This window comes from Manis pentadactyla, chromosome 2 (assembly GCF_030020395.1).
Source record: "Manis pentadactyla isolate mManPen7 chromosome 2, mManPen7.hap1, whole genome shotgun sequence".
Classification (NCBI taxonomy): domain Eukaryota; kingdom Metazoa; phylum Chordata; class Mammalia; order Pholidota; family Manidae; genus Manis; species Manis pentadactyla.
In genome coordinates, this window is record NC_080020.1 from 215,612,715 (window position 1) to 215,869,890 (window position 257,176).

Consider the following 257,176-nt stretch of genomic DNA (forward strand, 5'->3'; position numbering starts at 1 on the left):
AGGTGTACAGCAGTTTTTTCATGAAGTCAGTCAGCCATTGTTAAGTCTTCCCTGCCTTAAAGAAGCATGACTCTGAGTATTCTGGAAGTAATTTTTGCATTTTACATGTATAAGTAAAAGTGAGAAGCTTAGTTTTTCTATATTTTATTCTATAGAAATATATATACACACAAATAAAAATGTATATATATGTTTTGCATTGTGTTTTCACCAGTAGGAAAATATGCCTTAGTATAGTTATGGCCCCTTTTAATAATAGCAATTTGTAAATTTTGAAAGAAAGTCTGGAAAGTGAATGTAAAATACCTGTACACCTGAATTGCCATTTAGACTCAACTGAATAGTCCTTCACCCTGAAAATCTGTGCCAAGGCATTGCCAAGCATTTAATGAGATTATGACATTTACCAGTGGATGATTAAATTCTCTTGAAACTAGTTTGTGATTCTTGAAGTTGTAACCCATTCTGTCTCTGAGTGGGATATAGTTCTGAATATGACTGTCACATGAAAATCACCTACCTCAACGAAAATGTCTTGTTCTCCATTCCTACCCTACATCTAAATTCCTAATTATAAAAGTAGTAAAATAATTTCTCAGGAAATGAATTAGAGATTCATGCCTTAGTAGCTCAAGTAGATTAAAAAATTGTTTTAATTGAAACATAGTTAATACACAATCCTACATTGCTTTCAAATATAGAACACAGTGGTTCAGCAGTTACCCATGTTACTAAGCATCACCGCTCCTAATGCAATTACTGTCTGTCAACATACAGTGGTGTTACAGAACCATTGACTGTATTCCCCATGCTGGCTGTACATTTAAATTTGACTCTCAAATCCCTGAATCCTGTCCCTTCTCCCAGAATTGAATATTGGGAAAAGTTGTTGATTGTTACAACCAAAGTTGGAAGTTACATGTTCATATTTAAAATTTCTATCAGCATAACCCACCCCTCTCCACTGCTGTTGTCTTAGGTTATTAGGTGTCTTATTGAGTTACGTTATTCAAATGATTAAAAAGTAGGACAAAGGTTTCTCTACCTATTGCTGGCACAGTAGATGTAGCCTAAAGTTCACCCGGTGCTCTAACGTAAGCTCTTCTGATTAGGTAAAGCATCCTAAGGCTAGATTCCAACAGCAGAGCTTCCTTGTACTCCAACTTGGTTTTGTTGACTAGTTTAGGATTCTTTTCCAGATATGTTTGCACATTTACTAACTTTCTCGTCGTTTCTGTTTCTCTATTATTTAGAAGAAGTTTTGTGTAGATGTGGGTGTGGCAAAGGTCGTTTAGTGGGGTAGAGTTTAAAATTATTTTAACTAAGCTAATGAGAACCCACCTGTTGTCTCAAATATTTGGTCTTTAAAATTCCAACGCCTTCCTAAGCTCCCTCACCTGTTCCATTTTCTCTTTTGCTTAAGACCCTATCTTCTAACAGACCAATTTACATATTTTGTTTCTTGGTTTTTCTGTTCCTGCTCCATCCCTCCCACACTGTATTCCCAATCAGTCTATTCCTACTCTAATCCGCTTTACCCTGCTAGCAAGAATTGCCTATTCCCTGGCTCCCCTCCACTGGCGTTTCTACATTACAGGCAAACTGCTTTTTATGCCAGGCCTCTTTTTACTTCTTCATTATCTCTGCTAAAGAGGAACTAATTCTTCCCAGATGTTCTGTCCCCCTGTCAGCATAGAATATAAACTTTTTGTTTTCTTTGTTCATTCCAAGTTCAAACCTAGAACTGTACATGACATACTGTAGGTCACAACAAGTTTTTGTTCTTGGAGGAATGACTGTGAGTTGATGTTGGAAGAGATTACAGTTGCAGGAAACACCTGATACAGATCCAGCGATTAGAGAACAAAACAACAAATAACAAAAATCAAAATTTGGGCAGGGAAGGGAAAGGCCATTGTAGATCTCAAGATCAGGCTTTGAGGAAAGGTTGGAGTCATGACACAAATATAAAGAAAGAAGAATGATAAGTGTAGATGATACAAATTTCCAATGATGGAAAAGGGAAGAAGGGAAACATCTTTGGTGAAGTAGAGGCACTGGGGATTGAGGAGATAGCTGACTTCTATCTTAACTTACTTCTGTGTAGCACCTTGACTTAACAGCTACCTTTACCATCATGACATCACTTTTATTTCAGTCTTTATGACAATGCTAAAATGCACTAAGAGACTCATACATGGTCATACAAGTAGTAAATGATAATTTTGATTTTTCAGCCCAAATCTTTTGACTCTTAGGTCCTTTGTCTTTGCGCTAAGACAGGTTGACTTGGATTGCATAATGAAAAATGCAGTCAGGACTCGAGATCACCCACTTTGTTTCTGCTGCCATCTACATGGCTTTCTTTTTTTAATAATAGGTTGCTTTGCCTTTCAAACCAGTATAAATCTGCTGTTTCCTGTGCTTACTTTTCCCCTTTAAGAACTGCTTGACAGAGAGAAAGATGGAGGAAGAGTGAGCATTAGCTGCTACCGATGGGCCTCTCCTTCTCCACTCCACCATCAGTGGGTTCTCCAGATTAATGTTCTCACATGCCCGTTTGATTGCTGTCCACTTCAGTTACCTTTTTAAAAAGTACAGATTCTGAGGCCCAGCCACTTTGTTTCTGATTCTGCTGTTCCAGTTTTTCTGTCACTCAGGAATTTGTGGATGTATTTGAGCTTCCCCAACTGATTGCCATGCCCAGCACAGTCCTGCCACTTTTCAATACTGCCATGAGAGTCACAGTCTGGCTGGGTATGCTGGATATTCTCTTTGGTCCTACTTTGGTTGTACGGAATAATTCCCTGGTCCAGAAGGGTTCTTGCTTCTTGGTCAAGCACAGACCATCCTTAACTTGGAACTGGATGTGGTTCTAGGGTTTGTTTATAAATCACAGAGAAAGTCTTTTTAATTGAGTTGATGTTTTAAATTGTATTTGAAATACCACCATTATATAAAATAACCAAAGTGGTTTGATTTCTTGTCCATTGCCCTTGATTACGATTCCATGCTAAGGCAAAGTTGGAGGCTTGTTTGACATCCCTCAAAATATGGTCCAGATAAGGAAAGGTGGTAGATTTAGAGAATGAGACGGAAAGCACAGAGAGAGAAGGTGGTCACAGGTTGGTGAAAAGGTTTAGCCACTGATATTGCTAGGGAATTTAACTTTTTTTTTTTTTAATACTAGCACTCTTAAATTAGGCTGGCATTCCACATTCCTAAATTACGTTTTGGATTCCAAGACCGTTTCGCCCATATGGTAACCCCAATTCAGTATACATCAAGGAAAATTAGAAATAGAAAGTTTTAATGCTAGTAATTAAGAATTAAAATAATACTTGGGGAGAGCTAGTGTAATTAGAGAAGCTACATGAAGGAGCCACTGGATATTAGTTTTGGTTTTTTTTTATGAGATCTAATTGACATACTATATGTTATATTAGTTTCAGGTGTATAGCATAGTGATCTGACATTTGAATACACTGAAAAATGGTCACTGCAGTAAGTCTTGTCATAATCTCTCACCATACTAAGTTAATACAGTATTATTGACCATATTCCCAATGCTGTACATCACTTCCCTGTGACTGACTTATTTTATAACTAGAAGTTTGTACTTTAATCTGCATCACACATTTCACGCCTCCCTCTCCACTCCCCTCTGGCAAGCACTAGCATGTTCTCTATGAGTCTGGGTTTTGTTTGGTTTTGTTTATTTTTTGCATTCCACATATAATCAGGCAGTATTTGTCTTTCTCTGAGTATTTCACTACTAGTTCTTTATTGCCTGTGATACTAATTTAACCTACTTACGCCTTTTCAGAATTCAAAATAACGGTCATAACCATGCTGATGGACCTCCAGAGAAATATGCAAGAGCTAAGGAGGGATAATAGAGAAATTAAACAATCTCTGGAAGAACTTAAGAACAGAATGGACAAGAGGAAAGAGGCCTTTAATGGAATAGTGATCAGAGAACAGGAACGCAGAGAAGCTGACACAGAGAGAGATAAAAGGATCTCCAGGAATGAAAGAATATTAAGAGAACTGTGTGACCAATCGAAACGCAACAATATTCGCATTATAGGGGTACCAGAAGAAGAAGAGAGAGAAAAAGGGATAGAAAGTGTCTTTGAAGAAATAATTGCTGAAAACTTCCCCACACTGGGAAAGGAAATTGTCTCTCAGACCATGGAAGCCCACAGATCTCCCAACACAAGGGACCCCAGGAAGACAACACCGAGACATATAATAATTAAAATGGCAAAGATCAAAGACAAGGACAGAGTATTAAAGGCAGCCAGAGAGCGAAAAAAGGTCACGTACAAAGGAAAACCCATTAGGCTATCATCAGACTTCTCGGAGGAAACCTTACAGGCCAGAAGAGAATGGCATGATATATTTAATGCAATGAAACAGAAGGGCCTTGAACCAAGGATACTGTATCCAGCACGATTATCATTTAAGTATGAAGGAGGGATTAAACAATTCCCAGACAAGCAAAAGTTGAGGGAATTTGCCTCCCACAAGCCACCTCTACAGGGTATTTTAAAGGGACTGCTCTAGATGGAAGCACTCCTAAGGCCAAATAGATATCACCAGAGAAAATAAAATGACACCACAGAAAGCAGACCAACAAAATACGTAACTAAAGGCAAAAAATAAAATCAACTATTCACAAAAGCAGTCAAAGAAAACACAACAGAGTACAGAATAAAACACCTAACATATAAAGAATGGAGGAGGAGGATTAAGAAGGTGGAAAAATAATCATCAGGCTGTGTTTATAAAAGCTCAATAAGCGAGTTAAGATAGACAGATAGTAAAAAAGCTACCGTTGAACCTTTGGTAACCACAAATCTAAGTCGGCAATGGCAATAAGTACATATCTGAATAATCACCCTAAATGTGAATGGACTAAATGCACCAATCAAATGACACAGAGTAATAAAATGGATAAAAAAGCAAGGCCCATCTATATGCCGCTTACAAGAAACTCACTTCAAACCCAATGACAAGCACGGACTAAAAACCAAGGGATGGAAAATGATATTTCATTCAAACAATAGGGAGGAAAAAGCAGGTGTTGCAGTACTTACGTCAGAGAAAGTAGACTTCAAAACAAAGAAAGTAACAAGACATAAAGAAGGACATTACATAATGATAAAGGGGTCAGTACAACAAGACGATATAATCATTATAAATATATATGCACCCAATACAGGAGCAGCGACATGTGAACGAAATACTGACTGAATTAAAGGAAGAAATAGAATGCAATACATTCATTCTAGGAGACTTCAACACACCACTCACTCCAAGGGACAGATCCAGCAGACAGAAAATAAGTAAAGACACAGAGGCACTGAACAACACACTAGAACAGATGGACCTAACAGACATCTACAGAACTCTACACTCAATAGCAGTAGGATTAACATTCTTCTCATGTGCACATGGAACGTTTTCTGGAATAGACCACATACTAGGGCAGAAAAAGAGCCTAAGTTAATTCCAAAAGATTGAAATTCTACCAACCAAATTCTCACACCACAAAGGTAGAAAACTAGAAATAAATAGTACGAAGAAAACAAAAAGGCACAGAAACACATAGAGGCTCAACAACATGCTCCTAAATAATCAATGGATCAATGACCAAATTAAAATAGAGATCAAGCAATATATGGACACAAATGACAGCAACAGCACAAAGCCCCAACTTCCGTGGGACGCGGCGAAGGCAGTTCTAAGAGGAAAGTATATGGCAATCCAGGCCTATTTAAAGAAGGAAGAACAATCCCAAATGAATAGGCTAAAGTCACAATTATTGAAACTGGAAAAAGAAGAACAAATGAGGCCCAAAGTCAGCAGAAGGTAGACATAATAAAGATCAGAGAAGAAATAAAATTGAGAAAAATAAAACAATAGAAAAAAATCAATGAAACCAAGAGCTAGTTCTTTGAGAAAATAAACAAAATAGATAATTCCCTAGCCATACTTATTAAGAGAAAAAGAGAACCTACTCAAATCAACAGAATCAGAAATGAGAAAGGAAAAATCATGACGGACTCCACAAAAATTAAAAATTTATTAGAGAATACTAAAAAATGTATATGATAACAAGCTGGAAAACCTAGAAAAAGTGGACACCTTCCTTCAAAAATACAACCTTCTAGGACTGGCCAAGGAAGAAACAGAAAATCTAAACAGACCAACTACCAGCAACAAAATTGATCAGTAATCAAAAAACTACCCAAGAATAAAACCCCCGGGCCAGCTGGATCCACCTCTGAATTTTGTCAGACTTGTAGAGAAGACATAATACCCATTCTCCTTAAAGTTTTCCAAAAAAATAGAAGAGGAGGGAATACTCCCAAACTCGTTTTATGAAGCCAACATCACCCTAATGACAAAACCAGGCAAAGACCCCACCAAAAAAGAAAATTACAGACCAATATCCCTGTTGAACATAGATGCAAAAATACTCAACAGAATATTAGCAAACCGACTTCAAAAATACATCAAAGGGATCATACACCACGATCAAGTGGGATTCATCTCAGCGATTCAAGGATGGTACAACATTTGAAAATCCATCAACATCATCCACCACATCAATAAAAAGAAAACCACACGATCATCTCCATAGATGCTAAAAAAGCATTTGAACAAAATTAAACCTCCATTCATGATAAAAACTCTTAAAAAAATGGGTATAGAAGGCAAGTACAACATAATAAAGCCCATATATGAGAAACCCACAGCCAACATCATACTTTACGGTGAGCAGCTGAAAGCTTTTCCTCTAAGATTGGGAATAAGCAGGGATGCCCAATCTCCCCACTGTTATTCAACATAGTACTGGAGGTCCTAGCCACAGCAATCAGGCAAAATGAAATACAATGCATCCAGATTGGTAAAGAAGAAGTCAAACTGTCACTATTTGCAGATAACATGATATTGTACATAAAAAACCTTAAAGACTCCATGCCAAATCTACTAGAACAAATATCCAAATTCAGCAAAGTTGCAGGATACAAAATAAATATACAGACATCTGTTCCTTTCCTATACACTAATGATGTACTAACAGAAAGGGAAATCAGGAAAACAATTCCATTCACAATTACCTCAAAAAGAATAAAATACCTAGGAATAAACCTAACCAAGGAAGTGAAAGACCTATACTGTGAAAACTACAGGGCACTCTTAAGAGAAATTAAAGAGGACACTAACAAATGGATACTCATTCCATTCTCTTCACCAGATAGAATTAATATTGTCAAAATGACCATCCTGCCTAGACCAATATGCAAATTCAATGCAATGCCTATCAAAAAACCAACAACATTCTTCAACGAACAGGAACAAATAATTTTAAAATTCACATGGAACCACAAAAGACCCTGCTTCACCAAAGCAATCCTGAGAAGGAAGAATAAAATGGGGCATCTCACTTCCCAACTTCAAGCTATACTACAAAGCCAAATTTATCAAGACAATTTCGTGCTGGCACAAGAACGGACCCACGGACGAATGGAAAAGAATAGAGTCCAGATATTAACCCAGACATATACGGTCAATAAATATATGATAAAGCAGCCATGGACATACAGTGGGGAAATGACAGCCTCTTCAACAGCTGGTGTTGGCAAAACTGTACAGCTACATGTAAGAGAATGAAACTGGATCACTGTCTAACCTCTTACACAAAAGTGAATTCGAAATGGATCAAAGACCTGAATGTAAGTCATGAAACCATAAAAGTCTTACAAAAAAACATAGGCAAAAAGCTCTTGGACATGAACATGAGCAAGTTCTTCATGCACATATCTTCCTGCGCAAGGGGAAAAAAAGCAAAAATGAACAACTGGGAAAACATCAAACTGAAAAGCTTCTGTGAAGCAAAGAACACCAGCAATAGAAAAAAAAGGCATCCTATAGTATGGGAGAATATATTCATAAATCACAGATCCGATAAAGCGTTGACATCCAAAATATATAAACAACTCATGCACTTCAACAAACAAAAAGCAAATAATCCAGTCAAAAAAAGGTCAGACGAACTGAACAGACAGTTCTCCAAAGAAGAAATTCAGAAGGCGAACAGACACATGAAAAGATACCCCACATCACTAGTCATCAGTGAAATGCAAATTAAAACCACTATGAGATATGACCTCACACCAGTCAGGATGGCCAGCATCCAAAAGACAACAAAAAATGTTGTCAAGGATATAGAGAAAGGCAAACCCTCCTACACTGCTGGTGGGAATGTAAATTAGTTCAACCATTGTGGAAAGCAGTATCGAGGTTCCTCAAAAAACTCAAAACAGAAATACCATTTGACCCTGGAATTCCATTCCTAGGAATTTACCCTAAGAATGCAGTAGCCCCGATTGAAAAAGACATGTGCACCCCTATGTTTATCACAGCTCTATTTACAATAGCCAAGAATTGGAAGCAACCTAAGTGTCCATCAGTAGATGAATGGATAAAGATGTGCTACATATACACAGTGGAATGTTATTCAGCCATAAAAAGAAATCAAATCCTACCATTTGCAAAAACATGGATGGAGCTAGAGGGTATTATGCTCAGTGAAATAAACCAGGTGGAGAAAGACAAGTATCAAATGATTTCGCTCATCTGTGGAGTATAAGAACAAAGAACTGAAGGAGCAAAACAGCAGCAGACTCATAGAACCCAAGAATGGACTAACAGTTACCAAAGGGAAAGAGACCAGGGAGGATGGGTGGGAAGGGAGGGATAAGGGGGGTGGGGGAAGAAAGGGGGCATTACGATTAGCATGTATAATGTCTGGGGGGGTGTACGCGGAAGGCTGTACAGCACAGAGGACGGGTAGTGATTCTATGGCATCTTACTACACTGATGGACAGTGACTGCAATGGGGTATGTGGAGGGATCTTGGTGTTGGAGAGAGTCTATTAAACTTAATATTCCTCATGTAATTGTAGATTAATAATACCAAAATAAAAAAATTAAGCATATAAAAATTACTTGTTGCCTTATAGCAAATCACAAAAAACATAGCAGCTAAACTAATAGCCATTTATTTGCTCATAATTCTGTGGGTCAGCAATTTGGGCTGGGCTTAACTGGGCAGCTCTGCCAGTCTTGCTGGTCCTATTACTGTTCCAATAAGTCTTAAGTAGAAGCTGTAAGGCCTTTCAAGGCCTAGGCTCACAGTCACACAATGTCACTTCTGTCTTAATTCTACCAGACAAAGCAAATCACAAGGCCAGCCCAGATTCATGGAAAGGCAAACAGATTCCACCTCTTAGTGGATGGAGTGGCAAAGTTCCCTTGCATGGAGCCTGCACAGAAGGATGGGAGGAATTATTGCAACCGTATTTGCACAGAATCTACCACTTGAGATTAGATGCTAAAACTCAATGACAAGGGAATAAGCATACCTCTTTAGGAGGAGACTTGGAAACCAGTAAGTTACACTTGAATTGTTTTAAGGTATGGAGAAACAGAATGTCAAAACAAACTGAAGTGGTAAAAAACCCCATCACAAGGCCTTTTTCAGCCACCAAAGGCCATCTCTTAGGTCCAAACTTCCCTCTCACCCTTCAACCATCTTCAGTTTGGTTTCCAGCGGCATCGACTCCACTGGATTCTCTGCTTCCAGGCTGCTCCACTAAGTTGCGATACCAATTGACACTCTTAGGCTTCTTATTTGACTTCCTAGTTTACAGTACCTGGAATGTCTCCTTGGATCACCATACTCCCTCGATTGCTCTGAATTACTTTTGTTTTTCATCTCTAATTCCTCTTCTCAACACCGGTACACCCACACATACACGTGCTTGACCTCACAGGAATACAAGAGTATTCATAAATCCTCAATCACTTCAGGCTTTATTTATAGTTTCTATTCCTTGGTTCATGCCGGCTAACTCCCTCTGAGCCTTCAAGATTCTCATTAACTTTCATTTCTTCCAGGAAAACTTTTGCTCCCATTTCCACTTCCTCCAGTAACAGTCCACTCTGTTCCTCTGTACTCCCACAGCATCCTGTATATACATCTTTCCTCATACTCATACTTATCTGTTATGAAATTATCTTAACTCTTACTGGACTATAAGTGCCTTGAAGGTAAAGACCACATCTGGATACCCTACATCTGTACATAGCATAATGCCTCATACTCAATAAGCCCTCAGTAAGCTTTTGTTGAATTAAATTGAACTGTGAGGAAATTAAGAAATACATGTTGCTGGCACCAAGTGCTATAAAACTTCATATTCATTGATTAGTAATCCCACCTTGGGAGAGTATACTTCCAGGAAATAATCTAAAAGAAAAGAATGTTTGTTACAATGATTTGTAAGGAATCATATTTGTCACTGCAGAAGAAAGATGCAAGCAATCAAAATGCCCAATGAAATAAGGACCCAAATGGTAAACTGGTAAATCAACATGATAAAAGTTCAATACGTGCAGGTTTTCCAGGACAGCCTTGGGTGCAGATACCTCTCCTGGATGGCCCTGGCTCTTCCTGTTGTCTTCGAGACTGAAAAGCTGGTGATGCTGTACCTCCAGCAACAGCAGATGCTTGTAGGGCTCAACACAGCGCTTGGGACGAATGCCACGGGATCTACCTTCTCTGGACCAATCTAGAGTCTTACTGCTCTAGTTGAGCTGACTTGGTAAGACTTGAAATTCGCTAGTGTTTGAATTGCTGATTTTTTTATTATTTTTATTTTTATTTTACATTTGATGCATTGATCTATCTAAACCTGGTGAGAGCTCTCCCTCCTTTGTCTCAGAGTCCCAACCCTATCTGCCCTCCCCACTGCCCTCCCTTCAATCTTCCAGAGAGCTTCAAGGTAGACTTACTCCAGCTCTGGTCACCCCCAGCCCTTCACCAAGCTGCTCCCAATCAGATTTCCCCTCACTCTACTGTTGTAGGATTTAAACTTATGCCACTAGCAGGGAAGATCTCTGACCAGTAACAACTGTTTGGTTGTTATTTTAGAGTGAAGATCTTAAGGAGGGTCATGGGCACTTTATGAATCAGAGCGTATGCATTAGAGCTGCAATATAAAGCAGCCACTGTGGATTCCTGTGTGTTGGAGAGGAGGTGGGAGGGCCCACAGCAGGGTTAGCCACAGGATGGGACTGGGTGTCAGAGACGAGCTCATTTCCTCTATGCATTTTGACTGTTAAGACTGTGTGTTTTAAAAAATGAAAATCATAGAAAAAAAATTCAGTGCTCACTTTTTGTCTTTAAATATTAAGATGGTTCAAACTGGAAGAAAAAAAGGAGAAAACAACTGTTTCTAAATATGTACTATATACTGCATCCATAAACTTATCTTTTATCAGAAAAGGCATAAGGATGTGTCAATGCTCTCTTAATAGTCAAGACCAGGAAAGGTTCCTCATCCCTCTATTTAGCAGCAGCATCATCACTCATTTTAACTATAACATATAGAAAGTGATGTACCCAGTTTCCATGTACAACATCACGAATTAAAAGATGATTATCTTTTACTGGATGTGCTTCAGATCTTTTTTTTTTTGGTTTCAGCTAAAGCTCCAGCTCTACCCCATCTCTTTCCCTTTTTTCCCCAGAGTTAACCACTATTTGAAGTTATTATTATTCCTGTTCATATTTTTATACTTTTATTACAGATGTTCACATCCAGAATCAATACAGTATTATTTTGTGCACATGTGTGCAAGTGTGCATGTGTGTAATGGTATGCCACTATTCCAAACCTCTTAACATTTTTTTATACTTACATTGTTTTGAGTTTGATCCATATCAATATTCATAGCTAGTTCATTTTCATTTCTGCATGGTTTTCAAGCATGGAAGTCTACCGTAGAACTACCTACCGTTTGTTTAACCATTCTTCTGAAGGACAGTAAGTCATTTCCACTTCTTTGGCCATTCTTTGGTGGCGCGGTCCGGCCGCGCCGAGTTGAGCAGGTCCTGAAGTGCAGAAGAGTGGCGGAGAAAACAAAGAAAGAAAGAACTGGGAGGGCTGACGCTCCTGTGCGTCGCCAGCAAAGCTTTATTGGGTACCAGGGTATTTATACAGCAAAGGCATACATGATTTCAGAAAATAGCCTTATCCAATAAACAGTCAAGCACAGTATTGATGTCAGCGGCAGCCGGGCAAAGGTAGGCACAGCAGGGCTCCTTCAGTTGCTCCTGGAATGCGTGAACAGGATGTTCTTTGTTCTCCATTCCCGGCACATCAGCAAGTGGGGGAAGGGGCATAGCCCGCTCCCCACATCTCCCCCTTTTTTATTTTATAAGAGGGTGACAATGCCTGTTTTAGGTGTTCCTGGACGACTCATCTGGACTTACCCGTCATTGGTACCCACATTCCATCATGAGGGCGCTGTCTTAGGTTGCCAGAGGTCTCCAAGACACCCATCGTTGACTATCCTGTCCCCCTTCTCAATATTCGGCATCAGGGGGTGAGTTTTCAGCTGAGACATATGTAGCTCTGCACCAAGGTGCAGAAATGCTTTTAAACTCATTTGTAGGAAACAAGGCAAGAAGAACACAATGAGAAACATACACACAATGGCTGCACATAATAACAGAAAAAATGAGGCAAGACTTTAGAACTTATAATTTACAAGTGTGGGGTCCATCTGCAATTTCAAATGATGCAGGTCTCCTAAGGAATTCCGGATGAGTTTCCACATGCTGCAAAGGACACAAGGCCCTAGTAACAGCAACAAAAGCCATAAAATGCTTAGGGTTAAGAGAGGTGCGACAGGATGCCAGAGACTATTCAGGGGGGGTCCCTGAACACGTCTTTTATCTAATTTAATATATCAGATGCAGTTTTGGCTGCAAATAAGATATGATTTAAATAGTTCTGTGGTGGCCGGGGATATAACTCCCCCTTTTTTGTTTTTTCCAAATGAGCTTTAAGGGTGCCATGGGCACGTTTTACAGTGCTTTGCCTTGTGGATTATATGGTATCTTAGTTTTGTGGGAAATATGCATTACATGGCTGAGATCGAACATGTTAAAAGACAGACATAACTTTAATATATATATATAGGTTTTAACAAACTATTGTTAAATTGCTTACATACATTAACAGAATAGGAATACAGATACATAACAAAGGCAGACACAATTACTAGTTATCTCTAAGAAAATTAAAAAACTAGTTAGCTTAGGCATTTGTAAAAAGATATTGACAATATGAGGGATATCATCTAATTGATTTTGGGTAGTTTGAGAAAAATCAGACAAATTGAAACAGCACATTTTTGGAAATTGTTCACATCTTACATGCTCTCTTAACAGCAGACAGTCCACAGCAGCGCGATTCTGAAGCACCGCAGCTCACAATTCTCTAGTTCTTGGTTGAGTTCAGATAATACAGAAGCAGTCAAATTTGTTGTTTTGCTATATGCACAGGCCAGCTTAGATAGCTCTTTCTGCATTCCAATGACAAGTCTAGGAACTGGCAGGAGGAACGCAGCTGCAACTGCTACAACAGCAGGATCTCAAAGTTTCAAGTTTTCATGACAATCAGATGGCAGAGCTCGGAGAAGTCTCTTGCACTTATATTCAGATGGTCTATTAGAGCAGGAAGAATGCGTCCCATCTCACAAACAGCTTGATAGTGTGAAGAAAGGGCTTGACATGTTTTGTTATTACACAAAAATACCCAACCATTTGGAAGTCTATATCTAGAAGACTATTTTACAATGATTGAAGAATTACAGTAAGAGGGTACATGAGTACAATCAATACATACACAGTCAGTGATTATAGCCGTGCTAACAGGTAAATTTAATTGGGCATCAGGAGTAAGCGTCTTAGGGGGAAGAGTGACATTTCTGTAACATAAAACATTCAGTAATAAAGTTTAGCATTATACTTTGTGACAGTGCTTTCCAGGTAAATGTATATCAGGTAAATAAGCCAAATTAGTCAAGTACTTTCTTTGATGAGAAGAAATTCTACTGATATGTTCCAGGGGCCGTCTGGAAAATATCAGAGTTAATTGAGAGGTAAAAATACCTTTTTAAATTTTGGTTTTGGGAAGCTGTCAAAAGCTTTTAAGGCACTTGCCTAAATAGAATTGTAGTTATTAAATAACACTTATTATTTAGCCAGAATGATAATAAGAAAATTTAAAAGCAAATGCAGAAGGTTACATAGTTAACAACACTTAGCTTACAGTCCTTTTAATATTAAGATCTCATTTTCTTAAATACTCAGACAATTGATTGAGACTTTAAACAGAAGAAACTGTTTTAATAAACAAATAGAAAACTTTTTGCAATCTTTCAACATTAAAGGTAGATTAATAAACTCTTGTACTTTTAACAAACAAAAATTTTAGTCTAGCTATGTACTTGATATCAAGATTTCTATGCTTTAATTTCACATAGCATGATTATATCAATCTTTTATAAACCTTTTACAAATTTTATATTCAGTGTTTTCTTTCTTTGAACAAACAGCTGTACTTTAGAACAACAAAATAAATTTCTATTCTTTATACTTTCTCTTATTAAAACACATCTTTAACGTACTAAAATATTTTCCTTATTATATCAAGTAGTTTTCATTAGAACTTAAAACTATTTGATACTTTAACGTTCAGAGAACACTGAAAAATATACCATTGTAAACTGTTACACTAGCATTCTTCAGATTGATATATTTATGAACATATTTTATCATTTTTGGAAATGTGCCTTATAGCACAATTTCTCATTAAGTACAAAATATGTCTATATAGCTTAGCAATCTTTAAGAATATTGGTTACCACAAAAGTTCTCAAGCTGTTTGCAGATATGTACACTGTTATACATAAATACAGTATTAAAAAGTTTATTTGCTACACTTGTTTACTTATTTTTAGCAACCATGCTGAATTACTTACAAAACTTTTACCAAAGATTAGACAAAGTCAAGCTTTCCTTTAAGTGTTCTCTTGAAATATTTAACAGGTAACATCAACTTAAATGACTTTAAGTAAACTACGGCAGCTAATAACTATAAGGACATGTCCATATCAGTTAAGCTTAAATTAGCATTAATGCATAATATTTTTTTTTAATTTTTCTAGAAGTTTTAGAATGCCCAATTTTCACAAGCACTTGTTTTTTTGTGTTTTTTTTTTGAGAAAATTGATAGCTTTATTCTGTTGAATCTCCCTATCATAAACATGATGTATCTCTCTATTTGTTTAGGTCTTCCTTTATTTCTGTTATGAGCGTTTCACAATTTTCACATATGTATCCATGTATGCTTTATTATATGTATACCTAAATATTTTGTTCTTTTGGCTGGATTATAAATACTATTGTGCTTTTTACTTTTTATGTATTTATTTATTTTTGATAGGGCATCTCATATTTATTGATCATATGGTTGTTGACAACAATAAAATTCTGCATAGGGCACTCAGTGCACAATCATTAATCAACCCCATGCCTAATTCTCAACAGTCTCTAATCATCTGAAGCATAATGAACAAGTTTTTACATGGTGAACAAGTTCTTACATAGTGAATAAGTTCTTACATGGTGCACAGTGCAAGGGCAGTCATCACAGAAACTTTCGGTTTTGATCATGCATCATGAACTATAAACAATCAGGTCAATTATGATTATTCGCTTGATTTTTATCCTTGATTTATATGTGAGTCCCACATTTCTCCCTTATTATTATTATTTTTATTTTTAATAAAATGCTGAAGTGGTAGGTAGATGCAAGATAAAGGTAGAAAACATAGTTTAGTGTTGTAAGAAAGAAAATGTAGATAATCAGGTGTGTGCCTATAGGCTAAGTATTAATCCAAGCTAGACAAGGGCAACAAAACATCCACGGATGCAGAGGATTTCTCTCAAAACAGGGGGGGGTGAGGTTCTAAGCCTCACCTCTGTTGATCCCCAATTTCTCACCTGATGGCCCCCCTGCGACTGTGCCTGTCTTAGGTTGTTCCTCCCTTCAAGAATCTTACCCGTCTCTGGCTAACCAGTCATCTTCCGGGGCCATACAGGGAAATGTAAGGTTGGTAAGTGAGAGAGAAGCCTTATTGTTTGAAAAGGTTAGCTTTTTACTTCTTTGCATATTTATGCCCTGTGGCTTCTATGCCCAGCATTTGTCTTGAGGTATCTTTACCACTTGGAAGAATTATGATACTCGGTAAATTCGATATGAGGCACGAATTCTATTTAAGGGTTGTAATTAGGAAGGAAGAAGAAAAGCTATAGAAGTAGCAGACGGAAGAAAACATGGGAAGATTGATTATTTCTTTGACATATCTTCTTGTAGAGTAACTTCAGCATGTATAGGTTTTAAACTACTAATTAAATTGCGCACACACATTAACATAATAGGAATACAGTTACATAACCAAAGCAGACCTACAATTACCACCCATCTCCAGTGAAACCAAGAAAACCAGTTAGGCACCCTAAGCATTTGTGAAAACTTATCTATGATATGATGGATATTGTCTAACTGAATTTGAATAGTTTGAGAAAAATCAGACAATTTAAAACAACACATTCCTGGGAACTGTTCACATCCCATATGTTCTTTTAACAGTAGATAGTCTGTAGTCTCAAGATTTTGGAGCACTGCAACTTGCACTTCTCCTAATTCTTCATTGAATTCCAACAGTATAGATCCAGTCAAATTTGTTATTTTACTTTATGCACAGGCCAGCTTAGATATCTCCTTCTTCATTACAATGGAAATTCCAGGAGCCAGTGAGAAGAATGCAGCTACAACTGCAACAGCACCAGGATCTTTGTTGACGTTTTTTGATGATCATCTTCTGGAATGACTCTTCTAGAGTATGTTGATGTTAGAACTTCTTCGTATCGTGTCTTAGTTCGTTTTCTGGGTAGCCAAATTAGGCTTTGATCCTCTGTATAAACACAAACACACCCTTTGCCCACACTTTGATATGCCCGTTATACCCTTGTGAAGAACTTATTGGAGGTCACCACACAGGAACTGCCTTTTTTTTTTTTAAGAAAAAGGAATATATCAGAGAAATGTACTTCCATAGCTGATCATCTGACACCCTTTAAATAATCAAAATTAAGGATATTTAAAGCATGCATTAATCGTTGATTTACACTTAGTTTTATCCTATCAGGGAGTAATCCCCCTTTTTTTGTTATCATTAATCTACAATTACATGAAGAACATTATGTTTACTAGGCTCTCCCCTATACCAGGTCTGCCCTATAAACGCCTTTACAGTCACTGTCCATCAGCATAACAAAATGCTGTAGAATCACTACTTGTCTTCTCTGTGTTGTACAGCCCTCCCCTTTCTCCCACCCCCCCTTTATGCATGCTAATCTTAATACCCCCCGTCATCTCCCCCCCTTATCCCTCCCTACCCACCCTTCCTCCCCAGTCCCTTTCCCTTTGGTACCTGTTAGTCCATTCTTGGGTTCTGTGATTCTGCTGCTGTTTTGTTCCTTCAGTTTTTCCTTTGTTCTTATACTCCACAGATAAGTGAAATAATTTGACAACTTGTCTTTCTCCGCCTGTCTTCTTTCACTGAGCATAATACCCTCTAGCTCCATCCATGTTGTTGCAAATGGTAGGATTTGTTTTCTTCTTATGGCTGAGTAATATTCCATTCTGTATATGTACCACATCTTCTTTATCCAATCATCTACTGATGGACAGTTAGGTTGCTTCCAATTCTTGGCTATTGTAAATAGTGCTGCGATAAACATAGGGGTGCATCGGTCTTTTTCAAACTTGAGTGCTGCGTTCTTAGGGTAAATTCCTAGGAGTGGAATTCCTGGGTCAAATGGTAAGTTTATTTTGAGCATTTTGAGGAACCTCCATATTGCTTTCCACAATGGTTGAACTAACTTACATTCCCACCAGCAGTGTTTCCCCTTTCTCCACAGCCTCGCCAACATTTGTTGTTGTTTGTCTTTTGGATGGTCGCCATCCTTACTGGTGTGAGGTGATATCTCACTGTAGTTTTAATTTGCATTTCTCTGATAATTAGCGATGTGTAACATCTTTTCATGTGTTTGTTGGCCATCTGTATTTCTTTCTTGGAGAACTGTCTGTTCAGTTCCTCTGCCCATTTTTTAAGTGGATTGTTTGTTTTTTGTTTGTAAAGGTGGGTGAGTTCTTTATATATTTTGGACGTCAAGCCTTTATCGGATCTGTCATTTTCAAATATATTCTCCCATACTGTAGGGTTCCTTTTTGTTCTATTGATGGTGTCTTTTGCTGTACAGAAGCTTTTCAGCTTAATATAATCCCACTTGTTCATTTTTGCTGTTGTTTTCCTTGCCCGGGGAGATATGTTCAAGAAGAGGTCACTCATGTTTATGTCTGACAGGTTTTTGCCTATGTTTTTCTCTAAGAGTTTTATGGTTTCATGACTTACATTCAGGTCTTTGATCCATTTTGAATTCACTTTTGTGTATGGGGTTAGACAATGGTTCAGTTTCATTCTCCTACATGTAGCTGTCCAGTTTTGCCAGCACCATCTGTTGAAGAGACTGTCATTTCGCCATTGTATGTCCATGGCTCCTTTATCAAATATTAATTGACCATATATGTTTGGATTAATGTCTGGAGTCTCTAATCGGTTCCACTGGTCTGTGGCTCTGTTCTTGTGCCAGTACCAAATTGTCTTGATTAGTATGGCTTTGTAGTAGAGCTTGAAGATGGGGAGTGAGATCCCCCCTACTTTATTGTTCTTTCTCAGGATTGCTTTGGCTATTCGGGGTCTTTGGTGTTTCCATATGAATTTTTGAATTGTTTGTTCCAGTTTGTTGAAGAATGTTGCTGGTAATTTGATAGGGATTGGATCAAATCTGTATATTGCTTTGGGCAGAATGGCCATTTTGACGATATTAATTCTTCCTAGCCATGAGCATGGGATGAGTTTCCATTTGTTAGTGTCCCCTTTAATTTCTCTTAAGAGTGACTTGTAGTTTTCAGGGTATAGGTCTTTCACTTCGTTGGTTAGGTTTATTCCTAGGTATTTTATTCTTTTTGATGCAATTGTGAATGGAATTGTTTTCCTGATTTCTCTTTCTATTGGTTCATTGTTAGTGTATAGGAAAGCTACAGATTTCTGTGTGTTAATTTTGTATCCTGCAACTTTGTTGTATTCCGATATCAGTTCTAGTAGTTCTGGGGTGGAGTCTTTAGGGTTTTTTATGTACAGTATCATGTCATCTGCAAATACTAACGGTTTAACTTCTTCTTTACCAATCTGGATTCCTTGTATTTCTTTGTTTTGTCTGATTGCCGTGGCTAGGACCTCCAGTACTATGTTAAATAGCAGTGGGGAGAGTGGGCATCCCTGTCTAGTTCCCGATCTCAGAGGAAAAGCATTCAGCTTCTCACTGTTCAGTATAATGTTGGCTGTGGGTTTATGATATATGGCCTTTATTATGTTGAGGTACTTGCCCTCTATTCCCATTTTGCTGAGAGTTTTTATCATGAATGGATGTTGAACTTTGTCAAATGCTTTTTCAGCATCTATGGAGATGATCATGTGGTTTTTGTCTTTCTTTTTGTTGATGTGGTGGATGACGGTGATGGATTTTCGAGTGTTGTACCATCCTTGCATCCCTGGGATGAATCCCACTTGGTATGGTGTATGATCCTTTTGATATACTTTTGAATTCAGTTAGCTAATATTTTATTATTAAGTATTTTTGCATCTACATTCATCAGGGATATTGGTCTGTAGTTTTCTTTTTTGGTGGAGTCTTTGCCTGGTTTTGGTATTAGGGTGATGTTGGCTTCATAGAATGAGTTTGGGAGTATTCCCTCCTCTTCTATTTTTTGGAAAACTTTAAGGAGAATGGGTATTATGTCTTCTCTGTGTGTCTGATAAAATTCCGAGGTATATCCATCCGACCCGGAGGTTTTGTTCTTGGGTAATTTTTTGATTACCATTTCAACTTCTTTGCTCGTAATTGGTTTGTTTAACTTTTGTGTTTCTTCCTTGGTCAGTCTTGGAAGGTTGTATTTTTCTAGGAAGTTGTCCATTTCTTCTAGGTTTTCCAGCTTGTTGGCATATAGGTTTTCATAGTAGTCTTTAATAATTCTTTGTATTTCTGTGGAGTCTGTCATGATTTTTCCATTCTCTTTTCTGATTCTGTTGATTTGTGTTGATTCTCTTTTTCTCTTAATAAGTTTGGCTAAAGGCTTATCTATTTTGTTTATTTTCTCAAAGAACCAGATCTTGGTTTCATTGATTTTTGCTATTGTTTTATTCTTCTCAATTTTGTTTATTTCTTCTCTGATCTTTATTATATCTCTCCTGCTGACTTTAGGCCTCATTTGTTCTTCTTTTTCCAGTTTCGATAATTGTGATGTTAGACTATCCATTTGGGATTGTTCTTCTTTCTACAAGTGTGCCTGGATCGCTATATACTTTACTCTTAAGACTGCTTTTGCCGCGTCCCACAGAAGTTGGGGCTTTGTGTTGTTGTTGTCATTTGTTTCTATATATTCCTTGATCTCTATTTTGATTTGTTCATTGATCCATTGATTATTTAGGAGCATGTTGTTAAGCCTCCATGTGTTTTTGAGCCTTTTTGTTTTCTTCGTACAATTTATTTCTAGTTTTATACCTCTGTGGTCTGAAAAATTGGTTGGTAGAATTTCAATATTTTGGAATTTACTAAGGCTCTTTTTGTGGGATAGTATGTGGTCTATTCTGGATAATGTTCCATGTGCACTTGAGAAGAATGTATATCCTGTTGCTTTTGGATGTAGAGTTCTATAGATGTCTATTAGGTCCATCTGCTCTACTGTGTTGTTTAGTGCTTCCGTGTCCTTACTTATTTTCTGCCCGATGGATCTATCCTTTGGGGTGAGTGGTCTGTTGAAGTCTCCTTAAATGAATGCATTGCAGTCTATTTCCCCCTTTAGTTCTGTTAGTATTTGTTTCACATATGCTGGTGCTCCTGTGTTGGGTGTATATATGTATAGAATTGTTATATCGTCTTGTTGGACTGAGCCTTTTATCATTATGTAGTGTCCTTCTTTATCTCTAGTTACTTTCTTTGTTTTGAACTCTATTTTGTCTGAAATTAGCACTGCAACCCCTGCTTTCTTCTCTCTGTTGTTCGCCTCAAATATGTTTTTCCATCCCTTGACTTTTAGTCTGTGCATGTCTTTGGGTTTGAGGTCAGTTTCTTCTAAGCAGTATATAGATGGGTCTTGCTTTTTATCCATTCTGTTACTCTGTGTCTTTTGATTGGTGCATTAAGTCCATTTACATTTAGGGTGACTATTGAGACATATGTACTTATTGCCATTGCAGGCTTTAAATTCGTGGTTACTAAAGGCTCAAGGTTAGCCTCTTTAGTATCTTACTGCCTAACTTAGCTCGCTTATTGGGCTGTTATATACACTGTCTGGAGATTCTTTTCTTCTCTCTCTTCTTATTCCTCCTCCTCCTTTCTTCATATGTTGGGTGTTTTGTTCTGTGCTCTTTTTAGGAGTGCTCCCATCTAGAGCAGTCCCTGTAAGATGCCCTGTAGAGGTGGTTTGTGGGAAGCAAATTCCCTCAGCTTTTGCTTGTCTGGGAATTGTTTAATCCTGCCATCATATTTAAATGATAGTCATGCTGGATACAGTATCCTTGGTTCAAGCCCTTCTGTTTCATTGTATTAAATATATCATGCCATTCTCTTCTGGCCTGTAGGGTTTCTGTCAAGAAGTCTGATGTTAGCCTGATGGGTTTTCCTTTATAGGTGACCTTTTTCTCTCTAGCTGCCTTGAAAACTCTTTCCTTGTCCTTGATCTTTGCCTTTTTAATTATTATGTGTCTTGGTGTTTTCCTCCTTGGATCCTTTCTGTTGGGGGTTCTGTGTATTTCCATGGTCTGTTCGATTATTTCCTTCCCCAGTTTGGGGAAGTTTTCAGCAATTATTTCTTCAAAGACACTTTCTATCCCTTTTCCTCTCTCTTCTTCTTCTGGTACCCCTATAATACAGATATTTTTCCTATTGGATTGGTCACACAGTTCTCTTAATATTGTTTCATTACTGGAGATCCTTTTATCTCTCTCTGCGTCAACTTCTATGCGCTCCTGTTATCTGGTTTCTATTCCTTCAATGGCCTCTTGCATCTTATCCATTCTGCTTATAAGTCCTTCCAGAGTTTGCTTCCGTTCTGTAATCTCCTTCCTGGCATCTGTGATATCCCTCCGGACTTCATCCCATTGCTCTTGCATTTTTCTCTGCATCTCCGTCAGCATGTTTATGATTTTTATTTTGAATTCTTTTTCAGGAAGACTGGTTAGGTCTGTCTCCTTCTCTGCTGTTGCCTCTGTGATCTTGGTTTGCCTGTAATTTTGCCTTTTCATGGTGATAGAAATAGTTTGCAGAGCTGGAACAAGTGACGGCTGGAAGAACTTCCCTTCTTGTTGGTTTGTGGCCCTCCTCTCCTGGGAGAACAGTGACCTCTAGTGGCTTGTGCTGGGCAGCTGCTCGCAGGCAGGGCTTCTGCTTCCTGCCCGGGTGCTATTGAGTTTATCTCCGCTGTTGCTGTGGGTGTGGCCTGGCTCAGGCTCCTGCTCCAAAATGGTGGAGCCCCGTTGGAGGGGGAGCGGCCGGGAAGCTATTTATCTCCGTAAGTGGCCTCCGTGCTCCCTGCTGCCCAGGGGCTTAAAGTGCCCAGAGATTCCCAGCTTCCCTACCTCTGGGCTAAGTGTCCTGCCCTGCCCCTTTAAGACTTCCAAAAAGCACTCGCCAAAACAAAACAACAACAACAAAAAAATATGGCCGCTCGCATTTCTTTGTTCTCCTGCGCCTTCCTCAGGCACCCGCTCACGGGTCTTGCTGCCCTGTTTCCCTAGTATTGGGGTCCCTGTCCCTTTAAGACTTCCAAAAAGCACTCGCCAAGGAAAGAAAAAGAAAAAAAAAAATGACCGCTTGCGTTTTTTTGTTCTCCGGTGCCAGCCTCAGGCACCCGCCCACCGGTCTTGCTGCCCTGTTCTCCTAGTATCCAGGATCCCACACATGCACTGTGTCTGCGCTCTGTTTCAGATGGCTGGGGCTGGGTGCTCGGCAGTCCTGGGCTCCCTCTCCCTCCCGCTCTGACTCCTCTCCTCCCGCTGGGAGCTGGGGGGAGGGGCGCTCGTGTCAACAGGGCCGGGGCTTGTATCTTACCCCCTTGGAGGCGCTGGGTTCTCGCAGGTGTGGATGTGGTCTGGATGCTGTCCTGTGTCCTCTGTTCTCTATTCTAGGAAGGGTTGTATATTTTATATTTTCATGGATATATGTGGTTTTGGGAGGAGATTTCCGCTGCTCTACTCACACCGCCATCTTGGCTCCCACAAAAGCACTTGTTTTTAAATCAATTTTATTAATACCTTCCAGAGGTAGAAAATATTTTTTTGTTACACACTTAGACACACAAACATACAGACCAAGACATGATGAGTACAGTTAGAAACACTTTTCATATAAAAACATATACACAGACAAACTGACATAAAGATTTGAGTTTCTAATATTTAATGGTCTTCTTTATTCTTAGTTTATCTGATTAAAAGTACTTCAGTTTTCAAGAATACACTCAAGCAGTTTACATAACTGGGTTAAGGTTTAGACGGCCCCTGACTAACAGGGCCGATGAAGGCTCTGAACTGATAGGAACTGTGTGTGTCCAGGGGGCTGGAAATGAAATGCAAGTACAATTCTAGCTCCAGTCATTTAAAGCCAGGCTGTATTGCAGAAGATAAATTTCTTCTATCTCAGGGAGTTTAGTTTAAGACTTCTCAATTCTCAAAGATAATGATGAACTTAATAAGTAGAATAGATGTTCACTAAAAGAATTTAGAAAACTAGCTCCATATTGTAGTAGTTCATGGAACTTTTGACTATTTTCTTCCCTTGTGGCAAAATATATCTAGCTGCATAACATTATATTGCATACTTCTTTTAGGGGCCAAGCCTCTCTAATCAGAGAGTTTGTACTGGGGCCAGGTTTGTGTGCAGAAGATAAGATACTGTTAGGGTCCAGGACTCCGGGGTTTCCCCAGAGAACAAACCACATGGGCACGGAGATGTAAATCCAAGCAAAGTCTTTATTCAGCCAGCTAGCTGGGGCCGACAGCACCTCCCCTGACACGCAGGTCGAGTCCACGCTGTCGACCCCCCAAGCAACTTTAGGTATAGATTATATAGGATTTCCACAGCCATTGCACCAAAGCCCACACATTACCACAACCAATGAATTTGAAACACATCTCATACTTTAACCAATAAAGTTGAAACGGGGACCCGCCGCTTGCCTGACCTTTGCACGAGCATTCCTTAACGTCTTGTCACGAGTTTCGTCTCCCTTAGGGTATGGAAACTGGGTGGCTCTGGCTCTAGGGTGTTTCTTGCATTCCTTTACATTCCCCCCTTTTTCTTGTAACTATTTCAATCATGAAATTAGAGGTCATCTGTTTGGTAGTGCAATAGGGGAAAGGCACAATATGCTTCGAAAGATAATTTCTTTCTTTGATTTCTCTCTGGGACACTGGCACCTTGGTTCAGGTGCACATCAAAAGATTGCATGCCCAGCCTCTAAGGTGGGCTGAGACATTGTCTATTTGCTAAAGAATCTTGCTTTTTACTATGCCATCTACAGCTGGGTCTGAATTGCTCAGCTTGCAAAATTACTTAGATCTGAAGGAGGAAAGACAGCACACAGGCCTGAGCCTTTTAGCATGCTAAAGTGAATCTTATACAAATGATTAGCATAATAAAGATCCTGCCTTGTTTTCTTCAGAGGCTCTCACTTTATTCTGTCTAAGCTTATGGTCCCTGTCCTCATTCTCACCTCTACAGACAGATACTCTAGCTGCTGCTAGGGAAATGGGGCGACGACCGCTCTGGCTGCTTCATGCTGAGAGGGGGCGCAGTAAAGGGTGCAGCTAGGTCTCCATCACTGGTCAGTTGAGAGGGCCTCAGAAGGCTGGCGCTTTTATTCTGGGTTTCATTTCTATTACTATTTGCAGTTTTGTGGCTTCTAGGCAAGATAAAACAAATTGTGTTATTCAGTTATGTAGCAACATCTGGAGTTGGATTTTCCATTCTGGAAGGAGGCTGCGTTATTGAAACAATACTTTTCTCTAAAATCACCCTCATTTTTATTAGAAGTAACCAGGTTAAGAAAATAATTAACAGCTGGCTTGATTATTTGCACAAGTGCAGCAAGAAGAGCAATTGATTACACAGGCTCTTTTAAATATGCTTTGCTGGAACTTTTTGTAAGGAATTTCAGATTGAACTTTTAAAGGCCTCTTGAGGCCAGACAGCTGAGCCAGACTTGCCATCAGTCTTTGCCTGCAGTACCTGTAAATTTGGATGAATTCCTCTCTTTTCGAGGTCTCTGCACTTGCCAGGAAGTGACCTTCTTTACTAACCTGGTAAGGCTGCTGAGAACTCTGTAAGCAAGGTACCAGGCCAGTTCTTCCAAGGGGCTTTGCTGGCTTTAAAAGTCAATCTTAGTTCCTTAAAGTTGTTTACATCTGAGTCCATGCACATGTCTCTCAGGTATGGCATTCCAGTCACAGCCCTGGCAGTATAACTAGTGTTCTTAACTAGTCTTCTCACAAGGAAAGCAGATTCTTATTGAACTCGTGCAAATAAACATACTGCCATGGAATACAAAAACAGTCACCGAAAGTTTTTAAACTCTATAGGGATCAGGTAGAGAGAAGGATGTCTCAATTCTGCTTATAAAGACAGCCATCTACTAAACTGTTGTCAGCTTAAGAGAACACACTCAAAACACTCTATCAGCAATATTTGAAACCAAAAAGACACAAAATCATTTTCTTTAGTTTATGTAATCTTATGTAACTAATACCTGTTCTGCTGAAATCTAGTTCTTTACCAGTCCAGGAACAATGAAACAGTGACTATAAATGACAAAAGACTTACAAATGACAATGGTCAAAGATCCGACGAGAGCCTACTGTAAGACAGTTGACATAAGGAAATTCTGATATTTCTGTAATACCAAACATTCAGTAACAAAGTCTAGCATCATTCTCTTTGACATTGCCTTCCCGGTAAATATATATATATATATATATATATATATATATATATCAGATAAATAAGCCAAATTAGTCAAATACTTTCTCTAATGAGACAAACAAACATAAAAGCACCTTTTTGCATTTAATTTTTTAGAACTGTCTATTATTACACGTTTATTGTCTATATACCCAGCACAGTAAATGAGATATCTTAAAAAGGTGGGGCAGCAGGGGAGACTGCTGCTGTCAGTTTTTAAAGACAATATATATGACCTTTGGCTTTCTAACCAGCCATTTCATTCATGGTGTCAATAGTGGGTTGTGGTGACATGGAAATGTATGCTGGATATTTGGATAGTTTAAATATTATATACAATCAGTAGCTTAATTTGCATAGCAGTTTATAAGATCATTTGCATTAAAAAATATGGAGAGGCCTCCATTTTTTTTTTTTTTTAAACATACAAACATATCTACAGCATATAAATTAAACAAGAAGACCTGGTGGTTCTCAAAACAGTCTATTATAACTTTTCTCAAAAGTGGTCGCGCGTTTGTCCATCTAAACCTTTACAGTGAAACCTGTTTTTCTGGGAGAAACATAATCTTGTCCAGATTCTACACAGTTTACTTTTTAAGAATAAATTTTGGTTTGTTAACTAAGTGCATTTAATCAGCTAAAAAAAGCTTTGTTACTATTCTGCTTAGGAGGATAAATTAAGGAAACAAATAATCAGTTAACAACTTTAATCATTTGTTGGTTAGAGAGATTTTTCCACTTATAAAAATATATGGAATAATTTAATTTCTCATGCCATGCAATCGTTTTCAATAACAAAATATTTCCAGCAACTCTCTGAGATTTTTAAGCATGAGAAACTGCTTTGATAAAACAACTAGAGAACTTTTTGCAATCTTTCAACATTAAGAGTAGACTAACAGTTTAAAAAACCTTTTTTTTTTTAACTGGAAACAAGATTCTAATTTTGCTGTGTACTTGATATCAAGACTCACTTGCTTTAATTTCACATAGCACGACTATATCTGTAAGAATATAGTAATTTATTCTTCATTTGCCCCATGGTCTCAAGCACATAAGCCGGTGAGAATTATGCCTGGGCTTGCCTGGGGCTTGACTGAGTTTATCTCGCCTTATCTCTAAACATCCTGACCTTCCCCCAAAGCAACAGGCTGAGCGGATCCGACACAACAAAAGGCACCACGCTGCTGCACCACACTGCTCTCTTTGTCTCTGTCTCTCTGTCCCCCTCTAAACAAACAGCTGCACTTTAGAACAAAGCCACTTTCTTTTATCAAAAAAACACATTCTTTAGCATGCAGACGAGTTTTCATTCTTTATACTTTCTCTTATTAAAACATACATCTTTTAGCATAGAGAACTGTTTTCCTTATTTAAGTAGTTTTTATTAGAACTTAAAATTATTTGATACTTTAACTTTCAGTGAACACTGAAAAACAGGCTACCGTAAACTGTTACACTAGCATTCTTCATCTATGAACATATATATATTATCATTTTTGGAAATGTGCTTTACAACACAATTTCTCATTAGGCACAAAATATGTCTATATAACTTAGCAAACTTTAAAAATTTTGGTTACTACAAAAATTCTCAGGCTGTTTGCAGATATATATATATATACCATTATACATTAATACAGTATTATTATTATTAAGATGTTTATTTGCTACACTTGTTTACTTATTTTTAGCAACCATGCCAGATTACTTAGAAAACTTTTACTAAACATTAGACAAAGTCAAGCTTTTCTTCAAGCATCTTCTTGAAATGTTTAACAGGTAACATCAACTTAAATGACTTTAAGTAAACTTTGGCAGCTGATAACCACAAGGACATGCCCGCCTCAGGCAAACTTAAATTAGCATTAATGCTTAACATTTTTTTTTTATATCAGATTTTTTTAGAATGCCCAATTTTCACAAGCGCTTGTCTTTAAATCAATTTCATTAATACCATCCAGAGGTAGAAAGATATTTTCATTTACACACTTAGGGGGTCGTCTGAGTCTGTCCCATTTCTTATGTCAACAAGACTAAGACAAACACGACAAACAACAAACAGCCGCCTACAGAGAAGAATCTGCCTTGGCCACGGAGGCAAAACTGAAACTGAGTTGAGGGCCTGTCAGACTGCAGCGGCAGCCGACTTTCCTCACAGATGAGGACCTCGTCTTCCAGACAGGGGTAAGGGACGTCTCCCAAGACTCTTGGCCAGTGACCTGCCAGCGCGTCCGCCTAAGTCAACGCCGACCCAGACACAGATTGGAGCTCCCACAGGCTTCATGCAGGTTTCAGGCTTGTTCGCGAACAAAAACACTGGGTGCGCTCACCATCTGGCAAGGCACTTTCTGATTAAACATAGAACATTCTTACAGGTTTGACAAGAGACACACAGACACAAACACAGTAATACCTGGCCAGGGCAAGCCTCCGATCCTTGGCTTGTCGTTCCTCCGGCGGGGGGGGCAGCAAGCGATCCCGGGCAAGCCCGACCTTTAGGAGTAGCGAGTCTGGCCCATAGTGAAAAATACGAGGAAGACAAAGGCGAGGGATAGAGATGCCACTTAAAACAAGATGACTGGTGTATGTGCTTGTGAACAGGTGCCTGTCGTTGCACAGTTTTTCTTCTGCGGGGGACGCGAATTTATCTGGGATTCGCGGCTGTGACCCCCTTATCCTGTCACAGGAGTCTTCTAGCGGCGGGCGCCCTAATGGCTCTTAGTTGCCCGACCCGTGCCCGCGGGGAATTATTTAGTGGCAGAAAGGAGGAACGAAAAGAACAGGAGAACTTCAGAATAGGGGAAACTTAAAATGAAAATTGCAGAAAGAAATACAAACCGAAAACAAAACACAATATAACAATCAACGATAACACTAAACACACACACCACATCTGATCACACTCGCTCGGACTGGTCCTTCTCTCACTCTGGTGCGCACCACACTCACCACTTTCAGGATCCTCAGAAACTCTCGTGACTCTCCCGAAAGGCGTCCACTCGGACTGCCACAGGGTGACAAGCTCGATCTTTTCCACCTTTTGGGCGCCAGGTTCCTGCCGATCAGACTTCCCTTCCTAAGGCCGAGTCACTCGGACCCTAGGGCCAGGATTGGTTACCTGGGCTTCACCCAGGGTCACTAACCTGGGGGCCGGGACTACCAACCCGGACTTCCTCACTCGGGATCACTAACCCGAGACCAGACACGGGATGGCGACTCCCACTTTATACTGGATTTATGCAGACATAAGGGCGACCCTCGAATTACACTGCCTCGTCCGGACAATCAGACCTTGCCTCCAGCTGTCATTTGTTCTCCAGGAAGCCGCTCGGATCCCGGACGAGCCCCCAAAAATGTTAGGGTCCAGGACTCCGGGGTTTCCCCAGAGAACAAACCACACGGACACGGAGATGTAAATCCAAGCAAAGTCTTTATTCAGCCAGCTAGCTGGGGCCGACAGCACCTCCCCTGACACGCAGGTCGAGTCCACGCTGTCGACCCCCCAAGCAACTTTAGGTATAGATTATATAGGATTTCCACAGCCATTGCACCAAAGCCCACACATTACCACAACCAATGAATTTGAAACACATCTCATACTTTAACCAATAAAGTTGAAACGGGGACCCGCCGCTTGCCTGACCTTTGCACGAGCACTCCTTAACGTCTTGTCACGAGTTTCGTCTCCCTTAGGGTATGGAAACTGGGTGGCTCTGGCTCTAGGATGTTTCTTGAATTCCTTTACAATACTTCTTTTTAGAGTGTAGGGATCAAACTGCTCTCAGCTTTCCTAGTTTTTTCTGCCCGAGCTTTAGTCATTCCTCAAGATAAATGCAGGGACTGTGTGACTTTTCGCTACTGGAGCTCTGATCTGAGTCACAAGCTTGTTTGGCTTCCCTGGGGCTGCTGAGGAGGAAATGCTTAGCTCCAGGATGACTGCCTCTAAGGAAAGCAGTTAATAGAATAGAGATATTTATATGTTGATCTGAGGGTTCAGCTTAATTACAGGCTCTATTTACATTACACAGGAGAAAGTAAGGCAGGCCTAAGACGACTGCTTTGAATGGGGAGCAAGGTAAAAAAGCAATCTTTAAGGTCACTGATAGCCATATTCCAGTCTTTTGGAATCATAGCCGGAAAACGGAGGCCTTGTTGTAAAGGTCCCATAGGTTTAAGAACCGCATTAATTTGCCTGAAGTCATGTAAGAGTCTCTAAGGTCCACAGGCCAAATGTGTCCACCGGATCCTTTTTTGGACCATGGCTAGAATAATACGATTGAAGTCCCTTTCCTACCTCGTTCCACAATTCTATGTCTATTGTCCCTTCATCCGGGAACCAAGGGCACACTTTCTCAATAAAATCTAAAAATCTTTCTAATTGGGGTTTCCCTACTTGAATTCCTCTGCTGGCTAACAACCTCTTTAGCCCACAAACATATAACTGTTTGCTCCCCACATGTCCCATATTGGACTCCCAGAAAAATCACTTACCACGTCCACGTTGCTTGCACGCTTCTTCTCTTGCGCGTCTTCTCTGGTTACCCTGGCCAAGGCTTTCTCTTCTCGACGTGGTGGCCCTCACCTTCTCCCTCTCCTTCAGGTCTCTGTTCGGGCGCCACTTGATGCGGTCCAGCCGCGCCGAGTCGAGCAGGTCCTGAAGTGCGGAAGGGGGGCGAAGAAAACAAAGACAGACGGAAAGAACTGGGAGGGCTGACACTCCTGCGCGTCGCCAGCAAAGCTTTATTGGGTACCAGGATATTTATACAGCAAAGACATACACGATTTCAGAAAATAGCCTTATCCAATAAACAGTCAAGCATAGTATTGATCTCAGCGGCAGGCAGGGGAGCAAAGGTCGGCACAGCAGGGCTCCTTCAGTTGCTCCTGGAATGTGTGAACAGGATGTTCTTTGTTCTCCATTCCCTCCACATCAGCAAGTGGGGGAAGGGGCATAGCCTGCTCCCCACACTTTGGTAAATTTCCTTTCTAAAATTTATTCTAAACTCAGAGACACAGAAAGAAACTATCTGAGAACCACATTCAAGTAAATAACAACTTCTTTGTGTATTTATTTTGTATGTGTGAGAGCAATATGAAAAGTTGTCATATTGTTTTTAAAAATAAGAACAGGAAACAAAACAATTTTTAAGTAAACAACGCAAAATCAATCAAACAGTTCGGCTTATTTTATGACCAGAAAGGGAGCCATGTGTACTTCAGTTTCTAAACTACACATTTCTCAATTTAAAAAAAATTTTTGCAACATGACTGCATGGCTGTGATAATCTGATATCAAAATGCTTTTACTTTTTCAATCAATCATTTATTTGCTTGCTTTTATATTTTTAATATAAGTACCAGCTGTTGCCCAAACACAGTGAGGTCTTAGTTGAATGCAAGCTCCACTTTGGTGGGATATATTCTTTAGCTCTGAGATAAAGGTCCACACTTATTCTACCCCAAATTTGGAGAGGGTGGTACCAACCCTCATTTTTGTTTCACCTGGTATCATATGATCCATTCACTTCCGCTTGACCATTGTGACCCACAAGTGGCCTCTGCCTATCTCATTATACCAGTTTAACTTGAGGAGGCTGATTTTACCTTTTAAGGATATTTTTTAAAGGAGTCACTTGAGTGTTCTAAGAATATTTGAGAATATTCTTAGGTATTTCTGCAATTCATTTAGGGACATGTTTAAAAAAAACAATAATAATTACAAGAGTGCTACCCACTTGCTACTAAGAGAACAGAGTTTTATGGGAATGGATATGATTGCCATTCTGTGATTCACTTATGAATTGTTTAAAAACACATGTAATAAAGATGGTTTATCTAAGAGTGCCATGTGCATGCTATTTTGAGAACAGTGTTAAGAGAACGGGTGTGATAACCATTCTGTAATGCACTAAGAGGTGTGTTTTAAAACACATGTAATAAAGAAAATTATAAGTGCTATGTGCATGCTACTTGGACAAGAGTATTATTTCAGGGAAACTTGAGTAATTTAAGAGAGAAGGAGCATAGGAAGAAAATTCCATGGAGTTTAAAGAGCTCCTAGGATCATCTTCCAGTTGTAAATGCATGGATCTGACACTAAGCAGCGTACCATAGACTTAGAATGGCACTAAAAGATAGACCATCACCCAGGTCACCGGCGGGCCACTGTGTGGCACATGTATGCAGTAGGAATAAAACTGCAAAGACTTTGAAAAGGGAACGGATGTTGAAAACATAATCCACAGTAGGTTGGTCAGAACTTACTACCTGAACCAAACCAGATCAGTTGCTTGCTAACAAAAATATCAACATTTTCCATGGAATTTAAACAAGATCCATAGTCTCATAACATAATATTCAAATATCCAGAATACAACCCAAAATGTTTTGGCATATGAGGAACCAGGAAATCTCAACTCATATGGGAAAAATAATCAATAGACATCAATGCTGAAATAATACAGAAGTTGGAATGATCAGAAAACAAAGCAACAATTAGGAAAGTGTCATAAATATGAACACTCTTCAATGAATGAAAAGATGAAAAGTCTCAGTACAGAAATAGAAAATATAAAGAACCAGATGGAAATATTAGAACTGAATAATACATACATAACCAAAAATTTTAAAATAATGGCATGATCTCTGTATTTGTTTCCTATTGCTGATATAACAAGTTACTACAAACAGACTAGCTTAAAAGAAATATAGTGTCTTAGAATTCTGAGGGCAGAAGTCTGAAATTAATCATATAAGGTGAAAATCAAGATAAATATAAAGTTGCTTTTTGTGTCTAGTATGAGGCAGGGGTCCAAATTTGTTCTTTTTCACATGGATATCCAGTTATGCTATTCCCCCACTGAATTGTCTTGGCACCTTTGTCAAAATCAATTAACCATAAATGTTAAGCTTTATTTCTCTATTGTCAATTCTATTATATTGATCTATACATTTGTCCTTATTCAAGTACTGTCTTACTTACTCTAGCTTTGTAGTAGTTTTGAAATTGGGAAGTCTAATTCCTCCAACTTCATTCTTTCTTTTTCAGATATTTTGGCTATTCTGGGTCCTTTGCATTTCCAAATGAATTTTAGAATCAGTTGGTCAATCTCTGCAAAAAAAGACAGCTGAGATTTGGATAGAGATGGTATTGAATCTGCAGATCAATTTGGGAAGTAATGCCATCTGAACAGTTTAAATCTTCTGCTCCACCAACATGAATGTCTTTCCACATATTTACATCCTCTCTAATGCCTTTCAACAGAATTTTTTCTTTACTTTTCAGTGTGCAAATCTCACTCTTCTTTTGTGTAATTTCTTCCTAAACATTTTATTCTTTCTGATGCTATTGTGAATAGAACTATTTTCTTAATTTTCAGATTGCACATTACTAGTGTATAAAAATAACAATTTTTGAATTCTGATCTTATGTCCTGCAATGTTTCAAACTTGTTTAATTAGCTCTTGATAGAATCCAGACCTGAGTACTGCCTTGTGAATAAGCCCACCCACCATCTCTGAGAGACCTAGGTTTCATCTTACTTAGGCTACAAGCATCTTCCAGAGGACACGTCAGCAAGCCACAAGCCACCTTTCCCCTGACCCCTCCCCTCAAAGAGCTCGCCAAAACCCTGGCCATAAAAAGCCTCTTGACCTGTTAGAGAACCTCTTTTCTTTGCTCTGCTGCCCAGGACAGAGGGGTGCCTCTCACGTTCAGCAATAAACCCCCTTGGACTGTTGAGTTCGCATCCCCTCTCTTCTTTCAGCCCTAAGGTTTTAGTGGATTCATTAGGATTTTCTAAATATAAGACCATGTCACCTGTGAGTAATTTTACATTTCCTTTCCCATCTGGATGCCTTTTAGTTCTTCTCTTGCCTAATGGACCCAGCTAGACCTTCCAGAACAATCTCTACAACCTGTTTTGGCTGCTCATAGACCTTCTTTGATTCCTTGTAGATCTCAACCACGTTCCAAATGGTGATATTTGCTAAATTAAGGACCTCTAGATAGATAGGTAGGTAGTCATGAGCTGACTTTCATAGAACTGCTTGATTCTTATGCACATACTTTTCATAACCACCTCTTTCATATTATGTTCATTTCTTCTCCTTAGGAAAGTGTTCTTGAAGAAGTGCCTTCCTTGTGGAATCAGATTCTATCTTATTTGTAATTCATTGCTGTTGCCAGAAAGTCTTATTAGTCTATATTTAAATTGACCTATCTTAACTCCATCAAGATTTCCTAGATTCAAAGTCAGAAGACCTGGCTGTAAGAAGGGCTCTGCCATCCACTAGCTATGTGATCTCCAGCAAGACAGTTTCCTTCTTAGCTCCTTATCCTCTTCTGCAAAGTGAGGCAGTTGATGTAGATACCTTAGCTGAAGTCCCTCCCCATTCTAACAATCTATCATATAAGAGTCCTAAAAACTTAATGAATGCCATGCCAGAGAGAAAGAGAATGAGAAGTTAAGATTCATATGGGATAAAGGTCTAAGCTACCTTTATTCTTTAGTAACCTATTAGTAGTTTACATAGTAAGGGGCTTTTAAAATAACCTGTTTGGATACACATAAGAGAAGGCCAGATTGCAAACCTTTGTTATCAAAGACCCTGCTGACATGGCCTGGAGGGCTCAAAGCACAAAGGAATGCAAAGCCAACTTCCTTTGCCCAGGGTACAACCTAGAAGCTCAGAGAAGCTGTCGGCAACAGCGAAAACTTACTGGTTTCAAAAAATCTTTATATGAGAGTGGGGCAAAGCCCAACAGCCTTATGGTTGATCTTGGTCTTGGGAGTAGCTAGGTGGAAGCCATAAGGACTGTTTGTCTGAACTCCACCCTAAGTCTGAGACCTGATTCAGCCTGCAGGTGCTTCCTGACAAAAAGCAACACTTGAGCAAACGAAGGCCTCGTCCAAAAATAGGAGTTGAGACTACTGAGTGTTAATATTTCTGTTAGTGTAAGATAAATTCTAACCAAAATAAGCAGGCAACGAAGGCAACAAAGGGCCTGGCAGTTTATTTGAGCGCAATCCCAGGCGATGTTCTGCAGGCTGGCTAGTTACAGGCAGGGGAAGTCGTGTGCAACTAGACACGTGGGGAGTTTTTAAAGAAGATAAGGGGAGGCAGAGCTTATATTTACAGTGGTGTGACGATTGGCTAGCCTAAGGCACATTCTTCAGGTTGGGAGGGGGAAACAGCTGGGGACTTTGACACGTCATCATTGTCTGACGAGGGAAGGGGCAGCAGCCAGGGACGTTGGCACATCATCAGTGCCTGACATGCTCACCCCTCCCTCCGGGGCCTCCAGCTTTACAGTTAGGAATTCTTTCCATTATGGAATACAACACTTAAAAGTATAGAAAAGGAAAGCATACCAAATCCTACCACTTATACTTAGAGCCACTGCGGGTCTCAATTCTGCCTCTGTCTTCTGCACTGCCTGCTCCTCGAGACTTTCTAGAGCAATGTCCAGGACCACTTCGTGCTTTGACTGACTCCCTTGGGTGGCTGTGGCAGATGCTCTTGTTGTCCCCTATGCCCTGGCCTATCTGAGACCCCTGCAGTTGCAATAGACACCTTCCAGATGCTGACAGCACCCCACCTCCGATACTTGAGCCTTCTGACTGGTTCTCAAACCTGATTCTTCACCATTTTCATGTTTTCTGAAATCAGTTATTTACAAAGTCCTTGCTGCCATGCATATATTTGCTCTGTGTGTCTGCTTTTCCTTAGCAGCTATCCTAGGAAGAGGGGATTGGAGGTGGTGGTGGACAGTGAAATGTATGGGGCTGGTTTTCTGCTCTAGGTACTCTGTGTATGTGTCAAGCATGTGAGTGCATGTGCATGCACAGAGTTCAATCAAATTTGCTTTTTCAATTCAAAAAATACATGCCCAACATTAGAAAAATAACCTTTCAAACAGCACACAAACCTATGTAGACCCTTAATCTCCTTCCCCAGAAGAAACATTTGCCAAGTTTCTGACATATTCTTCCAGAAATGTTCTACGTATAAAAAGCACAGGCACCCAATATAGATTCCCTTTTTTACATAAAGGGGATCAAAATATACACTTTAAACTTCACCATATATATTGGGGTTCCTCTGTGTCTTGGCAGCCCTTCTCTGGAAATTTGCACCACTGAGCTACTTTGCTTTTTATTTTTCCACAACAATGTTCTGTGGTCAGGAACTCCCATAATTTACTGAACCCATCCCTTTTGAATGGACATTTTGGTTGTTTAACTCATTCGCTATCACAAAGAACTCTGCCTTGAACGTCCTTCTACATAATTTTGTACGCACATACAAGTACACTTTGTCAACACTGCATATAATCAGTATCTTGTCTTTTTTTTTTTTTTTTTTATTTAAATAATTATTTTTTATTGAAGGGTAGTTGACGCACAGTATTACATTACATTAGTTTCAAGTGTACAACACAGTGGTAGAACATTTATATACATAATTCTAGGTTCCAGCTATCGCCCTACCAAGCTGTTACAATATCTTGACTATATTCCTTATGCTATACATTACATCCCGGTTACTTATTTATTTTACCATTGGAAGTCTGTCCTTTTTTTTTTTTTTTTTTTGTGAGGGCATCTCTCATACTCACTGATCAAATGGTTGCCAACGACAACAAAATTCTGCATAGGGGAGTCAATGCTCAATGCACAATCATCAATCCACCCCAAGCCTAATTTTCGTCAGTCTCCAATTTTCTGAGGCACAACAAACAAGTTCCCACATGTAGAACAAATTCTCACATAATGAATAAGTTACATAGTGAACAGTACAAGGGCAGCCACCACAGAAACCTTCGGTTTTGCTCACGCACCACAAACCCCAAACAATCAGTTCAAATATGAATACTCATTTGGTTTTTATACTTGATTTATATGTGGATACCACACTTCTCTCTTTATTATTATTATTTTTAATAAAATGCTGAAGTGGTAGGCAGATGCAAGACAAAGGTAGAAAACATAGTTCAGTGCTGCAAGAGAGCAAATGCAGACGACCAGGTGTGTGCCTGTAGACTATGTGTTAATCCAAGCTAGACCAGGGCAACAAAACATCCACACATGCAGAAGACCTCTCTCAGAACAGGGGGGGTGAGGCTCTGAGCCTCACCTCTGTTGATCCCCAATCTCTCACCTGACGGCCCCCCTGCGACTGTGCCCGTCCTAGGCTGTCCCTCCCCCGAGGAACCCCACCCGTCTCCAGCCAACCAGTCATCCTCCGGGGCCACACAGGGAAATGCGAAGTTGGCAAGCGAGAGGGAAGCCTTATTGTTTGAAAAGGTTAGCTTTTCACTTCCCTGCACACCCATGCCCTGTGGCCTCCACGCCCAGCACCCGTCCCAAGGCATCCCCACCACCTGGAGGAGCCACGACACTCGGCAAATCTGACATGAGGCACGAACTCCACTTAAGGGCCGCAACTAGGAAGGAAGAAGAAAAGCCACAGAAGCAGCAGGCGGAAGAAAACATGGGAAGATCGACCATCTCCTCGACAAATCCTCCTGCAGAGCAACTCCAGCATATACAGGTTTTAAGCTACCACTTAAATTGCACACACACATTAACATAACAGGAGCACAGTTACATAACCAAAGCATATCTGTAATTACCAGCCATCTCCAGTGAAACCAAGAAAACCATCAAGGCACCCTAGGCATTTGTGAAAACTTATCTATGATATGGTGGATACTGTCCAACTGAACCCGAACAGTCCGAGAGAAATCAGACAAATCAAAACAACCCATTCCTGGGGACTGTTCACATGCCACACGTTCCTTCAACAGTAAACAGTCCGCAGTTGTAAGAGTTTGGAGCGCTACAACTTGCACTTCCCCAAATTCTTGGTTGAGTTCCAACAGTATAGACCCAGTCAAATCTGCCGTCCCACTGCACGCACAGGCCAGCCCAGACATCTCCCCCCCACTCCCACGGCAAGTCCAGGAACCGGCGGGACGAGTGCATCCACAGCTGCAGCAGTGCGTGGATCCCTGCCGGGGTCCCCCGATGACCATCCTCTGGCATGAGTCCTCCAGAGAGTGCAGACGTTGGAAGCTCTCCCTCACACCGCATCTCAGTTCATTTTCGGGGTAGCCCAACCAGGCCTTGATCCTCCGTACAAACACAAACAGACCCCCCGCCCACACCTTTACATGCCCTTTATACCCTTGTGTAGAACTCGCTGGAGGCTACCACACAGGAACTGCCCCTTTCCTTTTTTTTTGCTTTGTTTTTGGTATCACTAATCCACACCTACATGACGAACACTACGTTCACTAGGCTCTCCCCTACACCAGGTCCCCCCTACAAACCCCTTTACAGTCACTGTCCATCAGCACAGCAAAATGCTGCAGAATCACCACCTGCCCTCTCCGCGCCGTACAGCCCTCCCCTTTCTCCCACCCCCCCATGCATGTTAATCTTAATACCCCCCTACTTCTCCCCCCCATCCCTCCCCACCCACCCATCCCCCCCAGTCCCCCCCCCCTTGGTACCTGCCAGTCCATTGTTGAGTTCTGCGACTCTGGTGCTGCCCCATTCCCCCAGTCTTTCCCCCGTTCCTACACTCCACAGATAAGTGAAATCACCCGGCACCTCTCCCTCTCCGCTTGGCCCGCCCCACCGAGCACAACACCCTCCAGCTCCATCCATGTTGCTGCAAATGATTGGATTTGCCCTTTTTTTATGGCTGAGTAGTATTCCATTGTGTATATGTACCACATCTTCTCCATCCATTCATCTATTGATGGACATTTAGGTCGCTTCCAATTCTTGGCTATTGTAAATAGTGCTGCAATAAACATAGGGGTGCATCTGTCTTTCTCAAACTTGATTGCTGCTTTGTTTTGAAGTCTATTTTGTCTGATATTAGTACTGCAACCCCTGCTTTCTTCTCACTGTTGTTTGCTTGAAATATGTTTTTCCATCCCTTGACTTTTAGTCTGTACATGTCTTTGGGTTTGAGGTGAGTTTCTTGTAAGCAGCATATAGATGGGTCTTGCTTTTTTATCCATTCTGTTACTCTGTGTCTTTTGATTGGTGCATTCAATCCATTAACATTTAGGGTGACTATTGAAAGATATGTACTTATTGCCATTGCAGGCTTTAAATTCGTGGTTACCAAAGGTTCAAGGTTAGCCTCTTTAGTATCTTACTGCCTAACTTAGCTCGCTTATTGAGCTGTTATATACACTATCTGGAGATTCTTTTCTTCTCTCCCTTCTTGTTCCTCCTCCTCGATTCTTCATATGTTGGGTGTTTTGTGCTGTGCTCTTTCTAGGAGTGCTCCCATCTAGAGCAGTCCCTGTAAGATGTTCTGTAGAGGTGGTTTGTGGAAAGCAAATTCCCTCAGCTTTTGTTTGTCTGGGAATTGTTTAATCCCACCGTCATATTTGAATGATAGTCGTGCTGGATACAGTATCCTTGGTTCAAGGCCCTTCTGTTTCATTGTATTAAATATATCATGCCATTCTCTTCTGGCCTGTAGGGTTTCTGTTGAGAAATCTGACGTTAGCCTGATGGGTTTCCCTTTATAGGTGACCTTTTTCTCTCTAGCTGCCTTTAACACTCTTTCCTTGTCCTTGATCTTTGCCATTTTAATTATTATGTGTCTTGGTGTTGCCCTCCTTGGATCCTTTCTGTTGGGGGTTCTGTGTATTTCCGTGGTCTGTTCGATTACTTCCTCCCCCAGTGTGGGGAAGTTTTCAGCAATTATTTCTTCTAAGATACTTTCCATCCCTTTTCCTCTCTCTTCTTCTTCTGGGACCCCTATAATACGGATATTGTTCCTTTTGGATTGGTCACACAGTTCTCTTAATATTGTTTCATTCCTGGAAATCCTTTTGTCTCTCTCTATGTCAGCTTCTATGCGTTCCTGTTCTCTGATTTCAATTCCATCAATGGCCTCTTGCATCCTATCCATTCTGCTTATAAACCCTTCCAGAGTTTGTTTCATTTCTGCGATCTCCTTTCTGGCATCTGTGATCTCCTTCCGGACTTCATCCCATTTCTCTTGCGTATTTCTCTGCATCTCTGTCAGCATGTTTATGATTCTTATTTTGAATTCTTTTTCAGGGAGACTGGTTAGGTCTGTCTCCTTCTCTGGTGTTGTCTCTGTGATCTTTGTCGGCCTGTAGCTTTGCCTTTTCATGGTGATAGGAATAGTCTGCAGAACTGGGACGAGTGACGGCTGGAAGGACTTCCTTTCTTGTTGGTTTGTGGCCCTCCTCTCCTGGGAGAACAGCGGCCTCTAGTGGCTTGTGCTGCGCAGCTGCGCGCAGACAGGGTTTCTGCTACCTGCCCGGCTGCTATGGAGTTAATCTCCGCTGTTGCTGTGGGCGTGGCCTGGCTCGGGCAGCTGCTCCAAAATGGTGGAGTCCCGTTGGAGCAGGAGCTGCTGGGAGGCTATTTATCTCCGTAAGGGGCCTCCCTGCTCCCTGCAACCCAGGGGTTAGGGTGCCCAGAGATCCCGGATTCCCTACCTCTGGATTAAGTGACCCGCCCTGCCCCTTTAAGACTTCCAAAAAGCACCCGCCAAAACAACGCCCACCAAAAAAAGAAAAAAACATTTTTTTTAATTAAAAAAAAAAAAAAGTTTTTAATTAAAAAAAAAGGTGGTCGTTCGTTTTTCTTTATTCTCCGGTGCCAGCCTCAGGCCTCTGCTCACCGGTCGGTCTTTCTGCCCTGTTTCCCTAGTATTGGGGTCCCTATCCCTTTAAGACTTCCAAAAAGCGCTCGCCAAAACAAAACAGCAAAAAAGCAAAAAAAAATGGTCGTGCGCTTTTCTTATGTCCTCTGTGGCCCAGCCTCCAGTGCCTGCTCACTGTTCTTGCTGCCCTGTTTTCCTAGTATCGAGCGCCCTGCGCTCTGGCCCGGATGGCTGGGGCTGGGTGTTCGGCAGTCCTGGGCTCCGTCTCCCTCCCGCTCTGCCTGCTCTTCTCCCGCCGGGAGCTGGGGGGAGGGGCGCTCGGCTCCCGCGGTGCCGGGGCTTGTATCTTACCCCCTTCGCGAGGCGCTGAGTTCTCTCAGGTGCGGATGTGGTCTGGATATTGTCCTGTGTCCTCTGGTCTTTATTCTAGGAAGTGTTGTCTTTGTTATATTTTCATAGATATATGTTGTTTTGGGAGGAGATTTCCGCTGCTCTACTCACGCCGCCATCTTCCGCCCCCTGCAGTATCTTGTCTTTTGATAATTGGTAGGTGACAGAGTATTTTCTTATTTCACTTTGTATTTCTCCAATACTAAGTTGGATATCTTCATGTTTATTAAACTATTGGTATTTTCATTCCTATTTTTTGACCATTTACTGTTTACTGATATGTAAGTTTAAAATTTCTGTTATGATTAGCCCTTTATTCTGTCACAGTGCTACAAGTATGTTTTCTTTTGCCTTTTACCCTTCTTTTTATTTCAAATTTAAGACTTTTTAGATAGTCTAATTTATTTCCTTTTCAGCTTCCCTGTCTACCTTGCTTGGCAAAGCCTTCCTCCTTTCAAAATTATTTTGTGAAATTACTTGATAATTTCTCCTGGTCTTCCAGATTCTCTGTTACATTTAAGACTCTTGCATATCTGGAGATTGTTTTAGGATAGCAATCAGCTCTGATGTCTTTTCTATCCCTGGGTCTGTGATCATGATTCAGATTCCTGGGCATACCAGGGATCTAGATTTCCCTGTCACATTCAATAAGTGACTGTATGTGGCTTAATGACACATTGCTGGTTGTGGCCCAGGACCCCTAAGTCCTCTTCTGCTCACTGAATTTCTGGTCCAGACGCAAGGAGGAAAATGGGCAGTTCACGCTCACTGGGGCATGTGGGTTCCATGTGACCTGAATGCTCGTGTGACTCAGTCACAGGCTATAGATGCGACCTGACTCACCTCCACTCTTCCCACACATCCCATCTGTGCTCTGCCAGCTGTTCTCAAGAAATTTGCATCATGCCACTGCAGAAGGCACTTGAGGACTGCTTCACTGAGCCATGGCCTGTCGGCTGCCTCCATGCTCCTCCTGGCCATGACTCTCCCCCAGGTGGGGTCACCAATTGCCCTTGCATCCCAACCTGTGAGTAAGACTGGAGTGAAGACAGGGGTGTTCAAGCGACGATGGCAGTGGTTTCGCAGTATGAAGGGCAGCAAGGTGTGGAATGAAAGGACAGGTAAAGGGGTAATGGCTAGAGGGAGAGGAAGTAATGCATAAAAAACAAAGAGGCTGGTATGTCATAAGATCTTGAGTGTTCCGACTTATTTTCTATGGTTTGGTGAACAGCTTTTGTTTCTTTTTTTGAGTCCCTGTGAACTCCAGGGCTGCCGGCCACAGTTTGGATAAAGGCTTTTCCAGTCTTGTATGCAATTTAAAAATTAAAAGAAAAACTTTTCCAAATTTGGGACCCATTGGTGTAGAGGACAGGAAAGAATCTGAAGACAGACATGCAGTCTAGATTAGTACTGTGTGATTTACATTTTCTATCAGGTGGGTCTATCTGTCTCCTGTCTATACCATATCCTTATCTATATCCATATCTCCATATCTGTTTTTAGATAGATACCCACATAGGCATGCAATTTTCAGAGAGGAAGTAGTGGTAAGGAAATAACGGGAATGGGAGGCTAAAGGAATGTGCTGCCTTCTGCTCACCCTCGTGGCAATTCCTATACGGGGAACCGAAGTCCCCAAGTCCCTGGGCCCCAGCCAGCTCTGCCCAGCCCTCCCCATGGAGCTCCGGACCCAGCTGCTTCAATTAGCCTAGAGGCCGGGGGACAGGTAAAGTCAGGAAGGAATTAAGCAAAACATATTGACTCTGCCGGGTGTGCCTGGTTCCTGGGTTCAGGGGAGATTTGCAGGCCCTGATGGAGCCCCTGGGGCTGCATCCCTGGCACCTACTACCAGAAGCCTAATGTCTCCCCTTCTGCTGTGTCCAGTTGATACCAGGCAGAAGAAGAGCTTCAAAGAGATGTAGTCATGCCAAATTGGCCATGCTGGGCCCTGAGCCACCTGGGGGAGAAGGTGTCCCTGGGAGAAACTTGGGGTCAGCCTCTCCCCAGAGGACTGTCCTCTGTGCTCTGTTCCAGGGACAGAGTCAGGCTGGAGGGGAATCTGGGAAGCGACTAGACCAAGAGAGTGGAGCAGGTGGTGAGAGGACAGACAGGAGGCGCGGAGCGGGAACGCGGTACTGGCGGGAATAAAGGACAGGAGGGATACAGGGGCAGCGGGGGATAGAGAGAGCACCAGACCTGGCACAGGCACAGGCCCAGCAGGTCCAGACACCAGTTCTCTAGTGTGAAGCTGTGAGAAAGCCATCCATCTCTGAGAACCTTGTCTATAAAATGGGGCTTGCTGGGAGGCTGGCAGTAGTCTGAGTGCACTGCAGCAGGGGAGGCCATTTCCCCCCTGAACCTTGCCGGTTCCTCGGCAGGCTATTCGGGGGTGAGGGTGTGGGGGTCTGCTCCAGCTTCCTGGCCGTGACCAGCCAGGTGTGCAAGGCAAATGTGGCCTTGCTGCCTCTCCTCTCCAGCTGTGCCCTCTGCTCTTATAGACGCAGTCCTGGTCTTGGTCCATGTAGAGCTGGACTTTTCAAATGAGGCCTGGCTACTGGCACTCTCCAGAACCCCGACTCTCCCCACCGCCTTGGCCTCTTCTCCCCCAAGAACTCTGACTAGCCGCAGCCTCACTACAGGTAGGGGGAAATTCTTCTGCCCCTGCCCCTCCACGGCTCTTACCCCACCTCTGGGAGGAAGTGGGGGTCAGAGAGAAGGGAACAAGGCTTCCCAGGTCTCCCACCCACTGCCCTCCACTGCCCTTTCCAGGCCAGCTCTCCTGAAGGCCCGAGAGTCCCTCCTATTTCCTGGAGCATCTGCACGGCCCAGTTCTCTCCTCCCTTCCCCACGCTACAGACCTTTCCTCTCCTGCTCCATGTCCCTGTTAGGCTGCAGGTATCAGGGGAAGGGGTGAGCCTGAAGGACAAGCTCAAGCCTAACCAAAGAGGCAAAGAGACCAACAGGTTCTGGTGTGACAACATTCCAGAGCCTGATCGGATAACCCTCCCAACTACAGCCCTTCCCCCAAGCTAAAGGATTAGTGGTAACTTTCCAGTACCTGGCTAAAGGCCAATGAGAGACCCCCACGTACCCTAGACGAGCCAATCCTCGCGCCAATGTACACCTTTGCTCTCCCTCCCCCTGCCTTCTTTAAAAACTTGCTGCCTGCCCTGCTGGGTGTGACTTCTCCTGCCTGTAATACCCAGGCCATGGAACATCACTCGCGGGTGCATTCATATAAACTACCTGACCCTTTGTTGCCTCTCTTCGCCTGCTTATTCCCGCTAAAATTATTCTTACAGTCACCACCTTTTAAACTTTGCCATTTTAATTATTATGTGTCTTGGTGTTGCCCTCCTTGGATCCCTTGTCATGGGAGTTCTGTGTACCTCTGTGGTCTGAGAGGCCATTTCTTCCTCTAGTTTGGGGAAATTTTCAGCAATTATTTCTTCAAAGACATTTTCTATCCCCTTTTCTCTCTCTACTTCTTCTGGAATGCCTATGATTCTTATATTATTCCTTTTAGATTGATCACTCAGCTCTCTTAAAATTCTTTCATTCCTGGAGATCCTTTTATCTCTCTCTGCATCAGCTTCTCTGCATTCCTGTTCTCTGTTTTCTAGTCCATTAATGGTCTCTTGCATCTCGTCCATTCTGTTTAGAAGTCCTTCCAGAGCTTGTTTTATTTCTGAATTCTACTTCCTTAGTTCTTGCATATTTCTCTGCAAGTCCATCAGCATGGTTATGACTTTTGTTTTGAATTCTTTTTCAGGTAGACTGGCTAAATCTATCTCCCCAGATTCCTTCTCAGGGGAAGATGTAGCAGATGCTGAAGCTGTCTGGGTTAGTCTTGTCTGGATCATATTTTTTTGCCTTTTCATGTTGACAGGTGCTATTGACTGTCAGCTGGGAGGGCCAAAATTTTCACTTCCTACTGGCCTTTCTTTACTGGGACAAATGCGACCCCTAGTGGCTTGTGTTGGGTAATTGCGTGTAGACTGGGTCTTTGTGTCTTGCCTGGCCGGAAGGGAGAAATTTCCCTTTCTGTGGGCGGAATTTGTCTCAGGCTGCTTCTCTGCTTTCGCAGCGCCCGGTGGGTAATGGATGGGGGGCTGCTTGACTGTTTGCCTCCGTGAGGGGTATCAGAGCTGTTGCCCAGGGGGTTAGTGCACCCGGTTTTCCCTGTAATTTCCAGCTGCTGTACTGTGACCTGGGTTGTTTCCGTCAAGCTGTTAAGTCCCTGTCCCTTTAAGACTTTCAAAAAGCCCCCGCTTTTCTTTGTCACAGGGGCATCAGCTTCAGCACCCGCTCAGAGGTCTTACTCCCTGTTCCCCCAGTATCCAGGGCCCCCTGGGCATGTACTGTGTCTGCGCTCTGGCCCGGATGGCTGGGGCTGGGTGTTCAGCAGTCCTGGGCTCCGTCTCCCTCCCGCTCTGCCTATTGTTCTCCCGCCGGGAGCTGGGGGGAGGGGCGCTCGGGTCCCGCCGGGCCGGGGCTTGTATCTTACCCCTTTCACCAGTCGCTGGGTTCTCGCTGGTGTAGCTGCAGTCTGGCCACTGTCCTGCGTCTTCTGGTCTCTCTTTCAGGGCTAGTTGTGTTTGTTGTATTTTCAAAAGTATATATGTTTTTGGGAGGAGATTCCCACTGTCCTACTCACGCCACCATGTTGGCTCCGCCTCCCACCTTTTAAACTTTGGCAGAGTACCCAGGGGCAGACGGTGGTGGGCTGGACTTCCCTAATCCCTCCCCTGATGACTTGCCCAGTAGGACCTCCGAAGCTTTGAATCCTGCCTGAGGAGGCAGTTCCTGATGGGGTGGGGGTGGGGTGACTGAGCCACCTGTGACTTTGGGGTTGTCCCAGATGCCCAATCCTACACCCTCTCAGGTGTAGGGAGTTGTAGGTCCTGCCTGCCTCATACAGCCTGCCCCCTACTCATCCCCTTCCCCCTGTCACAGAGTGTAACGTCCACCACGGCAGGGGGACCTCTTGTGCCTGCCTCTCTGGGTACCGGTGGAACACCAGTGTCTGCTCCCGTCACCGTCCCTGCCCATCCTCCCACAACCACCAGCCCTGCAGCTGTCTTGTCTTCAGCCATCCTGAAGCCGGGTACTGCCAGCTGCTGCCACCTGGTGAGGAAGGTTGGGGACTTGGAAACCAATAGCCCAAGCGAGAGAACCCCTCTCTGTGTTGTTTTCCCCTCTGACCCCTGTGTTCTGCCAGCTGGTACAAGCCCAGCAGCTCCACTGGGTGGGAGAAAATCACAGGACCCGAGCTCGGGACCTGAGTAGTGAGACGAATGGACAAGAAGACTCTGGACACATGTCGACACGGAGAGAAAGTGCTGTAGTGACACGGCTCTTGACCCCAGCGGTCCCATGTTACCCGGGGGGACAGGGAGGGATAGGCCAAAAAGGTTGCATTTGGTTCCCAGTGACAGATAGGGTCTTCCGGGATGGGCTGCAGTAGCCACCCTCACCCAGGAACAAAACAAAACAAACCAGGCTAGGAGGGCAGACGGGTGAGGAGAAACAGGCTCAGATGATGAGGAAGGGGTGACACTCAGCTGCCCGGAGGGCCGCTGTGCCTGCCAAGGGCCCCCTGTCTCCTGCCACCCTGCAGTCCCGGAACCCTGCTCCTGAACTCCTGGCTACAGATGCCTGGCAACACGCTGAACCTGACCTTCCTCACCAGCCATGAGACCACCGACCTGAACTGGCTCCTGTGGCGCACAGGGAACCCCAGCCCCGTCCTCCTGCAGCCAGGGTCCCGGGTGTCCCTGACCTCTCGTCCAGGCCAGGTGGTCCTCAGCATCTTCAACATCTCCCATGAGTGGGCAGGTAGCTGGGCAGCCCTTCCCTCCTCCTCCCTCTCTTCTCCTTCCCTCTACTTTTGTCTCCTCTTCCTTCCCTTTTCATCCTTCCATTTATTCTTTATGGGGAAACGAAGGCTTAGGGGCCCATTGATGTGAAAAATTATAATGAGAAAATGCTGAAAATCTGGGCTCAATTTTGCCTGAGAGCAGATGTGTTTTTTCAAGAGGCTGAACTGGAGAGGCTGGTGCAGGAAGGACCTCTACTGGCAGGAGAGAGGTTCACCTCAGAATCCAAGGCGACAGGCAACTAGTAAAAAAGGGTCAGGAGCTCCTACTCCAGATCTCTTCTTCCTTGCAGGAATCCTTTGGGGGCAGGGATCTTTCTTGCTGGGGTTCAGCAGAGGCTGGACCAAGAAGGCAGACCTTGGGCGTGGCTCGGGAAGCAGCAGATTGAGTGGCAGGGGTGGCGCCAGAGCAGCGGGAGGTGCAGCAGCTGTGTGTCTGCAGGCGAGTACCAGTGCTGCTTTGAGGCCCAGGGATTCAGGTGGGAGCTGTACCACGTGGTGAGAGTGCCCCTGCAGGCGACAGACGTGGCTCGGCTTCCAGACCAGCTGTCCATCTCCTGTGCCACGTCCCCTGGCTTCCAGCTGAGCTGCTGTGTTCCCAGCACACACCCGACCTACATGCTGTCCTGGAGCCCCGGAGAAGGCAGCAAAGGTGTGGAGAGGGGCCAGTGCTTGGGGGTCAGGAGCTGGCCTTCCAATTCACAGGAAACAGGCTGCCATTCACCCTGGAGTCTGGGACCAAGTCCAACTCTTTTTAGCCCATAGGGCAATCCCATCTCTGCTGATACAGAAATAACCATCGAGTACAGATAACTGTTTGCAAAATGTTCCATCCACACCGTCTCGCTGAACTCTCACAAGACACTCCAAGAGGGTCCTTTGGTGACAGTGTCCATTTCACAAATGAGGAAACTGTGGCTTCAAGTTCTGGGACTAGTCAGAGACTCCAGGGGTGCCATTCACCAAAACCCGGGTTCTTCGTCCCGTAGTCTGATGCCCATGTACTCAGCTCTTCCCCGCTGCTGCATCTGCTTCTGAAATTGCTAGAAAGACTGGAACAGCATCCCTGGGCCTGCTGGGATGTAGGTGTGTTCCAGGCTCCGTGACTGTCTTTTGTCTAACCTCACCCTCAGCTTCCTTACTCAACACGTCAGGCCACCAGTGTCTTGCGCTAGTCATTCTGCACTGCCCGGAAGCTGACACCACGTACACTTGTGACCTGCAGAGCCCAGGACTAACCCCTCTCAGGGTCCCTGTCTCTGTCACCATCATCCAGGGTATGTGGGACTTGGGGTCCAGCTGGCGACCTCCCACCTGCTTGTCCTGGGAACTACTCCTGGACATTCCCTGCACTGGGTAACAGGGTGGGGCTCCAGAGCCTGCCTGGATTTCTGCCCAAGGAACAGCCCAGGGTAGACTGTGGTCTCTGTGCCCTCCCTGATACCATTCTACAGATGGAGACACCACCTGCCCCAAGGACTCCTCAGGTATTGCCTGGAAGTCACCAAGGCTGGCAATGTGGCACAGGCCCCGTGTCCCGTGAACAGGACGGGCATGGTAACGAGGACCTGTGTGCCCAGCGGGGCCTGGGGACGCACCCAGAGCAGCTGCACAGACACGGGGCTCCTGGCCTTGCTTCATAGAGTCCGGGTAAAGCTTCCGGCCCTGCTGCCCACATGCCTTGCCCTCGGTGACCTACCCCTTCCTCACTCAGGACCCAGCTTTAGAATCATTTGCCCCTGAGACCCAGCGTGAAGGTTAGTCAGCGCCTCTGAACTGCAGCCTTGGGGAGAACCAGGAAAGAGGTGTGGGAGCCTTAGCATGGCTAGCTGTCTCCCCAGGGGGAGGGCGCTATTCCCAAACCTTAAACATCAAGTGTATGTCCCACTAACTCTGTTGCTAGTTCCTTCCACATGGTCAACCTTGCTTTGTACTTCTTGCTCCTCTGCGGTGGGGTGCTACATGGGGAGGAAGAGACTGGATGGGGTAGGAGGGTGCCCTCCCTTGTGAGGACTCACCCATGATTCCCTTCCTGCCACCTGTCTGTCTCAGCTGCTGTGGGCAGGCCAGGGCTGGCCTGCTGATGAGGTGCCACAGATCCTGGCACAGATGCAGGAGCAGGTGGTGGCGGTGGACTCGCCCTCAGACTTATTGGCGCTGCTGGGCACCATGACACTTGTGGCCAAGGTGGTGGTGAACGCCAGAGTACAGCTTAACTACAGTGCCGTGGAGGTGAGATCTCTGAGCCATTGTAGGAGGCACCTGGGCAGTGAGGCCAGCAGCTCTTCACCTCTGGGCACATCTGTCCCTTAGACATCACTGTGGGCTGTCACATGGCAGACCGTTTTAGAATCTGCTCTCCAAATCCTGGTCCATCTCTGCTCTTGGACGCCAGTGTCCAAGGCTTTGAAATGTGGAGAAGCCCTCATATGTAAAGAGGGAAACACATGTAAGGTGGGGGGGAAGGCAAGAAGAGGTGTGATGATAGGAGTTCAGAGGCATTCACATGCAGACATGTGGCTGTGACATGAGGCCCCTCATCTCGACCGCTCCATATGCAGGGAAGGTAGCTATATGGAGATACTGAAATGACACTTGGCTTTGCAGGACTCACCTAAATCAGTTCTCAGTATTGGCATCAGCCGGTGATTCAAAGCCTGCAGCCAGAATAATAAGTGGGGCAATGACACTACACACACTTCCTGTCTGGGAACATGTAACACATATGGGTTTACAGACATGCATGTGGCCCTTACTTCAGAACACTGTGCCCTCTACCTCTGGGCACTGTGCCTAGCTTAACAGACTTGTGGAGGTCACAGAACTGGAGGGGATCTCCTTAGGAATTGAGGGGAAGAAGGTTGTCAGATGCAGGGGCTTGATGTGCATCAGGAGACCACCTGCTTGAAGATGCCCAGCGGTTAGCTGATCAGCTCCCTGTTCCTCCTACCTAGAAAGTTTTCCTTCACAGGCCTGCCCACCTTGCCCCTGTCTCCCCACTGGACTGGGAAGGGTGGGTTTTGGGGTCTGTAGTTCCCAATGTTCCTGGCTAGGAAAGTAGGGCTCATTTCTCTGTTGGGTACCACAGCCTCTCCTGAGAACCACAGACAAGGTCCTAGACATGGACAGCAGTTCTCTGTGGACCCCAGTCCAGGCCCAGAGGCCCTTGCTGTGCTCAGGTCTTCTGCTGGCTCTGGAGACCCTGGCATGCAGCCTGTGCCCACAGGATCACCCCTTCTCCTTCAGCCTGTCCAAAGTGCAGCTGCAGACCCAGCTCCTGGGACCCACATTTCCTGCTGACTACAGAGTCTCCTTCTCCACTCAGTCCCCTCTGGAGGTACAGATTCCTGGGAGCTCACTGGCCCCACTGGGCCGTGTTGGAACCAACATCAGTATTACTCGCCTGATGCTGCAAAAACTAGACCGCCTTCTACCCTCAAACTATGGACAAGGGCTAGGGGACTCCTTCTATGCCACTCCTGGGCTGCTCTTCGCCATCTCCATCATGGCAGGTGGCCAGGCCTGCAATCAGGGAGAAGTCATCATAGACTTTGGGGACACAGATGGCACCCCCCACTGTGTCTTCTGGGACCATGATCTCTTCTGGGGCAAGGGGGGCTGGTCAGATGAAGGGTGCCAGGTGCAGGCAGCCAGTACCAGCCCCACCACTCAGTGCATCTGTTGGCACCTCACTGCCTTCTCCATCCTCATGTCCCAGTACACTGTTCCAGAAAACCCCACGCTGGAGCTGCTGACCCAGGTGGGCTTGGGAGCCTCCATTTTGGCACTGCTTGTGTGCCTGGGTGTGTACAGGTTGGCATGGAGAGTTGTGGTCCAGAACAAACTTGCCTACCTACGTCATGTGGCCCTGCTCAACATGGTGCTCTGCCTGCTGGGTGCAGACACCTGCTTCTTGGGAACCCCACTGCTGCCTCCAGGACCCCAAAGCCCACTCTGCCTGGCTGCTGCCTTCCTCTGCCATTTCCTCTACCTGGCCACTTTTTTCTGGATGCTGGCTCAGGCCCTGATGTTGGCCCACCAGCTGCTCTTTGTCTTCCATCAGCTGTCCAAGCACAGGGTGCTCTCCCTGATGGTGGTCCTTGGCTACCTGTGCCCCATGGGGTTTGCAGGTGTTGCCTTGGGCCTTTACTTACTCCGAGGACAATACCTGGGAGAGGGGGCATGCTGGCTGGATGGGAGGGGAGGGACACTCTACACCTTCGTGGGGCCAGTGCTGGCTATTGTGTCAACGGGCTGGTACTAACTATGGCTGTGCTGAAGTTACTGAGACCATTGCTGTCAGAAGGGCCCCAGGTGGAAAAGCACCATACTCTTCTGGGGGTGATCAAAGCCCTGCTCGTTCTCACACCCATCTTCGGCCTCACCTGGGGGCTGGGCCTGGCTACTTTGTTAGAAGAAGTCTCCATGGTCCCTCACTACATCTTCACGATTCTCAACACCTCCCAGGTGGGTGAAAACGTGGTGGCTGTGCTTTTCGCCCTTTTAGATGGTCTAAGTCACTGCCAGTCCCTTCTCAGGGGGGCATGGTGGTGGAGCAGAAACACAGGCTCGGGAACTTTAGAAAGCTCAGGCTTGGATCCCAGTTCTTCCACCGTTCAGCTAGGTAACTGTGGACAAACCTCTCTGAGCTTTGGTTTTCTTATCTGTAAAATAATACCTGGTTTTGTCAGAGAAGTCAGGGAACTGTCAGTACTGAATCCTACGATATTGCTGAGGTAATCCTAACGGTTAAGAAAAGCACCTAAAATGGATCCTGTGCACCAAATGATGTGGCCACAACTCGAGATGGGAAGCTTCAGGATGTGAATTAGACAAGGGGACAGAAGTCGAAGGGAGAGGGAAAGGGCTGACTTCAGTTGATTCCTTCCTCCTCTGCCTAACTTATCCCCATGTCCTTTCAGGGCGTCTTCATCTTGTTCTTCGGCTGCCTCATGGACAAGAAGGTGCGTCTGGCCACCTAACCTCTGCCTGACTTGTGGTGCCAAGGCTGGAACTTGGGCCAGCATAACCCAGGCATTTATTCCTGCTGCAGGTACAGGAGGCTTTACTCAAACGCTTGTGCCACACCCAACCTCCCAACTCCACCATCTCCCTGGTGAGTTCCTGGCTTTGAATCCCCAGTTCTCCCAAGAGCATGTCAGAAGCAGGTGTTCCAGAGCCTTCCTCAGAGGAGATGGGCACAGCTTAGAAGCCAAGAGTAGATTGGGGTTGTTTTCAGAATGAGCACTTCTCAGTGCTTTTCTCCAGTAGTGGAGAAAGCAGCCTCGTCAGGGCAGTCAGAATCAGGTTCCTGGGTTCCTCATCACAACCGGGACTCCTGGTAAGTCTCTTGTCCCTGGTTTCACCATCTGAAAATCTGCCTCCAGTTACCATCTGAAGGGAAATGGTAGGACTGGTGTGCACGGGAATCACTGTAGCTAAGAGCAAAGTACCTAGGTCACAATAGGAGGGCAGGTGATAATGGAAAACTGGATACAGCCTCTGCAAGAGCTGACAATATAATAGATGCCCTGCAACTGGGCCGCTCCACCCCTTCCTAGGCCACAAATGACACTGCATCCCAGAACACAGCAAAGAAAGAAGTGAAAATGCCAGGTGAGAATTAAGCTTTCTTGGGAGCAGTGTGAGCAGCACAGGGTGAGGAATGCAGCGAAGGTTTTCCTGGCAAAGATCTTGGCTGAGGTTCATCTTCATATACCTATCCCAGCCCAGATTGGGAAACAGACTATCAGGACAGACATTTCCAGGTGGGCTGGTGAAGGTGGAGGCCTCAGAGAGCAAATGGTATAGCATCTTCTATTGCTTTCCCAGGAACCTGGAGGAATTTCTCCTCCACCAACCCTTGACTCAGTTCACTAAAAATTCCTTTTCATATCATCAAATTTAATTACCCTGTAAAGCCCTTGTTTTGAAGGAACTGCAGTTGCTGGGCTTGGTGTCTGGAGGGGAGGGCAGCTGAGGCGGCGGGGCAGGGTCTCCTTTCACCAGCCCAGACCTTCAGGGTGAGCACTTCCCCGGGAGGCAGAAGCTCCAGACAAACCACATGCTGAGCCTGTTCCTCCAAGGGAGAGGAGGGAGTGTTTGAATCCACCAGAGTGGCCCTGGCCCCATGCTCCGAGCCCTTCCCGGCTCCCAAAGCTCAGGCTGCAGGAAAGACAGGCTGTGTTTCCATTAGTCATAATCCCTTCTTTTGGAACTCCCGGGTCCCCACCCCTAAATTACCCAAACAAGAACAGCATAAAAACCTACCTAAAGCTGCCTAAGGAATAAGCCTGCCTCTGCTATAAGAATAATGAACAGATAAGAAAATTCGAAACAAGTGCTAGTAAAACTGTCTCAACCAGTTTTTAACTACTCAACAGCTCATATTACAGATGTATTTGATCAAAAGCTTTCAACTATTCAGTGATTTCTTTTCTGATTATTTCTTCTTTATAGGTACAAAGAAAGGATGACTTAACTGACAGGAATTCTGATGTTCCAAACGGAGGCGAAGGACAGAAATTGGTTTGCTTCCTTTTAAAGTTTAGGAAAAGAAGTAATTATTAGATCCCTATTTCTTTAACCTTTAAAAAAATATTAACATAACATGAAAGTTTCATGGACGTAGTTATGTAGACCAAAAGTCACTGGTAAGAGCACATTTGTTAAGAATGTATTAGACATTTTAAAGTAGACAGAGAGCACTGCAGACTGCCCAGAATTCAGGAGAAAAGATGACAAACGCTGACAGTTAAAAGTAAAGGGACCAAGCTATGACTACACAAAGAGAAGAAATACTTAAGAAAAGCCTTTCGAGGACGCCAAGATGTCCAGCTAAATTAACTTACAGAATCCACAAGAGGATGACAACAGGATTCTAAAAACCTTTTAAATTAGATAAATGAAAAAATTCTGAGTGGGTCTTTGTTAATTACAAAATTCATGGATATTTTTATAAAACAGAATGGGAACACGTTGTTGAAATAAAGATGTGTTACCATATGCCACTGAAAACACTTCTCTTACAAAAGCTATACCTTCACTTAAACCATTTGTGTCAATATTTTAATTACACATAAACTGGACCAAGTATTTCTTTAAATGGTTTCAATCAAGAAGTTACCAACTCACCGGGCAACAGTACTGTTTCTATGCCTCCCTCGTACTTGTTCCAGCCCCGGTGTGTGCCAAGCAGCTGCTCAAACAGTGGGGACTGTGCCTTGGTGGTTTTCCTGATGACATAGTCACATCGCAATTTCACTTCCTTACTAATATTTAGTCTCAGTATTTTAAATTATAAAATTATTTTTGAACAATTCAAATAACACACTTGTAGTTTAGAAGCAGCATAGACTACTTTTCTGAGTATGTTTTTATAAAAATGTGTTCTCATTTTCCTTCTCAACTGTGAGCACATAATCAATGCATGCTCTGCTGCAAAGATACTTTAGAATTGATAAATGAAATAATATTAAGCCTTTGTTCACTTGGCTCTCAGCATAAAAAAAAAGGACTATAAAAGGAGGCTATAGAGGCAAATACAAGAAAGTGAGACTGAGCAGTGATTCCATTTCTAAACAGATGGCTGAAATAAGTAGGCAAGTGAACAGATAAATGGATAAAGGATATGCATTCCATGTTTACACCCTTAAAATAGATGCACTTAATAACAAGTTATGGTAACCATACAAAGAAATGCTATGTTGTCGTTAAAAATTATGTATAGCTACACCTACTAATATGGAAAAATGTTTTGGCTCTATTGCCAGTAACATTCATAGTCCTAAGCAACATTCACAGAAATGGTCACAATTTAGACGTTTGCTTCATCGAAGCACTAAGCATGTATGTTTAGTGCATGCCGGTTGACAAAAAACTGAGGATTTTTATTATGTTGTTCAAAAAATTTTAATTTATTTTCATTTAAATCTGAGAAAACAGAAGCATCTTCAAACAGAGCAATAAGCTCACTTCAACGGAGCAATGGGGAAAAAAGGCGTTGTTTAAAGCAGGACCCTCTTTATGTTCCTAGCAGCCTCATGGTTGACGAATATGGTTAGATTACAAATGAGTGATCAAAGGCAAAATCTGCCAGTAAGCTGAGAACCACACTTACCTCTTATAAAAAATAAAGCGAACAGTTGTCCAATACTTTTCCATTTTATTAAGGTTAACAAACATGGTATTTATGTATCTAAACATTTACTGTTAAGTTTTCAGTGACGTTTAGATTCTAAATTATCTTTCCATACTTAAGTTCATGTAGGCACACTGGTGTGTATTTTCTAGAAAACACTTATCTTTAGGTGATAAATAGGAATGAGCATAATTTGCAAATGTTACAAAGATGATTCCGAATCTAATTAACTTCTTTCCCAAGCTGCAACCACTCACTAAGCCTTTAATGAAAAGAGAGACCAAAAGCGATTGCTTCAGCGTACCACTGGGTGAGATTCCGGTGACTAAGAAATCCCTGAAAGCAGTAAGCTGTGATTATTGGAAAGCTCAGAACACCAGCAAAGCTACTGCAGAGTGTTTACCAGAAGGCCATATATTTGTTTTCCTCAGAGGAGCTAGAAACTATACATCTCCTTTAGTAATGCATTGAAATGGCATTGCCTAGTGTGAATGTTACACAGAAATTCAGGTTGCCTCTTCTTGATCTATTATTTTGGATAAGCTTCTACTATCATAGCATGGCCCTGAAAAGGAAAAAAAAGTTCAGTGAGAGCAATGAAAGGAGATGAATCCAGCCAACAGAGGCACCAAAGAACATGGGGAAAATACAGCTCTGGAGTTTGATTCTGGCTCTGCTATTCAAATAGTGTGTGATCTTGGAAAAGTTATTAGCCATTCTGGGCCTGAGTTTCTTTTGTAAAATGGGGCTCATGGTGCCTATATCATCGTGGTTTATGAGCATTAAATTAGCATGCTGTGTGTACATAGACATGTATTCATGTACACATACGTACACATGCACACATCAGTCTGTCTAGTAGAGTCTGATTCCCAGTAGATTCTCTATAAATAGTTTCTATTAAAAGTGATTTTGTATTTTCCATAATTAGCATATATTACTTTTAAAAACACAAATCATAAACATTGTTTTAGGAAAAAATTAGCTTGGATTTATGGCCTAGTAAGTGGTCTATTCTGGAAAATGTTTCATGTGCACTCGAGAAGAATGTGTATCTTGCTGCTTTTGGGTGTAGAGTTCTGTAGATGTCTGTTAGGTCCAACTGTTCTAGTGTGTTGTTCAGTGCCTCTGTGTCCTTACTTATTTTCTGCATGGTGGAATCTGTCCTTTGGAGTGAGTGGTGTCTTGAAGTCTCCTGGGACGAATGCATTGCATTCTATTTCCTCCTTTAATTCTGTTAGTATTTCTTTCACATATGTCGCTGCTCCTGTATTGGGTGCATATATATTTTAATGGTTATATCCTCCCGTTGGACTGACCTCTTTATCATTATGTAATGTCCTTCTTTATCTCTTGTTACTTTCTTTGTTTTGAAGTCTATTTTCCCTGATATCAATACTGCAACACCTGCTTTTTTCTCCCTATTGTTTGCACGAAATATCTTTTTCCATCCCTTGACTTTTAGTCTGTGTGTGTCTTTGGGTTTGAGGTGAGTCTCTTGTAAGCAGCATGATAGATGGGTCTTGCTTTTTTTCCCATTCTATTACTCTGTGTCTTTTGATTGGTGCATTCAGTCCATTCACATTTAGGGTGATTATTGAAAGATATGTACTTATTGCCATTGCAAGCTTTAGATTCGTGGTTACCAAAGGTTCAAGGGTGGCTTCTTTACCACCTAACCGTCTAACTTAACTCGCTTATTAAGTTATTATAAATGTAGTCTGATGATTCTATATTTCTCTCCCTTCTTATTCTTCCTCCTCCATTCTTTATATGTTAGGTGTTTTATTCTGTGTTCTTTTGTGTTTCCTTTGACTGCTTTTGTGAATAGTTTATTTTTTTACCTTTAGTTAGTATTTGGTTGGTCTGCTTTCTTTGCTGTGATTTTTTCTCTCATGACATCTGTTTAGCCTTAGGAGTTCTTCCATCTAGAGCAGTCCCTTTAAAATATCCTCTACAGGTGGTTTGTAGGAGGCAAATTCCCTCAACTTTTGCTTGTCTGGGAATTGTTTAATCCCTCCTTCATATTTAAATGATAATCGTGCTGGATACAGTATTCTTGGTTCAAGGCCCTTCTGTTTCATTGCATTAAATATATCATACCATTCTCTTCTGGCCTGTAAGGTTTCCTCTGAGAAGTCTGATGATAGCCTGATGGGTTTTCCTTTGTACGTGATTGTTTTTCTCTCTCCGGCTGCCTTTAATACTCCGTCGTTGTCTTTGATCTTTGCCATTTTAATTATTATATGTCTTGGTGTTGTCGTCCTTGGGTCCCTTGTGTTGGGAGATCTGTGGGCTTCCATGGTCTGAGAGACTATTTCCTCCCCCAGTTTGAGGAAGTTTTCAGCAATTATTTCTTCAAAGACACTTTCTATACCTTTTTCTCTCTCTTCTTCATCTGGTACCCCTATAATGGGAATATTGTTGCATTTGGATTGGTCACACAGTTCTTTTAATATTTTTCTTTCATTCCTGGGGATCCTTTTCTCTCTCTCTGCCTCAGCTTCTCTGTATCCATTCTCTGATTTCTATTCCATTAATGGTCTCTTGCATCTCATCCAGTCTGCTTTTAAGTCCTTCCAGAGATTGTTTTATTTCTGTATTCTTGCTTCTAACTTGATCCTTTAGCTCTTGCATATTTTTCTGTAGGTCCATCAGCATGGTTGTAACCTTTATTTTGAATTCTTTTTCAGGAAGATTGGTTATATCTGTTTCCCCAAGCCCTCTCTCTGGCGTTGTCTGGGTGATTCTGGACTGGACCAAATTCTTCTGCCTTTTCATGGCGATAGAGGTAGTAGTAGGCAGGTGGTGCATGTGTCAGCTGGGAGAACAAAGTCCCTTTCTGCTTGCTGGTCGCACTGCCCCTCTCCGCTGCCTGTGTTGGTTACCTGCACACCAGGAGCAGCCCTCCAGGCAGCCCAGAGCGCTGTGGGGAGTGGCAGGCACACCGGGTGTGCTCTCCTGTGAGAACAGCGCCCCTTCACGCCCTGCCCTGGCTTCCTCTAACTGCACCGGGCAGCTGCGCACCAGCGGCAGCCCCTGGGTCTGGGTGGGGTGACTGCATGCCAGGAGGAAACTCTGGGCAGCTGCTTGGCCACTTTGGTGGAGTTGCGCTGAAGGGGGAATGGACAGCAGGCTGTTTATCGACATGAGGGGCTTCAGAGCTGCACTGCCTCCCAGGGGGCTGGGGCGCCCGAAGCTCCTCAGGATTCCCAGCCTGCTGGGCTGAGTGTGCTGGGATGATGCTGTCCAAATGTGAGGCCCCTGTCCCTTTAAGACTTTCAAAAACCACTCGCTTTTCTTTTGTTGCAGGAGAGCCGACTGCGGGGACCCACTCGCAGATTTTCCTTTTCCTTTTCCCTAATATCCAGCGCACCATGCAATGTCTGTCTGCACTCCCGGTGCAGATTACAAGGGCTGGTTACTTACCAGTCCTGCGCTTCCACTCCCTCCCCACTCCAACTCCTTTCCTCCTGCCAGTGAGCTGGGGTAGGGGGGGTAGCACTCGCGTCCTACTGGGCCACGGCTTGTATCTTACCTCCTTCGTGAGATGCTGAGTTCTTGCAGATGTAGATGTAGCCTGGCTGTTGTATCCTTTGATCTCTCTTTAAGGCGTAGTTGTATTTGTTGTATTTTCAGAAACATATACAGTCTTGGGAGATTTCTGCTGCCCTACTCACTCTGCCATCTTGGCTCCTCCCTTCATTAGCTTGGATTTAAATGGCATCTTCCTTCCAAAGTACTATCAGAATTAAAATTGTACCTTCTAACCCCCTGCCAAAATAATTTTCTGGTTGTCTGTCAGCAGAAATACTGCTCTAAGTTTTAAACAATGAAATCAAACCTTCTTGGATGAGCTTGTTTTGTTTCTAAGAAAATGACTTTCCAAGAGGCACCTATGAAGCTGCAGTGACATACCTGCCCTCCAGCTGCACAGGCAGCCACTAAGCCAAATTGGCCTCCTTCCTTCCGTAACCTGTTGGCAGCTGCCATGACCAGCCGACAGCCAGTGGCTCCAAATGGGTGGCCCAAGGACAGTGATCCACCCCAGTTGTTAAACTTCTCCAAAAGAGGCAATCCAACCTGGCTCCCACAAAAGCAGACACAAATATAAAGATGAGTTTACTTAAGCATCAGTCCAGGCTCTTAGTAACAGGAAGTAAGAGAGAGAGAAATAACTAACTTAAGACATACCACAAATTATTTTACTTCCAAAGAAAGAATTCTAGCCAACAGTCAATTTTTTTTTTTCATATAATACCAGAATAGGAAGAAGATAGATAACCTAGAACTTTACTTTCTTTTTTTTTCTAAAAGAATTTCCAGGAATTATTTTTTCAGCTAAGAAATAAATATATTTAATGAAACATAAAATTCTTCCTAAGAAGATTTTCCCTTCATGTTTTTATTAGCTGATACTAAGTTCCAAATAATAAAAGGCTTTGGGAGTTCAAGCATATTTTTAATCAGAAACTTACCTTGGTTTTTCTACCCATGTAGTTTTGTGCAAACCAATCAGAATCCATGGCTTTCAAATTAGCCAAAATCTGACCCTAGAAAGGAAAATAATTGAATAAGGACCTTGTTATTAATGTCTCTTGATGCTTTCTATTAGGCATGACCTTGTTTAAAGTTGAGAAAATCTCTGAATCTGTTTTTGGTGAAAATTTCCTAAAGAAACATTCTGTTACTTTTTAAAGTCTTCCAAGAGGCTCAAAAGGTATGTTTTTGACACCAACCCACTGAATTGCCTCTCCTTACACCCCTTCCAACAGTGTAGGTCAATACTTATACGAACCTCCACTCCTGATTACTCATATCATAAACCACACCTTACTGTATCCCACAAACAGATTATTTTTAATGACTATAGTTCTTTGACATGTGTCTTTGAAATGACTTACTGAGAAGGCTTCATGAAATTCAAAAGCATCAATGTCATTCATTGTTAATCCTGCCTTTTCCAGAACTTTTGGAGTAGCATATGTTGGTCTGAAAAGAAAAAAAAATTTTTTAACTAATACCGCCTTCATATTCCCCAAACTGAGTCTTACATAAGGTGCTATAATGTCCTCCACTCATTCCTTGATTCTACTGTACAAATATTAATTAAGTGTTGGAAATATAATAGTAAACTAAACAGACATGGTCTCCATTCCTTACAAAGTTTATATTCTTGAGTCAGGGAAATAGATAACAAGTAAACAATGAAAGAGAAGAACAAACTGACAATATGAAGAGCTAGAAGAACAAAGAGTTGAGAGAGCAAAGCATACAGGCAAGGGTAAGGCTAGTTGGAAGTTATAACAGGGGCCAGTGAGGGTAGAGCCTTGTGAAGTGGGAGGATATAGTCTAAACATTTGAAGGCTTTTATATAAGGCTTTTGTGAGGATTGTGTAGCAAAGGGTGTAGCAATATGAAAAAATGCTGTGACATCTTAATGAAAACAAGAATACAAAATTGTAGTTGTAAGTAGAAATGTATAGGAAAAAAATGGAAAACAATCCACAACTATAAAATACCAACATAAAGAATTATCATTATTATTATTTTTTAAAAATCCACAAAAAGTAATTATGAACTCAAGAATTTAAAGCACTTTAAAATCTGTGTAATAAATATGGTTAATCAAATGCTTTTGATTATAATCCAAGGAAATACACTGCTACCTACCCAAGTAAAAGCTGATCTTTTGGATCTTGAGACACATATACAAAATCCCTAGGTAAAAAATAGAGGGGTTAGCTCCAGTAATAAAATAAAGAAACCAGAGGCAATTTACTTGAACATTTACTTTTACCTCAAATATGCCTTTGGCTTATAACCTAGGGCCAGCGCCTTTTCCTCTGCCATTATCAGCACTGCAGACGCACCATCAGTCTGCAATGTTGGCAAGAACAAGAACAACAATTAAATTCTTCAGTCTGTTCATGTCCCACCAGGTTCAAAAAATAATAAATCTTCAGCTTGTCTGTTAGTCTTTGTACAACCATCTTCTCTTACTGTTCCTGAATCTACCAACCAATCAGTCACAGAGATTCTATAACAAAACCTTTTCTTTTTATCCATCAGTAAGTCAGAATTCAAACACACACACTGACTCATTCTGGAAGAACAAGGGTAGATCAACCTCTTCAAAAAGTACATAATTATCAAAATAGATAAAGAGAATAGGGGCTTTAGAAATATGTATTCATAAGTAAACTTAAACCAAAAGTTTTTTGCTTTTGGCACAGAATATGTGGAATTTTGATGAATTAAAACAATCCCTATTTACTTACTTTTATATTTTCTAGACTATTTCTCAGGTGCTTTTCCTCCCTGTGGCTTCTAGGTGATTTTTTTCCATTTATACAGTAGATTCTATAACAAGCAAACCAATGGGAGAAGAAACAGCTAAGAACATTAGAACCACAGTCTTCCATCTTTGGACACACCCCATATGCTTTTTCCCAACTGATAATCACGAAGTTGGGGTACAAGAAGTCATCATTGGAAAACGGCCCTTTACCACGACTCAAAAGGAAGCACTCAAAAATAGATAAATCCAAAATCCCAAAGAAAACTACTCTGTAGTTTGCAAAATCAAAACAGTTTATATCATATTCTATCTTATTTTTATAACTCAATAACCCAGAAGAGACCAACAGCCACCACCAATAGAGTGACCATAAAGTCTGGAAACAGGTGACTATACATAAAAATGGTTTGTGGACATTACATTAATAGGAAGTTCAGTATGCCATTGTGTAAAACTGCAATGACTGTGGTATATTAACACACTTCCAAAATTCCATTATCTGTGATGTGTTCCCACTGATGATTTGAATTTCTGATTTTCAATGAATAACCTGCATTTCTAGCACACCCCAGAAGAAATCAATGGGGTTCAGATCTGGCAAAAATGCAGCTCATGCCATATGGCCCTGTCATCCCATTTGGTTTCAGAAATGATCATCTACCCAGTCCTCTGCCACTCAGGCTTAATGGGGTGGTGTATCCTCAGGCAGGAACCACCCAGGCCCTCTTCCCCTAGCCCGAGAGCAGGCATTAAATCGTTTCCTAACAAGATCAAATATGCCAACATTTGCCTATGTTTCCAGTCTTTAGTGTGGGTAAGGAAGTTATGCTGTAAAAGAAACACAGACCAGCTGGACTACATGCAGAAGACTACACCCAAGGTGGTAGAAGAGAAACCCTATAAGCAGAAGCAGAATCAATAGGGATGTTTAACTGAAGAAGAGCCAAGAAAACAAGAAAGGATATGAAGCTGTAGACTAAGTAAAACAACAACAAAAATGTCGATAGATTTATTCTGTGATACTTATAAAAAAACATAATTTGGGGGTCAGTATAAAGCATCATTTTCTAACAACCAGAGCTGGAAGAAGTACTTTTTCACTCTCTCTCTGCCTACTTTCCTTCTCTTATACGACTCCCAAATTCATATCCTATGCTCCAAGCATGCCTTTCCACAGAGGCCTTGCTCTCCTACCTTTGACTCTACATTCGCTGTTCCATTTGCCTAGAAAGCTTTTTTTATACTTCTTAAATTATCTTACAGTCTTCCTTCAAGACTTGCTGCTCAAATGTTACCTCCTCTGAGGAGCCTGATTCCCACCATTTATATATCTTCTCCCACAGCCTGTGCTTACAACCATCACAGCACTTTCTCACTATATGACAGTCATCTATTCTTTTTATCTGCAGTGCCTAGCAGAGGCAGTCGAAGTTGTTTTGACTGGTTCGGTGCCTGAAGAGAACATCTTTTCATAACAGAATGGTGCCTAGACTAGGTGACTTGTAATTTCTTAAGACTATGATTCTATTTTTTTCAATGATTCTATTTTAACATTGCCTTTATAATGAGTAACTACTATTTTTGTCCTACTCATAATGAGTACAAGTAAATCAACTGCAGACTTTTCTATTGAAAGTACACAAACAGAAAAGTCACTAGTAAAACACACAGCATAGTTACCAGGAAAGAAGAGTTTGCAGCTGTCACTGTACCATACGGCTTGATGAACGCAGGCTTAAGTTTGGCCATCTGCTCTAGGGAGGAAGGACGAATGCCATTATCCTTGGTAACTGTGTCTTTTCCTGTGAAAACATGAACTTTTTAACTCTAGGGAACTGCAATACAAACTTTTTATATCTTCTCTAGAGAAGTATGTTTTAGAAATTACAAGACAAATTCAATGTAAACCATACTTACTCACTAAAAAGAAAGCTTTTATACTTACCAAGATATTATCAAATTTTGAACTAAACTCTTAAGACAGCTGGGAAATAATCTAAAGAATTTAATTTTAAAAGTACACCCTATTTCCTTAAGATGTTTATCCACATTTGGCTATTCCATACAGAAGTCATAGGAATTATGAATTTTAAAAATAGGCATATACATAGAACTAAAATACATCAGGAAGATAAAAGGAGTCCCTTACAAACTCTTTTTAAAATGTTTACCTATTTTTACAACATAAATTGAAACTTGAATCCACATTTAAGAATGAGTATTGGGAAGCAGAACTAACATACTTATTGAAAAGTCACTTAGGGTTTTTGGAGTTTTAGAAGCACTTCAGTCAGAACTCCCTAACAAGGATCAGGAAGCAGTCCCCATTATGAAGTGGAGCACACTGTTTTACCTGGTACTTTGAAGGGTACAACGTCGGAAAGGAGTCCTTCATCCTGTGCCTTCTTGGCCAGGCTGTGCGAGCGCAGTGCATACTCATCCTGTTCCTGCCGTGAAACAGCAAAGGCGGCAGCCAGACGGTCTGCAGAGTGGCCCATGGTCTCACTGGTGGAGAACTCGGCCACAGCAGGGAGCTAGCAAGGAGAGTCACAGGACCAAGAACAATGTTAACAGGCTAACAGGCACTGTACCATACCTAGGGTTATCTGGGGAAGCTAAAATCTACTATCAACCAAGGCCAAGACAAGGGAAGCTTTTTGTGAGCAGGTCATCTCTAAAGAGGGCTTACAAAGTCAAATTTGCTAACTACTATCTTTTCTTCTTCTTCTTGACCCAGTAAGTAACCTTCCCTGATAACTAACAGAATCTACAACTATTAGAGCATAACTGAACACATACTCTCTTGCCTAATTCTGGAACTGCAGAGGGATGCTTTGGAAACACAAGTCTTCATGTAAGTCTTACCTCCGGTGACAGGAAATTCAATCTGAATTTAGAAAGTAAAGACAGTCGCTGACCCAGAGTCTTGGCTTTATTGAGATCAAGCATCATTTTCCGCATTTTCCTTGAATGACGAATAGGGATGTCAGACATTAGCTCTACACCACCTGCCACAACCACATCAGACTGGCCAGAAGCAATCAAGCCGACACCTACAGGGCACAGGTCATATGGATGTGAACATATTTTGCAGATATTAACAGACCACTGATAATTTAAACTTCCTGACTAAAACACTGTATGACAGTCATCAGCACAGTACAACATCTGTAATTAAGCTTTTCCTCTTTTCAGGGAGATTAAGATTATTTTTAAAATTATTAATCAGTATACTAGAGAAAAACAAGTTTCATCCAGGCCATATGGAAAAGCAACTTCTGAAAATATCTATTGGACCAACTTTCAAACAAATCATATTTTAAATCAGAACCTACATATTTTAAATGCTCCCAGCTTTAGTTTCAGAAAGACTTTCTTCCTGTAATGGGAATTTCAATTTCTACTACAAGCTAGATAAAGTCTGGCTTTTGAGATGTAAGGCAGCCTCCCTCCCTCCCTATGGCACTGGCATGGATTTTGTTGCTCTAGCTGGGAGAAGCCACATTCTTCAGAGTGGTGAATGACCCGCCATTGCCTCTGGCATTATTCCCTGCCGCAATGCTGCCCAACCTGACCTTGATGCTACTAACAGAGCACATGGGCCTATCTCTCCGGTTTTCTGTCCTTTCACAATAGGGGCTGATGCTACAAAATGTCCCACAGTTTTGCTCAAGTTTGCTTGGAGAGTATGTAACTAAATATAAAAATGCCAAGGATGTGGGGAAGTAGAGGAAAAAGTTGTACCCTCTAAAGCAGGAAGGTACCACCACAGTGATGGTGTATACTCTTCATGGGGGAGCATCATATAAGAATCCCCTAACTTCAAACCCTAGCAGGTCATAAATTATTCATGCCCAAGTTCAGAAGCACGCTCCTAGAGATATATTCCTCCAGCTGTTAATTCCTACTGGAGCCAGCCACATTACTGATGGAGAAACTACATGAATGGTTGTGTCCCTGGGATATAGAGAGCAAGACTAAGGTTCAGAATTACTGCCAAAAAGCAAAAAATGTTACATGTTACCTTACTTAGAAACACACCCCCGGCACAACAAATTCAGAGATCTATGCTCATCATTTACTTCTGTTAAGAGTAGTTCTTTATGATTATATAAAAGAGAATTAACATGTATGCACCTTCCGCTTTCAAGTAAACATACCTGTGGTCATGGCTTGGTTAGAAGAGATGCAAGCCATGGTGACAGTGTGAGCAGGGGTCTTATCAGAGAAGCCAGCTCCAAGAGCAGCCTTCAGGAAATACAATGAATAAAATGATTACTTATATAGGAAATGCTACATGTAAATGATGTGTTGAGCACTACTTTTCTGTGTGGTAAATCAGGAAAGGGTTTGAGGGTAAATGTTCTACAGATTAATATTTAAAATAAAACTAAGCTCATGCTAATTTTTCATCTAGCTATTAGCTGACAAGCAGGCTGCAAAATTCTTGGTAGGTACATTCTAGTGTGGTATCAAGGCTACAACACTCTTCTATGTCATCTACTTTCTTAGTAATGTTTTGCTCTGAGCCTTTAAGGATATCCATATGTAATTTGATTTTAAGTTGTTGAATTTGCAAATAAAGTAAACCTGTAGATACACTTGATGGACTGATGAATGTCTGACAGAGGAGGGTCCTCATGAGCTGTGTTCCTGCCTGCAGTTAAAAGGCTTAATAGCAAAACAAAAGCAATCAAACATGAAAATAACTTCTAAAGGATTGACCACTTAAACAGAGTTCCCACTCAGATCCCCACACATGTTCTACTCATCTCTACCCATGCTGCCTGTCAGAGTCCCTCAGCACACCAACTGGCTGATACTTCAGTCAGCACACTGCACACCCAAAGCAATCAAAGTGGAAATCCTGCCAAATATGCAGGGGTTTCAGTTGACAAAAGAAAACTCTGGAAAACTGTCTGAGCCACAAGTGAGCCTCTGATAAATAAGGGTTAGGCCAGTGGGAAAAGAAAAAACTGTCTAGGATGATGGCACAATAGGTGCTTCAAACCTTGAAAAAAACTGAGGCCCTCCACTATTTTGCAAAAACGGCCTCTATTGTGATGGCACAGTGAAAGTCATACAGAAGTTGAGGACATCTCTTATTTTACCATATTACTTATTGGCAAAATTGCGCTGTCAAAAAAACCATTCAATGCCTGACTCCATTTTTATGTAAAGAATTACTGCAGAAGCACAGTAATAAAATATCTGTATTTGTAATACTAAAGTTCCACTCTAAAAAATAAAGCTCTTGCTCCACTGCCACCACTTACCACTGTTTACTATGAAATGCTGGTTCCCATTATGGAAATTCATTTTTAGTGGCCTTTTTCTGAAACTATTTAACTATCCTCACAATACAGGATCTCCTGTAACTTGGTATAATAAACATGTTTCCAAAGTGTAAAGGGGTTCAATGCTTCTTAATGATTTCTACTTTTATACTTACACTACCTGTACACTGTTTATTACAGTCTACAGAAATATAAATGCGTTACATGCATGCAACATGACCTTATTCTGGTTTTTCCAGGTAGGCCTGATAATAACTGCTTGACCTACTTTGCTAAAAACTATGCCCAGAAAACTGCATATCAGTCTCTCACTGTAAACCAATCCAAAAGTAAGAAGGATGCAAGTCTTTAGTGGGAAGGGAAGGAGAGCTGCCAGTGGGGCAAGTGTAAAGGGCACTCAGGTCATACGGCCTGATCCTCACAAGGTCCTTTCTAGTATGTGTTACACCTTTGGCCCCAGCTGACTCACAGGACAGAAGGAGCTTTAAATAGAAGTGGTTGCTGGTGAACCTTGTCCACATGATTCTATTTAAAGTTTGACTAGTTCTCACCGCAAACAGGCTCTAGATAGTACACTAAGGGAAAAGGAGGAAGATGTCTCTTAGTTAAGATGAACAGTAGGGAAATATACTTTCAGTAAAGTGAGGTTCTCAGCACCAGAAGCCATTCAGGATTTCATATTAACATTATTAACATAGACAACAGGTCCTTAAAAAAAAAATTCTCTAGCTGGAAGTTATGTTAGCTTTTAGGTTACAACTTGAGAGAGACATTCTTATAACATATCCCCTCAACTCAACCTTTTCCTGAGGCCACTGCAAAAACTACCTGGGGTACAATGCAACTGGTATTAGTATAGGGCAGGGAAAGGGAATCTACCTCATGTCAATTCATAACTGAGATGTGCATATGGATATAAAATTTCAGGAAAAAAATTCAAGAAAAAACATGATGGCTTCAGTATTAGGATATCAGAACAGAAATATAGAGAAAATTGAAACATTTAATATTTACTTTTTAAGTGCCCTTCTAAGAGCCAATTTTTTTTCTATAATATGGAATTTGAAAACGTATTGCATAGCTTGCTGAATTCATAAAATCGTCATATCTGACACATTTAGAAATGTGAGGTCCAGGGAAAAACAAAAAAAATCAGGAAGAGAAAAAGACCTCTTCTTGTCTTCTTTCCTGCCTGCCTAGCAATATACGGTTGATTTTTGTGGGCTTCAGTACTGCCAGGCTTTCAGCAATTTTAACACTTAATGACAGGTAAAAAGCTGGGGCAGAACAAATACTATCAGTCTTGCTCATTTCCTTTTCCTGGCTTGACAGTGATGGAAATTACTGCCCTTCCAACGATAACAAACACAGTAATATGGCAAGCATAAAGCTACAAATAAAGAAAATGCTTAGCACACTGAAATGTGCTTTTGAGCCAACTTTATTCAAATAATGACTTTCAAAGTGAAACAAGGCCCAGAAGATGTGCTTGGAGTATTCATTATGAAATACCTATAGCGAATGTCACAGAAGTTCCAAGATCTGTCATTGTCTCAGTTGCCCAATAAACATCACATGGAGCTATGCCAACTAGGGTAAAAGTAAATGCCTATGAAATAGTTTTAAAAAAACTGTCTTATATGTCACCTAGTCTATGGGAATGAAGGAATAAGCAAGACTACTTCTAATAAAAACCATGTTATGAAATAAGTTCTTTGCACAATGTTAAAATTTTTAGTTAATGAGAAGCTATGATATCTAACATTGCTAAAAGTCACATCAGCCATACTTCACCACAATCTCTGTTATCCTAAGAGACAATATATCCCAAACCAGTTCAAATAACTGGTTTGATTTATATTACAGTATCAACATATATTAGCATACATTATTTGACTTATATTATAGTTCTTTCAAATATTAAACAACATTCATTCTTCAAGTTGTAAAATCACACTTTCAGTCAAATCTAACTTTACTTAGTAAGTTTTAGTAGCTTATATAAATAGTAAACTCTATTCACTGAAATCCAAATTGACTCTTCTACCAATCTCTTCAAACAATACACAGTTCATTTACTCACCTCTCTGGCCACATTGCTTGTTTTCACTTCCTGTATAACTGTTCCAAAGATGATATAATCAACTACTTCCCTGGGGACACTTGTCCGATGCAACAAACCCCTGAGAGCAAAAGTCCAAAGCAAAGGCATATTTCACATATCAAGACCAGTGCCATAGATAGTATTAAAATATTGCATGTCTTTAAAAAGGTTAATCTTGAATTTAAAAGAGCAGAGAGTGTACTCGTTCCTTAGTTAGACAAGCATGTGGCACCTTATCAAAGAAGAAATAAATGAGTAACTTAAAAAGTCAATGTTTGATGCTCAACTGGCAATGAGAAATTAAATGGAAGAATAAAAAATAATATGAAATATCCATTTATATATATATTAATAATATGAACCTTGATTGAGTCCTGGTTTCGGGGGAAAAAAACTATTAAAAGAAGATTCTTGGAACAATTGCGGGAGACTTGACTATGAACTGGATATTAGAAGTCACAGAATCATTATTATTATCTTAGCTATGGTAATGGTATCATGGATATAGTCCAAACCACATAGATACAGCAAGTATGGCAAAATGGTTAACAATTACTAAATCTAGGTGAGGGTTATTTAGGTGCTCACAGTGTTATTATTCTTTTAATTTTATTGTACACCTGACACTTTTTTAGAACTGTGTCTAAATATCCAGCCCAGAGCCAAAATCAGAAATAGCACCATTAACAGAAATTGGAAAATAAGCTGGTTTTGAGGAAAAGAGAATTTTTTAGATGCTGAACTTGAAGTGTCTAAGAAAAGAGGACAAATTTAGATTTGGGAGTCTTCTACATAAAAAATAAAGACTAAGGAGATGAGATTTTTAATGAAAAGCACACACACATTAAAATGCAAACCTCTAACTCTAAAACTTGCAAAATACCTTTAAGAAAGCAAAAGAGAAAGAGATCAGTTTTTTAAAAAGAAAGAAGAATCATTCAGGAGATGGGAGGAAAATTATAAAGGCATAATATTCAGAAGTCAAAGGAAGACAGCTTTGAGTACAGATGATAGCATCAAATGCCACAGAATACAGAGACTAAGGTCTGAAAAGGACTGATGCATTTAAGTGATCACAAAGTCACTATTAAGAGAAGCTTCCAAACTTTAGTTACGGTAGAGCCATGGGAATGGAAACGGAAACGATTACTAGGAGATTGAGGAGAATAAATGGATAGTTAGAAAAGAGAAGCAACTGCTGCTTTCATTCATTCTTAAAATCTGACAGGAAGAGAAGAAACAGAACCAAGTTGTCAGAAAAGTCAACTGAAGGGTTTTTCAAACCAAGAAAGACCTGTGACTGGTTGAAAACAAAAAGGCAAAGCATCAATGGCAAATGAATGAGATAATCCCTCACAAGTTATTTCCACAATAGAAACAGCCACCCATTCTTATGACTCTCATCAAATTATTCATCCATCTCAATCTCATGTAACCACATGTAATTTTACATTTTTATTTGGTTTGCATATGAATATTCAGGTCTCATTATAGGCTTCTTTTTAAGTATTTGCAAAATCTCTTCAGCTTTCTTAATGTACTGTGATTAAGTTCCTAAAATAATAATCAAATATATGGATTATATTTAGCCTCATCAATCCAGACCTATGTTGTTTATAACTTGTGGCTAGCTACAGTACTTATTAAAGAATACTGTCATGTTAAGACACTGTCAAGCCTACAAAATAAAGATCATCAACATTTAACAGCTGCTTGAATTTGTGTAGCACAAATGGCTAAAATGAAGAATAAATGATACTGTAAAAGCTAATGTGTGTTTTTCTCACCACATAAAGGTTAATATTTCATGCTATTTCAAGTGTAAAAACTGTAGAAAAGTGCTTTAAATGAATCAAGAACTAAAATGAAACTTTATTTACTTACGAAAGTGCTGCCCGAGACAAATCATGTGGCATCAGGTCTTTGTATCTGGAGAAAGAAATTAAGTAATTTAAACCAAAAGCCTAGAGCTTTAAAAAAAAATGCTTTTCACTCTACTTGAAATACCTGAAGATACCATGTAACATACAACACTGAGAATGTAATTAATTTTACTATCTAAGGCACTACATAGTTTCAAATGAAGAACTAGTGCAACTTTGCTAACAGTGCATCCTTAACCTGGCAAGCCTTAAATTAACTCCTACTGGGCCAGCTAAGGATCTAACAAACCAATATCTTACTGTTCAGCTTGACATGTTAAATATGCTTTAAAACCAAATCCTATCTTTTAAGTTCTCCTTTTAAAATTTTATCTTTTAAAATACACTTATTTTGTGACACCTAAAGAGACATGAGGGATTAGGACTTTTAGAGGAACTTTTTGTTGAAGTAATTTGAGACTTATGAGAGAACTGGAAAGATAGAACAGAGTTCCTGTATAGACTTTACCCTTCTTCCTTTACTGCTATTATTTTACATAACCAGTTGCACTTGTCAAAGCTAAGAAATTAACAGCGACACAGTATCATTCACTAAGCTACTAACTTTATCTGGATCTCACCAGTTTTCCACCAATGCTCTATTTACTGGTCCAGGATCTAGTCCATGCCTTTAGCTGTCATGCCTTCTGTTTTCTCCAATTTATGAGTTTCTCAGCTTGACCTTGCCTTTTGTGACCTTGACACTTGAAGACTAGGTCATGGATTTGAGGAAAAAAATACCACAGAGGTAAAATGCCCTTCTCATTGCTTCATATAAGATGTACATGATAGTCACATGACTGATTACTGACAATGTCAACTCGATCACTTGGTTAAAGTGAAGTCTGACAGTTTTCCCTATTGTCTTTCCCTTTCTGTTAGAAGGCAGTCACTAGTTGACCTTCACTCAAGGGGAGGAGAGGTAAGCTCCACAAAGATCTTTGAGGGGCTAGCAACAGATCCATCTTCCTAGACAAAAGGAAGGTAGCATTCTTGATGGAAGTTTCTCTTCCTACTGTGCAGCTGCTGAGTACAAGGAGGATCCTCTGTCCTCACTCTCCTGCTGCTAAAGATTCAGATTCTTACTCGTACTGCTGAAGCGTCAGTATAGGAAAGAGATTACAGAAAGAAATGGGTTACACTGTATTCAGAAGGGAAGGTGAAGAAACTTCATATCATTTATTTACAGCATTATTTCCATAAGAATACACTCTCTAGGCCTTAAACAATTTGTTTAAAAATAAACATTTGTGTACATTTGTATACACACACACACACATACACACAGGTGTGTATCATCCACAAATGATGGTATTATACACACTGCTCTGCACTTTGCTTTTTACACTTAACATATCTTCTAGATCATTCCATATTAGTACATAAAGATAGGTCTCATTATTTATAGCAGATACCTAACATTCCCCCAGTATATTTTTAGGTTAATGACTTGTTCAAAATATAAACACCAAAACAAACTAAACAGAAGAGAACTAGTATTTCATTTAGTTTGAACCTAATTACCAAAGTCCATTATCAGCTTTTGGAGAGACTGGGCCTTACTTGGGGACAAAAAGCAGAAAAGTCTAAGGAGAACTGCAGCTTGATTCTAGGGAATTTCTGTGCAGGTCTAGGATCATTCTGACTGCACACACTTGGCGTTGTACTGTGCCAAGGTTTGGATGAGCCCATCAACTGCAATTCTGCTACTTTCCAGAAGGCAAAAGCAGTGGATTAAACGCCCTTCACAATAACCATGGGCCCTGAATTCAGACTTCAGAAGAGGCCCAGAAACAATGTATTTATCTCAAGACAAGGAAAGGATATCCCTGTTGGAACTACACTACCCAGAGCCACACTACGTTTTCAAAATAGGGCTGGTTCAGTCTAACATTAGACTAGGTTTGCTCATGAAAAGGGATGAAAAACAAACGTTATCATATTATTTGACTTACTCTATTCATTTCATGAAAATATCCATATTTTAGTCTACTAACAGTATTCCTACTGGGTTACACAAAGACCACTTTTGAATGTGCCTTAAAAGGAGTAAATAAACTATGTAGGGTGATGGATATGTTCATTAACTCAATCATGGTAATCATTTCACAATGTATATACATATTAAATCATCATGTTGCATACCTCTAAAAGAAATCACATTGTACAATCTAAATATGCACAAGTTTTTATTTATCAATCACACTTAAAAAAAGCTTGAAAAAGGGGTCGGGAGGGAGGGAAGGAAGGAAAGAAGGAAGGAAGGAAGGAGGGAGGGAGGGAGGGAGGGAGGGAAGAAGGGAGGGAGGGCGGGAGGGAGGGCACAATCATTCCATACTTACGAAGTGCCTGATAGTAAAAACGGAATGCGAACGCCATCCACCACCACAATATTCCTTATATTGGGTTTCGCTAATGTTTTCTTCGATTTGGTCTGGACAGCTTTAAGATAAGATAAAGTTCAAAGAACTATCAATTAAATAATTGAAGTTAGATGACCTTTAACATTTCGGAAAATAGGCAGTCTAGGAAGAATCACATGATTCAATGCAAAGTTGCATTGTCATTTACTAAACCAATTCAATTAAAAAAATTTTTTTAAAAAGCTAAGAAATTGACTAACATTTACAAATTCCCAAACAATATTTCCGGAAAACACCTGATAATTACACTTAATAATAAGGGTATTTATGCCATTAACAAAGTTGTTTCTTCTGTCCATCAGTAGATGAATGGATAAAGATGTGGTACATATACACAATGGAATATTATTCAGCCATAAGAAGGAAACAAATCCTACCATTTGCAACAAGATGGATGGAGCTAGAGGGTATTATGCTCAGTGAAATAAGCCAGGCAGAGAAAGACAAGTACCAAATGATTTCACTCATCTCTGGAGTATAAGAACAAAGAAAAAATGAAGAAACAAAACAGCAGCAGACTCACAGAACCAGAGAATCGACTAACAGTTACCAAAGGGAAAGGGACTGGGGAGGATGGGTGGGGAGGGAGGGATAAGGGGGAAAAAGGGGGATTACGATTAGCACACATAATGTGGGGGGGGGGCATGGGGAAGGCCGTATAACACAAAGACAAGTAGTGACTCTATAGCATCTTACTACGCTGATGAACAGTGACTGTAATGGGGTATGTGGGGGGGACTTGATAACGGGGGGAATCTAGTAACCACAATGTTGTTAATGTAAGTATATATTTATGATACCAAAAAATTTAAATAAATAAATAGTCTCTTGTTTTCAAATGTTTGACAATCTATCACACTGAACGCAACTGATCTGACACATAAGTCTGTCCTTCATATTAGAAGTCGCCAATAGCTGACATTGTTTACTCTCCACATAGCTTAATAGTCTTGCCTCTCTATGTAGAAATAAAGGCCATTTGTTGAGTAACTATTGTCATTCTGCAAAAACCTACAATGCTTCTTCATTTGTTTGACTTTTTGTTGCTATTTTCAGTATCAAAAGAACAAATTTCCTAATTTCTTAATTAAAACAAATATTACTATATGCTTATGGTTAAAAAAAGAGAAAAATATGGAAAGCAAAAACTAAAATTCCCTCTTTATGTCCTCCTCCTCCATATTATTTCTTCCCAGAGGTAGGTAATGTTAATTCAGTGTACATGCATTCAAAGACTTCTTCTTTTAATGTATGTACAGGCATATACTCACGTATTACATATACTTCTCTGACTTAACAATATAGTTTGAAGATCTTTCTGTTAGTACTTTTAAATCTCATTCTTTTCCATTGTTGTTAATGTTGAAATTCACCTGCTACCATTACTTCTTTATTATCAGAGATGGATAATTAATCCTAAATTATTAGGCATAAAATGTTAAGCCACCTTGCCACACCCATTAATGTCACAGAGAACTAATTATGACAAATATTTACAGTAACTTGAAGTAAATAGTAGTCGAAGCTAAGAGTCATGATAAAACGGGAACAAAGATTCTCCTGACAGCTTTAACAGAGATGTGTTAAAGGAGATAAAGGCACAGGAAGGTAAGCGAGGAGACTGGGGCAAACTCAAGTATGTGGCTAAAGGCCAAGGTAAGGCAGTGTCAAAGGGAAAGGAAAGGAAGGGACCAAGGCAAGAGATTTTAGAAAGAAAGACGAGGTATCTTGGTGCCCAGGCAGAAATGGAAAGGAAAACAAAATTATAAAGGAAGCTTAGAGTCTAAGAAAACCTGGCTGGCTACTCTACACAGAATGAGAACTGCTTTTGGAAGAAAGGTGACTTCATTTTAAAAAATGTTGATTTTGAGCTGACAGAGACACACAGGTGGGTACATCCATTTGACAGGTAGCTAGAGATGCAAAACTATAGCGCCCTTAAGAGAACTGAGGTGTAGGTGAGAGAATTACGAGATTTTGCAGTTTAGAATACAGAGAAAAGAAGAGTCATATTTTGTAGTGCCTGCTCACCTACAATCCCTTCTAAAGGGGCTACCCTGATTGGAGTGCCTGCCAGCAAGGCTGGCATACACACCTTATCCCTAAGCCCACAGCCAAAGTTGATTAGATTCAGGATAGGCACTGGACAGACAAAAGTCAATCCACAGTGAGAAAACCAAGATGGCGGCATGAGTAAAGCAGCAGAAATCTCCTCCCAAAACCATATATATTTTTGAAAATACAACAAATACAACTAATCCTAAAAGAGAGACCAGAAGACACAGGACAACAGCCAGACTATATCCACACCCACAAGAAGCCAGTGCCTCATGAAGGGGGTAAGATACAAGCCACAGCCCGGTGGGACCCGAGCGCCCCTCACCCCAGCTCCCGGCTGGAGGAGAGGAGTTGGAGCCGGGAGGGAGACGGAGCCCAGGACTGCTTAACACCCAGCCCTAGCCATCCGCACCAGAGCGCAGACACACAGTGCATGCGTGGGGTGCTGGAAACTAGGGAAACAGGACAGTAAGACCTGTGAGCAGGTCCCCGCAGCCGGCGCCCCTGGGACAAAGAAAAGCGAGTGCTTTTTGAAAGTCTTAAAGGGACAGGGACCCCACAGCTGGACGGAAGTGCCCCGGGACACTTAGCCAAGCCACTGGGAATCCCGGGTAACTCTGGGCACCCGTACCCTCACAGCACAGCTCAGAGGCCCCTCGCCGTGATAAACAGCCTCCCGCCTGTTCCCCCTCCACGCACCTCCGCCATATTGGAGAAGCAGCCTGAGGCAGGCCACGCCCACAGCAACTGCAGACCTAAATAAACTCCATAGCAGCCAGGCAAGATCAGAAGCCCCATCTGCACGCAGCTGCCCAGCACAAGCCGCTAGAGGCCGTTGTTCTCCCAGGAGAGGAAGGCCACAAACTGGCAAGAAGGGACTTTCTCTTACCCAACACACGCGCCAGCTCCCCACAAATACATTTATCGCCATGAAAAGGCAGAAGAAATTGATACAGACCAAGATCACAGAGGCAAACCCTGAGAAGGAGATAGACCTAACCAGTCTTCCTAAAAAAGAATTAAATATAAAGCTCATAACCATGCTGATGGAGCTGCAGAGAAATATGCAAGAGCTAAGGGATGATGTGTGGATGGACATTACAGAAATGAAACAATCTCTGGAAGGATTTATAAACAGAATGGATAAGATGCAAGAGGCCACTGATGGAATAGAAACCAGAGAACAGGAACGCATAGAAGCTGACGCAGAGAGAGATAAAAGGATCTCCAGGAATGAAACAATATTAAGAGAACTGTGTGAACAATCCAAAAGGAACAATATTCACACTATAGGGGTACCAGAAGAAGAAGAGACAGAGAAAGGGATAGAAAGTGTCTTTGAAGAAGTAATTGCTGAAAACGTCCCCAAACTGGGGGAGGAAATAATCGATCAGACCACGGAAGTACACAGAACTCCCAACAGAAAGGACCCAAGGAGGACAACACCAAGACACATAATAATTAAAATGGCAAAGATCAAGGACAAGGACAGAGTTTTAAAGGCAGCTAGAGAGAGGAAAAAGGTCACCTACAAAAGAAAACCCATCAGGCTATCATCAGACTTCTCAACAGAAACCTTACAGGCCAGAAGAGAATGGCATGACATATTTAATGCAATGAAACAGAAGGGCCTTGAACCAAGAATACTGTATCCAGCACAACTATCATTTAAATATGAAGGAGGGATTAAACAATTCCCAGACAAGCAAAAGTTGAGGGAATTTGCCTCCCACAACCCACCTCTACAGGGTTATTTTAGAGGGAATGCTTTAGATGGGAGCACTCCTAAGACTAAATAGATGTTACCAGAGAAAATAAAATCACAGCAAAGAAAGCAGACCAACCAAATACTAACTAAAAGCAAAAAATAAAATCAACTACCCACAAAAGCAGTTAAAGGAAGCACAAAAGAGCACAGAATAAAACAACCAACATATAAAGAACGGAGGAGGAGGAATAAGAAGGGAGAAAAAAAAAGAATGACAAGACAGTGTTTAAAATAGCTCAATAAGTGAGTTAAGTTAGACAGTAAGATACTAAAGGAGCTAACCTTGAACGTTTGGCAACCACGAATCTAAAGCCTGCAATGGCAATAAGTACATATCTTTCAATAATCACCCTAAATGTAAATGGACTGAATGCACCAATCAAAAGACACAGAATAATAGAATGGATAAAAAAGCAAGACCCATCTCTATGCTGCTTACAAGAGACTCACCTCAAACCCAAAGACTATAGGAACAAAGAAAGACTGAAGGAACAAAACAGCAGCAGAATCATAGAACCTAAGAATGGACTAACAGTTACCAAAGGGAAAGGGACTGGGGAGAAAGGGAGGCATCAGGGAGGGGAAAAAGAAAGGTGACATTACAATTAGCATGTATAATGTGGGTGGGGCATGGGGAGGGCTCTGCAACACAGAGAAGACAAGTAGTGATTGTACAGCATCTTACTATGCTGATGGACAGTGACTGTAATGGGGTTTGTAGGGGGGATTTGGTGAAGGGGGGACCCGAGTAAACATAATATTCTTCATGTAATTGTAGATTAATGACAACAAAATTAATTAATTAATTAATTTTAAAAAAAGTCAATCCACAGACTGGCCAATCAGTAACCCATGTCATCTACCTGGAAGTGATAACTTCTGCCAGTTAGATTCTCTCTCTTAGGAATCTAAAGAAGCATAGAAATACCAATTAGTTGAAGCTGAGAAGATGTCATGATGAAGGAACAGGGGGATGGTAAACTGAAGTCATTTAGAAGCCAGAGTTATGGGGCAGCAAAACCTGAGCAAAGAAGCCACCAAGAAACAGAAAGGATATATAGAGAGAAGCAGAAAGGCCAGGAAGCAATATACCATGTGGCCAGGAGAGAAGCAAAGTTGCTTAGTTCCTGGTACTTCCCCAGTTGTACTACACACAAAGCCCCCCCTTTTTCTTACTGTTATCATTGATATACATTCCTATGAAAGTTTCACAAGAAAAATAATTTGGTTGCTATATTCACCCACATTACCGAGCACCCCCCAGACCCCATTGCAGTCACTGTCCATCAGTGTAAGATGCCAGTCACTACTTGTCTTCTCTGTGACGCACTGTCTTCCTCATGACCCCCAACACACACCAAGTGAACTAATGATAACACCTCTCAATCCCCTCCCCCCTCCCTCCCCAAACCCTCCCCTTTGGTAAACGCTAGTCCCTTCTTGGAGTCTGTGAGTCCGCTGCTGTTTTGTTCCTTCAGTTTCTCTTCGTTGTTAATACTCCACAAATGGGGGAAATCATTTGGTATTTGTCTTTCTCTGCCTGACTTACTTCACTCAGCATAATACCCTCTAGCTCCATCCATGTTGTTGCAAATGGTAGGATTTGTTTCCTTCTTATGGCTAAATAGTATTCCATTGTGTATATGTACCACTTCTTCACCCATTCATCTACTAATGGACACTTAGATTGCTTCCATATCTTGGCTATTGAAAACAGTCCTGAAATAAACATAGGGGTACATATGTCTCTTTGAATCTCAGATCTTGCTTTCTTCATGGAATTTCCTAGGAGTGAAATTCACAGGTCAAATAGTATTTCTATTTGAGTTTTCTAAGGAAAGTCCATATTGCTCTAAACAATGGCTGAACTACTTGACATTCCCACCAGCAGCAGAGAAGAGTACCCTTTTCTCCACATCCTCGCCAGCATTTGTTGTTCCTAGTCTTTTCGATGTTGGCCCTGCTAACTGGTGTGAGATGATATCTCACTGTGGTTTTAATTTGCATTTCCCTGATAATTAGTGATGTGGAGCATCTTTTCATGTGCCTGTTGGCCATCTGAATTTCTTCTTTGGAGAACTGTCTGTTAATATCCTCTGCCCATTTTTCAATTGGGTTATTTCCTTTTTGGGTGTTGAGGTGTGTGAGTTCTTTATATATATTGGATGTTAACCCCTTATCGGATAACTCATTTACAAATATATTCTCCCATACTGTAGGATGCCTTTTTCTGCTGCTTATGGCGTCCTTTGCTGTACAGAAGTTTTTCAGCTTGATATAGTCCCATTTGTTCATTTTTGCTTTTGTTTCCCTTGCCTGAGGAGTTGTGTTCAGGAAAAAGTTGCTCATGTTTATAGTCAAGAGATTTTTGCCTATGTTTTCTTCTAAGAGTTTTATGGTTTCATGACTTCACTCAAGGCCTCTTATCTTAACTTGAATGGGTCCGTTGCTTATAATAAGAGACACTTAGCTTTGTGATTTCCCTACATGTCAAGGCTGAGAGAAGATGTGGGACAGAAGGTAAACCTGAGAGGCAGTAGAATCAGGAGAGAACAGTGCATGAGAGCAAAGGCAAGAGGGTATCAAAGAGTACAAGGTGGTCAAAAGTATCAATGCTCAAGGAGAAAGAGGTCTCAAAAAGGCCACTAAATTTGAAGACTGCATATTAACCATGACTGACCTGGGAGAGAAACTGATTGCCAGGAAAGTCAGATGACATGCCAGCATGTCATTCTACATTTAAAGAACTGAATGCACATCCCTTTTATACACTTTGAGATAAAATTCGAATTATTAACTCTTCTATGAAATTCCCTGCTTTACCTGGTTCCACTTAACTATACGGAAGTATTTCCCACTGCTCTTCAACATGTAGCACACGAGCAAGCTCCAGTCCCTCACAACCTTGCTCATTACAACCTCCTTGCCTTCATTCACGTACCCTCTCTTATGATTGGCCCATTTGTCCATTTAATTTTTATGTGTCCCACAAGGTCTTGTTCACATCCCACCTCCAAGTAAAGCCTTCCTTGATAACTACAGTGATTTATAGTTCCTGCCTATAAACATTGATGGCAATCTCTGGGTCAAAAATTCCTTCTTCCAAACAATTTAGCACATTATAAACTAATTAAACTAATGCTACAACCACATTTTAAAATAATATTCATTATGTATTAAACAGTCACCCAAAAGACTCTCATTCTCCATCATATGAACATTGGTTCCTAACCACATTGGAATATTCTCAAAGTCTCCTTTTCATATATTTATGGAGCTATGCGCACACAGTAGCAAACATTATAAGAATCTCAATTGAATATGTGGGTTCCAGTTCCTGCCTGCCAAAACTTTCTCATTTGCAAACATGGAAGCTGGACTAGATGACCTCAAATGCTCCTCCTCCCAACTCCAAAACCTAGGAGTCTATGGGTGACTGATATACATTCTGTATTTTATATATACAATTAAAATGAAAGCAGATAAAAGATCCATCATGTATCATACCACTGTAGCATGTGTTACACCACATATAACCATTGAATCAATCAGAATATCCATAAGATGCTTACATTTCCAGTCCATCCGATGACTGAAATATAATAAATCCTGTAAATCCTCTATTCTAATTCCTTCATCCTAAGAGCTCTGCCAAGCAGGAATATTCATACGAGCTTCAGGAGGAATTAGTTCAAAAATTATTGCAACCGAAAACCTGTTTAGCGAGGGAGCACATGGCCGCTACCTCCCTTCAAATCAGCTGACATTCTTTGGTCTCACCATCGCCTTCTTCCACCACTATCATTATCAGTGTCAACACAAATCACCTGTAGGGTGTTAGCCACTAGGGATAAGAAAAGGTTTACAATATAGCTGGGGAAACAGACACACAAGATCAGATAAGGAACAGTATGCAGAAGAGTACTCTAAATGCTACATTAATGCTTTCCCTCGGTGGTATTCAGTATGACCTTCACCCAGCTGGCAAGAATCAGGTTTACTTTTGTGACTGCCAAGCAAAGGCCTGGATAAACACTAGAATTAGGGGAAAGGTGAAATGACGCAGAAAGGAATTATTCTTCAAACGGCTAATCCAAATCTACATTCTAGTTATCATTTAGAAGCCCACAGGAAATACATTTGTTATAGGACAACATGAAACTTTCGCAAGGTGGAATTAGGCAACAGATCTCTGAGAATATACTTTTGTAAAACAATATAAAAGTATCATCTTGATACTGCGTTTACAGAGTTGCCAAAAGTGCTTCTAGTTATCTCCATAACTATTTGAAGTTAACAAGACTAGAACTGTTATTCTGTTTTAGACAAAGAAACTAAAGCACAGGGAAGTGAAATGACCACTTCAAGGCCATACTGTCCAGAAACAGGTAGAACTGGAACAGAGTAGAGGTCTTCTAAATCCTACTAAGGTGCTCTTTCTGTTAAGTCATGACCCAAGTAGGAACACCGCAATAAAATCAAAACCAGAAGTCATAGGTCAACACAGGAACTGGGCGAGGAGAACAATGAACTTGTGAGGCAGGCCAGAGAAAATACATACCAACAGCATGTTCTGTAAACATAGGTAGTCAACAGAGAAGTCATTGAGTTTACCACGGGATTAAATGAGCATAGAAAATCTAAAAATTTCCTAACATTTTCCTTTCATATTGACCAAACAACCTTCTTCTATTATCTACTTACCCACTCACCTCTTTTTCAGGAATGGATCCTCTTCTTTATCAGAGAAGAAGGTATTTATTAATAGAGAAGCCTATCAGTAATGCCAAGTTAAAAAGTTAATTTGTGGCTCCACAATACCTTAAAGAGTGTTTGTGAGCTAATCATCTCCCGGACTGACAGCCAGTGGGTGAATAAACTGATTAGCAAGGTTCATGAACACCCAACTGTATCTGGCTCCAAATTCCAGAAAGCAGCCTCCTGTCAAAATCCTCCAGCCCAACCCAACACCTTGTAGTATCATTATTGCCTGGCCCTATGTTGTTTTAATTTGAAGGGAACAGTGATGTTCATGTTGCTCATAAAAAAGGTGAATTAACAAATTATTTTTGGTTTTTATTAAGAATTCATGAACCTAGAATCTAGAATCTAACATTTAAACCAGAAATGTTTATTTTACATAGTATTGTACCTGGGGCAGCTTGCAGCTGGGATGAACAGCTCAGAGGTCTCAGAGCTGGAAGACAAAAATAAAGTGTTTACAAAAATGCAATACAATTCAATATGTAAAACGCTTATAAATCCAAATCTAATCTTAAAAAAGAAAAACCAAATTAAACTTACAAAATCTGTGGGCCCATTTTGACGTACTGGGAAGACTTTTAAAAGTGTAAGTCAAGATGGAAGCCATTGTGAAATCTAAAAGTAGAAGATGAGAAATACATCCTGGATTATTTGAATGTGTAGCTTATTTTGTAGTCTGTGATCTCTTGATAACCTCATCCATGGATACTATAAAATACTTACAATTTAATCTATTACAACCATCTTTCTTCTAATATGTTAACAATGTTGAAACCGCTTTCGGTATGAATTCACTATTTTATTACACCCTTCATAAGGGATGACAACACTGAGACATACAAGGACTGAGGGCTTTACCCAATGATCCATACCTAGTAAGACGCAGAACTGGTATTTGAATCCAGACAGTCTAGGTCCAGAGTTTACACCCTTCTCTAGAGCCAAAGAAGTTGAGAGATTGCTGAAGAGGAAAATGAAGCCACCAGTGTTAACTTCCTGATTTTGAAGATGGTATTGTGATTATGTAGAATGCCTAATGGAATGTTTGTATTTGAAGGGAATACACAGCAAAGTATTCAGGAATAGTGCGGTATATCATCCACTTACTCTCAACAGCTGTAAGAAAAAGCTGTGCAGTGCACTTGCTACTGTTTTTATAAGCTTGATGCTGTTCCAAAATAATAAAAACTGTTCAAACCCCATATATTAAAAAATGTTCAAAATATATTAACCACTGCCCTAAATTCCTAAAAATCAGTTCCCACAAATTAGTACGGAAAAAAAGGGACAAAAGATATGAACAGACTGCTTACAGAAATGGAAATAAAAATGGCTTGGATACATGAAAAGATGTTCAAACTCATTCGTAAAAGAAATGCAAATTAAAAACACACAGAGATACAATATTTGAACTCACAAACCACAGACTCAAAGGTTTGCTAGACGTGTGCTGAGAGTACGCACAAACAGGCACTCTCATATCCTGCAGCTGAGTGTGTAAACTGGTGCAGCCTCTAGGGCGTGTAATTTAGCAACTGTCAAAACCAGAACTGCACCTAACTTTTGATCCAACAATTCCACTTCCATGAATTTACTTCATAGATGTAATTTACACACACGGGACATGACCTTTGTTGTCACTATCTATAATAAGAAAAGATTAGAACAACCAACAGAGAACTGGCTAAGTAAAAGGCTTCCAATGTATGACATAAACCACCCATGCTATAATCACCCGGTGAAATATTATACAGCTATAAAAGATAAGTAAATTATATACCAATGTGGAACCCTTTCAGATCTGTATTAAGAAAGCAACATGCAAAATAGTGTGTAAGCTGCTATCATTCATGTTAATAAGTGAAAAAGTAATATATACATTTCCTTGTACCTGCATAAAATATTCCTGCAAGTAGAGATAAGATGTTAAAGGCTGGCTGGAAGGAAGGAAACAGTTAAGGGGAGGGGGCTAGGGATGATCTTAAAGTGCACATCTTTTACAATTTCTCGATTTTGGAACACATTTTAACTTAAAAAAAAAATGGTAACAATAAACTGGTGAGATTTGCCATTGAAGGCTGTGGTAGCCAGCCTCCAAGATGGTCCCAATAATCTCTAGTTTGGTATTCATACCCTTGCACAGTCGCCTCCCACAATGTACCACAGTTGGTTTGTGGAAACAAAGAAAATGTGTCAGCAGCGATTGTATGTCACTTAGACTACAGGAAATACTGCAGTTTCCGTCTTGGTCTCTCTCAGGTCCCTCACTCTGGGAGAAGGCAGCAGACAAGTCTGGAGCAGCCTTATGAAGAGGCCCATGTCATTAGGAACTGCTGTCTCCCGCCAGCAGCCACTTCAGTGAGCCTGGAAGAGAAACCGCTAGCATAGGAAGGCACCCAGGCAAACTTCCAGGTGACGGCAACCGTGGCCAACCATCTCACTGCAATCCTGCGCAAAACTTGTCAGAACAACCCAGCAAAGTGGTTCCCACAAACTTTAGGAGATAGTACATTTTTTATTGCTTTAAAATGTCACATTTCTGGATCATTTGTTACACAAATACAATAGATAACAGAAAAGCCTTGTTTAACTTCTCTTGGCTCTTTATAGACTAAAAAGACCTTATGGATAAAAAGGAAAACAAAATCATTGTTCTCCAAATATGTGGATTGGAAAGAGATGAACGAATCCAAGCTCTGGGTTCACCAGCCTAGGTATACTCAAAGGCCTTTAGCCAGGGAGACAAAAAGTGGCCATGAGACGGGCACCACTGTCTCTAGAAGCTGCACAGGATGCCACATGAGTCTGTGATACAAATTCCCTTAAGAAAATAAAGTTCATCCTGAAATAGAGTTCATGAAAATAGCCGAGAAAATGTTGATAAAGAAAAAGGGGGACCTTGCTCTAATAGTTATCAAACTTGCTATAAAACACTAGTAATTAGATGTGCAATTCTGGCACAGGAAGAAATTAATCAACAGAAGAGGATGTAGCAAGTTCAGAAACAGACTCATGTGTATGAGAATTAAGTATATAATAAAGACAGCACTTCAAGTAAGTGGGAGAATGATGAATTATGCAATAGATTTGCTGGGCAAATTGCTAACCATTTGGGAAAAAATGTAGGTACATAACCCATACAGTAAGTACAAGTAAATTCCAGATGGATTTATCTAAATACGTATTTTTTAACACAAAAATACTAGAAGACATCTGAAATTCTTTATAATCTTGGGTGGGAAAAAGGCTCCCTACATATGACACAAAACCTAGAGGCCATAATGGAAAAGAATAACTAATGTATCTGGTTAAACAAACATTTAAAATATCTACACAGCAAAAGATACTAAAATTAAGTTAAAAAGTAAACAATATATTCAGAGAAAATATTTGTAACATGTCAAACAGACACAGGATTAATACCCATAATCCACGAAGAGCTCTGTACATTGCAGGAAAAGGAGGAACAGTCTTTAATGGAATCTGATTTTTACCCCAATACCCACTTCAACCCATTATGTAGCTGCCATGTGTGATTTACATAGGATTGAATCTAGTCCATGTGTGATTTACGTAGGATTGAATCTAGTCCAACTTCAGAGTTTAAACCAATCAGAAAAATCTCATTCTCTTTGCCAAGGACACTGGTTCAGGCAACCTATCGGGCATGGATGGTATTGCCAGACCACTGGTATTGATTTCGGGGTGGTCTAGTCGGCCTGACATTGAAATCTTCTGCCTGGAATTCTGGAACACAAATCTCTCCTTCTAAGGTTTTGCACAACCACAGCACTTTGCAAACATGAAAAAAAGCTAATCTAAGGAAAGAGGTAATTCCAAAAGAGGACAGAGAAGAGAATTTCAGAAAAAAGAAACTAGAGCCCTGATTGAATCATATCTGAAACCCACCATCCTGTTGTGTTTTTCAGTTCTGTGAGTCATTAAATCCCGTGCAATAAGCCAATTTGCGTTGAATTTTCTGTTACATGAAACTGAAAGGCTCCCTAATACATGACCAAAAGGAAAATATAAATTGAGAAATTCACATTAGAAATTAAAATGTAAAACAAATTTTAAATGTGCAACCTCACTAACAATAAAAAAAATTTAAGTAAAACAAGATACCATTTTGGGATTATCAGATTGGCCAAAAAAAAAAATTTGGTTAATATACAACTCTAGTAAGAAGGCATCTATTCAGGTATCTGCATGGCAGTTGCCAGAAGCGTAAACTGCCAAGATCTTTTTGAAAGACAATTTTCAGTTACCTATCAAAATCTGAACTGTGAATTTCTGAGACCAGTAATTAATTCCTCTTACCGGTCTTTAACCTATAAATACTCGAGGGGTATGTGTAACATACACAGATCTCTGGCCTATAGAAATACTCAAGGTGTTCATGGTAGCATTGTTTACATTGCTGGAAAACAAACTAATATAAATGCACATCAGTAGGAAATGGTTAAATAAATTATAATACAACAAACCATGGAATACCGTGTAGCAGTTTGGTAAGAAAAATGAAACATAACGACATACATGTATATACTGACATGGAGGATGCCCATAATATATACTAAGTGAAAAATATATATTATGATGCAGAATATGTATAGTGAGACTCATTTTATGAAAGAGAAAGTAAAGACCATAAACTTAAGAGTCTTAGCTGCAAAGGATAATTTTTTTCTGTTTTCCTGAATTTTTTATGTGCATTTTGTTTTTTATGTACAATATAATTGTAGTTTTATTTAATATCTACATATATTAACATTTTATATATATAAAAATATCACATGCATAAAAAAATCTGGAAAAATATGAAGCTTAATGTTAATGATAGGTATCTCTGGATGATGGAATTATAGGTGTATTTATCTTATTTAGACTCTCCTGTAGTTTCTGGAAAAAATTACATATAATATATATTCCTTTAAAATTTTTTAAGTAGATATTTCAAAACCAAGAGGGACTAGCAAATTACTCCATTGGAAGGTTGACCTTTACTGTCATTTGCTCTAAGCTTTAAGAAATAGACATTTTGACTCAAGAATTTGGGGGAGGGCGTGGGCATGGAAACTCAAAGTAGCACGAGCTTGAGTAGGGTGCGGAACTACGGAAAGTTGGATGAAGTTGCAGACACCTACGAAAAAAGGGGCTAGCCAAATAATGAAAGCAACCTGGAGTGTCTTTAACAGCTCATCTTTACAATTTTAAGACACAATGTAATGGTTAAGAGTACAGACTCTAAAACAAGGCTGTCCAAAACCAAACCCTGGCTCCACCCTGGTTGTATGAGTTTAAGCTTAAGTTACTACTAAGACAGAGAAAGATTAAGTAACCGGGTAATTCAATTCATCTGTAAGATGTAGAAAATTCCAGTACCTACCTCATAGGATTTTTGTGAGGAATAACTACATTAATATCCTTAATGCACTCAGAACAGTTCCTGATACATTGTAAGGGTTATACATGTACTTACTATTCATAACAGCGGGTGGTGGTATAACTGTACTTAGTTCCCCTCTGTGGAAGCCACAGTAAGAAACGTAACATTTCTGTCCTGCCGGAGCTGATGATTATGATAAGAGTACAGGGTAAAAAAAGTTATGAGCCAAAAGAGTCATCAAAATTAAGGGTTGGCAAAGGACAACCCCTGGGCCTTGAGCTAACAATACTTTTTACATTTCAATCAGGTGCTGAGTAAAACAAAACAAAGACTTTATATAAGGCAGAGATCAGTGTGGGTTTGCAAATCCTGATCTATTTATCTGGCCCTTAAGAGAAGTTTGCCACCCCTGATCTAAATAATGAGTTATACGGAATTACGAGCAGAAGAGAGCGTTAGGTGGACAGGAGACAAGCTTTGAATTGTAAAAATATTTTGAGTTGGAGTGCCTATGAAAGTCATAAAGAATCCTTTTTGGGAAGTGAAATCATCACTAGTCATCCAGTTTCTGTAAAGTGCTTACAGCAGTGGAGGACTCCCTATTTCACTGGAGCTTTAAACAGAAACCTCTCTTCTTTCTTTCGGTACTCCTCATTTCAGCCTCGACTTCCTACCAGTTCCCTCTGGCCACTCTTGATCCCCCTCTCGCGGAACAGTCAATGTGGTGAGCAGTCAGACATATTCGTGGCTCTGCCACCTACCAGAAAAATAACATGAGCTCTCTGAGCTTCCCAAAGTTCAGCTAGAAAATGCGAGTAACAATTTGAGATCAGGAGGATTAAAAGGGATTGCGTGAAAGTGCCTAGAGGGCTCTCAACACTACTTCCTTTTGGAATCAAATGCCTTTACTCGAGGACTCGAGACTATCCTCCCACCACAAAAACAGCTACCATGCGGTGCGGAGCTCTAGACTAGAAGTTAGTAGGTGTAGGTTTAAGTCCTGTTTCCACCACCTGTGATCATGGGTAAACTCACTCTGATTCAAGCGCTTCACCGAGGAAGTCAAGGGGACATGTAACCAGACAATCGCCAGTTACCTTTCGGTTCTTAGATCCTCTGGAGCATTGGTTCACCAAGCAGTAAATTGGAGTATCTCAACTCCCCTAAACTCAAGTCCCAAAAGATCACATGATCGAGTCCCACTCCCAGTAGCAGGAATGGCGTAAACCCACGCCGGATCTAAATCTCTACTGCTAACCCGGCTACAGGAAAAGCAAGTGAAAAACAAACACTGCCTACACAGACAAGGAAACAGTTGGTTACTCTGCGACGGTAAACTAAAAACACAGGTGCTACGGCTGTGAGAACTAAACAGAAAGCTAGTCCAAGTCACAGCGCCGAATGCGTTGGTAATGGAGGACCTCACCGGAAGAGCTTTCTTCGGTTGTGTTCTCTCCAACTCCAGTCCCAGAGGAGGGGGGGACGGCCGCCGGCACTGCGAAAAAGCTGGGAACGGAAGCGTGGCTTTCGCTGGGGAAAGGCCAGGCGGAAAGCCGAGCGCAAGCACAGTCTCACCTCAAGGAGACTGCGCAGAGACCGGCTGCCACGCTAGGTTCAGACGCAAATGACGGGAAACGTCCCGACTAGGAGGCGGGTCCTGCCTAGGCTTAGGTCCTTCCTAAGTCCGCGGGCTTCGCAGGTCTGTCGGGCTACCCGCCGCCCGCCTGACTGGAGAACTCGATACTATTTCTCCCCACCTCGGTGAGCCTCCTCGGTTCCACCGGAGAAGGAGTCCTTTTCACAGTAGTAGCCGCAGAGTAGGGCCGAGTTAGGGGGCCGGTGGCAACTTGAATCGAGGTTTTAGTCAGGCTGTACGTCGGGCGCCTGGCTGAGGCCAGGCTGCTGGAGGAAAAGTCCTTTGCCCGCTGCCCCCACTCGAAGCCCTTTCTTCGTTCGTCCTTTTCATCTCAAGATGGTGGCATTCCGGGCAGTTGGCGGCCTCAGCCGCTTCAGTGAGTCCAGGGCGCTGAGCTCTTCAGGTGAGGCCCTGCGAAGGGCGCCGCGCAGCCCGGTGGATTTCTTACGGAAAGTGGGGCGGCCCCGGAGCCCCTTCGCTGTCGCCTCTCGTCCCTGCCCCGGGACGCGGCCTGGGATGGGGGTGGCGGGTGTGATGCTGTCCGGGGACCCGGGCTTCTGTGTCCTTGCGCTGGGACGGACACTTCCTCTTTCACGACCCCGAGTCCTGCAGCGAATTCAGGCTCTGTGATCCCTAACGTGTCTGGGTCCTGTCCACTTGATCTGGCACTTGGCGCAGGTCTTCCTGTCACATTTCTGTGCTCACGCCCTTTTATTTTCTTTGATGATGGCCTTGGACTTATCACTACTAGATCAGGAGTGACAGGACTGAGACAAGTCCAGTCTGTCACATACATCCCTCCACAGCACCTTGCCTGCAACAAAAGCTAGCTTAAAACCTTAGATGGCATTAACGAACCTTGCGAATTACGGCGCTCTCAGCTCTTTTCCCTCGAAACCATTTTTGTGCACGTTAACAGAATTCAGTAGGGAGCTCAACTTTTGCAGTTCCAATAATCCCATTGTGAACGCATAGTATATTAAATTTCAAGGGGAGGTTCTGCCACTTGATAAAAAAAAATTTTTAGACGCAAAACCTGCATGTTAAAGATAAAATTTTGCATAATGTTAAGACCTGCTTCTAATATTATTTCTGACGATGCGCATTTAGCTTGCATTAGATAGCTTTCAAGCTGGCAGTAAAGGGTTAAAGTGGGTGCTTGTGCAAAATCAAGCATTTTCCGCCTGTCTCAAAACTGCAAAGTGAAATGGGACTAACTTTTTATTGCACGTTGTACTTAAAGCGAGTTACTTAATCAGAAATTTAATTTGTAATATGCCTTTCTCCTGAACCGCTGGGATGGCATGCGGTTTTTAAAACAAGTAGCTGCAGTCTCCCTTTCCTGTAAGGAATAATTTTGGATGAATGAATGTTTATCTGTTTTCTTATTTCACCGGTATTTTTATTCTCCACAAGAATGCTGTGTGTGTGTACCAATTATAACATTACAAAAATATTGAAATGTTTTACACATTGGGGCAACGGATTAAGAAAAAAGAACCACCCATTCTCTTACTACTCACATAACTACTGTTAGTTAGCATTTGGTCACGTTAACCGTATGGTTTTGTTTTGTTTTCCTGTTTTCCACACTTATGGTTTAATGCTTTAAAAAAGGTCAAATGTGTATTTTTACACTTGCCCCTTCATTTGTTTTAAGGTACTTCTATGTGTTAGCACTTGGTGTGACACTGAGCTGGTGGTAATCAGGTCCTGTGGTTTCTAGTCACTAACTAGCTATGTGACTTTGAACAAATATTTTATTCTAATTCTAACAGGGCTTTATTTTCCTCACCAGTAAAGTAAGTCATTAAGACTTTGGGTTTTCTTTGACATTAAAAATAGCATGACAGAGTAATTAAAAGCACTAAAGTTGGACTGTGCCTTCTAGGTTTCAGTCCGGCTGTGCCTTTTACTCTTTGTTGACCTTGGGCAATTAATTTCTATGTATGTTTTCTCCTTTGTGAGATGGGGAATAATACCTTCTTGTGAGGTTTAAAGGAGTTATTTTAGGTGTGCAGCAGTTTTTTCATGAAGTCAGTCAGCCATTGTTAAGTCTTTCCTGCCCTAAAGAAGCATGACTCTGAGTATTGTGGAAGTAATTTTTGCATTTTACATGTATAATAAAAAGTGAGAAGCTTAGTTTTTCTATATTTTATTCTATAGAAATATATATACACACATAAAAATATATATCTATGTTTTGCATTGTGTTTTCACCAGTAAGAAAATATGCCTTAGTATAGTTATGGCCCCTTTTAATAGCAATTTGTAAATTTTGAAAGAAAGTCTGGAAAGTGAATGTAAAATACCTGTACACCTGAATTGCCATTTAGACTCAACTGAATAGTCCTTCACCCTGAAAATCTGTGCCAAGGCATTGCCAAGCATTTAATGAGATTATGACATTTATCAGTGGATGATTAAATTCTCTTGAAACTAGTTTCTAATTCTTGAAGTTGTAACCCATCCTGTCTCTGAGTGGGCTACAGTTCTGAATATGACTGTCACATGAAAATCACATATCTCAACGAAAATATCTTGTTCTCCATTCCTACCCTACATCTAAATTCCTAATTATGTAAGTAGTAAAATAATTTCCCAGGAAATGAATTAGATATTCATGCCTTAGTAGATCATGTACATGAAAAAATTTTTAAATTGAATTATAGTTACTACACAATCCTACATTGTTTTCAAATATACAACACAGTGGTTCAGCAGTTACCCATATTACTAAAGCATCACCACTCCTAATGCAGTTACTGTCTGTCAACATAGAAAGGTGTTACAGAACCACTGACTATTCCCCATGCTGGCTGTACATTTAAATTGACTCTCAAATCCCTTAATCCTGTCCCTTCTCCCAGAATTGAATACTGGGAAAAGTTGCTGATTGTTACAACCAAAGTAGGAAGTTACATGTTCATATTTAAAATTTGTATCAGCATAATCCACCCCTCCCCACTGCTGTGCTCTTAGGTTATGTAGGTATCTTACTGAGTTATGTTATGAAAATGATTAAGAACTAGGGCAAAGGTTTCTCTCCCTATTGCTGGCACAGTAGATGTAGGCTAAAGTTCACCCTGTGCTCTAAAGTAAGCTCTCCTGATTACGTAAAGCATCCTAAGGCTAGATGCCAACAGCAGAGCTTCCTTGTACTCCAACTTGGTTTTGTTGACTATTTAGGATTCTTTTGCAGATATGTTTGCACATTTACTATTTTTCTCTTCGTTTTTATGTCTCTATTGATTTAGAAGAAGTTTTGTGTAGATGTGGGTGCAGCAAAGGTCATTTAGTGGGGTAAACTTTAAAATGATTTTAACTGTAAGCTAATGAGCACCCACCTGTTGTCTCAAGTATTTGGTCTTTAAAATTCCAACCCCTTCCTAAGCTCCCTCACCTGTTCCATTTTCTCTTTTGCTTAATACCCTATCTTCTAAAAGACTAATTTACATATTTTCTTTCTTGGTTTTTGTGTTCCTGCTCCATCCCTCCCACACTGTATTCCCAATCAGTCTATTCCTACTCTAATCCGCTTTACCCTGCTAGCAAGAATTGCCTATTCCCTGGCTCCCCTCCACTGGCATTTCTACATTACAGGTAAACTGCTTTTTATGCCAGGCCTATTTTTACGTCTTTACTTATTTCTGCAGAATAGGAACTAATTCTTCCCAGGTGTTCTACCCCCCTGTCACCATAGAATATAAACTGCATAAAGACAGGGATTTTGGTCTTTGTTCATTCCAAGTTCAAACCTAGAACTTTACATGACATACTGTAGGTCACAACAAATTTTTGTTCTTGGAGGAATGACTGTGAGTTGATGTTGGAAGAGATTACAGTTGCAGGAAACACCTGGTACAGATCCAGCGATTAGAGAACAAAACAGTGAGTAAAAAAAAATCAAAATTTGGGCAGGGAAGGGAAAGGCCATTGTAGATCTCAAGATGAAGCTTTGAGGAAAGGTTGGAGTCATGACACAAATATAAAGAAGGAAGAGTGATAAGTGTAGATGATACAGATTTCCAATGATGGAAAAGGGAAGAAGGGAAATAGATCATTGGTGAAGTAGAGGCACTGGGGATTGAGGAGATAGCTGGCTTTTATCTTAATTTCCTTTGGTGTAGCACCTTGACTTACAGCTAGTTTTACAATCATGACATCACTTTTCTTTCAGTCCTTATGAGAACACTAAAATGCACCAAGACCATCATGTTATTGATAAGTTTTCACAAATGCCTAGGGTACCTAACTGGTTTTCTTGGTTTCACTGGATATGGCCGGTTATTGTAAGTCTACTTTTGTTATGTATCTGTATTCCTATTCTGTTAATGTGTGTACGGAATTTAATTAGTGGTTTGTTAAAACCTATACATGCTTATGTTACTCTACAAGAAGTTATGTCAAAGAAATAATCAATTTCCCCATGTTTTCTTCCGTCTGCTACTCCTATAGCTTTTCTTCTTCCTTCCTAATTACAGCCCTTTAGTAGAATTCATGCCTCATATAGAAAATTACCAAGTATCATAATTCTTACAAGTGGTAAAGATACCTCAAGACAAATGCTGGGCATAGAAGCCACAGGGTATAAATATGCAAAGAAGGAAAAAGCGAACCTTTTCAAAGAATATTGCTTATCTCTCACTTACCAACTTTACATTTCCCTGTATGGCCCCGGAAGACAGCTGGTTAGCCAGAGACGGGTAAGATTCCTCAAGGGAGGAACAACCTAAGACAGGCACAGTCGCAGGGGGGCCATCAGGTGAGAAATTGGGGATCAACAGAGGTGAGGCTTAGAACCTCACACCCCCTGTTTTGAGAGAAATCTTCTGCATCCATGGATGTTTTGTTGCCCTTGTCTAGCTTGGATTAATACTTAGTCTATAGGCACAGACTTGATCATCTACACTTGCCCTCTTACAGCACTAAATTATGCTTTCTATCTTTATCTTGCATCTACCTACCACCTCAGCATTTTATTTTAAAAAAAATGAGAGAGAAATGTGGGATTCACATAGAAATCAAGTATAAAAATCAAATGAGTAATCATATCTGACTTGATTGTTTATAGTTCATGATGCGTGATCAAAACCAAAACTTTCTGTGGTATGACTGCCCTTGCACTGTTCACCGTGTAAGAATTTATACACCATGTAAGAACTTGTTTGTTATGCTTCAGAAGATTGGAGACTGTTGAGAGTTAGGCTTGGGGTTGATTAATGATTGTGCATTGAGTCCCCTATACAGAATTTTATTATTGTTATCAACCATTTGATCAATAAATATGAGAGATGCCAGCTCAAAAAAAAAAATGCACTAAGAGACTCGTACATTTTCATACAAGTAGTAAATGATAATTTTGATGTTTCAGCCCAAGTCTTTTGACTCTCAGGTCCTTTGTCTTTGCGCTAAGACAGCTTGACCTGAATTGCTTAATGAAAAATGCAGTCAGGACTCGAGATCACCCACTTTGTTTCTGCTGCCATCTACATGGTTTTCTTTTTTTAATAATAGGTTGCTTTGCCTTTCAAACCAGTATAAATCTGCTGTTTTCTGTGCTTGCTTTTCCCCTTTAAGAACTGCTTGACAGAGAGAAAGATGGAGGAAGAGTGAGCATTAGCTGCTACCGATGGACCTCTACTTCTCCACTCCACCATCAGTGGGTTCTCCAGATTAATGTTCTCACATGCCCATTTGATTGCTGTCCACTTCAGTTACGTTTTTAAAAAGTACAGATTCTGAGGCCCAGCCACTTTCATTCTGATTCTGCTGTCCCAGGTTGTCTGTCACTCAGGGATTTGTGGGTGTATTTGAGCCTCCCCAACTGATTCCCATGCCCAGCACAGTCCTGCCACTTTTCAATACTGCCATGAGAGTCGCAGTCCCGCTGGGTATGTTAGATATTCTCTTGGGTCCTGCTTTGGTTGTATGGAATAATTCCCCGGTCCAGAAGGGTTCTTGCTTCTTGGTCAAGCACAGACCATCCTTAACTTGGAACTGGATGTGGTTCTAGGGTTTGTTTAAAAATCACACAGAAAGTCTTTTTAATTGAGTTGATGTTTTAAATTGTATTTGAAATACCACCATTATATAAAATAACCAAAGTGGTTTGATTTCTTGTCCGTTGCCCTTGATTATGATTGCATGCTAAGGCAAAGTCGTAGGCTTGTTTGACATCCCTGACAATATGGTCCAGATAAAGAAAGGTAGGAGATTTACAGAATGAGACAGAAGCACAGAGAGCAGGTGTTCACAAGGTGGTGGAAAAGGTTCAGCCACTGATATCGGTAGGCAGTTTAACTTTTTTTTTTTTTAATACTATCACTCTTTAATTAGGCAGGCATTCCTCATTCCTAAATTACGTTTGTGGATTCCAAGACCATTTAGCCCATATGGTAACCCCAATGCAGTATACGGCAATGAAAATTAGAAATAAAAATGTTTTAATACAAGTAATTAAGGATTAAAATAATACTGGGGAAAGCTGGTGTAATTAGAGGAGCTACATGAAGGAACCACTGGATATTAGTTTTGTTTTTTGTTTTTTTTTGAGATCTAATTGACATAGTGTATGTTATATTAGTTTGAGGTGTATAGCATGGTGGTTTGACATTTGAATACACTGGAGAATGCTCACTACAGTAAGTCTTGTCATCATCTCTCACGATACAAAGTTAATACAGTATTATTGACCATATTCCCCATGCTGTACATTACTTCCCTGTGACTTGCTTATTTTATAATTGGAAGTTTGTACTTTAATCTGCATCACACATTTCATGCCTCCCTCTCTGCTCCCCTCTGGCAATCACCAACCTCTTCTCTGTGAGTCTGGGTTCTGTTTGGTTTTGTTTATTTTTTGCATTCCACATGTAATCAGGCAGTATTTGTCTTTCTCTGACTATTTCACTACTAGTTCTTTCTTGCCTGTGATACTAATTTAAAACTTATGCCTTTTCAGAATTCAGAATAACAGTCGTAACCATGCTCATGGACCTGCAGAGAAGCATGCAAGAGATGGGAGATGAAATTATAAGGGAATTTATAGAAATAAAACAATCTCTGGCAGGACTTAAAAGCAGTCTGAATGAGGTGAAAGAGACCATTAATGGAACAGAAATAAGACAACAGGAAGACAGAGAAGCTGAGGCACAGAGAGATAAAAGGATCTCCAGGAATGAAAGAAAATTAAGAGAACTGTGTGATCACTTCAGACGCAACAATATTCGCATTATAGGGGTACCAGAAGGAGAAGAGAGAGAAAAAGGGATAGAAAGTGTCTTTGGGGAAATAATTGCTGAAAACTTCCCCACACTGGGGGAGGAAATAGTCTCTCAAACCATGGAAGCCCACAGATCTCCCAACACAAGGGACCCAAGAACGATAACACCAAGACATATAATAATTAAAATGGCAAAGATCAAAGACAAGGACAGAATATTAAAGGCAGCCAGAGAGAGAAAAAAGGTCACATACAAAGGAAAACCCATCAGGCTATCATCAGACTTCTCGGAGGAAACCTTACAGGCCAGAAGAGAATGGCATGATATATTTAATGCAATGAAACAGAAGGGCCTTGAACCAAGAATACTGTATCCAGCACGATTATCATTTAAATATGAAGGAGGGATTAAACAATTCCCAGACAAGCAAAAGTTGAGGGAATTTGCCTCCCACAAACCACCTCTAGAGGATATTTTAAAGGGCCTGCTCTAGATGGAAGCACTCCTAAGGCGAAACTGATGTCACCAGAGAAAATAAAATCACAGCAAAGAAAGCAGACCAACCAAATACTAACTAAAGACATAAAATAAACTATTCACAAAAGCAGTCAAAGGAAACACAAGAGTACAGAATAAAACACCTAACATATAAAGAATGTAGGAGGAGGATTAAGAAGGGAGAAAAATAGAGAATAATCAGACTGTGTTTATAATAGCTTAATAAGTGAGTTAAGTTAGACAATTAGTAAAGAAGCTACCCTTGAACCTTTGGTAACTACAGATCTAAAGCCTGCAATGGCAATAAGTACATATCTTTCAATAATCACCCTAAATGTGACTGGACTGAATGCACCAATCAAAAGACACAGAGTAATAGAATGGATAAAAGAGCAAGACCCATCTATATGCTGCTTACAAGTGACTCACCTCAAACCCAAAGACACACAGAGTAAAAGTCAAGGGATGGAAAAAGATATTTCATGCAAACAGTAGGGTGAGAAAAGCAGGTGTTCCATTACTTATATCAGGCAAAATAGACTTCAAAACAAAGAAAGTAACGAGATAAAGAAGGACATTACATAATGAGAAAGGAGTCAGTCCAATAAGAGGACATAACCATTATAAATATACGTGCACCCAATACAGGAGCAGTGACATATGTGAAAGAAATACTTACAGAATTAAAGGAGGAAATAGAATGCAATGCATTCGTTCTAGGAGACTTCAACACACCACTCACTCCAAGGGACAGATCCAGCAGACAGAAAATAAGGACACAGAGGCACTGAACAACACACTAGAACAGGTGGACCTAACAGACATCTATAGAACTCTACACCCAAAAGCATCAGGATACACATTCATCTCAAGAGCACATGGAACATTCTCCAGAATAGACCGCATACTAGGCCACGAAAAGGGCCTCAGTAAATTCAAAAGGATTGAAATTCTTCCAACCAACTTCTCACACCACACAAAGGTAGAAAACTAGAAATAAATTGTACACACAAAAAGGCTCACAACCATATGGAGGCGAAACAACATGCTCCTAAATAATCAACCAATGGATCAATGACCAATTAAAATAGAGATCAAGCAATATATGGAGACAAATGACAACAACACTAAGCCCCAACTTCTGTGGGACGCACTGAAGGCAGCTCTAGGAGGAAAGTACATAGCAATCCAGGCCTATTTAAAGAAGGAAGAACTATCCCAAATGAATAGGCTAAGGTCACAGTTATTGAAACTGGGAAAAGAACAAATGCCCAAAGTCAGCAGAAGGAGGAACATAATAAAGATCAGAGAAGAAGTAAAATTGGAAGGAATCAAACAATAGAAAAATCAATGAAACCAAGAGCTGGTTCTTTGAGAAAATAAACAAAATAGATAAACAGCTAGCTAGATTATTGAGAGAAAAAGAGAATCTACACATATCAACAGAAACAGAAATGAGAAAGGAAAAATCACGACAGACTACACAGACATACAAAGAATTACTAGAGAATACTATGAAAACATATATGCTAACAAGCTTGAAAACCTAGAAGAAATGGACAACTTCCTAGAAAAATACAACCTTCCAACACTGACCAAGGAAGAAACAGAAACTCTAAACACACCAGTTACCAGCAACGAAACTGAATCAGTAATCAAAAAACTACTGAAGAACAAAACTCCCAGGCCAGATCGATACACCTCTGAATTTTATCACGCATATAGAGTAGACATAATACCCATTCTCCTTAAAGTTTTCCAAAAACTAGAAGAGGAGGCAATACTTCCAAACTCATTCTATGAAGCCAGCATCACTCTAATACCAAAACCAGGAAGAGACCCCACCAAAAAAGAAAATTACAGACCAATATCCCAGATGAACATAGATGCAAAAATACTCAACAAAATATTAGCAAACCGAATTCAAAAGTACATCAATGGGACCATACAACATGATCAAGTGGGATTCATCTCAGGAATGCAAGGATGGTACAACATTCGAAAATCCATCAACATCATCCACCACATCAGCGAAAAGAAGGACAAAAACCACATGATAATCTCCATAGGTGCTGAAAAAGCATTTGACAAAATTCAACATTCATTCATGATAGAAACTCTCAAGAAAATGGGTATACAGGGCAAGTACCACAACATAATAAAGGCTATATATGAGAAACTGACAACCAGCATCATTCTTAACAGCGAGAAGCTGAAAACTTTTCCTCTAAGATCAGGAACAAGACAGCGATGCCCACTCTCCTCACCGTTATTCAACATAGTACTGGAGGTCGTAGCCACGACAATCGGGCCAAACAAAGAAATACAAGTCATCCATATTGGTAAAGAAGAAGTCAAACTGTCACTATTTGCAGATGACATGATATTCTACATAAAAAACCCAAACGACTTCATTCCAAAACTACTAGAACTAGTATCTGAATTCATCAAAGTTGCAGGATACAAAATTAACACACAGAAATCTGTTGCTTTCCTTTACACTAACGAACTCACAGAAAGGGAAATCAGGGAAATTTACAGTTGCATCAAAAAGAATAAAATACTTAGGAATAAACCTAACCGAGGAAGTGGAAAGCCTATACACTGACAACTACAAGACAGCCTTAAGAGAAATTAAAGAGGACGCTAACAAATGGAAACTCATTCCATGCTCTTGGCTAGGAATAATTAGTATTGTCAAAATGGCCATCCTGCCTAAAGCTATCTACAGATTCAATGCAATGCCGAACAAAATGCCAACAACATTCTACAACGAACTGGAACAAATAATTTTAAAATTTTTATGGAACCACAAAACACCCCGAATAGCCAAAGCAATCCTGAGAAGGGAGACTAAATCAGGAGGCATCTCGCTTCCCAAATTCAAGCTCTACTACAAATCCACAGTAATCGAGACAATTTGGTGCTGTCACAAGAACAGACCCACAGACAAATGGAACAGAATAGAGAGCCCAGATATAACCCCAAACATATATAGTCAATTAATACATGATAAAGGAGCCATGGACATACAGTGGGGAAATGACAACCTCTTCAACAGCTGGTGCTGGCAAAACTCGGTAGCTACACGTAAGAGAATGAAACTGGATCATTATCTAACCCCATACACAAATGTAAATTTGAAATGGATCAAACACCTGAATGTAAGCCATGGAACCATAAAACTCTTAGAGAAAAACATAGGCAAAAATCTCTTGGACATAAACATGAGCAACTTCTTCATGAACATATCTCCCCAGGCAAGGTAAACAAAAGCAAAAATGAACAACTGGGACTACATCAAACTGAAAAGCTTCTGTGCAACAAAGGACACCACCAGTAGAACGAAAAGGGTTCCTACAGTATGGGAGAATATATTCATAAATGGCAGGTCCTATAAACGGTTCACATCCAAAATATATAAGGAGCTCATGCACCTTAAACAAAAAGCAAATAATCCAATCAAAAAATGGTCGAAGGAACTGAACAGTTCTCCAAAGAAGAAATTCAGATGGCCAACAGACACATGAAAAGATGCTCCACATCACTAGTAATCAGAGAAATGCAAATTAAAATCACAATGAGATATGACCTCACACCAGTAAGGATGGCCAGTATCCAAAAGACAGACAACAACAAATGTTGGCGAGGATGTGGAGAAAGGGGAACCCTCTTCCACTGCTGGTAGGAATGTAAATTAGTTCAACCATTGTGGAAAGTAGTATCGAGGTTCCTCAAAACACTCAAAGTAGAAATACCATTTGACTCAGGAATTCCAATGCTGGGAATTTACCCTAGGAATGCAGCAGCCCAGTTTGAAAAAGACATATGCACCCCTATGTTTATCGCAGCACTATTTACGATAGCCAAGAATTGGAAGCAACCTTAGTGTCCATCAGTAGATGAATGGATGAAGAAGAGGTGGTACATATACACAATGGAACTTTATTCAGCCATAGGAAAAAAACATCCTGCCATTTACAACATGGATGGATCTAGATGGTATTATGCTTAGTGAAATAAGTCAGGCGGAGAAAGACAAGTATCAAATGATTTCATCTGTGGAGTATAAGAACAAAGAAAAAACTGAAGGAGCGAAACAGCAGCAGACTCATAGAACCCAAGAATGGACTAACAGTTACCAAAGGGAAAGGGACCAGGGAGGATGGATGGGAAGGGAGGGATAAGGGGGAGTGGGGGAAGAAAGGGGCCTTACGATTAGCATGTATAATGTCTGGGGGAGTGTATGTGGAAGGCTGTACAGCACAGAGGACGGGTAGTGATTCTACGGCATCTTACTACTCTGATGCACAGTGACTGCAATGCAGTATGTGGGGGGATCTTGGTGTTGGGGAGAGTCTAGTAAACATAATATTCCTCATGTAATTGTACATTATTAATACCAAAAAAAAATTAAACATAAAAATTACTTGTTGCCTTATAGCAAATTACAAAAAACATAGCAGCCTAAACTAATAGCCATTTATTTGCTCATAATTCTGTGGGTCAGCAATTTGGGCTGGGCTTAACTGGGCAGCTCTGCCAGTCTTGCTGGTCTTATTACTGTTCCAAGAAGTCTTAAGTAGAAGCTGTAAGGCCTTTCAAGGCCTAGGCTCACAGTCACACAATGTCACTTCTGTCTTACTCTACCAGACAAAGCAAATCACAAGGCCAGCCCAGATTCATGGAAAGGCAAACAGATTCCCCCTCTTAGTGGATGGAATGGCAAAGTTCCCTTGCATGGAGCCTGCACAGAAGGATGGGAGGAATTATTGCAACCGTATTTGCACAGAATCTACCACTTGAGATTAGATGCTAAAACTCAATGACAAGGGAATAAGCAAACCGCTTTAGGAGGAGACTTGGAAACCAGTAAGTTACACTTGAATTGTTTTAAGGTATGGAGAAACAGAATGTCAAAACAAACTGAAGTGGTAAAAAACCCCATCACAAGGCCTTTTTCAGCCACCAAAGGCCATCTCTTAGGTCCAAACTTCCCTCTCACCCTTCAACCATCTTCAGTTTGGTTTCCAGCGGCATCGACTCCACTGGATTCTCTGCTTCCAGGCTGCTCCACTAAGTTGCGATACCAATTGACACTCTTAGGCTTCTTATTTGACTTCCTAGTTTACAGTACCTGGAATGTCTCCTTGGATCACCATACTCCCTCGATTGCTCTGAATTACTTTTGTCTTTCATCTCTGATTCCTCTTTTCAACACCTGTACACCCACACATACACGTGCTTGACCTCAGGAATACAAGAATATTCATAAATCCTCAATCACTTCAGGCTGTATTTATAGTTTCTATTCCTTGGTTCAAGCCTGGCTAACTCCCTCTGAGCCTTCAAGATTCTCATTAAGTTTCATTTCTTCCAAGGAAACTTTTGCTACCATTTCCAACCCATTTCCACTTCATCCAGTAACAGTCCACTCTGTTCCTCTGTACTCCCACAGCATCCTGTGTATACATCTTTCCTCATACTCATACTTATCTGTTATGAAATTATCTTAACTCTTACTGGACTATAAGTGCCTTGAAGGTAAGGACCACATCTGGATACCCTACATCTGTACATAGCATAATGCCTCGTACTCAATAAGCCCTCAGTAAGCTTTTGTTGAATTAAATTGAACTGTGAGGAAATTAAGAAATACATGTTGCTGGCACCAAGTGCTATAAAACTTCATATTCATTGATCCAGTAATCCCACCTTGGGAGAGTATACTTCCAGGAAATAATCTAAAAGAAAAGAATGTTACAATGATTTGTAAGGAATCATATTTGTCACTGCAGAAGAAAGATGCAAGCAATCAAAATGCCCAATGAAATAAGGACCCAAATGGTAAACTGGTAAATCAACATGATAAAAGTTCAATACGTGCAGGTTTTCCAGGACAGCCTTGGGTGCAGATACCTCTCCTGGATGGCCCTGGCTCTTCCTGTTGTCTTCGAGACTGAAAAGCTGGTGATGCTGTACCTCCAGCAACAGCAGATGCTTGTAGGGCTCAACACAGCCCTTGGGAAGAATGCCAGGGGATCTACCAATCTAGAGTGTTGCTGCTCTAGTTGAGCTGACTTGGTGGGCAAATCTTGAAATTCGCTAGTGTTTGAATCGCTGATATTTTTATTACTTTCATTTTTATTTTACATTTGATGCATTGATCTATCTAAACCTGGTGAGAGCTCTCCCTCCTTTGTCTCAGATTCCCAACCCTATCTGCCCTCCCCACTGTCCTCCCTTCAATCTTCCAGAGAGCTTCAAGGTAGACTTACTCCAGCTCTGGTCACCCCCAGCCCTTCACCAAGCTGCTCCCAATCAGATTCCCCCTCACTCTCCCGTTGTAGGATGGAAACTGATGCCACTGGCAGGGAAGATCTCTGACCAGTAACAACTGTTTGGTTATTATTTTAGAGTGAAGATCTTAAGGAGGGTCATGGGCACTTTATGAATCAGAGTGTATGCATTAGAGCTGCAATATAAAGCAGCCACTGTGGATTCCTGTGTGTTGGAGAGGAGGTGGGAGGGCCCACAGCAGGGTCAGCCACAGGATGGGGCTGGGGGTGTCAGAGACGAGCTCATTTCCTCTATGCATTTTGATTGTTAGATTCTGTGTGTGTTTTAAAAAACGAAAATCATAGAAAAAAAAGTCAGTGCTCACTTTTTGTCTTTAAATATTGAGATGGTTCAAACTGGAAGAAAAAAGAAAACTGTTTCTAAATATGTGCTATATACTACATCCATAATTTGCAGAAAAGGCATAAGGATGAGTCAATGCTCTCTTAATAGTCAAGACCAGAAAAGGTTCCTCGTCCCTCTATTTAGCAGCAGCATCATCACTCATTTTAACTATAACGTATAGAAAGTGATGTACCAGTTTCCATGTACAACACCACGAATTGAAACATGATCATCTTTTACTGGATGTGCTTAAGATCTTTTTTTGTTTCAGCTTTAGCTCCAGCTCTACCCCATCTCTTTCCCTTTTGTCCCCAGAGGTAGCCACTCTTTGAAGTTATTCCTGTTCATATTTTTATACTTTTATTACATATGTGCACATCCAGAATCAATACAGTATTATTTTCTGCACATGTGTGCAAGTCTAATGGTATGCCACTATTCCAAACCTCTTACACTTTTTTATACATACATTGTTTTGAGGTTGATCCATATCAATATGCATAACTAGTTCATTTTCATTTCTGTATGGTTTTCAAGCATGTTCTATTGGAGAACTAACTACCGTTTGTTTAACCATTCTTCTGAGGGACAGTAAGTCATTCCCACTTCTTTAGCCATTCTTTGGTAAATATCCTTTCTAAAATTTATTCTAAACTCAGAGACCCAAGAAGAAACTATCTGAGAACCACATTCAAGTAAATAACAACTTCTTTGTGTATTTCTTTTGTATGTGTGAGAGCAATATGAAAAGTTGTCATTTTGTTTTGAAAAATAACAGGAAACAAAACAATTTTTAAGGAAACAACTCAAAATTAAGTAAACAGATTGGCTCATTTTATGACCAGAAAGGGACCCATATGTATTTCAGTTTCTAAACTACACATTTCTCAATTTAAAAGAACTTTTTGCAACATGTCTGCATTGCTGGAATAATCTGATATCAAAATGCTTTTACTTTTTCAATAAATCATTTATTTGCTTGCTTTTATATTTTTAATATAAGTATCAGCTGTTGCCCAAACACAGTGAGGTCTTAATTGAATGCAAACTCCACTTTGGTGGGATTTATTCTTTAGCTCTGAGATAAAGGTCCACACTTATTCTACCCCAAATTTTGAGAGGGTGGTACCAACCCTCATTTCTGTTTCACCTGGTATCATATGATCAATTCACTTCCCCTTGACCATTGTGACCCAAAAGTGGCCTCTGCCTATCTCATTATACCAGTTTAACTTGAGGAGGCTGATTTTCCCTTTTAAGGATATTTTTTAAAGGAGTCACTTGTGTGTTCTAAGAATATCTGAGAATATTCTTAGGTGTTTCTGCAATTCATTTAGGGACATGTTTAAAAAAAGTAATAATAATTACAATAGTGCTACCCACTTGCTACAAAGAGGACAGAGTTTTATGGGAATGGATATGATTGCCATTCTGTAATTCACTTATGAATTTTCTAAAAACACGTCATAAAGATGGTTTATCTAAGAGTGCCATGTGCATGCTATTTTGAGAAGAGTGTTAAGGGAACGGGTGTGATACATTCTGTAATGCACTAAGGTGTGTTTTAAAACACGTGTAATAAAGACAATTATAAGTGCTATGTGCATGCTACTTGGACAAGAGTATTATTTCAGGGAAACGAGTAATTTATGAGAGAAATAGCATAGGAAGACAACTCCATGGAGTTTAAAGAGCTCCTAGGATCATCTTCCAGTTGTAAATGCATGGATCTGACACTAAGCAGCGTACCATAGACTTAGAATGGCACTAAAAGATAGACCATCACCCAGGTCACCGGTGGGCCACTGTGTGGCACATGTATGCAGTAGGAATAAAACTGCAAAGACTTTGAAAAGGGAACGGATGTTGAAAACATAATCCACAGTAGGTTGGTCAGAACTTACTACCTGAACCAAACCAGATCAGTTGCTTGCTAACAAAAATATCAACATTTTCCATGGAATTTAAACAAGATCCATAGTCTCATAACATAATATTCAAATGTCCAGAATACAACCCAAAATGTTTTGGCATATGAGGAACCAGGAAATCTCAACTCATATGGGAAGAATAATCAATAATCAATGCTGAAATGATACAGAAGTTGGAATGATCAGAAAACAAAGTAACAATTAGGAAAGTGTCATAAGTATGAACACTCTTGAATGAATGAAAAGATGAAAAGTCTCAGTACAGAAATAGAAAATATAAAGAACCAGATGGAAATTTTAGAACTGAAAAATACAGTAACCAAAAGTTTTAAAATCATGGCATGATCTCTGTATTCCTTTCCTATTGCTGCTCTAAGAAGTTACTACAAACAGAGTAGCTTAAAACAAAGGAAATGTAGTGTCTTACAATTCTGAGTGCAGAAGTCAGAAATGAATCTTATAAGATGAAAATCAAGATAAATATAAAGTTGCTTTTTGTGTATAGTATGAGGCAGGGGTCCAAATTTGTTCTATTTCACATGGATATCCAGTTATGCTATTCCCCCACTGAATTGTCCTGGCACCTTTGTCAAAATCAATTAACCATAAATGTTAAGGTTTATTTCTCTATTCTCACTTCTATTATATCGATCTATACATTTGTCCTTATTCAAGTACTGTCTTAATTACTCTAGCTTTGTAGTAGTTTTGAAATTGGGAAGTCTAATTCCTCCAACTTCATTCTCTATTTTTGAGATATTTTGGCTATTCTGGGTCCTTTGCATTTCCAAAGGGATTTTAGAATCAGTTGGTCAATCTCTGCAAAAAAGGACAGCTGAGATTTGGATAGAGATGGTATTGAATCTGCAGATCAATTTGGGAAGTAATGCCATCTGAACAGTTTAAATCATCTGCTCCACCAACATGAATGTCTTTCCACATATTTACATCTTCTCTAATGCCTTTCAACAGAATTTTATTTACTTTTCAGTGTGCAAATCTCACTCTTCTTTTGTGTAATTTCTTCCTAAGCATTTTATTCTTTCTGATGCTATTGTGAATAGAACCATTTTCTTAATTTTCAGATTGCTCATTACTAGTGTATAAAAATAACAATTTTTGCATTCTGATCTTTTTTTTTGTAGATAATTATTTTTTATTGAAGGGTAGTTGACACACAGTATTACATTACATTAGTTTCAGGTGTACAACATAGTGATTCAACATTTATATACATGACAATTCTAGGTACCAGCTATCACCATACCAAGCTGTTACAATATCTTGACTATATTCATTACATCCCGGTTACTTATTACTTTACCATTGAAAGTGTGTACTTTTTTTTGTGTGTGTGAGGGCATCTCATATTTATTGATCAAATGGTTGTTAACAATAAAATTCTGTATAGGGGAGTCAATGCTCAATGCACAATCATTAATCCACCCCAAGCCTAATTTTCGTCAGTCTCCAATCTTCTGAGGCATAACAAACAAGTTCTTACATGGAGAACAAATTCTTACATAGTGAATAAGTTCTTACATGGTGAACAGTACAAGGGCAGCCATCACAGAAACCTTCGGTTTTGCTCATGCATTATGAACTATAAACAGTTCAAATATGAATACTAATTTGATTTTTATACTTGATTTATATGTGGATACCACATTTCTCTCTTTATTATTATTATTTTTAATAAAATGCTGAAGTGGTAGGTAGATACAAGATAAAGGTAGAAAACAGAGTTTAGTGTTGTAAGAGAGCAAATGTAGATGATCAGGTGTGTGCCTGTAGACTATGTGTTAATCCAAGCTAGTCAAGGGCAATAAAACATCCACGTATGCCGAAGATTTCTCTCAGAACAGGGGGGGTGAGGTTCTAAGCCTCACCTCTGTTGATCCCCAATTTCTCACCTGATGACCCCCCTGCGACTGTGCCTGTCTTAGGTTGTTCCTCCCTTGAGGAATCTTACCCGTCTCTGGCTAACCAGTCATCTTCCGGGGCCATACAGGGAAATGTAAAGTTGGTAAGTGAGAGAGAAGCCTTATTGTTTGAAATGGTTAGCTTTTTATTTCTTTGCATATTTATGCCCTGTGGCTTCTATGCCCAGCATTTGTCTTGAGGTATCTTTACCACTTGGAAGAATTATGATACTCGGTAAATTTGATATGAGGCACGAATTCTATTTAAGGGTTGTAATTAGGAAGGAAGAAGAAAAGCCATAGAAGTAGCAGGCGGCAGAAAACATGGGAAGATTGATTATTTCTTTGACATATCTTCTTGTAGAGTAACTTCAGCATGTATAGGTTTTAAGCTACTACTTAAATTGCGCACACACATTAACATAATAGGAGTATAGTTACATAACCAAAGCATACCTGTAATTACCAGCCATCTCCAGTGAAACCAAGAAAACCAGTTAGGCACCTTAGGCATTTGTGAAAACTTATCTATGATATGGTGGATATAGTCCAACTGAACTTGAACAGTCTGAGAGAAATCAGACAAATTAAAACAACCCATTCCGGGGGAATGTTCACATCCCTTATGTTCTTTTAACAGCAAATAGTCTGTAGCTGTAAGATTTTGGAGCGCTACAATATGCACTTCTCCTAATTCTTGATTGAGTTCCAACAGTATAGATCCAGTCAAATTTGTTGTTTTACTGTATGCACAGGCCAGCTTAGATATCTCCTTCCTCATTCCCATGGCAAGTCCAGGAACTGGTGGGATGAGTGCGTCTACAGCTGTAGCAGTGCATGGATCTTTGTTGGGGATTTTGATGATCATCTTCTGGCATGAGTCTTCCAGAGAGTGCTGATGTTGGAAGTTCTTTTTCATATCGTATCTTAGTTCATTTTCGGGGTAGTCCAATTAGGCTTTGATCCTCTGTATAAACACAAACAGACCCTTTGCCTACACTTTTATATGCCCTTTATACTCTTGTGTAGAACTCATTGGAGGTTACCACACAGGAACTGTCCTTTTTTTTTGTTTTTTTTGGTATCACTAATCTACACGTACATGACGAGTATTATGTTTACTAGGCTCTCCCTATACCAGGTCCCCCCTATAAACCCCTTTACAGTCACTGTCCATCAGCATAGCAAAATGTTGTAGAATCACTACTTGCCTTCTCTGTGTTGTACAGCGCTCCCTTTTCTCCTACCCCCCCATGCATGTTAATCTTAATACCCCCCTACTTCTCCCCGCCCCCTTATCCCTCCCTACCCACCCATCCTCCCCAGTCCCTTTCCCTTTGGTACCTGTTAGTCCATTCTTGAGTTCTGTGATTCTGCTGCTGTTTTGTTCCTTCAGTTTTTCCTTTTTTCTTATATTCCACAGATAAGTGAAATCATTTGGTATTTCTCTTTCTCCGCTTGGCTTGTTTCACTGAGCATAATACCCTCCAGCTCCATCCATGTGGCTGCAAATGGTTGGATTTGCCCTTTTCTTATGGCTGAGTAGTATTCCATTGTGTATATGTACCACATCTTCTTTATCCATTCATCTATCGATGGACATTTAGGTTGCTTCCAATTCTTGGCTATTGTAAATTGTGCTGCGATAAACATAGGGGTGCACTGATCTTTCTCATACTTGAGTGCTGCATTCTTAGGTAAATTCCTAGGAGTGCAATTCCTGGGTCAAATGGTAAGTCTGTTTTGAGCATTTTGATGTACCTACATACTGCTTTCCACAATGGTTGAACTAACTTACATTCCCACCAGCAGTGTAGGAGTGTTCCCCGTTCTCCACTGCCTCGCCAACATTTGTTGTTGTTTGTCTTTTGGATTGCAGCCATCCTTACTGGTGTGAGGTGATACCTCATTGTAGTTTTAATTTGCATTTCTCTGATAATCAGCGATGTGGAGCATCTTTTCATGTGTGTGTTGGCCATCTGTATTTCTTTTTTGGAGAACTGTCTGTTCAGTTCCTCTGCCCATTTTTTAATTGGGTTATTTGTTTTTTGTTTGTTGAAGCGTGTGAGCTCTTTATATATTCTGGACGTCAAGCCTTTATCAGATGTGTCATTTTCAAATATATTCTCCCATACTGTAGCGTTCCTGTTTGTTCTATTGATGGTGTCTTTTGCTGTACAGAAGCTTTTCAGCTTAATATAGTCCCACTTATTCATTTTTGCTGTTGTTTTCCTTGCCTGGGGAGATATGTTCAAGAAGAGGTCACTCATGTTTATGTCTAAGAGGTTTTTGCCTATGTTTTCTTCCAAGAGTTTAATGGTTTCATGACTTACATTCAGGTCTTTGATCCATTTGGAGTTTACTTTTGTATATGGGGTTAGACAATGGTTCAGTTTCATTCTCCTACATGTAGCTGTCCAGTTTTGCCAGCACCATCTGTTGAAGAGACTGTCATTTCGCCATTGTATGTCCATGGCTCCTTTATCAAACATTAATTGACCATATATGTCTGGGTTAATGTCTGGATTCTCTAGTCTGTTCCATTGGTCTGTGGCTCTGCTCTTGTGCCAGTACCAAATTATCTTGATTACTATGGTTTTATAGTAGAGCTTGAAGTTGGGGAGTGAGATCCCCCCTACTTTATTCTTCTTTCTCAGGATTGCTTTGGCTATTCGGGGTCTTTGGTGTTTCCATATGAATTTTTGAATTATTTGTTCCAGTTCATTGAAGAATGTTGCTGGTAGTTTCATAGGGATTGCATCAACTCTGTATATTGCTTTGGGCACGATGGCCATTTTGACGATATTAATTCTTCCTAGCCACGAGCATGGGATGAGTTTCCATCTGTTAGTGTCCCCTTTAATTTCTCTTAAGAGTGACTTGTAGTTTTCAGAGTATAAGTCTTTCACTTCCTTGGTTAGGTTTATTCCTTGGTATTTTATTTTTTTTGATGCAATTGTGAATGGAGTTGTTTTCCTGATTTCTCTTTCTGTTGGTTCATTGTTAGTGTGTAGGAAAGCCACAGATTTCTGTGTGCTGATTTTGTATCCTGCAACATTGCTGTATTTCGATATCAGTTCTAGTAGTTTTGGGGTGGAGTCTTTAGGGTTTTTTATGTACAGTATCATGTCATCTGCAAATAGTGACAGTTTAACTTCTTCTTTACCAATCTGGATTCCTTGTATTTCTTTGTTTTGTCTGATTGCCGTGGCTAGGACCTCCAGTACTATGTTAAATAACAGTGGAGAGAGTGGGCATCCCTGTCTAGTTCCCGATCTCAGAGGAAATGCTTTCAGCTTCTCGCTGTTCAACATAGTGTTGACTGTGGGTTTATCATAGATGGCCTTTATTATTTTGAGGTACTTGCCCTCTATTCCCATTTTGCTGAGAGTTTTTATCATGAATGGATGTTGAACTTTGTCAAATGCTTTTTCAGCATCTATGGAGATGATCATGTGGTTTTTGTCTTTCTTTTTGTTGATGTGGTGGATGATGTTGATGGACTTTTGGATGTTGTACCATGCTTGCATCCCTGGGATGAATCCCACTTAGTCATGGTGTATGATCCTTTTGATGTATTTTTGAATTCGGTTTGCTAATATTTTGTTGAGTATTTTTGCATCTACGTTCATCAGGGATATTGGTCTGTAGTTTTCTTTTTTGGTGGGGTCTTTGCCTGATTTTGGTATTAGGGTGATGTTAGCTTCATAGAATGAGTTTGAGAGTATCCCCTCCTCCTCTATTTTTTGGAAAAGTCTAATTAGAATGGGTATTATGTCTTCCCTGTATGTCTGATAAAATTCAGAGGTAAATCCATCTGGCCCGGGGGTTTTGTTCTTTGGTAGCTTTTTGATTACCGCTTCAATTTCGTTGCTGGTAATTGGTCTGTTTAGATTTTCTGTTTCTTTCTGGGTCAATCGTGGAAGGTTGTATTTTTCTAGGAAGTTGTTCATTTCTCCTAGGTTTCCCAGCTTGTTAGCATATAGGTTTTCATAGTATTCTCTAATAATTCTTTGTATTTCTGTGCGGTCCGTCGTGATTTTTCCTTTCTCATTTCTGATACTGTTGATTTGTGCTGACTCTCTATTCTTCTTAATAAGTCTGGCTAGAGGCTTATCTATTTTGTTTATTTTCTCGAAGAACCAGCTCTTGGTTTCATTGATTATTGCTATTGTTTTATTCTTCTCAATTTTATTTGTTTCTTCTCTGATCTTTATTATGTCCCTCCTTCTGCTGACCTTAGGGCTCATTTGTTCCTCTTTTTCCAATTTTGATAATTGTGACATTAGACCATTCATTTGGGATTGTTCTTCCTTTTTTAAATATGCTTGGATTGCTATATACTTTCCTTTTAAGACTGCTTTTGCTGCGTCCCACAGAAGTTGGGGCTTAGTGTTGTTGTTGTCATTTGTTTCCATATATTGCTGGATCTCCATTTTGATTTGGTCATTGATCCATTGATTATTTAGGAGCGTGTTGTTAAGCCTCCATGTGTTTGTGAGCCTCTTTGCTTTCTTTGTACAGTTTATTTCTAGTTTTATGCCTTTGTGGTCTGAAAAGTTGGTTGGTAGGATTTCAATCTTTTGGAATTTTCTGAGGCTCTTTTTGTGGCCTAGTATGTGGTCTATTCTGGAGAATGTTCCATGTGCACTTGAGAAGAATGTATATCCTGTTACTTTTGGATGTAGAGTTCTATAGATGTCTATTAGGTCCATCTGCTCTACTGTGTTGTTCAGTGCTTCCGTGTCCTTACTTATTTTCTGCCCAGTGGATCTATCCTTTGCGGTGAGTGGTGTGTGGAAGTCTCCTAGAATGAATGCATTGCAGTCTATTTCCCCCTTTAGTTCTGTTAGTATTTGTTTCACATATGCTGGTGCTCCTGTGTTGGGTGCATATATATTTAGAATGGTTATATTCTCTTGTTGGACTGAGCCCTTTATCATTATGTAGTGTCCTTCTTTATCTCTTGTTACTTTCTTTGTTTTGAAGTCTATTTTGTCTGATATTAGTACTGCAACCCCTGCTTTCTTCTCGCTGTTGTTTGCTTGAAATATGTTTTTCCATCCCTTGACTTTTAGTCTGTACATGTCTTTGGGTTTGAGGTGAGTTTCTTGTAAGCAGCATAGATGAGTCTTGCTTTTTTATCCATTCTATTACTCTGTGTCTTTTGATTGGTGCATTCAGCCCATTAACATTTAGGGTGACTTTTGAAAGATATGTACTTATTGCCATTGCAGGCTTTAAATTCGTGGTTACCAAAGGTTCAAGGTTAGCCTCTTTAGTATCTTACTGCCTAACTTAGCTTGCTTATTGAGCTGTTATATACACTGTCTGGAGATTCTTTTCTTCTCTCCCTTCTTATTCCTCCTCCTCGATTATTCATATGTTGGGTGTTTTGTGCTGTGCTCTTTCTAGGAGTGCTCCCATCTAGAGCAGTCCCTGTAAGATGTTCTGTAGAGGTGGTTTGTGGGAAGCAAATTCCCTCAGCTTTTGTTTGTCTGGGAATTGTTTAATCTCACCGTCATATTTGAATGATAGTCGTGCTGGATACAGTATCCTTGGTTCAAGGCCCTTCTGTTTCATTGTATTAAATATATCATGTCATTCTCTTCTGGCCTGTAGGGTTTCTGTCAAGAAGTCTGATGTTAGCCTGATGGGTTTTCCTTTATAGGTGACCTTTTTCTCTCTAGCTGCCTTTAAAACTCTTTATTTGTCCTTGAGCTTTGCCATTTTAATTATTATGTGTCTTGGTGTTGTCCTCCTTGGATCCTTTCTGTTGGGGTTTCTGTGTATTTCCGTGTTCTGTTTGATTATTTCCTCCCCCAGTTTGGGGAAGTTTTCAGCAATTATTTCTTCTAAGATACTTTCCATCTCTTTTCCTCTCTCTTCTTCTTCTGGAACCTCTATAATACGGATATTGTTCTTTTTGGATTGGTCACACAGTTCTCTTAATATTGTTTCATTCCTGGAATCCTTTTATCTCTCTCTATGTCAGCTTCTATGCGTTCTTGTTCTCTGGTTTCAATTCCATCAATGGCCTCTTGCATCCTATCCATTCTGCTTATAAACCCTTCCAGAATTTGTTTAATTTCTGCGATCTCCTTTCTGGCATCTGTGATCTCTCTCCGGACTTCATCCCATTTCTCTTGCGTATTTCTCTGCATGTCTGTCAGCATGTTTATGATTCTTATTTTGAATTCTTTTTCAGGAAGACTGGTTAGGTCTGTCTCCTTCTCTGGTGTTGTCTCTGTGATCTTTGTCCGCCTGTAGCTTTGCCTTTTCATGGTGATAGGAATAGTTTGCAGAGCTGGGACGAGTGACGGCTGGAAGAACTTCCCTTCTTGTTGGTTTGTGGCCCTCCTCTCCTGGGTGAACAGTGACCTCTAGTGGCTTGTGCTGCACAGCTGCGTGCAGACAGGGTTTCTGCTTCCTGCCCGGCTGCTATGGAGTTAATCTCCGCTGTTGCTGTGGGCGTGGCCTGGCTCGGGCAGCTACTCCAAAGTGGTGGAGTCGCGTTGGAGCAGGAGCGGCCGGGAGGCTATTTATCTCGGTAAGGGGCCTCCCTGCTCCCTGCAGCCCAGGGGTTAGGGTGCCCAGAGATCCCCGGATTCCCTACCTCTGGGTTAAGTGTCCCGCCCTGCCCGTTTAAGACTTCCAAGAAGCACCCGCCAAAGCAAAACGACCACACACACACACAAAAAAAATTTAAATTAAAAAAAAATTTTTTTTAATTAAAAAAAAAGAAAAAAGGTGGCCGCTCATTTTTCTTTATTCTTCGGCGCCATCCTCAGGCATCTGCTCAGCGGTCTTGCTGCCCTGTTTCCCTAGTATTGGGGTCCCTATCCCTTTAAGACTTCCAAAAAGCGCTCGCCAAAACAAAACAGCAAAAAAAGAAAAAAAAAATTGGTCGCTCGCTTTTCTTATGTCCTCCGGCGCCCGGCCTCCGGTGCCCGCTCAGTGTTATTGCTGCCCTGTTTTCCTAGTATCCAGGGCCCTGCACCCTGGCCCGGATGGCTGGGGCTGGGTGTTCGGCAGTCTTGTGCTCCGTCTCCCTCCCGCTCTGCCTATTCTTCTCCCGCAGCGAGTTTGGGGGATGGTCGCTCGGCTCCCGCCGGTCTGGGGCTTGTATCTTACCCCGTTCACGAGGCACTGGGTTCTCTCAGGTGCGCATGTGGTCTGGATATTGTCCTGTGTCCTCTGGTCTTTATTCTAGGAAGGGTTGTCTTTGTTATATTTTCATAGATATGTGTGGTTTTGGGAGGAGATTTCCGCTGCTCTACTCACGCCATCTTCCGCCCCTCTCTTCGGGAGCTGGTGTTAACTTTTGACATCATTTGAGCCTCCACAACGATGGCACGCAGTAACCATCAATAAGGAGCAAGCAGGGAAAGGGCTATTTATTTTTCTCAGTTGCCAGACAAGAGCTGATAAAACTCCATTCACTTCTCCCAGGCTGAATTTCGAAAAGGCAACAGGAGAGCGCGCTTACAGGCTCAATCTCAAAACCTGCATTCTGATCTTATGTCCTGCAATGTTTCAAACTTGTTTAATTAGCTCTTGATAGAATCCAGACCTGAGTACTGCCTTGTGAATAAGCCCACCCACCATCTCTGAGAGACCTAGGTTTCATCTTACTTAGGCTACAAGCATCTTCCAGAGGACACATCAGCAAGCCACAAGCCACCTTTCCCCTGACCCCTCCCCTCAAAGAGCTCGCCAAAACGCTGGCCATAAAAAGGCTCTTGACCTGTTAGAGAATCTCTTTTCTTTGCTCTGCTGCCCAGGACAGAGGGGTGCCTCTCACGTTCAGCAATAAACCCCCTTGGACTGTTGAGTTGGCATCCCCTCTCTTCTTTCAGCTCTAATAGTTTTTAGTGGATTCCTTAGGATTTTCTAAATATAAGACCATGTCATCTGTGAATAATTTTACATTTCCTTTCCCATCTGGATGCCTTTTAGTTCTTCTCTTGCCTAATGGACCCAGCTAGATCTTCCAGAACAATCTCTACAACCTGTTTTGGCTGCTCATAGACCTTCTTTGATTCCTTGTAGATCTCAACCACGTTAAAAATGGTTATATTTGCTAAATTAAGGACCTCTACATAGATAGATAAGGTAGTCATGAGCTGACTTTCACAGAACTGCTTGATTCTTATGCACATACTTTTCATAACCACCTCTTTTCATATTATGTTCATTTCTTCTCCTTAGGAAAGTGTTCTTGAAGAAGTGCCTTCCTTGTGGAATCAGATTCTATCTTATTTGTAATTCATTGCTGTTGCCAGAAAGTCTTATTAGTCTATATTTAAATTGACCTATCTTAACTCCATCAAGATTTCCTAGATTCAAAGTCAGAAGACCTGGCTGTAAGCAGGGCTCTGCCATCCACTAGCTATGTGATCTCCAGCAAGACAGTTTCCCTCTTAGCTCCTTATCCTCTTCTGCAAAGTGAGGCAGTTGATGTAGATACCTCAGCTGAAGTCCCTCCCCATTCTAACAATCTATCATTTAAGAGTTCTAAAAACTTAATGAATGCCATGCCAGAGAGAAAGAGAATGAGAAGTTAAGATTCATATGGGATAAAGGTCTAAGCTAACTTTATTCTTTAGTAAGCTATTAGTAGTTTACATAGTAAGGGGCTTTTAAAATAACCTGTTTGGCTACACATAAGAGAAGGCCAGATTGCAAACCTTTGTTATCAAAGACCCTGCTGACATGGCCTGGAGGGCTCAAAGCACAAAGGAATGCAAAGCCAACTTCCTTTGCCCAGGGTACATCCTAGAAGCTCAGAGAAGCTGTCGGCAACAGCGAAAACTTACTGGTTTCAAAAAATCTTTATATGAGAGTGGGGCAAAGCCCAACAGCCTTATGGTTGATCTTGGTCTTGGGAGTAGCTAGGTGGAAGCCATGAGGACTTGTTTGTCTGAACTCCACCCTAAGTCTGAGACCTGATTCAGCCTGCAGGTGCTTCCTGACAAAAAGCAACACTTGAGCAAACGAAGGCCTCGTCCAAAAATAGGAGTTGAGACTATTGAGTGTTAATATTTCTGTTAGTGTAAGATAAATTCTAACCAAAATAAGCAGGCAACGAAGGCAACAAAGGGCCTGGCAGTTTATTTGAGCGCAATCCCAGGCGATGTTCTCCAGGCTGGCTAGTTACAGGCAGGGGAAGTCGTGTGCAACTAGACACGTGGGGAGTTTTTAAAGAAGATAAGGGGAGGCAGAGCTTATATTTACAGTGGTGTGACGATTGGCTAGCCTAAGGCACATTCTTCAGGTTGGGAGGGGGAAACAGCTGGGGACTTTGGCATGTCATCAGTGTCTGACGAGGGAAGGGGCAGCAGCCAGGGACGTCAGCACATCATCAGTGCCTGACATGCTCACCCCTCCCTCCGGGGCCTCCAGCTTTACAGTTAGGAATTCTTTCCATTATGGAATACAACACTTAAAAGTATAGAAAAGTAGGAAAGCATACCAAATCCTACCACTTATACTTAGAGCCACTGCAGGTCTCAATTCTGCCTCTGTCTTCTGCACTGCCTGCTCCTCGAGACTTTCTAGAGCAATGTCCAGGACCACTTCGTGCTTTGACTGACTCCCTTGGGTGGCTGTGGCAGATGCTCTTGTTGTCCCCTATGCCCTGGCCTATCTGAGACCCCTGCAGTTGCAATAGACACCTTCCAGATGCTGACAGCACCCCACCTCCGATACTTGAGCCTTCTGACTGGTTCTCAAACCTGATTCTTCACCATTTTCATGTTTTCTGAAATCAGTTATTTACAAAGTCTTTGCTGCCATGCATATATTTGCTCTGTGTGTCTGCTCTTTGTTAGCAGCTATCCTAGGAAGAGGGGATTGGAGGCGGTGGTGGACAGTGAAATGTATGGGGCTGGTTTTCTTCCTTGGTTCACTGTGCATGTGTCAAGCATGTGAGTGCACAGGCATGCACAGACTTCAATCAACTTTCCTTTTTCAATTCAAAAATACATGCCCAACATTAGAAAAATAACCTTTCAAATTCCACACAAACCTATCTAGTCCCTTAATCTCCTTCCCCAGAAGCAACAATTGCCTAGTTTCTGACATATTCTTCCAGAAATGTTCTAAGTATAAAAAGCACAGGCACCCAATATAGATTCCCTTTTTTACATAAAGGGGATCAAAATATACACTTTAAACTTCACCATATATATTGGGGTTCCTCTGTGTCTTGGCAGCCCTTCTCTGGAAATTTGCACCACTGAGCTACTTTGCTTTTTATTTTTCCACAACAATGTTCTGTGGTCAGGAACTCCCATAATTCACTGAACCCATCCCTTTTGAATGGACATTTTGGTTGTTTAACTCATTCGCTATCACAAAGAACTCTGCCTTGAACATCCTTCTACATAATTTTGTATGCACGTACAAGTACACTTTGTCAACACTGCATATAATCAGTATCTTGTCTTTTGATAATTGGTAGGTGACAGAGTATTTTCTTATTTCAGTTTGCATTCCTCCAAACCTAAATTGGATGTCTTCATATGTTTATCAAACTATTGATATTTTCATTCCTATTTTTTGCCCATTTACTGTTTACTGATGTGTAAGTTTAAAAATTCTTATGTTACGATTAGGCCTTTACTCCGTCACACTGCTACAAGTATGTTTTCTTTTGCCTTTTACTCTTTCTTAAATTTCAAATTTAAGACTTTTTAGATAGTCTAATTTATTTCCTTTTTAGCTTTTCTGTTTTGTACCTTGCTTGGCAAAGCCTTCCTCCTTTCAAAATTATTTTGTGAAATTACTTGATAATTTCTCCTGGTCTTCCAGATTCTCTGTTACATTGAAGACTCTTGCATATCTGGAGATTGTTTTAGGATAGCAATCAGCTCTGATGTCTTTTCTATCCCTGGGTCTGTGATCATGATTCAGATTCCTGGGCATACCAGGGATCTAGATTTCCCTGTCACATTCAATAAGTGACTGTATGTGGCTTAATGACACATTGCTGGTTGTGGCCCAGGACCCCTAAGTCCTCTTCTGCTCACTGAATTTCTGGTCCAGACGCAAGGAGGAAAATGGGCAGTTCACTCTCACTGGGGCATGTGGGTTCCATGTGACCTGGATGCTCATGTGACTCAGTCACAGGCTATAGATGCTACCTGGCTCACGTTCACTCTTCCCACACATCCCATCTGTGCTCTGCCAGCTCTTCTCAAGAAATTTGCATCATGCCGCTGCAGAAGGCACTTGAGGACTGCTTCACTGAGCCATGGCCTGTGCGGCTGCCTCCATGCTCCTCCTGGCCATGACTCTCCCCGAGGTGGGGTCATCAATTGCCCTTGCATCCCAACCTGTGAGTAAGACTGGAGTGAAGACAGGGGTGTTCAAGCGACGATGGCAGTGGTCTCTCAGTATGAAGAGCAGCAAGGTGTGGAAGAAAGGACAGGTAAAGGGGTAATGGCTAGAGGGAGAGGAAGTAATGCATAAAAAACAAAGGGGCTGGTTTGTTATAAGATCTCGAGAGTTCAGTCTTATTTTCTATGGTTTGATGAACAGCTTTTGTTTCTTTATTTGAGTCCCTGTGAACTCCAGGAATGCCGGCCACACTTTGGATAAAGGCTTTTCCAGTCAAGCGTGCAATTTAAAAATTATAATAAAAACTTTCCAAATTTGGGACCCATTGGTGTAGAGGACAGGAAAGAATCTGAAGACAGGCATGCAGTCTAGATTAGTACTGTGTGATTTACATTTTCTCTCAGGTGGGTCTATCTGTCTCCTGTCTATACCATATCCTTATCTATATCCATATCTCCATATCTGTTTTTAGATAGATACCCACATAGGCATGCAATTTTGAAAGAGGAAGTAGTGGTAAGGAAATAACGGGAACAGGAGGATAAAGGAATGTGCTGCCTTCTGCTCACCCTCGTGGCAATTCCTATAGGGGGAACAGAAGTCCCCAAGTCCCTGGGCCCCAGCCAGCTCTGCCCAGCCCTCCCCACGGAGCTCCGGACCCAGCTGCTTCAATTAGCCTAGAGGCCCGGGGACAGGTAAAGTCAGGAAGGAATTAAGCAAAACATATTGACTCTGCCGGGTGTGCCTGGTTCCTGGGTTCAGGGGAGATTTGCAGGCCCTGATGGAGCCCCTGGGGCTGCATCCCTGGCACCTACTACCAGAAGCCTAATGTCTCCCCTTCTGCTGTGTCCGCTTGATACAAGGCAGAAAGAAGAGCTTCAAAGAGATGGAGTCATGCCAAATTGGCCATGCTGGGCCCTGAGCCACCTGGGGAAGAAGGTGCCTCTGGGATAAACTTGGGGTCAGCCTCTCCTCAGAGGACTGTCCTCTGTGCTCTGTTCCAGGGACAGAGTCAGGCTGGAGGGGAATCTGGGAAGCGACTAGACTAAGAGAGTGGAGCAGGTGGTGAGTGGACAGACAGGAGGCGCGGAGCAGGAGCGGGGTACTGGTGGGAATGAAGGACAGGAGGGATCCAGGGGCAGCGGGGGATAGAGAGAGCACCAGACCTGGCACAGGCCCAGCAGGACCAGACACCAGTTCTCTAGCTGTGAAGCTGTGAGAAAGCCATCCATCTCTGAGAACCTTGTCTATAAAATGGGGCTTGCTGGGAGGCTGGCAGTAGTCTGAGTGCACTGCAGCAGGGGAGGCCATTTCCCCGCTGAACCTTGCCAGTTCCTCGGCAGGCTATTCGGGGGTGAGGGTGTGGGGGTCTGCTCCAGCTTCCTGGCCGTGACCAGCCAGGTGTGCAAGGGAAATGTGGCCTTGCTGCCTCTCCTCTCCAGCTGTGCCCTCTGCTCTTATAGACGCAGTCCTGGTCTCGGTCCATGTAGAGCTGGACTTTTCAAATGAGGCCTGGCTACTGGCACTCTCCAGAACCCCGACTCTCCCCACCGCCTTGGCCTCTTCTCCCCCAAGAACTCTGACTAACCTCAGCCTCACAACAGGTAGGGGGAAATTCTACTGCCCCTGCCCCTCCACGGCTCTTACCCCACCTCTGGGAGGAAGTGGGGGTCAGAGAGAAGGGAACAAGGCTTCCCAGGTCTCCCACCCACTGCCCTCCACTGCCCTTTCCAGGCCAGCTCTCCTGAAGCGCCGAGAGTCCCTCCTATTTTCTGGAGCGTCTGCAAGGCCCTGTTCTCTCCTCCCTTCCCCACGCTACACACCTTTCCTCTCCTGCTCCATGTCCCTGTTAGGCTGCAGGTATCAGGGGAAGGGGTGAGCCTGAAGGACAAGCTCAAGCCTAACCAAAGAGGCAAAGAGACCAACAGGTTCTGGTGTGACAACATTCCAGAGCCTGATCGGATAACCCTCCCAACTACAGCCCTTCCCCCAAGCTAAAGGATTAGTGGTAACTTTCCAGTACCTGGCTAAAGGCCAATGAGAGACCCCCATGTACCCTAGACGAGCCAATTCCTCGCGCCAATGTACACCTTTGCTCTCCCTCCCCCTGCCTTCTTTAAAAACTTGCTGCCTGCCCTGCTGGGAGTGACTTCTCCTGCCTGTAATACCCAGGCCATGGAACATCACCCGCGGGTGCATTCATATAAACTACCTGACCCTTTGTTGCCTCTCTTCGCCTGCTTATTCCCGCTAAAATTTATCTTACAGTCACCACCTTTTAAACTTTGGCAGAGTCCCCAGGGGCAGACGGTGGTGGGCTGGACTTCCCTAATCCCTCCCCTGATGACTTGCCCAGTAGGACCTCCGAAGCTTTGAATCCTCCCTCAGGAGGCAGTTCCTGATGGGGTGGGGGTGGGGTGACTGAGCCACCTGTGACTTTGGGGTTGTCCCAGATGCCCAATCCTACACCCTCTCAGGTGTAGGGAGTTGTAGGTCCTGCCTGCCTCATACAGCCTGCCCCCTACTCATCCCCTTCCCCCTGTCACAGAGTGTAACGTCCATACGGCAGGGGGACCTCTTGTGCCTGGCTCTCTGGTTGCAAGTGGAACACCAGTGTCTGCTCCCGTCACCGTCCCTGCCCATCCTCCCACAACCACCAGCCCTGCAGCTGTCTTGTCTTCAGCCATCCTGAAGCCGGGTACTGCCAGCTGCTGCCACCTGGTGAGGAAGGTTGGGGACTTGGAAACCAATAGCCCAAGCGAGAGAACCCCTCTCTGTGTTGTTTTCCCCTCTGACCCCTGTGTTCTGCCAGCTGGTACAAGCCCAGCAGCTCCACTGGGTGGGAGAAAATCACAGGACCCGAGCTCGGGACCTGAGTAGTGAGACGAATGGACAAGAAGACTCTGGACACATGTCGACACGGAGAGAAAGTGCTGTAGTGACACGGCTCTTGACCCCAGCGGTCCCATGTTACCCGGGGGGACAGGGAGGGATAGGCCAAAAAGGTTGCATTTGGTTCCCAGTGACAGATAGGGTCTTCCGGGATGGGCTGCAGTAGCCACCCTCACCCAGGAACAAAACAAAACAAACCAGGCTAGGAGGGCAGACGGGTGAGGAGAAACAGGCTCAGATGATGAGGAAGGGGTGACACTCAGCTGCCCGGAGGGCCGCTGTGCCTGCCAAGGGCCCCCTGTCTCCTGCCACCCTGCAGTCCCGGAACCCTGCTCCTGAACTCCTGGCTACAGATGCCTGGCAACACGCTGAACCTGACCTTCCTCACCAGCCATGAGACCACCGACCTGAACTGGCTCCTGTGGCGCACAGGGAACCCCAGCCCCGTCCTCCTGCAGCCAGGGTCCCGGGTGTCCCTGACCTCTCGTCCAGGCCAGGTGGTCCTCAGCATCTTCAACATCTCCCATGAGTGGGCAGGTAGCTGGGCAGCCCTTCCCTCCTCCTCCCTCTCTTCTCCTTCCCTCTACTTTTGTCTCCTCTTCCTTCCCTTTTCATCCTTCCATTTATTCTTTATGGGGAAACGAAGGCTTAGGGGCCCATTGATGTGAAAAATTATAATGAGAAAATGCTGAAAATCTGGGCTCAATTTTGCCTGAGAGCAGATGTGTTTTTTCAAGAGGCTGAACTGGAGAGGCTGGTGCAGGAAGGACCTCTACTGGCAGGAGAGAGGTTCACCTCAGAATCCAAGGCGACAGGCAACTAGTAAAAAAGGGTCAGGAGCTCCTACTCCAGATCTCTTCTTCCTTGCAGGAATCCTTTGGGGGCAGGGATCTTTCTTGCTGGGGTTCAGCAGAGGCTGGACCAAGAAGGCAGACCTTGGGCGTGGCTCGGGAAGCAGCAGATTGAGTGGCAGGGGTGGCGCCAGAGCAGCGGGAGGTGCAGCAGCTGTGTGTCTGCAGGCGAGTACCAGTGCTGCTTTGAGGCCCAGGGATTCAGGTGGGAGCTGTACCACGTGGTGAGAGTGCCCCTGCAGGCGACAGACGTGGCTCGGCTTCCAGACCAGCTGTCCATCTCCTGTGCCGCGTCCCCTGGCTTCCAGCTGAGCTGCTGTGTTCCCAGCACACACCCGACCTACATGCTGTCCTGGAGCCCCGGAGAAGGCAGCAAAGGTGTGGAGAGGGGCCAGTGCTTGGGGGTCAGGAGCTGGCCTTCCAGTTCACAGGAAACAGGCTGCAATTCACCCTGGAGTCTGGGGCCAAGACCAACTCATTTTAGTCCATAGGGCAATCCCACCTCTGTTGATACAGAAATAACCATCGAGTACAGATAACTGTTTGCAAAATGTTCCATCCACACCGTCACGCTGAACTCTCACAAGACACTTCAAGAGAGTCGTTTGGTGACAGTGTCCATTTCACAAATGAGGAAACCGTGGCTTCAAGTTCTGGGACTAGTCAGAGACCCCCAGGCTGCCGTTCACCAAAACCTGGGTTCTTCCTCCCATAGTCTGATGCCCATGTACTCAGCTCTTCCCCGCTGCTGCATCTGCTTCTGAAATTGCTAGAAAGACTGGAACAGCATCCCTGGGCCTGCTGGGATGTAGGTATGCTCCAGGCCCCGTGACTGTCTTTTGTCTAACCTCACCCTCAGCTTCCTTACTCAACACGTCAGGCCACCAGTGTCTTGTGCTGGACATTCTGCACTGCCCGGAAGCTGACACCATGTACACTTGTGACCTGCAGAGCCCAGGACTAACCCCTCTCAGGGTCCCTGTCTCTGTCACCATCATCCAGGGTATGTGGGACTTGGGGTCCAGCTGGCGACGCCCCACCTGCTTGCCCTGGGAGCTCCTCCTGGACATTCCCTGCACTGGGCAACAGGGTGGGGCTCCAGAGCCTGCCTGGATTTCTACCCAAGGAACAGCCCAGGGTAGACTGTGGTCTCTGTGCCCTCCCTGATACCACTGTACAGATGGAGACACCACCTGCCCCGAGGACTCCTCAGCTATTGCCTGGAATGTCACCAAGGCTGGCCATGTGGCACAGGCCCCGTGTCCCGTGAACAGGACGGGCATGGTGAAGAGGACCTGTGGGCCCAGAGGGACCTGGGGACCCACCCAAAGCAGCTGCACAGACACGGGGCTCCTGGCCTTGCTTCGTAGAACCCGGGTAAAGCTTCCGGCCCTGCTGCCCACATGCCTTGCCCTCGGTGACCTACCCCTTTCCTCACTCAGGACCCAGCTTTAGAATCATTGGCCCCTGAGACCCAATGTGAAGGTTAGTCAGCCCCTCTGAACTGCAGCCTTGGGCAGATGACCAGGAAGGAGGTGTGGGAGCCGTAGCATGGCTAGCTGTCTCACCGGGGGGAGGGCGCTATTTCCAAACCTTAAGCATCAAGCGTGTGTCCCACTAACACTGGTGTTAGTTCCTTCCACATGGTCACCTTGCTTTGTACTTCTTGCTCCTCTGGGGTGGGGTGCTACATGGGGAGGAAGAGACTGGATGGGGTAGGAGGGGGCCCTCCATTGTGAGGACTCACCCACCATCCTCTTTCGGCCATCTGTCTGTCTCAGCTGCTGCAGGCAGGCCAGGGCTGGCCTGCTGATGAGGTGCCACAGATCCTGGCAGAGCTGCGGGAGCAGGTGGTGGCGGTGGACTCGCCCTCAGACTTATTGGTGCTGCTGGGCACCATGACACTTGTGGCCAAGGTGGTGGTGAATGCCAGAGTACAGCTTAACTACAGAGCCATGGAGGTGAGATCTCTGAGCCATAGCAGGAGACACCTGGGCAGTGGGGGCCAGCAGGTCTTCACCTCTGGGCACATCTGTCCCTTAGACATCACTGTGGGCTGTCAGATGGCAGACCGTTTTAGAATCTGCTCTCCAAATCCTGGTCCATCTCTACTCTTGGACACCAGTGTCCAAGGCTTTGGAATGTGGAGAAGGCCTGATATGTAAAGAAGGAAACACAGGGAAGGTGGGGTTGGGGGAAGGCAAGAAGAGGTGTGAAGATAGGAGTTCAGAGGCATGCACATGCAGACGTATGGCTATGACAGGAGTCCCCTCATCCCGATCACTCCATATGCAGGGTAGGTAGTTATATGGAGATACTGAAATGACACTTGGCTTTGCAGGACTCACCTAAATCAGATCTCAGTATTGGCATCAGCCGGTGATTCAAACCCTGCAGCCAGAAGAATAAGGGGGGCAGTGACACTGCACACCCTTCCTGTCTGGGAACACGCAACACATATGGGTGTGCAGACATGCATGTGGCCCTTACTTCAGAACACTCTGCCCTCTACCTCTGGGCAGTGTGCCTAGCTTAACAGACTTGTGGAGGTCACAGAACTGGAGGTGATCTCCTTAGGGATGGAGGGGAAGAAGGTTCTCAGATGCAGGGACTTGATGTGCATCAGGAGACCACCTGCTTGAAGATGCCCAGTGGTTAGCTGAGCAGCTCCCCGTTCCTCCTACCTAGAAAGTTTCCCTTCACAGGCCTGCCCACCTTGCCCCTGTCTCCCCACTGGATTAGGAAGGGTGGCTCTTGGGGTCTGTAGTTCCCAATGCCCCTGGCTAGGAAAGTAGGGCTCATTTCTCTGTTGGGTACCACAGGCTCTCCTGAGAACCACAGACAAGGTCCTAGACATGGACAGCAGTTCTCTGTGGACCCCAGTCCAGGCCCAGAGGCCCTCGGTGGGCTCAGATCTTCTGCTGGCTCTGGAGACCCTGGCACGCAGCCTGTGCCCACAGGATCACCCCTTCTCCTTCAGCCTGTCCAACGTGCAGCTGCAGACTCAGCTCCTGGGACCCACATTTCCTGCTGACTACAGAGTCTCCTTCTCCACTCAGCCCCCTCTGGAGGTACAGATTCCCGGGCGCTCACTGGCCCCACTGGGCCGTGTCGGAAACAACATCAGTATTACTAGCATGATGCTGCAAAAATTAGACCGCCTTCTACCCTCAAACTATGGACAAGGGCTAGGGGACTCCTTCTATGCCACTCCTGGACTGCTCTTCGCCATCTCCATCATGGCAGGTGGCCAGGCCTTCAATCAGGGAGAAGTCATCATGGACTTTGGAGACACAGATGGCACCCCCCACTGTGTCTTCTGGGACCATGATCTCTTCCGGGGCAAGGGGGGCTGGTCAGATGAAGGGTGCCAGGTGCAGGCAGCCAGTACCAGCCCCACCACTCAGTGCATCTGTCGGCACCTCACTGCCTTCTCCATCCTCATGTCCCAGTACACTGTTCCAGAAAACCCCACGCTGGAGCTGCTGACCCAGGTGGGCTTGGGAGCCTCCATTTTGGCACTGCTTGTGTGCCTGGGTGTGTACAGACTGATATGGAGAGTTGTGGTCCGGAACAACGTTGCCTACCTACGTCACGTGGCCCTGCTCAACATGGTGCTCTGCCTGCTGGCTGCAGACACCTGCTTCCTGGGAACCCCACTGCTGCCTCCAGGGCCCCAAAGCCCACTCTGCCTGGCTGCTGCCTTCCTCTGCCATTTCCTCTACCTGGCCACTTTTTTCTGGATGCTGGCTCAGGCCCTGATGTTGGCCCACCAGCTGCTCTTTGTCTTCCATCAGCTGTCCAAGCACAGGGTGCTCTCCCTGATGGTGGTCCTTGGCTACCTGTGCCCCATGGGGTTTGCAGGTGTTGCCTTGGGCCTTTACCTACCCCGAGGGCAATACCTGGGGGAGGGGGTATGCTGGCTGGATGGGAGGGGAGGAGCACTCTACACCTTCGTGGGGCCAGTGCTGGCTATTGTGGGTGTCAACGGGCTGGTACTAACTATGGCTGTGCTGAAGTTGCTGAGACCATCGCTGTCAGAAGGGCCCCAGGTGGAAAAGCGCCATGCTCTTCTGGGGGTGATCAAAGCCCTGCTCGTACTCACACCCATCTTCGGCCTCACCTGGGGGCTGGGTCTGGCTACTTTGTTAGAAGAAGTCTCCATGGTCCCTCACTACATCTTCACGATTCTCAACACCTCCCAGGTGGGTGAAAACGTGGTGGCTGTGCTTTTCGCCCTTTTAGATGGTCTAAGTCACTGCCAGTCCCTTCTCAGGGAGGCATGGTGGTGGAGCAGAAACACAGGCTCGGGAACTTTAGAAAGCTCAGGCTTGGATCCCAGTTCTTCCACCGTTCAGCTAGGTAACTGTGGACAAACCTGAGCTTTGGTTTTCTTACCTGTAAAATAATACCTGGTTTTGTCAGAGAAGTCAGGGAACTGTCAGTACTGAATCCTACGATATTGCTGAGGTAATCCTAACGGTTAAGAAAAGCACCTAAAATGGATCCTGTGCACCAAATGATGTGGCCACAACTCGAGATGGGAAGCTTCAGGATGTGAATTAGACAAGGGGACAGAAGTCGAAGGGAGAGGGAAAGGGCTGACTTCAGTTGATTCCTTCCTCCTCTGCCTAACTTATCCCCATGTCCTTTCAGGGCGTCTTCATCTTGTTCTTCGGCTGCCTCATGGACAAGAAGGTGCGTCTGGCCACCTAACCTCTGCCTGACTTGTGGTGCCAAGGCTGGAACTTGGGCCAGCATAACCCAGGCATTTATTCCTGCTGCAGGTACAGGAGGCTTTACTCAAACGCTTGTGCCACACCCAACCTCCCAACTCCACCATCTCCCTGGTGAGTTCCTGGCTTTGAATCCCCAGTTCTCCCAAGAGCATGTCAGAAGCAGGTGTTCCAGAGCCTTCCTCAGAGGAGATGGGCACAGCTTAGAAGCCAAGAGTAGATTGGGGTTGTTTTCAGAATGAGCACTTCTCAGTGCTTTTCTCCAGTAGTGGAGAAAGCAGCCTCGTCAGGGCAGTCAGAATCAGGTTCCTGGGTTCCTCATCACAACCGGGACTCCTGGTAAGTCTCTTGTCCCTGGTTTCACCATCTGAAAATCTGCCTCCAGTTACCATCTGAAGGGAAATGGTAGGACTGGTGTGCACGGGAATCACTGTAGCTAAGAGCAAAGTACCTAGGTCACAATAGGAGGGCAGGTGATAATGGAAAACTGGATACAGCCTCTGCAAGGGCTGACAATATAATAAATGCCCTGCAACTGGGCCACCTCACCCCTTCCTAGGCCACAAATGACACCTGTATCCCAGAACACAGCAAAGAAAGAAGTGAAAATGCCAGGTGAGAATTAAGCTTTCTTGGGAGCAGTGGGAGCAGCACGGGGTGAGGAATGCAGCGAAGGTTTTCCTGGCAAAACTCTTGGCTGAGGTTCATCTTCATATACCTATCCCAGCCCAAAGAGTGGGAAACAGACTATCAGGACAGACATTTCCAGGTGGGCTGGTGAAGGTGGAGGCCTCAGAGAGCAAATGGTATAGCATCTTCTATTGCTTTCCCAGGAACCTGGAGGAATTTCTCCTCCACCAACCCTTGACTCAGTTCACTAAAAATTCCTTTTCATATCATCAAATTTAATTACCCTGTAAAGCCCTTGTTTTGAAGGAACTGCAGTTGCTGGGCTTGGTGTCTGGAGGGGAGGGCAGCTGAGGCGGCGGGGCAGGGTCTCCTTTCACCAGCCCAGACCTTCAGGGTGAGCACTTCCCCGGGAGGCAGAAGCTCCAGACAAACCACATGCTGAGCCTGTTCCTCCAAGGGAGAGGAGGGAGTGTTTGAATCCACCAGAGTGGCCCTGGCCCCATGCTCCGAGCCCTTCCCGGCTCCCAAAGCTCAGGCTGCAGGAAAGACAGGCTGTGTTTCCATTAGTCATAATCCCTTCTTTTGGAACTCCCGGGTCCCCACCCCTAAATTACCCAAACAAGAACAGCATAAAAACCTACCTAAAGCTGCCTAAGGAATAAGCCTGTCTCTGCTGTAATAATGAACAGATATGAAAATTCAAAACAAGTGCAAGTAAAACTGTCTCAACCAGTTTTTAACTACTCAACAGCTCATATTACAGATGTATTTGATCAAAAGCTTTCAACTATTCAGTGATTTCTTTTCTGATTATTTCTTCTTTATAGGTACAAAGAAAGGATGACTTAACTGACAGGAATTCTGATGTTCCAAACGGAGGTGAAGGATAGAAATTGGTTTGCTTCTTTTTAAAGTTTAGGAAAAGATGAAATTAATAGATCCCTATTTCTTTAACCTTTAAAAAAATATTAACATAACATGAAAGTTTCATGGACATAGGCACGTAGACCAAAAGTCACTGATAAGAGCACATTTGTTAAGAATGTATCAGACATTTTAAAGTAGACGGAGAGCACTGCAGACTGCCCAGAATTCAGAAGACAAATGCTGACAGTTAAAAGTAAAGGACCAAGCTATGACTACACAAAAAGAAGAAATACTTAAGAAAAGCCTTTCGAGGACGCCAAGATGTCCAGCTAAATTAATTTACAGAATCCACAAGAGGATGACAACAGGATTCTAAAAACCTTTTAGATAAATGAAAATATTCTGAGTGGGTCTTCGTTATTTACAAAATTCATGGATATTTTTATAAAACAGAATGGGAACACGTTGTTGAAATAAAGATGTGTTACCACATGCCACTGAAAACCCTTCTTACAAAAGCTATACCTTCACTTAAACCATTTGTGTCAATATTTTAATTACACATAAACTGGACCAAGTATTTCTCTAAATGGTTTCAATCAAGAAGTTACCAACTCACCGGGCAACAGCACTGTTTCTATGCCTCCCTCGTACTTGTTCCAGCCCCGGTGTGTGCCAAGCAGCTGCTCAAACAGTGGGGACTGTGCCTTGGTGGTTTTTCTGACGACATAGTCACATCGCAATTTCACTTCCTTATTTAGTCTCAATATTTTAAATTATAAAATTATTTTTTGAACAATTCAAATAATACACTTGTACTTTAGAAGCAGCAGACTGCTTTTCTGAGTATGCTTTTTTATAAAAATGTGTTCTCATTTTCCTTCTCAACTGTGAGCACATAATCAATGCATGCTCTGCTGCAAAAATACTTTAGAATTGATAAATGAAATAATATTAAGCCTTTGTTCACTTGGCCCTCACCATAAAAAAAAAAAAAGACTATAAAAGGAGGGAGGCTATAAAGGGAAATATAAGAAAGTGAGACTGAGCAGTGATTCCATTTCTAAACAGATGGCTGAAAGAAATAAGTAGGGAAGTGAACAGATAAATGCATAAAGGATATGCATTCCATGTTTACACCCTTAAAATAGATGCATTTAATAACTAACAACTTAGGATAACCATAGGAAGGAATGCTATGTGGTCTTTAAGAAGTATGTATAGCTACACCTAATATGGAAAAAGGTTTTGGCTCTATTGCCAATAAAATTCATTGACTTACCTAAGCAACATTCACAGAAATGGTCACAATTGAGACTTTTGCTTCATCAAAGCACTAAGCATACATATTTAGTGCATGCCGGTTGACAAAAAACTGAGGATTTTTATTACGTTGATCAAAAATTTTACATTTATTTTCATTTAAATCTGGGAAAACAGAAGCATCTTCAAACAGAGCAATAAGCTCACTTCAACGGAGCAATGGGGAAAAAAGGCATTCTTTAAAGCAGGACCGTCTTTATGTTCGCAGCAGCCTCATGGTTGACGAATATGGTTTGATTACAAATGAGTAATGAAAGGCAAAATCTGCCAGTAAGCTGAGAACCACACTTACCTCTTATAAAAAATAAAGCAAACAGTTCTCCAATACTTTTCCACTTTATTAAGGTTAACAAACATGGTATTTATGTATCTAAACATTTACTGTTAAGTTTTCAGTGACGTTTAGATTCTAAATTATCTTTCCATACTTAAGTTCATGTAGGCACACTGGTGTGTATTTTCTAGAAAACGCTTACCTTTATGTAATAAATAGGAATGAGCATAATTTGAAAACGTTACAAAGATGATTCCAAATCTAATTAACTTCTTTCCCAAGCTGCAACCACTCACTAAGCCTTTAATGAAAAGAGAGACCAAAAGCGATTGCTTCAGCGTACCACTGGGTGAGATTCCGGTGACTAAGAAATCCCTGAAAGCAGTAAGCTGTGATTATTGGAAAGCTCAGAACACCAGCAAAGCTACTGCAGAGTGTTTACCAGAAGGCCATAAATTTGTTTTCCTCAGAGGAGCTAGAAAGTATAGATCTCCTTTAGTAATGCATTGAAATGGCATTGCCTAGTGTGAATGTTACACAGAAATTCAGGTTGCCTCTTCTTGATCTATTATTTTGGATAAGCTTCTACTATCATAGCATGGCCCTGAAAAGGAAAAAAAAGTTCAGTGAGGGCAATGAAAGGAGATGAATCCAGCCAACAGAGGCACCAAAGAACATGGGGAAAATACAGCTCTGGAGTTTGATTCTGGCTCTGCTATTCAAATAGTGTGTGATCTTGGAAAAGTTATTAGCCATTCTGGGCCTCAGTTTCTTTTGTAAAATGGGGCTCATGGTGCCTATATCATCGTGGTTTATGAGCATTAAATTACCGTGCTGTGTGTATAGACATGTATTCATGTACACATACGTATACATACACACATCAGAGTCTGTCTAGCAGAGTCTGATTCCTTGTAGATGATCTATGTATGGTTTCTATTAAAAGTGATTTTGTAGTTTCCATAATGAGTGTATATTACTTTTAAAAATGCAAATCATAAACATTGTTTTAGGAAAAAATTAGCTTGGATTTATGGCCCAGTATGTGGTCTATTGTGGAAAATGTTCCATGTGCACTGGAGAAGAATGTGCATCCCGCTGCTTTTGGGTGTAGAGTTCTGTAGATGTCTGTTAGGTCTATCTGTTCTAGTGTGTTGTTCAGTGCCTCTGTGTCCTTACTTATTTTCTGTCTGCTGGATCTGTCCCTTGGAGTGAGTGGTGTGTTGAAGTCTCCTAGAACGAATGCATTGCATTCTATTTCCTCCTTTAATTCTGTAGTATTTCTTTCACATACGTCACTGCTGCTGTATTGGGTGCATATACATTTATAATGGCTATATCATCTTGTTCGACTGACCCCTTTATCATTATGTAATGTCCTTCCTTATCTCGTTACTTTCTTGGTTTTGAAATCTATTTCGTGTGATACAAGTACTGCAACACCTGAATTTTTCTCCCTATTGTTTGCATGAAATATCTTTTTCCATCCCTTGACTTTTTAGTCTGTGAGTGTCTTTGGGTTTGACGTGAGTCTCTTTTAAGTAGCATATAGATGGGTGTTGCTTTTTTATTATCCATTCTATTACTCAGTGTCTCTTGATTGGTGCATTCAGACCATTCACAATTAGGGTGATTATTGAAAGATATGTACTTATTGCCACTGCAGGCTTTAGATTCGTGGTTACCAAAGGTTCAAGGGTAGCTTCTTTACCACCTAACTAACTTAACTCACTTATTAAGCTATTATAAACGCAGTCTGATTCTCTATTTCTCTCCCTTCTTATTCTTCCTCCTCCATTCTTTATATGTTACGTGTTTTATTCTGTACTCTTTTGTGTTTCCTTTGACTGCTTTGTGAATAGTTTATTTTTTGCCTTTAGTTAGTATTTGGTTGGTCTGCTTTCTTTGATGTGATTTAATTTTCTTTGGTGACATCTGTTTAGCCTTAGGAGTGCTTCCATCTAGAGCAGTCCCTTTAAAATATTGTCTAGAAGTGGTTTGTGGGAGGCAAATTCCCTCAACTTTTGCTTGTCTGGGAATTGTTTAATCCCTCCTTCATATTTAAATGATAATCGTGCTGGATACAGTATTCTTGGTTCAAGGCCCTTCTGTTTCATTGCATTAAATATATCATGCCATTCTCTTCTGGCCTGTAAGGTTTTCTCTGAGAAGTCTGATGATAGCCTGATGGGTTTTCCTTTGTACGTGATCTTTTTTCTCTTTCCAGCTGCCTTTAATATTCTATCCTTGTCTTTGGTCTTTGCCATTTTAATTATTATATGTCTTGGTGTTGTCGTCCTTGGGTCCCTTGTGTTGGGAGACCTGTGGGCTTCCATGGTCTGAGAGACTATTTCCTCCCCCAGTTTGGGTAAGTTTTCAGCAATTATTAATTCAAAGACACTTTCTATCCCTTTTTCTCTCTTTTCTTCTTCTGGTTCCCCTATAATGGGAATATTGTTGCATTTTTAAATTGGTCACACAGTTCTCTTAACATTTTTATTTCATTCCTGGAGATACTTTTCTCTCTCTCTGCCTCAGTTCTCTGTATTCCTGTTCTCTGATTTCTATTACATTAACGGTCTCTTGTACCTCATCCAGTCTGCTTTTAAGTCCTTTGAGAGATTGTTTTATTTCTGTATTCTCCCTTCTAACTTGATCCTTTAGCTCTTGCATATTTCTCTACAGGTCCATCAGCATGGCTATGACCTTTATTTTGAATTCTCTTTCATGAAGATTGGTTATATCTGTTTCCCCAAGCCCTCTCTCGGGCGTTGTCTGGGTGATTCAGGACTAGACCAAATTCTTTTGCATTTTCATGGCGATAGAGGTAGTCATAGGCAGGTGGCGTGTGTGTCAGCTGGGAGGACAAAGTCCTTTCCTGCTTGTTGGTCGCACTGCCCCTCTCCGCTGCCTGTATCTGTTACCCGCACACTGGGAGCAGTCCTCCGGGCAGCCCAGAGCCCTGCGGGAAGAGGCAGTCACACTGGGTGTGCTCTCCTGCGAGAATGGCGCCCCTTCGCGTCCTGCCCCGGGTTCCTCTGTCTGTGCTGGGCAGTTGCGCTCTGGCCGCAGACCGGGACCTGGCTGGGTTGGATGTGTACCGGGATGAGACTGTGGGTGGCTGCTCAGCCGCTTTGGCGGGGTCGTGCCTGTGGGGGAGTGAACGGCAATCTGTTTACTGTCGTGAGGGGCTTCAGAGCAGTGCGGCCTCCCAGGGGTCTGGGGTGCCCAAAGCTCCTCAGGATTCCCAGCCTGCTGGGCTGAGTGTGCTGGGCTGATGCTGTCCAGATGTGAGGCTCCTATCCCTTTAAGACTTTCAAAAAGCACTCGCTTTTCTTTTGTCCCAGGGGAGCCAGCTGCGGGGGACCACTCACAGGTTTCACTTTTCCTTTTCCCTAATATCTAGCGCACCATGCAGTGTGTCTGCGATCCTGGTGCAGATCACTAAGGCTGGTTACTTATCAGTCCTGCGCTTCCACTACCTCCCTGCTCAGACTCCTTTCCTCCTGCCGGTGAGCTGGGGTGTGGGGTGTGGGGGCGCTAAGGTCCCACTGGGCTGCGGCTTTTATCTTACCCCCTTCGTGAGATGCTGAGTTCTCGCAGATGTAGATGTAGCCTGGCTGTTGTACTGTATCCTCTGGTCTCTTTTAGGCGTAGTTGTGTTTGTTGTATTTTCAGAAATGTATATGGTTTTGGGAGGAGATTTCCACTGCCCTACTCAAGTCGCCATCTTGGCTCCTCCCATCATTAGCTTGGATTTAAATGGCATCTTCCTTCCAAAGTACTATCAGAATTAAAATTGTACCTTCTAACCCCCTGCAAAAATAATTTTCTAGTTGTCTGTCAGCAGAAATACTGCTCTAAGTTTTAAACAATGAAATCAAACCTTCTTGGATGAGCTTGTTTTGTTTCTAAGAAAATGACTTTCCAAGAGGCACCTATGAAGCTGCAGTGACATACCTGCCCTCCAGCTGCACAGGCAGCCACTAAGCCATATTGGCCTCCTTCCTTCCGTAACCTGTTGGCAGCTGCCATGACCAGCCGACAGCCAGTGGCTCCAAATGGGTGGCCCAGAGACAGTGATCCACCCCAGTTGTTCAACACAGATCTTTGAGGGGCTGCAACAGATCCATCTTTCTAGACAAAAGGAAGGTAGCATTCTTGATGGAAGTTTCTCTTCCTACTGTGCAGCTGCTGAGTACAAGGAGGATCCTCTGTCCTCACTCTCCTGCTGCTAAAGATTCAGATTCTTACTCGTACTGCTGAAGCGTCAGTATAGGAAAGAGATTACAGAAAGAAATGGGTTACACTGTATTCAGAAGAGAAGGTGAATGAAGCAACTTCACTACCATATATTTACAGCATTATTTCCATAAGAAAATACCCTCCAAGCCATAAACCATCTGTTTAAAAATAAACATTTATTATTTCTGTACATTCGTATTCACACACACATACATTGTTCAAAAATGATGGCATTATACACACTCCTCTGCACTTTGCTTTTTATACTTAACATATCTTCTAGATCTTTCCATATTAGTATATAAAGATAGGTCTCTTTTTTCTAGCAGATACCAAACATTTCCCCAGTATATTTTTAGGTTAATGACTTGTTCAAAATATAAACACCAAAACAATCTAAAAAGAAGAGAACTAGTATTTCATTTAGTTTGAACCTAATTACCAAAGTCCATTATCAGCTTTTGGAGAGACTGGGCCTTACTTGGGGACAAAAAGTAGCAGAAAAGTCTAAGGAGAACTGCAGTTTGATTCTAGGGAATTTCTGTGCAGGTCTAGCATCATTCTGACTGCACACACTTGGCGTTGTACTGTGCCAAGGTTTGGATGAGCCCATCAACTGCAATTCTGCTACTTTCCAGAAGGCAAAAGCAGTGGATTAAACGCCCTTCACAATAACCATGGGCCCTGAATTCAGACTTCAGAAGAGGCCCAGAAACAATGTATTTATCTCAAGACAAGGAAAGGATATCCCTGTTGGAACTACACTACCTAGAGCCACACTAGGTTTTCAAAACAGGGCTGGTTCAATCTAACATTACACAAGCTTGCTCATGAAAAAGGATGAAAAACAAACGTTATCATATTATTTGACTTACTCTATTCATTTCATGCAAATGTTATCCGTATATTAGTCTACTAACAGTATTACCCACTGGGTTACACACAAAGACCACTTTTGAAAGTGCCTTAAAAGGAGTAAATAAACTATGTAGGGTGATGGATATGTTCATTAACTCAATCATCGTAATCACTTCACCATGTATATACATATTAAATCATCACGTTGCATACCTTTAAAGGAAATCACGTTGTACAATCTAAATATGTACAAGTTTTTATATATCAATCATACTTACTAAAAGCCGGGGGGAAAAGGGCGGGGGGAGGAAGGAAGGAAGGAGGGAGGGAGGGCACAATCATTCCATACTGACGAAGTGCCTCATAGTAAAAATGGAATGCGAACGCCATCCAACACGACAATATTCCTTATATTGGGTTTGGCTAAGGTTTTCTTTGATTTGGTCTGGACAGCTTTAAGATAAAGTTCAAAGAACTATTTGAAGTTAGATGACCTTTAACATTTTTAAAAATAGGCATTCTAGGAAGACTCACATGATTCAATGCTAAATTGCATTGCCATTTACTAAACCAATTCAAATAAAAAATTTTTTAAGAGCTAAGAAATTGTCTACCATTTACAAGTTCCCAAACAATATTTCCGGAAAACACTTTATAATTACACCTAATAATAAGGGTATTTATGCCATTAACAAAGTTGTTTCTTCTGTCCATCAGTAGATGAATGGATAAAGATGTGGTACATATATACAATGGAATATTATTCAGCCATAAGAAAAAAACAAATCCTACCATTTGCAACAACATGGATGGAGCTAAAGGGTATTATGCTCAGTGAAAGAAGCCAGGCGGAGAAAGACAAGTATGAAATGATTTCACTCATCTGTGGAGTATAAGAACCAAGAAAAAAACTGAAGGAACAAAACAGCAATAGACTCACAGAACCCAAGAATGGACTAACAGTTACCAAAGGGAAAGGGACTGGGGAGGATGGGTGGGAAAGGAGGGATAAGGGAAAAAAGTGGCATTACAATTAGCACACAGAATGTATGGGGCAGGCACCAGGAAGGCAGTATAGCACACAGAAGACAAGTAGTGTTTCTATAGCATTTTACTACACTGATGGACAATGACTGTAGATGGGTATGTGGTGGGGACTTGATAATCGGGAGAATCTCGTAACCACAATTTTGTTCATGTAAGTATATATTAATAATACAATAAATAAATAAATAAATAAATGAATGAATAAATGCATAAATGAATAGATTCTTGTTTTCAAATGTTTGACAATCTATAACATTGAATGCAAGTGATCTGACACATGTCTGTCCTTCAGATTAGAAGCTGCCCATAGCTCATATTGTTTACTCTCCACATAAATTAATATTCTTGCCTTTCTATGTAGAAATAAAGGCCATTTGTTGGGTGGCTACTGTCATTCTGTAACAACCTACAATGCTTCTTTATTTGTTTGACTCGATCTGTCGCTATTTTCAAGCTAAGAGTCACGATAAAACGTGGAACAAAGATTCTCCTGACAGCTTTAACAGAGATGTGTTAAAGGAGATAAAGGCACAGGAAGGTAAGTAAGGAGAATGGGGCAAACTCAAGCATGTGGCTAAAGGCCAGGGTAAGGCAGTGTCGACATGAAAGGAAAGGAAGGGACCAATGCAAGACATTTTATAAAGGAAGATGAGGTATCTTGGTGCCCAGTTAGAAATGGAAAGAAAGGAAAACAAAATTATAAAGGAAGCTTAGAGTCTAAGAAAACCTGCCTCCTCTACACAGAATGAGAACTGCTTTTGGAAGAAAGGTGACTTCATTTTTTAAAATGCTGATTTTGAGCTGACAGAGACACGTAGGTGGGTACGTCCATTTGACAGGTAGCTAGAGATGCAAAACTAGAGCACCCTTAAGAGAAGTGAGGTGTAGGTGAGAGAGTTACGAGATTTTGCAGTTTAGAATACAGAGAAAAGAAGAGACATATTTTGTAGTGCCTGCTCACCTACAATCCCTTCTAAAGGGGCTACCCTGATTGGAGTGCCTGCCACAGACACCTTATCCCTAAGCCCACAGCCAAAGCTGATTAGATTCAGGGTAGGCACTGGACAACCAAAAGTCAATCCCCAGAGTGGCCAATCAGTAACCCATGTCATCTACCTACAAGTGATAAGTAGTGCCAGTCAGATTCTCTCTCTTAGGAATCTAAAGAAGCATAGAAATACCAATTAGTTGAAGCTGAGAAGATGTCATGAGGAAGAAACAGGGGGATGGTAAACTGAAGTCATTTGTAAGCCAGAGTTATGGGGCAGCAAAAACTGAGTGAGCAAAGAAGCCAGCAAGAAGTGGAAAGGATATAGACAGAGGAGCAGAAAGGCCAGGAAGCAATATACCATGTGGCCAGGAGAGAAACAAAGTTGCTTAGCTCCTGGTACTTCCCCAGTTGTAGTACACTCAAGGCCTCTTTTTTTTTTTTTTATTAAGTTATCACTGATATACATTCCTATGAAGGTTTCACAAGAAAAATAATTTAGTTGCTACATTCACCCATACTATCGAGACCCCCCATACCTCATTGCGGTTACCGTCCATCAGTGTAAGATGCTACAGTCACTAGTCTTCTCTGTGCTACACTGTCTTCCCCATGACCTCCAACACACACCATGTGAACTAATGATAATGCCTCTCAATCCCCTCCTCCCTCCCTCTCCAACCCCTCCCATTTGGTAACCGCTAGGTCCTTCTTGCAGTCTGTGAGTCTGCTGCTGATTTTCTCCTTCAGTTTTCTTCGTTGTTAATACTCCACAAATGAGGGAAATCATTTGGTATGTCTTTCTCTGCCTGACTTACTTCACTCAGCATAATACCCTCTAGCTCCATCCATGTTGTTGCAAATGGTAGGATTTGTTTCTTTCTTATGACTGAATAGTATTCCATTGTATATATGTACCACTTCTTCTTCATCCATTCATCTACTGATGGACACTTAAGCTGCTCCCATATCTTGGCTATTGTAAACAGTCCTGCAATAAACATAGGGGTACATGTGTCTCTTTGAATCTCAGGTCTTGCTTTCTTCCTGTAAATTCCTAGGAGTGGAATTCCCAGGTCAAATGGTATTTCTATTTTTAGTTTTTTGAGGAACGTCCATATTGCTCTCCACAATGATTGAACTACTTTACATTCCCACCAGTAGCATAGGAGAGTTCCCCTTTCTCCACATCCTCGCCAGCATTTGTTGTTCCTACTCTTTTCGATGTTGGCCATCCTAACTGGTGTGAGGTGATATCTCACTGTGGTTTTAATTTTCATTTCCCTGATAATTAGTGATGTGGAACATCTTTTCATGTGCCTGTTGGCCATCTGAATTTTTTCTTTGGAGAACTAACTGTCTGTTCAGATCCTCCGCCCATTTTTCAATTGGGTTATTTCCTTTTTGTGTGTTGAGGTGTGTGAGTTCTTTATATATATTGGATGTTAACCCCTTATCAGATAACTCATTTACAAATATATTCTCCCATACTGTAGGATGCCTTTTTCTTCTGCTTATGGCGTCCTTTGCTGTACAGAAGTTTTTCAGCTTGATATAGTCCCATTTGTTCATTTTTGCTTTTGTTTCCCTTGCCTGAGGAGTTGTGTTCAAGAAAAAGTTGCTCATGTTTATAGTCAAGAGATTTTTGCCTATGTTTTCTTCTAAGAGTTTTATGGTTTCATGACTTCACTCAAGGCCTCTTATCTTAACTTGAATGGGTCTGTTACTTATAATAAGAGACACTTTTAGCTTTGTGATTTCCCTACATGTCAAGGCTGAGAGAAGATGTGGGACAGAAGGTAAACCTGAGAGGCAGTAGAATCAGGAGAGAACAGTGCATGAGAGCAAAGGCAAGAGGGTATCAAAGAGTACAAGGTGGTCAAAAGTATCAATGCTCAAGGAGAAAGAGGTCTCAAAAAGGCCACTAAATTTGTAGACGGCAGATTAACCATGACTGACCTGGGAGAGAAACTGATGGCCAGGAAAGTCAGATGACATGCTAGCATGTCATTCTACTTTTAAAGAACTGAACGCACATCACTTTTATACACTTTGAGATAAAATTCAAATTCTTAACTCTTCTAACAAATTCCCTGCTTTACCTTGTTCCACTTAAGTATACGAAAGTATTTCCCACTGCTCTTCAACATGTAGCACACGAGCAAGCTCCAGTCCCTCACAACCTTGCTCATTACAACCTCCTTGCCTTCATTCACGTACCCTCTCTTCTGATTGGCCCGTTTGTCCATTTAATTTTTACCTGCCCTACAAGGTCTTGTTCACATCCCACCTCCAAGTAAAGCCTTCCCTGATAACTACAGTGATATATAGTTCATGCATGTAAACATCTATGGCAATCTCTGGGTCAAAAATTCCTTCTTCCAAACAATTTAGCACATTATAAACTAATTAAACTAATGCTACAACCACATTTTAAAATAATATTCATTATGTATTAAACAGTCACCCAAAAGACTCTCATTCTCCATCATATGAACATTGGTTCCTAACCACATTGGAATATTCTCAAAGTCTCCTTTTCATATATTTATGGAGCTATGCGCACACAGTAGCAAACATTATAAGAATCTCAATTGAATATGTGGGTTCCAGTTCCTGCCTGCCAAAACTTTCTCATTTGCAAACATGGAAGCTGGACTAGATGACCTCAAATGCTCCTCCTCCCAACTTCAAAACCTAGGAGTGTATGGGTGACTGATATACATTCTGTATTTTATATATACAATTAAAATGAAAGCAGATAAAAGATCCATCATGTATCATACCACTGTAGCATGTGTTACACCACATATAACCAGTGAATCAATAAAAATTTCCATGAGACACATTTCCAGTCCATCCGATGACTGAAATATAATAAATCCTGTATCCCTCTATTCTAATTCCTTCATCCTAAGAGCTCTGCCAAGCAGGAATATTCACACGAGCTTCAGGAGGAATTAGTTCAAAAATTATTGCAACCGAAAACCTGTTTAGCGAGGGAGCACATGGCCGCTACCTCCCTTCAAATCAGCTGACATTCTTTGGTCTCACCATCGCCTTCTTCCACCACTATCATTATCAGTGTCAACACAAATCACCTGTAGGGTGTTAGCCACTAGGGATAGGAAAAGGTTTACAATATAGCTGGGGAAACAGACACACAAGATCAGATAAGGAACAGTATGCAGAAGAGTACTCTAAATGCTACATTAATGCTTTCCCTCGGTGGTATTCAGTATGACCTTCACCCAGCTGGCAAGAATCAGGTTTACTTTTGTGACTGCCAAGCAAAGGCCTGGATAAACACTAGAATTAGGGGAAAGGTGAAATGACGCAGAAAGGAATTATTCTTCAAACGGCTAATCCAAATCTACATTCTAGTTATCATTTAGAAGCCCACAGGAAATACATTTGTTATAGGACAACATGAAACTTTCGCATGGTGGAATTAGGCAACAGATCTCTGAGAATATACTTTTGTAAAACAATATAAAAGTATCATCTTGATACTGAGTTTACAGAGTTGCCAAAAGTGCTTCTAGTTATCTCCATAACTATTTGAAGTTAACAAGACTAGAACTGTTATTCTGTTTTAGACAAAGAAACTAAAGCACAGGGAAGTGACATGACCACTTCAAGGCCATACTGCCCAGAAATAGGTAGAACTGGAACAGAGTAGAGGTCTTCTAAATCCTACTAAGGTGCTTTCTGTTAACTCATGACCCAAGTAGGAACACCGCAATAAAATCAAAACCAGAAGTCATAGGTCAATACAGGACCTGGGCAAGGAAAACAATGAACTTGTGAGGCAGGCCAGAGAAAATACATACCAACAGCATGTTCTGTAAACATAGGTAGTCAACAGTGAAGTCACTGAGTTTACCAAGGGACTAAATGACCATAGAAAATCTACAAATTTCCTTACCTTTTCATTTCATATTGACCAAACAACCTTCTTTTATTATCTACTTACCCACTCACCTCTTTTTCAGGAATGGATCCTCTGGTTTATCAGAGAAGAAGGTATTTATTAATAGAGAAGCCTATCAGTAATGCCAAGTTAGAAAGTTAATTTGTGGCTCCACAATACTCTAAAGAGTGTTTGTGAGCTAATCATCTCCCAACGGACAGCCAGTGGGTGAATAAACTGATCAGCAATGTACATGAACAACCAACTCTATCTGGCTCCAAATTCCAGAAAGCAACCTCCTGTCAAAATCCTCCAGCCCAACCCAACACCATGTAATATCATTATTGCCCGGCCCTATGATGTTTTAATTTGAAGGCAACAGCGATGTTCATGTTGCTCATAAAAAAGGTGAATTAACAAATTAGTTTTGGTTTTTATTAAGAATTCATAAACCTAGTATCTAGAATCTCACATTTAAATCAGAAATGTTCATTTTACACAGTATTGTACCTGGGGCAGCTTGTAGCTGGGATGAACATCTCAGAGGTCTTAGAGCTGGAAGACAAAAATAAAGTGTTTACAAAATGCAATACAATTCAATATGTAAAACGCTTATAAATCCAAATCTAATCTTAAAAAAGAAAAACCAAATTAAACTTACAAAATCTGTGGGCCCATCTGGATGTACTGGGAAGACTTTTAAAAGTATAAGTCAAGATGGAAGCCATTGTGAAATGTAAAAGGAGAAGATGAGAAATACATCCTGGATTATTTGAATGTGTAGCTTATTTTATAGTCTATGATCTCTGATAACCTCATCCATGGCTACTATAAAATACTTACAATTTAATCTATTACAACCATCTTTCTTCTAATATTATTATAACAATGTTAAAACCACTTTTAGTATGAAATCACTATTCTATTACACCCTTCATAAGGGATGACAACACTGAGACATACAAGGACTGAGGGCTTTACCCAGTGATCCATACCTCGTAAGAGGCGGAGCTGGGATTTGAAACCAGACAGTGTAGCTCCAGAGTTTATGCCCTTCTCTAGGGCCAATGAGAGATTGCTGAACAGGAAAATGAAGCCACCAGTGTTAACTTCCTGATTTTGAAGATGGTATTGTGATTATGTAGAATGCCTAATGGAATGTTTGTATTTGAAGGGAATACACAGCAAAGTATTCAGGAATAGTGCGATATATCATCCACTTACTCTCAACGGCTGTAAGAAAAAGTTGTGTACCGCACTTGCTACTGTTTTTATAAGCGTGATGCGGTTACAAAATAATAAAAACTTTTAAAACCCCATATATTAAAAAATGTTCAAAATATACTAACCACTGCCCTAAATTCCTAAAAATGAGTTCCCACAAATTAGTAGGGAAAAAAAGGGACAAAAGATATGAACAGATTGCTTACAGAAATGGAAATAAAAATGGCTTAGATACATGAAAAGATGTTCAAACTCATTCGTAAGAGAAATGCAAATTAAAAACACACAGAGATACAGTATTTGAACTCTCAAACCACAGACTCAAAGGTTTGCTAGACGTGTGCTGAGAGTACGCACAAACAGGCACTCTCATATCCTGCAGCTGAGTGTGTAAACTGGTGCAGCCTCTAAGGGGTGCAATTTAGCAACTGTCAAAACTACAACTGCACCTAACTTTTGATCCAACAATTCCACTTCCATGAATTTACTTCATAGATGTTATTTACACACACGGGACATGACCTTTGTTGTCACTTTCTATAATAAGAAAAGATTAGAACAACCAACAGAGAACTGGATAAGTAAAAGGCTTCCAATGTATGACAGAAACCACCCATGCTATAACCACCCAGTGAAATATTATACAGCTATAAAAGATAAGTAAATTATATACCAATGTGGAACCCTTTCAGATCTGTATTAAGTGAAGAAAGCAACATGCAAAATAGTGTGTAAGCTGCTATCATTGATGTTAATAAGAGAAAAAGTGATATATACATTTCCTTGTACCTGCACAAAATATTCCTGCAAGTAGAAATAAGACGTTAAAGGCTGGCTGGAAGGAAGGAAACAGTTAAGGGAAGAGGGATAGGGAAGATCTCAAAGTGTACATCTTTTACAATTTCTCGATTTTGGAACACATTTTAACTTAAGAAAAAAAAATGGTAAGAATAAACTGGTGAGATTTGCCATTGAAGGCCGTGTTAGCCAGCCTCCAAGATGGTCCCAGTAATCTCTAGTTTGGTATTCACACCCTTGCACAGTTGCCTCCCACACTGTACCACAGTTGGTTTGTGTAAACAAACAAAATGTGTCAGCAGCAATTGTATGTCACTTAGACTACAGGAAATACTGCAGTTTCGGTCTTGATCTCTCTCAGGTCCCTCACTCTGGGAGAAGGCAGCTGGCAAGACTGGAGCAGCCTTATGAAGAGGCCCGTGTCGTGAGGAACTGCTGTCTCCCGCCAGCAGCCACTTCAGTGAGCCTGGAAGAGAAACCGCTAGCATAGGAAGGCACCCAGGCAAACTTCCAGGTGACGGCAACCATGGCCAACCATCTCACTGCAATCCTGCGCGAAACTTCTCAGAACAACCGAGCCAAGTGGCTCTCACAAACTATAGAAGATAGTACATTTTTTTTGCTTTAAAATGTTACATTTCTGGATCATTTGTTACACAAATACAATAGATAAGAGAAAAGCCTTGTTTAACTTCTCTTGGGTCTTTATAGACTAAAAAGACCCTATGGATAAAAAGGAAAACAAAATCATTGTACTCCAAATATGTGGATTGGAAAGAGATGAACGAATCCAAGCTCTGGGTTCACCAGCCTAGGTATACTCAAAGGCCTTTAGCCAGGGAGACAAAAAGTGGTCATGAGACGGGCACCACTGTCTCTAGAAGCTGCACAGGATGCCACATGAGTCTGTGATACAAATTCCCTTAAGAAAATAAAGTTCATCCTGAAATAGAATTCATGAAAATAGCCAAGAAAATGTTGATAAAGAAAAAGGGGGACCTTGCTCTAATAGTTATCAAAACTTGCTATAAAACACTAGTAATTAGATGTGCAATTCTGGCACAGGAAGAAATTAATCAACAGAAGAGGATGTAGCAAGTTCAGAAACAGACTCGTGTATGAGAATTAAGTATATAATAAAGATAGCACTTCAAGTAAGTGGGAGAATGATGAATTATGCAATAGATTTGCTGGGCAAACAACTAACCATTTGGGAAAAAATGTAGGTACATAACCCATACAGTAAGTACAAGTAAATTCCAGATGGATTTATCTAAATACATATTTTTTAACACAAAGATACTAGAAGACATCTGAAATTCTTTTAATCTTGGGTGGGAAAAAGGCTCCCTACATATGACATAAAACCCAGAGGCCATAATGGAAAAGAATAACTAATGAATCTGGTTAAACAAACATTTAAAATATCTACACAGCAAAAGATACTAAAATTAAGTTAAAAAGTAAACAATACATTCACAAAAAATATTTGTAACATGTCAAACAGACACAGGATTAATTACCCATAATCCATGAAGAGCTCTGTACATTGCAGGAAAAAGAGGAACAGTCTTTAATGGAATCTGATTTTTACCCCAATACCCACTTCAACCCATTATGTAGCTGCCATGTGTGATTTACATAGGATTGAATCTAGTCCAACTTCAGAGTTTAAACCAATCAGAAAAATCTCATTCTCTTTGCCAGGGACACTGGTTCAGGTAACCTATCGGGTATGGATGGTATTGCCAGAACACTGGAATTGATTTCGGGGTGGTCTAGTCGGTCTAGCCAATTTGGGTTGAATTTTCTGTTACTTGAAACTGAAAGGTTCCCTCCTAATACATGACCAAAAGGAAAAAATAAAATAAAAAATTCACATTAGAAATTAAAATGTCGAAGAAATTTTAAGTGTGCAACCTCACTAACAATAAAAAAAATTTAAGTAAAACAAGACACCATTTTGGGATTATCAGATTGGCCAAAAAAAAAATTTGGTTAATATACAACCCCAGTAAGAAGGCATCTATTTAGGTATCTGCATGGCAGTTGCCAGAAGCGTAAACTGCCGAGATCTTTTTGAAAGACAATTTTCAGTTACCTATCAAAATCTGAACTGTGAATTTCTGAGACCAGTAATTAATTCCTCTTACCGGTCTTTAACCTATAAGTACTCGAGGGGTATGTGTAACATACACAGATCTCTGGCCTATAGAAATACTCAAGGTGTTCATGGTAGCATTGTTTACATTGCTGGAAAACAAACTAATATAAATGCACATCAGTAGGAAATGGTTAAATAAATTATAATACAACAAACCATGGAATACCGTGTAGCAGTTTGGTAAGAAAAATGAAACATAACGACATACATGCATATACTGAGATGGAGGATCCCCATAATACATACAAAGTGAAAAATATATATTAAGATGCAGAATATGGATGAGACTCATTTTATGAAAGAGAAAATAAAGTCCATAAAGTTAAGAGTCTTAGCTGCAAAGGAAAATTTTATTCTGTTTTCTTAAATTTTTTATGTGCATTTTGTTTTTTATGTACAATATAATTGTAGTTTTATTTAATATCTACATATATTAACATTTTATATATATAAAAATATCACATGCATAAAAAAAATCTGGAAAAATATGAAGCTTAATGTTAATGATAGTTATCTCTGGATGATGGAATTACAGGTATATTTATTTTCTTTAGACTCTCCTGTAGTTTCTGAAAAAAATTACATATAATATATATTCCTTTAAAATTTTTTAAGTAGATATTTCAAAACCAAGAGGGACTAGCAAATTACTCCATTGGAAGGTTGACCTTTACTGTTATTTGCTCTAAGCTTTAAGAAATAGACATTTTGACTCAAGGATTTGGGGGAGGGGGTGGGCATGGAAACTCTAAGTAGCACGAGCTTGAGTAGGGTGCAGAACTACGGAAAGTTGGATGAAGTTGCAGACACCTACGAAAAAAGGGGCTAGCCAAATAATGAAAGCAACCTGGAGTGTCTTTAACAGCTCATCTTTACAATTTTAAGACACAATGTAATGGTTAAGAGTACAGACTCTAAAACCAGGCTGTCCAAAACCAAACCCTGGCTCCACCCTGGTTATATGAGTTTAAGCTTAAATTACTACTAAGACAGAGAAAGATTAAGTAACCGGGTAATTCAATTCATCTGTAAGATGTAGAAAATTCCAGTACCTACCTCATAGGATTTTTGTGAGGAATAACTACATTAATATCCTTAATGCACTCAGAACAGTTCCTGATACATTGTAAGGTTATACATGTACTTACTATTCATTAACAGCGGGTGGTGGTATAACTGTACTTAGTTCCCCTCTGTGGAAGCCACAGTAAGAAACGTAACATTTCTGTCCTGCCAGAGCTGATGATTATGATAAGAGTACAGGGTAAAAAAAGTTATGAGCCAAAAGAGTCATCAAAATTAAGGGTTGGCAAAGGACAACCCCTGGGCCTTGAGCTGACAATACTTTTTACATTTCAATCAGGTGCTGAGTAAAACAAAACAAAGACTTTATATAAGGCAGAGATCAGTGTGGGTTTGCAAATCCTGAACTATTTATCTGGCCCTTAAGAGAAGTTTGCCACCCCTGATCTAAATAATGAGTTATACGGAATTACTAGCAGAAGAGAGCGTTAGGTGGACAGGAGACAAGCTTTGAATTGTAAAAATATTTTGAGTTGGAGTGCCTATGAAAGTCATAAAGAATCCTTTTTGGTAAGTGAAATCATCACTAGTCATCCAGTTTCTGTAAAGTGCTTACAGCAGTGGAGGACTCCCTATTTCACTGGAGGTTCAAACAGAAACCTCTCTTCCTTCTTTCGGTACTCCTCATTTCAGCCTCGACTTCCTACCATTTCCCTCTGGCCACTCTTGATCCCCCTCTCGCGGAACAGTCAATGTGGTGAGCAGTCAGACATATTCGTGGCTCTGCCACCTACCAGAAAAATAACATAAGCTCTCTGAGCCTCCCAAAGTTCAGCTAGAAAATGCGAGTAACAATTCGAGATCAGGAGGATTAAAAGAGATTGCGTGAAAGTGCCTAGTGGGTTCTCAACATTATTTCCTTTTGGAATCAAATGCCTTTACTCGAGGACTCGAGACTATCTTCCCACCACAAAAACAGCTACCATGCGGTGCGGAGCTCTAGACTAGAAGTTAGTAGGTGTAGGTTTAAGTCCTATTTCCACCACCTGTGATCATGGGTAAAATCACTCTGATTCAAGCGCTTCACCGAGGAAGTCAAGGGGACACGTAACCATAGAATCACCAGTTACCTTTCGGTTCTTAGATCCTCTGGAGCACTGGTTCACCAAGCAGTAAATTGGAATATCTCAACTCCCCCAAACTCAAGTCCCAACAGATCACATGATCGAGTCCCACTCCCAGTAGCAGGAATGGGGTAAACCCACGCCGGTTCTAAATCTCTGTACTGCTAACCCGGCTACAGGAAAAGCAGGTGAACAACAAACACTGCCTACCCACAGACAAGGAAACAGTTCGTTACTCTGCGACGGTAAACTAAAAACACAGGTGATCCGGCTGTGAGAGCTACAGAGAAAGCTAGTCCAAGTCACAGCGCCGAACGCGTTGGTACTGCAGGACCTCACCGGAAGAGCTTTCTTCGGTTGTGTTCTCTCCAATTCCAGTCCCCGAGGAAGGGGGCGGCCGCCGGCACCGCGAAAAAAATGGGAACGGAAGCACGGCTCTCGCTGGGAAAGGCCGGGCGGAAAGCCGAGTGCAAGCACAGTCTCACCTAAAGAAGACTGCTCAGAGACCGGCTTCCAATCTAGGTTCAGACGCAAGTGACGGGACGCGTCCCGACTAGTAGGCGGGTCCTGCCTAGGATTAGGTCCTTCCTATTCCGCGGGCTACGCGAGTCTCTCGGGCTGCCCGCCGCCTGCCTGACTGGAGAACCGTTAGTGTTTCCCGCCTCCTCGGTGAGCCTCCTTCGTTCCACCGGAGAAAGAGTTCTTTCCACCGTATTAGCCCTTTAGCGAGGGCCGAGTTAGGGGGCCGGTGGGAACTTGGAATCGGGGTTTTAAAGGGCAGTACGTCGGACGCCTGGCTGGGGCCTTGCTGCTGGAGGAAAAGTCCTTTGCCCCCCGCCCCCATTCAAAGCGCTTTCCTCGTTCGTCCTTTTCATCTCAAGATGGTGGCTTCCAGGGCAGTTGGAAGCCTCATCCGCTTCAGAGCGTCCAGGACGCTGGTCTGTCCAGGTGAGGTCTTGCTAAGGGCGCCGCGCAGCCCGGGTGGATTTCTTGTGGAAACTGGGGCGGCCCCGTAGCCCCTTCGCTGCCGCCTCCGGTCCCTGCCCCGGAACCCGGCCCGGTATCGGGGAGGCCGAAGGGATGCTGTCCTGGGATCGGGAGTGATGCTGTCCTGGGAACGGACTGCTCTGTTCTTGCGCAGGGACGGACACTTCCTCTCTCACGACCCCGGGGACTGCAGCGATTTCAGGCTCTGTGATCCCTAACGTGTCTGGGTCCTGTCCACTTGATCTGGCACTTTCCGCCGATCTCCCTGTCGCACCTCTGTGTTCACGCCCCTTTTATTTCCTTTCATGATGACCTTGGACTTATCACTACTAGATCAGGAGTTCCAGGAGGACTGGCACAAGTCCAGTCTGTCACATACATCCCTCCACAGCACCTTGCCTGCAACAAAAGCTAGCTTAAAAACTTGGATGGCATTAACGAACCTTCCGCATTACGCCGCCCCCAGCTCTTTTCCCTCGAAACCACTTTTGTGCACGTTAACACTATTCAGTAGGGAGCTCAACTTTTGCAGTTCCAATAATTCCATTGTGAACGCATAGTATATTGAATTTAAAGGGAGGTTCTGCAACTCGAAAAAAAATATTTTTAGATGTCAAAACCTTTATATTAAACATAAAATTTTGCGTAATGTTACGAACTACTTATTTCTTACGATGGGCTGTTAGCTCGCATTAGCTATCTTTCGAGCTGCCAGTAAAGGGTTAAAGTGGGTGCTTGTGCAAAATCAAACATTTTCTGCCTGACTCAAATCTGCAAGGTGAAATGGGACCAACTTTTTAATGCACGTTGTACTTAAAGCCGGTTACTTAATCAGAAATTTAATTCGTAGTATGCCTTTCTCTTGAACTGCTAGGATGGCATACTGTTTTTAAGACAAGTAGCTGGAGTCTCCCTTTCCTGTAAGGGATTAATTTTGGGTGAATGAATGTTTATCTGTTTTCTTATTTCAGCCCGTGTTTTTAGTCTCCACAAGAATGCTGTGTGTGTGTTCCAATTATAATATTACAAAAATATTGAAATATTTTATACATTGGGCAAGGGATTAAGAAAAAAGAACCACCCATTCTCTTACTACTCACATAACTACTGTTAGTTAGCATTTGGTCATGTTAACCGTATGGTTTTGTTTTGTTTACCTGTTTTCCACACTTACGGTTTAATGCTTTAAAAAAAGTCAAATGTGTATTTTTACACTTGCCCCTGCATTTGTTTTAAGATACTTCTATGTGTTAGCAGTTGGTGTGACACTGAGCTGGTAATCAGGCCCTGTGGTTTCTAGTCACTAACTAGCTATGTGACTTTGAACAAATATCTTATTCTAATTCTAACAGGGCTTTATTTTTCTCAGTAGTAAAGTAAGTCGTTGAGACTTTGGGTTTTCTTTGACATTAAAAATAGAATGACAGCAATTAAAAGCATTAAAGTTGGACTATGACTTCTAGGTTTCAGTCTGGCTGTGCCTTTACTCTCTGTTGACCTTGGGCAATTAATTTCTATGTATGTTTTCTCCTTTGTGAGATGGGGAATAATACCTTCTTGTGAGGTTTAAAGGAGTTATTTTAGGTGTATAGCAGTTTTTTCATGAAGTCAGTCCGTCATTGTTAAGTCTTCCCTGCCCTAAAGAAGCATGACTCTGAATATTCTGGAAGTAATTTTTGCATTTTACATGTATAATAAAAAGTGAGAAGCTTAGTTTTTCTATATTTTTGTATAGAAATATATGTACACACATAAAAATGATATGTATGTTTTGCATTGTTTTCACCAGTAAGAAAATATGCCTTAGTATAGTTATGGCCCCTTTAATAGCTATTTGTAAATACTCAAAGAAAGTCCAGAAAGTGAATGCAAAATACCTGCACACCTGAATTGCCATTTAGACTCAACTGAATAATCCTTCACCCTGAAAATCTGTGCCAAGGCATTGCCAAGCATTTAATGAGATTATGACATTTATCAGTGGATGATTAAATTCTCTTGAAACTAGTTTCTAATTCTTGAAGTTGTAACCCATCCTGTCTCTGAGTGGGCTACAGTTCTGAATATGACTGTCACATGAAAATCACATATCTCAACGAAAATATCTTGTTCTCCATTCCTACCCTACATCTAAATTCCTAATTATGTAAGTAGTAAAATAATTTCCCAGGAAATGAATTAGATATTCATGCCTTAGTAGATCATGTACATGAAAATTTTTTTAAATTGAATTATAGTTACTACACAATCCTACATTGTTTTCAAATATACAACACAGTGGTTCAGCAGTTACCCATATTACTAAAGCATCACCACTCCTAATGCAGTTACTGTCTGTCAACACAGAAAGGTGTTACAGAACCACTGACTCTATTCCCCATGCTGGCTGTACATTTAAGTTTGACTCTCAAATCCCTTAATCCTGTCCCTTCTCCATAATTGAATAATGGGAAATGTTGTTGATTGTTATAACCAATGTAGGAAGTTACATGTTTATATTTAAAATTTGTATCAGCATAATCCACCCCTCCCCACTGCTGTGCTCTTCGGTTATGTAGGTGTCTTACTGAGTTACGTTATTAAAATGATTAAAAAGTAGGACAAAGGTTTCTCTCCCTATTGCTGGCACAGTAGATATAGGCTAAAGTTCACCCTGTGCTCTAAAGTAAGCTCTCCTGATTACGTAAAGCATCCTAAGGCTAGATGCCAACAGCAGAGCTTCCTTGTACTCCAACTTGGTTTTGTTGACTAGTTTAGGATTCTTTTGCAGATATGTTTGCACATTTACTAATTTTCTCTTCGTTTGTGTGTCTCGACTGATTGAAGTATTGTGTAGACGTGGGTGCAGCAAAGGTCGTTTAGTGGTGTACAGTTTAAAATGATTTTAACTGTAAGCTAATGAGCACCCACCTGTTGTCTCAAATATTTGGTCTTCAAAATTGCAACCCCTTCCTAAGCTCCCTTACCTGTTCCATTTTCTTTTTTGCTTAAGACCTTATCTTCTAAGAGACTAATTTACATATGTTGTTTCTTGGTTTTTGTGTTCCTGCGCCATCCCTCCCGCACTGTATTCCCAATCAGTCCATTCCTACTCTAATCTGCTTTACCCTGCTAGCAAGAATTGCCTATTCCCTGGCTCCCCTCCACTGGCATTTCTACATTACAGGCAAACTGCTTTTTATGCCAGGTCTCTTTTTACTTCTTCATTTATCTCTGCTGAATAGGAACTAATTCTTCCCAGATGTTCTATCCCTCTGTCACCATAGAATATAAACTCCATAAAGACAGGGATTTTGGTCTTTGTTCATTCCAAGTTCAAACCTAGAACTGTACATGACATACCGTAGGTCACAATAAATTTTTGTTCTTGAAGGAATGACTGTAAGTTGATGTTGGAAGAGATTACAGTTGCAGAAATACCTGATACAGATCCAGCGATTAGGGGACAAAACAGTGAATAATAAAAATCAAAATTTGGGCAGGGAAGGGAAAGGCCATTGTAGATCTCAAGATCAGGCTTTTAGGAAACGTTGGAGTCATGACACAAATATAAAGAAGGAAGAGTGATAAGTGTAGATGATACAGATTTCCAATGATGGAAAAGGGAAGAAGGGAAATATATCATTGGTGAAGTAGAGGCACCTGCGATTGAGGAGATAGCTGGCTTCTATTATAATTTACTTTGGTGTAGCACCTTGACTTACAACCACTGTTACAATCATGACATCACTTTTATTTCAGTGTTTATGAGAACACTGAAATGCACTAAGAGACTCGTATATGGTCATAAAGGTAGTAAATGATAATTTTGATGTTTCAGCTCAAGTCTTTTGACTCTTAGGTCCTTTGTCTTTGCACTAAGACAGCTTGACTTGGTTTGCTTAATGAAAAATGCAGTCAGGACTCGAGGTCACCCATTTTGTTTCTGCTGCCATCTACATGGTTTTCTTTTTTTAATAATAGGTTGCTTTGCCTTTCAAACCAGTATCAATCTGCTGTTTTCTGTGCTTGCTTTTCCCCTTATAGAACTGCTTGACAGAGAGAAAGATGGAGGAGGAGTGAGCATTAGCTGCTACCGATGGGCCTCTTCTTCTCCACTCCACCATCAGTGGGTTCTCCAGATTAATGTTCTCACATGCCCATTTGATTGCTGTCCACTTCAGTTACGTTTTTAAAAAGTACAGATTCTGAGGCCCAGCCACTTTGATTCTGATCCTGCTGTCCCAGGTTGTCTGTCACTCAGGGATCTGTGGGTGTATTTGAGCCTCCCCAACTGATTCCCATGCCCAGCACAGTCCTGCCACTTTTCAATACTGCCATGTGAGTCGCAGTCCGTCTAGGTATGTTGGATATTCTCTTGGGTCCTACTTTGGTTGTACGGAATAATTCCCTGCTCCAGAAGAGTCCTCGCTTCTTGGTCAAGCACAGACCATCCTTAACTTGGAACTGGATGTGGTTCTAGGGTTTGTTTAAAAATCACACAGAAAGTCTTTTTAATTGAGTTGATGTTTTAAATTGTATTTGAAATACCACCGTGATATAAAATAACCAAAGTGGTTTGATTTCTTGTCCAATGCCCTTGATTATGATTGCATGCTAAGGCAAAGTCGTAGGATTGTTTGACATCCCTGAAAATATGGTCCAGATAAAGAAAGGTAGGAGATTTACAGAATGAGACAGAAAGCACAAAGAGAGCAGGTGTTCACAAGCTGGTGGCAAAGGTTTAGCCACTGATATTGCTAGGGAGTTTAACTTATTTTTTTCATACTAGCACTCTTAAATGAGGCAGACATTCCACATTCCTAAATTACATTTGTGGATTCCAAGACCATTTAGCCCATATGGTAACCCCAATGCCGTATACGTCAATGAAAATTAGAAATAAAAAGTTTTAATACTAGTAATTAAGAATTAAAATAATACTTGAGGAAAGCTAGTGTAATTAGAGGAACTACATGAAGGAACCACTGGATATTAGTTTTGTTTTTTGTTTTTTTTTGAGATCTAATTGACATGCTATATGCTATATTAGTTCCAGGTGTATAGCATGGTGATTTGACATTTGAATAAACTGGAAAATGGTCAGTGCAGTAAGTCTTGTCATCATCTGAAAGCATACAAAGTTAATACAATATTATTGACCATATTCCCCATGCTGTACATTACTTCCCTGTGACTGACTTATTTTATAACTAGAAGTTTGTACTCTAATCTGCTTCACACATTTCATGCCTCCCTCTCTGCTCCCCTCTGGCAATCACCAGCCTGTTCTCTATGAGTCTGGGTTTTATGTTTTTTTTGTTTATTTTTTGCATTCCACATATAATCAGGTAATATTTGTCTTTCTCTGACTATTTCACTACTAGTTCTTTATTGCATGTGATGTTAATTTAAAACTCACACCTTTTCAGAATTCAAAATAAAAGTCATAACCATTCTGATGGACATGCAGAGAAATATGCAAGAGCTAAAGGATCAAATTAGGAGGGAGAATACAGAAATAAAACAATCTCTGAAAGGACTTAAGAGCAGACTGGATGAGGTACAAGAGACTGTTAATGGAATAGAAATCAGACAACAGGAAGACAGAGAAACTGAGGCAGAGAGAGATAAATGGATCTCCAGGAATGAAAGAATATGAAGAGAACTGTGTGACCAATTCAAACGCAACAATATTCACATTATAGGGGTACCAGAAGAAGAGAGAGAGAAAGGTATAGAAAGTGTCTTTGAAGAAATAATTGCTGAAAACTTCCCCACACTGGGGGAGGAAATAGTTTCTCAGACCATGGAAGCCCACAGTTCTCCCAACCCAAGGGACCCAAGGACGACAACACCAAGACATATAATAATTAAAATGGCAAAGATCAAAGACAAGGACAGAGTATTAAAGGCAGCCAGAGAGAGAAAAAAGATCACGTACAAAGGAAAACCCATCAGGCTATCATCAGACTTTTCAGAGGAAACCTTACAGGCCAGAAGAGAATGGCATGATATATTTAATGCAATGAAGCAGAAGGGCTTGTGCCATGAATACTATCCAGCACGATTATCATTTAAATATGAAGGAGGGATTAAACAATTCCCAGACAAGCAAAAGTTGAGGGAATTTGCCTCCCACAAACCACCTCTAGAGGATATTTTAAAGGGACTGCTCTTGATGGAAGAACTCCTAAGGCTAAATAGATGTCACCAGAGAAAATGAAATCACAGCAAAGAAAGCAGACCAATGAAATTCTAACTAAAGGCAAAAAATTAGAACTATTCACAACAGCAGTCAAAGGAAACAAAAGAGTACAGAATAAAACACCTTACATAAAAGGAATGGAGGAGGAGTTTTCAGAAGGTTGAAAAATAAAGAATCATCACACTGTGTTTATAATAGCTCAATAAGCAAGTTAAGTTAGATGGTTAGATGGTAAAGAAGCTACTCTTGAACCTTTGGTAACCATGAATGTAAAGCCTTTAATGGCAATAAGTACATTTCTTTCAATAATCACCCTAAATGTGAATGGACTGAATGCACCAATCAGAAGACACAGAGTAACAGAATGGATAAAAAAGCAAGACCAGTCTATATGCTGCTTACAAGAGACTCACCTCAAACCCAAAGACATGCACAGACTGAAAGTCAAGGGATGTAGAAAGATATTTCATGCAAACAATAAGGAGAAAAAAGCAGGTGTTGCAGTATTTATATCAGGCAGAATAGACTTCAAAACAAAGAAAGTAACAAGAGATAAAGAGGGATATTACATAATGATAAAGGGGTCAGTCCAATAAGAGGATATAACCATTATAAATATATGCATCCAATACAGGAGCACCGACGTATGTGAAAGAAATACATAATTAAAGGAGGAAATAGAATGCAATGCATTTGTCCTAGGAGACTTCAACATACCACTCACTCCAAGGGACAGATCCATCAGACAGAAAATAAGTAAGGACACAGAGGCACTGAACACCACACTAGAAGAGATGGAAGTAACAGACATCTACAGAACTCTATACTCATTCATCTCAAGTGCACATGGAACATTTTCCAGAAAAGACCACATACGATGCAATAAAAAGAGCCTCAGTAAATTTAAAAAGATTGAAATTCTACCAACCAACTTCTCAGAAAACCAAGGTAGAAAATTAGAAATAAATTGTACACAGAAAACAAAAAGGCTCACGCACACATGGAGGCTCATCACATGCTCCTAAATTATCAATGGATCAATGACCACATTAAAATAGAGATCAAGCAATATATGGAGACGAATGACAACAACAGCAGAAAGCCCCAACTTCTGTGGACGCAGCGAATGCAGTTCTAAGAGGAAAGTATATAGCAATCCAGGCCTATTTAAAGAAGGCAGAAGAATCCCAAATGAACAGTCTAAAGTCACAATTATTGAAACTGGAAAAAGAAGAACAAATGAGGCCCAACGTCAGCAGAAGGTTGACATAATAAAGATCAGAGAAGAAATAAAATTGAGAAAAATAAACAATAGAAAAAATAAATGAAACCAAGAGGTGGTTCTTTGAGAAAATAAACAAAATAGATAAACCCCTAGCCAGACTTATTAAGAGAAAAAGAGAATCTACACACATCAACAGAATCAGAAATGAGAAAGAAAAAGTCACGACAAACTCCACAGAAATACAAAGAATTATTAGAGAATACTATGAAAACCTATATGCTAACAAGCTGGAAAACCTAGAAGAAATGGAGAACTTCATAGAAAAATACAATCTTACAAGACTGACCAAGGAAGAAACAGAAAATCTAAACAGACCAATTACCAGCAACGAAAGTGAATCGGTAATCAAAAAACTACCCAAGAAGAAAACCCCCTGGCCAGATGGATGCACCTCTGAATTTTATCAGACATATAGGGAAGACATAATACCCATTCTCTTAAAGTTTCCAAAAAAATAGAAGAGGAGGGAATACTTCCAAACTCATTCTATGAAGCCAGAATCACTCTAATACCAAAACCAGGCAAAGACCCCACCAATAAAGAAAGTTACAGACCAATATCCCTGATGAACATAGATGCAAAAATACTCAACAAAATATTAGCAAACCGAATTCAAAAATACATCAAGGGGATCATACACCATGATCAAGTGGGATTCATCTCAGGGATGCAAGGGTGGTACAACATTTGAAAATCCATCAACATCATCCACCACATCAACAAAAAGGACAAAAACCACACGATCATCTCTATAGATGCTGAAAAAGCATTTGACAAAATTCAACATCCATTCATGATAAAAACTCTCAACAAAATGGGTATATAGGGCAAGTACCTCAACATAATAGTGCCATATACAACAAACCCACAGCCAACATCATTCTTAATAGCCAGAAGCTGAAAGCTTTTCCTCTAAGATCGGGAACAAGACAGGGATGCCCACTCTTCCCACTGTTATTCAGCATATTACTGGAGGTCCTAGCCATGGCAATTAGACAAAACAAAGAAATACAAGGCATCCAGATTGGTAAAGATGTCAAACTGTCATTATTTGCAGATGCCATGATATTGTACCTAAAAAACCCTAAAGACTCCAGTCCAAAACTACTAGAACAAATATCTGCATTCAGCAAAGTTGCAGGATACAAAATTAACACACAGAAATCTGTGGCATTCAAAATGGCCATCCTGCCTAATGCAGTCTACAGATTCAATGCAATCCCTATCAAAATACCAACAGCATTCTTCAATGAACTGGAACAAATAGTTTTAAAATTCATATGGAACCACAAAAGACCTCGAATAGCCAAGGCAATCCTGAGAAGGAAGAATAAAGCAGGGGGGATCTCGCTTCCCAACTTCAAGCTCTACTATAAAGCCACAGTAATTAAGACAATTTGTTACTGGCACAAGAACAGACCCATAGACCAGTGGAATAGAATAGAAAGTCCAGATATTAACCCAAACATATATAGTCAATTTATATACGATAAAGGAGGCATGGACATGCAATGGGAAATTACAGCCTCTTCAACAGCTGGTGTTGGCAGAACTGGACAGCTACATGTAAGAGAATGAAACTGGATCATTGTCTAACCCCATACACAAAAGTAAATTTGAAATGAATCAAAGACCTGAATGTAAGTCATAAAACCATAAAACTCTTAGAAAAAAACATAGGCAAATATTTCTTGGACATAAACATTAGTGACTTCTTCATGAACGTATCTCCCCAGGCAAGGAAAACAGAAGCAAAAATGAACAAATGGGACTATATTAAGCTGAAACATTTCTGTACAGCAAAGGACACCACCAATAGAACAAAAAGGCATCCTACAGTATGGGAGAATATATTCATAAATGACAGATCTGATAAAGGGTTGACATCCAAAATATATAAAGAGCTCACCCACCTCAACAAACAAAAAGCAAATAATCGAATTAAAAAATGGGCACAGGATCTGAACAGACACTTCTCCAAAGAAGAAATTCAGATGGCCAACAGAAGCATGAAAAGATGCTCCACATCGCTAGTCATCAGAGAAATGCCAATTAAAACCACAATGAGATATCACCTCACACCAGTAAGGATTGCCACCATCCAAAAGACAAACAACAACAAATATTGGCAAGGTTGTGTAGAAATGGGAACCCTCCTGCACTGCTGGTGGGAATGTAAACTAATTCAACCATTGTGGAAAGCAGTATGGAGGTTCCTCAAAAAGCTTAAAATAGAAATACCATTTGACCCAGGAATTCCACTCCTATGAATTTACCCTAAGAATGCAGCAGTTTAGTTTGAAAAAGACATATGCACCCCTATGTTTATCGCAGCACTATTTACAGTAGCCACGAAATGGAACTGACCTAAGTGTCCATCAATAGATGACTGAATAAAGAAGATGTGGTACATATACACAATGGAATATTATTCAGCCATAAGGAAAAAACAAATCCTACCATTTGCAACAACACAGATGGAGCTAGAGGGTATTATGCTCAGTGAAATAAGCCAGGCAGAGAAAGACAAGTATCAAATGATTTCACTCATCTGTGGAGTATAAGAACAAAGAATAAAACTGAAGGAGCAAAACAACAGACACACAGAACCCAAGAATGGACTAACAGTTACCAAAGGGAAAGGGACTGGGGAGGATGGGTGGGAAGGGAGGGTTACAGGGGGGAAGAAAGGGGGCATTATGAATAGCATGGATAATGTGGGTGGGGGCACGGGGAGGGCTGTACAACACAGAGAGGACAAGTAGTGATTCTACATCAACTTACTATGCTGATGGACAGTGACTGTAATAGGGTATTTGCGGGGTTCTTGGTGATGGGGGGAGTCTAGTAAACAATGTTCCTCATGTAACTGTAGATTAATGATACCAAAATAAAAAAAAATAAAAAAACTTATGCCTTTTCCTGGGTACAAGTGTTTCATGTGTACTGCTATTGCAGTTATCAATTATTACAGGATGATTTGTTTTCACTTTTTAAACCAAAGAAAGAGAAAACTTGTTCCTGAGGTAATCGGACAAGATTTGGAAGATATGGGTAAGGAGTTAAAGTTGGTGCATAGAGATACAGTTTGAGGTGAACCATCAATATGAAAGATAAAGGGAAATGCAACGTGCTTTTAAAGATTACAAGTTCTAATTAAGGGATGTTGACCCTGTGCTGGCCTCCAGAGCAACCTGGCTATCTTCAGTGAAATACTTGGATGAGAGCTGGACAAAAGGGAGCCTTTAATGTTAGGAAGTAGAGTAGTGCACAGAATGGAATTCCCCAGTGTTCCTTATTTCTATCTATAGTCCACATTGAAAGACCCTTTTGGGGACTTCTCATGGGATGGCTTGTGCTCATCTCATCATCATTATGCTGGAGAGCCTAAGTAGTGAAATGATTAGGAAAGAGGGAGGCATAGCTGGTCTTTGTTGTCCCCAGAGTAGGTGTACAATATAGACTTTTTCAGTTGGAAATACTTAGAACAGCAAAGTATGACATAGTCTGTTTCATTTATAATACCAGTGGTGCCCCTTGATTGCAAGAGGACATGGCTGAAGAACATGCTTAAGATATATTTGGAACTGACATGATGAATTGCTTTATAGATTACTTATTTCTGGCATATTCATTTCCTATTGCTGCCATAATAAACTTCCAGAAACTTTGTCTGAAACAGTACAAATGAATTATCTTATGGATGTCAGAAATGTTTCTCACTGGGGCTAAATCAAAGGTGTCAGCAGGGCTTGGTTGATCCTCTGAAGGGGATGATGGCTAAGGGGAATGAATTTCCTTGCTTTTTCTAGCTTCTAGGGGCTGCCTGCATTCTTAGACTTCTTCATAGTGAGCAAAATAGGGCCAAGTCTTTCTCATGCTGCCATCTCTCTGGTTTTCTTTGCCTGTCTTCCCCTTTAGGATTACACTGGGCCCACCTGAATAAGCCAGGATAATCTCCCTGTATTGTTAAGGTCAGCTAATTAGCAACCTTAATTCCGTTTACAACCTTAATTCCCCTGTGCCATATGACCTAACATACAGTTTCTGGGGACATGACATCGTTGGTGGGATATTTTCTACCTACCACATTTAATACCAAAATAATCACATGACCTAATAATTTAAACAAAGGAGATAATGGTAGTAGTTGCAATAATGACCTAAAACAAATTGTTTTTTTTTGTTGTTATAAATTCCAGCTTCATTATAAATAGCAGGTACTACAGAAATTCTGTTTGCAAAATAATTAATTTTGAAATACCTTTTTCTTAACAGGTTATATTTGCCGCAACTTTACAGGGTCCTCTGCTTTGCTGAGTAAGTTTAATTTCTTGTTGGTGTGCTTACATTGCTTTTTATGTTTATTCAGCAGTAGACATGTTTACAAATAAATTTTCTTTCTTTTTTTAGCCAGAACGCATATTAACTATGGAGTCAAAGGGGATGTGGCAGTTGTTCGAATTAACTCACCCAATTCAAAGGTACCTAATTTAACTTGTTGCACACTGTCTCTCCTAACTGCATTCATGAATCCAATCCAAAATGGGAAAGAAAGAAAGCCACCAGTCAAGCTGGAATCTGAGTTTAGATAGTTAAACTGATGTTTGACAAATTGCGTAAGGAATGCAGTTTTCTGAAATAGAGGTCCTAGTTGCAGGGTTTCTTCTAGTTGACCTCAGGTGTCTGGTTAACATCAAGGATCAATAAAACTATCCTTGTCTAACAGTATAGAGTGGTGAGGTGAATTGTTAGGGAACAACCAAAGTACAAGCTTTGTTTATAGGAATCAAAACTCACCCACCCATCCTAACTGTGAGTGGTTAAATCTGCTTTCTTTGTTACCTGCCTGACATAGTCTTACTCATAGTAAGGTGGCTGGATTAAATGCGTGTGATAAATACTTCCTGAGGGACCTGAATGATGCAGTGTACTTCACATATTGGAATTCAGGTTCAGTTCAAAGTGGAGCTTCATTCATGTTTGGCAACATGAACAAAGCATGCATCAGTAATCCAGTTTTCTGCCAAAAAGAGCTTTATTGCAGGAGCTCATGCTTTCTCCCCATCTAAAATTGGAATAAAGATTTCATAGCTCAGATATCTTGTTACCAGAGGCCCAGGTGAAATAGGAGGACCTGGATGGAAGCACGTAACTATCACAAATGAAGAAAAGAAGAGCCTGTCCCCCTCACTAGAGTAAATCTTGGCAACCACTCACCAGTGATTGAAACTTAAGATATTTTTTAAGAATTCTGTAAGTTAAGCATTTTTCCTGAACACAAAAATAACACATGCCTATGATAGGAAATTTTAAAACTATAAAAAAGAAAATAGCAATCATTCATACTCCTAACCCAAAGATAACCACTTTCAACATTTAATCCAGTTTCAACAAATAACATTTGCAATTTTAAGATCATACTATATGTCCAGTTTTGATTCCTTTTTTTTCTTAATGCTATCCACATTTTTTCCATGCCCATAAATGTTTGTAGACTCATGTAAACCCTGTGTATGATTCAAACACCTAAAAAAAATTTTTTTTATTAAGGTATGATTAATATACACTCTTATGTAGGTTTCACATGAAAAAATGTGGTTACTACATTTACCCATGTTATCAAGTCCCCACCCATACCCCAGTGCAGTCACTGTCCATCAGTGCAGCAAGGTGCCATAGATCCACTATGTGCCTTCTCTGTTATACACTGTTCTCCTCATGATCCCCAACACCATGAAACACTTAGAATATTAACTAAATTCCTTCTTTGACTAGACCTGTTTTTGAGGGGAGGGGTACCTATAGGTAGCTGCAGCTGCCTGAACAGAAAAATACTAGGTTGGTTTTTTACCCCCTCCCTTTCATTCTTGCTTCTAACAGTGTATTTCTGTCAGATAAACATATTTTCTACAATCAAAATAGCATTTGATGCTTATTTGCACACTTCGTACTTCGAATTTAAACCCTTAGCTGTGTGTATTTTTCTTCGGCAGGTAAATGTACTGAATAAAGAACTACATTCAGAGTTCCTAGAAGTAATGAATGAAATCTGGACTAGCAATCAAATCAGAAGTGCCATCCTTATCTCATCAAAGCCAGGCTGCTTTATTGCTGGTGCTGATGTCAAGTAAGTTTTAGGAAATTTGAAGTTACCTTTTGCCTTGGCTAACAGTATGTTTCTTAGGCCTTTTAAAAGAAGATAGAAGTAAATTCTCTGAAAGTCTTTTTTTTTTTAAGTTCTTTTTATGAGTATAATAATGTTGATAGTAAAAAGGAGCTTGTTGGTGTATCACAGAGAAGGGACATAGTGGATCTCTGGCAACTTGCTGCACTGATGGACAGTGACTGCATTGGGGTATGGGTGGGGACTTGATAATATGGGTAAATGTAGGAACCACATTGTTTTTTCATGTAAAACCTTCATAAGAGTGTATATCAATCATACCTTAATAAAAAATTAAAATAAAAAAAAAGGAGCTTGTTGCTTAAACCAGGTAAGAGTAAATATAGACTTCCCTTAAAGAAGTTGAAAGCAATTCAAAGAGGAATATTTGACTAGAATAAAAAATACTATAAAATTAAACTAACAGTGAGATGCATTTTTTTTTTTACCCATCACACTACAAACTTTAAAAATTTTGGATATTACTGTATTAGCCAGGACCTGGAGAAATGAGAAAGTCAGTGTATTACTAGTTGGTGCCAATTGGTACAGCTACTTTTTTTTTTAAATAAGGTATCATTGATATACACTCTTATGAAGGCTTCATAAGAAAAACAATGTGCTTACTACATTCACCCATATTATCGAGTCCCCTCAATACCCCATTGCAGTCACTGTCCATCAGTGTAGTAGGATGCTACAGAGTCCCTATTTGTCTTCTCTGTGCTATACAGTCTTCCCCGTGACCCCCACACCATGTGAACTAATCATAATGCCCCTTAATTCCCTTCTCCCTCCCTCCCACATCCCTTCCCTTTGGTAACCACTAGTACCTTCTTGGAGTCTGTGAGTCTGCTGCTATTTTGTTCCTTCAGTTTTGCTTCATTGTTATACTCCACAAGTGAGGGAAATCATTTGGTGTTTGTTTTTCTCTGCCTGGCTTATTTCATGGTATAGCTACTTTTGAGATTGGCAGCATTTAGTAAAAAGTAAAATTGCATGTATCATATAATCCATTGATTCCTCTTATAGTTACTTATGCTAGAGAAATCACCCCCTTTCATTTTTAAGTACCCATGTACAGGGACGTTCAGTTCTGTGTGGTTTAAAATAGTGAAAAATTTGAAACAAGCTGAATGTCAGTTGATAGGGAAATAGATAAGTAAAATGTGGAAAATTTACCTGATAAAATACTATAAAACACTTCAAAAGAATTAACTAGATCCACAGTACAATGTTATGGCTCAAAAACATAATGTTACATTTTTTCTAAGTTGTAGACTGTTTTTTACAGTAGTTTATGTAAACATTTTTGAACCATACATAAAAATACTTCTTTATATTATTTATGGGTACAAATATATCGTTGGTCTGGAAGGATGGGCTAAAAACATGAAAATGGTTATTTCAGGATAATGGAGTAGCTGGTAAGACTAGAGGAGTTTGTCAAAGGGAACTTTACTGATGCAGCTAATATTTTCTTTCTTTTTTCCCATTTTCATATGGTAGAATCTATGCATGTATATAAGAAGGAGAAGTGATATCTTAGTTTAATGGGTTAAAATATGGAAGTTAATTCTGTCAAAATATTGGTATCTGTTATATTATTTGTACTTTAGGCAATGATAACTAGCATTATAGGCTTAATAATTTATATTTAAAAGTTTTTGCATATTTTGGAGTATAAACTCCATGTTGTATACCTTTTTTTTATGTATAGTAATGGGAAATTTATAAATATTCTATTTATTCAATATTTACTTTTAGGAGAAGCAAAATTATCTCTAGCAAGTGCTTTTTCTTCTAGCTCATTATTTGAGCCTAGCAAGGCATTGACAAACCTGGCAGTAGCTACTTGTGTCCATAGGAAAATACTTAGAGCTTCCATGAGCCTTAGCTGAGCCATTCCCAGCATATGAAATGACAAAAACCTAGTTAATATTTGGTCACAGGTACAAAATCCAGAGCTTAAGTATGTTCAGAAACAAAGCAAATGAAACAAACTGAAATTAAATGACATTGAGTACGTTATTATAGCAAATCTTTTTTTTTTTTTTTATGTGGGAAGAATTTTTTTTTTTTTTTTTGAGAGGGCATATCTCATATTTATTGATCAAATGGTTGTTAACAACAATAAAATTCTGCATAGGGGACTCAATGCACAATCATTAATCAACCCCAAGCCTAATTCTCAACAGTCTCCAATCTTCTAAAGTATAACAAACAAGTTCTTACATGGTGAACAAGTTCTTACATAGTGAATAAGTTCTTACATGGGAACAGTACAAGGGCAGTCATCACAGAAACTTTCGGTTTTGATCACGCATTATGAACTATAAACAATCAGGTCAAATATGAATATTCGTTTGATTTTTATACTTGATTTATATGTGGATCCCACATTTCTCCCTTTATTATAATTATAATTATTATTATTTTTAATAAAATGCTGAAGTGGTAGGTAGATGTAAGATAAAGGTAGAAAACTTAGTGTTGTAAGAGAGCAAATGTAGATGATCAGGTGTGTGCCTGTAGACTATGTGTTAATCCAAGCTAGACCAGGGCAATAAAACATCCACGGATGCAGAAGATTTCTCTCAAAACAGGGGGGGAGAGGTTCTAAGCCTCACCTCTGTTGATCCCCAATTTCTCACTTGATGGCCCCCCTGCGACTGTGCCTGTCTTAGGTTGTTCCTCCCTTGAGGAATCTTACCCGTCTCTGGCTAACCAATCATCTTCCAGGGCCATACAGGGAGATGTGAAGTTGGTAAGTGAGAGAGAAGCCATATTGTTTGAAAAGGTTAGCTTTTTACTTCTTTATAGCAAATCTTTTTTAATCTTTAGGGCATCTATTTAAAAGTTTGAGATGCCTCTAAACAACCTTAAAGGTTTTTTTTTCCCTATCATTTTGATTGCTGTTTAATCTGAAAGGTACCTGATAGTGAAAATATTCACCAGAAGATGCTTTTCCTCATGTTCAGAGCTTTGCATTCTAATAATTCATTATAGAAGCAGAAATAAATTATCCAACACATTTTGTTTCATGTTCTCTGGATCCAGAAGTTTAACATTCTTTGTACAGAGATGATGTAGTTGGTGTTAGCTGTCTGAGGCAAAACCATTCTTAAACTTCTGAGTATTTGACAACTCATTACCAAATACTGATATATGACAGGATAAGAAAGAACGTAGTGGATGAGACCTTGAACAAAGTAGGCTGAAGTTTGATCTTTGTTTTTTTTCTGTTTCTCTGTGTTCGTATTTACTGCAGCATGTTAGCCGCTTGCAAGACCAATCAAGAGATAATGCAAATATCACAGGAAGCACAGAGAACGTTTGAGAAACTTGAGAAGTCCACAAAGCCTATTGTGGCTGCCATCAGTGGATCCTGCTTAGGAGGAGGCCTTGAGGTATAGATGTACTCCAAAGTCATGGAGACACTTTCCATCTTATTTGTGGGATTCACCTGCTGTAAACCCTTCGGCTACTGTTTTTCCTGAGGGAAGTTCTTGGAGGAGAATCAGCTTTCCTTTTAGTTATCAAACTTCTGGATAGGCTTTAATACTTATTCTCTTGACACTGAGCAAGCAAACCAAAGGGTGATGTTTTCACTTGTAAATTGAGAAGATTTGATCTAGTTCTCTAAGGTCTTTTTCAGTTCTAAAAGCCTGGTTCAACTTTGTAGGGCAAAGATTCAAAAGTGTGGTGATGTTCTTGAGCTTCTTAAGTCTACTTGAGACACATAAAACAATATATATTTGTGAATAGTAAAATAAGATTTGAGAAATGAGATGCTTACTAGACTGGAGCATATAGGAAAAGAAGGGGGAAAGAAAATAACATTATTGAGCATTTACCACGTGCTGGGCCGTATGCTAGATAGATGCTTTCACATATACTAATTAAGGATACTTAAGCCTGGTCCTAAAATATGGGCAGAATTTACCCAGAAAAGAGTGGAAAAAGGCATTTAACATATGGCATGGTGTGTGAGCAAAGACAAGGGTAAGCAAAGCCTATATAGGACAGCATGTGGTAAAAATGCTCAAGGCTCATTAGTAGGCTTGCTTGATTGAACAGGAGAGTCTGTGTAATAGGGTGCAAGGCTTCTTAACCTCAGGTGCATTTTTCTATTGAGAGCTTCCATAGCTTTAAGCAGATTTTTAAGGAGATCTGCAACCCCAAAAGAGGTTAATGAGTTAGGGAAAAAGTATGAAATAAGGCCGGAACGGTAAATTGTAGAAAGCATCAAGTGACAGCCTAAGGAATATCATTTTTTTCTGTGGGCATATTCCTGCTTTTCTAAGTAATCTTTAGACCCTCACAGATTCTAAGATGATATAAAGTTACATTTTCTAACTTTCTACTTTTCTTTCATTTGTTTTGAAGCTTGCCATTTCATGCCAATACAGAATAGCAACAAAAGATAAAAAAACCGTATTAGGTGTCCCTGAAGTCTTGCTGGGCATCTTACCAGGAGCAGGAGGCACACAAAGGCTGCCCAAAATGGTAAGTTTAAGACACTCTTGTGAAGTTTAGAACCTCAGTATCTATGTACCCCTTTGCATCTATTTCCTCTTGTACAAACGGCATAATAAGGGTATTCATTGTAGAATTTAGAAGCCAAATATGAGTATAGAGGATAAATAACAACTGTTTATTCTTGGCACTTGTTTATTTTTTCAATTCCACTTTTTATTTATTTTAATTCCTTTATCAAAATTATTGATAAAGGTTCTTTGTTAATCCCTGAAAAAAGATAAAGATTAGTAAGATACATGCCTTACCTTTCCAGAGCTTAGTGTTTGTTACTTATCTGCATGGCACCATCCCAAATCAGTATTTCAAATCCTTGGGTCATTGGGTCATGTTTTGTAATAAATATAAGAGGCAGACCTTTCCCCTGCTTTAGAAGATCTCCTTGCTGTTGTCTGTAGAATCAGAGGCTTTTAAATAATTAAGGAGATAGGAAGGACAGTCAGACCTGGAGGCTGGAAAGCAATCTTATATCTAACATGAACGCCCACTGAACCTCATAGCTCCTAGCACTATAGATTCCTCAATGAAAACAAGGCTCATCAGAAGTACTCTCTGGAGGGAAGTTGAATTATACTGGGCACAGAAAACTAGGAAGGTTTATGGTGTTAGTTTTCTGATAATCCTTCATTGAAATTGTCAAGAAGATTTATTGAAAGAGCAAATAAACCTATATGTGTGTAGAAAATATTGCTGAGTTTCTGTTGCTCCATCATAGTTGGTATTTGAATGTTGATAGAACCACCATTCTTCTTTTACCTACATAAGAAACCCTGGCTGAGTCCTATTTTTGTTAAGCCTAAAATTAAAATTCTCTTTAAAGACATTGTCAAAACTGTCAGGTTTTTCATATTCTCCATTAGTTCCAATGTAGAAATTTAAATATTATACAAAATGATAGAGAAGAAACTCAGAATGACGTGAGTGCACAATTTCAGGAAACATGAAATAATTTCTCCACCTAATCACTTCCACAAGACAGAAATCCTACATATTAAGAGGTATAAAGACATTTTTGTTTCCTGTTGTACAAATGGCATAATAAGGGTATTTGTTGTAGAATTTAGAAGCCAAATATGAGTATATGCAAATTAAATGCAAATTCAGCTGGAGTTTTCTGATCCCAAAAGTTACCAAAATTTATATCAGTTTGTGAAATTCAGTGATAGACAATAGCATAAAAGTCTGGTCTGACTTTTCTCATTTTAATATTTATTTTGCTCAGTTGATAGGTTTGTGAACTATAATTGTCACTCTGCTATTTTTTTCCCCTATGCCCTGATCCTTACTTGCATGTCAGGTGGGTGTGCCGGCTGCTTTTGACATGATGCTGACTGGTAGAAACATTCGTGCAGACAGAGCAAAGAAAATGGGACTGGTTGACCATTTGGTGGACCCCTTGGGTAAGTGTTAGCCTCAGTTTGTGTCTTATGAAGTGATTTATTTTCATAAATAGTTAGTATCTTTAATATTGGTTACAGTGAAACTCAAACTGTTAAGCAATGAGTCATTCTGAAGAGTGAAGTTTTTTAAAAATAGCTAATGCTAAATCGTTTTCAACATGATCCCAAATTTTATTTTACTTTATTTATAATTTGGACATCAGGAACACAGAACTGAATCAAGTCATTATTTTTAGTTCTTATATTACCTGTATCATTATCCATGATAACCTTCTTTTCTTGTGTGTGTGTGATTTTTAGTATTAACTTTATTTTTATTAAGGTATCATTGACATGCAATCTTATGAAGGTTTCACATGAAAACATTGTGGTTACTACATTCACCCATATTATCAAGTCCCCCCCATACCCCAATAAGGTCACTGTCCATCAGCAGAGTAAGATGTCACAGAGTCACTACTTGTCTTCTCTGTGCTACACTGTCTTCCCAGTGACCCCACACACACCATGTGTACCAATTATAATACCCCATAATCCCCTTCTCCCTCCCTCTCCACCCGCCCTCCCCCACCCCTCCCCTACCCCTCCCCTTTGGTAACCACTAGTCCCTTCTTGGAGTCTGCGAGTCTGCTGCTGTTTTGTTCCTTCAGTTTTGCTTCATTGTTATACTCCACAAATGTGAAAAATCATTTGGTACTTGTCTTTTTCCTCCTGGTTTATTTCACTGAACATAATACCCTCTAGCTCCATCCATGTTGTTGCAGATGGTAGGATTTGTTTTCTTCTTATGGCTAAATAGTATTCCATTGTCTATATATACCACCTCTTCTTTATCCATTCATCTACTGATGGACACTTAGGTTGCTTCCATATCTTGGCTACTGTAAATAGTGCTGCAATAAACAGGGGTGCATGTCTTTTTGAATCTGAGATTTTGTTTTCTTTGGGTAAATTCCTAGGAGTGGAATTCCTGGGTCAAATGATATTTCTATTTTCAGTTTTTTTGAGGAACCTCCATATAGCTTTCCACAATGGTTGAACTAATTTACATTCCCACCCGCCGTGTAGGAGGGTTCCCCTTTCTCCACATCCTCACCAGATTTGTTGTTCCTAGTCTTTGATGTTGGCCATCCTAACTGGTGTGAGGTGATATCTCATTGTGGTTTTAATTTGCATTTCCCTGATAATTAGCGATGTGGAGCATCTCTTCATGTGTCTGTTGGCCATCTGAATTTCTTCTCTGGAGAAGTGTCTGTTCATGTCCTCCGCCCATTTTTTAATAGGGTTATTTGCTTTTTGGGTGTTGAGGAGTGTGAGTTCTTTATTTTGGATGTTAACCTCTTGTCAGATATGTCATTTACAAATATATCCTCCCATACTGTAGGATGCCTTTTTGTTCTACTGATGGTGTCCCTTGCTGTACAGCAGCTTTTTAGCTTGATGTAGTCCCATTTGTTCATTTTTGCTTTTGTTTCCCTTGCCTGAGGAGATGCGTTCGGGAAAAAGTTACTCATGTTTATATTCAAGAAATTTTTGCCTATGTTTTCTTCTAAGAGTTTTATGGTTTCATGACATGCATTCAGATGTTGATCCATTTCGAGTTTACTTTTCTGTATGGAGTTATACAGTATTCTAGTTTCATTCTCTTACATGTAGCTGTCCAGTTTTGCCAACACTAGCTGTTGAGGAGGCTCATTTCCCCATTGTATATGCATGGCTCCTTTATCATATTAATATGATATACATTGCTAATCGTATACATTACACATACATAACACTATACATGCTAATCGTAATGCCCCCTTTCTTTTTCCCCACCCTTATCCCTCCCTTCCCTCCCCAGTCCCTTTCCCTTTGGTAACTGTTAGTCCATTCTTGGGTTCTGTGATTCTGATTCTGTGATTGACCATATATGCTTGGGTTAATATCTGGACTCTCTATTCTGTTCCACTGATCTATGGGTCTGTTCTTGTGCCAGTACCAGATTGTCTTGATTACTGTGACTTTGTAGTAGACCTTGAAGTTGGGGAGCAAGATCCCCCCTGCTTTATTCTTCCTTCTCAGGATTGCCTTGGCTATTCGGGGTCTTTTGTGGTTCCATATGAATTTTAAAACTATCTGTTCCAGTTCATTGAAGAATGCTGTTGGTATTTTGATAGGGATTGCATTGAATCTGTAGATTGCTTTAGGCAGGATGGCCATTTGACAATATTAATTCTGCTTATCCAAGAGCATAGGATGAATTTCCATTTGTTAGTGTCCTCTTTAATTTCTCTTAAGAGTGTCTTACAGTTTTCAGGGTATAGGTCTTTCACTTCCTTGGTTAGGTTTATTCCTAGGTATTTTATTTTTTTTATGCAATTGTGAATGAAATTGTTTTCCTGATGTCTCTTTCTGCTAGTTCATCGTTAGTGTATAGGAATGCAACAGATTTCTGTATATTAATTTTGTATCCTGTGACTTTGCTGAATTCAGATATTAGATCTAGTAGTTTTGGAGTGGATTCTTTAGGGTTTTTTATGTACAGTGTCATGTCATCTACAAACAGGACAGTTTAACTTCTTCCTTGCCAATCTGGATGCCTTTTGTTTTATTTTATTTTATTTATTTATTATTATTATTATTTTTTTGATTTATTATTTCTATTTTGTTATCATTAATCTACAATTACATGAAGGACATTATGTTTACTAGGCTCCCCCCTTCACCAAGTCCCCCCCACATACCCCATTAGTCACTGTCCATCAGCATAGTGAGATGCTGTAAAATCACTACTTGTCTTCTCTGTGTTGCACAGCCCTCCCTGTGCCCCCCCCCACATTATACATGCTAATCATAAGTCTCCCTTTCTTTTTCCCCCTTCTTCTCCCTCCCTTCCCACCCATCCTCCCCAGTCCCTTTCCCTTTGATAACTGCTAGTCCTGTCTTGGGTTCTGTGATTCTGCTGCTGTTTTGCTCCTTTACTTTTTCCTTTGTTCTTATACTCCACATATGAGTGAAATCATTTGGTACTTGTCTTTCTCCGCCTGGCTTATTTCACTGAGCATAATACTCTCTAGCTCCATCCATGTTGTTGCAAATGGTAGGATTTGTTTTCTTCTTATGGCTGAATAATATTCCATTGTGTATATGTACTACCTCTTCTTCATCCATTCATCTACTGATGGACACTTAGCTGGCTTCCATATCTTGGCTATTGTAAATAGTGCTGCAATAAACATAGGGGTGCATATGTCTTTTTACAGTAGGCTGCTGCATTCTTAGGGTAAATTCCCAGGAGTGGAATTCCCAGGTCAAATGGTATTTCTATTTTTAGTCTTTTGAGGAACCTCCATACTGCTTTCCACAATGGTTGAACTAATTTACATTCCCACCAGCAGTGTAGGAGGGTTCCCCTTTCTCCACAACCTCACCAACATTTGTTGTTGTTTGTCTTTTGGATGGTGGCGATCCTTACTGGTGTGAGGTGATATCTCACTGTGGTTTTAATTTGCATTTCTCTGATGACTAGCGATGTGGAGCATCTTTTCATGTGTCTGTTGGCCATCTGAATTTCTTTGGAGAACTGTCTGTTCAGTTCCTCTGACCATTTTTTTATTGGATTATTTGCTTTTTGTTTGTTGAGGTGCGTTAGCTCTTTATATATTTTGGATGTCAACCCTTTATTGGATCTCTCATTTATGAATATATTCTCCCATTCTGTAGGATGCCTTTTTGTTCTTCTGATGGTGTCCTTTGCTGTACAGAAGCTTTTCAGCTTGATATAGTCCCACTTGTTCATTTTTGCTTTTGTTTCCCTTGCCTGGGGAGATATGTTCATGAAGAAGTTGTTCATGTTTATGTCCATGAGATTTTTGCCTATGTTTTTTTCTCAGAGTTTTATGGTTTCATGACTTACATTCAGGTCTTTGATCCATTTCGAATTTACTTTTGTGTATGGGGTTAGGCAGTGATCCAGTTTCATTCTCTTACATGTAGCTGTCCAGTTTTGCCAACACTAGCTATTGAAGAGGTTGTCATTTCCTCATTGTATGTCCATGGCTCCTTATCGTATATTAATTGACCATATATGTTTTGGTTAATATCTGGACTCTATCCTGAGTGAGACGTCTGCCTTCTTATTTCAGCTCTCATACAGCCAACAAATATCCTTTAATGATCTATTTAGTGCCACATTTTTCTCATTTTTGTGCTATTTGTTTGTGATTTCAGCCATTCAAAATGACAAGAGCTAGGAGTGAAAAAGTACAGAATCAGGGTTGGGAGAGTGTCTTCAAGGTTCCCCTTCCTCTCCCAATAAGGAGGCCTCACCAGAGGCACCCGAAGATGACCTTGGCTGAAGGTCCCATAAAGACAGACAAGAATGAAGGTACCAAAGCTAGACTGTGTGTAAGAGCATAAAGGCAGCCAGGAAGACCTGAGTCCTCGACTACAGCTCCTTTTAGGGACTGCAGTGCACTGCCTGTGCTCCAAATTTAGTGTGGGAAGGATACCTTCCCCATGTGGTCTGTAAGGTAAAAAGCCTTTGTAATTTCCTATGGTTAGGCCTGAAAAATGACACATTGATTTTTGGCCAGGGGCTGGACTCCTCAATTTCTGCAAATGGTCATGTGGCCATAGCAAGTGTTTATAAATTACCTTTTTTATTACCCAGTCCATATTCCCTTTATTTTCAGAATGTACCTCAGCTGGTCATAGTTCTTTGCCTGGTGGGGTGACCTTCATTCCTAAAAGGTCTGGGCCATTAACTGTCCTGCATGAATTGTATTGTTACAGGTTTCTGTTGACTAAGTTACAAGGCATGGTGTCACTAAAAGACACTCTTAGAGATCTCCCATATTCAAGACATACTCTCCCTTACCTCCATTGTGTGGTCTAAACACAGCTCTTCCTTGGTAATCAGGGTTAATCTCCCCAGCCTGTACAGTAACTCCCTTCTCTGCCTGTATTACAGAGACATGGGGAGCCCAAACTGGCCATATGGTAGTCTTAACTTCCAGTGGTTTGGTTTGATAAGTCATTGTTATATCTCCTAATGGAAGCATTATTCTCTTTGGAACTAAATCATCTAGACCAACAGTGCCTAGAGTCGCAGGGAAAGGAAGTAAAATTTTTGGTGTTAGATAACTAGAGGTAATAGCAGAGCCGTTTTCTGTTTGTACTTCTTGATTCCTGGACCCATGAATCCTCACTTTGGAAGAAGGAATGCCATATATTGGAGGCTAATTTACAGTATACACAGCATCCTGGATGAAGTGTGCTATTACAGAGTCTTTGAAAGTCCATTCCACCTTCTGTCAAGCCGACTCCTTCATGATGATGGAGCATATGGTAAGATCAGTGCATTTCATGAGCGTGGCCCTTTGCCACACCTCATTTACTGTGAAGTGAGTTCGTTGATCAGAAGCAGTGCTGTGTGGAATACTGTAATGGTGGGTAAGGCTTTCCGTAAATCCACAGATGGTGGTTTTGGCAGAAGCACTGCATGCCAGGAAGGCAAATTCTTACCTACAACAAGTGCCTATTCCCTCAAACAAAGCACTGCCCTTCCTGTGGCAAAAGCAGTGCAGGATAATCAACCTGCCACAAGGTAGCTGCCTTGGGGGACTCCCCATATGAGGGACTCAGTATTGCTCTCTGCTGTTGACTGACTGGGCATTCAGCAGTGACTGGAGCCGGCTTGGCCTTGATGAGTTGTAGTGGCTCATCATGTTAAGCCCATGCAAACCTCCATCCCTCCATTGTGACCACTGTTTGGGCAGTGACAGGAGTGACTGGGGAAAGAAGTTGAGTGATATCCACAGAATGGGTTGTTTTTTCCACTTGATCATTAAAATTCTCTACTGAGATGACCCAGTGGTGAAAGTATTTCACATTCTTTGCCTGTTCAGAGAGGCCTGTCCACATACACATTCCCCAGGTATTAGTATTATGTGTTAGTGTGCTAGGGCTGCCATAACAGAATGCCACAGACTGGGGGGCTTAAACCACAGAAATTTATTTTTTCATAGTTCTAGAGACTAAAAGTCCAAGATCAAGATGTTAGCAAGTTTGTTTCTTCTACGGCCTTTCTTCTTGGTTTACAGATTGCGCCTTCTCACTGCTCTCGTGTGGTCTTTGTGCACATGCAAAATTCATGTTTCCAATATAGTCATACTTTGAAGTACTGGGGGTTGGAGCTTTAACATAGGAATTTTAGGGGTCACAATTCTGCCCATAACACCTTGTCACTAATTTTCCATTTGTCTTCTGCGATGGTGCACTTAACTCCTTTCAGGTTCCCAGACCTGATTCCAATGCGTGTTGGGGGCAGGGGGCACATTTCTCCCCACACACAACATCACGCAATTCTTGAACAGCATCAGGGTGTCCAAGAACCCAACTCAATTCTGACGTGATTTGCCCAGAGACAGCAGCAGACTCCCCAGGTTTAGGGCTCCACCCAACAAGACTGCCTTCCATGCCCCAACTCCAGACACCAATCAAGCTGTTACCTGTGCTTCTGACCTCTGCGCTACAGATTGGAGGTTCCAACGACCTCCCCCTTGGGTTTGATTAATTTGCTAGAGTGGCTCAACAGAACTCAACAAAACACTTACACCTGACCAGTTTAGTGAAGGATACTGTAAAGGACACATAGAGCAAGGCCCCCATATAAAGGAACTTCTATCCTGGTAGAATTTGGAGCCTGGCTTGGTGGCAAGTGGAGGCATTCTGGTTATGCTTTGTGAAAGCTCTCTACTACTAAGAAGCAGGATCCAGGAGAGCAGAGAGGGATTAGCTTTTCTCGGGGTTTTGTGAGGGCTTTGTTGCATAGTCATGACTGACTAAATTATTGGCCATTGGCTGATTGAGACTCCAGCCCCTGCCCTTGGGTGGAGGTCCAGAAGTCTCATTAACATGACAAGACACCCATTTCACCTTTAAGATTCAGCAGTGTTTTCAGGAACTGTGGATGAAGACCAAAGATACCTGGGAAATACTTATTTGGTCATATGAATATCTCTTATGACTCATTATATCTCAGTCTACCCCCTGGTCTTCAAACACAGTTTCCTTACAGCAAAACAATCTACCCATCACATTACTTACATCTGGTATGGCATTTATACAACAGAACAATAGTATTAATGCAAATAGGCCTAACATTTGGAGAAGCCAGTGTGGGGTGGGGACAGACTTAAAGAGACAACTCATTAGTCTTACAAAGTGTCATGACCAGAGTTTCTCTCAGAGCAATATAAATCTACCTTACAGGCTGTCATTCAACCTTGACAGGTTCCAAAAATGGAGGAGTTCTTGGCAAACATATAGCTTCACCTTCAGGACATCTGGCATGCTTTTCTTAAGAGATATTATTCTCTTACTCTGAGCCTCTCTCAAGACATTAATAAAATGTTGGATTTCCCTCATTGTTTAACCCACTTATTCATCCCTTTACCCTCAGCTATAATTTCTCCTTCCCTCCATTTGTCATTTTTCTTTACCCAGACTTTCCCCACCTGTGGAAGGGACGTGAGGTTCGGCTGCTGTGCTGGTCCAGATTGCTGGCAGCAGTACCAGTCTAGCAAGTGCCTTCCCCCCAGTCCACTCCCACTCATGGAGGGCAGGGCTACACGGTTGCAGAACGAGCGGGCTGTCCCCGTCACTAGGGGGCCCAGCTGCGCTTCCTGTCAGCCCCCACTTGGCCAAATTGGGGGAAGGCACAGTCCACCCCATCAGGCCCTTGGGAATTCTGACCTAAAGGCTTGAGGGCATGGTTACAGTTTCTTGCTTGGTAACCATCCCTGCTTCTGGCACCCACAGTTGCAGCCCTGGTCCTGGAACCACTGCATCTGGTAGGAAACAGGAAAGTTGCAGTGATGTGGGGAAGAACTATATAGTCACACCAGCCTACTCCGCCACCCCCTCTCCCCCAGGTCCCCTGAAAAGTGGAGGAATCTATCCAGTGGGGGCCCTACCTTAGCCCCCTCATGTTAAGTGTAAGGAGACACTCTTGAAGGTATGTAAGCCAGCCCCTCATGCCTTTATCTCCCCCAATTTTAGACAGCAAATGTTTCAGCTGCCCATTCCAATTCTGTTAAACCATTGCTCTGAGGATGACGTGCAGCATGGCACACCCATCTGATGGGATGTCTGTTGGCCCACTGGACGTCATGGACTGTAAAATGTGTCCCTTGGTTTGAAGAGATGTAACTTGGTGGTGCAAACTAGTACAGTATCTCTTGTTCTAATTCTTTTATGGTATTTTGAACATTTGCATCTACCACCAGGTGTGCAAGCCCAGTCCAGAATAAGTGTCTATTCCAGTTAGGACCCCCAGGGGCTACTGGCATTGGTCCAATGTAATCCACTTGCCAGCTAAGTGGGGGGCCTTCCCCCCCACCAGGGAATTTTCCCCATAGCTACCTGCAGTCTTTGTCTCTCCTGCTGACAGAATAGTTCTTGTTGGCATTGTGTGCCTCACAGGATGCAAGAGGAACATGTTTAGATTCAGCCTATCTCTGCTTTGCTGCAGCTCCCCCATGTCCACTCACGTCATGGACACAGGTGGCCGCCTCAAGGGAGCACATCAGCTGGTCTGTTTGGTCATTCCAATGACCTTTTGATCCCAGAAGCAGGTTCTTCTGATGGGCATCAATGTCCTACTTTAATGTGCCCCTTAAATTCTCAGAGTGATTTCCATAGGGTTGAACCCCACATGGGCATTCCTTTAATAATCCACTTCTCCACTGCCCATTTACCTGACTAGACAGCCAGGCCATTGGCTACATCCCACGAGTCAGTAAAATCCAACCATAGAGCCTTTTATCTTAGTTCAGTTCTTCCATCACTGCCTGGAACACAGCATGCACTGCGGCCCACTGGGCTGGTTTGTTCTTGCCTTCCTCAACCAGACTCTTGTCATCCGTGGGTCTTAATGCAGCAGCTTTCCACACAGGACACTGTCCGTTCACCTGGGAGCTGCCACCCTTAAGTAAACCAAGCAGCTCTTGGCTGCTCAGCTGAGGGCTCTTCACAGGGCACAGCCCACGTAGTGATCGGTTCTGGCAGCTCTTCAGGTGGCTCCACAGCCGGTCCTACAGGAAAAGAGGCCACCTGCTCATGGATACCATGTAGGCCTCCGTGCATAACCCTCCCCGTGCCCCCCCCCCGCCCCGCCACAGCCTGCTCCTGTAGGAACCACTTCCATTTTATTAGGGAGCTCTTCTGGGCACCACCTTCTTATTAGAGTGTTTCTCTGACATCACCCATGACATTATGGGTATCAGGTTTCAAGATTATGTCTCTCAGTCATCTAGGCAGTCTCAATGAATGCCCAATAGCATGCTAATAATTGTCTCTCAAATGGTGTGTACTGGACAGCAGCATCTGGGCATTTTCTGGGCCAAAATCTCTATGGGCACTGCTGGGAGGCGCTCATGGGCTTTTGCCACAAGCTCCACAAGCTCCGGTCTGCATGGGTCCGGGAGGCAGACGCTTCCAAAATCACATCTGAGTGGGGGGGTCAGAAGGGCCCAAAGGTGCCAAGAGTGTGACTGCCTTTTGTCATTTAGATATGGCCTGCTTTTGTTCAGGTCTTTACTTAAGTGTAGCTTTCTTCCCTGTAGTCAGAGATGGGAGCCGACAATATTCCCAGCTGTGGAATATGCATCCTCCAAGATCCAAATAAACCAAGCAGATGCTGCGCATCTTGTTTGGTTCTAAGGTTGGGCAGTGACAGCAGTTTATTCTTCGTCACCTGCGGAATATCCCAGGTAGCTCCTGCCTGCGTTATGCCTAAGAATCTCACTGTAGGAACAGGCGCTTGGGCCTTTGCTGGGTTTATTAACCAGTCCAGGTTGGTCATGTGTGTCACTATCCCATTAAAATCAGTCCTAGCCTGCTCTTCTGTTTCTGACATTATCATAACATCATTAGTATAGTGTATTATTACACTTGAGATCTGCATCGGGTCCAAATCCCTCCTGACCAAGTTGTGACAATAAGCTGGTGAGTTCAGATGATCCAGTGGGCAGCACAGTAAAAATAAATTGGGGTCCTTCCCATGTGAAGGCAGATTGTGGTTGGCTCTTCTCAGAGATGGAGAGACAGAAGAAAACATTTGCAAGGTCCATCCGTGAGCACCAGCCTCCTTCAGCCTGCTGTATATTCTGTATCATTGAGACCAGGTCTGGGACTGCTGAGGCTATGGGCAGTGTAACTTTAAACCTCAATAGTCTAGTGTTAGTCTCCATGAGCCATCTGTCTGTCACACAGGACCACTGTGCAGCGAATTCATGGGCACCAGCCCTCCAGCCTCTAGCATGTCACAAAGTGAGCTCTTTTTTCCCACTAGGTATTCTCTGTTGCTTCAAGTTAACCACCCATGTGGGCTCAGGCAGTTCTAGTGTGTCTGGATCACTTGCAGCCATCTGTGATTGTTCAGTAGTGAGCTGTGGGTCTTACATCAGTCCAAGCATGCTCTTCTACTCTGAGGCATTCAAAACCAAAGACAAAGCCCCTAAGTTACTCTCACAATCCATTTTAATAAAGGTTCTTCAGGAAGCTGGTGATACCGATCCAACCAAATGAGCCAAGTTCAGCATCAAACCCTGACCCAGCGCTTTCTTTTATTTTCAGTTTGGCTATTACAGATAACAATAACCAGGAATGGTATGGTTAGCCTGCTTCTTAGTAGTTTGCATTTCCTTACACATCCAGTGGGCCAACTCCTTAGGAGTTGGGCCTACTGCCATTTAAATTCCACTGGTAACTTTTACCTTTAGTAACTGATTGTAGGTCTGTTATTCTTTTAAAGCCTGTATTTATTGCCATGTATTCAAGTTTCCTGATCTTTTCTTCTTCAGTATATAATCTGCTATTAATCCAATCCTATGTAGTTTTCATTCCAGATATTGGTGGGTTTTTGTATCCAAAAGTAACATTTGATTCACTTACATATCTTAAATTTCTCTTCATTATGCTTCTGTTTTCCTCTACCTTCTTGAACATAAGGCATGAATTTACAACAGCCTTTCTAACATCATGTCTTCTAATTCCGCCTTTTCATTTCTGCAGGTGTTTCTATCAGTCAGTTTATCTCCTGGCTCTTGGCCATTTTTTCTTCTTTTCATGCCTTTATGATGGTTCTCTCCTTGGCTTCAGATACTTTCCTCTCATGCATGTGCAGTGGATACTCAGCCAGAGTTTCAAGAAGCCTCTATAGATTCTAGGGCTCTCCTTTTGTGTAGGAACTGCTGTTCAGTTTTCTACTTGACAAAATCCAGCTTCCTTGGCCTTCCTACAGGTCATGTAGGAAGTATTACGACTTTCAAGAGCCCTATGCATTTTTGCCATTCGGAAGTTTGGGGCTTAGTTCTTCCTCCACACAGGTTCAAAATAAGGCAGATGTCTTACGGGACAGATTAGTTGCATATTCATTGTGGGCCCCTCCTTCCTTTGGGATTTTGTTTCCTATGTACCATAAGACTACACAAGATTGCCTTTCAGCCCCAACCACCTCCTCCTCCTCCAGTGTAGCTCTTCCACGCTTTTGATTGAGAACCTGGTAGGTATCCTTTCACAGCCCTGAAAAAAAGACAGCCTTTGGATTTTTTGAGTGTAGCTTTTTAGTCCCCTGCCTTAAGCAAGTTCAATACCAGGCAGTGCCTTAAGTAGAAAATCATCTTCATGTTTTTGACATGCCCCTTTCTCTATAGGGAAGTACTTCATATACTAAACATCATGACACTAGAGAGATTTCACTCGAGCTTTCTGACCCATCCCCTCCAGCCTCCTCTACTGCCTTAGAACTCCGCAAATCTTCAATGGGGAGAACTAGCTTTGCATTTGGTTTCTTCTAGCTTCTGATCTGTTGTATGTGACCAACAAAAACTCTAATCATTTCGCTTTCCCCCAGTAGTATCCTTCTGCTTGGGCCAAGGCCAGTCTTCAGCCTCATGCCCAAAAGCATCATATACTCCCAGAAGAGAAAATGTCCAGCGGTCAGCTCACCTGGACAGTCTCTTCTCTCTCTGGAATTTAAGTTCCTATAGTCCTCATAGCTTTGACAGCTCTCCACTGTCTTTACAAATGTGGTTTTCAATTTATTCATTTTCTCCTCAGCTTTGCAGCAACAGTGCAGGCCTCATGAGACATATTATATCCTACTCAGAAGTGGAAGCCAAACTGATATGGTTTAAGTCCTTGTTTTCTGTCTGGAGAACATTGTTGCACCTCTGCTCAGTATTACTTCTCTTCTTCAAGTTCATAGCTCTGCCACCTACCAGTCTCTAGTCTGACATGGAAAGCTGTGCTGAAAGTGGGCGCACAGAACCTTTGGCTTTGACATGCCTAGGTTTTTGCCTACCTCTGACTGATCTAAGCCTGATTTTCATTCTAGTCTATTCTGTTCATTTTTACAGGACCAGGATTAAAACCTCCAGAGGAACAGACAGTTGAATACCTAGAGGAAGTTGCGATTACTTTTGCCAAAGGACTAGCTGATAAGAAAATCTCTCCAAAGAGAGACAAGGGATTGGTGGAAAGTGAGTGCCTTTCTTAAAGAACAAAGGCAAAGCTTCTTTCTAGGAAGTTCAATTTTACTTGCTATAAATTTGAAATGAGGAAGAGGTATATGCATTAATTTCTGTAACCATAAAGTCAGTCTTAAGTGGTGCAACAACTCTGATGTAGGATCAAGTCCTGAACCTTACACTGGTTAGTTAAAGCCATTTTATTTTGGAAAATTTTAGACATTTATACAAAAGTACAATAGTGTAATAAACATGTATATAGCCAATACCCAGCTTTAGCATTTATCAATTAAGGAAACCATGTTTAAAGAAGTGTTCAGCTTGAAATTCAGATTTTTGTATATCAGAATAAAGAGCAGTTCTTTCAGATAGCTAGGGTTACTGCACTTTTATGGAGTTTACAGAACAAACTCACAAGGGAAGATAGGCTTTTTCCAGTAAGTTTTCTAAAAACATTTTACCTTACAGAATTGACATCGTTCGCCATGAGTATTCCATTTGTCAGGCAACAGATTTACAAAAAGGTGGAAGAAAAAGTACGAAAGCAGACCAAAGGCCTTTATCCTGCACCTCTGAAAATAATTGATGTGAGTCTTCACCCTATATGCCCACATTTTTAACATTTCTTCCCTATGTATACAGCAGGACTCTTTATTGCCATTCTGAACCATGTATGCCAGTACTAAAGTTAATTCTGCTGTCAAAGTACTTAAATAAAAATAAAGGAAGAGCATATATCAAGCTGTAGGGATGCATGTAATGATACATTTGGGGAAATTAGTGCCAGGCGTACTTAATAGTTGGTGAGTATAAAACTAACAGTTAAAAACCAGGATAGGAACCTATGTCATATCAGTATAATAAGGCCAGTAAAATTGGGCATTAATTAAGAGGTGGTTGAAACAAAATTTGTGTTGTATTCTATCCTTAGTCAAAACCATTGTCCATACTAAGCTGTCTGATTTGCTTCCCCATAGCCATAATTAGAAAAAGATGTAATGATATAGAAAAGTTCTGAAAAAGATCAAGGAGGATAATTAAAATGATCACGAAGTTGAAGAAACTTCTCTCTAAAGATAGACTTTAAAACTAACTTAGAAACTCTTTCAATCTGAAAAGTCCAAGATTGAGATAGCATATAATCATCTCACCGTAACATCAACAACAAAACAGTAATTATGTGAGGTAAGGGATGTGTTAACTAATCATTTCACAATACATACGCGTATCAAATCACAGTGTGCACCCTAAATCATGCAATGTTATATGTCAGTTATATCTTAATAAAGCTGGGGAAAAAAAGCATAATAGTCAAATACTTCAAAAATGGAGAATTAATTAGGCAACAAATATATTTTGAGCAGAAGAAACCAAAATACATAAAATATGAAATATGATCGCCTGCCTCCATCCATCTCAGTCTTGGCTGGGGAGTTAGATATATATATGTGGTAACACAGATAACGGTATGAGAGACATTGTAGAGCCGCATAGGATTAATGCCAGATAATTGGGGCACAGGAAAATTGCTAAGTACAAGAGCAGAGAACAGAGGGATTAGGAAGAGCCTTGTGGCATTTGACCTGAGCCATGAAAAAGTAGGTGGAGACTAGGTAAAGAAAAAGTGCTAGGTAGGGTGAGCATTTTGAGCATAGGTATAGAAGCTGGAAGGCATGAGGCTCTTGAAGGAACATTTAATGAGATCAGACAATGAAATGCCTAAAGGCAGATTGAAGCTAGATTTCAAAAGGTTGACAGTAATAAGAAATTGGACCTTTGTCCTGTATAGGTCATGACAGAGAACCGTTTTCATGAGAGTAAAAATGGATTAGAAAACAAAGTAGAGCAATGACTTAGGAAGTTTTCTTGTTAAGTTTGAGTAAGACCCTGAGCTAGAATAGGAAAACTAAAAATATGAAGATAGTGAGAAACTTGCCATGGAAAGATTTTGAGTTGAGCTTTTAGAAGTGTTGAGTTTAGGTATTTCAGGAAATTAAAGCAACTGCGGTCTAGACAGAGAATTCAATTAAGGATGTAGATTTGTTTAATTTTTTAAAAATTCACTATTTCCATAAATTATGGTGATTAAATGTAGGACCATTTTTTCATCTTTTATACTTGTCATGTACTTAGTACCCCAATGTTAAATTGAATTTCACAGAGTTCATGATTAATGTGATAAAGTAGATGATGTGCCTGAGAGAGAGAGGGGCCAAAAGTGGAACTTTGGGGATCTGCCCACATTTGGAGAACAGGAGAGAAGTTGGAAGAGTAATTTAAGCAGGAGAGAAGGTAATGAAGAGGAAAAAGTAAACCTATTACTAGACTTGGAAATGTGTGATGAGAATTCTTTCTCTGGCAAATAATAGGATTCAGAGGTGGATAAGAAAGTGGAGTTTGAGCTGTGAATTCTGTTCTTTTCCTATTCTGACTTTTTCATTGTATTTTATTTCCTCCCATTTCATGCTAGCTATCGCAGTAGTCTCAAAGATAAGAGAATTAAGTCAGTCTTACACAACCAGGCACTCAGTGCTCTTCTTTTTCTTACTTCAGTCTAGACTTCTGACTTACTCTTAGAACACTAACAATGCTAGCAGTGTTACTCAGCATTATTGTACAGTTTGCCAATCCATTCCAACAATGAACAGGTGCATTATACGTTTTTTAGGTGGTAAAGACTGGAATCGAGCAAGGGAATGACGCTGGCTATCTCTCTGAATCTCAGGTAAAGTTATGTCCTTTCAGTTTTTATTATTAGATACAGGAAAACCAAAATTTAAAAAACTCTGTATAAAGATAGAAAAAGAAAAAGTATCCAAAGCCTAGTAAAATTTTTCTTCTAGTGAATTAATGAAATTTTCTTTCATTTCTTATGATTAACCTCAGTGAGAGAGCAGATACTAAGAAAACCCTGAATATCCCCAAATACTTGAACTTGCTGTCAATAATGAGGGTATAAAGAGGAAAAGCAGGGGCAGAATTATACAGTCCTTTCAAAATGAATCACTTGGACATTTTTCTGTAGTTGGGCTGGCTGTGTTGTGATAAAATGAAAGCTCCAATAGAAAAGTAACGTTTCTCACTTGCTAGGGCCTAGAGATAAGATTTTGAAGCCCAGCCTCTCCTTGGCAAATTAGAAGATGAAAGGGAATGTTTTGTACCCACTAAAAGAAGACAGAAGGGACGCATGAACCAGACTCCTCTCTTCCCATTTTCTAATGAGCTAGTGGTATTATAGATTTAAGCAGATTGGGTTGCTTTTAAGTTTTAAGCAATCATGATTGCTTTTTGATAACAGGACAAAAGTCCCGTTTCTCAGGACACATTCCAGAGAAAACATTTGTTATACTGGGTTGCTTATCGCAGTGCACTTCTTATTTATTCTTCTATGTCTTAACCAGATACACACATACATGTGTAAAGAAAAATTGAAGCATAAGTTTCACAAATCATTGTCCTCACTGTGTATATTAAACCCAGTATTTTCTGTCTTTTCTCCTTATCATAACCCAGTAAATCCATGACCACTGCTGAGTCTCTACCCATGGTTTGAAAATCACTGGTTTATTGAGTAGAACCTATGTATCAAGATTAGTAGCGCATTGTTTCATGTTCTATTGGGACATGAAAGCAACTTTAGAAGAGGGATTCCTTCTTTGAAATTCTCCTTATCTAATTGTTCCAGTAAATTCTAGTAATGTTGTTATTATTAATAGCTAATATTGAGACCCTAGTTATTTTACTACTATTCTCACTTAATTCCCACAGCAATATTGTAAAACAGGTATTATTTTACCCATTTTAAGGGTGAAGAAAGTTTCACAACTGGGAAATGGCAGAGCCAGAATTCAAACCCAGTTCTGTCAACCCCCGACTCTAACTCTCATGCTGTTAACCACTAAGTTGAGACTTGTTCTCCAAAAGTGTTAAGGTACTTTTACAGTTGTAGGTATCCTTGGGGACAGCCTGCTATAGTGAACAGAGAATTAGAGTTGGGCATCAAACTGCCTGGGCTCCAGGTCCACTTTTGCCACTTTGAAGCAGTGCGGCTTTGAGCAAGTCACTTCATTTCTCTGGGCCTCCTCTTCCCAATCTTTAAAAGGAGAGGGTTGGTTGAGATTGTGCAGGTCCATTTTGGCTCTGACACTAATTCCATGAAAAAGGTTATCTACCACAAGCTCTGGTGTAAAGAATCTGAGAGCTCAGTTATGTCCAAAACCGTTTTTCAGAGCAGCAGTTGGAAAGTGCTGCAGATGAGAAGAGTAAAGAGAGGACAGACCAGTTGGAGACAGACTTCTGCAGCGTAGGCACCACTGAGATCCCGAAGACCTGAGGCTTTGCATGTGTTATCTCTGCTCTGCAGAGAAATTGAACTGAAGAAATCCACATCACCGAGACTGTGCAGTTCTACCTGTTCATGTCCCCCTTTACATTTCAGAAATTTGGAGAGCTAGCAATGACCAAAGAATCAAAGGCCTTGATGGGACTTTACCATGGTCAGATCCTGTGCAAGAAGAGTAAGTTTGGAGCTCCACAGAAGGATGTTAAGTAAGTTAAGCTCGACCTAGGAAGCCTTTGTGGATTTCATACAAGCTAAGTTTGTAAGATGCTTTGTAGATGTCTTTGAAGATCTGCAGAGCTAGATTTATACCTTCACTCTTGCTGTAAATCTCTTCTGTCCTGAGCCCGTTAGATCCCTATTCCTACCAAGAACTCCTTGGCTTTCAGAGTTCTGCATGTACTGAGATTTCTCCAGACTTCACTAATGGCTCCTATGAGGCTTTCCTATCTCGCTGCTGACATCCCCCAGACAACTAGCTTAGGTCCTCTCTTCCTAAAGCAAACGTACACACTGTGCACTGTTCAGTGATCTTGTCTCTCCCTGTGACTTAAGATACCGTCTCTGGGAACTCACACTTCTTCCTCATTTAAAATCATAAAGCCTCATTGTCTGTCCTGAAGCTTACAACCTAAGCATTTGAGATTCTACTTTCCTGTTTTCATACCTCTTCTCTCCAGCAAGCCTTTCCATGTTACACCACCTAAGTCACTGTTCTGCATCTTAAGTTTAATAAGGCCCTGAAGCTCACCTTTTAGCTTAGTGGTTCTCAGCCTGGACACTGTTGCCCCCCAGGGGACATTTGAGGATATCTGGGAACATTTTTGGTTAGCACAACTGGGAGGGAAGGCTGCTCCTGGCTACTGGTAGGTGGAGACAGGGCCACTGCTAAGCATCCTACAGTGCAGAGGGCAGGCCCCCCACAAAGTGCTGTCTGACCCATAGCGTCAGTAGTGCCAAGGTTGAGAAACAGCTCTAGGTGAACTACTGTAACGAATTTAAGAGAAGCTACTGTTACTACCTTCTCCTTTCCTTCACGTTTAATGAAATTATAATCCAAAGTAGAATATAAAATGGGAAATCTGGGTGAGACAGATAAGATTCTAACCAAGAGGGCCAGTTTCCTAATAAAATGTGAAATACATCCATAGCTACTTTTCCAGCACAGTAATGATCAGCATCAGTCCAATTGCATTGTTCCACCTGATACTGAGTGTCTTGAATTCAGTGAGTGAAGTAAGGCACCTCCGTATTGCAGAAGAATAATGATGGCCACTTAAATCTTCATCTCTTCACACATTCTACAAAAATCACAGCTTAACAAGGACAAAAAAGCCACCATCCCATGTACAGCATAAATAGAAGGCAGATAATGCTTCTAACTTCTAATTGCAAGAGGAAAACTTTGTTGTAATAGGAAAGAAAGGAAGCAAGAGAGAAAAATACTAAGAGTCCTGCAAAATCACAGAACCATAAGACATACCAACTCCTATCCCACCCAATCTCTTCACTACCGTCCCTCTACCTACAAAAAAATGCTTTCAGTTAAAGAGACTGTACTTTGCAGTGGAAGAGGGTACTCTTAAATTAAGAAACCTAAGTAGCCACTCTGGACTCCTCCTCTGGTCTGCAAATACCTCTTACTGTTATATGCAGATAGTTGGTAATATCTCCTGGAGAAGGAGTTTCTGTGTACCAACCAAATGCACAAAAAAGACTGGCAACATCCATGTAAAGCTCATGCAAGAAAAAAGAAAATGAGAATCAAAATACTTGAGCTTATGAAAATTCCCCCTCCCCCCCCAGAAAACAACCACAGTGCAGAAAAAAACTAATGGAACACCTCCAAACTTGAGTTAAATATCCTTAAATAAACATTTGTAGATAAGAATCACCTTGATTCAAAAATTCAAAAACTAAAGGGACGGAAAAACAGAATGATTTAAGAGTTGACCTAACTTGGGAAATAAATTGATGAAAAAGGTAACATCATCTTAGAAATAAGTGTTATAAGATAACCAAGGCTTGAATAGGTTGAACCAAAACTGCATAAAGATCATTGACGGAAGAGTCCCCCTTCCTACCTGTTCAGTTGTCAGTGGTGCCTCCACATCTGTCTCACTAGGCCTCTTCCTCTTTGCTTTGGATAATAATTTGAATTCTATATTTTCTCTTTTTATAAATTAATTTTTTATACAAAGGATGCATTCTTATTCTTTTTAAAAAGCTGTTATACTAGGTGATCCTGTTTTGTGTTTATTGTTTGAATGTTGTGATATAAAAGCAATCCTTCCATATGAATTTTGTAACTTGCTCTTTTTATTCAATACGGCTAAGAGACTCTGTGTTGGTACATATCAGTTAACTCATTCCTTTTCATCTTCTACTGATAGACTGTTGGCTATTTCCAGTTTTTCGTTACTACAGTGTACGACTGTTCATCACAGTGTGTCATCCTGTGCATATGTGCATTTCTCTAGAGTAGATAATGAGAAGTAGAATTACTGGGTCCTGGAGTATGTGATTTGGGGTTTTAATAAGTTTGCCCTCCTGTGGAATGCAAAGTATGCTTCCATCAGCTATATATGAAAGCGACAATTTTTGTGCATCCTTGCTGATACTTTAAATTTTTTTGCCATTCTGATAAGGAGAGAATACCTCATTTTAAGTTGCAATTCTCAGATTATTAGGGAAGTTGAGCATCTTTATTGGCAATTTATTCTCTTCTTTTGTGAATTGCTTTATATAAATCCTCACCCATTTTATTGGGTTTTTTCTTTTAATTATACATGTGTGTTCTTCATATTTCCCCAATAGTCATCATCCTTTGCTGCTATGTATGTTACAGATTTCTTCCTATGCAATGTTTGTCCTAATTTTGTGTGGTCATTTGTCAAAAAGAAACTTGATTTTCATGCAATAAATGTATAAGTCTTTGGTCAATTTTCCTATTCTTTGTATTTCTCTACCCTATTTTCTTATTGTTGTCTAATTCCATAACACTCACCATATAAATATGGATATTACTACAAAGCTCCATTTGAAAGATGTTCCCAGGACTTGAAATTATCAGGTTTCCTTATCAGGTTTTGAATATGATTTTTAAACATTATAATCAAAATTGTTAGGAATGAAACCTTATCTTGCATTACAGCTCTAATTTAGATCCACAATGCTGTAAACTTGAGCTTCTTTTATAAAAGAAGTTGTTCTGAAAAAATTTTTTTTAGTTATTTACTATGTGAATATAGCATATTGTTCCAGAACTCTGGAAAACTAAAAAAGGGTAATCAGATATGATCTCTGGTCCTCTAAGCTTTGACTCCAATTTAGACAAAAATGCTGTACGTGAAGCTACTGCAGAATACTGTGGGGTAAGGCAGATGGTCCTGACAAGTTCCAGAGGAATTCTGAGGCAGAAGAGGCAGGATGTGCAGGCCTGGAGGCACTTTGAGGGAGGAGTGTGGTCTGAAAGCAGAGACACTAGGAGACTTTGGATCTAATCCACATAAAGAGAATAATGGCACAGATTTCAGGAGAAATGAAGGGGTGACTTGAAGTTGGTAAATTTGCTAGTAAGTAGTTGGAAGATGAGAGGTTACCTTCAGGTATATCACTGTAAGTTGACTTGTGTTTGGAAAACAAATATTCATGTTGACTTACGTATAAACTTGTTGGTTTGTTCTCAGTGATCTCTAAGCATAGCTGAAGATCACTGTAATTCTTCTTGGGTAGAGCAGTTCTTATACCAGATGGATTTTTGCATTTAACTTTGAAAAATCCCTCACTTATTAAAGGTATATTTTTATAGATAAAAATTACTTGATAACAAAATAAAAAAAATAAAAAATTACTTGAAACACCTTATTGTTGTGCCTGCTTTAGTTGGTTTATTGGATGATAACTTGGGTGATCTCCCCCTTTTACTGAAATGATTAGGAGTTATTCACCAAAAGTCATTTCATCCTTTCCTTTCAGGCACCTAGCTGTTATTGGTGCTGGGCTGATGGGAGCCGGCATTGCCCAAGTCTCTGTGGATAAAGGCCTGCAAACTATACTTAAAGATACTACACTAGCTGGACTGGGCCGAGGACAGCAGCAGGTGTTCAGAGGGTAAGCCTGCACTCCGCCTCTGCCAGGAGTTAGAATCCTTTTGCTTTTAGCCTTTACAGGTTCCTTTTCTCCTGAATGTGATGAGTACTAGACACTCCTTAGTTCAACCACATCTCCTTTGATTTTTAGGAATACTAATTGTTTCCTTCACTTCATTTTGTTACAGATATAATAAACCATTGACATCACTGGAATCTATAATCTTTTGAGTACAGAAGAGAAAACTTTATTAGGTATTTGTAAATGCTGTTTATTTTAGGTTTGGGCATCAGACTGTGAATTTGGTAATTTCCATTAGTTGCTGTATTGTTACGGAACATTGAGATGGCATGGCTTTGTGTCTTTGTGGAGAGAACTGAATGTAGGGTGTGAGGAGTTGTGCAGCACGTGCAGGTTGAAGGCAGCTGGCCTCAGAGGTCCTGAACCTTGTATTTCTTGAACGGCAGTGCTGCAGAGAAGCAGCTAACTGTTTTGGTTCCACAGTGTCTGAGGCTTTAGAGACTGTGTCTCCATTCTACCTCTGAATGAATAAAAGGTAGATATTAGTCTCCCTCCTGCCTGCTTGCTCCCCTTCCCCCTGCACACATATCTGCCTGTTTTTGCAGAGGGAAAAATGGAGCAGCAGACTGGCCAAATGGAGAAGTGTTTTCAGCTCAGCTCTCCTCTCCAGTGTAATGGATAAGCTGGCTGTACTTAGACTGTCCTGCATGTGACTTTGAGCTGAGTGAGCTTCTTTTTTGTTTCTTAAATGGGTTATGTAGCTTATGCATGTTTTTACCTCTTTTCTGAAGAGAAGCTCATATATTGCTACCATAATGCTCTCTAGGGTCTGGCAGGTTCAGTAATTTTGACAGATTATTATAATAATAATTACATAATACAGGAGTTGCAGTAAAAGATTCTGACCAAAAAAAAAAGCCATGTGCTAGAGGACAGCATCGCCCCAAGGAGAGCACGCAAGCATCTCCATCAGCATTTCATACAGTCACCAGAAGAGAAATTGCTGCCCTTGCTCTAAAACAGCTTCCTCCCCTCAGTCTGAACACGGGTGTCTCACGTTCCCCTTTGTGCCTGAGAAACACTGGGCTCTGGTGAGTGCCCCTTACCACACTGCTGACTTGGGACATGCATGTTTCCCGTCCTCTCTTGGAAATAGTTCCATTAGGCATTAGAATTAGAGCAACATATAATATCTTGAATGCTGGCAAACATCTTGTTTGCTGACTGCTGACATGTGAGGAATGTCTACCAGAAACCAGAAGGTTAGAACCCATACAATTGAGTATTTTGAACTTGCAGGTCTAAATTTCTTTTGGTTAAGGAAATTAGTGAATGGGGTTTAGCTTCATTCTTCAAAGGAAAACTCTAGGTTACTTATTCTGAAAATGGGGCCAGGTTAAAATCTAAGGAAGCCTGTTTTCCCTGGCAATAAAAAATAATCAGTTAAGTGTCTGAGTAGCAGGAATCTTTTGAGCTGTCTATGGGAAAGAAGAAACCTTGAGTTAATATTTATGTGTTTAATACAATGTGCTTTGAGGTGCTAAGAAGTGGATTAAGAATATAAGAAATACCACTTGGTCTCTGTCCTCCAGAAGATTACAATTATAGGTTAACAGAATGATATGTAAGCAAGTGTAAATCGTGTGGTCTGGGACACGTGTTGGGTTTCCTTTGCTGTAGGTAGAGAGTTACCAGAGCTCTTTTGTTTTGCCATTCTATTCATGCCCTCTTGGCAAACTTAACTGTTTTATGAATGGTAGTTTATATAAATTGGGCATTTAGAGGCATCTTGTAGAAAGGATGTGGACTTGGGGCTCAACCTGTCATTGGATCCTAGTACTCTGGGTACCCTTGTACTTAGAGTTGCTCTGAGTCTTTGGGCAACTCAGCTCCCCCAAAATGGGAGTAACAGACGATGTCACAGAGTTGGTGAGAAACACGTAGCATACTGCCCACCCATGGACACTCGATAAATGGTAGTTTTCTGTTCCCTTCAGACTAGGAATGTGTTTTTTCTAGATTGAACGATAAAGTGAAGAAGAAAGCTATAACATCATTTGAAAGGGACTCCATTTTCAGCAACTTGACTGGGCAGCTCGATTACCAGGGTTTTGAGAAAGCTGACATGGTGATTGAGGCTGTTTTTGAGGACCTTAGTCTCAAGCATCGAGTGCTGGAGGAAGCAGAGGCGGTGAGTATGAGGACTGCGCCCTACTGCAGCAAGTGGAGGGCACAGGCATGGGCTTCTTCTAAGGAGCTATAGGAAAGGCATGGCTGTTTTTATAGAACTTTGCTTCTAACCGTAAGTTTTTAGGTGAGCTCATGTGCACTGTACATGTTACAGGTCAAATCTAAGTTCTAAGGGAAGAAAATCAAGCAGATTATTAACCTAAGCATAGGGTTCGTTAGCCTCCTGTGGGAGTTCAGCCACCCACACGTACAGATAACCTCAGAGAGTTCAGCTAGAAGTCTTCACATTTTTGGTTGGCCACAGCCGTAACTAAACTTCAGGTCTAGGCAGCAAAGAAAGTAGGGGAGAAAGTTTCTCCAGGCAGGTGTCAGATGCCTGGTATGTGGAAGTGCTGCTTTGGTCATGATCCAGATACTCCAAATAGCCAATTCTTGGAATGGGATGATGTGAACAAAACAACTACTTGAAGTGGGTGATATAAAGAAAGAGCCCAGAAAAGAAGTGGCAGTAATGCAGGGCTGAGATAGAACCAAGGCCTTGACAGCCTACAGTTAAATGAACAGAATGTGGGATAGTAAATGGTGTAAATGAAATGGCACTGACTTGAGTGGTGGGCTTTCCTCTTAAGATGTCCTCCCATGTGGGGGCAATCCCTGCCGTACTGCAGACCGAACCTAGGTAGGTTTAGGAACCAAAGACAAAAGCTTGTATTCCATCTGGGCCTGGTGGCACTTCAGCTTACATACGTAGGTGATGCTCCCTGGGCTTTGTAGGCCTTGCAGGTTGTGCAGAGGTGAATTCTGAGGAGCAGCAAAAGCAGACACAGCCAGAGTGGAGAGAAGAGCATTTACCAACTGGCTAGGTGACAGTATTTGCTCTCAGAAAATCTGGGTTGAGGAGTGTCAGAATGGGGAAGAGTGTGTTGGCTTTAGCAGTTGGGAAGCCAGTGACGAAGGAAAAGAGGAGGAGAGCTTAGGTCACGGGAAGTGCAGACTCTACTGCCGCCAGGGCAAAAGCCAAGCTGCCAGGCTGCTCAAGGCCAGGCCTGGAATTGCCAGTCACTTTCGCTGTTTTCCACTGACAATGCAACTGAGGACTCTGCGAGCATTCTGACAGCTCTACTATCAACTCACATTTAGAAGTTACAGGTTTACTGCCAAGTCAGATCTTGTTCACCAGGTGCCTCTCCAGTTCCTTTTTCTTTTCGTCTTTTTAAAAAAGAGTTAATACAGTACTTTACCTTTATCTCCATTGCAATTGATCTTATTTTACACTCTGCTTTTCAGTGTGTTGAATATATCTTGATTCTCACCTCTGATGTTAGGATTCTGCCTGTCCCAGATTTGCCCTGACTTGACAGGTGTGCCTTCCACATTTTTCATGCAAGCATCTGAATAAAAACATGAAAAACTTGGGCTCATGGACAGAATCCTGAGATAGTGTACATCAGAGACTATTCTCCAGGTTGTGAAAGCTCAACCTAGAGAGAGAAAGCTAATGGTGTTCATGTAGTGCAGATGAAATCACAGTGGTGTGCCACTTCCTAGTAGCACACTGTAGAAAATGACATGGCATGTGTTATAGCTTGTTTTCTCACAAAGGTGAAGGGTTGGGGTATCATAAGCTTTCTGACCTGAGGGCAGATCCAGACATGAAGAGGACTGACACCCATGCCGAACATGAACAAGACTTGATTCAAAGCCATTTTCTCAGTATTTATCTGAGGTGTCTTATTTACCTAAGTACTGAGGTACAGTCTCCAGGTTAGATGTCCCCAGGTTAAGAGGACCTTATGCTGGGCACAACCAGAAAAAGGCTGAATGGGAAAGAGAACAAGGCCACCACATTCCTCACACAAAAGCACAAAGTGATCATAAAGGTCTGAGAGAACGGTATCTACTATCTGAGCAGCTCTCAGTGAGAGGGCGGGCTGGGTGCGGGTGTCACTCATTAGCTTTGCTTTGGACTCTAGTCATCGCCCAGGCCTATATGACACGTTCTTCAATGCTTTTCTCCCTGCAGGTGATTCCGGATCACTGTGTCTTTGCCAGTAACACATCTGCTCTCCCGATCAGTAGAATTGCTGCTGTTAGCAAAAGGCCTGAGAAGGTAAATCCTGAACAGAGGAAAACCCTGAAATGTTCTACTCCTTCAGGCTCACTGATGAAGGCTTAGAACATGAGAAGGGCTGGTGTGGATTATGAAGTGGACCGGGGTGATGATGTAGTCCCTATGGGCACAGGAAAGTAATCCCACAACCACTATGGGATACAGGAATAAGTGAAATACAATGAGCATATACCTTTTAAAGGTGATTTGCATTTCTAACGGGTATTATTTTCCAAATTCAGACTATAAAACATAACTTTATTGCAGTTAGGTATGAAAGATAGGCCCTAAAATAAGAAGGGATACTCCAGAATACCATGTCAGCTCCAGAGCAGATACTGGTGACTGCCTAGGATAGGTTTAGTTCCAACTCCAGATCCAGGAATGGCAGACGGGGGTGTGGTGGGATGTGTCCACCTGTGGGTTCCCTTAGACTCGCCCCAGACATGAAATAGATGGGTGGGTGTTAAAGCACGTTCAGTATTTGGAGTGATGCCTAGAAATTTATCCTTGGGCCTCTATTAGAGTAATCAAGGGGAAGTGAGGTCACCGAAGGAAAAATAAAACACCTCACCTCTCCAGAGAATACCAGTTAGCTTTGGCTAACCAGAACCAGACAAAGGTAGGCAGGAAATATAAAAGATCTTTAGGCAGCTGAAATTGTTAATACAAAGTCCATGTACTAAAAACACAAAAGCCTATTTATTCCTTTTCTAATAGCTTTCTAGTGCAGGGTAGTCTTGTTTCGTGGCACACAGCAGATTAGAAGTATGTGGCCTGATAGAGGCAGGTTCAGTGACAGCAGGAAAAGGTTATACAGAGAAGTGGCAGCTGATAGTGTGACCCTGAGGGAAGACACACAGTCGGGCAGACAGCATGGCCATGTCACATTACCTGAAACACTTCTGCAGCATTTAAAGTCAGTAAAGGAGGCAACTTGCTGCACTGATGGACAGTGACTACATTGGGGTAAGGGTGGGGACTGGATAATATGGGTATATGTAGTAACCACATTGTTTTTTCATGTGAAACCTTCATAAGAGTGTATATCAATCATACCTTAATAAAAAATTTTAAATTAAAAAAAATAAAAGTAAAAAAATTAAGTCAGCAAAGGAGAGTCTGTTGTTGGGCTGATGCTGACCTCTCATTCTCCCCAGTGGAGTGGAACAGGCAGCCGTGGCCTCCAGTTGTCTGGGATAGCTTCTCTCACCTGCTTGCTTTATATTATTCATATAAAAGTAGGGCCAAGGGGACATAAGTGGGGTAACCAACCTTATCAGTTTGTCCAGGACTGAGGCTTTCCCGGACACAGGGCATTCAGTGCTACAACTGAGAAAGTCCCAGAATTCCAGGATAGGTTGGTCACCTTTGGCACAACTTTCTTGAATGATGTAAATAGATTTTACTTGAGGTGGTGATTACGTTGGTGCATACACAATTGTCAAAACTCAATGAAATGAACACTTTAAGGTCTGTGCATTTTATTGTATATATATTACATGTTAATAAAGGTTAATTCCTTTTGCTCAGAAATACTGAGTCTGAATCAGGTCCTGTCTTTTTAAATATCTTAGACATAAATTAAAGGATAACTTAGGGGTTTAGAAGCAACTTTTGGATTAATAAATTACGGAACATTTAAATGGCCTGTGTGGGTTTCACATAATGGTAAGTAGGCAGGCTTTGGAGATAGGCTAACCTGTGTTGGAAATCCCACTCTACCATTTACTGACTCTGAGTTACTAATTTTAACCTCCTGATGTCTTTTGTCCTCATCTTAGACTAGTTCACAGAGTAGTAACAGACTAAAGTAAGACATAAATGATAAATACATTAAAGAGTGGATCATAAGTAGTCAATAATAAATGATAGGTATTAGTTATAGCTAGGGGGGCGGAGAACTAATGAATGAATTTAACTTCTTTCACAAGTCAATTGTGAAGACTCTAATTGTGTTAGCTAATGAGGCAGTTCTCAAACCGTAGCATATACCAGAATCACTTGGAAGGCCTCTTAAACACAGATCTGGGCCCTCCCCCAGAATTTCTCATTCAGTGGCTCTGGGGCGGGCCTGAGAATCTGCAGTTCTAACATTCTCAGGCAAAGCTAACGATGCTGGTCTGAGTACTTTGTTTTGCGGATCATTGGTTTTATGAGTCTTCAGGAGCACTTGAGCGTTGAAAGCAGTATTTAAACCCAGGATCCTGCCAGCGAGACCCATCTGCCAGTGAGAGATACATCTGTGACAATCCAATGTAAAAACCAATTCTTCTGCCTACCCCACCTCCCCACAGAAAAGTGGATCTCTCACCTAAACCATCAGCATCCTTAATATAAGTGGGCCCTCCATTCTTCCCTGATAAATCTAATTTAGCCTTTAGCTGTGATTTTGGCACTAACTTTTGGTAGAATCAGTTGCCCTTAGTGAAAAGCCTTAGAAGCAGATGAACAAGGATTCCAATAAGCTCTCCCTGAACATACACTATGAACTTTTTATCAAGGAACCATGAACCAAACCACTCAACTGTATCCAGCAGTACTCCTGCATCACAGCTGCCCTTCTCTTCACTGCTTTCCTAGCAAATTAGGGGTGCTCTGAGGGCCCTCCTGGGCCTGCTTAAAGCTTTTGGCATTTTGTTCCCCTTGCCAGGTGATCGGCATGCACTACTTCTCCCCTGTGGACAAGATGCAACTGCTGGAGATTATCACAACGGAGAAAACTTCCAAGGACACAAGTGCTTCCGCTGTAGCAGTTGGTCTCAAGCAGGGAAAGGTCATCATTGTCGTTAAGGTAAGGAGCTGTGTAAAAGGGGCAGATCTGGGAAAGTTCTATTAAAACTCCTTATGCCTCCAGGCTTGTAACTGCTGTGGGGCAGACACACCAGCATACCCAAGGTGATATCCCATGGTTGTTTGCAGAGTGGACAGGAGTATGGACTGTTCTGCTGAGTCAGCATCAGAGTGGGGCGTGTCTGTGACATGGCAGCTCTCCCAGCCATTCCAGACCTTCCGGGTGACTGAAACTCTGCTGCACTGGTCGGCTCAAGCCATTCTGCCCCTGGCTGTAGCTTCCCCTGCAATTTAATTACAAGGATTCTGATTGGGATTATATACCTCCTTGAACTTTGAAATGATGCCTGGGGAAGGGAGACTGCTCTGTCTGGGACCTTCAGCGGAGGGGCCAGTGAGTTCACATTCTCTCCCTTGGCAGGATGGACCTGGCTTCTATACTACCAGGTGTCTTGCACCCATGATGTCTGAAGTCATCAGAATTCTCCAGGTTGGTATTGCTCTTGGAATCTTTGAGGTATCCTCTGCTCCTTGTTTTCCAAACTGGTAATGAACAAGCTTCCTTCTAATATACTAACTTCTGGCTCTTCTCCAAGAAGGCCCTTTTGTGCTCTCCCTTTCTGCACAGTGGTGGGAAGTTATGGGTGGGTTTTAGCTCTGCTCCCTTAGGCCTAAGGTCTCCCGACATGCTTTTCTGTGCTGTTTCTGCATCTCCTTTGAGGCAGGGACCAACCAGAACAGAGCCCACCTGGTCTGACTGCTGCATCTGCTTCTGCTGTATGGAACCCCTGCAGTGGCGTGCAGGCCATTCACCACCTGGAAAGTGGGTGGCCCCTCTTTAACAGACACTTAACTGACACGGGAACCATGGGGCTCAGCAGCACTATGCCTTGGTGGTATTTTTTTTCTTAGTCATGGGAAACTTAGCCCTGCCTTCTGTGGGATCTTGTTGTTATTGAGGTTCAGAATTGCAACCATGAAGGAAATGGATAATCTGTTCATAGATTAGGGAAGGTTCAGACTTTAACCGTGTGGCTCCCAGACCTCTTTGTGCTTCCCTCAGTGAATTAGTCCCAACTCTGGGCCTGGCTAGAAGGCACCAGAAGAGAGGTGTGTGTTGCACAGGCAGTTTCTGAGGGCCAGTACAGGGACCTCTTGTGGGGGATGTGGGATGGCCTTCCCCTGAGGTCCTCGCTTTACCTCCCATTCAGGAAGGAGTTAACCCTAAGAAGCTGGACTCTCTCACCACAAGCTTTGGCTTTCCTGTGGGTGCAGCCACACTGGTGGATGAAGTTGGCGTGGATGTAGCAAAACACGTGGCAGAAGATCTAGGCAAAGCCTTTGGGGAGCGGTTTGAAGGTGGAAGCCTAGAACTGCTGAAGCAGATGGTGTCCAAGGGCTTCCTGGGTGAGCTGCCTCAAAGAAACATAACCAGCACCATTAGTTAAAAGTTCCCTGAGACCAAAAAGTTACAGAAGGCCCATGTAAAGGACTGTTTCCTAAACAGCCCAAATCTTAGGGATTTTCGAAAATGACTTCATACAACCTCTTCTTAGGCTGGGTCTGTAGATTATGGACAAACGACAGAACTCGGGCCTTCTGAGGCTCTGACATTGTCCATGTTATGCAAGATTGACAGGCATTTTCATCCCACCCAAGGCCTCCACTACATCTGTGATACTGCAGGACTGAGCTCTGCACCCAAGCTTTACCATGTTGTCTGCCCACAGACACAATTGAGCTGGTCAGCTGTGTACTCCCGGAGCGGGAGCAGCAGAGTCAGCGCTAGGACCTGGGCAGCCTAGGGCCGCTGTCGCGTGTCTGGACATTAAAAGTCACCCAAATATCCTTTCCCATCAGATACACAGATTCCCAAGCTCCAGGAAACACAAGATCTTTTTTCCTTCTCTGCCAACTCTTCTGACAAACACTGAATTTCTAGGGTTTCTAGGTATACAAAATCAGGAATATAGCTGAGAGGCCAGAGCTTTACAGCAGGTGAGCAGAGAAAAGACCTCTCAGGCCAGGGCTCTGGGAATTTGTAACTCTCCCCTTTCTGGCTTCTTTTAGGTCGCAAGTCTGGGAAAGGCTTTTACATCTACCAAGAGGGTGTGAAGAGTAAGAATTTGAATTCTGACATGGATAGTATTTTGGCAAGCCTGAAGGTGCCTCCTAAGTCTGATGTGTGAGTTAATTTGAGTGGCTGTTAAGCATGGAAACATGTTTCTCATCAGCCCAAAGCTTCTTGCTCCTCTTCCATCTTTGTTATGATCACTGTACTTGGCCAGAAAGAACTCCTGAGGCTTCATACTTTTTGCCCTACCATGAGCCCCTTCATTGTCTGATGAGCATCAGGGTGAGCACTGTAGCCAAGCCTCGGGAGAGCAACTAGAAAGACGGTTATCCTAAACCCCTTCAGCCCCCAAACACTTGGTCATCATTTGTAATTGACAGCTGCTGATGTCAAAAGATCATCCATTCTGCCCAATCCTGTTCCTGGTGCTCAGTTTCTGATTAGTTAGGGCCAGTCGTTCACAGTCTTCCCGAGAGAGGCTGGCCTACTGGCAGCACGGCCTCTGCAGAGCTGGAGGCTCAGTACTGGCTGGCGCTCATTCACGTCCTGCACCTGCAGCTCTCCCGTTACTTGTCCTCCACTCAAATGTTTCTCCCCATTGGCAGCTCCTCTGATGAAGACATCCAGTACCGCCTGGTGACAAGATTCGTGAATGAAGCCATCATGTGCCTGCAGGAAGGGATCTTGGCCACACCTGCAGAGGGAGACATCGGAGCGGTCTTTGGGCTTGGCTTCCCTGCTTGTCTTGGAGGTTGGTCTTGCAAGTCGGGAAGGTAGCTAGCTCCCTTTATCTTACAGGATTTGTTTTGCTGTCTGCTTCAGCAAAGTCCTATTTCTTATTTAGGGCCCTTCCGCTTTGTGGATCTGTATGGTGCTCAAAAGACAGTGGACCGGCTCAGAAAGTATGAGGCTGCCTATGGAAAAGCATTCACCCCATGCCAGCTGCTAATTGACCATGCTAACAGCCCCAACAGGAAGTTCTACCAGTGAGCAGGCCCTCACATCCTGCTCACCCACACACTAACTCCAGCTGCTGGCTATGCTCGTTCTCCCAACAATGTGGCATCTAGGTTTATCAGACTGGCCAGAAGGAACACAAACTCTGGCTTTGGGTGTGTGCCTTGATTAAAGTGCCTTCAGCTACAACTGTCTCTTGGTGAAGTCTGGCTGTGAATTAGTTTGCACTCCACATTGTCTGATGGAACACTCACTGGTCACGAAGCCTCAAGGTCCAAAGTGGCAGCATCTCTGGAGGCGTCTTTGCTGCCTGTTCCTCCTGGGGGCCAGTGACGGCCAGTGTGGTGAGAGCAGTTCTGTAGCCAGCCAAATACATGGTAACAATGAAAACCAAACTGTCAGCCTCTCTGCCTGCCTCTTCCTTTTTCTTCTGTCTTTGCTCTTCTGGTTTAATCCCTTCCTTCTAGGAGTGAGCTGAGCTAAATAAAGCCCTGTGCTTCTAGGGTAAGACTGTGCTGGGAGAGCTCTAGGCAGGCAGCAAGACTGTGAGGATACAAAGTGGGCTTGATGAGCCTAAAGCCTTTTCCTGACTGTACTTAACTGCTGTGGCTGGGCTTCTGCCAGCTGCTCAGCATATCCCGCATGTCCTGGCTGCCCCAGAGCATGGAAGATGGCAGATACACTCACAGTGATCAGAAGCCACGCAGGAGCAGGGCTGTGCAAGGGCTGCAGCGGACAGTCCACCCAACTTGGCCTCAGCTCCCGCCCTCCATGGGGAAGCCCTCCACTCCTGGTCTGGCAGCAGCAGTCCCCTGTTTGGGTAAACAGCTTTGGGGCTCCTAGTGGTCTGGCAGAAGGATCCACCCTGAGTGTGTGGTCATAATTCACATCCCATCACATCAAGCCTTCTGAACTTTTTGATACTACCAATTCTGCCTCAGTTCCAGTTGAGTGCTGCACTGTTCCCCCGGCCCCAGCCCTGTTGTTGGGACTGGCAGGGAGGGAGATGAGCTCTGGCTTTACTGAACACAGTTGGTTGCTAGGAAGCCAGATGCTAAAACCAAGTGACTTCTGAGTTGGGGTTTTCAGATGACCAGTAGAAGGTAGAGAACTGATCCTGCCACCAAGGCCACCCACAGGCTTCTGCGTGGAGGCTCTGGGAGAACCCTTGAGGTTGGCCAGCACAGGGAATTAAACTTGGGCCTTGGCTGGTGACACGGAGCTTTGAAACCTGGGTTTTCCACTTAGCAGCATTAGGTAGGTGTAAATTATGGTGAAATAGCAGGAGTTGGAATGTTCTTGAAGGGTAGGGGCTTTCAGAAGGGAGTGAGGGCTGGCATTACCAGTTGCCTGGGGCACAGATGAATGGGCCACATGCACGCATCATTCCAAAGTCTTCTCCTGCCCAGAGGCATATATATTCACTGTGCCTGTTGGTCCCCATGGCTCTCCAAAAAAGCAAGTGACCCCCAGAAATCCACTCACACTGTTCTTCAGTGGGCTAGCATTTATTCCACTAGTCCTTCAGGATTCACCACGTGATTGGCAAGGAAACCAAATGCTTCAGCATCACATTTTCTGTGCTCTACTTCCTGGCTCCCCTCCCTGCGGGGCTGAGGCAGCTTGCTTGGGGCATGAGTACCAACATGGCTCTGATGCTTTTAAGGTAAAAAAAAAAAATGGAAGAAATAAATAGGTAGGCTAGAAAAGGCAGAAGAGAAGGCTGGTACCTCTGGGGCCTGACACAGATCAGGAGAAAAAGAATCAGTGTGGTTCCAGGTGGGTGAGCTAGAGAAGAGCACAAGGGGACAGGTGGTGGTCCACAGTGGCTGAGGTGCTCTGGGTGCCAAGCAGGTCACTGCTTAAGGTCCAGGGCACAAAGATGTGAAGCCTGGGAACAAGGACAGGAAGCCTGAGCTTGAAGAGAAAGGAAAAAGGCTGGTCTCCCAAGCTACTGTGTTTCCCCTTTCTCACCCACCCCACCTGTGCCAGTGACAGAAGACCAGGGCAGGATGCCATGTGCTCACCAGAGTCCAATGATGGGGCAGGGGATGGACAGAAGCATGAGTGATTGAAGGCCACGTGCCTCTAAAATCAAGGAGTGGCTGACCTCAATCTACCTGCCCTTTCATGGAGTCAGTCTTCAGACTGGACCCAACCCTGGAGGATGGAGGGATAGTTGCAGTGAGCTCAGGGCAGAAGCCAGGGCACTAGGGACATCCGGGGAGCATCGGCTTCCCTATCCAGGTAAGCCAACAGCAGAGCTGTGCTCTTCAAAAGTTGTCACCCATGAACCAGAACCCCTGAGGTGCAGTGGTACAGCATGTGCTGGAGAATAAACCTGTGCTCAGGGCCGGAGACCTAACTCAGGAGCAGAAGAGGAAAGGAAGAGCATCCCACAGGTACAGAAATTGGCACCCTGACTGGGGCAGCTAAGACCAAAAGCCTACAGAGCAGAGAGGGCACTTGGGGAATTTGTGCTTAAGATATAGACCATCTTCTACCTTTGTCTCTAACCTGAGCCACAAGCTTGAGAAGCATGAGACATCTGTGAAGCTCTGCAGCAGGATGTGGGACGATGTGAAGGCCATGAAGCCCAGCTTTTGGCACCCCATGGGACTGCAGCAGTGTGTCACCAGGCCCAGCCCCCCACCCCCACCCCGTATACTCAAAGGCAAGACATCTCTAAGCAGGGATCTGACCCTAGAGGACCCCATTTCCAAGTGTATCTCCCTGGATTCCACACCCCTCCCCTGGAGGGGCTGCCTAGCTCCTAGTGTTGCCATAGATGGTCCCTGTAGGCAGGACCTACCCCCTAGGAGTGCTGTCCCCCTGCAGACCCACAGCTGGCCCTCAGGGCCTTTGCCCCAACATTCCAGTTGTGCAGCTATAAGCTATGAAATTCAGATCTTGGGCCGCCAGCCTTTGATGAACTGCATGATCTTCTTGACCTGCAGCTTAGTGAGGTGGAAGTCATCTGCTAGGATGTCCTCACTGAGCTGCACAAAGATGCTGCCATCAATGCGTTCTCGGGCAAAGAAGCTCACCACGTCCTCTGAGAGCCCGATGAAACGCAGACTTCGAGAGACCTCCTCCAGGGAGAGCGCAGACAGGTCAGCAGGGGGCTGCCAGGAGGAGGCTTCCCGGCCTCCCCAGCCTGTGGCCCCATCCCAGGGACTAGCAAGAGGCCCTTCCAGGCGCCCTTGGGTCAGGAGTCGTGCCCCACCTGCCTCTGGCCCCTGCAGGGCCCCTGGTGAGAGTGGAGAGGGGACCTGCCGCAGCACCAAACCTTCAGGCTCAAAGGCCTTGGGGGGTCCAAGTGGCGAAAGGCAGGGTCCAGGCCCAGGTGCCCCCACAGTTCTGGGTTCCTGACAGCGCAGCAGCTCAGGCTCCGGAGAACCGCCCTGCCCCAGCTCAAAGGGATCAAAGGGCTCCTGGGCTGGTTCCTGCCACTCAGAGGAAGAGGAGGAGGAGGTGGGACAGGAGGAGGTGGGAGCTGCTGAATAGGCCTGGCCTGATGAGCCCTGGCCTGGGGAATAAGCAGGGCTGGAGGTAGCCAGGAGACCAGAGGTGGCTGTGGGCCCAGAAGAGGTCGCTGAATGGCCTGCGGGGTAGGCAGGCCCAGAAAAGGAGTTGAGAGTTCCAAACGGAGCACAGCGTTTCTGGGGGTGAGAGGGCTTGAAGAGAGGTGGGCAGCTGTGGTAGGCCTTGACAGCGGGGGCAGCCCGACTGCTCAGGGGCTCTGCCAGGGACCGGGAGGCCTGGCTGGGCTGTGTGGTCGAGGGCAGGGGTCCTGAGGGTGGGCGGCTGGAGGACTCGCCCACCTTGCAGTCCCCCCAGGTGCAAGGGTAGCAATAGAGGGAGTAGGCATCTGGGGACGGAGAGCCACTGCCACTGCGGCAGCCCACCCTGTGGGCAGAGAGATAGACAGACATAGACGAAAGGGTAAGGCAGAGCAGGAGGGAAATGCAACAGTCACACACGACACAGCAAACCGCTGCTCTGCCAGGTCACAGAGGCCACCGCTCTGACCTCGGCAACACTTGGCAGGCACCCCAGCCCTCAAGGGCCTGAGACCCTCTCTGACTGTCTTTTCATCCGGCGTCCCCCACGCCAGGAAAAATTAAACTGAACCGAATTACATAAAAAAAATTTAAAATAGCAAGGAGCACTCCATCCTGTGGCAGATCCCAGTCTGGAAGGAACGAGAGCACTGCTCCCATTCAATGCTCCTCCTTCAGGAAAGGAGCAAGGCAGCAGGAAGATGTAGCACAAAGGGCTGGGCCCAGACCCCAGGGCCCTCTCCCCTGAAGGGAGGCTGCACCCTCTGAATCCCAGGCCTGAAGTGTTCCTCCTCCTCAGCACTGGCTCCCCGCCCTGCCCTCCCCAGCCTCAGTTCACCTCAGGAGGCCCCAGGACCAAGGGAAGGAGGGGGCTCACCCATCCTGGAGGCCAGAGGAATAGTAGGAGAGGCTGGAGCTGGGCGAATGGACAGGCTGCAGCTTAGGGAAGCGTGGGGGCACCGGGGGGCTGCCCGAGAGCCTGCTGCTGTCACTGCCTCCCCGGGGAGGCACAGGCGGGGCATTGAGCAGGCGACACTCCTCCTTCACCTGCAAGCAGAAGCCGTGACTCCACCCTCTGTCCCCAGGCAGCCAATGCCCTTAGCTTCCCTTTCGACAGTAGCTGGGCCAGGGGGGTGTCCGGGAATGACATTTTGCCCCATTTTACCAAGAGGCTACCTTGCTTTACACCCCAGCTACACACCCAGCCACCCACCCCCCCCACCCCTTCTAGTCTCTCCAGCCCTTTCTCATCCAGAGCCCACAACACATACTGTCCCCCATGACCTTGGAAATCCCCTATGAGTGTAAGAAAAAGAATACAGAAGTAAATTTTAAAAAACACTAAGTAGATATATTCCCTCCTCAAGGAAAAGGAGAGAATGATGGAGAAAATAAAGGTGCGACAGGAAGAAGAAAGGGAAGGAAAAGTATCTGCCATCAGTATCCCTTGTTGGCCACATACTTAAAGCAGCCTCCCACACTGCATGTTAATAGGTGTGATGCACATTCGTGCACAAGTACGGTTGGGAAACTGCGTTAAATACAGATAAATGGGTCTCCTTAGTGCAGGACTTCTCAAAGCCTTTAATAGACCAACACTCTGTGGCTCCAGACTGAGGAAAGGGAGGGCTGGGAATCACCACATTTTCTAAACTTATTTCACCATGAAACCTTTTCACTGGACAACTTAAAGGACTCCTGTTCTGTGGAACTTTCTGGGTAACGCTGTTCTGTCGAGGCTCATCTCTGATTCTGAGTATGGAGACCTATTGGCATCTCTGTCCCGATTCCCAATGTCACCGTCCTCGTATCCCTTAGTACAAATGCTCTTTCCCCTTTTTCTTGAATCCCTTTCCCCTTTTTCTTCTCCCCTTCCCCCACACCTCAGCCCCCGTCTGTCACACACTCCCGGGGCTGGAGGCTGAGATGCCAAGGATGGGGGACAGAACTTTGTTTTCAGGCCCAACCGTGCCCTGTAGCCTTGGAGCATAGAGTCTATAGAGCCCGGTCCCCGACCTCCCACCCTTCTCTTCCCACCGCGTCCACTCACCGCCTCGGATTTGGGAGGGACGGGAGGCGGCGGCGCCTCGGGCTCCAGGCGGGGCGGCCCGGCGACCCCGAAGGAGATGAGGTCGGGCCCCGGGGGCTGCCGGGCCCGGCCCTCGGCTGCCTGGTGCGTCCACAGCTCCTCGTAAGGGATCTCAGCGGGCAGCGCGGCGGGCTCGGGCGCGCCGGCCCAGTCGGGGCTCACGTACTCCTGGTCGCCGTCGCCGGGCGGGCCGGAAGCGCGGGCGGGCCTGGGGCCGCGCGGGGGCGCAGGCAGGCAGAGGCGCGCGCGGCGCGGGCTGGCGCAGTCGTCGGCCAGCTCGGCGGGCGCCTCGCGCACGGCGGTGGAGTACTCGTCGGGGTCGAAGCGCTCGCGGCAGTAGGAGGCGCTGTCGCGTACCAGGCGCTCGACGCGCGGGTCCCCGGCCAGCAGGCCCTGCGGGAGCGCGAAGCGCGGCGTGTCTGTGAGCAGCAGGAAGTGCAGCGGCGCCGGGCCCTCGCGGCGCAGCGCCAGTCCCAGCACCACCGTCTTGGAGATAATGCTGACCAGCTTGTAGCAGTGACCCTCCCGCACCGGGTGCAGGTCATAGGGGTTGCGCGGTGGCCGGCTGGGCACTAGCACGTTCACGGGGAGCCGCACTCGTTCGATGATGGCGCGCACCGTGTGCTCGCCCTCCTGCATTTGCAGCTCCAGCGGGCTGCGCGTGCTGAAGCGGCCCTGGCACTGGAAGGGCAGACTCAGGCTCTCGTTGGTGCGGTGGTTCATGCAGATGAGGCAGGGCATCTTGCCTTTGGTGGGCCTGCCGCCCCCGCCGCCGCCCGCGGCCCCCGCGCCCCCCGGGCTGCTGCCGCCCACCCCGGCCAGAGCCCCGGCGCGGCCCAGCTTGCGCAACAGGGTGGTGAAGCGTGAGCGCTCTTTGGTAGTCTTGGCGCACAGGATTTCCGCCTGGCCCATGAGGGTGAGTTCGTCGCCCGCGTGCAGTGTGAAGTTGTACACCTCGCTGTCCTCGCTGAACTCGCCCGACACCACCTAGGGAGCCCAGAAACAAGGCAAGGCCTTAGCCACGGCTCCAGGGAAAGTCAGCCCTGTAAGGCCTTCTGGGGTCTGGGAGGACAGCCCTCCTCCTGGGTACTTCCCAGGACTGAGACCAGTTCAAGAGCTGAACTCATTGGACTAGTTGGGTTGGGGAGGGGGTGGAGTCAGGAAACCCTCGTTCCATTCTGGAGAAGCCACATGGTGGTGGTTGTGCAACCTTAACAAGTTACCTCTGGGTCCTTAGTCACCTCTATTTGCAAGAGTTTCTGTAAAGATTAAGTAGACATACTTTGACAATATTCAATAAATGGCAACTTTTCTTATCATTATCTTTACAATTTGGGTGATGATAATGTTCTATCCATTCAACAAGGCTACTGTGGAGATAAATGAATTGGTGGATTAAAAAAGGGTTGTAAACGGCAAAGATCTGTAGACAAGTGGAGGGTGTTTGCACTGTATACCACACCCAACCACCACCCTTCTCAGCGGATGCCAGGACAGACTACCTTGGAAGGTCTCCAAGTCAGGGCATGACCTTCCAAACACACTTCCTCCTGCTTGAACACCTTTTCTAGGAAGTTCGTCAATTCAGTAGCTCATACACCCAGCTCTTCTGACATGGCCCGATTGTGCCAAAGGCCCTCAAGGGGCTTCCAAAAGCCACACTGGGACACCTTCTGCCTCCTGGACCCTAAGGGCAATGCTCCAACCAGGATCAGAGTTGCCCTTAGGGGAAGGGGTAGTGTGGGGGCACCATGCCTGGTGCCAGAAGGACTGACCTTGACACTGAAGGTGATGGCTTCCATCACAAAGATGCGGTCAGGGAAGACGCTGGCCACCTCCTCCACACTGCTGAAGTACCTCACTGGCTCCCGCACATCCCGGGCCTGCTCCAGGAGCTTGAACTTCCCTGCACAGGAGGGAACAGAGGCTGCTAGGGCAGGCCTGCTTGCCAGGAGCCTAGCCTGCATCCTGAGAAGCTTCATGGTCCCTACTATTTGCTACTCTCATCTCAGCTGTTCCTTCTAGAACTCAGGGGGGAATGAGGGCAGGTCTGTACTAATATGGGGTGAAAGGGGCTCCTCATCTACCTCGTCTCAGTAGGGAGGTGGGCACAGATCCCTAGCACCAGAGCCCAGCCCTCCCCCTCTGGAGAGCTTGTGGGTGTGTGATGAGGCTACTTGCTGTCTGCCTGCCCAGAGAAACTCAGGTGCAAACTGGCACCCAAACACTTGGACGTACAAGAGGCCTCTGACCAAGTATCAGAGTGGCTTTGGAGATACTGTCTCCTGGCTTGGTTCCAGACCCACTCTGACTTGCTGTGACCCTACACAAGTCTCTTTTGCTCTCTGGGTCTTCATCTGCGGGGGCTGGACCAGACAACCTTGGGCCCTGCCTGGATCTGGCACCCAGTGCTTCTGCCTTGGGTTGTTTTGACCCACACTGAATGCACTGGTGAGCCAGGGGCTCAGCCCCACACCTTGGAGGCCCTGGGAGGGCCACTCAGATACCAGCTCTGTTCCCAGACCCTGCCCTGGTCCAACATCAAGCCCCAGAGCCCCCCAGGCCTGTGACCTAAGCCCAGCAGAGGCGCCTTCCTCAGATAAGACCTCCCAGCCTGCTGTCCAGGGCTCTGCTGGGCACAGCAGATGCTCCCAGCAGACACAGACTTTAAAGAATGATGACAGTTCATGGTGCTGACACTCCCGTGTAAGCCATCTCACCTCACCAACTGCACACCTTTTATGTGCCTACCTACATGAGCACAATAACAGGTTGAGAAACTCGCCAGCATTGGGAAGGATGGCCTCTTCTCAGGCTTCACAGAGAAAGAAGAGAGTCTTGTCTAGGTGAAGGGATGACACACCAAGAGAAGACAAGGTGACTGCTTAGCAACCTTGGTCTTCCTGGTGGCTGCTCCTGTCACAGTCCACACAACTTTCAGGACACAAACATTTGTGGAGCACCCACTGCATGCCAGACACAGGGCTAGACCCAACAGAGGGTGTAAACCTGGGTAAAACAGTCTGCCCTCAAGGAAATCCAGATATAGTAGGTGTGACAGTGAGCACCCAGTGATGACAGGATAAGACAAGTGCTACAACAGACTCATGGAAAGAGCTAGAGGACCACTGAGTTAGAGGAAACCCACCTGGTAGTCTGAGGGGATCTTAAGAATGGAAAGAATTTACAGAACAGACACTCCACATGGAAGAACAGCATGAACCTTAAGACCCAGAGCCACCAAAGCAGAGTGTCCACCCAAATGGCGAGTGCCTGGGGGTGGGACTTGGGGAGGGTGATAACCAGAAAGGAAGCGGACGGTGAGTGGGTTATGAAAGGCCCACATGCCAAGCCCAGGCGGCAGGACTCTGATATGTGAGAAATGAAACCCGCTGGAGAGTTGTGAGCAAGGAAATAGCAAGATCCCAAGTCGACCTCTCTAGAGATAACAGGGAGGCCTCTCAGTAACAACCCAGTAACAGTCTGGGGTGCAGTGGCCAGAGGAGGCGCTATGTGGAAGCGAGACTGACTCATCAGGCTGGGATGGCAGCAGAGGGGGAGAAGGGGGAAGGAAGGGAATATAGCCACCAGCCTGGTCAGAAATGGAGATGGCAGAGGGGTTAAACTGGGAACCTAGAAGTAACACATTTTGGAACAGGAGCGATGCTGGAGAGGCCAAGGCCCTCCAGGTGGTGCTCCTAGGGCAGGTGAGCATGTGGGTGAGGGGCCAGGAGGCACCCAGTCAGAAGTACAGGCTGAACAGCGCCGCCCAGAGGAGCGCTCTTCAGCTGTGAGGCAGGTAAACGGCTCAAGGGAAAGGAAGAGTAGAGGATCTTAGTCCTTTGGGGACCTTCTTCCCAGAAAAATGTCCACAGTGTACTCGTAGTATGAACACACACACCAGTCTGTACACAGTGCTGAGGGGCCTGTAGCCCCCAAAGCCCAGCAGAAACCCGGAGTGAGAATCTCCCCCTTCCCCCAGTGCAGGGTATGAAGAACAGAGGGCCAAGGGCAGAGCCCATCACTCTCTAGGAGCTGAAGGAGAAATGAGAGCCAGGAAAGAGAAGGGAAAATGCCCAGGAGAAAGCTCAGAGGTGAGCCCCTGGAAGGAAGAGGTCTCAGATGTGCCACAGCCCTAGAGAGCAGCAGGGATAAACTGGGGAGGGGGGTCTGGCAAGAGCAGTCGTCTGGGGGTCAGGAAGCAGCAGCTGCAGGTCTGCTACCATCCAACAGTGAGCGGGCGCCTCCCTCACCCCGTCTCCTCCCCATATCCACACACGAGCCCCAGGCACAAGCAGCAGCGCAGGGAGAAATGCCGGCCGCCCCTTGTGCGGAGGGCTGGAGCCGAGGCAGGACTGAAGCCGGGGGAGGATGTGGTGGGGAAGATCGATGTAACCATGGTAGCCAGCACCACCCCCTCCGCTGCAGCCTGAGCCCAGCGCCGGTCATTACTGCCGGGAGGAAGGAAGGGAGACATCCCAGGAGTGATGCTCTGGCCGCTGGAAGCCCTTTCCTCCCCCTGCAAGCCCGGTCCTCTCCTGCCCTCCCTACGTGAGACCCGAGGTCCCCCGCGGCTCCAGGGACCTGCCCCACCCTGTCCTGCCTCTCCGGCCTGCCCTCCCTCCCAGGTCACTCAGGCGCCGCCCTGTCCGCCCCTCCAGCGCCAGCAGTCGCGTTTATCACGTGCTTCCAGCCCCTGACCCATGGCCGGCGCTCCAAAAAGACTGGGGGTACATGCACAGCCTGGAGTCTGCCGGACCTGGTTGACTCCCAGCTCTGGCACCAAACCAGCTGTGTGACCTTGGGCAAATTATTTCGTCTCTCTGGGCTTCAGTTTTCCCATCTGTAAAATGGAAACACACTACTGAGCACACAGGGTGCGTCTGCCCACTGCTCCGCAGGGCCAGCGGCCAACGCTGGGCAGCCACCCCGCGCTGACCAGCCGTTGCCCCTTCGGGCAGGAGGAGCGGGGCTCAGGGCAGCAGCTCGGTGGGCCACGCCTGTCCCCCGAGTCACGGGTTGGGCCCCCAACGCACTCTGCACGGCCGCCCTGCTGCCCTCGGCCTTCGCAGGTCCGGCGGCTCTCTCGGAGGTCCGCAGCCGCCTGCGCCTGCGCTATTATTAATTCATCAGGAGAAACCAGCGTAGAGCTGTGCACTCAGCTTCCTCCGAGGCCTCGGGCTCCCCGCCCGATCCAGGCAGGCCGGAGCCGCCCACCGGAAAGATGGGGTTGGGGCTGGGGAGGCCACACTCCTGCAGGCCAGCTGCCTCCCGTGACCACCATCACCACCATGCACGGGCACTCAGGGGGCACTAACAGAGATGGGGAAAGGGCTAGGAGCCTCCTGGACCCGCAGTTCCCTCGGAGGCTCTGGACCCTGGTTTACCAGATTTTTAATCACACAACTGAAGTGGCACAGGCCCTGAAGTCACATTTCCATCAGTGAGGGCTTTATCCAATCTGCTTTTTTATTCCCAGAAGAATCCCTGCGACCTCTCCCTGGACCATTGCCAGATACCCAGGCTGGGAGGCCTCTTGCTTGGGTGGGCCCCTCACGGGCACAAGGCCCAGGACAGAGCACCATCTTAAGAGATACTTGAGAGCATTTCCTCATCTTTTAAATGGGGTGTAGGGGCACCACCATCACAGGTTGCTGTAAAGAGCAGAAGCCATGGAAAGGGCTTAGTCCTGTTGTGCTGACTCAGAGGAGACCCTGGCAGGGCCAAGGCTGTACCTGTGAGGAAGAGGCTGTGAGCCTTCCCACCTCAGAGGGGAGGGTGGGTGTTAGCAATAAAAACACAGAACTGGGCAGGCTACTGGGACACCGGGAGCCTTGGTTTTCTTGTGAGTTAAAGAGTTGGTAGGACTTTCTGACAGGGTCACTGTGCATCTGAAATGATGAAACTGCTCAGCTCAGTATATCGAACACAGCACCTGGTCAACATGCAAGAGCTGTGGGAGCTTGGCCCACATGGGGGCATCCCTGGGATGGGGCCAACAGACTCCCACCCCTCCCACACAGGGGATGATCCTGCATTCCTGGTGTAGCACAGCAAGCCCAGCATGAGCCCAGGAATGAAGACGCCTGGGTTCTAGCTCTCCTCTGCTACTTATTAGCTGTGTGACCCTGGGCAAGTCACTTACCCTCTTATGCCCTCTGTTTCATCATGTGCAAAACAAATGAAAGGGCTGTACTTTCTTTTTTCAAACAAAATCTTATATAGGACCTTAACATCATATATACAACTGATAAAAGTAGTTCATTAGCGTAATCTTATTTAAAGTCTAAAATTTAAACATTCACTCATAAAGTCAATCAATGAAAACAATGAGTTTAACACAAAAATTGGGAAGCACAGGATTAGAGCTGACATAGCAGCACCTCTCTGTTCCTGAAGCTTTCTGGTTGCACACTATGGAGGAGGTTCTGGCAGATGTTCTTTGAGGGTCAATGCAAAACAGGGTTGGTTAATCAGACCGCTCAAGGTACACACCGATCTGTAGCTTGGGTTAACATTTGATGTCCATCAATTTGAGGGTGTAGCTATTTTTTTAATCATTTACAATCCATCTTAAAATAAAATATGAATTGAAGGTTTTCCCCCAGAAATGAGGACTCACAGAACAGGATGAAACCCACTGGTCCCTAACCCCAATCACCACCCTGCTAGCCATGTCCTTGCACACCCCTGCCATTCCAAGGAAAGGTTGGTCACCAACAGCTTTCCCCACCCCTTCCATCCAGCCTACGCCCACTGCTGGCTTTATGCCATCTGTCCCTAGCTGAGCACACCTGGGTACTGCAGAGGGATGTCGATCTTGGGACCAATGACATAGTGGCCCTCCTCCAGGGTGTGGGCTGTCACTGTTGTCCACTGGCGGCAGGAGTGAATGAGCAGGATGTCTCTTTCACTGACGCCCTCAGCATACTCCCCTGGAAGGCAAAGGGAGGAAAGGAGGAGGGGAAGGCAAGGAGAATATTAGTAGGGATAGAAAGAATAGGCAGGCTTACCTCCTCACCAAAACCCTGCCCAGGGGACAGCTCCCATGATTCCTGTCCAGGTCAGCAATGCTCAAGGGGCAGACAGGATGTCAGTTGTGACCTCAGGGCAGGGAGTCATGTCCCATCTCTCAGGACTCTGCTCCCCAGCAACCAGCCCAGCCACTGCCCTTCATTCATCATTCGGTTAGAGGCCCTGTCCCAGGCCCTGTGCTGGGGCTGAGGGCTCCCAGGGGATGAGCCCAGCTCCTGCCCTCCAGGAGCCCTTAGCACATGGGGAGGTGGGGAGAGATATGAACAGAGAATACAGGCTGTGTGTGAGGCCCGAAGTGCAGGGTGTCTGGGCACTCACACAGGGGAGCTACAAACTGGAGGGTGGTGGAGTGTTACACTGAGCTGGGCCTCAGGACCACCAGCAGAATTCCCAGCCTCCAAGTCAGTACCTAAAACAGGCAAGGAGGGCCTTGTAGGGGGCCCAGAGAAGGCTGAGATGGGGTTGTCCTTTGTGGGTCCCAGCTTGGAGGGCTCCCCCAGAGCCACTGATCACTCAGGGCAGGGGAATGGCAGGGCTTAGAGGAGCTGATTCCTGGCTGTCACGGGCAGCCCCTTTTCACCCACTGCCACGGGCCCTCTCCTGAATTCAGGGGACCTGGAAGGAGAGGGGAGAAGGTCTCAGACACCCCCATACCCTATCTCAGAGAAGTTGTTTCCTGGCTCTCCTTCCGTCAGCCCTTCATCCGCCCAGGCTCTGGAACACACTGATGATGGCTGGAGGAGGGGGTGGATTTAAAAGTGGGGGCCTTATCCTGGGGGAAGCAGCGCTAGGGCAGAGATATTGGGAGGGCCCTGGGCCCTGGAGGCTCCAACCCCAGCAACGGTTTCCAGGGGAGCAGGAGGGGCTGGCCCAGCTTCCAGGAGGCCAGTGGAACGTCTCCTGGCTGCAGCTGGTGGGCAGAGTGGGGGTGGGGGAAGCCTCTTTCCCAGCCCTCTCACACACAACTTAATTTCTTGCACCCAACCAAACGGAAAATGGTTTATTCCGATTATTCTGATGACAGGGGGCTCCATGAAGTGTGTGCTTGTGTATGTGGGGGGTGGGGGGAACTTGAGGGAGGGTCTGGCTCCCACTGTCTTTGAGGGGTAAGGGGTAGTCTGAGTTTTCCTCCCACCCCCTCACCTCCTGGGGCAGAGGAAGCACCCCTACTCTGTAGCCTCCTCTTAGGGCTCTCCTAAGCCCGAGCCCCCTTCCTACAGGGACCCAGGCCACAGCCTCTCAGGGCACACACCGACAGCCATGGGTCATGGTCACCAGCAGTTGAGTCAGCACAGCCACCTGGCCCAGTGACAGGGATTTGTTACCCAAATGATACAACTCAGTCCCATGGCCCCCTAAGGGGCTCCTTCCAAATGCATAGGCACACAGGGAGCTTTGAGACTTCAGGACACACTTGATTACATATTCACACTCAAAGTGACCACCGCCATATCCACCATATCACAGAGAGCTCGGCCATCACACCAGTTGCTCATTCACTCATTTATTTACTCAGTCCATAATCTTTGTTAAGCAGGAAGCCCTCCTTCAAGCAGCCTGTGGCCCAGCCTTGAGACAACAAACTATTAAAACAGGTGCACAGTAGGAGACAAAACAGGGGTGCCAGAGGTGTCAAGGGAGCTTAAAGGGGCGCTGCCCTGACTGAGCTCAGAGAAGAGCCCTCAGGACGGGGGATGCCGAAAGAGATGTGTGCGAAGCAGCCGGGCAGAACCTAGGGCCAGCATATCCCATTCACACGCAGACACGTACAGCCTTGCTGCTGACGCGGACAATCTCAGGAACAGGACGTTGAGCAGCCAGGCACCCCTGCCCGACGCCCGGTGCTTGGAGGCTACCACAGAGCCAGGCTCCTAGGACACGCTGACGTTCACTGCGCCCACTCCTCGCCGCGGCGGGTCGGAGGAGGGGCTGCCGGGCCCCAGGGAGAGGAGAGGAGCCTGTGGCCGCGGGACCCATTAGCATTCTGGGAAGCGAGTGTGCCAACGCAGGCCAAACCCCTATTCTTCTCACACACAAAACCCCCGGCCTGGCTGCCAGCCCCGGCTCCCGCCCCTCCCCCAGTCAAGCAGCCCCCTCTTCCCCCAAACGGTCCCCTCGTTTCACGCAGCCTCCAGGCGTCCCTTGTCGGGCCTCCACGCATGGTCTCATCGGCAGAGCGGCCCGGGCCCCCGGGCCCGAAGGAGAAGTGGGGCGAGACGCGGGGGAGGGCCGGGGGCTTGGGGGCACGCCCGGCGGGAGGGCCCGCTCGTTCTGGCCTCTCCCCGAGGTGGCCTGGCCCGCCCGAAGCCGAAGCTGCTCCCGGGGACGCGGAAGGAGGGTGCGAGACGAGTCCCAAGAGGGGCCAAGGGGCATGGGGGGAGACAGAGTCCGAGGCCCAAGGGATGCGGGAGGACCGAGGTGAGAAGAGAGAAACAAAAGGACAGCGAGGGGTGGGGCCCGGGCGGGGGTCTCAGGGCAGAGGAGGGCAGAGGAGGGCAGGCGTGCACCGACGGGGCGGGCGTCGTGACTCGGCCGCGCTCGGGGCGCCAGCGGAGCCGGAAATTTTGTCCCGGGCCCGGCCTCAGTCCCTGTCCCAAGTTTCTGTCCCTGTGCCTGTTCGCGGGGCCCAGGAGGACGCGCACCCTGGTTTCGTGGGTCCCCGGTCTCTGGGGAGGCGCTCCAGGAGCCGCCGGGAGCGGGAGGCAGGGGCCGCATGCTCACGGCCCTGCTAGCACCTGCCTGGAGAGTCCCCGCTTTCCCCACGGACCCCAGTCGCCCTTCCCGGCACCCCCGGTACCTGGCCCGAGGCAGGCGAGCGTGGGCAGGCGGCAGCGGCTGACGATGAGGTCGAGCGGGAAGGCGCCCATGCTCCAGCGCAGGCCGGCCAACCCGGCCGCCAGCTTCTCCATGGCATGGGCGCCCTCGGGGCCGCCGTCCCGGGGCCCCGACGGCCAGTCCCGCGCGGCCCGGGCTCCCGCGGCCGCCGCCACCTCCCGGGGCCGCCGCGCGCTCCCAGCCTGGAGGCCGGGCCGGCTGCGGGAGTCACGTGGCCGGCCTCCCCGCGGGGCGCCGGACCCCGCCCCCGCCCCAGCTCCCGGCCCGCGCCCCCGCCCCAGTCGCCGCCAAGTCCCGCCTTCCCGCCCAGCCGCTCGCCCGCCCCTCCCGGAGCACCCAGGTGACAGCCGGGGATCGAGGAGCCCGGGCAGGGGCCTGGGGGGAATGGAAGACGCGAGGCGGCATCTTGGGCTCGGGGGTGGTGTCAGCCTCTCCTCCCCGCCGAACGTGTCTGGACTCCTCCTGGTCCCCCGGGAGCGGCGCCTCTCCTCGCCTGCTCGTGCGCCAGCCTCCCGGAGCCACCGCCCACCCCGCGCCGGTTCTGTTGCGCTTCCCAAAGCTCCTGCCCCGAGTCAGCCGCTGCATCCCAGCAGCGTCGCTGCCTCCAGGACATTTATCACCTCCAGCTTCACGCAATTCGGCGGGGCCGCCTCATTAGCCACATTTTACTGATGAGCAAACTGAGGCTCAGAGAGGTCACGTGGCAGCTTGGACCTGAACCCGGGTTTGACTACGAATCCTGTTGCCCTACCTGGTTGTCGCCGCAGCCTATCATCGCCCTCTCAGACCTCGCCTCTTTCCAAGATCCCGGCGCCCTCTTACCGATTTTCACAAGTCCTGAGAGCCAGATAGCTCCCCACGTTCACAGCTGTGTGAACGCTCCCGCACGCTAAATGAGACAGGTTCAGACGTGTAGCGGGTAGTGGAGTCCCCTCTGTCTCTGGGGGCTACCGGACCTCTCGTTCCCTTCTCTTAATTTGCTCTTCCTTTTCCGCTCCCTCATCTCCTCCTTCCAACGCCTCTTGGCTACAGCTCCGAAGCTCTTCTTGGGAAGCCCTGCCCAGAAGCTGTGGTGGCTTCAACTGGGCCACCTGGCCGGAGGACTTCCTTTGCCCTCAATGTGTCTGCAGCGCCCCCCTGCAGGTGATCAGGGGCTGGCGCAGTTCTGCCGAGGGGCAGTGCATAAACCAACAATTGGGCCTTAGCTCCCAGGCTGGGGCTTAAAGGGCTCTATGGGCCCGGTCCTCAGCCTGGTACCCTAGGGAGACGCCCACGCACAAACCCTCTCTTCCGAGGTGGGTGACATCCGCATCATCTGACCTGAACCCCAAGAGAAACGGCACCCGGTAAGATGAACGCAGCTCAGCAGGAAGAGACATTTGAGATTACTTGTTCGATTGCCATCTTTTGCAGAGGAAAGGAAGGGAGACTGCAAGAGCAGAAATGCTTTGCTCCAGGCCACACTGCATGACAGAAACGGAGCTGTGAATAGAAGGCAGACGTCCTGCCTCCCAGCCAGTGCCCACTCCAAAGACCCTCTGGCCCAGCACAGGGAGCCCCCTACCCCACGTCCCCCGGGGAAGGCGAGGCCACTCAGGCTTTCCCTTCCTTCAGCCAGCACACAGGTGGGACTTGGGGGTAATTCAGATGGATAGAAGCCCTCTTGGGTCTGTGGAGGTTGGGTGTTCTTCCCTAAGGAAGTAGGTAAGAGAAACATGGTAGAAGGGAGGAAGAAAATAGAAGAAAGAAAGTGCAGGAGTCCAATAACAGAAGGTCTCAGGTAGGAGAATGAGGATGTTGAGAGGAGCAAGTGAATGAAAAGGGGCCTACTTAGAGTCACTTTTCTTTTCCTGCCCTGCAGGACTGCTCTACTTGGTGACCATACAATTTGTCATCCAAACTGGGATGCTGTGGAGAGTCAAGGAGGTGCTGAGACAACAGGCATAAACCAGACTCTGGGACAGCAGGTGTAAACAGGGCCTGGGGCCAAGTGACCAATCTCTCTCCAAGGGACACCTCATCTACAGGGATTTCACATGCTCATCATCACCGGCTCGCCTCAGCTCAAGACCTCAGTTTCCAGCTGTGCCTCTCCACCCCAATCAAACATTCACAGGCATTCCATTTCAACAAGCACACTTGAACTTGGCCGTCTTTTATTTCCTACCCTAGATAAGCACATCACCTTTCACCTAGTCCCTCAACCTGGAAATCTCCTTAGCCCTTACATCCACACTGGTCACCAAGCCCTGGTAATTCTGCCTCCACCAGATGTGGTGTAGCCCTTCCTCCTTTCCTAGGCAGCTGTCCAGCCTGACTTCAGTTCCTCCTCCCATCTTCTCTCCCCAAACCACCTTTCATATTTCACACCACAGCCCCTGTAACTCTGGATTCCTGCTGAGTCAGGGACCACACAGGTATGAGGTATCAGGCAGAGACCCCCAACTGATGGACCCACCTCCTAACTGTTGTAGAATGTTCCAGAGTTTCTCCAGGGCTTCTTAGTTATTGGCACAACTCCAATGACCTGATACAAGTGGTGGAATTGCCCAGACACATACATCTCTTGATTTGCTTGGGGCTCAGGAGCCATGTAAGCAGGAACTCAGCTTCACTTACAGTCAGAACTGCTTTGATCTTAGATCTTAGACTGAGATTGCTGGAAGACAGCTTGCAAGCCAGAGTGCCAGGAAGCACCCTAAGGGAGGAAGATGTTCAGCAGAGGCCAGACTGAGCAGCTAGGTCTGGAAGAGAGAGAGCTGGGGGCCTAGGTGCTGTCCAAGACCATGCCTGAGCTTCACCCTCTGGGAGTCTGTGTGGGAGTCTGTAAGGGCTGAGGGACTGAGGAAGAACGGGGTCACTGGGACACAAATAGCAGAAGGTTCCCTACTGGCTGTAGGGGAGGATGCATGAGAGGTCAGTGGTCTGGGGAAGGGGACAGGGAGGGGTCATAGCCCTGGCAGAGGCCCACTGTTGGCCCAGATGTCCGGCCATAGCAGAGGTTGGCCAAGCTGCCCGTGAGTGGATAGAGTGGTCAGTGCAGTAGAAAGACTGCAGAAGAGGCCAGCAGTGGCTCAGGTTATGTGTAAATCAACTCCACCCCATCTAGAAGACAGATGGCCTTCTCTGAGCCAGTGAACTACTAGGGGAGGCCAGGGAACATTTGAGTAAGCACTTCCAGAAATTCTAGAAAATATTGTGTCCAACTTTTTAGGTCAGAAAATTCCAAATGTACACAGAAGTAGAGGTAATAGTCTTATGAATCCTCCCTCTTGTACTCATCTTCCAGCTTCAACACTTACCATCCCATGGTTGATCTTATTTCTATTCCCATACCACACAGTTCATCCATTTAAAGTGTACAGTTCAATGTTTTTAGTATATTTACCATATTGTACAACCATCACCAGGATCTACTTTTCAAACATGTTTATCTCTGCCCAAAAACATAAAAAAACAAACAATAAAAAGAAAACCCCTATCCATTATCAGTCAGTCCCTTTCTTCAGCCCTCCCCCTTTCCCTATACAACCACGAATCTATTTTCTGTCCCTAGCTGATTCTGTGCATTTTCATGTAAATGGAATAATAAAATATATCATTTTTGGCGGCTTAACTTAAGTTTAAAGGTTCATGAATGTTGTACCATGTATCAGTACGTAATTACTTTTAATGAGTAAATAACATTCCAGTGTACAGATATACATTTTATTTATCCATTCATCAGTTGATAGACATTTGGGTTGTTTCCACTTTTTTGACATCATGAATAATGTTGCTATGAATATTTGTATACAAGTTTTTGTGTGGACATGTTTTCACTTCTCTACCTAGTGGTGGAATTGCAGGGCCATATGGTAACTCTATCTTTAACTTTTTGAAGAACTGCCAAACAGTCTTCCAAAGTGAGTGTACCATCTAACATTCCCACCAGCAGTGTATGACAGTTCCAATTTCTCCACATCCTTGTCAACACTAATTGTCTGTCTTTCTAATTGTACCACTCTAGTAGTATGAGGTGGTTTCTCATTGTGCTTTTGCTTTTTCTTCATGAGTAATGATGTTAAGTATCTTCTCATGTGCTTATTGACATTTGTATGCTTTCTTTGGAGAAATATCTAAATCCTTTGTTTTTTTATTGTTGAGTTGCAAAAGCCCTTTTTTATATTGTGGGTATCAGTCCTTTATCAGAGATATGATTTGCAAATGTTTTCTCCCCTTCTATGAGTTGTCTTTTCATTTGATGGTTTGCAGCACAAAAGTTTTTTATTTTGATGAAGCCCAATTTCTTTTTTCTTTTGTTGCTTGTGTTTTTGTTGTCATACCTAAGAAACCATGGTCTAACTCAAGATTACAGAGATTTACTCCTGTTTTCTTCTAAGAATTTTATAGTTTTAGTGCTTACATTTAGGTCTCTGATCCACTTTGAGTTCATTTTTGTGTACGGTATGTGGTAGGAGTCCAGCTTCAATCTTTTGCATGTGGATATCCAGTTATCCCACCACCATTTGTTGAAAAAGCTATTCTTTCCCCCCACTTAACTATCTTGGCACCTTTGTCAAAGATCAGTTAAACATAAATGTCTTCTTAGAACTCTGAAACAGATCTTAGATATAATTTTATCTGTAAGTATTCAAACATGTATCTTTAAAGATAGGAACTGCTTTTTTTTTTTTACAAAATATAATGGCAATAATATTACACAACCATAAAACTAACAATATTTTCTTAATATCATAAATATTTAGTCAGTGTTCATATTTCCCTAACTATCTTGTTGAGGAATTTATTAACAATTTACTTGCACCAAGGTCCCAATAAGATCCATACGTTTTTTTTTCCTTGCAATTTATTTGTAGAAAAAAGTGGATTAATTGTTCTATAGTGTTTCCCAAGTCTGGATTTTGTTGGTCCAGTTCCTTAGGGCAACTTAACATGTTGTTTTGTCTTCTGATTTTCTCTAAATTGTTTGTAGAATGTAGGTAATAAATCAAATTCCAATTGAGGTTTGTTTTTTGGCATAGCTATATTATAGGAGATGGTGGTTCTTCCATCAAGAGGCACATAATACCAGGTTGTCTCTATTTTAATGATGGCAGCAGCCCATTGTGATCATTGCTTAAGTGTCATCTTCCCTTAAAACACTTAATTTCTGGCACACCACACCACTGCCATAGAGTTTATTAAATTGTCCTGTAGACATTTACTGATATACACCTCCCCCACTGTATCTATCATATTTTATTTCCCACAGGGACTAGCATGGTGTCTAACTTATAGTAGGCATCAACAGATAAAGCAAAATGGCCCTAGGGCTAGGAGGATGGCATTTGAAATCCAGTGGCTGTGCAAGTTACTTAAACATCTTTCCATTGGTAGTTAAGAGCCAACTTCAAAATTTCAGAAATTATACAAGTGGGTTATTTCTTTTTTTGTTATTGGTTTTTAGCTCAAATATAATTGATACATAATATTATATTGGTTTCAAGTATACATATAGTGATTCAACAGTTATATACATTATTAAATCCTTACCCCAGCTGGTGTAGTTACTGTCAACATAGAAATATGTTCCAAAACTATTCACTACATTCCCTATGCTGTAGTTTCATCCCTGTGACTAATTTATATTATGACTGAGATTTTGTGCTTCTTTACCCCCTTCACCTATGTCACCCACCCACCCTAACCGCCCCCCCATGGTAGCCACCAGTCACTTCTCAGTGTCCATGAGGCCGTTGCTGTTTTGCACATTTTGTTTGTTTTGTTTTGTTTCAGATTCCATATATAAGTGAAATCATGGTATTTTTCTTTCTCCACCTGGCTTGTTTCACGTAGCATAACATCCTCTAAGTCCATCCTTGTTGTTTCAAATGGCAGGATTTCTTTCTTTTTATGGTTGAATAATATTCCATTGTGTATATGTACCACCTCTTCTTTATTCATTCATCTATTTATGGACACTTTGGTTGCTTCCATATCTTGGTTACTGCAAATAAAAGAGCAATAAAATATAGGGGTCCATATATCTTTTCAAATCAAAGATTTTGTATTTTTCAGGTAATTCTTAGAAGTGGAATTACTGGGTCTGCAAGTGGGTTATTAAACACAACTTTTATCAAAAATTAAATTGTAAACAGTTACAAATAAATTATGTTAAACAACTCTAATAAAACTTAAACTTATCACTTCCTCATTATTTTATTACATTTTACTATTTTTTAATGTCCTTGAAGTTATATATATTACATCTGTATGGTGGAAAACTATAATGGTGTGCTGTGACTGTTCAGCTCCTCCTGGCTCTCTGTTCAGTAATGTCATGTTGATAGCTTCAAATCAGCCACGGTGGGAATATTTACACCACAGAATTTGGCAAATGCTTTGAATCAGAATTTTCCTTTTTCTTAGAGAGTGGTTGTAAACATTTACCAGTACACCATTGTCTTTCACTGCTAAATGGGATAAAAATAGTACCCACTTCATGTAGGATGTACATAAAGCACAGTGTCAGGTACACATCTAAATAAATAGTAATCATAAATATTATTATTGGTATCTCTTCATCTCTGTACCAGGCAGCTGAGGGTAGCTGTACTGTCATGAGGCATTTCTAATCAAATGCACCATGGAATACTACACACCCATCAGAAATGATACCTACAAAAGAGCTGTAATGACTTGGGGAAATTCTCACGGTATAGTGTTATGTGAGAAGTCAGGTAACATTTCATGAATGAATGAACTATTAAAAAAAGGAAAAACCAAAAGAAACATGCTCTAATGTTAAAAGCGTTTGTGTTTCGGTCATGGAATAGTGATATTGTTTCTCTATTTTTTATTTTTTATTTTTTTATTTTGGTATCATTAATGTACAATTACTTGAACAATATTACGGTTACTAGACTCCCCCTATTATCAAGTACCCCTCACATACCCCATTACAGTCACTGTTTCTCTACTTTTTAAGTATTTTCCAAAGTTTTTATGTAGTGAAGAGGCATTTATTTGATAATTAGAAGACAGTGCAAACTTTACAAATGAGGGAATGGGAGTTGATGGTGTCTGAGGCCCCATCGGCCTCCAACATTGTGATATTTGAATGTTCTTCAAGCAGGCATTTTGCTGCCCACCAGAGGGAGCAGCTCTCAGCAAAGCTAGTCCCCTCTGGGCTGCAGGCCTGCCAGCCCTGGGAGAGAGGGACGGGGTCAAAGTGAGTGGTCCTGGGGAGCAGGTCTTCCACAGCCAGCCACAGCCAACTTCCCTCCTCATAGGGAGGATTACCACCCTGTGTCCACATCCAAACTATTTCTTTGACAACAGAAATTGTTTCACTCCCTCTTTATTCAAATTCAGGCATTTATTACTTGCATTAAGCATACATAACCCTTTGTCTTCCATTCACTCACACTCACTAAGTCATTTCCATGGATACAGTTCCAATCTGTTGTTCAAACTGTGTTTACCATTCTTCAGGTGGTCTTTTGCAATATCAAGAGCCAGACAACTTATGAAGTATGTGATTTAAATAATATAATAACTATTTATCTCAACAAGCAACTCTGGCTATGCATTATACAGACTCAGGATTGTGACTGTGACTTCAGATGTGTATCAGCTGAATATTCTTGGGGTCAGCAGCCAGGGCTTGTGGTCACACCATTCCCATGGCAGTTGCCTGCAATGTACAACAGAAAAGGTACCAGTTTTATAAGGAATCACATGTGGACATCAGTTAACTGACATCATGGTTATTTATTCCAGTGACATTAGTACCCATATAGAGGACATCATCTATTTATTCCCCATTGGGCAGTTTGATAATATATATCAGTAGCCTTTAAAACATGTGTATAATTTAGAATGAGTTTCATTGTGGTGGAGTTGCAAACAACATAAAAAACTCAGTGGCTTAAATCAACAGTTTTATTTCTCACTTATACTACATGCTCACTGCAAGTCACCTGGGGATCTGACCTCAGACATCTTCACTCCCAGGCTAATAGAGGAACTTCAGTCTAGAACATCTTCATCAGGGTGCAGTAGGAATGTGGACATGGGATTCCTATCAAGCAGGGAAGTTCAACTCTACCACGTGTTGGCAGAAGAGCTGGAACTGTCAGTGAACAGCTGTACAGTGAACTACTGTAATGGGTTTGGCCTCTGAACCCACCCTCCCAAAAAAACCCCAGGACTTTTTCTTGAGTATGTAATCATGAATTTGCTCAAAGATATCATTATGTGATGTTGATAACAGTGTTGCTTGTGATAACTGAAATTCAGAAACAATCTATGTGTTGTTCAACAGGGAAATGGTTGTAAAACATCCATTCAATGGAATACTATTCAGCTGTTAATATTTTAAGTAGTAAATCTGAGTTTAAGTCCTAGCCCTGTTAAAAAATTTTTTTTCACCATACTTAAGTAAAAAGAGAAGTTTACCGAACAGTATGACTTTATGCACGTGCATGCGCATGCACGTGCACACGCGCGTGCACACACACACACACACACACACACACACACAAGACTAAAGGAGACACACCAAAATTTTGCTTATCTGTATTTTCTACAGAAATTTGAGAATCAGCATGTCAATTTTGTTTAAAAATCCTGGAGTTAGGACAGTGACTGTGAAGGGGTATGTGGGGGGGACTTGGTGAAGGGGGGAGCCTAGTAAACATAATGTCCTTCATGTAATTGTAGATTAATGATACCAAAAAAAAAAAAAATCCTGGAGTTAGCAGAGGCTCCAAGAATGAACTAGTGGTTACCAAAGGGGAGCGGTGTGGGAGGCTGGGTGGGGACGGAGGGAGAAGGGGATTGAGGGGTACTTTGTTTAGTACACATCGTGTGGGGGGTCACGGGGAGAACAGTGTAGCACAGAGAAGGCACATAGTGGATCTGCACCATCTTGCTGCACTGATGGACAGTGACTGCATTGGGGTATGGGTGGGGACTTGATAATATGGGTAAATGGAGTAACCACATTGTTTTTCATGTGAAACCTTCGTAAGAGTGTATAACAATCATACCTTGATTAAAAAAAATTTTTTTTAATCCTGGAGTTAGGTGAGGCTTGCCATGAGGCCTCAGGTAGCTCTGCCTCCAGCCGTGAGCGAGGTGTTGGCACGCGGGCGCCCTGTCAGAGTGTTATGATGCCGTCCCATACCACCCTGGCTACTGGAATTCCCAGAAGTAAAGTGAAATACCCAAGGCTCCCCAGCACAGGCGATGGCTACATTCAGTTCAAGAAAAGCCCTCCTAAGATCCCGTATAAGCCCACTGCGCTTGCTGCACTGCTGTTTTTGACTGGCGCCTTTCTCATTAGCATAGGCTCCCTCCTGCTGGCGGGCCATATCAGCAAAGGTGGGGCAGACCGGGCTGTTCTCCTCCTGATCTCGGCATTCTGGTGTTCCTGCCAGGATTTCACCGCCTGCGCTTGGCCGGCTATGCATGCAAAGGCTACCGAGGTTCCTCATTCAATGACCTTCCAGACTTTGATGACTAGCACCCACCCTCAGCCCCGAGGAGGAGAGTCACAGGTGGGACTGAGCCCAGCTTTAAGACACTGAGCAGAAACTGTGGCTTAGTGCTAAGGATGTTTGCAGTTTGCAGATGTTAAAACAATGGCCAGAGTTTATGGGTCCATCCTCAAGAAGTTTACTGAGCTTACAATTAGCTAATTAGAACATGCTCTATTTTTCATCTCCTGGCCCTGGCAAAAGCTCTCGACAAGTTTTTCCACATGAATACGAATCATGAAAGAGTACCGATGCTAATGATATGGGAAAGTCGTTTTTTCTATAGTGGAAAGCACTGCTGCCACCAGCCTTTTTACAGCTGAGCATTTCTTGTCAGTAATCCACATTTTAATTTGTTCTCATGGCAAATAGAAGAATGTAGTGTCAAATTTCATGTACTAAGGAATTTATTTTGAAAATACTTAAGTATCTTATCCCCTACATGCATCTCTAACTTTATGTTCTAGTGGAAGACCTTGGCAAGTTAAGTATCAGTGTGGGTACATCTGTAATATTTTACTGCTTGCTGTCTTATCATTAATAGAAGCTAGAACTTTTTTAAACCTCAGAGCAAGTTTTTTTAAAAGTAAACACTTTCTCTGTTCACCAGTCTTTGGCCAACTCTGATCTGACTCACTAGTAGGTTGGCCAGCATATAATTTGGGTCATTCTGTCCTTTATGGATCAAGATGTTCTATATATCATGCCTTTAAGGACTGGACTTGTGGCTGTTTTCTAAGGAAAAATACAGATAAGTGTTTGTTAATAACCCCATCGTTAGCACCTTGCACTATGATGCCATTCTGCTAAAGATCTCAAGATTTAGCCCGGATCTCTGGAGGACTGACTGCTTTAGTTTGATTCCGTTGCCTAGCTTGCAAGAAGTATCCTATACTCAAAAGAAATTAAAATGACAAAATCTAAAAACAAATCCTGCTAGGATTTTGACTGAAATTGCACAGAATCCATAAATCAATTTGGGGTGAACTCGTATTTTAACAATATTGATTCTTGTAACCCACGAACATGATATATCTATTTACACTGGTCTTTAATTTCCAACAGCAATGTTTTGTAGTTTTCAGTTTAAAGGTCCTGCTTATCTTTCACTAAATTTTCTTCTAAATGTTTTATTGTGCAATGACAACTGTAGTTTAAATTTTTTTCCCAATTGCTTATTACTACTGTACAGAAATATAGTTGATATTTATATATTGACCTTCAATCTTCTTAAATTCACTTACTAACTTTTACAGATTCCCCAGGATTTTATAGGTATATGATCATGTTGTTTACATATAAAGACAGTGTTATTTGATCCTTTCCAGTCTGTAAGCCTTTGATTTTTGTGCTAACTCCACTGGCTAGGAGCTCCCGCCCTACCTTGAATAGGAGAGGTGAAGGTGGACAGCCTGGCCTTTTCCTGATCCTAGAGGAAAAGTCTTTGGCCTTTCACCATTGAACATGATGTTAGCTGTAGGGTTTTGTAGATAAACTTTATCAGGCTGAGGAAGTTGCTATTCCTAGTACTTTATTGTTTTCTGTTCATCTCTGCTGTCTTTTGTTCCTCTGGTTCTTCCTTTCCTGAACTTTTTTTCTTTCTAAAGAAATCTATTTTATTTTTTCTATTGGTTTGTTAGCTAAACTCCTTTCCACTCTTTCTTTTCTCTCCCTTGCGTTGCTTTAAGGTTTACACTGTGCATTCTTACGTTTTCACCTGGTGTACTGCTTCGTGTTCAGTGTAGAAGTCTTCATATGGTCCATTTATCCCCTCTCCAATATACCACAGTGTTATATGTATTATATCTACATATATTTTATTAACCCCACAGGACAGTGTTGTCATTTTTACTTTAAAAAGCCATACATACTGTAATGAAATGAAGAGGGAAACATAGACCTTTATATTTACCCCATATTTACCATTACTGATGGTCTCTGTTCCTCTCTGAGGATTCAAGTTTCCATCTGGCATATATCCCTTCAGCCTGTAGGACTGCCAGTAGCATTTGTTGTACTGTAAATCTGCTGGTGCTGAATTCTCTTCCTTCTCTTTTATCTGAGAATGTCTATTTTACCTTTATTCTTGCAGGATGTTTTCACTTAATATAGAATTCTGGGTTAACACTTCTTCTCTTTCAGCCTTTAAAGATATCATTTCACTTTTATTTGGTATCTATAGTTCTCTCTCTAGGGGCTCCACTTAGCTGCTTTTTTGTATTAAGTCCAGAGTTTATCTTTTTCTTTTCCCCCTGCAGGTGTGCTCTGGGGAGATCTAACTCAACCATTACCAGAAGTAGAAGGGCCCCAACTTTATTTCTCAAATAAACCTTTTTTTTTAAAAAAAACCTCAATCTATAGAGAAGTTGCAAGAATATTACAACAAACTCCCATATGTCCTTCACCTAGATTCACAATTTGATATATTTTATCCTTTCTTTTGCTGGACGATTTGAAAGCAGGGTCCAGGCATCATGTCGCTTTGCTCATAAATACTTCAGTATGTGTTTCCTAAGAATTAGGACATTCTCTTACAGAGTTGGAGTTCAATATTAAATTCAGGGAATTTAATATCTATACAGAATATTCAGTCCATATTCAATTTTTTATTCTGTAACATTTTCTTTTATCATCTTTTCCAAAATTTAATTTGGGATCTAGGATCATACATTGTATTTTGTTGTTATGTCTCTCATTTAGTCTAATCTAGGACAGTTTTTCAGCCATTTTTTGTTTTTTTGTCTTTTAAGAGGTTGATGTGTTTGAAGAGGAGACCATCTGTTCTGTGGAATGATCAGTCTGGACTGATGCATTTCTAGGTCAGGAATACTCAGCTCTTCACATCAGGAGACACATGGCATCAGATTGTCCCATTTTTGGTCATGTTAACTTGGATCACCTGGTTCAGTTGGCGTCTGCCACATGTCTCCACTGTAAAGGCACTCTTTTTCCCTTTGTGAGTAATAAAGAATGGGTGGGAAGATGTTTGCTGCTGGGTAAGCATCCTGCTCCCCAGCGCCCTTGCATCCGGTGATAGCATCCATTGCTGATTCTTGCCTGAGTCAGTTATTACTCTGATGATAGCAAAATGCCAATTTTCTAATTCTGTCATTGCTGATATGTGTAACAGATGGCATTCTACTGTAAAGAGGGGCTTCCCTCCCCGTTCAATTCATGAATTCCTTTAAATTCCTTATATTTGTTTTCATGCTCAAACTGTCCTATATTGGACCAATGGGAGCACCTTTCAGCTAGTTCCTATGTCCGATTGGCACAGCCCCATGATTCTTTGGAATTTTCCTTACTTCCTGGAACAATAGGATACTCCTGGTTTGTTCTGCACTTTCCCTGCCCAGCCCTGGGATCCACCATTTCTGTTGCTTCCTTTTAGTGGTTTGTGGACTGTACTCTGGCAGCACCATCTGTCGAGTCCGTGTGATAGATGCTTGTCAGAGTGGAAAACAAGGAACAAGTTTGTATTGCCTGAGGGAAACGTGTCCACAATTCTGTCCAATTCAATCTCCGTAATCACTGCTCTTTCTGCTAGCAGGATGAACAGCCCAGAGAATAGTCTGGAAGTCTTTTTTCTTTTTTTTTTTGCACATCTATCATTTATTTATTTATTTTATTAAGGTATCATTGATATACACTCTTATGAAGGTTTCATAAGAAAAACAATGTGGTTATTACATTCACCCTTATTATAAAGTCCCCGCCCATACTCCATTGCAGTCACAGTCCATCAATGTAATAAGATGACACAGAGTCCCTATTTGTCCTCTCTGTGCTACACTGTCTTCCCCATGACCCCCACACCATGTGAACTAATCATGATACCCCACAATCCCCTTCTCCCTCCCTCCCCATCCACTCTCCCCAACCCCTCCCCTTTGGTAATCGCTAATCCCTTCTTGGAGTCTGTGAGTCTGCTGCAATTTTGTTCCTTCAATTTTGCTTTGTTGTTATACTCCACAAATGAGGGAAGTCATTTGGCATTTGTCCTTCTCTGCCTGACTTATTTCACTGATCATAATACCCTTTAGCTCCATCCATGTTGTTGCAAATGGTAGGATTTGTTTCTTTCTTATGGCTGAATAGTATTCCCCTTGTGTATATGTACCACCTCTTCTTTATCCATTCATCTACTGATGGACACTTAGGTTGCTTCCGTATCTTGACTATTGTAAATAGTGCTGTGATAAACACAGGGGTGCATATGTCTTTTTGGATCTGGGCTCCTGCATTCTTAGAGTAAATTCCTAGGAGTGGAATTCCTGGGCCAAATGGTATTCCTATTTTCAGTTTTTTGAGGAACCTCCATACTGCTTTCTACAATGGTTGAACTAGTCTACATTCCCACCAGCAGTGTAGGAGGGTTCTCCTTTCTCTGCATCCTCACCAGCATTTATTGTTCCTTGTCTTTTCTATGTTGGCCATCCTTACTGGTGTGAAATGATATCTCATTGTGGTTTTAATTTGCATTTCTCTGATAATTAGTGATGTGGAGCATCTTTTCATGTGCCTGTTGGCCATCTGAATTTCTTCTTTGGAGAAGTGTCTATTCATATCCTCCGCCCATTTTTTAAAGGGTTATTTGCTTTTTGCATGTTGAGGTGTGTGAGTTCTTTATATATTTTGGATGTTAGCCCCTTGTCAGATATGTCATTTACAAATATATTCTCCCATATTGTAGGACGCTTTTTTGTTCTGCTGATGGTGTCCTTTGCTGTACAGAAGCTTTTTAGCTTGATGTAGCCCCATTTGTTCATTTTTTATTTTGTTTCCCTTGCCCAAGGAGATGTGTTCAGGAGAAAGTTGTTGATGTTTATATTCAAGATATTTTTGCCTATGTTTTCTCCTAAGAGTTTTATGATTTCATGACTTGTATTCAGGTCTTTGATCCATTTTGAGTTTACTTTTGTGTATGGGGTTAGACAATAATCCAGTTTCATTCTCTTGCATGTAGCTGTCCACTTTTGCCAACACCAGTTGTTGAAGAAGCTGTCATTTCCCCATTTTATATCTATGGCTCCTTTATCATATATTAATTGACCATATATGGTTGGGTTTATATCTGGGCTCTCTAGTCTGTTCCATTGGTCTATGGGTCTGTTGTTGTGCCATTACCAAATTGTCTTGATTACTGTGGCTTTGTAGTAGAACTTGAAGTCGGGGTCTGGAAGTCTCTCTTACTGCTAATGTTTGAAGCACCATGTTCATAGATATTGTCATCATGCATTCTATTTTTTTAATTAAGGTATCATTGATATACAATCACATGAGCAACATTGTGGTTACTAGATTCCCCCCATTATCAAGTCCCCAACACATACCCCATTACAGTCACTATCCATCAGCATAGTAAGATGCTGTAGAGTCACTACTTGTCTTCTCTGTGCTATATTTCCTTCCCCTTGTCCCCACTACATTATGTGTGCTAATCATAATGCCCCTTAATACCCTTATCCCTCCCTTCCCATCCACACTCCCCAGTCCCTTTCCCTTTGGTAACTGTTAGTCCATTCTTGGAGTCTGTGAGTCTGCTGCTGTTTTGTTCCTTCAGTTTTTGCTTTGTTGTTATACTCCACAGATGAGTGAAATCGTTTGGTATTTGTCTTTCTCCATCTGGCTTATTTCACTGAGCATAATACCCTCTAGCTCCATCCATGTCGCAAATGGTAGGATTTGTTTTCTTCTTAAGGCTGAATAATATTCCATTGTGTATATGTACACCTCTTCTTCATCCATTCATTTACTGATGGACACTTAGGTTGCTTCCATTTCTTGGCTATTATAAATAATGCTGTGATAAACATAGGGGCGCATATGTCTTTTTGAATCTGGGATCCTGTATTCTTAGGGTAAATTCCTAGGAGTGGAATTCCTGAGTCAAGTTGTATTTCTATTTTGAGTTTTTTGAGGAAACTCCATAGTGTTTTCCACTATGGTTGAACTAATTTACATTCTTCTCCACATCTCCACATTTGTTGTTGTTTGCTCTACAGAAGCTTTTCAGCTTGATATAGTCCCACTTGTTCATTTTTGCTTTTGTTTCCCTTGCCCGGGGAGATATGTTCATGAAGAAGTCACTCATGTTTATGTCCAAGAGATTTTTGCCTATGTTTTTTTCTAAGAGTTTTATGGTTTCATGACTTACATTCAGGTCTTTGATCCATTTAGAATTTACTTTTGTGTATGGGGTTAGACAGTGATCCAGTTTCATTCTCTTACATGTAGCTGTTCAGTTTTGCCAACCCCAGTTGTTGAAGAGGCTGCCATTTCCCCATTGTATATCTGTGGCTCCTTTATCATATATTAATTGACCATATATGCTTAGATTAATATCTGAACTCTCTAGTCTGTTCCATTGGTCTATGGGTTGTGGCACCAGTACCAGATTGTCTTGATTACTCTGGCTTTGTAGTAGAGCTTGAAGTTGGGGAGTGAGATACCCCCTGCTTTATTCTTCCTTCTCAGGATTGCCTTGGCTATTCAGGGTCTTTTGTGGTTCCATATGAATTTTAGAACTATTTGTTCCAGTTCATTGAAGAATGCTCTCGGTATTTTGATAAGGATTGCATCGAATCTGTATATTGCTTTGGGCAGGATGGTCATTTTGACAATATTAATTCTTCCTAGCCAGGAGCATGGGATGAGTTTCCATTTATTAATGTCCTCTTTAATTTCTCTCAAGAGTGCCTTGTAGTTTTCAGGGTATAGGTGTTTCACTTCCTTGGTTAGGTTTATTCCTAGGTATTTCATTCTTTTTGATGCAATTGTGAATGGAATTGTTTTCCTGATTTCTCTTTCTGCTAGTTCATCATTAGTGTGTAGAAATTCAACAGATTTCTGTGTATTAATTTTGTATCCTGCAACTTTGCTGAATTCAGATATTAGATCTAATAGTTTTGGAGTAGATTCTTTAGGGGTTTTTTATGTACAATATCATGTTACCTGCAAATAATGACAGTTTGACTTCTTCCTTACCAATCTGGATGCCTTTTATTTCTTTGTATTGTCTGATTGCCATGGCTAGGACCTCCAGAACTATGTTGTATAAAAGTGGAGAGAGTGGGCAACCCTGTCTTGTTCTGAATCTTAAAGGAAAAGATTTCAGCTTCTCACTGTTACATATGATGTTGGCTGTGGGTCTGTCATATATGGCCTTTATTATGTTGAGGTACTTGCCCTCTATACCTATTTTGTTGAGAGTTTTTATGATGAATGTGTGTTGAATTTTGTCAAATGCTTTTTCATCATCTATGGAGATGATCATGTGATTTTTGTCCTTTTTACTGATATAATGGATGATATTGATGGATTTTCAAATGCTGTATCATTCTTGCATCCCTGAGATGAATCTCAGTTGATCATGATGTATGATCCTCTTGATGTATTTTTGAATTTGGTTTGCTAATATTTTGTTGAGTACTTTTGCATCTATGTTCATCTCAGGGATATTGGTCTATAATTTTCTTTTTTGGTGGGGTCTTTGCCTGGTTTTGGTATTAGAGTGATGTTGGCTTCATAGAATGAGTTTGGAAGTATTCCCTCCTCTTCTATTTTTTGGAAAATTTTAAGAGAATGGGTATCATGTCTTCTCTAAATGTCTGACAAATTCAGCAGTGAAGCCATCTGGCCCAGGGGTTTTGTTCTTGAGTAGTTTTTTTATTACCAATTCAATTTCATTGTTGGTAATTGGTCTGTTCAGATATTCTGCTTCTTCCTTGGTCAGTCTTGGAAGGTTGTATTTTTCTAGAAATTGTCCATTTCTTCTAGGTTATCCAGTTTGTTAGTATATAATTTTTCATAGTATTCTTTAATAATTCTTTGTATTTCTATGGTGTCTGTAGTGATTTTTCCTTTCTCATTTCTGATTCTGTTTATGTGTGTAGATACTCTTTTTTTCTTGATAAGTCTGGCTAGGGGTTTATCTGTTTTGTTTATTTTCTTAAAGAACCAGCTCCTGCTTTCATTGATTCTTTCTATTGTTTTATTCTTCTCAATTTTATTTATTTCTTCTCTGATCTTTATTATGTCCCTTCTTCTACTGACTCTGGGCCTCATTTATTCTTCTTTTTCCAGTTTCAATAATTGTGAATTTAGACTATTCACTTGGGATTGTTCTTCCTTCTTTAAATAGGCCTGGATTGCTATATACTTTCCTCTTAAGACTGCTTTTGCTGCATCCCACAGAAGTTGGGGCTTTGTGTTGTTGTTGTCACTTGTCTCCATATATCGCTTGATCTCTGTTTTAATTTGGTCATTGATGCATTGATTATTTAGGAGCATGTTGTTAAGCCTCCATGTGTTTGTGAGCCTTTTTGTTTTCTTTGTACAATTTATTTCTAGTTTCATTCCTTTGTGATCTGAGAAGTTGGTTGGTAGAATTTCAATCTTTTTGAATTTACTGAGTCTCTTTTCATGGCCTAGTATGTGGCCTATTCTGGAAAATGTTCCATGTGCACTTGTGAAGAATGTATATCCTACTGCTTTTGGGTGGAGTGTTCTATAGATGTCTGTTAGGTCCATCTGTTCTGATGTGTTGTTCAGTGCCTGTGTCTCCTTACTTATATACTGTCTCGTTGATCTGTCCTTTGGAGTGAGTGAAGGGTTGAAGTCTCCTAAAATGACTGCATTGCATTCTATTTCCCTTTTAATTCTGTTGTTATTTGTTTCACATATGTAGGTGCTCCTGTGTTGGGTCATAGATATTTATAATGGTTATATCCTCTTGTTGGACTCACCCCTTTATCATTATGTACTGTTCTTCTTTGTCTCTTGTTTCTTTGTTTTGAAGTCTATTTTGTCATGCATTCTTATAAAGGGCTGACACATTCATAAGGCCATTTAAAAAAATGAGTTCAATTTGTTGACATTCAGCCCTCACTAAAGTCAGGGTATATCATAAGGGTAGTTGTCTTTAATTAGTCCTCTACAATTAAGAACAGTTCATTTAAGATTTTCTTTCCTATTTCTGTGGTGTGAATTATAAAATGTCTTAGAATTCTGAAAAGTAGGAAGGAATCACAATTTGACTGCTGCCTTTGTAATTTATCTAATGTAGTTCATTATGCAAGAAAATGTAGCAAGGAGCCTATCCAAGGGGAATTTTTTTGCATGTTTATATTTTATCATAAAAAAGAGAATGTTATAGGGATAAAGAGGACTGGAAACCCAATCCTTATGTGCAGTTGTTCCTGAAATGCTCCTTCCTAAAAATGAATTAATTCATAAAATATTTATTCCAGGAAGCTGGAATTTAAAGTTTTGATCAATAGCACTGAACATGGTAAATCAGACTGTGCCTCTTATAAGTTGGGTGCTTTTTTAGTGATATGTTTTCCCACCACCAACTTCTTTTCAAGTAAATAAGGCATGTTTACTCAAAACAAATAAAATGTTTTGACCCTAAAGAGTATCTTAAGCTTAAGAAAAAAAATGTAATAAATGGTTCATTATTCCATATTTTCTATTTTGTAAAATTTCTTCTAAGCTTCACCATCACTAAGATGTTTTTAAACTGAAGCTTCATTATCCTTTTTATCTCTTGCTTTTAAATGGTGGCATTCATTTTCACAACATGACGAGTTTCAGGATCCTTTAAAAATGACTTTATTCAAATTGTTTTCCAAAAGAGAGATTTTTGCTAGTTGTCTTTCATACCATTCAGAAGCGCGCTTGCCTGAATAAACATTTCAGATGGACTTGGCATCATCTGGGCCCAAGTAACAGCAAATAATGAGGCAAAACTGTAGAAATTGCCCAACATCTTTTGTGTGAATCAAATCGATGAATTGGCTGAGGTTTTAACAGCTTTGCTTTTGTCTGCTGAGACAGCTTGTCCAATAATCCCACTGAAATTCCTATCTGAGTAGTAAGACAAATAAATCAATGGAAGAAAATAGAGAGTCTAGAAATAGACACACAAATACAGTCAGCTGACCTTTCACAAAGGAGTGAGAACAATTCAATGGTGAGAGAAAAAATAGTCTTTTCAACAAATGGTGCTGGAACAACAGGACATCCACTTGCAAAAAGAAAAAGGAAAAAAGAAAAGATTGTAGACACAGAACTTACATCCTTTACAAAAATTAATTCAAAACAGACCATAGTCCTAAATGTAAAATACAAAACTATAGAACTTGTAGAAGATAACATAGGAGAAAATTAAGTGACCTGGGGTTGGGTGGTGATTTTTTTAGATACAACACTAAAAAACACAGTCCATGAAAGAAAAAACTGGTAAGTTGGGTTTCATTTCAAAAGACGTTTGTTCTACCCATATGAGCAAATAGATAGAACCCAGACAATATTCATGGTTCCAAAAGAGCATCAACTTCCTTCTCCAGATTCAATATCTGACATTTTGAAGACAGCAATAAATCTTGTTATTCCAATATGTTAAGTACAGGAGTTAACATACTGGAATACCATCTGAATCAGTACAGAAAAAGGGGAGTTATTTCCTTGATAACTGCCAATTTACCATTACCACCTGCTTTGCAGCTGTTTGCACAGCCTTCTGGACAACAGGGTTGGAAACCAGCAACTGAGAGCTCTGTGCTGACTGACCTCATCAAGCCACAAAGTTTCCGGAACCTGTGGGGGAGTTCCCACCCAGTTGCCCACACAGTGAGTGAATGGCTTTCTTGGTGACTTAGAGTTATCTTGGAGGTTATGATTCTGACCTCACAAGCAGATTCAATGCAGAAACTTAAAACTCACTTTGAAATCACTGGCTGTTACATAACTTGAGAATTTCTATGTTTTTGGCAAATTATATATTTCAATTTATTTGTGTTTGTGGAATGGAATTCTACTAAGTTAAAAGTGGTTGATTTACTACTGAACCATTGACAAAATAATGTAATGTTATTTTTTTAAATTGTGGTAACATTTACATATATAAAATTCAACATTTAAAATGTACAGCTCTGTGGCGTTCAATACATTCACAGTGGTGTGCTAGCATCACCGCTATCTAGTTCCAGAACATTTCATCACCCACCCCAAAAGGAAACTCTAGACCCATTAAGCATCCCTCCCCATTCCCTCTTCCTCCAGCCCCTGGTAACCACTAATCTACTCAGTATCTCTATGGAATTTTGGAGTTTTCTATTTGGAATAGTTCATATAAATGAATCATACTAAATGTGGTCTTTTGTGTCTGGTTTCATTCACTTACTATGATGTTTTCTAAGATCATCCACATTGTAGCATTTATCACTACTTCATTACTTTTAATGGCTGAATAATATTCTAATGTATAGATATACCATATTTTGTTTATCCATTCATCTATTGATGGACATTTGGATTGTTTCTATTTTTTGCCTATTGTGAAAGTGCTATGAACAATCTTGTACAAGTTTTTGTTTGAACCCCTGCCTTTAATTCCTTTAGGTATCTACCTGGGAGTGGAATTGCTGGGCCATATGATAACTCTGTTTAACTTATTGATGACCACCAAAGTTTCCCACAACGGCTAGACCATTGGACATTCCTGCCAGAAGGCATCTGGGCTCCAGGTTCTCCAAATCCTTATGCACACTTATGTTCTGGGGTGTTTTATTGTTTTTGTTTATTTTTGTTATAGCCATCCTAATGGGTATGAAGTGGATTCTGATTGTAATTTTGAAAAGAGAAGATTCTTGATATGATTTCAATCTTTTAAAATTTATTGAGACTTGTTTCATATAATGTTATTTTATAAATGATGAGTGTTGTTTTTTATGTGAACATATATGATATTATGAGAAATTAAACAGTAATAAAGACAGTCAGTCCTGAAAAAAGGAATTGTAGACTGTAATCAGCTGTATAAAATATACCTCTGTGTGATGCAAAGTCAAGTCCCATGTTCAGTGATAATGTTGTAGTATATACATTTCTTACATTATTTTCTAAAGTACTGCTTTGTTTTTACTACAAATATCAAAGAGGAAAAGGGGCCCTTTGGTAAGGCACAGACTTCAGAGGGGAAGTGAGTGCCCGGGTCTGGAAGTCAGAGCCACATGGGACTGCACCTGAATTTCTCTCCCTCCCACCTGCATAAGCCTGGCGAGTCACAGGACTTTCCTCAGCTTGTATTTATTCATTTGCCAACTGGGGACAATGTCACATATCTCATGGCGGATGTATCCTAGGTTAGGATTCACTGAAATCGGATTATAAAAAGTAGGTGCCATAATAGGGAATTACGCTCCATTTTTTCTAGCCTCTTCCCTTTGAGAGCTCAGGCAAGCATCTCTGATGAAAAAGGAACCCCTCCAGGAGGATTAAAGATGGCGGCGTGAGAGGAGAGACAGAGGCTTCCTCTTAAAACTGGATACAATTAGAAAATTTAATCGGCGCAACTAATCCTGAGAGAGCAACAGGAAAGAGGACGCGTCAGACTGCACACACCTGGAGAAAAGAGCAGACCTCAGCGAACGGGGTAACGTACCAGAGCTGTGGCTCCGCGGGACCCAAGCCCCTCCCCCACCCCAGCTCACGGGTGGGAGGAAGAGAAACGGAGCAGGGAGGGAGTGGAAGGCTTGGGACTGCTGAACACCTAGCTCCGGAGATCTGCTCTGGGAGCACAAACCTACACTTCATGGTGCTTTCATGAGACTCGCATGACTACTGGGTTGGAAAGTTAATACAGGCGGAGTTCCTGGGGAGACTAGGATTCCAGCTGCTTGTGGAAAGCAGGGATCCATATCTGGCTGCTCTGGGACAAAAACTTATACCTGTGTGCCTGGCCCACTGGCTCAGGCAGTGGAGACAGGCACAGTAGCCAGGAGGCAGGGAACAGCTCTTTCCTACCCCCAGACCGCTCCCCTGCGACCCCTGACATTGCTTCAGGGGCTCAGCAGCTCCAGAATAGAGCTCTGGACACTAGAGGGCGCCATATACAAACATGAAATGTCAAAGGAACCTTGTCCAGAGTAAAATTGTTAATACAACTCTGGAGAAAGATTTAAATGATATGGACCTCGTGACTCTTCCTGAAAGGGAGTTCAAAATAAAAATAATCAACATCCTAATGGAGGTACGGAAAGACATCCATAAACTCAGGAATGAACTCAGGTCAGAAATCCAATCGTTAAAGAACATGATGGAGGGTATTAAAAGCAGGTTGGATTTGGTGGAGGAGACAATAAATGAAATAGAAACTAGAGAAGTAGAAACAAAGAAGCTGAGGCACAGAGAGAAAAGGATCTCTTTTGAGATCTATTGAGAGAACTGTGTGACCAATCCAAGCGGAACAATATTCTCATTATAGGGATACCAGAAGAAGAAGAGAGAAAAAAAGGGATAGAAAGTGTCTTTGAGGAGGTAGTTGCTGAAAACTTCCCCAATCTGGGGAAGGAGATAGTCTCTCAGTCCATGGAGATCCACAGATCCCCCTACACAAGGGACCCAAGGAAGACAACACCAAGACACATAGTAATTAAAATGGGAAAGATCAAGGATAAGGACAGACTGTTAAAAGCAGCCAGAGGCAGAAATAAGATCACATACAAAGGAAAGGCCATCAGACTAACATCAGACTTCTCAGCAGAAACCTTACAGGCCAGAAGGGAGTGGCATGATGTATTTAATGCCATGAAGCAGAAGGGCCTGGAACCAAGATTACTTTATCCAGTGAGATTATCATTTAAATTTGAAGGAGGGATTAAACAATTTCCAGATAAGCAAAAGCTGAGAGAGGTTTACCTCCCACAAACCATCTCTGCAGTCTATTTTGGAGGGACTGCTATAGATGGAAGTGTTCCTAGTGAAAGGAAAGGAGCGAACACAGCAGCAATTCACCGGAGAATTCTGCTTTATTAGGGAAAGGTATTGGGTTATATAGGAAGGGGCATGGGGTGATTGTGGTGTTACTTCTATGGGGCTGGTGGCTATTGGCTAGGTGTTGGGATTGGGAGGGGGGCAAGGGGTGATTGGGCTTCAGGTGGTGCCGGCGGGAACCGAGGACCCAGAAGAGAAGCAGGAGGTTCACCATTTTATGGGTGGGGGCCCTTCATTCCCCCCTTTCTCCTCTATGGGGTTGTGGACGTTGCTTTCTCTCTGACTGCTTCCTGCTGAACGGGGGCGGAGAAGGGAGTGAGGGCTTGAGGACTGGGGGGAAAGGGTTGATAGGACTCCCCACAGTAAGGACGAGTAGATGTGGACTTCTTCAGGTTGGAAATCAGTGAAGGTTCCCTGTAACCATAGGTCGAGGACTTGTTGATTCTAATGGTGCCAAGAGGATACGGGTGCCAGAAGCCAGGCGTCTGTGGCCATTGTTTCCAGGAACAGTTTCCAGCGGAGAGAGGGGTCCATCTCAGCGTGTGGTGAGGAGGTCACGTGAGGGTGAGGGGTCTTCTGTGGCTAAAAGCTGGTAGTTCCTGAGTAAAAGCTGGTTGAAAGTTTGATTAGAGATTTTACCGACTTGGGATTTGATAAACTTTACTATACAAGGTAAGAAGAGACAGGCGAGAAGAATGATTATTATAGGGCCTGCAATGGGCTAAAGCCAGGTAAGGAAGGGGTTTGTTAGTATTGAAGAGAATGGGTTGGAGGAGTAATACTGTGGGTACCGGGAGTTACCCATGTAGTGAATGATGCAAGACTTGTAGGGACATTCTTCGTAGGTGTCTGGTCATCGCCTGCAACAGGCTTGGTTTTGGTCATAGAGGAAGCAGAGGTAGGGAGAATAAAGGTAGCTGCTAGTGAACACTTTGGTGGAGGGAGGAAAGTGGAAGTATAAAGGCTCGGAGCAGCCTTTCAGAGGGCAGTCTGATGTGGCAATGAGGGCAGTAATTTTTGTGTGTAAGTCTGTCTGACTTTGAATCAGGCCATACAAAGGAGGCTGGGGTGGCGGGGAAGACAATAGGAATGAGGAAAAAAAGCGAGAGAGAGCAAGGGAGCAGTAAAGGAGGAAAAAGTCATGATTCGGGTATGGATGGCAAAGGGGTGAACGGGAGATGCAGAGTTTCAAGGGATCAGAGGGATGAGGCGTGGTAGAGTAGACAGCGTCTTGGGCTGTATCCGAAGGACTCTGGATTGTGACCGATGGGTCTTGTGTGTCCAGAGAAAGTGGGTCCTGGGTGTTTGGTTTCAACTTCTTGTAATGGGGGAGTCATCCTTTTGATGTGATTTGCAGTGGACTATGCCCAGTCGGTGTGGGAGTTGTGAAGCCTCTAGAAGTTTAGTAATTAAGGCTGAATTAGTGATGGAATTTCCTTTTGTGGTGAGGAGGCCTCGTTCTTTCCATACTGCCGCATGAGACAAGAGAATGTGGAATACGTATTTGGAGTCAGTGTACAGTGAGAGAGACATGTCCCGGGCCAGAGTACAAGCTCTGGTGGCTGCAATGAGTTCGGCCTGTTGATTGGTTGTACCGGGTAGGGCTCGTGCCTCGATGACGTCTTCGAGGGAGACTACTGCATATCCTGCGTAATGGGTGCCCTCATGTTTAAAGGAGGACCCATCAGTAAACCAGATGAGGTCGGAGTGTGAGAGGGCTCCTTCGGAGATCGTGGAGTGGCACGGAAGGAAGTTGTGAAGGGCTTCCAGACAATCATGCGAGGGAGTATGAGGAGAGTAGGGTAGAGGAAGAAGAGTGGCCGGATTCAGGGGCTGGCAGGGGAGGAAAGAAATGTCTGAATTTTGGAGGAAAGAGGACAGTAAGGTCAGGAGTGTGGAGGGAGGGAGAGTCTGTAAACTTTTGTAGGTTAAGAGGTCTTTTAGGTGATGTGGGGACAGAATGGTAAGGGGCGCCCCGAATGTCAGTTTATGAGCTTCCTTCTGCAAGAGCTGTCCAGCGGCTAATGCCCGTAGGCAGGGGGCCCATCCCCGAACTGTGGGGTCTAATTGCTTGGAAAGATAAGCTACTGGGGCAAAGGATGGGCCATAATATTGGCCTAGGACTCCTAGAGCTTGACTGGACCTCTCATGAATGTATAATGAGAAGGGCTTCCACAAATCAGGAAGACGGAGAGCTGGGGCTTCCACAAGGGCTCGACGGAGCTTAATGAAGGAGTGTCGGGGTGAGGAGGATAATGGTTCTTCAGGGGGGCCCTTGCTGAGGTCGTATAGGGGTCTTGCCAACAGGGAGAAGTTAGGGATCCACGCTCTAAAATACCCAGCCAGGCCTAGAAAGGAAAGGATTTCTGTCTTGGTTTTGGGAATGGGCAGGTCAGAGAGGAGCCGTTTTCTGTCTAAGGTAATGGACTTTCTTTGTTGAGATGGAAGGAATCTGAGGTAAGCGACAGAAGGGGAAGAGATTTGAGCTTTGACAGGGGATACCCGGTAACCTCTGGAAGCTAGAAGGTTAAGTAGGGAGGCAGTGTCAAGTTGAGACTGTTCCCACGAGGGACTGCAGAGTAGAAGATCGTCCACGTATTGTAATAAGGTGGACTCGGAAGCCTTGTGGCAAAACTGTCCAAGTGAGTTGTTCAGAATGTCTTGTGTATGGGTCCGTCCAGGTGGAGAAAAAATCTTGGGAGGAGGGGTCCAGAGGGATAGAAAAAAATGCGTCCTTGAGATCTAGGACTGAGAAGTGGGAGGCTGAGGCAGGGATCTGCGATAAAAGGGTGTATGGATTTGGGACTAAGGGATGGATAGGGACGATGGCCATGTTAATGAGGCGGAGATCTTGGACTAGGCGGAAAGATCTGTTGGTTTTTTTTAACAGCTAATATGGGGGTATTAAACGGGGAGTGAGTGGGTCTGAGGTAATTTTTGTTTAAAAGATCTTGAATGATGGGTTGGAGGCCTATGAGGGCTGAAGTGGTTAGGGGGTATTGGGCCTGACAGATATACTGAGAGGGGTTACATAATTTGATAGAGGCAGGAGGACATAGAGCCAGGCAGGGGCTTGTAATGTCCCAAACTTTGGGATTTACAGGGTGTATGAGGGCGGAACTGGAACTTTCATTGGGTAGAGGGGGGTCGTCAGCTATGAGGGCCATTAGAAAGGGAGTACTGGGGGCTGTGGGAGTGGATATAGTTATGGAAACATGGAGGCGAGAAAGGATGTCTGGTCCTAGTAAGGGGATGGGACACTGGGGCATAACCAGGAAGGAGTGGGAGAAAGGTATGGGATTGTCTTGGATTGTGCATAAAAGGGGGGGGTTTAATGGGAAAATCTGTTTACCTCCTACCCCGACTATAGGAGTAATGGCAGGCGTGGTAGGGCCCCGGTATTCCCGCAAGACTGAGAAGGTGGCTCCTGTATCTAGGAGGAAGGAGATGGGGCGACCGTCTACTATTAAAGTAACCCTGGGCTCCTGTTTGGTGATGGAAATGGTCGGGCGAGAAGCCCCCGGGTCCCATCAATCTTCTTCTGCCAGCCCCACTACGGCGGGCTTAGGATGGGGGTTGTTCGTCCAGCCTCCCCTTTGGGTGGCTGGGCAATCAGACCCCCAGTGGCCCTTTTTGTGGCATCTGGGGCATGGGGTGGTAGGAGATCTGGGGGAGGGGCACGCCCTTGACCAATGTCCTTCTTGTCCGCACTTGAAACAAGCTCCTGTGGGGGGCTTGTTTGTAGAGGGGCGCCCAGGTTGTGGTTTTATCAGCTGGGCCAACATTTGGAAATTGGCCTGATCAGCCTTTTGTTTACGGCGTTCTTTCTCCTCCTCCCGGTTATGGAAGACTTCAAAGGCCACTGTTAGGATCTCAGTCTGTGGGGTAGCAGGGCCCTGTTCTAACTTTTTGAGTTTAGCTTTAATGTCGGGGTAGCTTTGAGCTAGGAAGTATGTCATAAGGACATGTCTTCTGTCAGGCGTTTCTGGGTCTAGGCTGGTATACTGTAATAGGGCTTGAGTGAGTCTAAGAACTCGGAGGGAGTTTCCTCCCTCCTTTGAATTATGTCTTGGCGCTTTTGAAAACTGACTACTTTACGAGCTGCCTATTTCAGACCTGCTATTAAGCAGGAGGCAAAAATATCTTGAGAGCGGAGACCCACGGCGGTGTTATAATGCCAGTGTGGGTCTTGTTCAGGAACAGCGGTGGGGCCAGGGGGATAGGTGGGGTCAGTCCTGTGGGTTTCGGTGGCGCGCGTTTGGGCGAAGTCCCAAACTCGTCTGCGCTCTTCAGGAAGGAGGGTATTGGCCAGGAGCATGAAAATGTCATGATGTGTGAGGCTGTATGACTGGAGGGTCCATTGAAACTCTCTGATATATGTCGTGGGATCAGTGGAAAAGGAACCTAGGCGTTTCTCCAGTTGGGCTAAATCTCCTAAGGAGAAAGGGACGTGAATGCGCACGATGCCTTCAGATCCTGCTACTTCTCGAAGGGGGGCAATAATTTTGGGAGGCCCTCAGGACTGAGTCTGAGGAGGACTGAAGGGTTCTGGCTCAGTCTGTGGGGGAGAAACAGGTGATGGGGGCAAAGACGCGATAATTTGGGGAGGCTTTCAGACCGAGTCTGAGGGGGACTGAAGGGTTCAGGCTCAGTCTGTGGGGGAGAAACAGGTGATGGGGCCAAAGACAGAGGAGGCTCCTGGAAATTAGTTGGAGGGGGGCTGAAAGGCTCAGGCTTGAACTGCAAGGGGGGTGAGGTGGGGGAGGAGATGGTGGTGGAGGAAGGGGGAGGGGCTGTTGTAGGAGAGAGGGGGGAGGCGGCGGCTGCGGAGGAAGAGAGCGGAGGGGTTGTAGGAGGGGGAGGGGAGTGAAAGGGAGGCTTTTGCGGGGGAGACGGCTTGCAGGCTAGGAGAACTTGGGGTGGGGAACAGGTGGTGCAGAGGCTGGGATTTTGAGCTAGGAGGCGGAAAGCTTCTGTATAGGGAATCTCCTTCCATTTTCTCAGGCGCTGGCAGTAGTTAAAGAGATCGCGAGTGATGTTAGGATCAAGAGCTCCCCCTGCGGGCCATTGGTTGTGATTGTCTAGGGGGCATGTCGGCCAATCTTGGGAGCAGTATTTACGGAGAAGTTTTGGTTTTATATCAGGCGTCAGGGAGAGGGTGGCTAGATGCTTGAGCAGGCATTCAAGAGGTGAGCTTCCAGGGAGGGATGAGGAGGCTCCCATGGCTAAAGGACAGAGGAAGAGATGAACAGGGGAAGACGAAAGGGGACCCCCGGACTGGGAGCAGACGGCAAGGAGACAAAGGGCGTCCCCGATGATCCTTGGGGGTCTGCGGAAACTCGTACACGAGTCGGTTTCTTAGGAAGTGTGGGTCGTCACCCAGACTCCTCTAGGAAGGCAGAGTGCTGGAGTCCGAGGTACCTGGTACTAGGAGTTTTCGGCGGAAGGAATTTTCGGCGGAAGGAACGTAAGGAGGAGGGGGGGGAAGGGAGCGTTCTCATCCGCAAAGGCGTCACCTCGTGTATGGCTGTTGGAGGGGGGCCTGAGGGTCCGCCGCAGCCGTGAGGGCCTAAGGCAGGGAGACTTCCCTCCTCGTCCCCGAGCGTCAGGGCCTTGCTGGACAATCACGGTCACGGCACTGCGATAGCTCGGGGAAGAGCGGCCCACTCTGGGGGAAAACTTACCCAAAGGCCAGAGAGGAGTGGGGAGTGTGAGGAGCCAGCGCCGGAAAAAGAGGACGAGGGCAAGCTGCTGCTGGTGTCGGGGGAAGACGGGGCCCAGTTGGGGTGTCCCGTCTCCCGGGTTTCGGCACCAATGAAAGAAAAGGAGCGACACACAGCAGCAATTCACCAGAGAATTCCACTTTATTAGGGAAAGGTGTTGGGTTATATAGGAAGGGGCATGGGGTGATTGTGGTGTCACTTCTACAGGGCTGGTGGCTATTGGCTAGGTGCTGGGATTGGGAGGGGGGCGAGGGGTGATTGGGCTTCAGTGGCGCCGGTGGGAACCAAGGACCCGGAAGAGAAGCAGGAGGTTCGCCATCTTATGGGTGGGGGCCCTTCACCTAGGGTTGGATAACTTTCACCAGAGGTAGTAAAATCACCGTAAGGAGGGTGGAGCAGCTGATTGCGAGGCAAATGCAAAATTAAATTGACTATCCCCAAAGCCAATCAAGGGATAGAGAAAAAGTATAGAATCTGATACCTAATATATAAAGAATGAAGGAGGAAGAAAAGGAGGAGAAATAGAAAAGAACCTTTAGATTGTGTTTGTAACAGCATGCTAAGTGAGTTAAGTTAGGCTCTTAGATAGTAAGAAAAGTAACCTGGAACCTTTGGTAACCACGAATCTAAAGCCTGAAATGGCAGTAAGTACATACCTATCGATAATCACCCTAAATGTAAATGGACTGAATGCACCAATCAAAAGACATATAGAGTCACTGAATGGATAAAAAAACAAGACCCATCTATATGCTGCTTTCAAGAGACTCACCTCAAACCCAAAGACATGCACAGACTAAAAGTCAAGGGATGGAAAAAGATATTTCATGTAAACAATAGGGAGAAAAAAGCAGGAGTTGCAGTACTAGTATCAGACAAAATAGACTTCAAAACAAAGAAAGTAACAAGAGATAAAGAAGGACACTACATAATGATAAAGGACTCAGTCCAACAAGAGGATATAACCATTATAAATATATATGCACCCAACACAGGAGCACCAACATATGTGAAACAAATACTAACAGAACTAAAGGAGGAAATAGACTGCAATGCATTCATTTTAGGAGACTTCAACACACCATTCACTCCAAAGGACAGATCCACCAGAGAGAAAATAAGTAAGGACACAGAGGCACTGAACAACACACTAGAACAGATGCACCTAATAGACATCTATAGAACTCTACACCCAAAAGCAACAGGATACACATTCTTCTCAAGAGCACATGGAACATTCTCCAGAATAGACCACATACTAGGCCACAAAAAGAGCCTCAGTAAATTCAAAAAGATTGAAATCCTACCAACCAACTTTTCAGACCACAAAGGTATAAAACTAGAAATAAATTGTACCAAGAATAAAAGGAACCCCTCCAGGTCCCTGGGAAAATGCTGTTTTGCTCTCCCCTTTCCCCATTGATAATTTCCGTGTAGGAAGTAAAGACATGAGAGATCAGGTTCATTCATTCAACAAATACTTCCTGAGTGCCTGCCATGTTCTTGTGCTGTTGTAGAGGATGGAGACACAGCTGTGACCTAGACAAACAGAGGCCCTGCCCATATGGAGCTTCTATCCCAGTGGGAAGACAGGCAATGAATTACTGAACAATTAAGTTTTCATATGTCAGGTGGTGGGAAGAATTACAGAGAGAAAAGAAAGCAGGGGAGAAGGATAGGGAATCCAGGGTGGGTGCATCGCTCCTGTTGCATGTAGAATGGCCAAGGCAGGCCTGATGATGACGTGGCATGTGGGCACAGAGCCAAAGGAAGTGACAGTATGAACTATTCTGATATATGGAGGAGATTTCAAACAGAAGGAACAGTAAGTGCAAAGGTCCTGAAGCAAAGCATGACCTGTTTGGGGGTCAGAATGGGAGCAGGGCCAATGGGAACATTCTAAGGACTAACGTCTTTATTCAGAGTGAAATGGGAAGCCTTCAAAGTATATTCAGAAGAACCGTGACATGATCTAAATGTTGTCAGAGGTCATTCTGTCTGCTGTGCTGAGAAAAGCCTGTGGACAAAGGGGGAAGCAGACCTGGCAGGTCACTTCTGTTCCTATTTGCTGGAAAGGATGGGTGGCGCGGGACTCCTTAGAGCTGCGGCGGTGCTGAGATGTGGGTTCTGGGTGTCCTGCGAAGGTGCAACCTGGGGGATCTGCTGATGGGCTGGGTGTGAGTGCGAGGCAAAGAGGATCTGGGGTGGCTGGAGCAACAGGAAGGCTGGCGCTGCCATTTTCTGAGCTGGGGAAGGCCGTGGCGAGCGGCGGGTGGGAGAAGAGTGTGTGTTTTCAGACAATTACAGCAGTGGGGCGGGGGAGCAGGTGGATGAGATCAGGTGTGCAGACGTCACTCGGGAGTCATCGGGATAGACATGGCGTCTAAAACGCCAAGCTTGGAGTTCCCTGGGGCCTGAGTGCGGATGAAGGGGAGAGAAGGGGTCCGAAGACCGAGTTCTGAGACAGCCAACACTTGGAGGTCGGGAAGATGCGGGAAGCCGCGGCGGGGAGCGCGGGGGCCCGGCGGCCGGGAAGCAGGTGCAGGACGGAGCGGCCGAGTCACCGTCCCAGGCGGGCGGCGCCCGCACCTCGTCGAGGGCTCCCCTGACGGGCGCGGGCACGAAGCCCGGGTTCTGGCTGGCTCAAGGGGGAAGGCAAGAAGGCCTGCAGACGGACAGACAGCTCGTGCCGGGGGTTTTGCCATAAAGGGGAGCAGGGAAATGGGTGGGAGCTGGAGGATGTGGAGTTGTAATCATGGAGGAGGTTTTCTGTTTCGGTAAAGTAGTAAAGGTCTTTCAGAAGCTTTCAACTTGTTTCGCCTGCTGTCCCGTGAGACAGTGTGCCTTCAGGAGAGATTTCCCCGATTTAGAAATAGGTTTGGAACCACTGCCTTGGAAAACGTTTTCTTTCAGAATTCCCCTATCAGTTTTGTCAACAGTGAAATCTGCCCACAGTAACAAGTTCCTCTTTAGCTGATGTAGCAGGTTTAAAAAGGGAAACTCAAGGGACTCTTTCACTCCTGCTTTGTGCATATCACTGAGTGTGAGGATTTAGCAAGGTCCCAAAGTGAAGGTTTTATCACCAATGCCAGTACTTTGCACAATTCTCAAGTAAGTGCAGAGGCACCAGGAGAAAGTGGAAACAGTCTTGATGGGGAGGCCAGAGAACAGGGCTCCCCACCCACCAACTCCATTACTCTGAGCTACGTGACCAGGAGCGTGTCATCGGGCATTTCTGGGAGTCTGTACATTAAGCAGGGTAATATGATTTCTAAGAGTCTTATCAGACTGTCCTTGCTTTCTTGAGAATTTGGCCATGTATTTAAAATGATATTTATCATTTTAGGTGTCTGCAGTGAGGAAGGGGGCCTGGTCTGCTTTATAGCCTGGCTTAAAGCATGTACAGGAAGCTTGATCAACTCACAGTTGTGCATGTATTCACTCACTCAACATGATTTACTGGGTACCTACTATGTGCCAGGAAGAATTAGGCACTGGGGAGCAAGTGATGAAGAAGGCAGTTTTTATCTCTGCTCTCAGAAAGCCTGCTGCCCAGTTCATAGGAAGGCTTTCCTCATTCTTGTCAGATGGTCTAACAGCAATACAACATGCCTGCCAATAAGATTTCTCCCACTGGTCCTCCCGGAGGCTGTATCCTCTGGTTCCACTCGGAATGATTGCTTCCTAGGCCAGCTGCACAGCCTTCCTGGGCTGGTTTCCTGGAGCTCAGGTATCCCTCTTTCCTGGTGTACTTTTTCATCTTGCTGGAGTATATCCTCTAATAGATTCCTGAGAAAGCAAGCCAGGGAAGAAAAAACTGAGCTCTTTCCATATCCAAATACATCATTTCATATTTGACAGGTAATTGAACAAGTATAGAATTCTACACAAACATCCTTTTCATTCAGGAATTTGAAGCTATTTTATAGATCTCTGTGTTACTTTAAGAAAATGTATATTGTTCAGGGCCTTGATTCTTTGTGTATGATCCATTTTTTTCTCTATATATGCTTTTTTAAAAAATCTCTTATTTTATCCGTGGAGCTCTGAAACACCTTGATGACCTTTCTTGGTGCATGTAATAATTTCTTGTTCTTTTGTGCCGGACTCTTTCCGGTGGAGATTAATATCCCTCAGTTCTGGGAAGTTGTCCTGTATTCTCTGAAATCACCCTCTATTTTCCTTTGTTTTCTTTTTCCAGACCTCTAACCAACTTTGGCCTTGGATTGGCCCTCTAAATTTCACATCATTTCCTCCTCTTTCTCATCTCTCTCTCTTGTTGGTTTGTGTCTTCTACTGTCTAGATTTCCTTTGGCTTTTATCTTCTCACCCTTCTCTTGAATCTTTTATTTTAGTTGACAGTTTTTATTTCAGTGAGTTCTCTCTCATTCTTCTTTTTTTAGAGCATCCTATTCTTGCTTTATGGATGCAGTATTACATCACACCCAAGAATATTAATTAAAGTGAGTTTGGGGCTTTTCTTTTTTTTTTGCATTTTTTCTTATTTCTGTTTTCTGTTTCTGTGTGTTAGTTGGTTGCTTTATTCTATGTTTACATGAATGCAAATATCTATTCAATCTGTGTTTCAGGTAGGGGATTTTATTCATTTTTCTATACTTTTTGATATGTTTGAGTGATTTCATGTGCATGTTTTAGGTATGTTGGAAGCTTTATGTGCGTTCGTCTTGTCTTGATGACGGGAGACTCTCAGTTTAGGGTAACCTGCACTGACCTGGCCTTTTTGGTTGATGAACCTCCAAGTGACAGTATTTGAGTCTTTTCCCTTTGGCCAGGTTTTCCAGAGAAGACTCTCTTAATCTTCTACCTGGACATATATGTCTGGCTGCCAAAATTCAGGGGAGGGATGGGAGAAGGAAGGAGGGAATCTGAGGGGCCTATCATTCAAGGTGCAACCATTCACTAAATTCTGTGTTTTTGATCTGATGACTCATCTCCACCTTGCCCTGTGCCTGGTGCCTTCAAGCCTAGAGGTTCTATCGTTCCTTTTCTGTGGATAATAAACCTCTAAGAGGGGTGGTAGCAACTCCTGCCTGCAAGGGGTGGGAAGGGACACCTGGGTATCCCATTATTTCTTACACAGTCTACCCATCCCCATTTTTAACTTACTGCCACAGGCCCGACTTCCTCATGGTACCTGGGGCCTCTAAATCCTGCAACTCTTGGGATTCAGGAAAAATCTGCCCACTTTTTATCGGCATTCCCCTTTGAAAACATTTAGGTTATAACTTCTGCTCTAGGAAGTTAACTCTGCTTACTGTCTTACATTTTTTAAAGACTTAATTCAATATTTACATAAATAAAAATTTTAATTATCACAGACATCTCTTGCCTTTTTCCTGTTTTTGTTTTGTAAGCAAACACTCCACGGATAAAAGAAGAGATTTAAAAAAAAAACTCTTTTAACACTTCTTGAATTCCTTTAATTCCATCTTAGTGGGGTTGGGAGAGAATTTAATTTTGTGCAGCTTGATGATGGGGTCTCAGACTCATTGGTCCTGGGAGGTTTCCTGCGACGCACTGAGGAAGTGCAGTTCCCAGGAATAGTCACAAGGTGGCTCAGTGACTCTATCTTTAATTTACAGTTTCTCAGTACCACCTCTGCCAATCCGCAAGTTAGGAGTAAGGTGAGTCTTGACTAATCCGGCAGAGGGGACCCACAGAATCAGAATATTTACTCTGGCCTGAGTCTCGGAGTGCTTCTTAGATCACCTCCTTTTGCAGACCAGGTATAGAGAGCCACAGGTGTCTACAATTTATCCTATATCTGGAGGTGGATAGTAAAACAGACTTGGGCTTGCATTAAAAAAAGTTTTTTAAGCTGTATTTGAAGTTGCCTTTACATTGGAATACATATGTGAGTGTATGAAAGCAGGTGGGAACAACGAGGTCCATGCAGCCCCTGCTGAACACGGTGGGAGGAAAGGTCACTGGCTCACTTATCACAGGTCCTGAGCTTCCACTACTTGGCAGTAGTGTATGAGGTGCTGTGAAGACACAAAGGGACAAGACAGAGTCCCTGCCCACCAGAGCTTACAGCTGGTAAGGAGACAGCCAACAGAAGACAAATTACAGCCAAGGAGGTCTGCAAAAATGCCCAACGGAATGTAAGTCAGAAGTGCTCTTCTCAGTATGGAGAAGGGAGAGGTCACTTCGCTTTTAGGAGTGGGTAATAAATAGCCTTGCTGGTAGGATTTGATTTGGGCTGGCATTGGAAGAACGGTGTAGATCAGCCCTTCTTAAATTGGAATGTGCATAATAAGCTCAACTAGGGCTCTTGTTTAAAGGCAGATTTTAGTCCGGTAGGGTGTGTGCGGTGAGTGTGTGCTGAGCGGTTGCAGTTCTAACAAGTTTCCAGGTGATTCTAGTGCAGCTGATTTGAAAATCCCACTTGAGTAGCAAGGGTGTGGGCATTGGTTCATGAACTTGGCTGCACATGCACATCACATAGAAAAGTTAAAACAAACAAACCCACTAACTCTCCAGTTTCACCCTAGAGATTCTGTGTTTATTGGACTGGGGGACAACCTTGATGTTGGTGTTTTAAAGAGTACTTCTGTGGATAAAGGGAAGGTTCCTGTGGCCAGGATTCTCACCTGGCCCTGGTCATCTAGCTCACTACACACGTGTGGGCAATACATTGCTATTGACTCTATATATAAAGAGCTCCACCCAGTGCTCTGTGGGCTACATGGTGGTAAGGAGGCTGTAAGGCTGCAGGAGGGCAGAGCAGAGGCTGGGGTGGTGGCACACCGAGGAGAGAGGCTCAGAGGATGGCTGTGCAGGCAGAGGAGTCCAGAGGCAGAGACCGGCATGCTGTGTGCAGACTCGCTCTGAGTGGATGGCATTCTAGTGACTGACCTGCCACCACGGGAATAAAGTTGGGTATAACTCTTTCACCCTAAGAACGTTCCATTGTCATTTTTCAGTCTCATTGAATCCAGAGTGAACTTGTCTGGGGCTGAAACCCACTGGCAAGACAATTGGCGATGTGAGCAGGATTCACTGTTGACCAAGGAAAAGCACAGGCTGCCCTCATGGGAGGAGTGTTTCAGCAGGCTGCCCCAATGGACGGGGAGACCTTGGAGTATCCCCCAGTGGAGTGTGGTCCTAAGTGGCTTGTCTCCTAGAGGACTGGGCCCCATCCAAGACTGGGAAGGGGTGGAGGCCACACCTGAGGCAGTAAAGTTGGCCCGCAGCAAAACAGGGTATTTCTTAGAAAAACAATGCCTGTGAGGCAGCAGGAGCGGTGGGAAGGTTTTTCTCACAATATTGAGAAAGGCGCCCTCCTGCAGGAAGCACGAGAAGAGGCAGCATGAGAACGTGAGCTGTGAGGTACCGTGGAGGAGGTAAAATATTTGTTGGTGACTGAAATGGCATCATTACAAGGTGCCGTGGAAATGGTAAAGGATGTTGTGGTAGCCAAGAGGAAGCAGCCCGAGAAGGAGCAGCGGGGCAGGCGAAGGATGTGGTGGAGCCATCATCCCGGGAAATGGAGGAGCGGAGGTTTGATGAACAGGTCAGCAGGGAGGCCCTGCCAGTGCCGGAGGCATCAGCCCCTCCTCAGTTGAAACCCCGTCTGGTTGAAAGCTGGTGGGAAGCCCGAAAAGACTCGGCAATGGCAGGTTCCTCCAGGAGAGGTGCAGCCCCCTCCCCAGGTCGTGGAGCATGTCTGCTTCTTGAAGGAAGAGTTTAAAGAGTCCCGTGAAGGTCTCGAGCACCCAGATGTGGGTTGATTTGATAAAGGCGGGAGCAGACAGGTAGAAATTGGATGGAAAGACAAATAGACTCTTACTGGAGCTGTGGCAACAACCGAAACCAGAGCAGCAGTTCCAGCCGCTGAGAACGAAGCAGCAGAAGCCAGAGACAAAGCAACAAGATCGGCCTGTGTGTCTGCAAGACTTTCTTCTGGAGAGGCTGGAGAAGGTGGGTAGTGTTAGGCCCCCTATGGTCCTTTTGGTTAACTCATCTGAGTAGAGCTGGTTTGAGTACAGCCAGGATGACCACTTGGTGGCAATGGATCTCCTCAAGCTTGAGGATTATTATAATTTGTTATTTGTTATTTGTATATTGTATTAAGTTATTATGGAATGTGGTTACAATGTTCCAGCTTCCTCACACAGGGACCATTGCAGAGGATTGAGGGCACATAGATTGAGAGGTGAGAATCCTGGAGGGGTGGATTATGGATAAAATGAAGGTTCCTGTGGCCAGGATTCTCACCTGGCCCTGGTTGGCTAGCTCACTACACATGTGTGGGCAATATGTTGCTATTGACTCTATATAAAGAGCCCTGCCCAGTGCTCTGGGTGACACGGTGGCACGGCTGCAGGAGAGCAGAGACTGGAGTGGTGGCAGTGCTGAGGACAGAGACTGAGATGGCTGTGCGGGCAGAGAGGCCCAGAGGCAGAGACCGGCTTGCTGCATGCAGACTCGCTCTGAGTAGACAACATTCTAGTGTTTGACCTGCCACCGTGGAAATAAAGTTGGGTATAAAAACCCTTTCACCTCAAGAACGTTCCATTGTCATTTTTTCAGTGTCATTGAATCCATAGTGAACTTGCCTGGGGCTGAAACCCACTGGCAAGACAACTTCCCAAGTGATTCTAACGCACAGTAAATAAGGTTTGAGCATCTCTGGCATAGGGGATGTCTTGCCAATGGGTTTCAGCCACAGGCAAGTTCGCTATGGATTCAGTGAGACTGGAAATGGCAATGGAATTTTCTTGGGGTAAAAGGATTTATTACCTGGCTTTATTCTCACGGTAGGTTGACCACTAGAATTGCATCTGCATCCACCAGTTCACAGGTCTGAAACCCTCTCTGTCTCTGTCAGAGCACTGGGCAGAGCTCTTTATGTAGTGGCTCAGTCAATATAGCTTATTGCCTGCAGATGGGGAAGCATTAGCCTAGCAGTAGGCCAGTCACAATACATCACCAAGTAGTTTACCATCCAGTGAGGCTCCTGGCCATAGGAACTTCCGTTTTCCCCACAGGGCACATTTGTCACTCTTTTTGTCCACCTATCACCTGAATGCTCCATGTCAGAGTTAGAGCCCCCTGCCCCCCCAGTTGAAGCTGAAGATGAGAGATGCTCTCTGTCCCTCAATCCCCTTGCATCTGGGCACAGGCATGTACTCTGGGCTTCCGCAACTAACTTAACCACCCCAGACTTTGCAGAAGCAGCTACTGAAACAAAGTGGAACCTCCACAGCATCAGCCTTAGCAAGGATTTGGCACCAGTGGCAGCTCTATTGTTTCCAGAGGCAGCAGCGACAGTTCTAGGGGCATGATGTTGCACAGCAGGCACACAGAGCGTTAGTAGACCAATCCTGCTAAGCCTGATTTTAGGCGTTGGTCTTGGCTATACAGCCTTTGAAACTGGTTCTTTGTCCTGGAGATTGTGAGCCACCCACTGTAATTTACCTGCACACACACAGCCCTTCACGGTTAAATATAATACAAGTTAAAACCCGCGTAACATTAATGTGTAGATTAATGAATTGCTGAGGCAAACACCCTTGTAACAGCATCCATGCCACAAGATAGGACTTTTCTATCCCAGAAACTCTCCATGTGCCTTTACCATTTATAGTTCCTCCCTCACTCCCTCCCTGTTAAGAGTACTCTTGACTCTTAAGGAAACCATTTCCTAATTTTCTTTATATTACTTCTATGTGTCCCTAAAGATAGGGTTTAGCCTTTTTGTTTTGTCTTTTGTTAACTTTCAATCTCTCTTTCCTCACTGAAATTTAATTGTTTAAGAGACTGGATCCATTGTCCTATAAAATTGACCAGTCTGGATTCTGTTGTAGTTTAGTATATATCCTTTTGTCCTCAAATTTCCTGTAAACTGGTAGTTGGATTTAGACCAGGTCTTATGTTTTTGGTGAGAATGGATGTGTATGTCAGGATGTCCCTACTTTATTGGCTCTGTCTTTGTGATGTTAGTAGCCTTGATCATTCCTGGACCCTGTTAAAAAGATAGACACAGGTCCCACATGCAGTCACTTCTGCTAGGCCAAGTCAGCAAACCAGGGCTTAATGCCTAACCTTAACTGCAGTTTCAACCTTCCCCAGAAATGTAGCCACCCAGAAATTTTCTGGCAAGCAGAAGCTATCAGTGAGAAAACATCACATGGGCCTTCTCCATTCCCCAAAGTAAGACCCCTTTGTGCTCAGATGAAGGTGACCTCACCCGAAATAATCCTTTCTATATTTATGACTTCTTTGTCCTACCTTTAAAAACCTCCCCTTCTGTTGCCCTTCAGAGCATCTTTCTGCTTGCTGTATGGGATGCTGCCTGAATCATGAATCACTTAATAAAGCCAATTAGATCTTCAAATTTACTGAGATTCATTTTGTTTGTTAACAATCCATTACATTAGTAGTAGTTGCAAAATAGTAAGATTCTATCCTTTTTCATTGTTGGAATACTTCTCTATAGAGAAACTTCACCTCATTTACTATTGGGGAAAAAACTTTCTCTACCCTCTTACATTCACTGTTCAGAGGCTTGCAAATTAGATTAGCAATAGAAAAGTAGATTTTTATTCACTATGTATCTGGGAGTTAACAGAAGAATGTGCCTCCTGGAATTTGGGATTAATGTACCACCTTAATGGGGACAGGGGAGGCCAGAGAGGCACTTCTGAGAGAACAAATGACTTCTTACAAGGTGGAGGGAGGGAAAGGGTACTTAAATGACGTTCTGGAAAGATGAATGGACCCTTAAGAGGAGAGGAAGGATATAAGCTAGTTTTGTGACAAGGTGTTTGGGTGTGGTACAAATCTCTCCAAGAAGAGATTCGAGTTACTCCCTAGTGGATATTATGACACATGAGTTATTTTATGGGAAAAGGGAATTTCTTGGGCCTCGACTGTTGCAGTCTGTTTGTATTGCTTTTAGTCAGATAAAGAATTTCAGGAACTCAGATGCCTTTAGTTCCAAGATAATTTTCATGCCACCGTGGCTTATTCGGGCCTCCTTCACTATTTAGTTATCCAGTGGTACAGTCTGTATAGGGAAGTCAATATAAATTCTTGATTCTTTTATTTACCAATGGGAGGGGGGTGGGGTTGGGATGGGAGATGTTTTCCAGGCATCCCGCAGCAGTGACCTATTAGAGGAGTGCATGTGGCATCATTACAGACTTGTGGATTTAAATATATTTGATGTGTTCAAAACGTCCTCTTTGGCCAGAGTGAGCTGCTTTTAAGTTGGCTGGTGCCTAAGCCCTACAGACACGTAAGATTTGGAGAATTTGTCTGATGTGACAAGGTATTTCTAGCTCATCTTAAACATTTCCTGCTGCAAATGAGAATCTGCCATTTCTTCAAAAAGCCCTGATTTCTTCTAGTGGGAAAAGGGAGTTTCTTTGGGCCTGGACTGTTGCGGTCTCAGAGTTTGTAGCTATCCCCTGCGCTCACTTGCTATTAGAGTATGGGAACCTCTTGAGGTTCAGCCACTGCTCTGAAGCTGGCTTGCACAGCCTTCAAGAATATGCTGGTTCTTTTGGGTTCTCAGGTCCCTCAGATGCCCAGTTACTTCCGTTTTCTTCTGCACAAGTGCTGATGTTATGCAGCTCCTGTTTCCATCAAGGTTTGTCCCCACCCACTTGTTGTTTGGGGGCTGTGGGGATACTGTTGGCTAGTTTTGCTGTACATATTGTTTGTGGGTTTTGCTCTCCCAGTTGTGACTTCATGAAGGAATTGTGGAAAATGAGAAACCATGCCACTGCTACCACCTTTATAAAAATACCACTTTCATATCCTTTCATAACTGGCCTCTACTTCTTAAATTAGTCATAGTTGGTTTTTACCATTTGCAGTGAAGAACCAAAATTGATAGAGGGGTGTTAATTAAGCAAAGGGGTGGCAGAAGCAATGAAATTTATTGCCTGACCCTTTTTAAGGCCTACAAATAGCTGAGTAGATCTGTATAGCACTTTGGTTCAAAGTTAAGGCTGTAACAGTGGGTTGGGGTCTAGAGAAGGTCTTGGACTGTTGGGTCGGGTCACCTGTTTGATTTCCCTGGAAGCTTGGACAGTAACAAGCTATGATCACACCTTGACAGATCCTTGCTGTGGACAATGGGGTCATAGCAGATTCTTGAGCAGCAAAGTGGGGCATTCAGACTAACCTTCTGAACTGTGCCAGGTGGTCTAGGCATGTGTGAGGGAGACCAACAGAGGTAGTAAGTTAGGAAACTCATGCAGTTGTCCAGAAGAGAGGTACAAGTACCCAACCTAGAGCACTGGGAATGTGAAGGGGAGGATGGGAGATGGTGTAAGAAAACTGAACGGTGCTAGGTGACAGTGAGGGAACAAGCCATCAGCAGTGGGGATCAGAGCAGGATTAGAAAATAAGCAAGTTAAAGCATGTTAACGTACCTCCCACCGAGTGCCCTAAACGGGAAAAGTGATTCCTATCTTAGGGATTTTCTCTTTGAACAATCCTCTTCAAACATTTAGTATTTCCTAGGTAATACTTAAGTGGCCTGTTAAGAAAAACAGCCCAGCCTGTGGTAAAAGGGGTGGGTGACTGGTCCATGCTCCAGTGTCCTCGCAGCTGCACAGGCAGGCACAGACAGCAGCTGGCACTCGATAGTTACTTGAGATTGGTCTCACTCGTCCCAGTGAGCTCGCCTGGAGGAGGTACAACCCGTTAGCATCTTTATTACACAGGTCATTCCCATTCCACGGCAGCACCTGCCTTCAAAATCTTCCTGCCTTCAGATGTTCCTGTTATTGACCATGTGAGATTTAAGAGGCTTTAATGAAATCTTCAGGCACTTTAGAAGAGGCACAGGTGAAATGGCCTCTCCTTTGAGTCCTATCATTTTCAAAGCAGTATCAGCTCTGCTACCCAACCATCTGGGGTCTGAGGCAAAAGGGCCATTTCACTTAACACAAACCCTGCCCTTTAAGCACTCACTAAAGAGCTTAGCTCAGATTGCCTGCTCTCTAGCTCCAGTAAAAGATCAATTGAGACCATTTCAGAGTCTTTTAAGAATGCTAATTACCCTTTCTAGCAAATCATCAGAAAGCTACAAATCTAGATATTACTTAAGCTCCCTGTAGTAATGTCACCATCAATTTACAATCTGCTCGTTTTAGTGAAATTACAGTGGTAAGCAGCAAACAAATTTATGCCAAAATTACTGAATTTTGTGCTAGGTATTTTCCTTCCTTAGCAACTGTTATGCTCTCTTTCGATGCAACAAGAATACACTACCTCTTTTTCAGTGCTGGAAATCTCAGACCTAAATTTAGTGTCCCAGAAAAACTTGGAGCGCTCTAGCCCCTGCATAGCTCTTGATCTTACACACCTATACTGTAATTTTTTAAATAATAAATATCTCAAATCCTCCTAAACTATATCCAACCTTCATTCCTCTCCCTTACACTTTGAGTTATTTCATCGTTATTACTCATTGTTGTAGCCATTCATAAGCAACAAAGTCCCCCTCAAAGTCTAGCCTCAGAAAGCCAATTAAGAGAACTGTGAAAAGCAACTGCCTTACTTTCAGCCAAAAGATGGTTTCACGTAGGAAACAAAATTAG

The 257,176-nt window shown here is 42.8% G+C and overlaps 5 protein-coding genes and 2 pseudogenes across 10 annotated transcripts; 5 read left to right on the plus strand and 2 right to left on the minus strand.

The window, feature by feature from the left end:
* Positions 1-41,608: 41,608 nt before the first annotated feature.
* On the plus strand, positions 41,609-53,476 carry LOC118921564 (adhesion G-protein coupled receptor F3-like). Its single transcript, XM_057497359.1, is given in 16 exon segments — positions 41,609-42,173; positions 43,181-43,241; positions 43,645-43,785; positions 46,103-46,276; positions 46,740-46,763; positions 46,766-46,984; positions 47,467-47,676; positions 48,158-48,301; positions 48,479-48,520; positions 48,523-48,674; positions 49,077-49,256; positions 50,113-51,265; positions 51,268-51,491; positions 51,947-51,988; positions 52,078-52,442; positions 53,018-53,476. Coding segments are annotated over 15 exon segments (2,985 nt in total). The 5' UTR covers positions 41,609-42,110; the 3' UTR covers positions 52,234-52,442; positions 53,018-53,476.
* Positions 53,477-55,168: 1,692 nt separating this feature from the next.
* On the minus strand, positions 55,169-147,962 carry HADHB (hydroxyacyl-CoA dehydrogenase trifunctional multienzyme complex subunit beta). 6 transcript variants are annotated; one of them, XM_057497357.1, is made up of 16 exons: positions 147,873-147,962; positions 82,342-82,416; positions 82,190-82,234; positions 73,131-73,230; positions 70,751-70,795; positions 68,846-68,945; positions 65,626-65,713; positions 64,331-64,518; positions 63,819-63,999; positions 63,146-63,267; positions 60,965-61,044; positions 60,838-60,885; positions 60,069-60,156; positions 59,643-59,717; positions 59,083-59,247; positions 55,169-55,729 (listed from the first exon to the last, which is right to left on the minus strand). In XM_057497357.1, the coding sequence occupies exons 2-16, from the start codon at positions 82,406-82,408 to the stop codon at positions 55,694-55,696; spliced, it is 1,428 nt and encodes a 475-aa protein (XP_057353340.1). In that variant the 5' UTR covers positions 82,409-82,416; positions 147,873-147,962; the 3' UTR covers positions 55,169-55,693. The 6 variants fall into 6 exon arrangements, with proteins under 6 accessions (XP_057353340.1, XP_057353339.1, XP_036759301.1 ...); XM_057497356.1 differs by lacking the exon at positions 147,873-147,962 and adding an exon at positions 88,766-88,902; XM_036903406.2 differs by lacking the exon at positions 147,873-147,962 and adding an exon at positions 88,617-88,759.
* On the plus strand, positions 118,915-121,488 carry LOC130682686 (uncharacterized; annotated as a pseudogene).
* LOC118921572 (adhesion G-protein coupled receptor F3-like) lies at positions 121,210-128,898 on the plus strand. Its single transcript, XM_036903407.2, has 10 exons — positions 121,210-121,859; positions 122,342-122,551; positions 123,033-123,176; positions 123,354-123,550; positions 123,955-124,134; positions 124,996-126,378; positions 126,830-126,871; positions 126,961-127,023; positions 127,469-127,524; positions 128,367-128,898. The coding sequence occupies exons 1-10, from the start codon at positions 121,676-121,678 to the stop codon at positions 128,386-128,388; spliced, it is 2,481 nt and encodes an 826-aa protein (XP_036759302.2). The 5' UTR covers positions 121,210-121,675; the 3' UTR covers positions 128,389-128,898.
* A 23-nt stretch (positions 147,963-147,985) lies between the features above and the next one.
* On the plus strand, positions 147,986-199,239 carry HADHA (hydroxyacyl-CoA dehydrogenase trifunctional multienzyme complex subunit alpha). The gene is made up of 20 exons (XM_036881913.2): positions 147,986-148,335; positions 160,125-160,166; positions 160,260-160,330; positions 161,843-161,976; positions 165,284-165,422; positions 166,402-166,521; positions 167,849-167,951; positions 180,359-180,481; positions 180,938-181,056; positions 183,138-183,194; positions 184,908-185,017; positions 188,787-188,921; positions 190,941-191,112; positions 193,135-193,221; positions 195,875-196,015; positions 196,436-196,504; positions 197,226-197,421; positions 198,085-198,199; positions 198,694-198,839; positions 198,933-199,239. Exons 1-20 carry the CDS (start codon positions 148,269-148,271, stop codon positions 199,076-199,078), a joined length of 2,292 nt encoding a protein of 763 aa, XP_036737808.2. The 5' UTR covers positions 147,986-148,268; the 3' UTR covers positions 199,079-199,239.
* Positions 199,240-199,379: 140 nt separating this feature from the next.
* Positions 199,380-214,754, minus strand: GAREM2 (GRB2 associated regulator of MAPK1 subtype 2). Its single transcript, XM_036881912.2, has 6 exons — positions 214,530-214,754; positions 211,492-211,632; positions 206,473-206,603; positions 204,659-205,684; positions 203,486-203,655; positions 199,380-202,954 (listed from the first exon to the last, which is right to left on the minus strand). Exons 1-6 carry the CDS (start codon positions 214,639-214,641, stop codon positions 201,949-201,951), a joined length of 2,586 nt encoding a protein of 861 aa, XP_036737807.2. The 5' UTR covers positions 214,642-214,754; the 3' UTR covers positions 199,380-201,948.
* Positions 214,755-223,547: 8,793 nt separating this feature from the next.
* Positions 223,548-224,078, plus strand: LOC118910450 (transmembrane protein 230-like; annotated as a pseudogene).
* Positions 224,079-257,176: the final 33,098 nt, after the last annotated feature.

Bases quoted from the DNA above. Each gene is read 5' to 3' on its own strand.
- HADHB (XM_057497357.1), bottom strand. From the start codon at position 82,408: ATGGCTTCCATCTTGACTTACACTTTTAAAAGTCTTCCCAGTACGTCA. The intron at 73,231-82,189 runs GTACAATACTAT...CTTATCTTAAAG, and splicing joins CCAGCTGCAAGCTGCCCCAG to CTGTCCAGACCAAATCGAAG. The intron at 64,519-65,625 runs GTATGTTTACTT...TGTGCCCTGTAG, and splicing joins TAACCAAGCCATGACCACAG to GTGTCGGCTTGATTGCTTCT.
- LOC118921572 (XM_036903407.2), top strand. From the start codon at position 121,676: ATGCCTGGCAACACGCTGAACCTGACCTTCCTCACCAGCCATGAGACC. The intron at 121,860-122,341 runs GTAGCTGGGCAG...GTGTGTCTGCAG, and splicing joins CATCTCCCATGAGTGGGCAG to GCGAGTACCAGTGCTGCTTT. The intron at 122,552-123,032 runs GTGTGGAGAGGG...CCTCACCCTCAG, and splicing joins CCCCGGAGAAGGCAGCAAAG to CTTCCTTACTCAACACGTCA.
- HADHA (XM_036881913.2), top strand. From the start codon at position 148,269: ATGGTGGCTTCCAGGGCAGTTGGAAGCCTCATCCGCTTCAGAGCGTCC. The intron at 196,016-196,435 runs GTAAGGAGCTGT...CTCCCTTGGCAG, and splicing joins AGGTCATCATTGTCGTTAAG to GATGGACCTGGCTTCTATAC. The intron at 198,200-198,693 runs GTGAGTTAATTT...CCCCATTGGCAG, and splicing joins GTGCCTCCTAAGTCTGATGT to CTCCTCTGATGAAGACATCC.
- GAREM2 (XM_036881912.2), bottom strand. From the start codon at position 214,641: ATGGAGAAGCTGGCGGCCGGGTTGGCCGGCCTGCGCTGGAGCATGGGC. The intron at 211,633-214,529 runs GTACCGGGGGTG...TTTGCCTTCCAG, and splicing joins GCTCGCCTGCCTCGGGCCAG to GGGAGTATGCTGAGGGCGTC. The intron at 205,685-206,472 runs GTCAGTCCTTCT...TGGGCTCCCTAG, and splicing joins CCATCACCTTCAGTGTCAAG to GTGGTGTCGGGCGAGTTCAG.